The 251,127-nt window shown below is 58.4% G+C and overlaps 18 protein-coding genes and 1 long non-coding RNA gene across 40 annotated transcripts in view; 10 read left to right on the forward strand and 9 right to left on the reverse strand.

Moving 5' to 3' along the window:
• KCNJ10 (potassium inwardly rectifying channel subfamily J member 10) overlaps positions 1-7,824 on the forward strand; it is an 8,693-nt gene extending 869 nt beyond the window's left edge. Inside the window, exons 2-4 of one of the 13 annotated variants that reach the window (XM_064732509.1) lie at positions 4,818-6,223; positions 6,367-7,348; positions 7,384-7,824. In XM_064732509.1, the coding sequence (XP_064588579.1) occupies positions 4,818-5,957 (1,140 nt within the window). In that variant the 3' untranslated portion in view covers positions 5,958-6,223; positions 6,367-7,348; positions 7,384-7,824. Of the gene's footprint in view, positions 1-4,798; positions 6,224-6,366 lie in introns of those variants that run through there. The other 12 variants (XM_064732513.1, XM_064732514.1, XM_064732510.1 and 9 more) reach the window with 12 other exon arrangements.
• Positions 7,825-8,408: 584 nt separating this feature from the next.
• Positions 8,409-22,055, reverse strand: F11R (F11 receptor). Its single transcript, XM_064732614.1, has 9 exons — positions 21,905-22,055; positions 17,930-17,986; positions 16,371-16,484; positions 15,372-15,515; positions 14,871-15,073; positions 13,897-13,999; positions 12,327-12,434; positions 11,478-11,518; positions 8,409-9,271 (listed from the first exon to the last, which is right to left on the reverse strand). Exons 1-9 carry the CDS (start codon positions 22,026-22,028, stop codon positions 9,236-9,238), a joined length of 930 nt encoding a protein of 309 aa, XP_064588684.1. The 5' UTR covers positions 22,029-22,055; the 3' UTR covers positions 8,409-9,235.
• A 3,124-nt stretch (positions 22,056-25,179) lies between these two features.
• USF1 (upstream transcription factor 1) lies at positions 25,180-35,599 on the reverse strand. Its single transcript, XM_064732657.1, has 9 exons — positions 35,555-35,599; positions 34,530-34,648; positions 33,620-33,721; positions 31,813-32,002; positions 30,522-30,609; positions 29,852-29,910; positions 28,267-28,361; positions 28,046-28,174; positions 25,180-25,381 (listed from the first exon to the last, which is right to left on the reverse strand). Exons 3-9 carry the CDS (start codon positions 33,716-33,718, stop codon positions 25,292-25,294), a joined length of 750 nt encoding a protein of 249 aa, XP_064588727.1. The 5' UTR covers positions 33,719-33,721; positions 34,530-34,648; positions 35,555-35,599; the 3' UTR covers positions 25,180-25,291.
• Positions 35,600-39,565: 3,966 nt separating this feature from the next.
• Positions 39,566-51,748, reverse strand: ARHGAP30 (Rho GTPase activating protein 30). Its single transcript, XM_064732311.1, has 13 exons — positions 51,637-51,748; positions 50,588-50,690; positions 48,878-49,022; positions 48,705-48,787; positions 48,504-48,611; positions 47,566-47,723; positions 46,378-46,513; positions 45,474-45,574; positions 45,286-45,360; positions 44,411-44,800; positions 43,030-43,286; positions 41,468-42,299; positions 39,566-39,852 (listed from the first exon to the last, which is right to left on the reverse strand). Exons 1-13 carry the CDS (start codon positions 51,743-51,745, stop codon positions 39,566-39,568), a joined length of 2,784 nt encoding a protein of 927 aa, XP_064588381.1. The 5' UTR covers positions 51,746-51,748.
• Positions 51,749-52,659: 911 nt separating this feature from the next.
• Positions 52,660-67,330, reverse strand: NECTIN4 (nectin cell adhesion molecule 4). The gene is made up of 9 exons (XM_064732467.1): positions 67,065-67,330; positions 62,737-63,087; positions 61,526-61,816; positions 60,287-60,401; positions 58,801-58,964; positions 57,231-57,378; positions 56,148-56,226; positions 55,254-55,388; positions 52,660-54,272 (listed from the first exon to the last, which is right to left on the reverse strand). The coding sequence occupies exons 1-9, from the start codon at positions 67,126-67,128 to the stop codon at positions 54,000-54,002; spliced, it is 1,620 nt and encodes a 539-aa protein (XP_064588537.1). The 5' UTR covers positions 67,129-67,330; the 3' UTR covers positions 52,660-53,999.
• A 1,087-nt stretch (positions 67,331-68,417) lies between these two features.
• On the reverse strand, positions 68,418-71,044 carry LIM2 (lens intrinsic membrane protein 2). Its single transcript, XM_064732312.1, has 4 exons — positions 70,879-71,044; positions 70,210-70,350; positions 69,578-69,712; positions 68,418-68,485 (listed from the first exon to the last, which is right to left on the reverse strand). Exons 1-4 carry the CDS (start codon positions 71,042-71,044, stop codon positions 68,418-68,420), a joined length of 510 nt encoding a protein of 169 aa, XP_064588382.1.
• A 4,505-nt stretch (positions 71,045-75,549) lies between these two features.
• Positions 75,550-90,640, reverse strand: LOC135457712 (V-type proton ATPase catalytic subunit A-like). Its single transcript, XM_064732428.1, has 14 exons — positions 90,225-90,640; positions 89,396-89,524; positions 87,982-88,196; positions 87,078-87,215; positions 85,943-86,094; positions 84,444-84,606; positions 83,969-84,077; positions 82,920-83,042; positions 82,190-82,304; positions 81,543-81,606; positions 80,363-80,566; positions 78,175-78,269; positions 76,709-76,880; positions 75,550-75,663 (listed from the first exon to the last, which is right to left on the reverse strand). The coding sequence occupies exons 1-14, from the start codon at positions 90,289-90,291 to the stop codon at positions 75,571-75,573; spliced, it is 1,839 nt and encodes a 612-aa protein (XP_064588498.1). The 5' UTR covers positions 90,292-90,640; the 3' UTR covers positions 75,550-75,570.
• Positions 90,641-93,936: 3,296 nt separating this feature from the next.
• Positions 93,937-98,536, reverse strand: PFDN2 (prefoldin subunit 2). The gene is made up of 4 exons (XM_064732650.1): positions 98,448-98,536; positions 96,779-96,867; positions 95,466-95,589; positions 93,937-94,187 (listed from the first exon to the last, which is right to left on the reverse strand). Exons 1-4 carry the CDS (start codon positions 98,508-98,510, stop codon positions 94,014-94,016), a joined length of 450 nt encoding a protein of 149 aa, XP_064588720.1. The 5' UTR covers positions 98,511-98,536; the 3' UTR covers positions 93,937-94,013.
• Positions 98,537-98,627: 91 nt separating this feature from the next.
• On the forward strand, positions 98,628-106,041 carry NIT1 (nitrilase 1). Its single transcript, XM_064732649.1, has 8 exons — positions 98,628-98,670; positions 99,156-99,236; positions 100,448-100,491; positions 100,573-100,798; positions 101,523-101,626; positions 102,372-102,505; positions 103,860-103,985; positions 105,014-106,041. Coding segments are annotated over exons 1-8 (1,020 nt in total). The 5' UTR covers positions 98,628-98,668; the 3' UTR covers positions 105,317-106,041.
• A 1,640-nt stretch (positions 106,042-107,681) lies between these two features.
• On the reverse strand, positions 107,682-122,697 carry DEDD (death effector domain containing). The gene is made up of 7 exons (XM_064732313.1): positions 122,206-122,697; positions 117,978-118,350; positions 115,356-115,463; positions 113,465-113,611; positions 112,379-112,413; positions 110,602-110,966; positions 107,682-107,688 (listed from the first exon to the last, which is right to left on the reverse strand). The coding sequence occupies exons 2-7, from the start codon at positions 118,342-118,344 to the stop codon at positions 107,682-107,684; spliced, it is 1,029 nt and encodes a 342-aa protein (XP_064588383.1). The 5' UTR covers positions 118,345-118,350; positions 122,206-122,697.
• Positions 122,698-124,786: 2,089 nt separating this feature from the next.
• On the forward strand, positions 124,787-132,489 carry S100A10 (S100 calcium binding protein A10). Its single transcript, XM_064732484.1, has 3 exons — positions 124,787-125,065; positions 129,395-129,539; positions 131,519-132,489. Exons 2-3 carry the CDS (start codon positions 129,408-129,410, stop codon positions 131,678-131,680), a joined length of 294 nt encoding a protein of 97 aa, XP_064588554.1. The 5' UTR covers positions 124,787-125,065; positions 129,395-129,407; the 3' UTR covers positions 131,681-132,489.
• An 875-nt stretch (positions 132,490-133,364) lies between these two features.
• On the forward strand, positions 133,365-138,642 carry LOC135457607 (acyl-coenzyme A thioesterase THEM4-like). The gene is made up of 7 exons (XM_064732314.1): positions 133,365-133,413; positions 133,668-133,790; positions 134,061-134,489; positions 135,703-135,883; positions 137,052-137,162; positions 138,243-138,367; positions 138,581-138,642. The coding sequence occupies exons 3-7, from the start codon at positions 134,279-134,281 to the stop codon at positions 138,640-138,642; spliced, it is 690 nt and encodes a 229-aa protein (XP_064588384.1). The 5' UTR covers positions 133,365-133,413; positions 133,668-133,790; positions 134,061-134,278.
• Positions 138,643-144,372: 5,730 nt separating this feature from the next.
• Positions 144,373-150,756, forward strand: RORC (RAR related orphan receptor C). 3 transcript variants are annotated; one of them, XM_064732538.1, is made up of 9 exons: positions 144,373-144,506; positions 145,051-145,192; positions 146,341-146,790; positions 147,067-147,188; positions 147,624-147,756; positions 148,657-148,764; positions 148,836-148,946; positions 149,931-150,040; positions 150,503-150,756. In XM_064732538.1, the coding sequence occupies exons 1-9, from the start codon at positions 144,381-144,383 to the stop codon at positions 150,662-150,664; spliced, it is 1,464 nt and encodes a 487-aa protein (XP_064588608.1). In that variant the 5' UTR covers positions 144,373-144,380; the 3' UTR covers positions 150,665-150,756. The 3 variants fall into 3 exon arrangements, with proteins under 3 accessions (XP_064588608.1, XP_064588609.1, XP_064588610.1); XM_064732539.1 differs by lacking the exon at positions 148,836-148,946; XM_064732540.1 differs by lacking the exons at positions 148,657-148,764; positions 148,836-148,946.
• Positions 150,757-151,133: 377 nt separating this feature from the next.
• Positions 151,134-160,430, forward strand: TDRKH (tudor and KH domain containing). Of its 4 annotated transcripts, XM_064732535.1 has the most exons (14): positions 151,134-151,268; positions 151,481-151,628; positions 152,089-152,195; positions 153,521-153,722; positions 155,107-155,249; positions 155,330-155,843; positions 156,534-156,697; positions 157,734-157,906; positions 157,987-158,051; positions 158,566-158,582; positions 158,989-159,111; positions 159,764-159,832; positions 159,916-160,018; positions 160,107-160,430. In XM_064732535.1, exons 2-14 carry the CDS (start codon positions 151,508-151,510, stop codon positions 160,142-160,144), a joined length of 1,839 nt encoding a protein of 612 aa, XP_064588605.1. In that variant the 5' UTR covers positions 151,134-151,268; positions 151,481-151,507; the 3' UTR covers positions 160,145-160,430. The 4 variants fall into 4 exon arrangements, with proteins under 4 accessions (XP_064588605.1, XP_064588604.1, XP_064588607.1 ...); XM_064732534.1 differs by lacking the exon at positions 158,566-158,582 and having other exon boundaries at positions 158,972-159,111; XM_064732537.1 differs by lacking the exon at positions 158,566-158,582 and having other exon boundaries at positions 158,972-159,111; positions 159,916-160,009.
• Positions 160,431-160,554: 124 nt separating this feature from the next.
• Positions 160,555-173,015, forward strand: MRPL9 (mitochondrial ribosomal protein L9). The gene is given in 8 exon segments (XM_064732541.1): positions 160,555-160,713; positions 160,715-160,744; positions 162,158-162,317; positions 165,341-165,465; positions 167,559-167,609; positions 167,718-167,819; positions 170,584-170,667; positions 172,761-173,015. Coding segments are annotated over 8 exon segments (777 nt in total). The 5' UTR covers positions 160,555-160,620; the 3' UTR covers positions 172,893-173,015.
• Positions 173,016-177,306: 4,291 nt separating this feature from the next.
• Positions 177,307-196,051, forward strand: CELF3 (CUGBP Elav-like family member 3). Its single transcript, XM_064732758.1, has 13 exons — positions 177,307-177,922; positions 180,223-180,305; positions 182,431-182,479; positions 184,284-184,412; positions 185,466-185,545; positions 186,781-186,924; positions 188,047-188,185; positions 188,984-189,133; positions 189,205-189,270; positions 190,059-190,157; positions 191,214-191,357; positions 192,105-192,237; positions 192,980-196,051. The coding sequence occupies exons 1-12, from the start codon at positions 177,778-177,780 to the stop codon at positions 192,230-192,232; spliced, it is 1,356 nt and encodes a 451-aa protein (XP_064588828.1). The 5' UTR covers positions 177,307-177,777; the 3' UTR covers positions 192,233-192,237; positions 192,980-196,051.
• An 818-nt stretch (positions 196,052-196,869) lies between these two features.
• SNX27 (sorting nexin 27) lies at positions 196,870-242,511 on the reverse strand. 5 transcript variants are annotated; one of them, XM_064732447.1, is made up of 13 exons: positions 242,211-242,511; positions 231,131-231,167; positions 230,770-230,964; positions 228,737-228,929; positions 224,064-224,128; positions 222,337-222,441; positions 219,196-219,274; positions 213,945-214,108; positions 211,114-211,203; positions 207,685-207,834; positions 204,053-204,181; positions 202,620-202,679; positions 196,870-199,003 (listed from the first exon to the last, which is right to left on the reverse strand). In XM_064732447.1, exons 1-13 carry the CDS (start codon positions 242,468-242,470, stop codon positions 198,956-198,958), a joined length of 1,575 nt encoding a protein of 524 aa, XP_064588517.1. In that variant the 5' UTR covers positions 242,471-242,511; the 3' UTR covers positions 196,870-198,955. The 5 variants fall into 5 exon arrangements, with proteins under 5 accessions (XP_064588517.1, XP_064588515.1, XP_064588514.1 ...); XM_064732445.1 differs by lacking the exon at positions 231,131-231,167 and adding an exon at positions 231,213-231,249; XM_064732444.1 differs by lacking the exon at positions 231,131-231,167 and adding an exon at positions 231,398-231,434.
• Positions 242,512-245,778: 3,267 nt separating this feature from the next.
• LOC135457608 (Fc receptor-like protein 3) lies at positions 245,779-248,372 on the forward strand. Its single transcript, XM_064732315.1, has 7 exons — positions 245,779-245,889; positions 246,511-246,531; positions 246,666-246,896; positions 247,110-247,367; positions 247,455-247,739; positions 248,018-248,292; positions 248,352-248,372. The coding sequence occupies exons 1-7, from the start codon at positions 245,841-245,843 to the stop codon at positions 248,370-248,372; spliced, it is 1,140 nt and encodes a 379-aa protein (XP_064588385.1). The 5' UTR covers positions 245,779-245,840.
• Positions 248,373-248,406: 34 nt separating this feature from the next.
• Positions 248,407-249,028, forward strand: LOC135457728 (uncharacterized). Its single transcript, XR_010442763.1, has 3 exons — positions 248,407-248,486; positions 248,861-248,882; positions 248,973-249,028. It is a non-coding gene; the product is annotated as an uncharacterized LOC135457728 (long non-coding RNA).
• The last annotated feature ends 2,099 nt before the right edge of the window (positions 249,029-251,127 follow it).

The following is a 251,127-nucleotide window of genomic DNA, read 5'->3' on the forward strand; positions in this document are numbered from 1 at the left end:
TATGTCCCCACAGTCCTGTCTCTATATGCCATGTCCCTGTGTCCCCATGTCCCCATGGCACTTATTCCATGTCCTATGTCCCCATGTCCCCCATCCCTCTATTCTGATGTCCCCATGTCCCTGTGTCCCCTGTGCCCCACGTCCCCATGTCATGGATCCCCAGGTCCAATGTCCCCAAGGCCCCTGTCCCTTTATCCTCATGTCCCCATGTCCCAGGTGAGGGTTATCCTGGGTGTGAATTATCCCAGGTGTGAATTATCCCAGAATTTGAATTATCCCAGGTGTGGGTTATCCTGGGTGTGAATTATCCTGGGTGTGGGTTATCCTGGGTTGGTTATCCCAGGTGTGGGTTATCCCAGAATTTGAATTATCCCAGCTGTGGGTTATTCCAACTGTGGGTTATCCTGGAATGTTGGTTATCCCAGGTGTGGGTTATCCTGGAATGTTGGTTATCCCAGGGTTAACCCACATTAACCAGGTGTGGGTTATCCCAGGTATGAGTTATTCCCTGATGTTGGTTATCCTAGCTGTGGGTTATTCCAAGTGCCCCAGAATTTGGGTTATCCTGGGTGTGAATTATCCCAGGTATGAATTATTCCAGGTGTGGGTTATCCAACTGTGGGTTATCCTGGAATTTGGGTTATCCCAGGTGGGAGTTACTCCAGGTGTGGGTTATCCCAGCTGTGGGTTATTCTGAGTGTCCCAGGTGTGGGTTATCCCAGGTGTGGGCTAACCTGGGTGTGGGTTATCCTGGGATGTGGGTTATTCCAAGTGAGGTTTATTGTGGAATATGGGTTATCCTGGAATGTGGATTATCCTGGGTGTGGGTTATCCCAACTGTGGGTTATCCTAGGTGTGGGTTATCCTAGATGTGGGTTATTCTGGAATTTGGGTTGTCCTGGATGTAGACTATCCCAGGTGTGGGTTATCCTGGGTATGGGTTATTGTGAGTTATCCCAGGTGTTAATTATCCCAATTGTGAATTATCCAGGTGTGGGTTATCCCAGGTGTGGGTTATACCACGTGTAAATTATCCCAGATGTGACCTAAAGCTCCATTTTGGGGCCCCCCGATGCTGTGAGGAGGAATCTGGGACCCCCATCCTGGCCGTGGCCATGGTGGGGACACCCCCGGGACCCCCATGGTCACCATGGGGAGGGGGGACACCCCCGGGACCCCCAGTGGGGACATGGGGGGGACAGGGGTCCCCCCAGGACACACAGCGGGGGCCTGGGACCCTCATGGTGGCACTGACAGTGACAGGGGACCCTGGGACCCCCGTGGTTGCCGTGACGGTGACAGAGGAGCCACAGGATCCCCGTGGTTGCCATGGCAGTGTCAGGGGACCCCTGTGGTGACAGTGACAGTAACGATGGAGGTCCCTGTGCCCCCTTGCTGGCAGTGGCAGTGGGGTCCTTGTGCCACTCTTGGTGGCCCTGGTGGTGTTGGGGGCACCCTGGGGCCCCTGTGCTAGCGGTGGGGGTGGCAGTGGGGGTCCCTGTGCCCCCTCGGTGACAGTGCCATTAACCATGGGGGTCTCTGTGTCCCCTCAGTGACAGTGGGGGTCCCTGTGCCCCTCCTTGGTGGCTCTGACGGTGTCACTGGCACCCCCTTCTGTGGCAGTGCCATTAACGATGGGGGTCCCTGTGTCCTTCTCGGTGGCCCTGGCAGTGTCACAGCCCCCCCTTCGGTGACAGTGCCATCAGCCATGGGGGTCCCTGTGTCCCTGTTAGTGACAGTGGGCGGTCCCTGTGCCCCCCTCGGTGACATTGCCATCAGCCATGGGGGCTCCTGTGCCCCCCTCAGTGACAGTGCCATCAGCCATGGGGGTCCCTATGACCCTATTGGTGGCAGTGCCATCAGCCATGGGGGTCCCTGTGCCCCCCTCAGTGACAGTGCCATCAGCCATGGGGGTCCCTGTGCCCCCCTCGGTGACAGTGCCATCAGCCATGGGGGTCCCTATGACCCTATTGGTGGCAGTGCCATCAGCCATGGGGGTCCCTGTGCCCCCCTCGGTGACAGTGCCATCAGCCATGGGGGTCCCTATGACCCTATTGGTGGCAGTGCCATCAGCCATGGGGGTCCCGGTGTCCCCTCGCTGGCCCTGGCGGTGTCGCGGGCCCCCCGGGACCCCCGCGCTGGCGGTGGCGGTGTCGCGCGGGGCTCTGCATCTTAACGAGGGCTCCGTCAAAGCGCCTTTGTCCCCCCGCCAGCCCCATTGAAACCTCGGCTCCGGCCGCACAATGGCCCCACTGTCCCTGTCCCCGTCCCTGTCCCCCCCCCCGCCACCGCCACCCCACCGCCACCCCCCCCTCCGCCCCCGCCGCACCCACCCCGCGCCCCCCTCCTCAATTCGGGGACCCCTCCGGGGGGCTGTGGGACCGCTCCCCATCCCCCCCAAATCCCAGTTACCCCAGTTCGGAGCAGCCCCGCGCCCCAGTTTGGGGCGGGCGCGGCTGGCGGGGTGCCCGGTCACGCCTGGCACCGCCGTGCCGTGGGAACGGTGCCCGCGCCGCCGGTGCCAGCGGGACGCGGGGAACGGGGACGGGTCCCTGGGGCCCCCCCTCAGTCCTCCTGTACCCCCCCATGTAGGGCCGGGCCTTTGCGGTGACCCCCAAAGTGACCAGAACCCCCCGAGGGGAAACTGAGGCACAGGGAGGGTGTGTGGGGGGTTAATGGGTAACCGGTTGTGCCGCGGGCACCGGGAACAAGCTGCGGCTTGTCCCGAACCGTGTCCGGGCACCGGAGCACGCCCGGGGGGCACGGGGGGCACGCGGGGCCCTCCGAGGGGGGGTGGAGACCCCGAAAACGGGGCAGGGGGGGATGGGGAGACCAAAAATGGGGGGGGGGGAGAAAGGGGGGGTCAGGAGCATAAAGAGAGGGGTTGGGACGACTCTAGAGGGGGGCAGGGGTGTGCAGAGACCCCCAAACAGAGGGTGGGGACATGGTGGCTTTGGGGACATGGGGGGCTCTGGGGACCCCCAGCAACTCTGGGACAGTTGGTGGCTTTGGGGACATGGGGGGCCTTGGGGACACGGTGGCTCTGGGGACACGGTGGGGCCTTTAGGGGGGCACAGTGACTTTGGGGACAGGGGAGGCCCTGGGCACCCCAGGACACAGTGTGGCTTTGGGGACAGCTGGTGGCTCTGGGGACATATGGGGGTTCTGGGGACCCCCAGCAGCTCCAGGACAGGTGGTGGCTTTGGGGACATGGTGGCTCTTGGGGGACACAGAGGCTCCAGGGACAGGGGGGGCTCTGGGGACCCCAACAGCTCCAGGATACATGGTGGCTTTGGGGACACCCAGTGGCTTTGGGGACATGGTGGCTCTGTGGGGACACGGGGGGCTTTGGGGACACCCATTGGCTTTGGGGACATGGTGGCTCTGTGGGGACACGGTGACCCCAGGGACCCCCACAGCCCATCTGTGAAGGAGCAGCTCCGTGTCCCCTCTTTGGGGACACCGCTGTCCCTGTCCCATCCAGGACATTTCTCTGACGGTGGCAGTGCCACTCGTGTCCCCCAGCCTTGGCCGCCACGGGGACACCGGGCTCCAAGGAGACCCCCCCCGTGGTGCCACCACCCCCGGTGTCCCCGTGTCCCCGGCACGCTGCCCCTTCCGCGGCGGAAACGGTGGCAGGGCCAGGGGCTGGCGGGGGCTGAAAGGGCCTTTTTGGGATGGGGACACGGGGACACCGGGGAGGCGCCTGGCGCTGCCATCGGCCGTTTGTCCCTGTCACCTCCCATTCATCGCCTTCCTCTTCCTCCCGGACGCCCGGGACGCTTCCACGGCCACCACCGGAGCTGCCAGGGGACAGGGGGGGACATGGGGGGGACACTGAGGGGACACCGAGGGATTTGGGAATGAGGGGCACGTGGAGGGATGGAGGGACATGGGGATGGACGGAGGGACAGGGGGATGGACAGAGGGACAGGGGGATGGACAGAAGGACAGGGGGATGGACAGAGGGACAGTGGGGGTGGGCAGAGGGACAGAGGGATGGACAGAGGGACAGAGGGATGGACAGTTACAGGGATGATCCCCCTGGTTCCCCCCCTGATGTTGTCCTCCACCTGTCCCTCACCTGTTCCTCTGTCCTCTGCAGGTGCTCCTCTCCATTTGTCCCCCACCTGTCCCTGTGTCCCCGCACATGTCCCCTCACCTGTCCCCACAGATGATCTCCATTTGTCCCTCCCCTGTCCCTCCTGTGTCCCTGCAGATGATCTCCTCCATGTGTCCCTCACCTATACCTGAAGATGAGCTCCTCCATTTGTCCCGAATCTGTCCCTCACATGTCCCTGTGTCCCCCAGATGATGTCCTCCATGTGTCCCCCACCTGTCCCTCCCTTGTCCCTCACCTGTCCCTCACCTGTCCGTGTCCCCACAGATGATGTCCTCCATGTGTCCCCCACCTGTCCCTCCCTTGTCCCTCACCTGTCCCTGTGTCCCCACAGATTATGTCCTCCATGTGTCTCCCACCTGTCCCCCACCTGTCCCCATGTCCCCACAAATGATCTCCTCTATGTGTCCCCCACCTGTCCTTCGTCCCAGCAGATGATCTTCTCCACCTGTCCCTCCCCTGTCCCTCATCTGTTCCTGCAGATTATCTCCTCCATTTGTACCTCACCTGTCCCTCACGTGTCCCTGACCTGTCCCGCAGATGACATTCTCTACCTGTCCCCCACCTGTCCCTCCCCTGTCCCTCATGTGTCCCCCACCTGTCCCTCCCCTGTCCCCATGTCCCTGCAGATGATATTCTCTACCCGTCCCTCCCCTGTCCCCACCTGTCCCTCACGTGTCCCTCACCTGTCCCGCAGATGACGTCCTCCACCAAGGTGTACTACAGCCAGACCACGCAGACCGACAGCCGCCCCCTGATGGGGCCGGGGCTGCGGCGGCGCCGGGTGCTGACCAAGGACGGCCGCAGCAACGTGCGCATGGAGCACATCTCAGACAAGCGCTTCCTGTACCTCAAGGACCTGTGGACCACCTTCATCGACCTCCAGTGGCGCTACAAGCTCCTGCTCTTCTCCGCCACCTTTGCCGGCACCTGGTTCGCCTTCGGCGTGGTGTGGTACCTGGTGGCGGCGGCGCACGGCGACCTGCTGGAGTTCGAGCCGCCGGCCAACCACACGCCGTGCGTGATGCAGGTGCACACGCTGACCGGCGCCTTCCTCTTCTCCCTCGAGTCGCAGACCACCATCGGCTACGGCTTCCGCTACATCAGCGAGGAGTGCCCGCTGGCCATCGTGCTGCTCATCACCCAGCTGGTGCTCACCACCATCCTGGAGATCTTCATCACCGGCACCTTCCTGGCCAAGATCGCGCGGCCCAAGAAGCGCGCCGAGACCATCAAGTTCAGCCAGAACGCCGTGGTGGCGCAGCACGACGGCAAGACCTGCCTGATGATCCGCGTGGCCAACATGAGGAAGAGCCTCCTGATCGGCTGCCAGGTCACCGGCAAGCTGCTGCAGACCCACCTGACCAAGGAGGGCGAGAGCGTGCGCCTCAACCAGCTCAACGTGGACTTCCAGGTGGACACGTCCTCGGACAGCCCCTTCCTCATCCTCCCGCTGACCTTCTACCACGTGGTGGACGAGGCCAGCCCGCTGCGGGACGTGTCCCTGCGCTCGGGCGACGGCGACTTCGAGCTGGTGGTCATCCTGAGCGGCACCGTGGAGTCCACCAGCGCCACGTGCCAGGTGCGCACGTCCTACCTGCCCGAGGAGATCCTGTGGGGCTACGAGTTCACGCCGGCCATCTCGCTGTCGGCCAGCGGCAAGTACGTGGCCGACTTCAGCCTCTTCGACCGCGTGGTGAAGGTGGCGGCGCCGTGCTGTCACCACGAGGCCGTGCGGTTCGGGGACCCCGAGAAGGTCAAGCTGGAGGAGTCGCTGCGCGAGGCCGAGCGGGACGGGGAGGGGGCCCCGCTCAGCGTCCGCATCAGCAACGTCTGAGGTGGGGACACGGAGGTGACATCGGAGCCGGGGCCAGGGGTGGCCAGGGGTGGTGGTGGAGCGAGGGGGTGGTGGCAGATGGTGGAGGTGGTGCTGTGGCTGGAGGTGGCAGCAGGGGCAGGGGGTGCCAGCATCTGGGGGTGTCACCAGATTCAAGGGGACACCAACATCTGGAGGTGTCACCAGCGCTGGAGGTGCCACCAGCCCCAAAGCGACACCAACATCTGAGGGTGTCACCAGATTCAAGGGGACACCAACATCTGGAGGTGGCACCAGTCTGAAAGGGACACCAGCCCCAAAGGGACACCAACAACTGGAGGTGGCACCGGATTCAGGAGGACATCAACATCTGGAGGTGTCACCAGCTCTGGAGGTGCCACCAGCCCCAAGGGGACACCAACATCTGGAGGTGCTGCCAGGTTCAGGGGAACACCAGCATCTGGGGGTGTCACCAGCACTGGAAGTGCCACCAGCCCCAAAGGGACATCAACATCTGGGGGTGTCACTGATTCAATGGGACACCAACATCTGGAGTGTCTCCAACAACTGGAGGTGCCACCAGCCCTAAAGGGACACCAACAACTGGAGGTGTCACCAGCCCTGGAGGTGCCACCAGCTCCAAAGGGACACCAACATCACCAACATCTGGAGGTGTCATTGATACAAGGGGACACCAATATCTGGAGGTGCCACCAGCCCTGGAGGTGCCATCAAGTCTAGAGGCGTCACCAATGCCTGGAAGTGTCACCAACATCTGGAGGTGCCACCAGTCCCAAAATGCCACCAGTCTCTAAAAGTGTCACCAACACCTAGAAGAGCCACCAGCCAAGATTCCACCAGTGCCTGGAAGTGTCACTAAGCCCTGGAGGTGCCACCATCTGGAGGTGCCACCATGCCTGGAGGTGCCACCAGCCCCAGAGTGCCACCAAGCCCTGGAGATGCCACAAGCCCTAAGATGGCACCAGTCCCCGGAGTGACACCAAGCCCTGGTGCCCCAAAGTGCCACCAACCCCTGAAGGTGCCACCAACCCCTGGAGGTGCCACCAGTCCCAAGGTGTCACCAACCCCTGGAGTGTCACCAGCCCCTGGAGGTGCCACCAAGCCCTGGAGTGTCACCATGCCTGGAGATGACACCAGCCCCAAAGTGCTACCAACCCCTTGAGGTGCCACCAGCCCCAAAGTGCCACCAACCCCTTGAGGTGCCACCACCCCTGGAGTCTCCTGAAGTGTCACCAACCCCTGGAGGTGCCACCAGCCCCAAAGTGCCACCACCTCTGGAGGTGCCACCACCCCCTGGAGTGTCACCAACCCCTGGAGGTGCCACCAACTCCTGGAGGTGCCACCAGCCCCAAAGTGCCACCAATGCCTAGAATTGCCACCAACCCATGGAGGTGCCACCAGCCCCAAAGTGCCACCACCTCTGGAGGTGCCACCAATCCCTGGAGGTGTCACCTACCCTTGGAGGTGCCACCACCCCCAGGACGCCGCTGCTCCCCCCCCCGCCAGGGGAAACTGAGGCGGGAGCCCCCTCCCCGCCCCCCCCAAGCGCTGGAGCCCCTCCCTGTCCCCCCCCCCCACTCCGGGCGGTGTCGGGGGGTCCCCCCGGGGGTGTCACCGATAATCGAGGCCACCGTGTCCCCTCCCCCCCCCGCCCGTCGCTGCTGCTTAACGTAGACCCCGCCATTAACGCGGCCCCCCCGCGCCGGGGCAATTAGTGCCACTAATTAAAGGTGTCGGTAATGAGGAAGGAGCGGGACCCCCCCCCGACCAAAACCGCCCCTCCCCCATCCCTTGGGGGGGGGGCCCGAGCTCGGTTAGGGGGCGGGGGGGGAGGGGCAGGAGTTCAATAAAGGTGACGTCGATGGTGGGGGGTGTCCCCGGTGTCCCCGTGGTGACCCCCGGTGTCCCCTCAGCCCCAGGGACATCCCCAATGTCCCCACTGTGACCCCCCCAATGTCCCTATTGTGTCCCCAGTGTCCTCACGGTGTCCCTCGATGTCCCCTCAGCCCCAGGGACCCCCCCACAGTGTCCCCAAGGGTCCCCCAATGTCCCCACTGTGACCCCCAATGTCCCCACTGTGACCCCCAATGTCCCTTCAGCCCCCAGGGTTGTCCCCACAATGTCCCCAGGTGTCCCAAATGTCACCCCAAAGGGTCCCCCAATGCCACCAGGGACCCTCAGGGTCTCCTCCAGCCCCCAGGGTCCCCCCACAATGTCCCTTCGATGTCCCCAAGGACCCCACAATGTCCCCAGTGACTCCCCAATGTCCCCAGAGATCCCCCCACTGTCCCCAAGGAACCCCCAATGTCCCCAGTGTTCCCCCAATGTTCCCCCAGTGTCCCCAGTGTCCCCAGGTTGCCGCCAGTGTCCCCCCAATGTCCCCAGGGACCCCTCAATGTCTCCAGTGTCCCCACATTGTCCCCCCATTGTCCCCAGTGTCACCAGGCCAGGTAAAGGACACAGGTTTATTCCCAGTACCCCCCCCACGCTCCCAGTTCAGGGGGGTCACTGGGACCAGTGGGACACTGGTGCTGTCCCCAGGTGGTGGCACCAGCCCTGTCCCCCCCCAGAGCCCCCCGGGGACAGAGAGGGGACAGGGAGGGACAATGGGGGGGGACAACAAGAGGGAACGAGGGGAGGGGACAATGGGGGGGACAAAAAGGGGGACAAGGGGAGAATGGGAGGGGACAATGGGGGACACAAAGAGGGGACACAAAGAGGGGGCACAGGGACCCCCCCAAGTTCCAGAGGCAGCGGCGGCGAAGGCACCGGAGAGGCTTTAAAAAAACCGCGGCGAAAATCCCGCGGGAATTCCCAAAATCCTACAGGAATTCCCAAAAATCCTGCGGGAATTCTCTAAAAAATCCTGCGGGAATTCTCTAAAAATTCCACGAGATTCCCAAAATTCCATGGAATTCATAAAATCCCACAGAACTCCCAAAAATCCCAGGGGGAAATTCCGAAAATCCTGCAGGAATTCCCAAAAACCCTACAGAAATTCCCAAATCCCACAGGAAATTCCCCAAATCCTGCAGAATTCCGAAAATCCCGCGGGAATTCCCAAAATCCCATGGATCTCCTAAAACCCCACAGAATTCTGAAAATCCTGCAGGAATTCCCAAAAATCCCGCGGGAATTCTCAAATCCCACAGGAAATTCCCAAAATCCCACAGGAAATTCCCCAAATCCCGTGGATCTCCTAAAATCTCGCGGAATTCTCCAAATCCCGCGGAATTCCGGGAATTGGGAAAAAGCGTCCGGGGGCGGCGGGGACGACGTCACACCAGGAACGAGGAGGTTTGCTTGAACTCGCTCTGTGGGGACACACATGGGGACATCAATGGGCACATGGGGACAGACATGGGGACAGCCATGGGGACACAGGGACAGCCATGGGGACATCAATGGGGACAGCCATGGGGACATGGGGCAGGCATGGAGACAGGCATGGGTACATGGGGACATCAATGGGGACATCAATGGGGACATGGGGCAGGCATGGAGACAGGCATGGGTACATGGGGACATCAATGGGGACAGCCATGGGGACACGGGGAGATCAATGGGGACAGGGATGGAGACATGGGGACATCAACAGGGACACAGGGACATTGATGGGGACAGCCATGGGAACATGGGGACATCAATGGGGACATCAATGGGGACACAGGGACAGCCATGGGGACATCAATGGGGACAGCCATGGGGACACAGGGACAGCCATAGGGACATGGATGAGGACAGCCATGGGGACATGAATGGGGACATGGGGACAGGGATGGGGACATGGATGGGGACATGGATGGGGACATGGATGGGGACATGGGGACATGGGGACATGGATGGGGACACAGGGACAGCCATGGGGACATCAATGGGGACATCAATGGGGACATCAATGGGGACATGGGGGAGGCATGGGGACACAGGGAGATCAATGGGGACAGGGATGGAGACATGGGAACATTGACAGGGACATCAATGGGGACATCGATGGGGACATGGATGGGAACATCAATGGGAACATGGGGACAGCCATGGGGACATGGATGGGGACACGGGCACAGCCATGGGGACATAAATGGGGTCATGGGGACAGGGATGGGGACATTGATGGGGACATGGATGGGGACATGGGGACAGCCATGGGGACATGGATGAGGATAGCCATGGGGACATGAATAGGGACATGGGGACAGGGATGGGGACATGGATGGGGACATGGGGACAGCCATGGGGACATGGATGGGGACACAGGGACAGCCATGGGGACAACAAGGGGGACATCGATGGGGACATCATGGGGACATCAATGGGGACATCATGGGGACATCAATGGGGACATGGGACAGCCATGGGGACATGGGGAGATCAATGGGGACAGGGATGGAGACATGGGGACATTGACAGGGACACAGGGACATCAATGGGGACATCGATGGGGACATGGATGGGAACATCAATGGGAACATGGGGACATCGATGGGGACATGGATGGGGACACGGGGACAGCCATGGGGACATGGATGGGGACAGACATGGGGACACAGGGACAGCCATGGGGACATGAATGGGGACAGACATGGGGACATGAATGGGGTCATGGGGACAGGGATGGGGACATGGGGACAGGGATGGGGACAGCCATGGGGACATGGATGGGGACACAGGGACAGCCATGGAGACAACAATGGGGACATCAATGGGGACATGGGACAGCCATGGGGACACGGGGAGATCAATGGGGACAGGGATGGAGACATGGGGACATTGACAGGGACATCAATGGGGACAACAATGGGGACAGCCATGGGGACATGAATGGGGACATGGGGACAGGGATGGGGACATGGATGGGGACACGGGGACAGCCATGGGGACATGAATGGGGACAGACATGGGGACATCAGTGGGGACAGCCATGGGGACATGGATGAGGACAGCCATGGGGACATGAATGGGGACATGGGGACATGGATGGGGACATGGATGGGGACATGGATGGGGACACAGGGACAGCCATGGGGACAACAATGGGGACATCAATGGGGACATCAATGGGGACATGGGACAGCCATGGGGACACGGGGAGATCAATGGGGACAGGGATGGAGACATGGGGACATTGACAGGGACATCAATGGGGACAACAATGGGGACAGCCATGGGGACAGCCATGGGGACACAGGGACATCGATGGGGACATGGATGGGGACATGCAGACAGCCATGGAGACATCGATGGGGACAGTGATGGGACATTCATGGGGACAGTGACAAGGACATTAATAGGGACACAGTGACACCAATGGGGACATGGGAAGGTCAATGGGGACATTACTGGGGACATGGTGACATGCATGGGGACATCACAGGTGACACCATCCCCCTCCCACCACCCCCCAGGACCCTCCTGCCAAGGGACCCTGGGGACACCGGGGTGTCCCCCTGCCACTGGGGTGTCCCCGCCAGGGCGGTGGCATGTCCTGGTGTCCCCACATTGTCCCCACATTGTCCTCACCTCGCTGCGCCGCGAGGGCTGGCTGTAAATCACCTTCTTCCCTCCGGCACTGCGGGAAAATCGGCAATTTGGGATGTGCCACCCCCCCGTGTCCCCTCTGTCCCCACAGGGACCGGGGGGACACCAGGGGGACACCGAGGTGGCACTGGGGGGAGGTGGGGTCACCCAGGAGGAGGAGGAGGTGGCTCCAGTGTCACTCACTCTGTTTTTTCTGGAAAAAAGGGAAAAAACGGGGGTCAGGGAGGGGAGGGGACACGGGGGGGACATTACTGGGACATGGGGACACGGGGACATCCCCAGGGACACAGGGACATTCCCAGTCCACCCCAGTCCAGACCATTCCCAGTCCCTCCCACTCCCTTCCAGTTCCTCCCAGTTCCATCTCAATCCATCCCAGTCCCTCCCAGCCCCATCCCAGTCCCTCCCAGTCCATTCCCAGTCCCTCCCAGTCCATTCCCATTCCCTCCCAGTCACTCCCAATCCCCCCCAGTCCCATCCCAGTCCATTCCCAGTCCCTCCCAGTCACTCCCAGTCCATTCCCAACCCCTCCCAACCACTCCCAGTCCATCCCAGTCCATTCCCAGCCCATCCCAATCCCCCCCAGTCCCTCCCAATCCATCCCAGTCCCTCCCAGCCCATTCCCAGTCCCTCCCAGTCCATTCCCAGTCACTCCCAATCCATCCCAGTCCATTCCCAACCATTCCCATTCCCTCCCAGTCCATCCCAGTCCACTCCCAGTCCATTCCCAGTCCCTCCCAGTCCATTCCCAACTCCTCCCAACCCCTCCCAGTCCATCCCAGTCCATTCCCAGTCCATCCCAATCCCCCCCAGTCCCTCCCAGTCTCTCACTGCTGAAGTAGCCGCGCCTGTAGGCGAACCAGACGCCGAAGGCAGCGAGCCCCAGGAACAGGAGCAGCAGCACCACGGCGGCCACGATGCCGCCCACGTTCACCTCGCCTGCGGGACACACACAGGGGGATCCCATGGGATCGGGGGGATCCCACGGGATTGGGGGGATTGGGGGCACCCCATGGGATCACAGGGATTCAAGGGGATTGGGGAGATCCCACAGGACTGGGGAGAACGGGGGGATCCCACGGGATCACAGGGATCCAGTGGGATTGGGGGCATCAGGAGGGATTGGGGAGATCCCACAGGATTGGGGGGATCCAATGGGATCAGGGGGATCCCATGGGACTGGGGGATCCCACAGGGTTGGGGGGATCGGGGAGATCCCATGGGATTGGGGAGGGTTCAATGGGATCAGGGGGATCCCATGGGACTGGGGGATCCCACAGGGTTGGGGGGATCGGGGGGATTCAATGGGATCAGGAGGGATCCAATGGCATCAGGGGCATCTAACAGGATTGGGGGGACCCCATGGGATCAGGGGGATCAGGGAGATCCCACAGGATCGGGGAGATCCTGTGGGACTGGGGGATCGAGGAGACTGGGGGGATCCCACAGGATTGGGGGATTGGAGGATCCCACAAGATCGGGAGGATTGGGGGGAATCCAATGGGATCAGGGGGATCCAACAGGATCAGGGAGATCCCATGGGATCAGGAGGGATCCCACAGGACTGGGAAGACCCCACAGGATCAGGGGGATCCAATGGAACTGGGGGGATCCAACAGGATCAGGAGGGATTGGGGAGATCCCATAGGATTGGGAGGATCCAACAGGATTGGCAAGGATCCCATGGGATCGGCAGGGATCCCACTGGACTGAGGAGATTGGGATCAGAATGGGGATTGGGGATCAGGAATAGGATTGGAATGGAGATCAGGATTGGGGTCAGGATCAGGATGGGGATAAGGGTTGGGATTGGGATCAGGATTGGGAATGGGATTAGATGGAGATCAGGATTGCGACTGGGACTGGGATGGGGATTGGGATCAGGATTGGGATTGGAAATGGGGATTGGGATCAGGATGGGGATCAGGACTGGGATTGAGATTGGGATGAGATCAGGACCAGGACCAGGATCAGGATTGGGATCAGGACTGGGATGGGATCAGGATGGGGAATGGGATTGGGATCAGGATTGGGATGGGGACTGGGATCGGGATGGGGAATGGGATCAGGATTGGGAGTGGGATCAGGATTGGGATTAGCATTGGGATGGGGAATGGGATCGGGATGGGGACTGGGATCGGGGATTGGGATTGGGATGGGGAATGGGATGGGGATTGGGATCAGGATTGGCATTGGGATCGCGATGGGGATAAGGATTGGGATGGGGAATGGGATTGGGAATAGGAGTGGGATCAGGATGGGGAATGGGATTGGGATCAGGATTGGGATGGGGATCGGGATTGGGATTGGGATCAGGATTGGGATTAGGATTGGGATGGGGAATGGGATTGGGAATAGGATTGGGATCAGGACTGGGATGGGGATTGGGATCGCTCCTTACTGGCCTCCATGCGGAAGACGTCGGATTTCTGGGGGCTGCCCACGTTGTTGGAGGCCTCGCAGTGATAATCGCCCGTGTCCCAGCCCCCCACGGGCTCAAACACCTGCAACGGGGCAGGGAAATGGGGGAAACAGGGAAAAATGGGGGGAAATGGGAAAAAATGGGGAAAAAATGGAGAAAAATTGGGAAAAATCGGAGAAAAATTGGGGAAAAAATGGGGGAGAAATGGGGAAAATAGAGGAGAAATGGGGGGAATGGGAATAAGGGAAAAATGGAGGGGAACAGGGGACAAATGGGGAAAAAATAGAGGAGAAAATAAGGGGAAAATGAAGGGGGAATGGGGGGGAAAGCAGAGAAATGGGGGGCAGGAAAAGGGAGAAAATTAGAGGATAACGGGAAAAGAGAGAAAGAGGAAAATGGGGAAAAGGGACAGGAAAATGTGGAAGGAAGAGGGAAAGGGCAGAAGGAGAGGAAAACAGGGAAAAGGACAGGAAAGGGGGAAAAGAGAGGAAAAGGGAGAAAGGGAGAAAAAACAGGGAAAAGGTGAGGGGGAGAGGGAGAAAGGGCAGGAAAAGGAGAGGAAAAGAGGGAAAAGGGGGAAAACGAGAGGAAAAGAGGGAAAAGGGCAGGAAAAGGTGAGAGGGAGAGGAAAAAGGTCAGGAAAAGGGGCAGGAAATCAGGGAGGGAAAACAGGTAAAAGGACAGGAAAATGTGGAAGGGAAAGGGAAAAGGGCAGGAAAAGGTGAAAGAGGAGAACAGGGAAAAGGGAGAGGAAAATGGGGAAAGAGGAGAACAGGGAAAAGGGAGAGGAAAATGGGGAAAGGGCAAGGAAAAGGGGAGGAAATCAGGGAAAAGGGCAGGAAAACAGGGAAAGGGAGAAGGAGAAGGGGAGGAAATCAGGGAAAAGGAGAAGGAAAAGCAGGAAAAAGGCAGGAGGAAGGTGAGAGGGCTGGGGCAGAAGGCCGGGCACTGACCAGCTCCCCCGTGCGCGGGTCCAGGCTGTAGGAGGAGTTGCGGAAGGCGGGGCTGGATTTGGGGTCCTGGGGCAGCTCGGTGCCGTCCTTGTACCAGCGGAAGGTGGGAGGGGGCGAGCCCTGAGCCTCGGAGCAGCGCAGGACAGCGCGGGCACCCACCGTGGCAGAGCTGGGCACGTGTGCCAGCGGCTTCCCCGGGGGCACTGCACGGACATGGGGACAGTGACACAGTGACACAGGGACAGGACAGTGACAGCACTGCCCAGAGTCACTGTGACATGGGACAGGGACAGTGATGGGGACAAGGCCAGGGACCAGGGATGGGTGACAATGACATGGCCAGGGACAAGGTCAAGGACAGGGCGAAGGCCAATGCCAGGGATGAGGCCAAGGACAAGGGACAACACCAGGAATGGGGACAAGGGACAATGCCAGTAACGGGGACACGGCCAGGGCTGGGGACAGGGGACAAGGCCGGGGTTGGGGACAGGGTGGCCTCACCCTGCACGATGAGGTTGACCTCGGACTTGGCGATGTGGCTGCCATCCCCCACCACCTCGCAGATGTACTTGCCGCTGTCCTCCCGTGTCACCGAGCCGAAGCGGATGGACGTGGGCGAGAACTGGACACGGTCCCGGTACGACTCTGGGGACACCAGGGGACATGGCAGGGACACCAGGGGACACCCTGGGGACACCCTGATGGCCCCACAGGCTTGAGGGCTCCCCAGTATCTCTGCAGAGACCCCCTCAATGTCCCCCATGGGCTTTGGGACCTCACAGATGTCCCCACAGGGCTCCTTCAATTGTCCCTGGTGTCCCTGATAATCCCAATGTCCCCCAATGTTCCCACTGTCCCCACTGTCCCCACTGTCCCCAGTGCCTCCCAATGTACCCAATATCCCCAATATCCCTGCTGTCCCCAATGTCCCCAGTGTACCCAAGGTCCCTGTGTCCCCCAATGTCCCCCACTGTCCCCAATATCCCTGCTGTCCCCAATGTCCCCAGTGCTCCCACCGTCCCCAATGTCACCCATGTCCCTGCTGTCTCCAGTGTCTCCCTTATCCCCAGTATCCCCAATGTACCCAAGGTCTCTGTGTCCCCCAATGTCCCCAGTGCCCCCAGTGTTCCCAATATCCCTTCTGTCCCCAATGTCACCAATGTCACCCAGTCCCTCTGTCCCCCACGCCCCTGCTGTCTCCAGTGTCTCCCTTATCCCCAGTATCCCCAATGTACCCAAGGTCTCTGTGTCCCCCAATGTCCCCCAGTGTCCCCAATGTCCCCCAGTGTCCCCAATATCCCTGCTGTCCCCAATGTCACCAATGTCACCCACTGTCCCCTCTGTCCCTGCTGTCTCCAGTGTCTCCCATATCCCCAGTGTTCCAGTGCCCCACAGTGTCCCCAGTGTCCCCAACACCCCCGATGTGCCCAATGTCCCCCATGTCCCCAATCTCCCCTGCTGTCCCCAAATGTCCCCAATGTCCCCAAAGTCCCCTGGTACCTGTGAGCTCCCCCCCGTAGTAGATCAGTGTCAGGGATGAGCCCTTCTGGAATTTCCACTCGATGCGGGCGCTGCCCGAGCTGGAGCGGAACGCGGCGCAGCGCAGCTCCACGGCTGGGAACGGGTCAGAACCGGGCCAGAACCGGGTCAGAACCGGGAACAGGAATGGGAACCAGGTCAGAACCAGGAACAGGTCAGAACCGGGCAGAACCGGGGCAGAACCGAGACCAGAACCGGGTCAGAACCAGGAACTGGGTCAGAACCAGGAACGGGAACAGGTCAGAACTGGGAATGGGGGCAGAACCAGGAATGGGAACAGGTCAGAACCCGGGCGAGAACCAGGAATGGGGGCAGAACCAGGAATGGGAACGGGGCAGAACTGGGAACGGGAATGGGAATGGGTCAGAACCGGGACCAGAACTGGGCCAGAACCGGGAATGGGAACGGGGGCAGAACAGGGACCAGAGCTGGGAACAGGGTCAGAACCAGAACCAGGGTCAGAGCAGAACCGGGACCAGGAATGGGGTCAGAACCAGGACCAGAACCGGGGACAGAACAGGGACCAGGACTGGGACTGGAGTCAGAACAGAACTGGGACCAGGACCGGGGTCAGAACAGAACCAGGAACGAGACCGGGGTCAGAACCAGAACCGGGAACAGGGGCAGAACCAGGACCAGAACAGGGAATGGGGTCAGAACCGGGACCAGGAATGGGGTCAGAACCAGGACCAGACAGAATCAGGATGAGAACTGGGGTCAGACAGAACCAGGATCAGGATCAGAACCAGGACCAGAACTGGGACCGGGACCGGGGTCAGAACTGCGACCAGAACCAGGAGTGGGGGCAGAACCGGGACCAGAAGCAGGAACGGGGGCAGAACAGGGACTGGGACTGGGGTCAGAACAGAACCAGGACCAGAACCAGGCAGAACCGGGGTCAGAACAGAACCAGGACCAGACAGAACCAGGGTCAGAACCGGGACCACAACCAGGGTCAGAACAGAATCTGGGTCAGAACAGAACCAGGATCAGGGGTAGAACAGAACCAGGATCAGAACCAGGACTGGGGTCACAACTAGGACCGGGACCAGGGTCAGAACCAGGACTAGGACTAGAACCAGGCTCAGACAGAACCAGGACTGAGGTCAGAACCGGGACCAGAGAGAACCAGGGTCAGACAGAACTGGGACCAGGACCGGGGTCAGAACAGAACCAGGGTCAGACAGAATTGGAACAGGCACCAGGGTCAGAACCAGGATCAAAACTGGGGTCAGACAGAATTGGAACCAGGCACAACCGCGGTCAGACAGAACCAGGACTGGGACCAGACCTGGGACTGGAGAGAACCAGGGTCAGACAGAACCAGGGCCAGAACAGGACTGGGTCTGGGACAAGGCAGAACCGGGGTTAGACAGAACTGGGCTCAGCCAGAACCAGGATCGCCTCTGGGACCACCCAAACCAGGACCACCCAAACCAACCCCTCCAAACCTCCCCGGGTGCATCCCCAGGCTGGTGACACCATGGGGACACTCCCGGTGACACCGTGGGGACACTCACGTTTGTGCTCCGGCACTTCCTGGTCCTCCGAGGTCACCTGGGCTGCGGCCAGCGCGGCTGTGGGGACACCGGAGGGGAGGGGACGTCACCGGGAGCCCCAACAGGGCCACCGGGAGGTCACCGGGAGCCAGGGTGGGGCCACCGGGGCCGGGAGGTCACCGGGAGCCCCGGGCATGGCCACCAGGAGGTCACTGGGCACGGCCACCACCGGCAGCTGGAAAATCCCGTCCGGCCACTCCTGCCCTGCCCAGCTCCTGCTCTGCTCTGTCCCAGTTTCTGTTCCATTTCTGCCCAGTTTCTGCTCAGTTCTTTCCCATTTTCTGCTCAGTTCTTTCCCAGTTTCTCCCCAGTTTCTCCTCAGTTCTTTCCCAGTTTCTCCCCAGTTCTTTCCCAGTTTCTCCCCAGTTTCTCCTCAGTTCTTTCCCAGTTTCTGCTCAGTTCTTTCCCAGTTTCTCCTCAGTTCTTTCCCAGTTTCTCCTCAGTTCTTTCCCAGTTTCTGCTCAGTTCTTTCCCAGTTTCTCCTCAGTTCTTTCCCATTTTCTGCTCAGTTCTTTCCCAGTTTCTGCTCAGTTCTTTCCCAGTTTCTCCCCATTATCTGCTCAGCATTTTCCCAGTTTCTCCCCAGCTTCTGCTCAGTTCTTTCCCAGTTTCTCCCCAGTTTCTGCTCAGTTCTTTCCCAGTTTCTGCCCAATTCTTACCCAGTTTCTACTCAATTTTTGCCCAGTTCCTGCCTATTTTCTATTTAGTTTCTACCCAGTTCTTTCCCAGTTCCTGCCCAATTTCTTCCCAGTTTTTACCCAGTTTCTGCTCAGCTCTTTCCCACTTTCCCCCCAGTTTCTACTCCATTTCTGCCCAGTTTCCACCCAGTTTCTACCAAGTCCTTTCCCACTTTCTCCCCCGTTTCTGCCCAGTCCCTTCCCACCTCCTGCCCAATTCTTACCCAGTTTCTATTCAGTTTCTGCCCAGGTCTTTCCCAGTTCCTGCCCAGTTTCTTCCCATTTCCTGCCCAGTTATTTCCCAGTTTCTGCCCAGTTCTTCCTCAGTTTCTGCCCGTTTCTTGCCCATTTCTGCCCAGTTTTTGCTATTTCTGCCCAGTTCTTATCCAGTTTCTGCCCATTTCCTACCCAGTTTCTGCTCAGTCTCTGCTCAGTTCTTTCCCAGTTTCTCCCCCGTTCTTTCCCAATTTCTGCCCATTTCTTGCCATTTCTGCCCAGTTTCCAGCTCTGCCCAGTTTCTACCCTGTTCTTTCCAGTTCCTGCCCAATTTCTTCCCAGTTCTTTCCAGTTTCTCCCCTGTTCTTTCCAATTTCTGCCCAGTTTCCAGCTCTGCCCAGTTTCTGCTCAGTTCTTTCCCAGTTCCTGCCCAATTTCTTCCCAGTTTTTACCCAGTTTCTGCTCAGTTCTTTCCCAGTTTCTCCCCAGTTCTTTCCCAGTTTCTGCCCAGATCCTGCCCGGTTTTTACCCAGTTTCTACCCAATTTCTGCCCAGTCCCTGCCCATTTCCTGCCCACTTTCGCAGGAAACCGGCCGGGAATGTCGCAATCCCGAGCTCGGCAGGGACACGCCCGTCCTGTGTCCCCCTCCCGTCCGTGTCCCCTTTGTGTCCCCTTTGTGTCCCCTCCGAGCTGGGACATTCCCGGAGCCGGGTTTGGCTCGGGTGACTCATTCCAGGCGGGATTGGCACCGGGATTGGCACCGGGATTGGCACCGGGATTGGCACCGGGATTGTCCCGGGATCGGCACCGGGATCGGCACCGCCCGCGCCACCTTTGCACCCCCGGGGCCGCTGCCAAGCGAAACCCGGGCGGGAAAATCGGGATCGGGGGGGGAAAATCGGGATTTTTTTGGGGAAAATGGGGATTTAGGAGGGAAAAATCGGGATTTGGGGGGAAGAAAATCGGGATTTAGGGGGGAAAAATCGGGACTTTTTTGGGAAAAATGGGGATTTAGGAGAGAAAAATCGGGATTTGGGGGGAAGAAAATCGGGATGTTTTGGGGGAAAAAAATAGGATTTTTTGGGGGAAAATCGGGATTTAGGAGGGAAGAAAATTGGGATTTAGGGGGAAGAAAATCGGGATTTAGGGGGAAGAAAATCGGGATTTTTTGGGGGAAAATGGGATTTTTTGGGGAAAAAAAATGGGATTTTTTTGGGGGGGAAATCGGGACTTTTGGGGGGGGAAATTCAGATTTGGGGGGGGAAAATTGGAATTTGGGAGAGGAAAAGGGGATTCAGAGGGGAAAATAAGGACCTTTAGGGAGGGGAAAATCAGGACTTGTAGAGGAAAAATTGCGATTTGGGGGAAAAATTGGGATTTAGGGGGGGAAAAATCGGGATTGGGGGGGAGGAAATCGGGTTTTGGGGGGAACAAACTGGAATCAGGATGGGATTTTGGGGCTGTTTGTGTGGATTTGGGGAATAAACAAAGGATGGGAACATCCCGTGGGAGTCTGGGATCAACCCGGGCCTGTCAGGACTGGGTTTAAATCTGCCAGAATTGGGAAAATCCTGACCTGGTTTGGGTCCAGATCAGATGGAATCGGGTCCATCCTGCCCTAATTTGGGTCTAAACCAGGCGGGATCAGGAAAATCCCAACCTGAGCCGGGACCACATTTGGGATTGGGTTAAATAAACCAGAATTGGGTTAATCCCGACCTGGTTTGGGTCGAAATAAACCAGGATCGGGTTAATCCCAACTCATTTTGGGTCCAAATAAACCAGGATCGGGTTAATTCCGACTCATTTTGGGTCTAAATAAACCAGGATTGGGTTAACCCCAAATCATTTTGGGTCCAAATAAACTGGGATCGAGTTCATCCGGATGCATTTTGGGTCTAAATAAACCAGGATCGGGTTAATCCCGACTCATTTTGGGTCCAAATAAACCGGAATTGGGTTAGTCCTGACCCATTTTAGGTCTCAATAAACCGGGATAAAGTTAATCCCGACCCGGTTTGGGTCCAAATAAACCAGGATCAGGTTAGTCCTGACTTGGTTTGGGTCTAAATAAACCGGAATTGGGTCAGTCCCGACTCATTTTGGGTCCAAATAAACCGGAATTGGCTTAATCCCGACTCGTTTTGGGTCCAAATAAACCGGAATTGGGTCAGTCCCGACTCGTTTTGGGTCCGAATAAACCGGAATCGGGTCAGTCCCGCCTCAGGCCGGGTGCAGCCCAGGCGGGATCGGGTTAATCCCGGGATTGTCGCACACAATGGAGGGGACAGGAAGGGACAGGAAGGGCCCCCCCCGCTCCGGACGCGCCGCCGGGACCCCCCCGAACCCCCGGGGCCTCTCCGGTACCGGGAGCGGCTCCGGTGCCCCCCAACCCTCACCGGGACCGTGACCCCTGCGGTGACCCCGGCCCGGTCCTGACCCCCCCCCGGGGTGACCCCAGACCCCTCCCCCGGTCCCGGCCTTGCCCCGCCCGCCCCCCACGTGCTCCCGTTAACGACCCCCGCCCCCTTTCCCGAGCCTTCTCCGGTACCCACCGACCCCCCTTTGTACCGGAGCCCCCCGGTTCTCCTCCCCCGTTAACGACCCCGCGTTTCCTGAGCCCCCTCCCCAATTCCCGTTCCCCTCCCCGGTTCCCGAGCCCCCTCCTCAATTTTACCCCCTCTCCGGTCTCCCCTCCCCCCTTTCCCAATTCCCGCCCCCCTGCCGCTTCTCTAAACCCCCTCCCCCACCATTTCCCGAGCCCCCTCCCCAATTCCCGCCCCTCCCCCGCTTTCCCCTCCCCCCTCCTCAATTCCCGCCCCTCCTCCCAGTTTCCCGGAGCCCCCTCCCCAGTTTGAACCCCCTCCCCAATTCCCGCCCCTCGCCCCAGTCGAGCCCCCCTCCCCAATTTTACCCCCTCTCCCAGGTTCTCCTTCCCCTTCCAATTCCCGCCCTTCCCCCGATTCCCGGAGCCCCCTCCCCAATTCCCGCCCCCCCCCCCCTCCGGTACCCCCCGGTTCCCGGAGCCGCCCCCGCACTCACCGAGCCCCCCGAGCAGCAGCAGCAGCCGCAGCCCCGCCCCGGGCGGTCCCCAATGGTGTCCCCGGTGCTCCCGGGGCCGCCCCCGGGGCCGCTCCCGGTGCCGTCCCCGCTCCGCTCCCGCCATGGCGCCGCCGCCGCCCCGCTCCAGGTGCGCCCGCCCCGCCAAGCCCCGCCCCTGACACACCCAGGCCACGCCCATCCCGCCAGGTGCCGCGTTGACCACGCCCTCTCCGCGCTCTTATTGGTTGTACCGCGTGTGAGTCAAAGCGACGCGCGCTGATTGGCCCGCCAGGTGCCGCCCACGTGGGTTGATTGGTTAAAGGGGAGGGCGGGGAGCGGCGGCCAATGGGAGAGCGCACTGGAACTTCTGGCCAATGGGAGAGCGCGGGGGGGCAGGGCTTGGTGTTGTCATGGCGACCGGGCGGCTTCCGCCGCTGGGGGGCGCTGAGGGCCCGGGAGGCGCTCCCAGTCCGGACCAGTTGGGACCAGTTGGGACCAGTGACACCCCAATGGCCCTGCCCAGTGACCTCCAGTGACCCCCCCAAAGCTCCCAGTTCGGACCAGTTTGACCAGTGACTTCCAGTGACCACCCAGGGCCCCCAGTTTGGACCATTGGGACCAGTGACCCACCCCAGTGACCCCCCAGAAACCACCCAGGGCTCCCAGTTTGGACCAGTTGGGATGAGTGACCCCCCCAGTGACCCCCCCCAGTGACTGCCCAAAGCTCCCAGTCCGGACCAGTTTGGACCAGTTTGACCAGTGACCTCCAGTGACCACCCAGGGCTCCCAGTTTGGACCAGTTGGGACCAGTGCCCATCCCCAAACGACCAGTGACCACCAGTGACCTCCAGTTACTGCCCAGAACACCCAGTTTGGACCAGTGACCTCCCCCAGTACAAACCAGTGACTACCAGTGACTTCCCAATGACCATTGACCACCCAGGGCTCCCAGTTTGGACCAATGGCCCCCAGTGACCTCACCAGTACAAACCAGTGACCATCAATGACCGTCAGTGACCCCCTCCAGTAACCACTCAGTGCTCCCAGTTTGGACCTCCAGTTTGACTGAGTGACCCCCCCCCCAGTCACCCCACGCCTCCAATACGCCCATGCTCCAGTCGGACACCAGTTTGGACCAGTGACCCAGTACCTCTCAGTGACCACCAGTCAGAACCAGTGACACCCAGGGCTCCCAGTTTGGACCAGTTGGACAGTGACCTCCAAGACCCCAGTGACCTCCAGTACAACCAGTGACTACCAGATTCAATGACCAGACACCGCTCCAGTTTGGACCAGTTGGGACCAGTGCCCCCAGGTAAATGACTCAGTGCAGTGACTTCCCAATGACCATTGACCACCCAGGGCTCCCAGTTTGGACCAGTCGGGACCAGTGATCCCCCAGTGTAAACCAGTGACCCCCCAGTTTGGACCAGTGACTTCCCAGTGACCCCCCAGTGACCACCCAGAGCTCCCAGTTTGGACCAATGGCCCCCAGTGACCTCACCAGTACAAACCAGTGACCATCAATGACCGTCAGTGACCCCCTCCAGTAACCACTCAGTGCTCCCAGTTTGGACCATTCCCAGTTTAGACCAGTGGCCCCCAGTGACCCCCCCCCAGTACAAACCAGTGACCACCGGTGACCTCCAATAACCACCCAGTGCTCCCAGTCTGGACCACCCAGTTTGGACCAGTGACCCCCAGTAACCTCTCAGTGACCCCCTCCCCCCCCCAGTACAAACCAGTGACGCCCCAGGGCTCCCAGTTTGGACCAGTGACCCCCAGTAACCCAGTGACCCCCTACCAGCCCCAGTCACCCAGTACTACCAGTTGGCCAGTGCTCCCAGTTTGGACAGTTGGGATGATACCCCAGGACCTCCCCCAGTGATCCACTCCCAGTCGACCTCCTTGACCAGTGACCCCAGTGACCACCCAGTGCTCCCAGTTGGACCATTTGCAGTGACCCAGTACACCAGGCTCCCAGTTTGGACCAGTTGGACCAGTGCCACTCCCCCCGAATGACCAGTGACCACCAGTGACTCAGTTACTGCCAGACCCCAGTTTGGCAGTGCCCAGTAACCTCTAGTGACCCTCCCAGTCAACCAGTGACGTTCAGGGTCCCAGTTTGGAGCAGCGTTCAAGGACGCATTTGGGTCCCTTTGCGGTTAGCGAATTTTGGACCTTGCGCAGGGCATTATTGGGGGAGGGGTGGGGTCGAATTTTGGGGTCCCTTTGATGATTTTAGGGTCTCTTTGGGGGTTTTAGGGTCCCTTTGGGAGAATTCCCAGCGATTTCGGGGTCCCTTCGGGGTTTTCAGGGGAATTTTGGGGTCCCATAGGGGGTTTTAGGGTCCCTTTGAGGGTATTAGGGGATTTTGGGTTCCCTTTGAGATTTTGGGGGATTTAGGGGATTTTTGGAAATCCCTTTGGGGTTTTCAGGGGGATTTTGGGGTCCCTGAGGGAATTAAGGAGGAATTTTGGGTCCCTTTGGGAGCTTAAGGGAATTTTGGGGTCCCTTTAGGAATTTCAGGGCAATTTTGGGATCCCTTTGGGGATTTTGGGGTCTATTTGAGGGTTTCATGGAATTCTGGCGTCCCTTTGGGGATTTTCAGGGAATTTTGGGATCCCTGTGGGGGTTTTAGGGGATTTTGGGGGTTTTAGGTGATTTTGGGGTCCCTTTGGGCTCTGGGAAGAACCTTAAAGGACCCTACCAAAAAACAAATCCCGTTTTTATTTCTTTTTTTTTTTCTTTGTTTTTTTTGGTTTTTTTTTTTTTTTTAGCCTGGAATTTTTTTTTTTCCTTTTTGGGTTTTTTTTTTTTTTGGTTTTTTTTTTGCAATTCCGACAGAATTTTAAAAAAAAAAAAAAAATTTCCCAAAACCCCGCGGGAGGGGGGGGAGGGGCAAAAAGGGGAGGGGGGGAGGGGCAAAAAGGGGAGGGGGGGGAGGGGGTGTGAGGGTCCCAAACCCCCCCAAAATCCCCTCCCCCCCCCAAACCCCAAAACCCCCTCCGGGGTGGGGGAGGGGCGACCCCAAATCCCATTTTGGGGGGGGGGGAGGGGCCCAAAATTTTAGGGGGGGGGGGGGGTCCCAAAATTGAGGGGGGGGGGAGGGGCCCGCCGGGCCCAGAGCGTGGGGGGGCGAAATTTTGGGGTGCGGGGGCAAAATTTGGGGTTTTTTTGGGGGGGGAATTTTGGGGAATTTGGGGGAGGGGGGGGTGACATGATTGGGGGGGGGGGAGGGGCAGAACCGAGCGCGGGGGGGGGGGCTGCGGGGGTGGGGGAGGGGTTTTTTTGGGGGGGGGGTCCCGAGGGGTTTTTGGGGTGCGGGAATGGGGGGGGTGTGGGAATGGGTGGATTTTTGGGGTGAGTTTTGGGGGTTTTTGGGGGTCAGTGGGTGTCGTTTTTGATGACGATCTCCAGCCCGTGCTGGCGCAGCTGCGCCCTCAGCAGCAGGTTCTTGTTCTTCAGCTCCTCCACCTGCATTTAGGGGGGTCAGACACCCCAAAATAACCCCAAAATATCACCCTGCACCCCAAAATATCCCCCAGTGCACTCCCAGTGCTCCCAGTAACTCCCAGTGCTCCCAATATCCCAAACCAACAGGTTCTTGTTCTTCAGCTCCTCCACCTGCATTTAGGGGGGTCAGACACCCCCAAAATAACCCCAAAATATCATCCTGCACCCCAAAATATCACCCAGGACCCTAAAATATCCCCCAGTGTACTCCCAGTGCTCCCAGTATCCCAAACCAGCAGGTTCTTGTTCTTCAGCTTCCTCACTCATTTTGGGGGGAGTCAGACACCCCAAAAATCCCCAGTACCCCAAAATATCACCAGCAGCACCCCAAAATATCCCCCAGTGCATCCCACGTGCTCCTCCCAGTGCTCCCAATCATCCAACCACGGTTCTGTTCTCACTCCTCCACCTGCATGTAGGGCGGTCCAGATCATGACCCCCAAAATAACTACACCCATTCATCCCATCCACTGACCCCAACCAATATCCCCAGTCACTCCCAGTCCCCCAGTAACTCCCAGTGCTCCCCATATCCCAAACCAGCAGGTTCTTGTTCTTCCTCCACTGGATTTTGGGGGTATCCCAAAGTGGTATGTGGGGGGGGATGGGGTTAGACACCCCCAAAACATCCCCCAGCGACCCCAAAATATCCAAGTGCACCCCAAAATATCCCCCAGAGTGCTCCCAGTCCCTCCCAGTGCTCCCAGTCCAACCTGCTGGTGCAGCACCTCGCTGTCCACCTGCAGCTGCTCCATTGATCCCAGTCCCATCCCATCGATCCCATTGATCTCAATCCCATCCCAGTGACCCCAATCCCATTTCCAGTCCATCCCAATCCTGTTCCCAGTCCATCCCAGTTTCCCCAGTCCAACCTGCTGGTGCAGCACCTCGCTGTCCACCTGCAGCTGCCCCAGGCCCTGATTCCATTGATCCCAATCCCATTCCCATGACCCCAGCTCCATCCCAAAGACCCCAGCCCCATTCCCATGACCCCAATCCCATTCCCAGTGTTCCCAGTTCATCCCAGTGCTCCCAGTCTGACCTGCTGGCGCAGCACCTCATTGTCCACCTGCAGCTGCTCCATTGATCCCAGTCCCATCCCATTGATCCAATGATCCCAGCCCTGATCCCATTGATCTCAATCCCATCCCAGTGACCCCATTCCCAGTCCCTCCCAGTTTCCCCAGTCCAACCTGCTGGCGCAGCACCTCGTTGTCCATCTGCAGCTGGTCCAGGCCCAATCCCATCGATCCCATTGATCTCAATCCCATCCCAGTGACCCCATTCCCATTCCCAGTGTTCCCAGTCCATCCCAGCCCCATTCCCAGTCCATCCCAATTCCATTCCCATGCCATCCCCAGTCCATCCCAGTTTCCCCAGTCAATCTGCTGGCGCAGCACCTCGTTGTCCATCTGCAGCTGCTCCAGCCACAATCCCATTGATCCCAATGACTCCAATCCTATCTCAGCCCCATTCCCATGACCCCAATCCCATTCCCAGTGTTCCCAGTTCATCCCAATCCTGTTCCCAGTCCCTCCCAGTGCTCCCAGTCTGACCTGCTGCTGCAGCACCTTGCTGTCCACCTGCAGCTGGTCCAGCCCTGATCCCATTGATCCCAATCCCATTCCCATTACTCCAGCTCCATCCCAATGACCCCAGCCCCATTATCATGACTCCAATCCCATTCCCAGTGTTCCCAGTCCCTCCCAGTCCATCCCAGCCCCATTCCCAGTCCCTCCCAGTCTGACCTGCTGCTGCAGCACCTTGCTGTCCATTTGCAGCTGCCCCAGGCCCTGATTCCATTGATCCCAATCCCATTCCCATGACCCAGCTCCATCCCAAAGACCCCAGCCCCATTCCATGACTCCAATCCCATTCCAGTGTTCCCAGTCCATCCCAGCCCCATTCCCAGTCCATCCCAATCCCATTCCCAGTCCCTCCCAGTTTCCCCAGTCCGACCTGCTGGTGCAGCACCTCGTTGTCCATCTGCAGCTGCTCCAGACCCATCAATCCCAGTCCCATCCCATCGATCCCATTGATCTCAATCCCATCCCAATGACCCAATCCCATTCCCAGTCCATCCCAGCCCCTTTCCCAGTCCCTCCCAGTGCTCCCAGTCCAACCTGCTGGCGCAGCACCTCGTTGTCCATCTGCAGCTGCTCCATCCCTGATCCCATTGATCCCAATGACCCCAGTCCCACCCCAGCCCTATTCCCAGTGTTCCCAGCCCCATTCCCAGTTCCCCCCAGTCCCTCCCAGTTTCCCCAGTCCAATCTGCTGGTGCAGCACCCCGTTGTCCATCTGCAGCTGCTCCAGCCCCAATCCCATTGATCCCAATCCCATTCCCATTACTCCAGCTCCATCCCAATGACCCCAGCCCCATTATCATGACTCCAATCCCATTCCCAGCCCATTCCCAGTTCCCCCAGTCCCTCCCAGTTTCCCAGTCCGACCTGCTGGCGCAGGACCTCATTGTCCATCTGCAGCTGGTCCATCCCTGATCCCATTGATCCCAATGACCCCAATCCCACCCCAGCCCCCTTCCCATGACCCCAATCCCATTCCCAGTCTATCCCAGTCCATCCCAATCCCATTCCCAGTCCCTCCCAGTTTCCCCAGTCCGACCTGCTGGCGCAGCACCTCGTTGTCCATCTGCAGCTGGTCCAGGCCCTGCAGCTCCTCGCTCAGCCGCAGGTTGCTCTGCCGCAGCTCCTGGATGTAGTCGCAGGCCTTGGACAGGATCCCGCCCTTGCTCTGTGGGGTTTGGGGTCACTGCTGGCACCCCAAAAACCCCAAACCATCCCAAAAAAACCCAAAAAATCCCAAACAATCCCCAGGGCATGGACCTGTCCGGATTTGGTGTTCTCCATGGAGCAGTCGGGGATGATCTTGGACAGCTGCACGATCCAGTTGTTGATCTTGTCCCGGCGCCGGCGCTCCACTGAAACGGGAATTCCCAGTGGGATTGGGATTGGGGGAATTGGGAATGGGACTGGGAACGGGAATTCCCAATCGGGGATTGGGAATGGGGATTCCCAGTGGGATTGGGACTGGGGGAATTGGGGACAGGGATTAGGGATTGGGGAATGGAGATTGGGAATGGGGATTGGGAATGGGGATTGGAAATGGGGAATGGAGATTGGGAATGGGATTGGGAATGGGGACTGGGATTGGGAATGGGATTCCAGTGGGACTGGGATTGGGGAATTGGGAACGGGAATTCCCAATCAGGGATTGGGAACAGGATTGGGAATGGGGATTGGGAATGGGGATTGGAATGGGGATTGGGAATGGGATTGGGAATGGGGATTCCCAATGGGACTGGGGGAACTGGGGGCAGGGATTAGGGATTGGGGAATGGGATTGGGAATGGGGATTGGGAATGGGGATTGGGAATGGGGATTCCCAGCGGGACTGGGATTGCCAGTGGGGTTGGGGACAGGGAATGAGGGGATTGGAAATGGGGATTGGGAACAGGAATTCCCAGTTGGGGAGTGGGATTGGGAATGGGATTGGGAACGGGGATTGGGAACCGGAAATGGGAACAGGGATTCCCAATGGGATTTGGAACAGGGATTGGGAATGGGGATTCCCAATGGGATTGGGATCGGGAACAGGGATTGGGAACCGAGAATGGGAACAGGGAATGGGAACAGGATTCCCAATGGGACTGAGATTGGGAATGGGGATTGGGAATGGGGATTGGGAATGGGGATTCCCAATTGAAGATTGGGATTGGGAACGGGGATTCCCAGTGGGAACGGGATTCTCGGTGGGATTGGGATTGGGAATGGGAACGGAGATTCCCAATGGGATTGGGACTGGGAACGGGGATTGGGAATGGGGATTCCCAATGGGAATGGGATTGGGAACAGGATTCCCAACGGGAATCAGATTGGGAATGGCCAATAGGAATGGGGATTCCCAATGGGAATGGGACTGGGAACAGGATTCCCAACGGGAATCAGATTGGGAATGGGGATTCCCAATGGGACTGGGATTGGGACTGGGGAATGGGAACATGATTCCCAATTGGAATGGGAACGGGAATTACCAGTGGGAATGGGATTACAAACAAGGATTCCCAATGGGAATGGGGACTGGGACTGGGACAGGGAATTCCCAGTGGGATTGGAATTGGGAACGGGAATGGGAACAGGGATTTGGATTGGGGATTTCCAATGGGAATGGGATTGGGAATGGGAATGGGGATTCCCAATGGGACTGGGAACAGGAATGGGAACAAGGATTCCCAATGGGAATGGGGTTGGGAATGGGGATTTCCAATGGGACTGGGAACGGGAATGGGAACAAAGATTCCCAATGGGAACGGGGATTGGGAACGGGGAATGGGAATGGGGAATTCCCAGTGGGATTGGGGCACTGGGAATTGGGGTGTCCCTTTGGGATCGGGTCCCCCTGCCCCGGTACCTTCGTTGTGCTGTGCCCGGCGCTTCTCGTCCCGCGTGGCTCGGGGAGCCTCCGACTTCCTGCGGAGGGGCACAGGTGGGCACAGGTGTGGCCCAGGTGTGCCCAGCTGTGTCTGGGTATAACCCAGGTGTGCCCCAGGTGTGTCCAGCTGTGCCCCAGGTGTACCCAGGTGTGCCCAGGTGTACCTGGGTGTGCCCCAGGTGTACCCAGGTGTGCCCCAGGTGTACCTGGGTGTGCCCCAGGTGTGTTTGGGTGTGTCCCAGGTGTATCCTGGGTGTGTTCAGGTGTCCCCATGCATGCCCAGGTGTGCTCCAACAGGTCCAGATGTGTTTTAAGTACGTCCCAGGTGTGCCCCAGGTGTGTTTGGATGTGACCCAGGTGTGTCAAGGTGTCTCCATATACGTCCCAGCTGTACCCCAGCACATCCAGGTGTGTTTGGGTATGTCCCAGTGTGTCCAGGTGTGCCCCAGGTGTGACATGGGTGTGCCTGAGTGTGTCCCAGTGTCACCTGGGCGTGCCCCAGGTGTGTTTGGGTGTGCCCCAGGTGTATCTGGGTGAGTCCCAGGTGTGCCCCATGTGAGCCCCAGGTGTGCCCCTGGTGTGTCCCAGGTGTGCCCCAGGTGTGTTTGGGTGTGCCCCAGGTGTGCCCCAGGTGTGCCCAGGTACTCACGGGGAGTAGGGGTGCGCGCGGGGGGCGATGGAGCGCTGGGCCCCCCCCGGGAGCACCTCCTGTGGTGACATCATCACGAAAAACTGCCCTGGAGCCCAGAGCCACAGGTGAGACCAAAACCCACAGGTGAGACCCCAAAACCCACAGGTGAGACCCCAAATCCATGCACCCACATGAGTCCCAACCCAGGTGCCCCCAAACCCACCCAGGTGAGACTTATTTCAGCTCAGGTGCCCTGAAACCCTGTCCAGATGACCCCAAACCCAACCCAGGTGAGTCCCAACCCCATCCAGATCCCTCCAAACCCAATCCAGGTGACCCCAAACCCACCCAGGTGACCCCAAACCCACCCAGGTGAGTCCCAACCCAATCCAGACACCCCAAACCCATCCAGATGAGCCCCAATTCATTTCAGGTGCCCCCAACCCGCCCAGGTGAGCCCCATTGTCCAGGTGACCCCAAACCCAACCCAGATACCTCCAAACCCATCCAGGCGCCCCCAAACCCATCCAGCTAAGCCCCATTTCAGCTCAGGTGCCCCGAAACCCAACCCACGTGAGTCCCAATCCAATCCAGGTGCCCGAAACCCAACCCAGGTGCCCCCAAACCCATCCAGGTGAGTCCCAACCCAGATGACCCCAAACCCATCCAGGTGCCCCCCAAACCCAATTCAGACACCCCAAACCCATCCAGGTGAGTCCCAACCCCATCCAGATCCCTCCAAACCCACCCAGGTGCCCCCAAACCCAATCCAGACACCCCAAACCCACTCAGGTGCCCCCAAACCCAACCCAGGTGAGTCCCAACCCAACCCAGCCCACCCCAAAGCATCCTTGGTGACTCCCAACCCACTTCAGGTGCCCCCAAACCCATCCAGGTGAGTCCCAACCCAGATGACCCCAAACCCATCCAGGTGCCCCCCAAACCCAATCCAGACACCCCAAACCCATCCAGGTGAGTCCCAACCCAACCCAGGTGCCCCCAAACCCATCCAGGTGAGTCCCAACCCAACCCAGATGCCCCCAAACCCACCCAGGTGCCCCCAAACCCAACCCAGGTGCCCCCAAACCCATCCAGGTGAGTCCCAACCCAACCCAGGTGCCCCCAAACCCACCCAGGTGCCCACAAACCCTGTCCAGGTGCCCCCAAACCCAATCCAGACACCCCAAACCCATCCAGGTGAGTCCCAACCCAACCCAGACGACCCCAAACCCCTCCAGGTGCCCCCCAAGCTGCCCAGGTGAGCAGCCCCATTCCAGCTCAGGTGAGCCCACGGGGTGCGGGCGCTCACCTGTGGGCGTGGGCTGCCCCAGCAGCGCCTCGGAGCTCTGCGTGGTCACCACGGCGGTGGCGGCCGTGGCGGCGGTGGCGGCGGCGCCGTCGGCCACACCCGCCGCGGGGAAGTAGGTGTAGTGCGTCTCGCTGGGAGCCGCCTCCGAGTCCACCTGCTCCTCGCTCGTGAACGCGCCCTGGATCACCGCCTGCCGGGGACAGGCGACAGGTGAGGGACAGGTGGGGGACAGGTGAGAGACAGGTGAGATGGGGGGGACACAGGTGAGACACAGGTGAGGACACAGGTGAGGGACAGGTGAGATTGGACAGGTGGGGGACAGGTGAGACTGGACAGGTGTGACACAGGTGTGACACAAGTGAGGGACAGGTGAGATTGGACAGGTGAGATTGGACAGGTGTGACACAGGTGAGGGACAGGTGAGGACACAGGTGTGACAGGTGAGGGACACAGGTGAGGGACAGGTGAGATTGGACAGGTGTGACACAGGTCAGGGACACAGGTGAGGGACAGGTGAGATTGGACAGGTGAGATTGGACAGGTGTGACACAGGTGTGACACAGGTGAGGGACAGGTGAGACTGGACGGGTGAGGACACAGGTGTGACACAGGTGAGGGACAGGTGAGGACACAGGTGTGACAGGTGAGGGACACAGGTGAGGGACAGGTGAGATTGGACAGGTGTGACACAGGTGTGACACAGGTGAGGACACAGGTGTGACACAGGTGAGGGACAGGTGTGGGATGGGGACAGGGGGGACAAAGGGGACACAAGTGAGGGAGGTGAAACACAGGTGGGACAGGTATGGGACAGGGGGGACAGGTGAGATTGGACAGGTGTGACACAGGTGAGGGACACAGGTGAGGGACAGGTGAGATTGGACAGGTGAGGACACAGGTGTGACACAAGTGAGGGACAGGTGTGGGATGGGAGGACGGGGGGACAAAGGGGATAAAAGTGAGGGAGGTGAAACACAGGTGGGACAGGTATGGGACAGGTGGGGACAGGTGAGGGACAGGTAAGATGGGGGGACATAGGTGGGACAGGTGTGGGACAGAGGAGGGACAGGTGAGATGGGGGACAGGTGGGGACAGGTATGGGATAGGTAGGACAGGTGAGACAGGTGAGGGATAGATGGGGGACACAGGTAAAGGACAGGTGGGACAGATGGGACAAGTGAGGCACAGGTGAGACAGGTGAGGGACAGGTGGGGGACACAGGTGAGGAACACAGGTGAGGGACAGGTGAGGGACAGGTGAGGGACACAGGTGGGATGGGTGTGGGATACAGGGGACAGGTGGGACAGGTGAGGGACATAGGTGAGGGAGGTGGGACACAGGTGGGACAGATGGGACAGGGAGGATAGGTGAAGGACAGGGGGACAGGTGTGGGACAGGTAAGTCCAGTGGGACACAGGTGAAGGACACAGGTGGGACAGATGTGGGACAGGAGGGACAGGTGGGACAGAGGAGAGACAGGGGGGACACAAGTGAAGAACAGGTGAGACACAGGTGGGACACAAATGGGACACGAGTGAGGCACAGCTGAGGGACAAGACACAGGTGTCACCCAGCCCCATGACACACCGGGGTCACCACCTGGGTGGGGCACAGGTGAGGCCCAGGGCATGGCAGGGGGTGTGGCAGTGGGCGTGGCCAGGTGACACACCTGCCACAGACTGGGCAGGGCACAGGTGTCACAGAGGGGTGTGGCAGTGGGCGTGGCACAACAACACACCTGGGCAGGGCAGGGCACAGGTGGGGTGGGGACAGTGGGTGTGGCAGGGGGCGTGGCCAGGTGACGCACCTGTGTCATGGACTGTGTGGCCGGGTAGCCGCTGATGGCGCTGGTGCCCTCGGTCTGCGCGTCCAGCTGCCCGTCAGCCACCTGGATCACCCGGTACATCACCTGGGGACAGGTGGGACATCATACAGGTGAGACACAGAGACCCCCAGTGCCACCCAGTGTCACCACCTGGATCACCTGGGACAGGTGGGACATACACAGGTGAGACACAGAGACCCCCAGTGCCACCCAGTGTCACCACCTGGATCACCTGGGACAGGTGGGACATACACAGGTGAGACACAGAGACCCCCAGTGCCACCCAGTGTCACCACCTGGATCACCTGGGGACAGGTGGGACATCACACAGGTGAGACACAGAGACCCCCAGTGTCACCACCTGGATCATCACATGCCACAGGTGGGGCACCTCACACAGGTGTGACATAGAAACCCCCCCAGTGCCACCCCACAGTGTCCCCCAGGTGTCCCCAGGTGTACTCCAGGTGTATCCATGCCCCCCCAGGTGTACTCCATGTTATCCCAGGTGTATCCAAGCCCCACCAGGTGTGCCCATGTGTACCCAGATGTATCCAACATGTATCCCAGGTGCACCCAGGTGTACTCCAGGTGTATCCCAGGTGTGCCCAGATGTACTCTAGGTGTACTCCAGGTGTGCCCAGGTGCCCCAAAGCCCCCCCAAGTGTATCCCAGGTACCCCCAGGTACCCCCAGGTATACCCCAGGTATATCCCAGGTGTGCCCAGGTGTACTCCAGGTGTGCCCAGGTGTACCCCAGGTGTGCCAGGTGTACTCTAGGTGTGCCCAGGTGTGCCCAGCTGTACTCTAGGTGTACTCTAGGTGTACCCCAGGTGTACTCCAGGTGTGCCCAGGTGTACTCCAGGTGTACCCCAGGTGTGCCAGGTGCGTACCTGCGTGCCGCCGCCCTCGGTCCTGAACACATACTTGACGCCGGGGTCGGGGAAGGTGGCGGCCGATTGGATGCTGGCGATGGCCACGCTCGTGGGGTCCTCGCCCGTGGCCACCGAGCCTGGGGGGTCACCAGAGCCGGGGGGGGACCCCAAATTGGGGAGGGGGCACCCCAAACTGGGGAGGGTATACCCTAAACTAGGGGACACAAGATTGGTGGGGGACCCCAAATTGGGGAGGGTATACCCTAAACTAGGGGACACAAGATTGGGGGGGACCCCAAATTGGGGAGGGGTACCCTATACTGAGGAGGAGAACCCCAAACTGGGGGGACACGGCATTGGGGAGGGGGGGGGATCCCAAATTGGGCAGGGCGTACCCCTAAACTGGGGAGGAGAACCCCAAACTGGGGGGACACGGCATTGGGGGGGATCCCAAATTGGGGAGGGGGTACCCTATACTGAGGAGGAGAACCCCAAACTGGGGGGACACGGCATTGGGGGGGGGGGGATCCCAAATTGGGGAGGGGGTACCCTAAACTGGGGAGGAGAACCCCAAACTGGGGAGGGGGAACCCCAAACTGGGGGGACACGGCATTGGGGGGGGGATCCCAAATTGGGGAGGGGTACCCTATACTGGGGAGGAGAACCCCAAACTGGGGGGACACGGCATTGGGGAGGAGAACCCCAAACTGGGGAGGAGAACCCCAAACTGGAGAGGGGAACCCAAACTGAGGGGGAACATGGGATTGGGGGGACACACCCAAAATTGAGGAGGGGGCACAGGATGAGGGGCACCCCAAATTGGGGTGGGAAGGGACATGGGATTGAGGGGGATACCCCTCAAACTGGTGGAGGGGACATGGGATGGGCAGGGACACAAAAACCTCCCCAAATCCCCCCCAAATACCCTAAAACCTCGCAATTTCTCCCCAAAGACCCCAAAGCTCCAGAGATCCCCCCCAAAAATCCCCCAAAACCTCCCCAAATTCCCCCCCCAAAACCCCAATTTCGGGGTCTCCCCTCACCTTCCTGGATCTGCACCGTCCCCTCCTCGGTCTCGGCTGCTTTTTGCTGCCTGGGAGGAGAACAAAACAGTGAGGGGGGGTCCTTGAGCCCCCCCAAAATCCCCAACCCCAAATCTGGGACACCCCCAAATCCACCACCCCTCGTGGGTCCCACCCATGGGGCAGTTTTGGGGGTATTTGGGCTATTTTGGGGTCCCAGATCAGATCTGGGGAGGACCTTGGGGCCATTTTGGGGGGTCCCAGGTCAAACATTTGGGGTCCTGGGTCAGATTTGGGGGGTGCTGGGGGGGATCCCATCATCCTGGGGAGTTTCCAGAGCAGATTTTGGGGGTCTCAGGTGAGTTTGGGGTTCCAAGAAGCAGAGTTTTGGGTCCAGTGGGTTTTGGTGGTGTCCCAAGTAGGTTTTGGGGTCCAGGTAGTTTTGGGGTTCCAGAGCAGATTTTGGGGTCCCAAGTGGGTTTTGGGGTCCCAGAGTAGGTTTTGGGGTCCCATCAGGTTTGGGGTCCCCGGCAGTTTTGGCCCGGTAGTTTGTCCCAGGTGAGTTCTGGGGTTCCCAGACGCTTGGTATATTTGGGTCCCAGGTGGTTCTGGGGTCCCAGAGCAGGTTTTGGGGTCCCAGAGCAGGTTTTGGGGTCCAGGCAGGTTTTTGGGGTTCCCAGAGCAGGTTTTGGGGTCCCAGAGCAGGTTTTGGGGTTCCCAGAGCAGGTTTTGGGGTCCCAGAGCAGGTTTTTGGGGTCTCAGAGCAGGTTTTGGGGTCCCAGAGCAGGTTTTTGGGGTCTCATGGCAGGTTTTGGGGTCCCTCAATCAGGTTCTGGGCTCAGCAGGTTGGGAGGGCCCATCACGGCCTTCAGAGCCCCTCGGGACAGCGGGCGGGAGCGAGGACCTAGGCCAGAGCCTGGGGACAGGGCAGGGGTCAGGGACAGGGGACAGGGGGACACGGGGACAGGGACAGGGGACAGGGGACAGAGGTCAGAGGGGGGGGGGGGAAGGAGGACAGGACATGAGACAGAGGGGTCAGGAACAGGGACAGGGGGACAGCAGGGACATGGGGACATGGGGACAGCGGGGTCAGGGACAGGGACAGGGGGACAGCAGGGACATGGGGACAGTAGGGTCATGGGGACATGGGGACAGAGGGGTCAGGGACAGGGACAGGGGGACAGGGACATGGGGACAGTGGGGACATGGGGACACAGGGACAGCAGGGTCATGGGGACGGCAGGGACATGGGGACAGGGGGTCAGGGACACGGACACAGGGACAGAGACATGGGGACAGTGGGGACATGGGGGTCAGGGACAGGGGGACACGGGGACAGTAGGGACAGAGGGGTCAGGAACAGCAGGACATGGGGACAGTGGGACATGGGGACAACAGGATCAGGGACACCAGGACACAGGGACAGTGGGGTCAGGGACAGGGACAGGGGGACGGTGGGGACATGGGGGGTCAGGGACAGGGGGACACGGGGACAGTAGGGACAGAGGGGTCAGGAACAGGGACATGGGGACATGGGGACACAAGGACAGCGGGGTCAGGGACAGGGACAGTGAGGTCAGACACCAGGACACAGGGACAGTGGGGTCAGGGACAGCAGGACATGGGGACAGTGGGACATGGGGACAGTGGGACATGGGGACAACGAGATCAGGGACACCAGGACACAGGGACAGTGGGGTCAGGGACAGCAGGACATGGGGACAGTGGGACATGGGGACAAGATCAGGGACACCAGGACACAGGGACAGTGGGGTCAGGGACAGTGGGACATGGGGACAGTGGGACATGAGGACAGCAGGGTCAGAGATGTTGGGAGACAGGGACAGCAGGACACAGGGACAGCAGGACACAGGGACAACAGGGTCAGGGACACTGGGACAATGGGATATAGGGACACTGGGACAATGGGATATAGGGACACTGGGACAGCAGGACACAGGGACATTGGGACACAAGGGACACTGGGGTCAGGGACAAAGGGACACTGGGACACAGGGACATCAGGATGCAGGGATAGAGGGACACCAGGATATGGGGACACTGGGGTCAGGGACAGGACGGGGATGTGGGGATGGGGACAGGGACAGGATAGGGACAGGGGTGGGGACAGGACCGGGACACAAGGATGGGGACAGGGACACAGAGGGGTCAGGGACAGGGACACAGGGATGGGGACAGGAATGGGGATACAGGCTCAGGGACAGGGACATGGGGACAGGGACACAGAGGAGTCACGGACAGGGGGGTCAGGGACAGGACAGGGACACGGGATGGGGACAGGGATGGGGACACAGGGACAGGGACATGGGGACAGGGACACAGGGATGGGGACAGGGATAAGGAATGGGGACACAGAGACAGGACAGGGACAAGGGATGGGGACAGGGATGATGACAGGGACAAGGGGTCACAGGGGGTCAGGATGGGGACAGGAACTGGAACAGGACCAGAATGGGACATGGATGGGACACTGAGAAGGGACATTGGGATGGGACACTGGGACAGGACACTGGCCACCATGACCAGACACTGGCCATCACCATGGGACACTGGTCACCACGATGGGACAGTGACCACTGTGACCTGACACCATGGCACACCGGCCACCACGATGGGACAGTGGTCACCATGAGGGGACAGCGGCCACCGTGACCAGCCACCAGTGTGGGCCACCACAACTGACCAATGACCACCACCTGTGACCACAGCCACACCTCCAGGTGTCCCCTCACTGTCCCCTTCCATCCCAGGTGACAACGTGTCCCCAAAGCCACACAGCCTGTCCCCAAAGCCACACAGCCTGTCCCCAAAGCCACCAGCTCGCCCAGGGTGACACTTTGGGGTCACCTCCCCCTGGGTGTCCCCAGTGTCACCCCGAGCGGTGGCAGTGACACCACGGCTACCCCAGTGTCACACCAGGGGAGGAGGGGCTGTCCCTTGTCACCCCCCACCCGGGATGGGGAAATGGGGGGGACACCAGGAGGTGACAATTTGGGGGCCAGTGAGGAGAGGGGACAGATGGGGGACAGGGATGAGGGGGGTGACAGTGACACACCCAGAGGGACAAGGACCAGGGGGGGACATTCAGTGGGGTGACAGTGACGGGGGGGGGGACACAAAGGGGGAGGTGACAAAACTGGAGGGGGGTGACAGTGACAGAGCTGGGGGGGCAGGAAGGGGGTGACAAAGTGGGGACACACAAAGGGGGGTGACACGGGGGGAGGTGACAGTGACAAAGTGAGGACACACAAAGGGGGGTGACACGGAGGGGGGGTGACACGGGGGGGGGGGACCGACACGGATGGGGGGGTGACAAACAGAGGGGTGACAGCGACATAACGGGGACACACACACAGCGAGGGGGGGGACGGGGGGGGGGAGGCGACACAAAAAGGGTGACAAAGTGGGGGGGGTCCACAACGACGGCGCCACTGCCACAGCGGGGGGGGGGGACGGGCCACACGAAACGGTGACAAAGTGGGGGGGTGGGGGGGGGGTGGCGACACGCACGGCGGTGACACCGACACACGGGGGGGGTGGTGACCGAGCGGGGGGAGGGGACAGCACCGGGGGGTGACAGTGACACCCCGCCGCGCGCGCCTCAGGGGGGGTCACCCCCGCCGCCCCCCCCCGCCCCTCCCCGCGGGCCCGGCGGGCGCGGCCGCTCCCCCCCCGCCTCGGGGGCGGTGCCGGGGCCGCGGTGCCGCCGTTACCGGCGGGGTTCGCCCCCCGGGGCCGCCCGGGCCCCCCCCGGTACCTCTCGGCCTCGGGCCCTGCGCGCCTTCGGCCCCTTGTCTCGCCATGGGCCCCGCACATGCGCACGGCGCCGCCGCGCCGCCATCTTGGGCGCGGGCGGAAGTTCCCCCCTCACGCGGCCCCGGCCCGGCTTCGCGCCGCCATCTTGGGCCGGGGCGCCGCGCCGGCAGCGCCGCGCCGCCATCTTGGCGCCGGGCAGGGCCGCCCTCACGGCCGGGCGCCATCTTAGCGCGCGGCGCTGCGGGCGGCGCCATCTTAGACGGCGAAGGCGCGCGGCGCTTCCGCTGCCCCACCGCCATCTTGGGTGAGGGCGGCGCCATGTTGGAAGAGGGCGGAGATGGGTGAGGGTCGTGATGGGGGTGTGGGGACAGAACCGGCGCTGCTGAGGGTGAGGTATCCCCGCCTCGCCCGCCGGTACCGGAGGGGTTTGAGAGATGAGCCCGGAGGGCCCTGGCTGCCCCGTTGGTGAGGCCGCTGCGGGCGCCGCCATGTTGAGGCAAAGATGGCGGCGGTGTAAACAAAGGCCGGGGTTTGTGGCTGGCCTGGTGTGGCCTCAGCGTCACCTCGGTGTCCCCCTGTCCCCGTGGGCCTCTGTCCTCTTGTTCCTCTCTGTCTGTGTGTCCAGGTGCCCTCAGCCACGTGTTCTCCTGTCCCTCTGTCCCAGTGTTCTCATGGCTTCAATGTCCCCAAATGACCCCATGTCCCAGTGTCCCCATGTCTCTCTGTCCCGATGTCCCCAAATGTCCCCATGCCCTACGTCCTCAATGCTTCTAAATTTAAATAGAATTTAAAAAAAATAAATAAATAAAATAATAAAACCATTTAAAATAAAATTTAAAATAAAAATTAAAATTCAAATTAAGTAAAATAAAATATTAAATTAAATTTTAAAATGGAACATTAAATTTAAATAAACAATAAAAAATAAATAAAATAAAATCTATAAATAAAAACCAACAACCCACCAGCATCTCTGACGCCGGAATTCCCACCTTGGTATTTTTATTATTCTCATTTAATTATCATTTAATTCTCATTTTATCATTATTTATTTGCACTCTGCTCTGGGGGGGCCCTGCCCACGCTCAGCGCTCGCCCCCCCCCAGGGCTGCCAGGGGGTCCCGGGGGGATTTGAGGGGGTCCCAAGGGGATTTGGGGGGGTCTCAGGGGTATTTGGGGGCGTCCCTGGGGGTCCCGGGGGAAATTTTGGGGTTCCCAGTGGGATTTGGGAGGGTCCCAGGAGGGCATGGGCAAAGTGGGGTTTGGGGGGCACCACGGGCACGGCCCGGGCCACCATCACCCGCGCCCCCAAAATGGGGAGGGGGCGGCGGGAGCTGCGCAGGGGGTCTGGGAGAGGCCCCAGGGATTTGGGGCGCCCGTCCCGGGTCGGATCTGGGGGTCCCGGGGGGTCCTGGGATTTGGGGGGCTCAGCCAGGAGCGGCCCCAGGGATTTGGGGCGCCTGTCCTGGATTGGATTTGGGGGTACCGGGGTGTCCCAGGATTTGGGGGGCTCGGTCAGGATCGGCTCCAGGGGTCTGGGGGTGTCCCAGGATTTGGGGGGCTCGGTCAGGATCGGCTCCAGAGATTTGGGGCACCCGTCCCAGATCAGATTTGGGGGTCCATGGGGGTCCCAGGATTGGGGGGCACCACCCTGGGTCACATTCAGGGGTCTGGGGGACTCTGAGAATCTGGGGGGCTCATCCTGGATCAGCTTCAGGGATTTGGGGGGCTCATCCCAAATCGGCTCCAGGGATTTGGGGGGCTCCAGGGGTCCAGAGGGCTGCAGAGATTTGGGGGGATCAGCGTGGATCAGCTCCAGGGGTTTGGGGGGCTCATCCCAAATCAGCTCCGGGATTTTGGGGGGCTCATCCTGGATCAATTTTGGGGCTCTCAGGGACCCATCCTGGATCAGCTCCAGGTTTTTGGGGGCAGGGGGAGAGGGGGAGTTTGGGGTGGTCCCGGGGGTGACACCGGCCCCATCCGGGACCCCCTCAGGAACAGCCCCCGGGGTTGGGGGCTCGGGGGGCTCTTGGGGGGGCTGGGCTGGAGGAGACCCCCCAAAATCCCGGGGATCCCCCTCCCCTGGGATGAGGGGCTGGGATCCAGCTCCATCCGTGCCCCCATTCCCAGCGGGACCCCCGAGCCCCCTTCCCTCACCCCAGACCCCCATCCTGGGGCTGGGGTCTCCTTCTGCAGCCCCCTCCCCATGGGGGTGCTGGGGGGGGTCCCCCACTCCTGGACCATCCTGTTCTGGGGGCGTTTGGGCCAAAATCTCTGGGATTTTGGGGGTCTCTGAGATCTCCAGGACTTTTGGGATCTCTGGGATCTTTGGGATCTCCAGGACTTTTGGGATCTCTGAGATCTCTGTGATCTCTGGCATTTTTGGGATCCCTGGGATCTCTTGGTTCTGTGGGATCTCTGGGATCTCCAGGATTTCGGGGATCTCTGGGATCTCCGGGGTCTCCAAAACTTTTGGGATTTTTGGGGTCTCTGACATCTCTGGGATCTCTAGGATCTCCAGGACTTTTGGGATTTTTGAGGTCTCTGGGATCTCTGGGATCTCCAGGATTTCGGGGATCTCTGGGATCTCTGGGATCTCTTGGTTCTCCGGGGTCTCCAAAACTTTTGGGATTTTTGGGGTCTCTGACATCTCTGGGATCTCCAAGGTCTCCAGGACTTTTGGGATTTTTGAGGTCTCTGGGATCTCTGGGATCTCCAGGACTTTTGGGATTTTTGAGGTCTCTGGGATCTCCAGGATTTCGGGGATCTCTGGGATCTCAGTGATCTCTGGGTTCTCCAGGGCTGTCCCCTCGCCCGGGGGTCCCTCGGGGGTCCCCAGGGGGCTGAGCTCGTCGTGGGCGCTCAGGAAGATTTCGTCGGGGTCGGAGTCGGGCTCGGAGGCGCCGGGGGCCAGGAAGAACATGTCCTGCTCCGTGCACTCCTCGATGGACAGGTAACTGTCCGGCTGCTCCGCCCAGCGCTCACCTGGCTGCGGGGTGGGGGGGGGACACGGGTGGGACCCCCAGGCAGGGGTGGGAAACGCAGGTGGGTTCACTGTGTCCCCATGTCCATCCCATTGATCCCATTGATCCCAATCCATCAATCCCATTGATCCCATTGATCCCATCCCATCTATCCCATCCCATCCCATTGATCCTGTTGATCCCAATCCATCAATCCCATTGATCCCATGTCATTGATCCCATTTATCCCATCCCATCTATCCCATTGATCCCATTGATCCCATTGATCCCATCCCATCTATCCCATTGATCCCATTGATCCCATTGATCCCAGTGATCCCATTGATCCCATTGATCCCAACCCATCTATCCCATTGATCCCATTGATCCCAGTGATCCCATTGATCCCGTTGATCCCATCCCATTGATCCCATTGATCCTATCCCATTGATCCCATCCCATCCCATTGATTCCATTCCATCTATTCCATTGATCCCATTGATCCTGTTGATCCCATTGATCCCATCCAATCAATCCCATGGATCCCATTGATCCCATCCCATCTATTCCAATGATGCCATTGATCCCATCCCACTGATCCCATCGATCCCATCCCATCAATCCCGTTGATCCCATCAATCCTATGGATCCTATGCCATTGATCCCATCCCACTGATCCCACCCCAATCCTATTGATCCCATCCCAACCCCACTGATCCCACCCCATCCCCAAATCCCAAATCGCCGGGTGCTCACGTTCATGAACCCGCTCTCCATCCCCTCCTCCACGGCCGGGAACCCGTCCCCGATCCCGGGGGTCCCGTCCTCGATCCCCAGGATCCATTCCTCGATCCCGAGGGTCCCATCCTCGATCCCGGGTGTCCCGTCCTCGATCCCGGGGCTCCGCGGCGCCGCCTCCGTGTCACCGCCGCCCTCCAGCCACGTCTCGGGGCCGTCCAGGAAGGCGAAGGAGTCGCGGAGCTCCAGGGAGAGCCGGCTCTGCTCCGCATCTTCTGCGGGAGAGCCAGGAGCGCTCGGTACCGGCACCCACCCGATCCCGGTGTCCCCCAGTCCCGGTGTCCCTCTGATCCCGGTGTCCCCCTGATCCCAGTGTTCTGCCAATTCTGGTGGCCCTCCAATCCTGGTGTTTCCTGATCCTGGTGTCCCTCAATCCCGCTGTCCCTTCTATTCCGATGTCCCCCAATCCCGGTGTCCCCCCTGATCCCGCTGTTCCCCCGATCCCAGTGTCCCCTCTATCCCGATTTCCCAGATCCCAGTGTCCCCCTAATCCTGGTGTCCCCTCTATTCCGTTGTCCCCCTTATTCTGGTGTCCCACTCCATCCCAGGGTCCCCCAATCTCGCTGTCCCCTCTATTCCGATGTCCCCTCTATCCTGGCATCCCCCTGATCCCGGTGTCCCCTCTATCCCGGTTTCCCAGATCCCAGTGTCCCCTCTATTCCAATGTCCCTCCAATCCCGGTGTTCCCCCGATACCGGTGTCAAACTTGATCCCGGTGTCCCCCCAGTCCCAGTGTCCTCCAGTCCCAGTGTCCCCTCTATTCGGTGTCCCCCCGATCCTGATGTCCCTCTAATCCCAGTGTCCCCCCAGTCCCGGTGTCCCTCTGATCCCGGTGTCCCCCTCACCCTGGTGTCCCCTCTATCCCGGTGTCCTCCTTATCCCAGTGTCCCCCTGATCCCGATGTGCCCCCCAGTCCCGGTGTCCCCTGATCCCAGTGTCTCCCAGTCACAGTGTCCCCTCTATCCCAGTGTCCCCCGATCTCAGTGCTCCCTCTATCTCAGTGCTCCCTCTATCCCCAATTCCAGTGTCCCTCCAATCCCAGTGTCCCCTAATCCCGGTGTCCCCCTAATCCCTTGGTCCCTCTAATCCCGGTGTCACCCCAGTCCCGGTGTCCCCTCTAATCCCGGTATCCCCTCTATCCCAGTGTCCCCCCAATCCCGGTGTCACCCCGGTCCCGGTGTCCCCTCTAATCCCGGTATCCCCTCTATCCGGTGTCCCCCAATCCCAGTGTCACCCCAGTCCCGGTATCCCCTCTATCCCAGTGTCCCCCCAATCCCGGTGTCACCCCAGTCCCGGTGTCCCCGCGGTCCCACGGCGGTCCCACACCGCGGGCTCTCACCGGAGCGGGGCCGGGGGTCCCGGGCGGGCTCGGGGGCGCTGCCGGGGCTCTGCTCCCGTTCCAGCGCGGGGCACGGGAGCCCGCGGGTGAGGCGGGACAGGTTGGAGGTGATGTGCGGCGGGACGGTGACCGCGTAGGGGCCCGAGATGTGCAGCCCCGCGCATTTCTCGGCGCGGGAGCGGCCGCCGACCCCCGGCCCGGCCCGGGGGGCTTTGGGGGTGGTGGGCTCCGACTTGGTGCTGCTCTCGGCCGCCGCTTCCAGCGGCTCCTCCAGGCTCTCGTCCAGCTCCGGCGGCGGCTCCGGGGCCGCGGGGGTCGCGTCCGAGCTGTGCTGCCGCTGCGGCCGCAGCTTCACCGACAGCTTCGGCAGCAGCCGCGCCGCCTCCGGGCCTGCGGGGGAACGGGTCCGGAACGGGGCCGGGGGTACCGGGGGTACCGGGGGTACCGGGGTGTGGGGGGATGCGGGGTGCGGGGGAGTCAAGGGAAGTGGGGGTCCCGGGGGTAACAGGGGGATCCCGGGTTATGGGGGGATCACAGGGTGTGGGGATCTGAGGGGTCGGAGGGACAATCCCGAGTGACAGAGGGACAGTCCCAGGGGACAGAGGGACAATTCCTGAGAGGACAGAGGGACAATCTCATGGGGACAGAGGGACAATCCCAGGGGACAGAGGGACAATCCCAAGGAGACAAAGGGACAGTCTCAAGGGCTGGAGTGAGAAACCCCAGGGAACAGAGGGACAATCCCGTGGGGACAGAGGGACAATCCCAAGGGGACAGAGGGACAATCCCAAGGGGACAGAGGGACAATTCCAGGGGACAGAGGGACAATCCCTGGGGACAGAGGGACAATCCCTGGGGACAGAGGTCCCCCTTACCGGACGGTCCGGAGGGGCCGGAGCTGAGCGAGTCCATGCTCTTGGCCGGCCGCAGAGTGACCTTCCCACACTTCTCTGGGAATGGGGCAGGAGAAGGGGATTTGGGGGATTTTGGGGGATTTTGGGGGATTTTGGGGGGGATTTGGGGATAACCCCCCCCTAGTCCATGGGTTCCCCCGAATTCCCACCTTTTTCCTCCGCCTTCCCCGATTTCCGCTTGGCCTCGTGCCCGGAGCGGCCCAGGTTGAAGATGGATCTCCACTTCTTGGCCTTGAGGGAGCCCTTGCTCCTGTGGGGACACCTGGGATACACCTGGGCACACCTGGGCACACCTGGGCACACCTGGGTACACCTGGGATACATCTGTGTACATCTGGGGGCACCTGGGAACACCTGGGATACACCTGGGCATGCCTGGGATACACCTGGGCACATCTGGGGAGACCTGGGATGCACCTGGGCACATCTGGGCACACCTGGGCACACCTGGGGGCACCTGGGTGCACCAGGAATACATCTGAGGGTTACCTGGGATATACCTGGGCACACCTGGATACACCTGGGCACGCCTGGGGGCACCTGGGATACACCTGGGCACACCTGGGGAGACCTGGTATACCTGGGCACACCTGGGATACTGAGCAACTGGGGGCACCTGGATAACTGGGGACACTAGCACCTGGGATGCCGTGGGACACCTGGGATACACCTGGGCACATCTGGGAGCACCTGAGATACACCTGGACACACCTGGGATGCACGTGGGGACACCTGGCATACACCTGGGGACACTGGATACACCTGCACACTGGGACTTCTGAGCACACCTGGGGCACCTGGGGATAACACTGGGGCCACCTGGGTCACAGTGGTGGCATACACCTGGGGACACCTGGAATACACCTGGGCACAACTGGAGGGACTTCTGAGCACACCTGGAGGGACACCTGGGGGCACCTGGACACACCTGGGGCCACCTGGGTCACAGTGAGTTGGGACCACCTGAGCCAGGCTCGGGGTTTGGGGGTCCCTGGGGGTCCCCGGGGTGGGTTGGGGGTGTCACCTGTGCCCAGGTGTCCCCGGTGGCCGTACCTGTGCTCGCTGAGCTCGATGATGGTGTGGTAGGGCCGCATCTGGGGGGGGCCGTCGCCCTGGCTCAGCGCAGCCGGGACGTGCAGGGGGGGGACAGCCCCGGGCAGGAGCAGCGAGCAACGGGGACTGTCCCCACCTGGGACCCCAAAGGTGACAATGTCACCTCAGGGACCCAAAGTGTGACAGTGTCAACTCAACTTCACCTTGGAGACCCCCAAAAGTGGGGTGGTAATGTCCCCTGGGACCCCCACCCAAGGTCAGGGGGGATTTTCCACCTGGAGACCCCCAAACTGGTGTCCTCCTCAATGTCCCCATAGTGTCCCCATGGTGTCCCCGCAGTGTCCCCCTGCTGTCCTCACAGTGTGCCTCTGATGCCCCCCCAATGTCCCCATAGTGTCCCCTCAACGTCCCCATGATGTCCCTCTGATGTTCCCCCAATGTTCCCCTGCAGTGTCCCCACGGTGTCCCCACGATGTCCCCCCGCTGTCCCCATAGTGTCCCCCCAATGTCCCCTCAGTGTCCCTGCAGTGTCCCCCTGCTGTTCCCGCGGTGTCCCTGCAATGTCCCCCCGCTGTCCCCACAGTATCCCCCCAGTGTCCTATCAGTGTCCCCGCAATGTCCCCCCGCTGCCTCCGCAGTGTCCTTTGGTGTCCCCATGGTGTCCCTGCAGTGTCCCCCCACTGTCCCCACAGTGTCCCCCTGTTATCCCCCCGCTGTCCCCACGGTGTCCCCCTGATATCCCTGCAGTGTCCCCCAATATCCCACAGAGTCCCTGCAGTGTCTCCCCAGTGTTCCCCTGGTGTCCCTGCGGTGTCCCCCCAATATCCCGCAGTGTCCCCGCTCTGTCCCTGCAGTGTCCCCCCGATATCCCCTGTCCCCGCGCTATCCCACAGTGTCCCCCCGTCCCACAGTGTCCCACGGTGTCCCGCAGTGTCCCCGATATCCCACAGTGTCCCGTGTGTCCCCGCAGCGTCCCCATGTGTCCCGGTGTCCCGATATCCACAGTGTCCCGCTCTGTCCGCAGTGTCCCGCTCGCATTCCCACATTCCCCAGGCTTGTCCCCCGTGTCCCGGCTGTCCCCATTGCAGTGTCCCCCCGATATCCCACATGTCCCCAGCGCTGTCCCCCAGTGTCCCCGCACAGTGTCCCACGCGTGGTGTCCCCCGATATCCCACAGTGTCCCCGCGCTGTCCCCTGCTGTCCCCGCGGTGTCCCTGCCTGGCAGCGGCGCGTCCCCGAAGAGCTGCTCCACGTGTGTGAGGATGAACTCCACCACGATGGACTGCACGCGCACCTCCATGAACGCCGCCGTGCCGTTGAACCCCGAGGCCTCGATGTCCCTCGAGCTGGGCACAGCAGGGACAGCGGGGTCACCACGGGGTCACCACGGGGTGAGGGCACCGCGGGGACAGCAGGGTCACTGGGGGTGAAGGGACAGTGGGGACAGTGGGGTCACTGGGGATAAGGGGACAGCGGGGACAGTGGGGACAGCAGGGGCAGCAGGGTCACCATGGGCTGAAGGGACAGCAGAGTGAAGGGACAGTGGGGACAGCAGGGACAGTGGGGTCATCATGGGGTGAGGGGACAGTGGGCACAGCCCAGGGTGAGGGGACAGCAGGGAACACATGAGGGATAAAGGGTGACGGGGCTGAGGGTGACAGGGGTGACAGTGACAGGGCTGAGGGTGACAGGGCTGAGTGTGACAGGGATGAGTGTGACAGGGATGGGGGTGATGGGGCTGAGGGTGACAGGGGTGACAGTGACAGGACTGTGTGTGACAGGGCTGAGGGTGACAAGGCTGAGTGTGATGGAGATGAGGGGGACAGGGCTGAGTGTGATGGTGGCAGGTGACAGTGACAGGGATGTGACAGGACTGCGTGTGACAGGGCTGGCAGGGGTGACAGTGACGGGGCTGGCAGTGACAGGGGACAAGTGACTGGACTGACGGTGACAGTGACAGCAACAGGTAACAGTGACAGGGCTGAGTGTGACAGGACTGCGGGTGACAGAGCTGACAGTTACAGAGCTGGTAGTGACCCGATTGACGGTGACAGTGACAGGGCTGAGGGTGACAGGGCTGACAGTTACAGGTGACAGTGACAGTGCCAGTGCCAGGTGTCCCTCACCGCAGCAGGTTGGGCGCCCAGACGATGGCCAGGTTCCTGGCGTGCATGTTGGTGCGCCCGCTGTGCGCCGCCATGCGCAGCAGGTGCCGCATCAGGAACTCCAGCGTCCTGCCACGGCAGTGCCACACCTCAGCGCCACCGCAGGGGACACAGTGACACCGCCCAGGGGACACTGCTGGGGATGTCACCAACCCCCTTCACCTGTAGTGAGGCGCCGGCAGCTCCTTGAGCACCTCCTTGATCTTCACCAGCCGCGCCTCCTCCATCTGGATGGCCACCGCATCCTGCGGGCACAGCGCGGTGACAGCGCGGTGACAGGGCCGCCCGCCACCCTGGGGACACTCTGGGGACATCTGGGGACATCAGGGACTCACGGCGAACTTGTCGTAGAGCTGGTAGGTGAGCAGGGGGTTGGGCAGCTCGCGGCAGTAGGCCTTGCACAGGGAGCTGACGCAGTGAACGTCCTGCAGGTAAATGTCCCGCGACAGGTCCGGGCTGCGCTGGGCTTCAAACTCCGTCCTGGGGTGGGGATTTGGGGATTGGGGTTTGGGATTTGGGGTCAGGGCTGCACTGGGCTTCAAACTCCTGCCTGGGGTGGGGATTTAGGGTTTGGGGTTTGGGGTTTTGGGGTTTGGGATTGGGGATATGAGATTGGGATTTGGAATCTGGGATTTGGGGTTCGGAATTTTGGGTTTCAGAATAGGGATATGGGACTGGGGTCCAGACTGTGCTGTGCCCCAAACTCCTGACAGGGATTGGGATTTAGGGTTTGGAGTTTGGGGTTTGGAGTTTGAGGATTGGGGTTTAGGACTGGGACTGGGGTCAGGGCTGTGCTGTGCCTCAAACTCCTGCCTGAGATTGGGATTTGGGGATTTGGGATTGGGATTTGGGATTGGGATTGGGATTGGGGTTTGGGATTGGGATTTGGGATTGGGATTTGGGGTTTGGGAATGGGGACTGGGGTCTGGGCTGTGCTGCGCCTCAGATTCCTGCCTGGGGTTTGGGATTTGGGGTTTGGGGATTGGGGTTTTGGGGTTTTGGGGTTTTGGGGTTTGGGATTGGGGTTTGGGATTGGGATTTGGAATTTGGGATTTGGGGTTTGGAATTTGGGCTTTCAGAATTGGGATATGGGACTGGGGTCCAGACTGTGCTGCGCCTCAGATTCCTGCCTGGGATTGGGATTTGTGGTTTGGGGTTTGGGATCTGAGATTTGGGTTTTGGGATTGGGGTTTGGGGTCCAGGCTGTGCTGCACCTCAGACTCCTGCCTGGGGTTTGGGATTGGAGATTGGGGTTTGGGATTTGGGGATATGGGAATATGGGATCGGGGTCTGGGCAATTCTGGGTTCCCCCAGGAACAGGGGAGAAAAGCGCTCAGGGGAGGAAGCAGAGGAGGGAAAAACTGTCCCGGGGAAAGTGAAAGAGAACGGGCAGGGAAAACCCCAAAAACAATAAAGAGGGAAAAAGGGAAGGAAAGGAGCGGAGGAAGAGGGGTTGGAGCGGGATGGGGGAAGGGAAGGGGCCGGGGAGGTGTCAGCCTGAGTCCCGTCCCATCCCTGCTTCCACCTTTTCTCATCCCATTCCTGTCCCCTCCCTCCCTCTCAGTCCCGGCATCCTCCAGACTCCGCCCCCATCCCATTGATCCCATCCCAATCCCCACCTCTGCCCCATCCCCATTCCCAGCCCCGTTCTCATCCCAATCCTGATCCCCCCAATCCGCCTCTGTCCCAATCCCACCCTGTTCTCACCTGATCCCAGTCCCACCTCAATCCCTCCCCATTCCCGGCCCAATTCCTGCTCCATCCTGATCCCGATCCCCATCCCTGCTCCGTCCCCATTCCTGCCCCAGTCTCTGATCCTGATCCCTTCCCATCCCTGTTCCTGTCCCTATTCCTGCCCCAATCCTGATCCATCCCATCCCAATCTACCCCCATCCCCAGCCCCATCCTCATCCCATCAATCCCATCCCATTGATCCCATTGATTCCACCCCATTGATCCAATCAATCCCATCCCATTGATCCCATCCCAATCCCATCCTGTCCCCAGTCCCATCCCAATCCCATCCCCATCCCGGTCCCGCTGACCGCAGCCGCTGTGTGTTGGAGGACACCCCGGACAGGCGGTAGATGCCATCGACCACCCCGTGCTGCTCCACGAACTCCGTGCAGCTCCGGAGCACCTGCGGCACTGCGGGGCACGGCCCGGCCCCGAGGGGTCCCGGTGAGCCCGATCCCATGGGACCCCACTGAGCCCCATCCCGTGGGACCCCATCCCAGTCATCCCCATCACACATGATCCCAGTGATCCCCGATCCCACAGGGTCTGAGTGAGCCCCATCCCACAGGATCCCGCTGATCCCAAATCCCACAGGATCCCAGTGATCCCTGATCCCACAGAGCCACTGGTTCCCGAGGGATAGGGCCACCAAATCCCAATGGATGGACCTACCAACTCCCCCGGGATGAGGCCACCAAATCCCAAAGGATGGAGCCACCAACTCCACTGGGATGAGGCCACTAAATCCCAAGAAATGAGGACACCAATTCCACCGGGATGAGTTCACCACATTCCAAAGGATGGAGCCACCAACTCCAGAAGGACAGAGTCACCCAATCCCAAGGAACAGGGTCACCAAATCCCAAAGGATGGAGCCGCCAAATTCCAAAGGATGGAGCCACCAAATCCACGGAGATGAGGCCACCAAATCCACAGGGATAGAGGCCACCAACCCCATGGGGATGAAGCCACCAAATCCCGAGGAACATGGCCACCAAATCCCAAAAGATGGAGCCACCAAATCCACGGGGATGAGGCCACCAAATCGATGGGGATGAAGCCACTAAATCCCAAGGAATGAGGCCACCAAATCCCAAAGGATGAAGCCCCCAACCCCAAGGCCCAGACCCCTCCACCCCTCAGGCCCAACCCCCCTGAGATTGCAGCCCCAGCGAGCTCCAACCCCCCCAAATCCCGGCCGAGCCTCGGTGGCCGCGACGCTTCCTGGAGCCCCGGTGACGCAACGGGTGGCGCAAGTCCCCTCCAAGTCCCCTCGGGGGCCCCTTCCCCACTTCCCTCGGTGGCCCTGGTGGCCCTGCTGTCCCCTGGGGGGCTCGGGGAGGGTGGTGGCACTCACCGTCCTGCCCCGAGCGCTGGAGATGCTCCTGGAGGTCGCAGCCGAAGAGGCGCTCCCGGGAGCCGCCCTTGCGCCTCGCCCGCTGCCGGGCCTTGAGCGCCAGGGACATGGGGACACGGGGACAGCGCCGGGGACAGCGCGGGGGACACGGCCGGGGGCGCGGGGGCCACGCCAGGGGGGTCCCGGCGCTGTCCCCGCGGGGGTGGCAGGAAGGCAGAGGCCGCGCTCGAGGCGCTTCCTGCTCCCCGCGGCCACAGCGAAACCACAGCGAGGGCGGGGACGCCTGCGCACACGCGTGTGCAAGGGGCACGCCCTGGGGACAGGGGAGGTGTGAGTGTGTGAGGGACACGGCCTGGGGACACCTGAGTGTGTGAGGGACACACCTGGGGACACCTGAGTGTGTGAGGGACATGGCCTGGGGACACCTGAGTGTGTGAGGGACACCTGAGTGTGTGAGGGACACACCCTTGGGACAGGGACAGGCCAATGACACACCTGGCATCACTCGGGCACATCTGGGGGCATTTAACCACACCTGGGGACACTTGGGGACATCTGGGCACACCTGGGGACATCCTTGCACGCCCCCTTGCACACTCCCCTGCCCCCCCACCAGCTCATCTGCACCCCCAGCCCCACCCTGGCCACTTCACCAGGCCACACCTGTGTCACCCCCGTGTCACCTGTGTGTTACTGTGTCATCCGTGTTTCTCAGTGTCACTGCCATGTTACCCCCGTGTCATCCATGTTATCTGTGTCACTCGCGTGTCTCAGTGTCACCCACATGTCACCATGTCACCCATGGCATCCCCATGTCATCTGCATGTGTCAGTGTCACCCCCAGGTCACCGTGTCACCCCCATGTCACCTGTGTGTTACCATGTCACCCGCCTGTCTCAGTGTCACTCCCATATCACCCCCATGTCACCCACATTACCCATGTCACCCATGTCTCAGTGTCACCCCCATGTCACCATGTCACCCATGCCATCCCCTTGTCACCCCCATGTCACCCACATTACCCCTGTCACTCACGTGACTTGGTGTCCCTCCCGTGTCCCCATTGTCCCCAAGGTGTCACACCGGTCCCAGTCCCGCGGGTCCTTTATTTACAGGGTCTATACACGGCTGTACAGCCCCTCCCCCACCCGGGGGGGAGGGGACACGGCTGTCCCCAAGTGCCACCAACCCATGGGAAAGGGGACACGGCTGTCCCCAGTGCCACCAATCCATGGGAGAGGGGACATGGCTGTCCCCAGTGCCACCCAGGTTTGGGGGGGACACGGGGGCTCCTGGTCCTGGGGAGTTTGGAGGGTCCTGGGGGTCCCCAGTGTCACCACAAGTGTCCCCAGGCCCTGGTTGGTGGCACCTGGGGACAGGAGCTTGTCCTGGACTTGGTGGTGTCCCCAAGGCTGTGACAGCAGAGAGGTGGCACCTGGGGACAGGAGCTTGTCCCCAATCCTGTGATGGCAGGGAGGTGGCACTTGGGGACCAGAGTCCATCCTTGACCCCACACCAACAGGGAGGGGACACTTGGGGACAGGAGCTTGTCCTGGGGCTCGTCCCCAAGCCTGTGACGGCAGGGAGGTGGCACTTGGGGACCAGAGTCCATCTCTGAAGCAGGAAGGTGGCACTTGGGGGACTGGAGAACGTCCTTGAGCTCCTTGGTGGTGTCCCCAAGCCTGTGCCAGCAGCAAGGTGACACTTGGGGACCAAAGAATCTCCTGGGGCTTGGTGGTGTCCCCAACTCCATGTGCCAGCAGGGAGGTGACACTTGGGGACCAGAGTCCATCCTTGACCCCACACCAGCAGGGAGGTGACACCTGGGGACCACAGCCAGTCCTGGGGCACTGTCCTTGTCCCCAACCCTACACCAGCAGGGAGGTGACACTTGGGGCCCAGAGTCCATCTTGTCCCCACACCAGCAGGGAAGTGACACAGCAGGGAGGTGACACCAACAGGGAGGTGACACCGGGGGACTGAAGTCCATCCTTGACCCCACGCCAGGGAGGTGACACTTGGGGACCAGCGTCCATCCTTGTCCCCACACCAGCAGGGAGGTGACACAGTCCTGGGGCACTGTCCTTGTCCCCACAGCAGCAGGGAGGTGACACCAAGGACCAGAGTCCATCCTTGACCCCACACCAGCAGGGAGGTGACAGTCCTGGGACATTGTCCTTGTCCCCAGCCCCACAGCAGCAGGGAGGTGACACCAGGGGACTGAAGTCCATCCTTGACCCCACACCAGCAGGGAGGTGACACCCGGGGACAGGAGCAGTGGGGACAGAGCTGGGCGGGTGCGAAGGGGGCTGGCTGTCCCCAGGTGTCCCCAGGTGTCCCCTGGTGTCCCCCCGGGGCCCGGCTCACACCAGGTGGCCGCGGCCGTTGATGTAGATGCCGTTGGAGCTGGGCTTGGCCTGCAGCATGCCGTTCTCCTGCACAAAGTGCGTCATGGCCGCCTTGATGGGGTCCCCCCCACCGCCCCCACCCTCCTCCTCCTCCTCCTTGGGCTCCTTCCCGCCGGGCGCCGGTGGCACCGCGGGGACAGCGGGGACAACCACGGGGACGTCGGTCTGCGTCTCGATCTCCCGCACCGTGGAGAGCGTGGAGTAACTGCGGCCCTCGGGCTCTTCGCTCTGGGGACAAGGGACATGTCAGGGGTGTCACCGGGTGTGGGGCGGGGATTGGTGGGGACATGGGGACCAATGGGGACATGGGGACTGTGGGCACTATGCGGACATGGGGACTGTGGGAACCAATGGGAACATAGGGATCATGGGGATGTGGGGACAAATGGGGACACAAGGACCAGTGGGGACATGGGGACCATGGGCACCATGGGGACATGGCATTGATGGGGACACAGGGACCAGTGGGGACATGGGCACTGATGGGGACCAATGGGGACATGGAGACCAATGAGACCAGTGGGACATGGGCATCATGGGGACATGGGGACCAATGGAGATGTGGGCATTGTGGGGACATGGGGACCATGGGGACATTGGAACTATGGGTACCAATGAGGACATGGGCACTGTGGGGACATGGACACCGTGGGGACATGGCATTGATGGGGACACAGGGACCAATGGACACTGATGGGGACCAATGAGGACATTGAAACCATGGGGACATTGGAACCATAGGGACCAATGGGGACATGGGCACTGTGGGGACATGATGACCAGTGGGGACATGGGGACCAATGGGGACATGGGCACTGTGGACACATGGGGTCCATGGGGACGTGGGGACAAATGGGGACCAATGAGACCAGTGGGGACACGGGCACTGCTGGGGACATGGCATTAATGGGGACATGGAGACCCTGGGGACATGGGCACTGCTGGGGACATGGCCACCATGAGGGGACACAGACACTCATAGGAACATGGGTGCCACCAGGGACATGGCCACCATGGGGACACAGGGATCAGTGGGGACATGGCCACCACGGGGACATGATCAGAACAAGGACATGGACAGGGACACCAATGGGGACATGGACATCACTGTGGGGGACATGGGTTCCACTGGGGCCAGGAGTGTCACAGGGGACAGGGACACCCCAGGAACACGGTGACCCTGTGTCCACTGGTGTCCCCGTGTCTCACCATGGCGGAGCAGATGCTGGTGCCACGCAGGCTGTCCCCTCTCAAGCTGTCCCCCCTCAGGCTGTCCCCTCGCAGGCTGTCCCCCCTCAGGCTGCCCTGGCGACTCTCCGTGCGCAGCTGCAGCGTCTCCTCCAGCTGGGACAGGATGGTCAGCACCCAGGACACCCCGGACACACCAAGGACACCCCCGGACACCCCAAAGTCTGACCCCATGGACATTCAATGGACATCCCCGGACACACCAAGGACACCCCCAGATACCCCATGGACACCCGAAAGTTTGACCCCAAGGACATCCCATGGGTACCCCATGGACATCCCAAAGCCTGACCCCATGAACATTCCATGGACACACCAAAGTCTGATCCCATGAACACCCCATGGACACCCCAGGGACACCTCATGGACACCCCATGGACATCCCCCAGTTTGATTCCATGGAGACCCCATGGATGGCACAAAGTCTGACCCCATGGACACCCCATGGACACCCTATGGACATTCCATGGACATTCCATAGACACCCCATAGTTTGATTCCATGGACACCCCAAAGTTTGACCCCATGGAAGTTCCATGGACAACCCATGAACATTCCATGGACAGCCCATGAATATTCCAAAACCTGACCCCATGGACACCCCATGGATCCTCCACGGACATCCCCCAGTTTGATTCCATGGAGACCCCATGGACATCTCCTAGTTTGACCCCACGGACACCCCATGGACATTTCATGGACACCCCAAAGTCTGACCCCATGGACACCCCACAGCCCAACCCAAGCCCCCCTTCCTTGGGCACCCCAAGGCCCTGCACCCCCACCCCGAGCCCCCCAAACCCCCACCCCGGGCCCCCCAAGCCCCCCTGGTGCCCCCCATTTCCGTGTCCCCACCTGTGCCCGGGGGTCGCTGCTGTGGCTGGAGTGGAGCCTCCGGATGGAATTTTCCCGGGTCAGCGTCAGCTCCTCCTCGCTGGGGACACGGGGGACACTCAGTACCCCTGTGTCACCCCCCTGTGTCCACCAATGTCCCCTGTGTCCCCACGTGTCCTCCCAGTCCTCCCTTGTCCCGCTGTGTTCCCCATGTCCCTCATGTCCTGCCATGTCCTCTGTGTCTATCCCATGTCCCCATGTGTCCCCCTCTATCTTCCATGTCCTTGTGTCCATCCTGTCTCCCATTGACCCCTGTCCTCCATTGTCCCCCCATGTCCCCCTGTGTCCCCATGTCCCTGCATCCCCTCATGTCCCCGTGTCCCCATGTCCCTCCATGTCGCCCAGTGTCCCCATGTCCCTGCATCCCCTCATGTCCCCATGTCCCTCCATGTTCCCGTGTCCCCCAATGTCCCCTATGTCCATCCATGTCCCTTCATGTACCTGTGCCCCACAATGTCCCCACATGTCCCCCCATGTCCCCATGTCACCCAGTGTCCCCCCATGTGTCCCCATATAGCCCTATGATCCCCATGTCCTTCACATCCCCCATGTCCCTTGTGTCCCCTGTGTCCCCATGTCCCTCCATGTCCCCATGTCCCCTGTGTCCCCATGTCCCTCCATGTCCCCATGTCCCTCCATGCACCTGTGTCCCCCAGTGTCCCCCCATGTCCCCATGTCCACTAGCGTCCCCTATGTCCATCCATGTCCCCATGTCACCTTTGTCCCCACATCCCTCCATGTACCCCTATGATCCAATGTCCTTCACATCCCTTGTGTCCCCTGTGTCTCCATGTCCCTCCATGTCCCCAATGTCCCCTCTCATCCCCATGTCCCTTGTGTCCCCTGTGTCCCTATACACCCTCATACCTACCATGTCCCACCATGTCCCCTATGTCCCCATGTCCCACCATGTCCCCTGTGTCTGCATGTCCATCCATGTCCCCCAGTGTCCCCCACATCCCCATGTCCCTCTATATCCCCAAGCCCCTTCATGTGCCCCAGTGTCCCCTCGTGTCCCCCCGCGTCCCCTGTCCCCTCCCTTACTACTTCTCGGAGATGCGCTGTGTTTTGCGTTTGTGGTACAGGGTCATGACCACCACGACGATGACGAGGACGCAGAGCAGGACGGCGGCGATGACCCCGACCACCACCACCGAGGCCGACACCAGGTCCACGCGGCGCACCGTGTCCTCTGCGGGCACCCAAGGGGGTCAGGGGGCACCCCGAAATGGGGGGACACCCTACAGGGGACAGCCCAAACCGGGGGGACACCCCACAAGGGCCAGGGGGCACCCTGAAATGGGGGGACACCCCACAGGGGTCAGTGGGACATCCCAAAATGGGGGACACCCCAAAGGGTCAGGGACACCCTAAACCAGGGTCAGGGCGCACCCCACAGGGGTCAGTGGGACATCCCAAACCAGAGGAGACCCCAAAGGGGTCAGGGGACACCCCAAAAGGTGGTGTGGGACGGTGGGTGGTGGGTGACCAGTGGGTGAGGATGGACAGTGAGAGGTGTCAGAGGGACAGATGGACAACCCATGGATGGACAAGTCCATGGATGGGCAGATGGATGGACAGATGGACGGGTCCATCCATGGATAGAAGAGTGTCCACAGATGGATGGAGGGGCATCCAGGATCAGATGGAGTGACAGGGACATCCAGGGGTGGGAGGATGGACAGACGGACGGATGAACAATCCATGGACAGTGGGTGGGGATGGACAACAAGAGGGGATGGATGTCAGAGGGATGGATGGACAGATGGACGGATAAGCAAGAATCTGGAGGCATGACCACGTGGGTGAGTGGGTGGAAGGGCGGATGAGTGGACGGAAGGGTGCATGACTGGACGGAAGGGTGGGTGACTGGACGGAAGGACAGAGGAGTGGACAGAAGGGTGGAGGAGTGGACAGAAAGGTGGATGAAGGGATGGAAAGACAGATGAATGGACGGAAGGACGGATGAGCAGACAGAAGGGCGGGTGAGTGGACAGAAGGGTGGAGGAGTGGACAGAAGGATGAAGGAGTGGACAGAAGAACAGATGAGTGGACAGAAGGACGGATGAGGGGACAGAAGGACAGATTACTGGATGGAAGGGTGGATGAGTGGACGGAAGGGCGGGTGTGAGCAGGCAGTGAGTAAAGCCGGGCTGGGTGAGCACACGATGAGTGGACGGGCGTGGAAGAGGGATGGACCTTGGTGGGACGGGCACAGGGTGGGAGGAGCGGAGGAGGGAGGGACAGACAGACGGATGAGTGGATGAATCGGTGTGTGGATGGACAGATGGACAGATGGGTGTATGAGTGGATGAATGGATGTGTGGATGGACAGATGGGTGAGTGGATGAGTGGATGAATGGATGGACAGATGAGTGGACAGAGGGATGGGTGGATGAATGAATGAATGAATGGATAGATGATGGATGATGGATGGATGGATGGATGGATGGATGGATGGATGGATGGATGGATGGATGGATAAGTGGATGGTCAGATAAACAGACAAACAGATGGACATACAGACACATGGAGCAACCAAGCCCAGCACTCCCCTCACCACACTCTCCCTTCTGCCATGCCCACCCAGGTGTCCCCCTGTCCCTGTCCCCACCTGTGGCGCGTCCCCGGATGCTGACGTTGGCCCGGGCCTCCTTGGCGGCCACCCGGTTGGACACTCGGCACACGTAGTCACCGGCGTCGGCCACGGCCAGCGGCCGCTGGAACAGCAGCGTGTCCCCCTTGACCCTGACACCCGCGGGCAGCGGCGCATCCACCCTGTGGGGACAGCTCGGTGTCAGCCCCAGGGACAGCCACGGTGACAACCCCAGTGACATGTCCCCATGACAGCCCTGGTGACATGTCCCCATGACAGCCCTGGTGACAGCCCCTGGTGTCAGCTCCGGTGACAACCCCAGTAACAGCCCCTAGCGACAACCCCTGGTGACATCTGCCAGTGACACCCCCATAACAGCCCTGGTGACAGCCCTGGTGACCACCACAGTGACAACCCCAGTGACAGCCCCTGCTGACAACCCTCGGTGACATCTCCCTGTGACAACCCCCAGTGACAGCCCCAGGGACATCTCCTGGTCACGGCCCCAGTGACGGCCCTGGTGACAGCCACAGTGACAGACCCTGATGACAACCCTGGTGACCGCCCCCAGTGATAGCCCCCGGTGACAATCCCGGTGACACCCCCGGTGACAGCCCCGGCCTGCCCGGGCAGTGCCATCGGTGCCATCAAAGCCGCCGTGCCGGTTCCCACGGGTGCCGCCCAGCCGGGCCTGCCCGGGCACGCGGCCCTGCCAGGCCCTGCCAGGCCCAGCCACGGCGGCACCGGCACCGGAACGGCACGGGCGGGGGCAGGACGGGGGTGGGGAGCTGGGACAGGGAGGTGACAGGGATGGGGGGACATGGAAGGGACAGGGGAACGTGGCACAAGGACAGGGGGATGTGGAAGGGACAGAGGGACGTGGCAGTGACAGAGATGTGACAGGGACAGGGGGATGTGGAAGAGACAAGGGTGACACAACAGGGACATGAAAGGGACAGGGGGACACGGAAGGGACAGGGTGATGTGACACAGGAGGGACAGGGGGATGTGGCAGGGACAGGGGGGACATGGGAGGGACAAGGGTAGCACAGCAGGGAGGTGGTAGGGACATGGGCACAGGGACATGGGCACAGGGACACGGCAGGGAAAAGAGGGACACAGCAGGGACAGAGGGACATGACAGGGACAGGAGGGACACAGGAGGGACAGGGGGACATGGAAGGGACAAGGGGACAGAGGATGTGGCAGGGACTGGGGATGTGACTGGGACAGGGGGACACAGCAGGGCCAGGGAGGACACCAGCACAGGCAGCGGGGACACAGACACTGGCAGGGACACGGCAGGGACACAGTCAGGGGGACACAGTGGGGACAGAGCTGGGGCAGGGGACACCACAGGGACACAAACCTGCTCCAGACCCTGCTGGGGACACAGCCATGCTCTGGGGACACAGGCGAGGGGACCCAGGGCAGGGAGCTGTGGGGAGGTGACAGAGGGTGACAGGAGGTGACAGGGGGGGACAGGGGGGGACAGTGGCCTCACCGTGTCCAGTTGTAGGTCGGGGGGGGGTTGCCGTCCCCCAGGCAGGTCAGCGCCGCCCCCTCCATCCCCTCCTGCCACTCGGCCGTGTGGCCCAGCACCGACGCATCCGACAGGTCTGGGGACACCCAGGGGACAGTCAGGGGACAAGGTCCCACGGCCCCGCTGTGCCCCCCATGGCCACGGTGTCCCCTGTGTCCCTCACCCTCCCCATGCCCAATGTCCCACCTTCTGTGTCCCCAAGGTCCTTCGTGCCAGCATCCCCCAGTGTCACCTGTGTCCCCCACACTCCCAATGTCACTTGTGTGCCCCATGTCCCCAACACCCTCCACCTGCCCAGTGTCCCCAATGTCCCCGATGTTCCCCACGATTTCCATGTCCCCAATGTCCCCTGTGCCCAGGATGTCCCCAAAGCCCTCCATGTCCCCAGTGCCCATCATGTCCCCAGTGCTCTCCATGTTCCCAACTCCTTCCATGTCCCCAATGTCCATCATACCCAATGTCCCCTACACCCTCCATGTCCTCCTGTCAGTCCCCATGTCCCCAAATGACCCCCATGTCCCCAACACCCTCCATGTCCCCAATGCCCTCCATGTCCCCAACACCTCCCATGTCCCCAATGTCCCCCATGTCCCCAATGCCCTCCATGTCCCAAATACCTCCCACAGTCCCCATCACTCTCAATGTCCCCAACACCCTCTATGTCCCCCATGCCCCCCATGTCCCCAGTGCCCCCAAATCCCCAATGCCCCCCATATCCCCAACGTCTCCCATGTCCCCTATCAACTCCCATGTTCCCAATGCCCCCAATGTCCTCTGTGCCCCCAATGTCCCCAGTGTCCTCCATGTCCCCAATGCCCATCACTCTCCATGTCCCCAATACCCTTCATGTCCCCAGTGCCCCCCATGTCCCCAACACTCTCCATGTCCCCAACACGCCCCACATCCCCAACACCCCCCATGTCCCCCATGTCGCCCATTACCCCCAATGTCCCCAACACCCTCCATGTCCCCCATGTCCCCGGAGTTCTCCACACTCCCCATGTCCCCAATGTCCCCCACGTCCCCAATGCCCCCCATGTCCCTAATATACCCCATGTCCCAAATACTTTCCACACTCCCCATCACCCTCAATGCCCCCAACACCCTCCATGTCCCCAATGCCCCCCACACCCCCAACACCCTCCATGTCCCCCACGCCCCCCACACCCCCCACGCCCCCATCACTGCCCGCTGGCGCACAGGCGACGCTGAGCGTGTGCGTGATCCTCTTCTCGTGGCGCAGGCCGGGGTGTGCCACCACGCAGGTGAGGCTCTTGCCGTTCATGCTGCGCCCGGGCACCAGGAAGAACTCGCTGGTGACGGAGGCGGAGCGCGCGTGGGCCGAGCGCCGCGTGGCGTTGGTGCCGCGCACCTCGGTCTCCCAGCGCACCGACGGCACCGGGCTGCCCTCGGCCGTGCACGAGGCCGCCAGCGTCCGGCCCTGGCCCTCCTCCAGCGGCGGGCCCGGGTTCAGGATGGGCAGCGGTGGCACTGATGGGGGGACAGGGTGGTTAGGGCATGGTGGGGATGGTGGTGGCACTGATGGGGGGACAGGGTGGTTAGGGCATGGTGGGGATGGTGGTGGCACTCATGGCGGGGCAGGGTGGTTAGGGCATGGTGGGGATGGTGGTGGTGGTGGTCTGGGGGGTTACTGGGGGCTTGGGGTGTTGGTGGTGTGTGGGGTGTCCACATGGCAGTGGTGCCCATTGTGTCCCCAGTGCCTTCTGTGTACCCAAAGTCCCCAAACTGCCCATGCCCGTGGTGTCCCCTGTGCCCTCCATGTGCGCCATGTGCCCCATATCTCCTATCCCCATGTGCCCAATGTCCCCTGTCCCACATACCCCATGTCCCATGCGTCCCATGTATCCCATACCCTCATGTCCTGTGTTTCATGTCCCCCATGTCCTCTACATCCCCCACACCCCCCATGTCCCCTGTGTCCCATGTACCCTGTGTCCCCAGCCACACGTGCCCCATGTCCCACGTATCCCATGTCACCTATATGCCCCCATGCCCTATATGCCCATGACCCCATATCCTCTGTCCCATATGTCCCATGTGCCCCATGTCCCCTCCTGTGTTCCATGTATCCCCCATGTCCCCTATGCCCCCCATCCCTGTCCCATGTACCCTGTGTCCCTGGGCCCCCCATACCTCACATGTCCCCTGTCACCCCCGTGTCCCCCATGCCCCACATCCCTGTCCCATGTATCCTATGTCCCCTGTGTCCCATGTTCCTTGCCCTACATGCCCCACGTCCCACATGCCCCATGTTCCCTGTGCCCCACATCCCTGTCCCACATGTCCCACATCCCACATGTTCCCCCCCTGTGTCCCCTGTGCCCCCCATACCCCACATGTCCCTCGTGTCCCACACTCCCTGCCCCCGTGTCCCCCTGTCCCCTGCTCACCGAGCACCCTGAGCGTGAGGCGCCCCTCGAAGTTGCCCATGGGGAAGGTGATCAGGTGGCACTCGTAGTCGCCCTCGTCGCCCTGCACGGCGTTGCGCAGCACGATGGCGCCGTCGCCGAGGTCGCCGTGCCCGTGGCGCAGCACGCGGCCCACGAAGGGCTCCTGCACGTGCTCGCCGTGCTGCGGGTTCAGCACGGCCACCTCGGCGGGCACCGCGCCCGCGCCGCCGCGCTTCAGCCACGTCACCTGCACCACCTGCTCCTGCTCCTGCGCCCGGTACCGGCATGGCAGCACCACGTCCTGGCCCAGCACGGCCGTCACGCTGCGCGGCACCTCCACGCGACCGCCGCCTGTGGGGACACATGGGGACACCTGAGTGACACCTGGGGGACACCTGAGGGACACCTGAGTGTGGGTACAGGCACTGCCACACGGGCACGGCAGCACCACGTCCTGGCCCAGCACGCTGGGCCATCACGCTGCGCGGCAGCTCCACGCTGCCGCCGCCTGCAGGGACATGGGGACACCTGTGTGACACCTGGGGGACACCTGTGACACCTGAGTGTGGGTGCAGGCATCTCCACGCGGCTGCCACCTGTGGGGACATGGGGGGACACCTGTGACACCTGAGGGACACCTGTGACACCTGGGACACCTGAGTGTGGGTACAGGCACCTCCACGTGCAGCCAGCCACCTGCGGACATGGGACACCTTGACACCTGGGGACACCTGAATGTGGGACAGGCACTCCACGCGGCCACCTGCTGGACATGGGGACACCTGTGACACCTGAGGACACCTGTGACACCTGAGTGACACCTGAGTGTGACATCTGTGTATTAAACCCCTGTGTGCGGGTAGAGGCACCTCCACGTGGCCACTGCTTGTGGGGACATGGGGACACCTGAGTGACACCTGAGTGTGGGTACAGGCATCTCCACGCGGCTGCCACCTGAGTGTGGACACAGGGACACCTGACACCTGGGACACCTGATGTGGTACAGGCACTCCACAGCCACGCCTGCGGGACATGGGAACCTGGACACCGGAGTGTGACACCTATAACATCTGAGTGTGGGTACAGGCACCTCCACGTGGCCACCGCCTGTGGGGACACAGGGTGGGACACCTGAGTGTGGCACCTGGGACACTTTGAGAGACACCTGTGACACCTGAGGACACCTGAGGGACACCTCATGTGACACCTGTACTTGGGTGGGTACAGGCCCCATCCACCGCGGGGCACCACCACCTGTGGGACGGGGTGGGGGACACCTGTGACACCTGAGGGGGACACCTGGGACACCTAAGTGACACCTGGGACATCTCAGTGTGGGTACAGGCACCTCCATGCGGCCACCGCCTGCGGGGACACGGGGGGACACCTGAGTGTGCCACCTGTGTCACCAGGTGTGGCACTGAGCACGGGGACAGGGATGTGGCACCTCCACCCGCGGGGACACACGGGGACCTCAGGGTGGCCCTTGTGTCACCACCTGGGGGCACCTGGGGGGATTCCAGGTGTGTGAGAGCACATCTGGGCACACCTGCCCAGGGCTTGGGCACAGCTGGGCACACTCACACACACCTGGGCACACTCACACAGGGCTTGGGCACACCTGGGCACACCTGCAGGGTTTGGGGTTCAGTTTGGGGGGCTGGCTGGGCTTTGGGGTGCAGATTGGGGGTGCGGATTTGAGCTGTAGGTTTGGGGTACAGGATTTGGGGTGCAGATGGGTGCCGGAGGGCTGGCTTAAGGATTTGGGTAGAGATTTGGGGTTCAGTTTTGGGGAGCAGATTTGGGGTGCTGTGGATTTGGGGTACGATTTGGGGGCAGTTGGAGGAAAAGATTTGAGGTAGAGATTTGGGGTGCAGTTTTGGGGACAGGCTGAGGATTTGGGGGGCAGGTTTGGGGTTGAGCATTTGGGGTACAGAAAGTGGGGTGCAGTTTGGAGGTCCAAGATTTGGGGTACAGGATTTGGGGTGCAGTTTTAGGGTGCTATCAGGGGATTTGAGGTGCATTTTTGGGGTGCAGTTTTGGGGACAGGCTGAGGTTTTTGGGGGCAGGATGGTGGTTGAGAATTTGGGGTGAAGGTTTGGGGTGCAGGATTTGGGGCTCATTAGGAGCCTTTGGGTTCGAGTTTGGGGTGCAGGATTTAGGGTGCAGATCCAGGGTACAGGATTTGAGGAGAAAGTTTGGGGTGTAGGATTTGGGGTGCGGATTTGGGGTGCAGGATTTGGGGCTCATTAGGAGCCTTTGGGTTCGAGTTTGGGGTGCAGGATTTGAGGTGCAGATTTGGGGTGCGGGATTGTGGATGAGAATTTGGGGTGCAGAATGTGGGGTGGAGGATTTGGGGTGCAGGATTGTGGTTGAGAATTTGGGGTGCGGGGTTTGGGGCTCATTAGGTGCCTTTAGATCCAAGTTTGGGGTGCAGTTTTGTGGTGTAGGATTTGGGGTGAAGGTTTGGGGTGCAGAATGTGGGGTGCGGGATTTGAGGACAAGGTTTGGGGCGCAGATTTGGGGTCCAGTTTTGGGATGCAGGATTTGGGGTGCAGGATTGTGGTTGAGAATTTGGGGTGCAGGATTTGCGGCTATTTAGGAGTCTTTAAGTTCCAGTTTGGGGTCCAGGATTTTGGGGTCTCCTTGGTGGGGGGGGTTAGGTGCATTTTTGGGGGTGCATTTTTGGCAGTGGGCGTGTCCGGGACGAGGGGGCGTGTCCGCAGTTTTGGGGGGGCGTGTCCCGCCCCGCCGCCGCCGCCAGAAGCGGCCGGGCCGGCCCGTCCAGCCCAACCGGCCGGGACGGATCCCGCTCTGCCGCCCCCGCCGAGCCCCCCGGGGGCTCCCCAAAACGCCCCCCACCCCCTAAACCCCCCGAGGACCCCAGACTCATTAAGCCTTTCATTAATCACCCCTCGCAGCCTCCACGTGCCTCAGTTTCCCCAAGCGCCGCCGCGCTGCAGAGCGAACGGGGAGCTCGGGGTGGGATTGGGGGGTCCCGTGAAGGGTCCTGGGGGTTCCCGCGGGGGTCCCCGCGGCCGTGGGACCGTTCTGGGGTTCCGTGGGGAGGTTCCCCCCCTCGGGGCGTCCCCACCCAGCGGGGCCCGAGCGCGTGGGAACGGGCGCGGGGAACCGGCAGAACCGGCCCCGCTGCCCCCACGCCCCGCCGGGCGGGGGGGGGAGCCCAAAACCGGCCCCGGCAGCGGCCGTGGGGGGGTCCCGGGGGGTCTCGGGGGTTGGGGGGGGTCCCCCAAATTCCAACGGGGGTCGAGCCCCGATTGGGGGAGGGGGGGAGGCGCTCAAGGCGGTTTTTTCCCACGGGGACGCGCGCGCACGTGCGGGGCCACCCCCGGTCCCCGCACCCCGAGATTGGGGGGACACGAGTGGAGGGACCCCCGGCCCCCAATCCCAAAATCCCAAAAAATCGCTCGCAAGAGCGTGGGAACGCCTTGCACGCCCGTGGGAACGCCTTGCACACTCGTGGGAACGCCTTGCACACGCGTGTGCGCCCCACGCCCCCGCAAGGCACCGAGGAAGGTGCGGGGACCCCCTCGAGCCCCCCCACAGCGTGCGGGTCTCGCGTGGGGGGGTGGGAGGGCTCAGCACCCTTGGGTGGTCCCCAGCTCGTTCCCACGCGTCCCCAGGGGAAACTGAGGCACAGATGGGGGGGGCGGGGCAGAACAGGGACCCCCCCCCCGGGGCCATCCCGGTGGTGTCGCCGTTCCCACGGTTTGTCGTCCCCCCCCCACCACAACCTCGGATGTCCCCAAACGGGTCCGCGTGCCCTGGGGAGGGGTGGGGGGGGAGCGGAGCCCACGCAGAGGCGCAGGTGCGCACGCACGGGCACGCGCGCAGGTGTGCGCGCACACGCGTGTGAAGCGCCCGAGGCGCTGCTCCCCCCGCACCCCATCATCATCATCATCATCATCATCATCATCCCCCCAGTCACGGACACACGGACACGCGGACACGCGGGGCCGCAGGTGCACACGCGAGCGCTCCCACGTACACACACACACACGCGCGCACCTGCACACACGCGTGTGCGCGCACACCTGCGCGCGCCCCCGCCGCTCCCGGTTTCACCCCAACCCCCGCTCCGTGGGATCCCCGGTTCCTCTCCCCCCATCCCGGTCCCGGTCCCGGTTCGGCCCCTCCGGGAGCTGCCGGTGCCCCCCGGTACCCCCGAGCCCCGGTGCCGGTCGGGGAGAACCGTGGGAAGCGCTCCCGCTCCCGGGACCCCTCGCAGCCGCTCCCGGTCCTTATCCCGGTTTTATCCCGGTTTTATCCCGGTGCCGGTGCCAGCGCCGGTGTCCCGTGGCCCTTACCGGTGACGGCGAGCAGGAAGCCGAGCAGGAGCACGGGCGCCCCGGGCATCCCGCGGGGCTCCATGCGGAGCGCTCCGGGCTCACGGCGCCGCTCGGGGCCCGGGCAGCACCATCCGGACCGGAGCGGGCCCCACCGGCACCGCCGGGACAGCGCCGGGACAGCGCCGGGACAACCGGGCACGGCCTCGGCGGCTCCCTCCGGGCAGTACCGGGACGCACCGGGACGCACCGAGGCGCTCCGGGCTGAGCCGGGCCGGACCGGGCGGGACCGGGGCCGAGCCGGGCCGGTGGCGGCGGAGGGGCCGGTGCTGCTCGGCTGCGGGACGGTACCGGGGCAGGGGCGGGGCGGGGCGGGGCTCGGGGGGCGGGGCCTGGCGGGGCGGGGCAGGGGGGCGTGGCCGGACCGGTCCGGCAGGTCCGGCCGGGGGCGGGGCCGAGGGCGCGGCCTTAAAGCGGCGATGGCCGCGGGGGGAGCGGTGGGGCCACACCCGGCGGGGGGAGCGGCGGGGTTGGGAGCGCTCCCAGTGCTCCCAGTAACCTGCCAGTGTTCCCTCCCAGTGCTCCCAGTGCCCTTCATGGCTCCCCCAGTACTCCCAGTGCACTCCACGGACCTCCCAGTGCTCCCAGTAACCCCCCACGGACCTCCCAGTGACCCCCATGGACTTCCCAGTACTCCCAGTATCCCTCCATGGCCCTCCCAGTGGCCCCAGTGCCCTCCACAGACATCCCAGTGCTCCCAGTAACCCCCCATGGCATCCCCAGTGCTCCTTCCATGACACCCCCAGTGCTCCCAGTAGCCCCCCATGGACCTCCCAGTGCTCCCAGTAACCCCCCATGGACCTCCCAGTGTTCCCAGTGACCCCCGTCACGGCATCCCCAGTGATCCCAGTAACCTCCATGGACCGCCCAGTGTCCCCCACAGATCTCCCAGTCCACCCAGTAACCCCAATGGACTTCCCAGTGACCCCCCCCCATGACATTCCCAGTGTTCCCAGTGACCCCCATGGACCTCCCAGTGCCCCCAGTGACCCTCGTATCCCCCCCCAGTCCATTCTTGTCCCCTCCCAGTGCTCCCAGTGCCCCCCCAATCCTTCCCATTCCCCCCCCCTCCCAGTATATCGCAGTTCCTTCCCGCACCTGGGGGCCGTCACCGACACCCCCAAAAGTTTTGGGATCCCCGAATTTCCCCCAAGGAAACCCAATGGGAGTTGGGGGGGGGCGTTTATTGGCACAGCAAAAATTGGGAAATTTGGGAAAAACCGGGAACGAGAATGGGGGGGGATCAGGAGAGGCCAGACCCAGCTGAGAACACCCGGGGGACCCCAAAATTGGGGGGCGGGGACAGGGATCCCCTCAGGACCCCCCAACTTCGGAGCTCTCCGGGGAGGGGTCCTTGGAAGCGGAGCAGATGTGGAAAATCCCTGGGTGGGGGGAAAGGGGGGTGAGGAGGGGATTTGGGAACCCCAAAATTACCCAAAAAAATTGTGGGAAATTGGGGGAGGGGAATCTCATTCCCTGCAGAGCCCGGGCACAGCTCAGCGCAGGGATGGACACCCCAAATCCAGTGACCCCCCCCAAAATCCCCGTGACCCCCCCCATCGTTCCTGTGCACCCCCAAATCCCCCTGACCCCCCAATCCCTGCGACCGCCCCGTTCCCATGTCCCCCTCCCCCCCGGTTCCGGTGTCCCTCCCGTTTTCCCTCCCGTTCCCGTGCTCCCCCCAATTCTCCTGACCCCCTCCATTACCGTGACCCCCCAAATCCCCGTTCCCGTTCCCTCCTATTCCCGTTTACCCGTTCCCCACCCCCCATTCTCGTTTCCCCCCGCACCGTTCCGGTGCTCACCGTTCCCGTTCCCCCCCCCATTCCCGTTGCCCCCGTTCCGGCGCCCCCGCCCCCGTTCCCGTTTCTTCCCCCCCTCTATTCCCGTTTCCCACGCCCCCGTTCCCGTTCCTCCCCGTTCCCATTCCCCCCTCACCGTTCCCGTTTCCCACGCCCCCGTTCCCGTTCCTCTCCTCCTCTCCTATTCCCGTTTCCCTCCCCTCTCCCGTTTCCCCCCTCCCGTTTCCGTTCCCGCCGCCCGCTCCCGTTCCCGTTTCCCCCCTCGTTCCCATTCCCGTTCCCCGCCATTCCTGGTCCCGTTCCCAGTCCCGTTCCCGGTACCGGCCGGTCCCCCCGGTTCCGGTTTCCCTCCAATCCCCATTCCCTCCCCTCCCCATTCCCGTCTCTCCCCTTCATTCCCAGTTTCCCCGCCCCTGTTCCCATTCCCGTTCCCGGTACCGGCCGATCCCCCCGGTTCCCGTTTTCCCCCCTCCATTTCCGTCCCGGTTCCCCCATTCCCGTTCCCGGTTCCGTTCCCGGTACCGGCCGATCCCCCCGGTTCCCGTTTTTTCCCCTCCATTCCCGTCCCAGTTCCCCCCCTTCCCGCTCCCGTTCCCGTTCCCCGCCATTCCTGGTCCGGTTCCCCGCCCCCGTTCCCATTCCCATTCCCGTTCCCGGTTCCGTTCCCGGTACCGGCCGATGCCAGCAGCGCCGCCGCCACCCAGGCCAGGATGAAGGACCAGGAGAAGCTCCAGGAGCTGCGGGGGGGGCCCAGCAGGGCCAGAGCCCCCCCAGAACCGAGCCCGAGCCCCAGGAGGGACAGCAGCCCTGGGGACAGCGGGGACAGGAGTGACAATAGAGCAGGGACAGGGACAGGGGACAGCTGAGTGACAATAGAGCAGGGACAGGGGACAGTTCGGGACAGGAACAGCTTGGGACAGCAGGGATAGCTCGGGACAGGGACAGCAGGGACAGGAGTGACAACGGATCAGGGACAGGGGACACTTCAGGGCACTGATGATCCCCAAATTCCCACCCAGCAGGGACAGGGGACAGCTCAGGACAAGGGTGACACTCCCACCAGGGACAGGGGACAGTTCGGGACAGCAGTGACAATGGGACAGGGACAGGGGACAGCTCGGGACAGGGGTGACACTCCCACCAGGGACAGGGACAGCCCCGATGTCCCCAAATCCCCACCCTGCCCAGCCCAGCGCTGCCCCTCTGGGGACAGTCCCCAACCCCCCTATCCCCCCAGTGTCCCCAGTGACCCCGATGTCCCCAGTGTCCCCAGTGTCCCCAATGTCCCCAGTGTCCCCACGTACCTGCCAGCAGCAGGGTGGCCCCCGCCGCCCGTTCCCGCTCCCGCCGGGCCCCGCCGGGCCCCAGGGGCAGCCCCAGGACGAGCCCCGCGGCCGCGGCCACCACCGAGAGCAGCAGCAGCGCCCGGGTGGCCTCCAGGAGAGCTGGGGAGGGGACACGGAGTGGGGACAGTGTGGGGACACCGCGGGGACACGAGGGTGGCACCCCCGGTTACCGTCTCCAGGGGACATCGCGGGGACACCGCGGGGATACGGAGTGGGGACACCATGGGGACATGGAGTGGAGACACCGCGGGGACACGAGGGTGGCACCGTCTCCAAGGGACACCCGCGAGGACAGCTCTGAGGGTGGCACCACCATGGACAGGGGTGGGGACACTGGGGACAGGGATGGACCCCCCCCACAATTTCTGTCCTGCACATGGGTGACATCTCCAGGGGACGCTGGGGACACCCGTGGGGATGGCTGGGGACACCACAGGGACACCGTGAGGTGTGGGGACATTGGGGACAGAGATGGAACCCCCCAAATTCCCGCCCTGCACAGGGATGACACCTCCAGGGGACGCTGGGGACACCCGTGGGGACAGCAATGACACCACCAAGGGTTGGGGACATTGGGGACAGTGATGCCCCCCCCGTTGCCGCCCCCTTGTCCCCATGCCGGCGTACCTGGGGTGGTGGCATGCGGGTGGCACTGTCCCCCGAGGCAGCCGTGCCACAGCCCCAGGCTGGCCGTGCCCCCCGGTGCCCGGCGCTGTGCCCAGAACGGGGTGGCCGTGGCGGCCACCAGCAGTGCCAGCCCGGTGGCACCGCACAGAGACCCCCCCAGCGGCATCCTGAGGGGACACGGGGACAGCTTGGGGACAGCTTGGGGACAGCGTGAGGAGAGCATGGGGACAGTGTGGGGACAGTGTGGGGACACGGGGACAAGCATGGGGATAGTGTGGGGACATCTCTGGGGACAGGGACAGCGTGGGGACACAGGGACGGGTTGGGGACACCGGGACAGCTGGGGACAGCAGCAGGGACACAGGGACAGCGTGGGGACAGCGTGGGGACATGGGGACAAGCATGGGGACACGGGGACAATGTGGGGACAGTGTGGGGACATCTCTGGGGGACACAGGGACAGTGTGGGGACACAGGGACAGACATGGGGACAGCCCTGGGTGCATCTGTGGGGGACAGGAGGATGCCCAGGATGTCATCTCATGGGGACACAGGGGACGTCCCAGGGGACATGGGGACAATTGTGGGGACATCCCTGAGGGAAGGGGTTACACGGGGGTGGCACCTCTGGGGACACAGGGGGACATCCCTAGGGGACAGTGGGGGGGACACAGGGGACATTGGGGACAGACACAGGGGACATTGGGGACATTGGGACTCACCCGCCGTCAGCAGCCACGGTGCCACTGGCCCATGGGCACCTGTCCCCGTGTCCTGCTGTCCCCGTGTCTGTCCTGCTGTCCCCGTGTGTGTCCCGCTGTCCCCAGGGAGGGGACAGGGCCCCCGGCACGTGGCACTGCCATTGTTGGGGACACAATGCGGGAAGGCTCTGGCTGCTGAGGTGGCACCACGAGCCTGTCCCCAGGCGGGTGACACCGCTGGGAGGGGGGGGACACGGCCCTGGTGACACGGACGGGTCCTGCCAGGCCTTGGGGACAGCGGGTGACAGCCCCGAGGGCAGGCTGGGGACACTGGGGACACTGCCCGGGCTGGAGAGGGGACACTGGGGACAGTGGGGACAATGGGTACAGGGACACTGGGGGAACACTGGGGACAATGGGGACACTGGGGACATGGGGACATGAGGACAGGGACAGTGGGGACATGGGGACACCGGGGACACACACAGGTGTCAGTGCCCGCGGGCCGGTGGCAGCGGGAGGACCGCGGTGACACTGGCGGTGACAATGGCGGTGACACTGGCGGTGACAACGGCGGTGACAATGGTGACGATGCCGCGGCCGCCGCGCGGGGGCGCCCCAGAGCAGGGGGGGCTGCAGGGGGCACCTGGTGGGGGCGAGAGGGGCGACCCTCAGGGACTGCACCCCCAAATCCCACAGAGAACCCAGAGAGACCCCAAATCCCACAGAGACCCCAAATCCCACAGAGAGACCCCAAATCCTATAGAGACCCCCGAGAGAGACCCCAAATCCCACAGAGAGACCCCAAATCCCACAGAGACCCCACAGTGACCCCAAATCCTACAGAGACCTCGTGAGATCCCAAATCCCCCCAAGACCCCAAATCCCACAGAGCGCCCCCAGAGACCCCAAATCCCCCCAAGACCCCAAATCCCACAGACCTCCCCACATCCCATCAAGCCCCCAGACCCAACACTGGGGAAGGGCTTGGGGGGGGTTCAGGGCGGGGGTCCCGAGGGTATTCCCGGGGGGGTCCCGGGGGTCTCACCGAGTGCCACCCGCAGTGTCACAGTGCCACACGCGCAGTCGCTGTCCCCCACCAGCAGACACGTGAAGGTGCCACTGTCCCCTCCCTGCACGTCCCGCAGCTCCAGCGACACCGGGGCGACATCGGCGGCGACACCGGGGGTGACACCGGGTGCCACCAGCGCGGCCCTGGCGCCGTACGGGGGGTGGCACCGAGGGGGACCCCGGCCCCGGGCGCACACGGGGACAGCGGGGACAGCGGGGTCACCCCCAAAGTGCCACCAGCGCACTGTCACCAGCCGGCCCAGGGGCGCGCCCGCCGCGGGACAGCGCAGGGTGACACTGGAGCCCAGAGTGGCGTTGGTCACCGCCAGGCCACCGTGAGGGCTGCGACAATGCTGGCACCCCCCCGCGGGGCCACCGGGACCTGGGGACAACGCGCGGTGTCACACCGGGGGTGGCACCGGAGCCGTGGTGGCGCTGGGGACAGGGGGGACAGATGGGAGGGGTCCATGAGGGGACCCTGGAGGTGTCACTGTCCCATGGGAGGGGGTGACACTGCTGGGGGACACTCGGGGACAGGGACGGGGACAGCGACATCCCCCCAGTTCCGAGCCCTGCAGCCCCTCCGGGTCCCCCGCACCCCAAATCCCGCCCCCTGTGAGCCCCCAGACCCCCAAGCACCCCCCTCACTCCCGGCACCCTCAGTTCCGCCCCCAGACCCCCAAAACCCCCCTGAACCCACAAACCCCCAGACCCCGAACCCCCCCAAACCCCCCTGGACCCCCCAGAACCCCCTGAAACCCCAAACCGACAGACCCTGAAACCCCCTGAACCCCACAAAACCCCCCACAACCCCAAACCCCACAGACCCTGAACACCCCCGAAACCCCTTTGGGCCCCCCAGAACCCCCAAAACCCCAAACCCCCCAGACACCGGACCCCCCGGAACTCCTTGAACCCCAAACCCACAGACCCTGAACCCCTCTGGACCCCCCCCAAAACCCCCAACCCCCGAGCCCCCCGGAATCCCTGCACCCCCCAAACCCCCCTGAACCCCAAATCCCCCAGACCCCGGACCCCCCCAAACCCCCCTGGACCGCCCCAGAACCCCAAACCCCCCAGACCCCGAATCCCCCCAGAACCCCCTGGACCCCCCCCAGAACCCCCTGAACCCCAAATCCCCCAGACCCCGAATCCCTCTGAACCCCCCCGAACCTCCTGAACCCCAAACCCCACAGCCCCCCGAACCCCCCCGGAACCCCCTGGACCCCCCCGGAATCCTCTGAACCCCAAACCCCACAGACCCCGGGACCCCTTGAACCCCAAAACCCCCTGGACTCCCCCAGAACCGCCCAGAACCCCCAGACCCCGAATCCCTCTGAACCCCCAACCCCACAGACCCCGAACCCCTCCGGAACCCCTGGACCCCCCAGAATCCTCTGAACCCCAAACTCCAGAGACGCCGGGACCCCCTGAACCCCCCAAACCCCCCTGGACTCCCCCAGAACCCCCAAATCCCCCAGACCCCGAATCCCCCCAGAACCCCCTGCACCCCCCCTGAACCTCCTGAACCCCAAACCCCACAGACCCCGGGACCCCCTGAACCCCCAAAACCGCCCAGAACCCCCAAACCCCCCCTGAACCCCAAACCCCCCGAGCTCCCCCAAACCCACCGGGGGTCCCCAGGGCCGCCCCCAGCCCCAGGGGCAGCAGCAGCAGCTCCCACATGGCCCCGGGGGGACCCACGGGTGACACACGGGTGACACCGCCGGCCGCGGGGGGGACACGGGGGGGGTCACAGGGCCCGGCCCTGCCACGTGGCGGCCGCTCCTCCCCGCGGGCCGAGCGGGCTGGCCCCGATGTCCCCAAATGTCCCCAAATGGCCCCTGCGGGTGTCCCCACGCCAGCCCCGGCCAAGTGTTGGGGTCACCTCCTGTGTCACTGTCACCCCCGTGGCTCTGCCAGGGTGTCACTGTCACCAGCGTGTCCCCACAAAGTGTCCCCGTGTCCCTCTCAGGGTGTCCCTGCCACACCCATGTCCCTCCAAAATGTCCCCGTGTCCCCCCAAAGTGTCCCCGTGTCCCTCTCAGGGTGTCCCTGCCACACCCGTGTCCCCCCTAGGGTATTCTTGTCACCCCCATGTCCCCACAAAGTGTCCCCATGTCCCATCCAGGGTGTCCCTGCCACGCCCGTGTCCCCCCAAAGTGTCCCTGTGTCCCTGCCACGGTGTCCTTGTCACCCCCCTGTCCCCACAAAGTGTCCCCATATCCCATCCAGGGTGTCCCTGTCATGCCGAGTGTCCCCATGTCCCCCTCAGGGTGTTCCTGCCACACCCATGTCCATCCAAAATGTCCCCGTGTCCCCACAAAGTGTCCCTGTGTCCCTGCCAGGGTGTCACTGTCACTTCCATGTCCCTCCAAACTGTTCCTGTGTCCCCCTAAAGTGTCCCCATGTCCCATCCAGGCTGTCCCTGTCACGCCCGTGTCCCCCCAAAGTGTCCCCATGTCCCCCTAAAGTGTCCCCGTGTCCCATCCAGGCTGTTCCTGTCACCTCTGTGTCCCCCCCCAGGTGTGTCCCCATGTCCCCCCAGATGTCCCTGTCACCCTCTTGTCCCCCCCAGGGTGTCCCTGTCCCCCGCCAGAATGTCCCCATGTCCCCCAGGGTGTCCCTGTCACCCCAGGTGTGTCCCCATCCCCGATATCACACGGGGGCAGGGGGGTTTTGAACAACCCAACCCCCCCCCAAAACCCCCAAACCCCCCCCGGACCCCCCCATTGTCACCCCCGGTGTCCCCGTCCCCCCCCATTGTCACCCGCGGTGTCACCGGACGCTCCCGCCCTCCTCGGGAAAGCCACGCCTGGATCTCTCAAGTGCCACCGCTTTATTGTGGAGGGTGGGGGGACCCTGGGGACCCCCCAATCCCCATCCTGTGCCCCCCCCGTGCCCATCCTGTGCCCCCCCCTCAGTCCTGCAGGTTGCGGAACGCCGCCACCATCTCCTCCTGCAGCTGCGCGTAGCACGCCAGGATGCGCTGCTCGCCGTCCTTCACCGGGTCCTGGGGACACGGGGACACCGCGGGGACACGGGGGTGGCACCGTCAGAGCCACATTGGGGTGTCCCCAAACCCCCCCGGGTCACCCGCATTGAGATTCGTGTGGGACCCCCCCAAAAAAAATCTACCTGAGACCCCCGAATGGGGTCACACGGCCCTGTTGTGATGGTCACAAGGGACATGGGGACACCGGGGGACACTGGGGGGACACGGGGGTGGCACCGTCAGAATCCCCCCCCCCCGGGGCCACCCACATTGAGATTTGTGTGGGACCCCCCAAAAAATCCACCTGGGATTTATTGTGGGACCCCCAAATGGGGTCACAGCCCCTGTTGTGATGGTCACAAGGGACATGGGGACACCGGGGGACAATCTCTGCCCCCAAATCCCCCCTTAATCCTCCCATGGGACCCCCAAACTCCCCTTTAAAATCCCCCAGGACCCCCAAACTCCACTTAACTCCCTCTAGGACCCCTAAATTCCCCCTTTACCCTCCTGTGGGACCCCCAAACTCCCCCTAATCTTCTCCCAGGACCCCCAAACTCCCCCTTAGGACCCCCCATGGGGGTCTCTGCCCCCAAACCCCCCTTAACCCACTCCTAGGACCCCTGAAACCCCTTTAACCCTCCCATGGGACCCCCAAACTCCCCTTTAAAATCCCCCAGGACCCCCAAACTCCCCCTTTAACCTTCCCCAGGCCCCCCCAAATCCCCCCTTAACCCTCCCCCAGGACCCCCAAACTCCCCTTTAAAATCCCCCAGGACCCCCAAACTCCCCTTTAACCCTCCCATGGGACCCCCAAACCCCCTTTAAAATCCCCCAGGACCCCCAAACCCCCCTTAACCCTCCCATGGGACCCCCAAACTCCCCTTTAAAATTCCCCAGGACCCCCAAACCCCCTTTAAAATCCCCCAGGACCCCCCAATCCCCCCTTAACCTCCCCCAGGACCCCCAAACTCCCCTTTAAAATCCCCCAGGACCCCCCAAATCCCCCCTTAACCCTCCCGCGGGACCCCCAGACCCCCTTGAACCCCCCCAAACCCCTCACCTGGAACTTCATGGCGCTCAGGCGGTACAGGATGTCGCCGAGCCCCTCGCGGATGGTGGCCCAGGTGACGCGCTGCTCCTCGGGCCCCGCGCCCTCCACCGCCCCCCGCGCCAGGTCGTAGAAGGTGACGAGGTTCTGCAGCATGCCCACGGTCTTGTAGAACGGGCAGAACCTGGGAGGGGGGCACGATGGGGGGGTTTGGGGGAGTTTGGGGGTGTTTGGGGGCAGTTTGAGGGGTTTGGGGGGAGTTTGAGAGGATTTGGGGGCGGTTTGGGGGGTCAGAATTGGGTTGGGGGTCTCAGGGTGCAGCGTGGCCACGGTCTTGTAGAACGGGCAGAACCTGGGGGGGTCACGATGGGGGGGTTTGGGGGGTCAGAGAGGGAATTTGGGGGGGTTTGAGAGGATTTGGGGGTGGTTTGAGGGGTCAGAATTGGGTTGGGGGTGTCAGGGTTCAGCATCACCATGGTCTTGTAGAAGGGGCAGAACCTGGGGGGGGCTCAGATGGGGGGTTTGGGGGATCAGAGAGGGAACTTGGGGGTGTTGGGGGGAGTTTGAGAGGATTTGGGGCGGTTTGAGGGGTCAGAATTGGGTTGGGGGTCTCAGGGTGCAGCATGCCCACGGTCTTGTAGAGCAGGCAGAACCTGGGGGGCTCAGAATGGGGGATTTGGGGGGTCAGAGAGGGAATTTGGGGGGTTTGGGGGGAGTTTGGGGGTGTTTGGGGGCGGTTTGAGGGGTCAGAATTGGGTTGGGGGTCTCAGGGTTCAGCATCACCATGGTCTTGTAGAGCAAGCAGAACCTGGGAGGGGGTCAGATGGGGGGGATTTGGGGGTGTTTTGGGGGGTTTGAGGGAGTTTGGGGTGTCAGGGAGGGAATTTGGGGGCGGTTTGGGGGGTCAGAATTGGGTTGGGGTCTCAGGGTGCAGCGTGCCCACGGCTTTGTAGAGCAGGCAGAACGTGGGAGGGGGTCAGAATGGGGGGTTTGGGGGGGTCAGGGAGGGAATTTGGGGGATTTTGGGGGAGTTTGAGGGGTCAGGAGTGAATTTGGGGGTTCAGCATCATCACGGCCTTGTAGAAGGGGCAGAACCTGGGGGGGTCCAGGGTGGATATTTGGAGGTGTCAGGGGGGTTTGGGGGGGATCAGGGTTGGGGTCCGGGTTCAGCATTCTCAGTTTTGCAGCACGGGAGGGACCTGGATGGGCTTTGGTGGGGGGGTCTCGGGGGGTCCTGGGTGTGACCTGGGGGGGTCCTGGGGGGATCAGGGTTGGGGATCCCGTGGGGGTCAGGGCTGGGGGGTCCCAGTACCGGTCATAGGCCGAGTGGGATCAGGGTTAGGGTCAGGGTTGGGGGTCCCGGGGGGGTCAGGGCTGGGGGGTCCCAGTACCGGTCATAGGCCGAGTGGGATCAGGGTTAGGGTCAGGGTTGGGGGTCCCAGGGGGTTCAGGGTTGGGGGTCCCGGGGGTCCCGGTACCGGTCGTAGGCCGAGTATCCGTTCTGCTGCAGGAAATCGTCCTTGAGCAGTTTGGCCACCTCCAGTGTCACTTTGTCACCCTCGGCCAGCGACGCCTGCGGGGACAGCGCGGTCCTGGCACTGCCCAGGGGGCTCCTGAGCCCACAGAGCCCGGCCCGGAGCCCAAATCCCATAAAACCCATCAATCCCATTGATCCCATAGATCCCATTGATCCCACAAATCCCAAAAAACCCATTGATCCCATTGATCCCATTGATCCCATTGATCCCACAAATCCCAAAAAACCCATCGATCCCATAGATCACATCAGTCCAACAGATCCCATCAGTCCCATCAACGCCATTGATCCCATAGATCTCATTGATCCCACAAATCCCAAAAAAAAACATCAATCCCATTGATCCCACAAATCCCAAAAAAACCATCAATCCCATTGATCCCATTGATCGCACAAATCCCATAAAACCTTTCGATCCCATAGATCCCATAGATCCTACAAATCCCATAAAACCCATCCATCCCATTGATCCCAAAAAACCCCATCGATCCCATTGATCCCATTGATCCCACAAATCGCAAAAAACCCATCGATCCCATTGATCCCATCTGTCCCATCGATCCCATTGATCCCACAAATCCCAAAAAACCCATTGATCCCACAAATCCCAAAAACCCCATAGATCCCATTGATCCCACAAATCCCAAAAAACCCATCGATCCCATTGATCCCATTGATCCCATTGATCCCACAAATCCCAAAAAACCCATCAATCCCATTGATCCCACAAATCCCATTGATCCCACAAATCCCAAAAAACCCATCGATCCCATAGATCCCATCCATCCCATCGACCCCATTGATCTCACTGATCCCATCAATCCCATTGATCCCACAAATCCCACAAACCCCATCGATCCCATAGATCCCATCCGTCCCATCAACGCCATTGATCCCACAGATCTCGTTCATCCCACAGATCCCATCGATCCCATCAGTCTCACCAATCCCATAAATCCCAGACCTTCCCCACGAGCTGCACCATCTCGGCCAGCTCCTCCTCCTCCTGTAGGATCCCATATCCCATATCCCATATCCTGTACCCCATATCCCACACCCCATATCCCACATCCCACACCCCATATCTCACATCCCAGACCCCATAAACCCCACAAATCCCCCAATCCCACCTTCCCCACGAGCTGCACGATCTCGGCCAGCTCCTCCTCCTCCTGCAGGGTCCCATATCCTGTACCCCATATCTCACATCCCAGACCCCACATCCCACATTTGATATCTCACATCCCAGACCTCATAAACCCCCCAAACCCCACAAATCCCCTAAAAGCCCTTTCCCCATGAGCTGCATGATCTCGGCCAGCTCCTCCTCCTCCTGCAGGGTCCCATATCCTGTATACCCCAAACTCCACAGACCGCACATTCCAGACCCCAGATCTCACATTCTACACCCCATATCTCACATCCCACACCCGATATCCCATACCCCATATCTCACATCCCAGACCCCATAAACCCCACAAATCCCCCAATCCCACCTTCCCCACGACCTGCATGATCTCAGCGAGCCACTCTCCTCCTGCAGGGTCCCATATCCCATATCCCAGACCCTGACCACACATCCCAGACCCCATAAACCCCCAAACCCCCACAGACCCCATAAATCCCAGACCTTCCCCATGAACTTCACGATCTTGGCCAGCTCCTCCTCCTCCTGCAGGGTCCCAGACCCCACATCCCACACCCCATATCTCACATCCTAGACCCCATAAACCCCACAAATCCCCCAATCCCACCTTCCCCACGAGCTGCACGATCTCAGCCAGCCCCTCCTCCTCCTGTCGGATCCCCTATCCCACATCCCACACCCCATATCCCACATCCCACACCCATATCCCACCCCCCATATCTCACATCCCACACCCCATATCTCACATCCACACCCCATAAGCCCCCCAAACCCCACAAATCCCAATCCCAGACCTTCCCCACGAGCTGCACGATCTCGGCCAACTCCTCCTCCTCCTGTCGGATCCCATATCCCATATTCCAGACCCCATATCCCACATCCCACACCCATATCCCACCCACCATATCTCACATCCCACACCCCATATCTCCAATCCCAGACCCCATAAACCCCCCAACACCTCCAAATCCCAATCCCAGACCTTCCCCACGAGCTGCACGATCTCGGCCAGCTCCTCCTCCTCCTGCAGGATGCGCCGGGCGCGGTCTCTCAGCGCGGGCAGCTCGGGGTGGGCGCGCTCGTAGTGCGGCTCGAGGGCGCGCAGGTACCGCGAGTACGAGATCAGCCAGTTCACCGACGGGAAGTGCTTGCGCTGCGCCAGCTTCTTGTCCAGCCCCCAGAACACCTGCGGTGTCACCCAGTGTCACCCAGTGTCACCCCTGGGTCAGGAATGTCACCCCCGTGTCACCCATCCTGTCCCCAAGCTTCTTATCCCCATGGAACACCTGCCAGTGTCACCCCCGTGTGTCACCCAGCATCTCCCTGTGTGTCCCTGTGCTTCTTGTCCAGCTCCAAGAACATCTGGGAGTGTCACCTAGTGTCACCCCTGGGTCACCCCTGGGTCAGGAATGTCACCCCCGGTGTCACCCAAGCTTCTTATCCCCATGGAATACCCAGTAATGTCACCCCAGTGTCACCCCTGTTTCACCCAGCATCTCTTGTCCAGCTCCAAGAACACCCAATAGTGTCACCTGGTGTCATTGAGGGTCACCCAGTGTCACCCAGTGTCACCTCATGTCACCCGTTCTGTCCCCGAGCTTCTTATCCCCATGGAATACCCGGCAGTGTCACCGCTGTGCCACCCGTGTGTCACCCAGTGTCTCTTGTCCAGCCCCCAGAACACCTGGCAGTGTCACCCAGTGTCACCCCTGGGTCAGGAATGTCACCCCCGTGTCACCCATCCTGTCCCCAAGCTTCTTATCCCCATGGAATACCCAGTAATGTCACCCCAGTGTCACCCGTGTGTCACCCAGTGTCTCTTGTCCAGCCCCCAGAACACCTGGCAGTGTCACCCAGTGTCACCCAGGCTGTCCCCAAGTTTCTGGTCCAGCCCCCGAGCACCTGTGACACCAGGAATGTCACCGTGTCCTCATCCAGGGGTCACTGTCACCATGTTCCTGTCCCTGTGCCCCTGTCCCCTCCCAGGGTGTCCCTGTCCCTTCCATGACCCCCCTAGAGTGTCCCTGTCCCCTCCAGCCTCTCCCTGTCCCCTCCAGGTCTCTCCCACCCTGTCCCCTCCTCCAGTGTCCCTGTCCCACTCACGCCCCCCCACTGTCCCCAGTGTCCCCTATGTGTCCCCACTGTCCCCAGTGTCCCCTCACCTGCACGATGCCCAGCGTGGCCGAGGTGACAGGATCTGAGAAGTCCCCTCCGGGAGGGGACACCCTGTGGGGGGGATGGGGGATCGGGGTGAGCTGGGAGGGTCCCCTGTCCTTGTCCCCTCCCTGTCCCCACCCTGGGGACACAGGGACACACACGGGGACACACACGGGGACATGGGGACATTCATGAGGACACGGGGACAGGGCACAGGGGACACTCATGCAGACATGGCGACACACGGACATGGGGAAACTCGGGGACACGGGGACACAGGGACAGGGTACACAGGGATATGGGGACACTCAGGGTGACAGGGGACAGAGGGACACAGGGACACAGGGACAGGGGGACACTCAGGTGGACACGGGGATATGGGGACAGGGCAACACAGAGACACAGGGACAGGGGGACAAGGGGACAGGTGACAATCACGGGGACACTCAGGGGTTAATGGGGACACTCTTGGGGACACAGGAACAGGGGACACTCAGGGGGACGAGGTGACACAGGGACGTGGTGACACTCAGTGGGACGGGGGACAGGTGACACTCACAGGGGACACGGGGACATGGGAACACAGGGACACTCACAGGGACACTCGGGGGGACATGGGGACATGAGGACACGGGGACATGGGGACACTCACGCGCCGACGATGCTGACGCTGCCCTCGCGCTCGGGGCTCCCCAGGCACCGCGCCCGCCCCGCGCGCTCATAGAACGAGGCCAGGCGGGCACCGAGGTACGCGGGGTACCCGCTGTCTGTGGGGACACGGCTGTCACTGCCCTGTCACCTCCTGTCACTGCCCTGTCACTGCCCTGTCACCCCCAGTACCCGCTGTCTGTGGGGACACGGCTGTCACTGCCCTGTCACCTCCCTGTCACTTCCTGTCACTGCCCTGTCACCTCACTGTCACCCCCAGTGCCCGCTGTCTGTGGGGACACGGCTGTCACCTCACTGTCACTGCCCTGTCACCCTCCTGTCACCCCCCAGTACCCGCTGTCTGTGGGGACAGAACTGTCACCACCTTGTCACCTCCCAGTCACCCCGGGGTTTTTGGGGTCTCCCCCACTCCCCCCTCGTGTTTTGGGGTCTCCCTCCCCATGTTTTGGGGTCTCCCCTGTGCCCACCCCACAGTTTTTGGGGTCTCCCCAGCCCAGTTTTTGGGGTCTCCCTCCCCATGTTTTGGGGTCTTCCCACCCCTTGTTTTTGGGGTCTCCCCCATGCCCATCCCACAGTTTTTGGGGTCTCCTCCCGGTGTTTTGGGGTCTCTCCCACCCCAGGTTTTTGGGGTCTCTCCCCGCAGCCACCCCGCAGTTTTTGGGGTCTCCCCTCCGTGTTTTGGGGTCTCCCCAGCCCAGTTTTTGGGGTCTCACCCGCGGGCATCTCCGCCAGGCGCCCCGAGATCTCCCTGAGCGCCTCGGCCCAGCGCGAGGTGGAGTCGGCCAGGAGGCAGCTGTGCAGCCCCATGTCCCGGAAATACTCGGCCAGCGTGATCCCTGACACGCGTGTGACACGGGTGTCACACGTGTGTCACACCTGTCACACCCCCAGGGACAGCGTGATCCCTGACACGAGTGTGTCACACACCTGTCACACCCGTGTCACTCACCACACACACACACACCCAGGGGCAGTGTGATTCCTGACGTGTCACACGTGTGTCACACGCCAGGACAGTACCACTGGGACAGGCAATGCACACCTGTCACACCCCAGGACAGATGACCTGTCCACCGTGCCACATGTCACACACATCACACACCCATCACACCCCCAGGGACTGCCCCAGCCGTGTCACATGCCTGTGTCCCTGTCACACACACATGTCCCTGTCACCCCATGTCACACACACCTCTGTGTCACACACCTGTGTCCCTGTCACACACACGTGTCCCTGTCTCCTGTGTCCCTGTCACACACACATGTCCCCATGCCCCTGTCACACACATGTCTTGCTGTCCCCCGTGTCCCTGTCACACACACACGTGTCCCTGTCCCTCCTTGTCCCCCGTGTCCCTGTCACACACACACGTGTCCCTGTCACCCCATGTCACACACACCTCTGTGTCACACACCTGTGTCCCTGTCACACACACGTCCCCATGCCCCTGTCACACACATGTGGTGCTGTCCCCCGTGTCCTTGTCACACACACACACACGTGTCCCTGTCCCTCCTTGTCACACACCATGTCCCTGTCACACACACATGGTACTGTCCCCCATGTCCCTGTCACACACACACGTGTCCCTGCTCCCACACTCCTGTCCCCTTGTCCCCTGTGTCCCCATGTCCCTGTCACACACTCATCACTCTGTCACACACACATGTGTCCTTGTCCCCCCGTGTCCTCCCATGTCCCCGTCACACACACGTGTCCCTGTGCTCCCCGCAGTGTCCCCAATGTCCCCAATGTCCCCACCGGTGTAGATGGAGGCCTCCCGGGCAGCCACGGGCATGTTGGACGTGTTGGCCACGAGCGTCGTGCGCTTCATGATGGACTCAGAGCGGCCACCGACCTCCATGGTCAGCTGGGGACAGCAGTGTCACATTGTCACCGCCTGTGTCACCATGGGACAGCCCGGCCACCTCAATGTCCCCCCGTGTCCCGGTGCCACCCAAGTCCCTGTGTCACCTCGGGGAAATCTCTGAGGACTCTCCGTGAACATCCGTGTCACTGCCACCCTCCTGCCACCCCGATGTCCCCACGTCCCGGTGCCACCCCGATGTCCCGGATGTCCCAATGTCCCCCCGGCTCTCCCGGTGTCCTTGGGCTGTCCCAATGTCCTGGCTGTCCCGATGTCCCCCGGCTGTCCCGGTGTCCCCGGGCTGTCCCGATGTCCCCGGGCTGTCCCGATGTCCCCCGGCTGTCGCGGTGTCCGGTGCGGCGCTGTCACCTCGGGGAAGTCCCGCAGCACCTCGGACATTTCGTTGCCGCGCTCCCCGCAGCCCACATAGACGATGACATCGCTGTTGGAGTACTTGGACAGCGACTGCGAGATCACCGTCTTCCCGCAGCCGAACGCGCCCGGGATGGCCGTGGTGCCGCCCTGCACGCACCTGGTGACAAGGTGACATGGGATGGCGGTGGTGGCACTGCGGTGACACCTTGTGCCTGTCCCCATGGCAGTCCCCAGGCCTGTCCCTGCGCCAGCCCCGTCCTGTCGCTGTTTCCCGCCCCATCTCTGTCCCCAAATCCAACTCTCCCTGTCCCCATCCCTGTCCCCATCCCTGTCCCCAAATCCATCTCTGCCTCTCCATATCACTGTCCCCATCCTTGTCCCCAAATCCAACTCTCCCTGTCCCCATAGCCATCTCTGCTGTCCCCATCCTTGTCCCCATTCCTGTCTCCAAATTCATCTCGCCCTGTCCCCATCCCTGTCCCCAAATCTATCTCTGCCTCTCCGTATCACTGTCCCCATCCTTGTCCCCAAATCCAACTCTCCTTGTCCCCATCCCTGTCCTCAAATCCATTTCTGCCTGTCCCCATCACTGTCCCCATCACTGTCCCCAAATCCATCTCTCCCTGTCCCCATCCCTGTCCCCACCACTGTCCCCAAATCCAGCTCTGCCTGTCCCCATCCCTGTCCCCATCACTGTCCCCAAATCCAGCTCTGCCTGTCCCTATCACTGTCTGCATTTCTGTCCCCAAATCCATCTGTCCCTTTCCCCATCCCTGTCCCCAAATCCATCGCTGCCTGTCCCCATCTGTGTCTCCAAATTCATCTCTGCCTGTCCCTATCCCTGTCCCCAAATCCAACTTTCTCTGTCCCTAAATCCATCTCGCCCTGTCCCCTTTCCTGTCCTCAACTTCATCTTTCCCTGCCCCCAATCCCATCCCTGTCCCTGTCCTTGTCCCTATCCCTGTCCCAATCCCGCTCTCTACAGGAACAGTGCAACCTCCCAGTCCCAATCCTGATCCCAATCCTGATCACCAGTCCCAATCCCGATCCTGTTCCCTACAGGAACAGTGCACCTTCCCAATCCCAATCCCAATCCCAATCCCAATCCCAATCCCCATCCCAATCCCGATCCCCAGTCCCAATCCTGATCCCAGTCCCAATCCCGATCCCGTTCCCTACAGGAACAGTGCACCTTCCCAATCCCCATCCCAATCCCAATCCCAATCCCCATCCCCAATCCCCATCCCAATCCCGATCCCCAGTCCCGATTCCAATCCCAGTCCCAATCCCGATCCCGTTCCCTACAGGAACAGCGCACCTTCCCAATCCCAATCCCAATCCCCATCCCAATCCCCATCCCAATCCCGATCCCAGTCACGATCCCATTCCCGATCCCATTCCCAATCCCATTCCCAATCCCCATCCCGTTCCGTACAGGAACAGTGCACCTTCCCATTCCCAATCCCCATCCCGTTCCCGGTCCCGTTCCGTACGGGAAGAGCGCGTCCAGGACCCTCTGGCCGGTCAGCAGGGGGTGATTGGCCGGGAGCTTCTCGGCCACGGGCCGGACCTGCCGGACCGGCCACACCTGGATCATGGAGAGCGGCTCACGGACCCCCTGGAACTCCAGCTCCAGCACCACGTCCTGCGGGATCGGCGGGGATCAAACCGGGATCGGCGGGATCAGCCCAGGATCGGCGGGATCAGCCCGGGATCAAACCGGGATCAACCCGGGATCAGCCCAGGATCAACCCGGGATCAAACCTGGATCAGCTCGGGACACCCTGCCCGGCCCCCACCCCGCCTATCCCGATCCCTGTGATCCCGGCCCCGCTCCTGCTAATCCCGATCCCAATCCCAATGACCTCGACCCTTGCTCCCCCTGATCCCAATCCTGATCCCAAACCTAATCCCGCTGATCCCAATGATTCTGATCCTGCTGATCCCCATCCCGCTGATTCCGATCCTGATCCCACTGATCCCGACCCCGATCCTGCTGATCCCAATAATCCCGACCCCGATCCCGCTGATTCCGATCCCAATCCTGCTGATCCCAACCCCGCTCTGGCTAATCCAAATAATCCTTATCTGATCCCGGTCCCAATCCCGCTAATCTCAACCGCGATCCGCTGATGCCGCTGGTCCCAATGATCCCGAGCTCGATCCCAATGATCCTGACCCCGCTCCTGCTGATCCCAATGATCCTGATCCCGATTCCAAGCCCGATCCCGTTGATCCCAACAATCCCAATCCTGATCCCGCCGATTCCGATCCCAATCCCGCTGATCCCAATGATCCCAATCCTGCTGATCGCAATTATCCCGATCCTGATCCCAATTCTGCTGATCCCGACCCCGTTCCCACTGATCCAAATGATCCCGCTCCCGATTCCAACCCCAATCCCAATCCCGCTAATTCCGACTGATCCCGATCCCGCTCCCACTGATCCCAATGATCCCAATCCTGCTGATCGCAATTATCCTGATCCTGATCCCAATCCTGCTGATCCCGATCCCGCTCCCGATTCCAACCCCAATCCCGATCCCGCTAATTCCGATTGATCCCGATCCCGCTCCCGCTGATCCCAATGATCCCGACCGCAGTCCCGCCGGTCCCGGTGCCGCTCACCGTCACTCGGTAGTGCCCGGGGGGCGCGATGTAGGTGACGGTGCCGCGGCTGCGGGGCGGGACCATCAGCCGGTGCTGCAGCAGCGAGTTCTCCGCCACCGAGCCGTAAATGTCCCCTCCCGTCACGTGGCTCCCGACCTGGCGACACCGCGGCGACACCGTCAGAGACCCCCGGGGGGCTCCGCGCCCCCCGCCCCGGCTGCCGGGACAACGGCGGTGATCGTGTCCCGCCGTGTCGTGTGTCCCTCCTGTCCCCCGTGTCCCCATGTCCTTGTCACCTTCGTGTCCTCGTGTCCCTACATCCTCAGTGTCTCTGTGTCCCCAATGTCCCTGTGACCCCCGTGTCCCGATGTCCCTGTGTCCCCGTGTCCCCACAACCCCGTGTCTCTGTGTCCCCCGATGTCCCCATGTCCCTGTGTCCCCAATGTCCCCATGTCCTCTGTGTCCCCCGATGTCCCCATGGCTCTGTGACCCCCGTGTCCCCCATGTCCCTGTGTCCCCAATGTCCCCGCATCCCCCCATTCCTGTGTCCTCTCTGTCACTGTGTCCCCACCCCGGTTTTGGGGTCCCCTCCTCGGCAAGGGTGACAGGGAGGGGACAGGGAAGGACAGAAGGAGGTGACAATGGAGGATGATATCTCTTGGCAGGGACAGGACAGGACTGGGGAGAGACAAAAGGGGACAGAGGGGTTGAGGGGGACAGGGCAGGGAGGGGACAGAGGGGATGGCAGGACAGGACGGGGAGGGGACAAGGAGGGGACAAGAACGGGATGGCAGGACAGGACGGGGAGGGGACAAGAAGGGGACAGGGAGGGGACAGCGAGCCCGGGAAGCCAGATGGGGAAGGGGGGACAGGACAGGGATGGGACAAAGGGACAGGAAGGTGACAAGGAGGGGTCACGCACCCGGAGGTTCTTGCTGGGGACAAAGTCCCAGTCCAGGTGTCGCGGCAGCGCGGGGACATTGGTGCCCCGCGGGATGTAGATGCTGCGCGTGGCCTCGGCGATGTCGCGCAGCGGCCGCTGGATGCCGTCGAAGATGGAGCCCAGGATGCCCGGGCCCAGCTCCACCGAGAGCGGCGTCCCCGTGCGCCGAACCGGGTCCCCGACCTGCACCCCCGCTGCGGCCGCTCAGGAATGGCACCGCCAGGGACACGGCGGGACAGCGGGGACACGGGGATAGCAGGGACCGAGGGGACAGCGGGACGGGATGGGCTGGCTGGGACAACGGGGACACGGGGATAGCAGGGGCAGCGAGGGGACAGCGGGGACACGGGGATAGCAGGGACCGAGGGGACAGCGGGGACACGGGAATAGCAGGGACAGCGAGGGGACAGCGGGACGGGATGGGCTGGCTGGGACAATGGGGACACGGGGACTGCGGGGACACGACGGGGACAGCGGGGACACGGGAACCGGGCGGGACAATGGGGACACGAGAACCAGGGGGAACACGGGGACAGCAGGGACAGGGAGGACACGGGGAAGCCGAGGGGGACAGTGGGGACATGCGGACTGCGAGGGGGACACGGGGATAGCAGGGACCGAGGGGACAGCGGGACGGGATGGGCTGGCTGGGACAATGGGGACACGGGGACAGCGGGGACACGAGGGGGGCAGTGGGGACACGGGGACCGGGGGGACAGCGGGGACTGTGGGGACTGCAGGAACAGCGGGGACACGAGAACCAGGGGGGACACGGGGACAGCAGGGACAGGGAGGACACGGGGAGGCCGAGGGGGACAGTGGGGACATGCGGACTGCGAGGGGGACACGGGGACCGGGGGGGGATAGCGGGGACAGGGGGACAGCAGGGACCGAGGGGACAGCGGGACGGGATGGGCTGGCTGGGACAATGGGGACACGGGGACTGCGGGGACACGAGGGGGCAGTGGGGACACGGGGACCGGGGGGACAACGGGGACTGCGAGGGGACATGGGGACCAGGCGGGACAACAGGGACACGAGAACCGGGGGGGGGGGACATGGGGACCGCGGGGACACGGGGGGGGACAGCGGGGACAAGGGAACCGGGCGGGACAACGGGGACATGGGGGGACAGCAGGACGGGACGGGCTGAGGGGGACACGGCGGGGACAAGGAGAGGACAGGGCGGGACAGGTGACAGGGAAGGACACAGGGAGGGGACAGGGCAGGGCAGAAGGGAGGGACAAGGGAGGGGACAGAACAGGCTGGGACAGGACAGAAACTCAGGGGAACAAGGGAGGGGACAGCAAAGGACGGCGGGGACAGGGCGGGGCGGTCGGAGGGACAGAGGGCTGGCGGGGAGGGGACATTGGGGACACTGGGGACAGGATACAGGTCTCCTCGTACACCTGCAGCGTGGCCATGTCCCCCTCGAGCCGGATGATCTCCCCCACGAGCTCCGCGTGTCCCACCCGCACCAGCTCGTACATGGCCGCGCCCGCCATGCGCGTGGCTGTCACCACTGCGGGGACACTCTGCTGTCACCTCGGCCCGGGGCCACCACCGCACAGGGGACCCCCGTGTCCCCCATCCCTGTCCCCTCCCCTGTGCGTGGCTGTCACCACTGCGGGGACACGCTGCTGGCACCCCGACTCCCGGGCCACCACCTCCTGCCACCCCCCCTTGTCACCGGTGTCACCACCTCACCCGGGACATCCCTGTCCCCATCCCTGTCCCCTCCCCACCACCACCTCCGGGTACTTTCCCACATTGTCCCCTCTCCTGTCCCCATTTTAGTGCCACAAACGCCACCGGCTCCCGATCCCTGGTTGTCCCCGTCCCCAGGGTGTCCCCACGATGTCCCCTCCTTGTTCCCAACCCCGTCCCCTCCCCATTGTCCCCTCCCCAAATGCTCCCTCTCATTGTCCCCTCTCCTGTCCCTCTGTCCCCATTGTCCCCCCCATTGTCCCCTCTCCTGTCCCTCTGTCCCCATTGTCCCCCTCTGTCCCCATTGTCCCCTCCTCAGGTGCTCCCCACCTTTGTCCCCTCTCCTGTCCCTCTGTCCCCCCCCACTGTCCCCGCCTGCATTGTCCCCCCTCTTGTCCTTCTGTCCCCATTTCCCCCCCCCCCATTGTCCCCTCTCTTGTCCCCAATTTAGCGCCACAAACGCCACCGTGTCCCCATCCCCGGCTGTCCCCAAGCTGTCGCCGTTGTCACCGTACCGGGCCCGGACACGCCATGCACGGCCCCCACCAGGCTCTCGCGCTCCTCCTGCCGTGTCCCCTCCATGCTGTCCCCGTGTCCCCTCCCCGCCGCGCTGCCACCGCCGTTAAATGGCCCCGGGCGCCGGCGACAACCGGACAGGGCCGTGTCCCCACCCCCGGGGACAGCGCGGGGACATTGGGGTGACAGCGGCTGGCTCCGGTGACAGGGCCAGCGCGGGTGTGGCACTGTGTGCAGTCAACAGCCGAGTCCCGCTGCTCCGGGTGACACCGGGTGACACCGGCACGGCCCGGCTCGGGGTGACGGGGACACGGTGTGGGTGTCCTTGTCACCTCCCTGCCGCGTCCTTGTCACCACTTTCTCTTTGTCACCCCCGCGGCTGTGTCACCCCCTTCCTTTTGTCACCCTCATGGCCTTGTCACCCCCTTTCTCTTTGTCATCCCCATGTCCTTCTCACCCCCATGGCCTTGTCACCCTATGGCCTTGTCACCTCCCTGTTGTGTCCCTGTCACCCCTGTCACCCCCATGTCCTTGTCACCCCCATGGCCTTGTCACCTCCCTGCCGTGTCCTTGTCACCCCCTTTCTCTGTCACCCCCATGTCCTTGTCACCCTCATGGCCTTGTCACCTCCTTGCCATGTCCTTGTCACCCCCTTTCTCTTTGTCACCCCCATGGCCTTGTCACCTCCTTGCTGTGTCCCTGTCACCCCTCTTTGTCACCCCCACATTCTTGTCACCCCCTTCCTTTTGTCACCCTCATGGCCTTGTCACCCCCGCGGCTGTGTCACCCCCATGGCCTTGTCACCTCCTTGCTGTGTCCTTGTCACCCCCATGGCTGTGTCACCCCCTTCCTTTTGTCACCCCCATGGCCTTGTCACCTCCCTGCCATGTCCTTGTCACCCCCTTCCTTTTGTCACCCCCATGGCCTTGTCACCTCCCTGTTGTGTCCCTGTCACCCCTTTCTCTGTCACCCCCATGGCCTTGTCACCCCCTTTCTCTTTGTCACCCCCATGGCCTTGTCACCCCCATGGCCTTGTCACCTCCCTGCCATGTCCTTGTCACCCCCTTCCTTTTGTCACCCCCATGGCCTTGTCACCTCCTTGCTGCGTCCCTGTCACCCCTCTTTGTCACCCCCACATTCTTGTCACCCCCTTCCTTTTGTCACCCCCATGGCCTTGTCACCTCCCTGCCATGGCCTTGTCACCCCTCTTTGTCACCCCCACATTCTTGTCACCCCCTTCGTCACCCTCATGGCCTTGTCACCCCCGCGGCTGTGTCACCCCCATGGCCTTGTCACCTCCTTGCTGTGTCCCTGTCACCCCTCTTTGTCACCCCCACGGCTGTGTCACCCCCTTCCTTTTGTCACCCCCATGGCCTTGTCACCTCCCTGCCATGTCCTTGTCACCCCCTTTCTCTTTGTCACCCCCATGGCCTTGTCACCCCCTTGTCTCTGTCACCCCCCATGTCCTTGTCACCTCCTTGCTGTGTCCCTGTCACCCCTCTTTGTCACCCCCATGTCCTTGTCACCCCCATGGCCTTGTCACCCCCTTCTCTTTGTCACCCCCATGGCCTTGTCACCTCCCTGCCATGGCCTTGTCACCCCTCTTTGTCACCCCCACATTCTTGTCACCCCTTCTCTTTGTCACCCCCATGGCCTTGTCACCTCCCTGTTGTGTCCCTGTCACCCCTTTCTCTTTGTCACCCCCTTGTCTCTGTCACCTCCTTGCTGTGTCCTTGTCACCCCCACGGCCTTGTCACCTCCTTCCCTTTGTCACTCCCCCCCATGTCATTGTCACCCCATTCTCTTTGTCACCTCCCTGTGTCCTCTGCCACACCCCCACCTTGTCACCAGCAAAATGTTGGGGTCCCCCTTGGCACCCCTCTAATTTTGGGGTCACATCCCCATTTTTGGGGTCCCCTTTTTCCCCTTTTGGAGTCCCTTTTTTCCCCATTTTGAGGTTCCAGTTCCTGTTTTCGGGATCCCCTTTTTCCCCCATTTTTAGGATCCTCTTTTCCCCCATTTTTAGGGTCCCTTCCCCCATTTTTGGGGTCTCTTTTTTCCCCATTTTTAGGATCCCACCCCCATTTTTGGGATCTGTTTTCCCCCATTTTCAGGGTCCCCTTCCTCCATTTCTTGGGTCCCTTTTTTCCCCATTCTGAGGTTCCACTTCCCATTTTCGGGATCCCCTTTTTTCCCATTTTTAGGGTCCTTTTTTCCCCCATTTTTGGGGTCTTTTTTCCCCATTTTTAGGATCCCACCCCCATTTTTGGGATCCGGTTTCCCCCATTTTTAGAGTCCCACCCCCCATTTTTAGGATCCCACCCCCCATTTTTAGGGTCCCTTTTTCCCCCATTTTTAGGGTCCCACTCTCATTTTGGGATCTGTTTTCCCCCATTTTGGGGTCCCTTTCCCCCATTTTCAGGGTTCCTTTTTCCTTCATTTTTGGGGTCTCTTTTTTCCCCATTTTTAGGATCCCACCCCCATTTTTGGGATCCGTTTTCCCCCATTTTTAGGATTCCACCCCCCATTTTTAGGGTCCCACCCCCCATTTTTAGGGTCCCACCCCCCATTTTTGGGCTTCCCTTTTTTCCCCCATTTTGGGGTCTCATCCCCATCTTTGGGATCCCTTTCCCCCCATTTTTGGGGTCCCTTTTTTCCCCATTTTTGGGGTCTCTTTTTTCCCCATTTTTAGGATCCCACCCCCATTTTGGGTCCCTTTCCCCCATTTTCAGGGTCCCTTTTTCCCCCATTTTTGGGGTCTCTTTTTTCCCCATTTTTAGGATCCAACCCTCATTTTTGGGATCCATTTTCCTCCATTTTCAGGGTCCCTTTCCCCCATTTTTAGGGTCCCACCCCCCATTTTTAGAGTCCCTTTCCCCCATTTTTGGGGTCCCTTTTCCCCATTTTGAGATTCCACTTCCCATTTTTGGGATCCCCTTTTTTCCCCATTTTTAGGATCCCACCCCTCATTTTTAGGGTCCCTTTATCCCCCAATTTTTGGGGTGTCTTTTCTCCCCATTTTTAGGGTCCCATCCTCATTTTTGGGATCCATTTTCTCCCATTTTGGGGTCCTTTTCCCCCATTTTTGGGGTCTCTTTTTTCCCCATTTTTAGGGTCCCTTTTCCCCCATTTTTGGGATCCCTTTTTCCCCATCGAGGTTCCACTTCCCATTTTCGGGATCCCTTTTTTCCCATTTTTAGGGTCCTTTTTTCCCCATTTTTGGGGTCTTTTTTCCCCATTTTAGGATCCCACCCCCATTTTTGGGATCCGTTTTCCCCCATTTTAGAGTCCCACCCCCCATTTTTAGGGTCCCACCCCCCATTTTTAGGGTCCCTTTTTTCCCCATTTTTAGGATCCCACCCCCATTTTTAGGGTCCCTTTTTCCCCCATTTTTGGGGTCCCTTTCCCCCATTTTTAGGGTCCCACCCCCCATTTTTAGGGTCTCTTTTTTCCCCATTTTTAGGATCCCACCTCCATTTTTGGGATCCGTTTTCCACCATTTTGGGATCCGTTTTCCCCCATTTAGGGTCCCTTTCCCCCCAATTTTGGGGTCCCTTTTCCCCCCATTTTTGGGGTCTTTTTTTCCCCCATTTTTAGGGTCCCACCCCCCATTTTTAGGCTCCCCCTTTCCCCCTCCCCATTTAGGGTTCTCCCCTTCCCCCCTCCCCTCACCCCAAACCCTTTTTCCCCCACAAAACCCAAACCCGGCCATTGTCCCAAACTCCCGTTTATTCCCCAAACCCCCCCAAAAAACGGCCCCAAATCCCTCTGGGTATTTTTGGGGGGGGTCAGGACACCAAGACCCCCCCGGGTCCCCCCTTGTTGCCCTCGGGGCCGTCCCTGGGGGCGGATTTGGGGTCGTCCTCCCCCACCAGGCGAATGTTGTGGCGTTCCCGAAATTCCGAGAGCTCCCGGCCCTTGGCCTGCAGCTGCTGAGCCAGGGCCTCGATCAGCTTGGAGATCTGGGGGGAAAAACCGGGAAAATGGGAAATTTGGGAATTGGGGAAATGGGGGAAAAGAGAGAGATTTGGTTAGAGTGGAGATCTGGGGGGAAAAAGGGGGAAAATGGGAAATTTGGGAATTGGGGAAATGGGGGAAAAGAGAGAATCAATCAGCTTGGAGATTTGGGGGGAAAATGGGGAAAATGGGAAATTTGGGAATTGGGGAAATGGGGGAAAAGAGAGAGAAACAATCAGCTTGGAGATTTGGGGGAAAAACCCAGGAAAAATGGGGAAAATAATGGGAAAAATGGGAAAAGAGAGAGACTTGGTTAGAGTGGAGATCTGGGGGGAAAAAGGGGAAAATGGGAAATTTGGGAATATGGGAAATGGGGGAAAAGAGAGAGACATGGGGGGAAAATGGGGAAAATTTGGGAATATGGGAAATGGGGGAAATGGGGGAAAAGAGAGAGACGTGGTTGGGTTGGAAATGTGGGAGAATGAAGGAAAAAAGGGGGAAAAAAGTCCAGAGAGATTTTTTTGGGGTGATCCCAATGGATTTTTTGGGTTCCCCATTGGACATTTATGGGGTCCCAGAGGATTTGGGATTATCCCAGTAGATTTTTATAGGATTCCATTGGATTTGGGGCTCTCCAATTGGGTTTTCACTCTATAGGATTTTTATAGGATCCCATTAGATTTGGGGATACCCTGTTGGGTTTTTATGGGATCCCAGTGGGTTTGGGGCCATCCCAATGGATTTTTATGGGATCCCAGCAGGTTTAGGGCCATCCCAATGGATTTTTATGAGATTCCCAATGGATTTTTATGGGATCCCAGTGGGTTTGGGGCCATCCCAATGGGTTTTTATGGGATCCCAGCTATCCCAATGGATTTTTATGGGATCCCAGGAGATTTAGGGCCATCCCAATGGGTTTTTATGGGATCCCAGCAGGTTTAGAGCTCTCCCAATGGATTTTTATAGGATCCCAGTGGGTTTGGGGCCATCCCAATGGACTTTTATGGGATCCCAGTGGGTTTAGGGCCATCTGAGTGGGTTTTTACAGGATCCCAGAAGGATTTTGGGGGTCATCCCAGTGAGTTTTTATGGGATCCCAGTGGGATTTGGGTTTCTCCAGTGGGTTTTGGGGTACGCTGTTGGGTTTTTATGGGATCCCAGCAGGTTTGGGGCCATCCCAATGGGTTTTTATGGGATCCCAGCTATCCCAATGGATTTTTATGGGATCCCAGCTATCCCAATGGGTTTTTATGGGATCCCAGGGAGGTTTTGGGGTCACAGACCTGCTCCCTGTTGCTCTCCAGGGCTGGCAGCACCTCCTTGACCGTTCTCTCCACCAGCACCCCCCCGACCATGCGGAAACATTTCCGGGTGGGATCCACCTCGCGTAGGGTCTCGATCACCAGCCTGTCCCAAATACACCCCAAATATACCCCAAATGCACCCTGATCCACCCCAAATATATCCCAAATGCACCCTGATCCACCCCAAACACACCACGAATCCCCACCCCAAATCTCTGTCCCAAATCCCCATCTGAAATCCTAATCCCAAATGCCTGTCCTAAATAGAATACCCCAAATCTCCACCCCAAATCCACCCCAATCCCAACCCCAAAATCCACCCCAAATCCTCAATTTCCATCCTCAAATCCCGACCCCAAATCCCCCCAATGCCAACCCCAAACCCCCCAAACTCAATCCCTAACCCTCACCCCAAACCCCCAATCCCAACCCCAAACTCCCCAACCCTAAACCCCTCAAACCCCTGACCCCAAATCCCCCAATCTGAACCCCAAAGCCCCCAAACAAATACACCCCAAATATATCCCAAATGCACCCTGATCCACCCCAAACACACCACGAATCCCCACCCCAAATCTCTGTCCCAAATCCCCATCTGAAATCCCCCCCCAATCCCGATCCCAAATGCCTGTCCTAAATAAAATACCCCAAATCTCCACCCCAAATCTACCCCAATCCCAACCCCAAAATCCACCCCAAATCCCCAATTTCCATCCTCAAATCCCGACCCCAAACCCCCCAATCTCAATCCCTAATCCTCACCCCAAACCCCCAACAACAAACCCCCAATCCCAAACCCCCAAATCCCAACCCCAAAGCCCCCAACCTCCAATCCCACCCCTAAATCCCTCAAACCCCCAATCCCGACCCCAAAGCCCCCAATCCTTACCCCGAACCCCCGATCCCAATCCCGACCCCAAACCTCTCAAATCTTGATCCCAAACCCCCAATCCCGACCCCAAACCCCCAATGCCGACCCCAAACCCCCCAATCTCGACCCCAAACCCCCCAATCCTGATCCCAAACCCCCCAATCCTGACCCCAAAGCCCCCAATCCCGACCCCAAACCCCACAATCTTGATCCCAAACCCCCCAATCTCGACCCCAAACCCCCAATGCCGACCCCAAACCCCCAATGCCGACCCCAAACCCCCCAATCCCGACCCCAAACCCCCCAATCCCGACCCCAAAGCCCCAATCCCGACCCCAAATCCCCAATGCCGACCCCAAAGCCCCAATCCCGACCCCAAACCCCCCAATCCCGACCCCAAAGCCCCCAGCCCCACACCCACGTGTGCTCGTTGAGCTCCAGCTCCAGCTCTGCTGCCTTGGAGGCCAAACCCCGCTGGTCCTGCCGCAGGCGGTTAAAGCGGGACACCACCTGCGCCAAACTGGGATCACTGGGACGGACTGGGAGGGCTGGGATGGGAACTGGAACAAACTGGGAGCCACTGGAATGGACTGGGAGCCACTGGGATGAGCTGGGAATGGACTGGGAGCCACTGGGAGGGGCTGGGATGGGAACTGGGAGCCACTGGGATGGGAACTGGGGTAACTGGGAGCCACTGGGATGGGCTGGGATGGGAACTGGGGTAACTGGGAGAGACTGGGATGGACTGGGATGGGAACTGGGTTAACTGGGAGCCACTGGGATGGACTGGGATGGGAACTGGGTTAACTGGGAGGCACTGGGATGGACTGGGATGGGAACTGGGGTAACTGGGAGACACTGGGATGGACTGGGATGGGAACTGGAACAAACTGGGAGCCACTGGGATGGACTGGAGGGGGAACTGGGTGCCACTGGAATGGACTGGGAATGGACTGGGAACCACTGGGATGAGCTGGGAATGGACTGGGAGGGGCTGGGATGGGAACTGGGGTAACTGGGAGACACTGGGATGGACTGGGAGCCACTGGGAGGGCTGGGGGGGGCTGGGAATGTGAACTGAAGTAACTGGGAGCCACTGGGATGGACTGGGAAGGCAACTGGGGTAACTGGGAGACACTGGGATGGACTGGGGGGGCTGGGAATGGACTGGGAGCCACTGGGAGGAACTGGGATGTGAACTGGGTTAACTGGGAGTCACTGGAATGGGCTGGGATGGACTGGGACGGGCTAGAATGGGACTGGGATGGACTGGGAGCAGTCTGGGAATGGTCTGGGAGGGACTGGAAGGGAACTGGGTTAACTGGGAGCCACTGGGACAGACTGGGAGGGGCTGGGAGAGGCTGCCATGGGACTGGGAGGGCACTGGGATCAACTGGGAGCAAACTGGGATCAGCCCAGGAATGGTGTGGAGTAAACTGGGATAGGGATAACCAAGATTGGGGATAAACTGGGATGGACTGGGATAAACCAGGCTAAACTGGGCTAAACTGGGAATGGGATTGCATTGGGATTGGCAAACTGGGAAGGGGATTGGACTGGGATCAACTGGGATTGGAAAGCTCAGAATGGGATGGATTGGGGTAAACTGGGACTGGATTGGGGTAAACCGGGGTAAACTGGGGTAAACTGGGATAAACTGGGATTGGGAACCCCCTGGGATGAGGGGGAACCCCCCAACCCCACAGCAGCGGCCCCCCCTCATTCCCCAACCCCAGCCCCCCCTTATCAGAGACCCCTCCCCATTATCAAGGTCTCATCCTTGTTATCAAAGACCCCTCCTCATTATCAGAGACCCCTCCTCACTATCAGGGTCTCCTGCTTGTTTTCAGGGACCCCTCCCCACATTCTCCACCTTCCCCTCACGCCCAAGGCCCCCCCCTCCATTTCCCCATCCCATTATCAGGGTCTCCTCCTTGTTATCAAGGACCCCTCCCCATTTTCAGGAACCCCTCTCCGTTATCAGGGAGACGCCCCCCCCTCATCCCCACCTTCCCCTCACGCCAGGCCCAACCCCCCTCCGCTCCTCACATCTCCCGGGGACCCCTCCCCATCTCCCGTTTCTCCCAGACCTGCTCAGCGCTCAGCCCCTTCCCCGCCGGGGCCGCCCCTCGCCCCTTCCCCGGCTCCGCCATCTTGTCCCGCTCGGCTCCGCTCCTTCCGTTCCCGCCTCACTCGCGCCGCCGCCACTTCCGGCCGCCATCTTGGGTGCGGGTGAGGCGGCGCCGCCGCCATCTTGGGTGAGGGCAGCGCTTGGAGGGGGGGACTTTGACCGCGCTGCCGCCGGCGGGGAATGTGCGGGAATGGGGGAGGAAAACGGGAAAAAAGTGGGGGGAAAAAGGGGTTTGGGATGGGGGGAGGGCGGAGGTGCGGAGGTTTGGGGGTTGGGGACGGGTTGGGGGCGGTTTGGGGGGGTGGGGGTAGTTTGGGGTCCAAATTGGGGCAGTTTGGGGCAATTTGGGGGGTCTGGGGTAGTTTTGGGGGGTGTTTGGGGCAGTTTGGGGGTGTTTGGGGCAGTTTAAGGGGGTCTGGGGTAGTTTTAGGGTGTTTGGGGCAACTTTGGGGGGTCTAGGAGCAGATTTTGGGGGGCGGGGGTAGTGTGGGATCAAAACTGGGGGAGCTGAGGGCATTTGGGGGGCTCAGGGGGCAGTTTGAGGGGGTCTGGGGCAGTTTTGGGGGTGTTTGGGGTAGTTTTGGGGGTATTTGGGGCAGTTTTAGGGGGTTCCAGGTCCCCCCCAGCCGTGTGACCCCTCCCCAATTTGGGGTGTCCCCCCCCTCAGGCTGAGGGTGGCCCCCCGGGCCCTGCTGTGCTGCCCCCCGAGAGCCTCGAGAGCCCCCCAGAGCTTCAGCACCGCGGGCAGGTACGGGGGGGAACCCAAAAACACCAAGGGGACCCCAAAATCCCTGTGGAGAACCTCAAAAACCCCGGGGGGACCCCAAAAACCCTTTGGAGAACCCCGAAAATCCCAAGGGGGGGCTGAGGGTGACCCTGGGGGTGACCCCAGTTGTGTGTGTGGGGGGGGGGGTTCAAGAGTGACCCTGCTCCCCTTAGGGTCACCTGGGGGTGTCCCTGTCCCCAAGGGGGTGGCCTGTGGGGTGACCCCAGTGCCCATGGGGTGCCCTTGGTGTCCCCTCCCCTCAGCTCCATGGCCTCCTGTCACTGTGAGGTCTCCTCAGTGTCCCATAGCTATGGCAGTGTCCCCAGACCTGTTGGTGTCCCCCTGTCCCTCACGGTGTCCCCTCCCCGCAGCCATGGCAGCACCCCCAGACCTGGCAGTGTCCCCAGGCCCATTGGTGTCCCCTGTCCCTCTGAGGTCCCCTCAGTGTCCCATAGCCATGGCAGCACCCCCGGACCCATTGGTGTCCCCAGATCCATTGGTGTCGTCCTGTCCCTGTCAGTCCCTCACAATGTCCCCACAGCCCCGCAGCCATGGCAGCACCCTCAGACCTCTCGGTGTCCCCAGGCCTGTTGGTGTCCCCCTGTCCCTCACGGTGTCCCCTCCCCGCAGCCATGGCAGCACCCCCAGACCTGGCAGTGTCCCCAGGCCCGTTGGTGTCCCTCACAATGTCCCCTCCCCACAGCCCCGCAGCCATGGCAGCACCCCCGGACCCCTCGGTGTCCCCAGGCCCGTTGGTGTCCCCCTGTCCCTGTCAGTCCCTCACAATGTCCCATCCCCGCAGCCCCACAGCCATGGCAGCTCCCCCGGACCCCTCAGTGTCCCCAGGCCCATTGGTGTCCCCAGATCTGTTGGTGTCCTTCTGTCCCTCTGGGTGCCTCACAGTCGAAGTCCCTCACGCTGTCCCCTCCCCACAGCCCCACAGCCATGGCAGCGTCCCCAGACCCCTCAGTGTCCCCGGACCCCTCGGTGTCCTCCTGTCCCTTATGCTGTCCCCTGCCCACAGCCCCACAGCCATGGCAGCACCCCCAGACCTGGCAGTGTCCCCAGGCCCGTTGGTTCCTCCTGTCCCTCACACTGTCCCCTCCCCACAGCCCTGTGGCCATAGCAGTGTTCCCAGACCCCGCAGTGTCCCCCTGTCCTTCTGAGTCCCTCACGGTGTCCCCTCCCTGCAGCCCCACAGCCATGGCAGCGTCCCCAGACCCCTCGGTGTCCCCAGGCCCGTTCGTGTCCCTCACAGTGTCCCCTCCCCACAGCCCCACAGCCATGGCAGCACCCCCGGACCCCTCGGTGTCCCCAGGCCCCCCGGGCGGGCTGGTGGCAGTGGCCCAGGTGACATCCACGGCGGACAAGGAGCACAACTGGCAGCAGTGCTCGGCCCTGGTGCGGCGCGCGGCCGCCATGGGGGCCCGGGCCGTGTTCCTGCCCGAGGGCTTCGACTTCATCGGGGACAGTCCCCAGCACAGCCTGCAGCTGGCAGAGCCCCTGCACGGGGACACCGTGCAGCGCTACCGGCAGCTGGCCAGGTGCGGGCACCGCGGGTGGCACCGCGGGTGGCACTGTGTGTGTGTGTGACCGTGTGTCCCCAGGGAATGACACTGTGTGTCCCTAGGGAATGTCACTGTGTGTCCCTAGAGAATGTCATTGTGTGTCCCCAGGGGATGGCACTGTGTGTCCCTAGGGAATGTCACTGTGTGTTGTCACCATGTATCCCTAGGGAATGTCACTGTGTGTCACTGTGTGTCCCTAGGGAATGTCACTGTGTGTCCCTAGGGAATGTCATTGTGTGTCCTTAGAGAATGTCACTGTGTGTCCCTAGGGAATGTCACCGTGTGTCACTGTGTGTCCCTAAGGAATGTCACTGTGTGTCCCTAGAGAATGTCACTGTGTGTCCCTAGGGAGTATCACCGTGTGTCCCCAGGGAATGTCACCACATGTCCTTAGGAAATGTGACAGTGTGTCCCCAGGGACTGTCACTCTGTCTTCCCAGGGACTGTCCCTCTGTGTCTTTCACTGTGTGTCCCCAGGGACTGTCCCTGTGTGTCCCTCTGTCCCCAGGAATGTCCCCGTGTCCCCAGGCCGTGTCCCTCTGTCCCCAGGGAATGTCCCTGTGTGTCCCCAGCAATGTCCCCGTGTCCCCAGGACTGTCCCTGTGTGTCCCCAGGCCGTGTCCCCGTGTCCCCAGGACTGTCCCTGTGTGTCCCCAGGCCGTGTCCCCGTGTCCCCAGGACTGTCCCTGTGTGTCCCCAGGGACTGTGACGTCTGGCTGTCCCTCGGGGGTTTCCACGAGCGTGGTCAGGACTGGGACAGCACCGGCCGCATCTACAACTGTCACCTGCTGCTGGACAACTCGGGTGGGACACGGCCTTCCTGACCCTGTGCCACCTGTGCCACCCTGTGTCACCCCTGTGTCACCCCTGTGCCACCCCTGTGTCACCTCTGTGCCACCTGTGTCACCCCTGTGCCACCCCTGTGCCACCCTGTGTCACCCCTGTGTCACCCTGTGCCACCCCTGTGTCACCCCTGTGCCACCTCTGTGTCATCTGTGCCACCCCTGTGTCCCCACCATTCCCAACCCCTGGCTGTCCCCAATGTTCCCAACCCCGGTGGCTGTCCCCAGGCTCTCTGGTGTCTGTCCCCAACCTCCTGGTGGCTGTCCCCAGTGTCCCCAACCCCGGTGTCTGTCCCCAACCCCTGCTGTGGCTGTCCCCAGGCTCTCTGGTGTCTGTCCCCAACCCCTGTGGCTGTCCCCAGTGTCCCCAACCCCGGTGGCTGTCCTCAGGTTCTGTGGTGTCTGTCCCCAGCCATGCTGGTGGCTGTCCCCATTGTCCCCAACCCCCTGTGGCTGTCCCCAACCCCGGTGGCTGTCCCCAATGTCCCCAACCCCTGCTGTGGCTGTCCCCAGGCTCGGTGGTGGCTGTCCCCAGTGTCCCCAACCCCTGTGGCTGTCCCCAACCCCTGGTGGCTGTCCCCAATGTCCCCAACCCCTGGTGGCTGTCCCCAATGTCCCCAACCCCGTGGCTGTCTCCAGCCATGCTGGTGTCTGTCCCCAACCCCGGTGGCTGTCCCCAATGTCCCCAACCCCGTTCCTGTCCCCAGGCTCGCTGGTGGCCCTGTACCGCAAGCTGCACCTCTTTGACGCGGCGCTGCCGGGGCAGCCGGCGCTGAGCGAGAGCTCCTTCACCAACCCTGGCCGGGAGCTGCTGCCCCCCATCGACACCCCCGTGGGCAAGGTACGGCCCCGGGTGTCCCCAAGTGTCCCCAAGTGTCCCCAAGCGTCCCCTGCCTTCACTGATCCCTGGGATTCCCAAAAAACCCTGGGGTTGGTTGTGTGTCACAGCCTGTGGTACCCAGAGCTGACCCCAGCCCTGAACCCAACCCCTGACCCCACAGTGCCCAGGGCTGTCCCCAAATGTCCCCTGGGTGTCCCCTGGGTGTCCCCTGCCCTTGCTGACCCCACAGTGCCCAGGGCTGTCCCCAAATGTCCCCTGGGTGTCCCCTGCCATCACTGACCCCCGGTATTCCCAAAGAACAGCTGGAATTGGCTACAGGCTGTGGGTCCTGCCCTGAGCCCTGATCCTGCCCATGTCCCTTAGGGCTGTCCCTGGATGTCCCCCAGGTGTCCCCAATGTCCCCTCCCTGTCCCCAGGTGGGGCTGGCTGTGTGCTGTGCCCTGCATTTCCCAGAGCTGTCCCAGGGTGTCCCCAATGTCCCCAATGTCCCAGGTGGGGCTGGCCGTGTGCTGTGACCTGCGGTTCCCAGGGCTGTCCCCAATGTCCCCAATGTCCCCAGGTGTCCCCAGGTGGGGCTGGCCGTGTGCTATGATCTGCAGTTCCCAGAGCTGTCCCCAATGTCCCCAATGTCCCAATGTCCCCAGGTGGGGCTGGCTGTGTGCTGTGCCCTGCATTTCCCAGAGCTGTCCCCGATGTCCCCAATGTCCCCAGGTGGGGCTGGCCATGTGCTATGACCTGCGGTTCCCAGGGCTGTCCCCAATGTCCCCAGGTGTCCCCAAGTGTCCCCAATGTCCCCAGCTGGGGCTGGCCGTGTGCTATGACCTGCAGTTCCCAGGGCTGTCCCCAATGTCCCCAATGTCCCCAGGTGTCCCCAGTGTCCCCAATGTCCCCAGGTGGGGCTGGCTATGGGGTGTGGGGTGTGCTATGACCTGCGCTTCCCAGAGCTGTCCCCAGGTGTCCCCAATGTCCCCAGTGTCCCCAATGTCCCCAATGTCCCCAGGTGGGGCTGGCCGTGTGCTATGACCTGCAGTTCCCAGAGCTGTCCCCAATGTCCCCAGGGTGTCCCCAATGTCCCCAATGTCCCCAATGTCCCCAGGTGGGGCTGGCCGTGTGCTATGACCTGCACTTCCCAAGGCTGTCCCCAGTGTCCCCAGTGTCCCCAATGTCCCCAATGTCCCCAGGTGGGGCTGGCCGTGTGCTATGACCTGCACTTCCCAGGGCTGTCCCCAGGTGTCCCCAGGTGTCCCCAATGTCCCCAAATGTCCCCAGTGTCCCCAGGTGGGGCTGGCCATGTGCTATGATCTGCAGTTCCCAGGGCTGTCCCCAGTGTCCCCAATGTCCCCAATGTCCCCAGGTGGGGCTGGCCGTGTGCTATGATCTGCGGTTCCCAGAGCTGGCCCAGGCCCTGCGCGGGGCCGGTGCCCAAATCCTGACCTTCCCCTCGGCCTTCACCGTCCCCACCGGAGCTGCGCACTGGGAGGTGAGGGGACACCCTGGGGGGCTTGGGGACACTATGGGGGGGTTGGGGACATCCATGGGGGGCTTGGGGACACTGTGGGGGGGTTGGGGACACTGTGGGGGGGTTGGGGACATCCATGGGGGGCTTGGGGACACTGCAGGGGCTGAGGACACCCATGGGGAGGTGAGGGGACACTGCAGGGACTGGGGACACTGTGAGAGGGGTTGGGGGCTGGGGACACTCAACAGGAGGGGTTGGGGACACCCATGGTAGGGTTGGGGACATCCATGGGGGAGTTGGGGACTCCCTGGGGGGCTTGGGGACACTGCTGTCTGCCCAGGTGCTGCTGTGTGCCCGTGCCATCGAGTGCCCCCCTTGGTGACACCCCTGCATGCCCATGCCCTCTGTGCCCCCCTCAGTGACACTGCTGTCCCCTCAGGTGCCCGTGCCATCGAGTGCCCCCTGGGTCCCCTTTAGTGACACTCCTATGTGCCCATGTCCCCCCTCAGTGTCCCCACTGTCCCCAGGTGCTGCTGTGTGCCCATGTCACTGAGTGTCCCCCTCAGTGACACTGCTGTCCCCTCAGGTTCTGCTGTGTGCCCGTGCCCCCCATGTCCCCTGGGTGACAGCTCTGTCTCCACAGGTGCTGCCAGGGTGCCATTGAGTGTCCCCCATGTCCCCCTTGGTGACACTGCTGTCCCCTCAGGTGCTGCAGCGTGCCCGTGCCATTGAGTGCCCCCTGGGTCCCCTTTAGTGACACCCCTATGTGCCCATGTCCCCCTCAGTGTCCCCCTGTCCCCTGAGTGTCCCCCTGTCCCCAGGTGCTTCTGCGTGCCTGTGCCATCGAGTGCCCCCTGTGTCCTCCATGTCCCCTCAGTGTCCCCCTGTCCCCTGAGTGTCCCCCTGTCCCCAGGTGCTGCTGCGTGCCCGTGCCATCGAGTGCCCCCTGTGTCCCCCATGTCCCCTCAGTGTCCCCCTGTCCCCAGGTGCTGCTGCGTGCCCGTGCCATCGAGTGTCCCCCTGTCCCCTGAGTGTCCCCCTGTCCCCAGGTGCTGCTGCGTGCCCGTGCCATCGAGTGCCAGTGCTACGTGGTGGCCGCGGCACAGACCGGCCGCCACAACGCCGCCCGCGCGTCCTTCGGTCACTCGCTGGTGGCCGATCCCTGGGGCACGGTGGTGGCTCAGTGCCACGAGGGGCCGGGGCTGTGCCTGGCCCACATCGACCTGCCCTACCTGGAGCAGGTGCGCAGGCAGCTGCCCGTGCACGGCCACCGCCGGGGGGACATCTACGGGACACCGGGGACACCCACGGGGACACCCACGGGGACACCCACGGGGACACCGGGGACGTGACGGCGCCGGGCGAATCCGCTCGGAGTTTGCACCGGGTTTGCTTTTCTGTCCCCACAATGGGATGGCACAACCCATGCTCTTTTTGGGGTTCCAGATCAGCCCCAAATCTGCACCAATTCAGCCCAAAATCTTCCCCCAAATCAGTCCCAAATCTGCCCCTTTGTCCCCAAAATGGGATGGCACAATGTGTCCCCCCTGCTCTTTTTGGGGTTCCAAATCAGCCCCAAATCTGCATCAATCCAGCCCCAAATCAGTCCCAAATCTGCCCTTTTGTACCCAAAACTGAATGGCACAATTTGTCCTCCCTGCTCTTTTTGGGTTCCAAATCAGCTCCAAATCTGCACCAATTCAGCCCAAAATCTTCCCCCAAATCAGTCCCAAATCTGCCCCTTTGTCCCCAAAATGGAATGGCACAATGTGTCCCCCCTGCTCTTTTTGGGGTTCCAAATCAGCCCCAAATCTCCATCAACATCAGCCCTAAATCAGCTCCAAATCTGCACCAATTCAGCCCCAAATCTGCCTTTTTTGTCCCCAAAATGGAATGGCACAACGTGTCCTCTCTGCTCTTTTTGGGGTTCCAAATCAGCCCCAAATCTCCTACAATTCAGCCCCAAATATGCATCAATTTAGTCTGAAATCAATCCCAAATGTGCATCAATTCAGTCCCAAATCAGTCCCAAATCTGCCCTTTTGTCCCCAAAACTGAATGGCACATTGTGTCCTCCCTGCTCAGTTTGGGGTTCCAAATCAGCCCCAAATCTGCATCACCTCCGATTTGCACCTTTGTTTCTCCAAATGGATGGCACAATGTTGTCCTCCCTGCTCTTTTTGGGTTCCAAATCAGCCCAAATCTCTCAATTCAGCCCCAAAATTCATCATCGCCCAAATCAGTCCCAAATCTGCCCCTTTGTCAAAAAATGGATGGCACAGTGTGTCCCCCTGCTCTTTTTGGGTTCCAAATCAGTCCCAAATATGCATCAATTCAGTCTAAATCATCCCAAATCTGCCCTTTTGTACCCTAACTGAATGGCACAATTTGTCCTCCCTGCTCTTTTTGGGTTCCAAATCAGCTCCAAATCTGCACCAATTCAGCCCAAAATCTTCCCCCAAAACTGCCCTTTTTGTCCCCAAAATGGAATGGCACAATGTGTCCCCCTTACTTTATTGGGGGTCCCAAATCAGCCTCAAATCTGCATCAAATCAGCCCCAAATATGCTCTTTTCCGAAATCATCCCAAATTGCATCAATTCAGCCCAAATATTCTCCCTGTCCTCAAATATCAGTTCCCCAAATCATGCCCAATTCATCATCAGTCAAATCTTCCCAAATCTGCCCCTTTGTACCCAAAACTGAATGGCACAATGTGTCCCCCCTGCTCTTTTTGGGGTTCCAAATCAGCCCCAAATCTCCTACAATTCAGCCCCAAATATGCATCAATTTAGTCTGAAATCAGTCCCAAATGTGCATCAATTCAGTCCCAAAATCAGTCCCAAATCTGCCCCTTTGTCCCCAAAATGGAATGGCACAATGTGTCGCCTCTGCTCTTTTTGGGGTTCCAAATCAGCCCAAATCTGTGTCAATTCAGCCCTGAATCAGTCCCAGTTGCACCCCCAAAACTGTGCACATTCTCAGCTCTATTATTCCCAAATCAGCCCCAAATCTCCTTTCCTCCCCAAATATGGCATCAATTGTGAATCATCCCAATTTTGGTCAATCAGTCCCAATATTCCCCCAAATCAGTCCCAAATCTGCATTAATTCAGCCCCAAATATTCTCCCAAATCAGCCCCAAATCTGCATCAATTCAGCTTCAAATCTGTCCCAAATTTGCCCTTTTTGTCCCCAAAATGAAATGCCACAATGTCTCCTCCCTGCTTTCCTTTTGGTGTCCCCACTCTTTTTTGGGGGTCCCGATTCAGCCTCAAATTTATTCCAATTTTTGCATCAATTTAGCCCAAAATTGATTCTGAATCTGCCCCAAAATCTGCTCCAATTTACACCAAATCTGCTCCAAATCAGCCTTTTTGTCCCCAAAATGAAACAGCACAAGGTGTCCCCCTTCTTTTTTAGGGGAGTCCCAAATTTGCTCTGAAACTGCCCCAAAATCAACCCCAAATCTGCTTTGAATCACCCCAAAATCTGCATCAATTCACCCCAAAATCAGCCCAAATTTGCACTGAATCAGCACTTTTATCCCCAAATGGGATTTCCACTTTTTTGGGGGTTCCTCCATTTTTTGGGTGTCCTGGTGGAGGAGGAATTTCTTTCTATTAAAATTTGAAAAATATAAAAAATCCCAGGAAATGACCCCAAAAGTGTGGAGGAATTTTTGGGATGGGAGGGATTTGGGGACAACCCTGAACCCATCAAATGCTGGGTGGGAATGGGGGGAAAAAACAAGAAAAATGGGAAAAAAATTCCATCCTTGTCGGGTTTTGGGGGAAAATGTGAATTTTTGGGGTGGAAAACTCAGGGATTTGGGGATAAAAATGGGAATTTTGGGGGAAATTGCCATTTGGTTTTTTCACTGTTGTTTTTAATGGGTATAAAAGAGGGAAAAAATGAGGAGAAAAAAACATGGAAAATACAAGGAGGAGGAATTTGACAAAGAAAATGAGGAATTCTGGAATATTCCAAAACCCCAAATCTAAGACCAAGTGGTCCACAAATGGATTTTTTCGCCTTTTTTTGCCATTTTTAATGGATCCAAAAGAAGAAAAACCAATGGAAAACAAAAAAAAAGGAAGAATTTGACAAAAAAAAAAGAATAATTCTGGATATTATTTCCACCCACCCTCAAATCCCAATCGTTTTCTGTGTAATATACAAGCACCCCAGATCCCAGCAAGTCGCAACAATGGGATTTTGCACTATTCACCCATTTTATGCCAAACCCAGGAAGGGAAATAGGGAATATGAAATAAAATAGGAAAAAAAAAAAGAAAAATGGACAAAACAGGAACAACACAGGAGAAATTGAATATAAAAAGTCCAGGAATTCTGGAATATCCACACCCCAATCCCAGGAATTTTGGAATATTCTACACCCCAAATCCCAATGTGTCGCACCAATGGGATTTTTGCCTTTTCATCACCATTTTTAATGGAAAAAAAATTTTAAAAATAGGGAGAAAAGAAAATAAGGAGAAAACATGGAAAACACAAAGAGAAGAAGGAACTGACAGGACAAAGTGAGGAATTCTGGAATATACCACACCCCCAATCCCAGGAATTCTGGAATATTCCACACCCCCAATCCCAGCATGTCGCACCAATGGGATTTTTGCCTTTTCATCACCATTTTTAATGGAAAAAAACCCAGAAAAGAAAACAGGGAGAAAAGAAATTAAAATAGGGAGAAAACATGGAAAACACAAAGAGAAGGAAGAGTCTGATAAGGAAAAAGTGAGGAATTCTGGAATATTCCACACCCCAGATCCCCAAATCCCAGCGTGTGGCACCAATGGGATTTTTGCCTTTTCATCACCATTTTTAATGGATAAAAAAGAAAAGAAAATATGGACAAAACATGGAAAACACAAGGAGAAATTGAAAGGAAAAAGTGAGGAATTCTGGAATATACCACACCCCCAATCCCAGGAATTCTGGAATATACCACACCCCCAATCCCAGGAATTCTGGAATATACCACACCCCCAATCCCAATGTGTCGCACCAATGGGATTTTTGCCTTTTCATCACCATTTTTAATGGATAAAAAAGAAAAGAAAATATGGACAAAACATGGAAAACACAAGGAGAAATTGAAAGGAAAAAGTGAGGAATTCTGGAATATTCCACACCCCCAATCCCAGGAATTCTGGAATATCCACACCCCAATCCCAGCATGTTGCACCAATGGGATTTTTGCCTTTTCATCCTATTTTTCATGGATAAAGAAGGAAATAGGAAAAGATGAAAATATGGAAAAACATAAAAGAAGGAGAATTGAAGGAAAAAGTGAGGAATTCTGGAATATTCCCAACACCTCCAGAATTCCCCAATCCAAATGTTATTGTGGCACCAATGGGATTTTTGCCTTTTCATCAACATTTTTAATGAAAAAAAGGAAAAAAATGGAGAAGAAGAAAATAAGGAAAACAAAAAAAGAGAAGAAGAATTGACAGAGAAAAGTGAGGAATTCTGGAATATTTCCACACCCAATCCCAGGAATTCTGGAATATTCCACACCCCCAATCCCAGGAATTCTGGAATATTCCACACCCCCAATCCCAGGAATTCTGGAATATACCACACCCCCAATCCCAGGAATTCTGGAATATTCCACACCCCCAATCCCAGGGAACTGGATTATATGACCTTCATCACCAATCCAGGAATTCTGGAAATATGAACCACAACCGAGACAGGAACTGACAGACAAGGAGGAATTCTGGAATATTCCACACCCCCAATCCCAGGAATTCTGGAATATTCCACACCCCCAATCCCAGGAATTCTGGAATATTCCACACCCCCAATCCCAGCATGTCGCACCAATGGGATTTTTGCCTTTTCATCACCATTTTTAATGGATACAAAAGAAAAGGAAAGGGAAAAACATGAAAACAAAAGTAGAAGGAACTACAGGACAAAGTGAGAATTCTGGAATATTCCACACCCACCAATCCCAGAATCTGGAATATACCACACCCCAAATCCCAATGTGTCGCACCAATGGGATTTTGCCTTTTCATCACCAGTTTTAATGGAAAAAAAAGAAAATGAGGAGAAAACAGAATAAATAAAGAGAGAAAATGGAATACAGACAAAGTGAGGAATTTGAATAAACCAATAGGAATTCTGGAATATTCCACACCCCAATCCCAAATCCCAGCGTGTGGCACCAATGGGATTTTTGCCTTTTCATCACCATTTTTAATGGAAAAAAAGAAAAGAAAATGGAAAAAATGGACAAACAGGAGAAACACATGGAAAATGAAAGGAAAAGGAGATTTGAACAACAAAGAAGAAAACCAAAATCAGGAATTCTGGAATATTCCACACCCCCAATCCCAGCATGTCGCACCAATGGGATTTTTGCCTTTTCATCACCATTTTTAATGGATACAAAAGAAAAACCAGGAAAGGGGGGAAAACCCCATGGAAAACACAAGGAGAACCCATCAGGAACCTCCCCAAAAAACCTCCAAACCCCAGAATCCCCCAACCCTCCCCAAATCCACGAGCGAAACTCCGCCGAAGAACCGGGGACCGGGAGGAAAAATCAAAAACCAGGAAAAATCCCCAAAAAAATAAATAAAAAAAAATCCACAAGATGCGGACCAGAGCTGGGGAGTTAAATCCCTCAAGGAAGCGATGAGGAGCATCAAGTTCCTGAGGAGTTTCTGGCGACCCAACTCGTAATCCTCCTCGTCCACGTTGACCAGCAGCTTGATGGCCTCGTGGCCCACGGCCTGTTTGAGCGAGTCCGTGATGAAAACGCCCTTGAGGGCCTCCAGCAGGGAGCCGTTGATGTAATCCCGCCAGAAGGCGTCGAGGTAGGTGAGCTCCGAGAATTTGATGTCGCAGATGATGGAGCCCAAATCGCGCGATTTCAGGATGGTGTTGGCCTGGTTGAAGCGCTCGAATTGGCGCTCCAGAGGGTCCTGCTTGTTGGAGAAGACGTTGCCGTGCAGGGCGGAGTCGTGCTGGCAGTAAATCGCACGCACCGCAGGGGATGTCTGGGAATTGGGGAAAGGGGGATTATTTAGGATTGGGTGGAGAAATTGGGGAGTTTAGGGGTTAGGATTTGGGGCAATTTGGGCTGTTGATTGGGGATTTAGGGGTTGGATGGGGAAAATGGGGTTTACGTTAGGATGGGGGGATTTAGGGGTTAGGCTGGGGGTGAATCGAGGGATTTAGGATTGGAGGAAATGGGGGGATTTAGGGGTTTGGGATTGGGGATTTAGGGGTTAGGATTGGGGAGAAAATGGGGGGATTAGGATTGGTCGGGAAATGGGGGATTTAGGGGTTTGGGATTGGGGGATTTAGGGGTTAGGATTGGGGAGAAATGGGGGATTTAGGGGGGTTTGGGATTGGGAAATGTGGGGTTTAGGGACTGGCAGTACTCTGCGCGCAGGCAGATGTCTGGGCATGGGGGAAACAGGGTTAGGATTGGGGGGAAATTGGGGGATTTAGGGGTTAGGATTGGGGGATTTAGGGGGTTTGGGATTGGGGGATGTGGGGTTTAGGGGGTTTGGGATTGGGGAATGTGGGGTTTGGGATTGGGGGAATGGGGTTTAGGGACTGGCAGTACTCGGCACGCACGCGCAGGCGGATGTCTGGGAATTGGGGGAAATGGGGGATTTAGGATTGGGGGGAAAATGGGGGATTTAAGGCTTTTGGGATTGGGGGATTGGGGGAATGTGGGGTTTAGGGGGTTTGAGATTGAGGGGATGTGGGGTTTTGGGAATGTGGGGTTTGGATTGGGAGAATTGAGTTTAGGGACTGGCAGTACTCGGCACGCACGCGCAGGCGGATGTCTGGGGTTGGGAAATGGGGGATTTAGGATTGGGGGGAAAATGGGGGATTTAGGGGGTTTGGGATTGGGGGATTTAGGGGGTTTGGGATTGGGGGATTTAGGGGTTAGGATTGGGGGGAAAATGGGGGATTTAGGGGGTTTGGGATTAGGGGAATGTGGGGTTTGGGATTGGGGGATTTAGGGGTTAGGATTGGGGGTTTAGGGGGTTTGGGATTGGGGAATGTGGGGTTTGGGATTAGGGGAATGTGGGGTTTGGGATTGGGACAATGGGGTTTAGGGACTGGCAGTACTCGGCGCGCACGCGCAGGCGGATGTCTGGGAATGGGGGATTTAGGGGTTAGGATTGGGGGGAAATTGGGGGATTTAGGGGGTTTGGGATTGGGGAATGTGAGGTTTAAGGATTGGGGGATGTGGGGTTTAGGGGGTTTGGGTTTGGGGAATGTGGTGTTTTGGGATTGGGGGGAATGGGGTTTGGGATTAAGGGAATGTGGGGTTTAGGGATTGGGGGATGTGGGGTTTATGTGGTTTGAGATTGAGGGGATGTGGGGTTTTGGGTCTGGGGAATGTGGGGTTTAGGGACTGGCAGTACTCGGCGCGCACGCGCAGGCGGATGTCTGGGAATTGGGGAAATGGGGTTAGGATTGGGGAGAAAATGGGGGATTTAGAGGGTTTGGGATTGGGGGGATGTGGGGTTTGGGATTGCAGGAATGTGGGGTTTAGGGGGTTTGGGACTGGGGGAAATGTGGGAAATTTTCCCAGTCTTTGGATGTCTCATGCATTGGGGATCCCAATCCCACATTCCCAATCCCACATTCCCACCCCTCTCACCGCAGGTCTGTTTCTCCCTGGGGATCCCATTCCCAATCCCAATCCCACATTCCCACATTTCAAATCCCAATCCCACATTCCCAATCCCACAATCCCAATCCCACAATCCCAATCCCACAATCCCAATCCCACATTCCCAAATCCCCTCTCACCGTAGGTCTGTTTCTCCTTGGGGATCCCAATCCCACAATCCCAATCCCAATCCCACAATCCCAATCCCCTCTCACCACAGGTCTCTTTCGCCTTGTGGATCCCATTCCCAATCCCAATCCCACACTCCCAATCCCACAATCCCAATCCCAATCCCACATTCCCACATTTCAAATCCCAATCCCACAATCCCAATCCCACACTCCCAATCCCAATCCCAATCCCACATTCCCAGACCCCCTCTCACCGCAGGTCTGTTTCTCCTTGGGGATCCCATTCCCAATCCCAATCCCAATCCCAATCCCAATCCCACATTCCCACATTCCCAATCCCAATCCCACAATCCCCCCCCTCTCACCGCAGGTCTGTTTCTCCTTGGGGATCCCATTCCCAATCCCAATCCCACATTCCCAATCCCACATTCCCAATCCCACATTTCCAATCTCAACCCCACAATCCCCCCCCCTCACCGCAGGTCTGTTTCTCCTTGGGATCCCAATCCCAATCCCACACTCCCAATCTCACATTCCCAATCCCAAAATCCCAATCTCATATTCCCAATCCCAATCCCACAATCCCAACCCCACAATCCAAATCCCCTCTCACCGCAGGTCTGTTTCTCCTTGGGGATCCCATTCCCAATCCCACATTCCCAATCCCACATTCCCAATCCCAACCCCCTCTCACCGCAGGTCTGTTTCTCCTTGGGGTCGGGCGTCGCTGACTTTCTCCGTTTCCGTTGGTTCCCGAGGAGGCTCCGGGCCCGGCCCGGGCGCTTGGGGCCCAGCTGGGGCCCCCCCGGGGGGCAGCACAGGGACGGGTGGGGGGCAGGCACTGGGACATGGGGGGGAAATGGGTCAGGGACCCCAAATCCAACCCCAGAGACCCCAAATGTGACCCCAGAGACCCCAAACCCCATACTGGGGGGCAGGCACTGGGACATGGGGGAAAATGGGGTCAGTGACCCCAAATCCAACCCCAGAGACCCCAAATCCAACCCCACAGACCCCAAATCCAACCCCACAGATCCCAAATGTGACCCCAGAGACCCCAAATGTGACCCCAGAGACCCCAAATGTGACCCCAGAGACCCCAAATGCAACCCCAGAGATCCCAAATCCAACCCCAGAGATCCCAAATGCGACCCCAGAGACCCCAAATGTGACCCCAGAGACCCCAAATCCAACCCCAGAGACCCCAAATCCAACCCCAGAGACCCCAAATCCATCCAGGGAACCCCAAACCCATCCCAAACCCTATACCAGGGGGCAGGCACTGGGATATGGGGGGCACAAATGGGTCAGGGACCCCAAATCCAACCCCAGAGACCCCAAATGTGACCCCAGAGACCCCAAATCCAACCCCACAGACCCCAAATCCATCCAGGGAACCCCAAACCCATCCCAAACCCCATACCGGGGGGCAGGCACTGGGACATGGGGGGGAAATGGGTCAGGGACCCCAAATCCAACCCCACAGACCCCAAATCCAACCCCACAGACCCCAAAGGGGGTGACAGTGACCCCAAAGGTGACAGTGACCCCAAAGGAGGGGACAGTGACCCCAAAAGGAGGGTGACAGTGACCCCAAAGGATGACAGTGACCCCAAAAGAAGGGGACCCCAAAGGGGACAGTGACCCCCAAGGGTGACAGTGACCCCAAAGGAGGTGACAGTGACCCCAAAGGGGGTGACAGTGACCCCAAAGGATGACCCCAAAGGTGACAGTGACCCCAAAGGGTGACAGTGACCCCAAAGGGGGGCACAGTGACCCCAAAGGTGACAGTGACCCCAAAGGGTGACAGTGACCCCAAAGGGGGTGACAGTGACCCCAAAGGTGACAGTGACCCCAAAGGGGGACAGTGACCCCAAGGGGGGACAGGGACCCCAAAGGGTGACAGTGACCCCAAAGGGGGCACAGTGACCCCAAAAGGTGACAGGGACCCCAAAGGGTGACAGTGACCCCAAAGGGGGGCACAGTGACCCCAAGGGTGACAGTGACCCCAAAAGGGGGTGACAGTGACCCCAAAGGGGGGGACAGTGACCCCAAAGGTGACAGTGACCCCAAAGGGGTGACAGTGACCCCAAAGGGGGTGACAGTGACCCCAAAGGGGGGGACAGTGACCCCAAAGGTGACAGTGACCCCAAAAGGAGGGGACAGTGATCTCAAAAGGAGGGGACAGGGACCCCAAAGGGTGACAGTGACCCCAAAGGTGACAGGGACCCCAAAGGGGGTGACAGGGACCCCAAAGGGTGACAGGGACCCAAAGGGGGGCACAGTGACCCCAAAGGGGGGGACAGTGACCCCAAAGGTGACAGTGACCCCAAAAGGAGGGGACAGTGATCTCAAAAGGAGGGGACAGGGACCCCAAAAGGTGACAGGGACCCCAAAGGGTGACAGTGACCCCAAAGGGGGGCACAGGGACCCCAAAGGGGGCACAGGGACCCCAAAGGGGGTGACAGTGACCCCAAAGGGGGCACAGTGACCCCAAAGGTGACAGTGACCCCAAAGGGGGGCACAGTGACCCCAAAGGGTGACAGTGACCCCAAAGGGGGCACAGGGACCCCGGGGCTCCGTACCTGATTTGTGGGGGTGCCCCAGGCCGGGCGGGGCCCCCCCGGGCGCGCGGGGGGTGACGTAACGGATGGACGTCTCCTCCAGGTACTTGTCCACCAGGTCTGGGCACACTGCGAACGGAAACCGGAAATGTCACAGGAATGTCACCGGAATGGCACAGGAATGTCACCAAAATGTCACAGAAATGTCATGGGAATGATGTGGGAATGACACAGGATTGGCACAGGAATGGCACGGGAATGGCACAGAAATGTCATGGGAATGGCACCGGAATGTCATGGGAATATCATGGGAATGTCACAGGAATATCATGGGAAGGATGTGGGAATGGCACAGGATTGGCACGGGAATGGCACAGAAATGTCATGGGAATGGCACAGGAATGGCTCGGGAATGTCATGGGAATGGCACCGGAATGTCATGGGAATATCATGGGAATGTCACAGGAATGGCACCGGAATGGCCCAGAAATGTCATGGGAATGTCATGGGAATGACGTGGGAATGGCACAGGAATGTCACAGAAATGTCATGGGAATGGCACCGGAATGTCACGGGAATGTCACAGGAATGTCATGGGAATGGCACAGGAATGTCATGGGAATGTCACAGGAATGGCACAGAAATGTCATGGGAACGTCACCAAAATGTCACAGAAATGTCATGGGAATGTCACCGGAATGGCACAGGAATGTCACGGGAATGGCACGGAAATGTCATGGCAATGTCACAGGAATGGCACCGGAGATGGAAACGGGAATGGCACAGGAATGTCACCGGAATGGCACCAGGGATGGCACGGGAATGTCAGGGGAATGGCACAGGAATGTCACCGAAACGTCATGGGAATGTCACAGAAATGTCACGGGAATGTCATGGGAATGTCATGGAAATGGCACAGGAACGTCACAGGAATGTCATGGGAATGTCACAGAAATTCATGGGAATGGCACAGGAATGGCACGGGAATGGCACCGGAATGTCACAGAAATGTCACAGAAACGTCACAGAAATGTCACAGAAACGTCACAGAAATGTCACAGGAATGTCATGGAAATGGCACAGGAATGGCACAGAAATGTCACGGGAATTGCATGGGAATGTCGTGGGAATGGCACAGGAATGTCATGGGAATGTCACCAGGGATGGCACGGGGAAATCAAGGAATGGCAGATAATGGTGTGACCCCAATACCCCCATACACTGTGACAGTAACCCCGTTTATCACGATATATCGTGACAGGAACTCACTGGGGCGCCGCCTCTTGAGGCTGACATAGGGCAGCAGCTCATGGCGGGTGACGATGTCACCCCAATACCCCAATACCACCCCATATATCGTGAGTATCACCCCTATATCACGATATATCGCGATATATCCTGACGGGCACTCACCGAGGCGCCGCCTCTTGAGGCTGACGCAGGGCAGCAGGTTGTGGCGGGTGATGATGTCACCCCAATACCACCCCCTATATCACGATATATCGCGATATACCACACCAGGCACTCACCGGGGCGCCGCCTCTTGAGGCTGACATGGGGCAGCAGCTCATGGCGGGTGATGATGTCACCCCAATACCCCAATATCACCCCATATATCACGATATATCATGACAGGCCCTCACTGGGGTGCCACCTCTTGAGGCTGACGTGGGGCAGCAGCTCGTGGCGGGTGATGGTGTGACCCCAATACCCCAATACCACCCCATATATCACGATATATCGCAATATATCCCGACGGGCACTCACCGGGGCGCCGCCTCTTGAGGCTGACGTGGGGCAGCAGCTCGTGGCGGGTGATGATGTGACCCCAATACCACCCCATATATCACGATATATCGCGATATACCACACCAGGCACTCACCGGGGCGCCGCCTCTTGAGGCTGACGTGGGGCAGCAGCTCATGGCGGGTGATGGTGTCACCCCAATACCCTCCCATATATCACAACAGTGACTCCGTATATCGCGATATACCACACCAGGCACTCACCGGGGCGCCGCCTCTTGAGGCTGACGTAGGGCAGCAGCTCGTGGCGGGTGATGATGTGACCCCAATACCCCTATACATTGCAACAGTGACCCCATATATCATGACAATGACCCCGTATATCGCGATATATCGCGACAGGAACTCACCGGGGCGCCGCCGCTTGAGGCTGACGTAGGGCAGCAGGTCGTGGCAGGTGATGATGTGACCCCAGTATCACCCCGAATATCGCGAGTATCACCCCATATATCACGATATATCGCGATATATCGTGACGGGCACTCACCGGGGCGCCGCCTCTTGAGGCTGATGTGGGGCAGCAGCTTGTGGTGGGTGATAATGTGACCCCAATACCCCAATACCACGCCGTATATTGCGATATATCGTGAGAGTTATCTGGGCACAGCTGTTTGAGGCTGACGTGGGCAGCAGGTTGTGGCGGGTGATGATGTGACCCCAGTATCACCCCATATATCGCGATATATCGCAACAGGCACTCACCAGGGCACCGTTTCTTGAGGCTGACATAGGGCAGCAGCTCATGGCAGGTGATAATGTGACTCCAATACCCCAATATCACCCCATATATCACAACAGTGACTCTGTATATCGCGATATATCGCGACAGGCACTCACCGGGGCGCCGCCGCTTGAGGCTGACGTAGGGCAGCAGGTCGTGGCGGGTGATGATGCGCAGCAGCTGCAGCAGCTGCCGCAGGTTGCTCTCGTCGCAGCGGCCCTGGCGCTCCAGGGCCAGCAGGAAGTCGCGGCCCGAGCGGATGCGGCCGCGCTCGGCCTCGTCCAGCACGTCCACGAAGAGGAAGGAGAGCACGCGCACGTCGCGGTGCGTCAGCTGCGCGCCCACGATGTCGAACATGCGGTGCAGCGAGTACAGGCCCTGCTCGCGCTCGCCCGGCTCCTCCGGCCACGGCACCGCGGCACCCGTGCCACCCGTGCCACCGTGGGCACTGCCAGCGCCTGCGCCGCGCTTCCGACCCGCCATGGGCACCTGGGGACACAGGGACAATGAGATATGGGGTCAGTAGAGGACTGGCTCCTCCAGCCATGGCACCGTGCCACCCGTGCCACCGTGGGCACTGCCAGCGCCTGCGCCGCGCTTCCGACCCGCCATGGGCACCTGGGGACAATGGGGACAATGAGATACGGGGTCAGACATGGGGACAATGAGATATGGGGTCAGATATGGGGACAATGAGATATGGGGTCAGTACAGGACTGGTTCCTCCAGCCACGGCACCGTGCCACCCGTGCCACCATGGGCACTGCCAGCGCCGCGCTTCCGACCCGCCATGGGCACCTGGGGACAGTGGGGACAATGGGACATGGGGTCAGGTATGGGGACAATGGGACACGGGGTCAGTACAGGACTGGCTCCTCCGGCCATGGCACCGTGCCACCCGTGCCACCGTGGGCACTGCCAGCGCCTGCGCCGCGCTTCCGACCCGCCATGGGCACCTGGGGACACCAATATGGGACATGGGGTCAGATATGGGGACAATGGGACACGGGGTCAGAACAGGGCCGGTTCCTCCAGCCATGGCACTGTGCCACCATTGGCACTGCCAGTGCCTGTGCCGCGCTTCCGACCCGCCATGGGCACCTGGGGACACAGGGACAATGAGATATGGGGTCAGACATGGGACACAGGGTCAGTACAGGCCCTGCTCCTCCGGCCACGGCACTGTGCCACCATGGGCACTGCCAGTGCCACGCTTCCGACCCGCCATGGGCACCTGGGGACAATGGGGACAGTGAGATATGGGGTCAGACATGGGACATGGGGTCAGTACAGGACTGGCTCCTCCAGCCATGGCACCGTGCCACCCGTGCCACCACTGGCACTGCCAGCGCTGCGCTTCCGACCCGCCATGGGCACCTGGGGACACAGGGTCAGTGGGACATGGGGTCAGAACAGGCCCTGCTCCTCCGGCCATGGCACCGTGCCACCCGTGCCACCATGGGCACTGCCAGCGCCTGCGCCGCGCTTCCGACCCGCCATGGGCACCTGGGGACACAGGGACAATGGGGTCAGATATGGGGACAATGAGATATGGGGTCAGATATGGGACACAGGGTCAGAACAGGCCCTGCTCGCGCTCGCCCGGCTCCTCAGGCCATGGCACCGTGCCACCCGTGCCACCATGGGCACTGCCAGTGCCACGCTTCCGACCCGCCATGGGCACCTGGGGACACCAATATGGGACATGGGGACAGTGGGACACAGGGTCAGTACAGGACTGGCTCCTCCAGCCATGGCACCGTGCCACCCGTGCCACCATGGGCACTGCCAGCGCCTGCACTGTGCTTCCAACCCGCCATGGGCACCTGGGGACAATGGGGATCCCGACCCCAATCCCAAGGATTTTCCAGTGGGATCCTGACCCCAATCCCTGGGGTTTCCATCAGGATCCCAAATCCAATCTCGGGGATTTTTCATTGGAATCCACTCAGGATCCTGACCCCAAATCCTGAGGGTTTCCCATTGGAATCCATTCAGGATCCCAACCCCAATCCCAGGGGTTTTCCAGTGGGATCCTGACCCCAATCCCAAGGATCTTCCTCTAGGATCTCAACCCATATTCCTGGGATTTTCCAGTGGGATCCTGACCCCAATCTCTGCATTTTTCCATCAGGATCCCGACCCAAATCCCAAGGATCTTCCATCAGGACTCTGACCCCAATCCCAGGGATTTTCCATTGGAATCCACTCAGGATCCTGACCCCGATCTTGGGAATTTTCCATCAGGATCCCAACCCAAATCCCAGGGATTTTCCATCAGGATCCTGACCCCAATCCCTGGGGTTTTCCAGTGGGATCCCGACCCCAATCTTTGGGATTTTCCATCAGGATCCCGCTCCCAATCTCTCCATTTTTCCATCAGGATCCCGATCCCAATCCCGAGGATTTCATTCAGGATCCTGACCCCAATCTTTGGGATTTTCCATTGGAATCCTGACCCAAATCCCAGAGATTTTCCATTGGAATCCTGACCCAAATCTTTGGGATTTTCCATCGGAATCCCAACCCCAATCCCAGGGATTTTCCATCAGGATCCTGACCCCAATCCCAGGGATTTTCCATTGGAATCCTGACCCCAATCTTTGGGATTTTCCATTGGAATCCTGACCCCAATCTTTGGGATTTTCCATTGGAATCCCAACCCCAATCTTTGGGATTTTCCATCAGGATCCCAATCCCAGATTTCCCAGGGATCCACCCCCATCCCTGGAAAAAACATCGGGATCACCACAGGAACCCCCCTGACCCACCCCAATTCCTCTCCAAAGAGAAAAATTCCCAAAAAAATAAAAATCCCTGGAAAAAAAAACAGGAATGGGAAACACCTGGTGCTGTGAATTCTGATTTTTTTAGGGGATCCTTGGATCCATCCTGAACCTCTTTGGATCCATCAAGACCCTCTGGATCCATCCTAAACCTCTCCAGATCTATCAGGACCCTCTGGATCCATCCCTGGATCCATCTCAAACCTCTCCAGATCCATCCCTGGATCCATCTTGGACCTCTTTGGATCCATCAGGATCTTCTGGATCAATCCCAAAGCCCTTTAGATCCACCCCAAACCTCTTCAGGTCCATCAGAACCCTCTGGATCCATCCCTGGATCCATCCTGAACCTCTCCAGATCCATCAGGACCTTCTGGATCCATCCCTGGATCCATCTTGAAACTCTTTGGATCCATCAGGAGCCTCTGGATCCATCTCAAACCCCTTTAGATCCATCCCAGACCTCCTTGGATTCATCCTGACACTCTCCAGATCCATCAGGACTCTGTGGATCCAGCTTGAACCTCTTTGGATCCATCCCTGGATCCATCTTGAACCTCTTTGGATCCATCAGGACCTTCTGGGTCCATCCCAAAACCCTTGAGATCCATCCCAGACTGCTCCAGTTCCATCAGGAACTTCTGGATCCATCCTGAATCTCTCTGGATCCATCCCAGACCTCTCCAGAACCATTCCAAGCCTCTCTGGATCCACCCTGAACCTCTCCAGATCCATCAGGACCTTCTGGATCCATCCCTAAACCCCTTTGGATCCATCTTGAACCTCTCTGGATCCATCAAGATCTTCTGGATCAATCCCAAAGCCCTTTAGATCCACCCCAAACCTTTCCAGGTCCATCAGGACCTTCTGGATCCATCCTTGGATCCATCTTGAACCTCTTTAGATCCATCAGGACCCTTTGGATCCATCCTAAACCTCTCCAAATCCATCTCAAGCCTCTCTGGATCCATCCTTGGATCCATCAAGACCTTCTAGATCCATCCTTGGATCCATCCTGAACCTCTCCAGATCCATCAGGACCTTCTGGATCCATCCCAAACCTCTTTAGATCCATCCCAGACCTCTCCACATCCATCAGGAACTTCTGGATCCATCCTTGGATCCATCTTGAGCCTCTTTGGATCCATCAGGACCTTCTGGATCCATCCCAAACCTCTCCAAATCTATGAGGACCTTCTAGATCCATCCTTGGATCCATCCCAAACCTCTCCAGATCCATCAGGACTCTGTGGATCCATCTTGAACCTCTCTGGATCCATCAGGACCTTCTGGATCCATCTAAAACCTCTCCAGATCCATCCCTGGATCCATCTTGAACCTCTCTGGATCCATCAGGACCCTCTGGATCCATCCTTGGATCCACCCTGAACCTCTCCAGATCCATCAGGACCTTCTGGCTCCATCCTGAACCTTTCCAGCTCCATCCCGACCTTCCCTGGATCCCTTTAATTGGGATAAATCCCAAATTAATCCAACCCCCAATTAATTAAAAACCCCCCAATTAATGAATGAAAGCCCAAAGCATCCCCGGACCCACCTCAGCCGTGCCCGCCGGCAGCTCCGGGCGCTCTCAGCGATCTCCGATCCCTTTTTTTTTCCTCCTCTTTGATTTTCCTTTCCAATCAATCTCCCCCCCTCAAAAAAATAAAAATAAAAAATCCCCAAAGTTCCAGCGATGCCTGGAGCGCTCTCAGTCTTTACCGGAATTTCCCCCACCAAAAAAAAACCTTTTTTAAATTATTTTTTAATTTCCTAATTAATAATTTAGCGAAGAAAAGCCAAGGGCGGCGTTGCCTTTAAGTCGTTCCCGGTTCCAGGGCGGACATTGCAGGAATTCTCTGGATCGCGGATTTTTGTTTCGATCAAAACAAAAACCGCAATAAAAAACCAAAATTCAATTCGCCGGGTTGAAGAAATCCTTGGAATTTCATCCCGTTCCCTGCTGCGCCGCAAATCCCGGGATTTTCTGAGCTACGGGAGGAGCCGAAATCCCGGAAAAAAAAACAAAAAAAAAAAAAAAAACAAACCAGGAAAAGCGCTGTTAAATAAACAAAATAAAAATTAAAAATAAACAAAAAAAATACCGATTTTGCCGAGATTACGGTTGAAATCGGCCCCGAATTCCAGCGAGAAAGAACCAAAACCGGAGCACCGGGAGGGCTCTCCCCCGTTAAAGGCCCTCAAAGCCCCGGTTCAGCCCCGGAGGCCTCGGGAAGGGCCCGGTTCGACCCCGAAAAGCTCCGGTCAAAGCCCGGCAAGGCCCCGGTAAGGCGGCAAACGGCACCGCCGAGCCCCGGGGATGCCCCAAACGGCCCCGGCGAGCCCCGAAAGGCGGCGGGGAGGCCGCAAAAGGCCCCGAGCAGGCCCCGGGGAGGCTCCGGTCAAGCCCCCGGGAGGCTCCGGCGGCGGCAGCGTCGCGAGGAGCGGAGGGGGGAGCGGCGCGGCCCCCCCTGCGGGCCCGTCCCAGCCCGCCGAGCGCGGGGGCCCCTCCCGGCCCCTCACGGCCCCTCAGGGCCGGCCCAGCCCCGGCGCCGCCATCTTGGCTCCGTCCGCTCCGCTCCCCGCTCCCCGCGGGCGGCTCCGCCCTGACGTCACTTCCGGCAGGCAGAGGCCACGCCTACTTTATCTCATTCAAAGCCGCGCCCACATCCGGGCACTCGCGAGCTCACGGCGGCTTCACGCCCATAGGGAAACACAGGAAGGGCGGCGCCATGTTGGGTGAGGGCAAGATGGCGGCTACATCCGGGTTACTGCTGTTGGCGTCAGCGCTATTGGTTTGCACGGGGCGGGCGCCATCTTGAGTGAGGGCAGCCTGGCAGCGCGGGGCCGCGTGGCGGCGCGGCCGCCATCTTGGAAATCGTGAGGCGGAGGCGCCGCCATCTTAACTGAGGGCAGCAAGGGGGGATCTGGGAGGGGGGGGTTGAGGAGATTTTGAGGATTTTTGGGGTGTTTTGGTTCTTGAGGGACGGGGTGAGGAGAGGAGGGTGGAGATGGGATCAGGGGGTTCCTGTGAGGGAAGAGAGAGCGGTGGGGTGGGGTTGATTGAGGGGGGGGATACGCGGGGGGATAATGTGGGGTGAGGAGGAGCCCGTCCTGAGGGCGGGGAGGACACCCTGGCGACAAGGAGGCGACAATAGCGGGGGGGGGAAAGGGGGCAATGCCACCCCCATGGCCCCGAGCGCTCCCCGCCCCCACCCATGGGTGCGGCCCTTCACCTTTGCCCCTTCCTGGGTGGGGAAACTGAGGCACGGTAGGGAGGGGACATTGGGGGTGACCTGGGTGTGTCCCCCCCCCCCCCTTCACCTCGGCTGCCTCGGGGCGCGGCCATGAACGATTGTAATTGTAATTATTGTAATTAGCGTTATTAGCGCGGCACGCGCCACCGCGGCGCCGGGCCCTGAACGAACCGGGGGCGGCGGGGGGGGAACCTCGGTGAGGCCCCCCCGGGAGTTGGGGGGGACACCGGGATTGGGGGAACACCGTGGGGGGACACGGGGGAGTTCTCCAGGGTCACACCGGTGCTTCCTCCCGGGTGGTCCCCGGTGCCTGGAGGGGGTCCCGGAACAGAACCGGGGGTGTCCCCGCTGTCCCCGGTGGTGTCCCGGCTGTACCGGGGGTGTCTCTGTTGTCCCGGGAGGTGTCCCCGGTATCCCCGGAGGATCTGGGGGAGGGTCCCCGGTATCCAGGGGGGTCCCGGAACAGAACCGGGAGTGTCCCCGCTGTCTCCGGTGGTGTCCCGGCTGTACCGAGGGGTCCCGAAACAAAACCCGGAGGTGTCCCCGGTGTCCCCGGAGCATCTGGGGAAGGCTCCCCGGTATCCAGGGGGGTCCCGGTAGTGTCCCCGGGGTGTCCCCGGTATCCCCGGAGGATCCGGGGAGGGTCCCCGGTATCCAGGGGGGTCCCGGAAGAGAACAGGGAGTGTCCCCGGTGGTGTCCCGGCTATACCGGGGGGTCCCGAAACAAAACCCGGAGGTATCCCCGGAGGATCTGGGAGAGGGTCCCCGGTATCCAGGGGGTCTCGGAACAGAACCGGGGGTGTCCCCGCTGTCCCCGGTGGTGTCCCGGCTGTCCCGGGAAGTGTCCCCGGTATCCCCGGAGGATCTGGGGGAGGCTCCCCGGTATCCAGGGGGGTCCCGGTAGTGTCCCCGCAGTCCCGGTTGTGTCCCGGGTGTGTCCCCGCCATCCCGGCTGGCGCTGGTGGCGCTCGGGGGCCCCAGCCCGGGGCGGGGCGCGGTGCCCGGGCGGTGTCCGGGCGGTCCCGGTGAGTCACGGTGCCCCCCCCGAGCCCCCCCCCAGTCCGGCCCGCCCCCGCCGTGCCTATCCCGGGCCGGACCGCGCCCCGGCACTGCCCGCACCGCCACCGCCACCGGCACCGAGCACCGAGCCCCGCACGCACGGTGAGTGAGAGAGAGCGGCACCCCCGGCAACGGGAACGGGGGATCGGTCCCGCACCCCAAAATGGGGGAACCCCGTTTCCAAATCCCGGTTTGGGGTCGAAATCCCGGTTTGGGGTCTAAATTCTGATTTGGGGTTCTCCGTCCGGTAACGGGAACGGGGGTCGGTGCTGAACCCCAAAATGGGGAACCCCATCCCCAAATCCCGGTTTGGGGTCTAAATTCTGATTTCGGGTTCCCCACCCGGTAACGGGAACGGGGGTTGGTCCTGAACCCCAAAATGGGGAACCCCATGCCCAAAGCGGGATTTGGGTGCCCCGCCCGGTAACGGAATGGGGACTCGGTCCCGCACCCCAAAATTGGGGAGCCCCATTTCCAAATCCCGGTTTGGGGTCTAAATCCCGGTTTGGGGTCTAAATTCAGATTTGGGGTTCTCCGTCCGGTAACGGGAATGGGGACTCGGTCCCGCACCCCAAAATTGGGGAACCCCATCTCTAAATCCCGGTTTGGGGTCCCCCTCCCGGTAACGGGAACGGGGGTCGGTTCTGAACCCCAAAATTGGGGAACCCCATCCCCAAATCCCGCTTTGGGGTGCCCCGCCCGGTAACGGGAGTGGGTACGCGGTCCCGCACCCCAAAATTGGGGAGCCCCATCTCTAAATCCCGGTTTGGGGGTCTAAATTCTGATTTGGGGTCCCCCTCCCGGTAACGGGAACGGGGGTCGGTCCTGAACCCCAAAATGGGGAATCCCGGTTTGGGGTGCCCCGCCCGGTAACGGGAACTGGAGTCGGTGCTGAAACCCAAAATGGGGGAACCCCATCCCCAAATCCCGCTTTGGGGTCTCAATTCTGATTTGGGGTGCCCCGCCCGGTAACGGGAACGGGGGTCGGTCCCGCACCCCAATATTGGGGAACCCCATCCCCAAATCCCGCTTTGGGGTCTCAATTCTGATTTGGGGTCCCCCGCCCGGTAACGGTACCGGGGAGCCCCATCCCTGTGTCCGTTTTTGGGGTGTCCCCATCCCCAAACCCCATTTTTGGGGGGGATCAATCCTGTCCCTAAATTTGGGGTCCCGCTCCTCGATTTTGGGGGGAGAATTTTGAGCATCACTTGGGGGGACCCCATCCCTGTCCCCCCACTTTGGGGGGTCTCCATCCCCAAACCCCCTTTTTTTGGGGGGTCCCACCCTTTTGGGATCTTCACTTTTGGGGTGGTTCCATCTTTTTTTGGGGTTCCCCCTTCTTGGGGCGGTTCCCCATTTTCTGAGGTCACTTTTGGGGGGGTTCCTCCTTTTTTTGGGGTTCCCCTTTTTTTTAGGGTCCCTCTTTCCCTGGGGGTCACTTTTGGGGTTATTCCACCTGTTTTAGGGGGGGGCATTTTGGGAATTCCTCTTTTTTTAGGGGATTTCTCCTTTTTAGGATTATCCCTTTTAGGGGATTCCTCTTTATTTGGGGGGATTCCTCCTTTTTTGGGAGACTCTCATTTTGGGAATTCCTCCTTTTTTAGGGGATTCCTCCTTTTTAGGATTCTCCATTTTAGGGGATTCCTCCTTTTTTGGGGGGATTCCTCCTTTTTAGGGGATTCCTCCTTTTTAGAATTCTCCTTTTTAGGGGATTCCTCTTTATTTTGGGGGATTCCTCCTTTTTAGGGGATTCCTCCTTTTTAGGATTCTCCCTTTTAGGGGATTCCTCCTTTTTTTTTGGGGACTCCTCCTTTGGGGTTTCCTCCTTTTTTTGGGGTGGGGGTTCCTCCTTTTTAAGGGAATTCCTAATTTTTAGGGGATTCCTCCTTTTTTAGGGGATTCCTCCTTTTTAGGAATTCTTCTTTTTAGGGATCCCTTTTTTGGGGACTCCTCCTTTAGTTTCCTCCTTTTTTTGGAGTGGGGTTCCTCCTTTTTAGGGGATTCCTCCTTTTTGGGGGTATTCCTCCCTTTTAGGGGTTTCCTCCTTTTTTTTTTTTGGGGGGATTCCTCCTTTTTAGGATTCTCCCTTTTAGGGGATTCCTCCTTTTTGTGGGGACTCCTCCCTTTTAGGGTTTTCCTCCTTTTTTGGGAGTGGGGGTTCCTCCTTTTTAAGGGAATTCCTCCTTTTTTACGATTCTCTCTTTTTTTTTTAGGCGGGATTCCTCCTTTTTTTTTAGGCCATTCCTCTTTTTTTGGGGCGTTTCCCATTTTCTCAACTCTTCCTCATTTTCCCTCGGTCATTTTTAGGGTGGATCCCTTCATTTTTTATGATTTTTTTTTTTTTTTTTTGGGGTGGGGGGCGGGTCCCTCCCCTCCCCCCCCCCCCCAATGAGTCACCGGGGTGTCCCCAAGGGGGGGGGGGGGTGACACGGCCACACCCTCGGGACGTGTCCCCGGTGTCCCCCTCGTGTCCCCCCCCCCGCCCCATCCCGGGGCTGAGTCACGGCCGGAGCATTCCCGGCCATTCCCGGGAAATCCGCGGCCAAAGGGGGCGGGAATGGGGGGGTTTGGGGGGTCCTGGAGGGATTTTGGGGGGTGGAAACAGAAATTTTGGGGTCCCAGGCGGATTTTTGGGGTCCCAGGAGGAATTTTGGGGTGGTCCAGGGGACATTGGGGGTCCTGGAGGAATTTTGGGGCGCAGGGGAACTTGGGGGTCCAGAGGAATTTGGGTGGTCCAAGGGACTTTTGGGGATCCTGGAGGGATTTGGAGGGGTCCCAGAGGATTTTGAGGCTCCAAGGGACTTTTGGGGGTCCTGGAGGGATTTTGGGGGGTCCAGGGGATTTGGGGGTCCTGGAGGGATTTTGGGGGTGGAACAGAAATTTGGTCCAGTGGGATGAGTGGTCCAAGGGACTTTTGGGGTCCAGAGGGATTTGGGGCTGGAAACAGAAATTTGGGGTCCCAGTGGGATTTGGGGTCCCAGGTGGGGTTTTGGGTGGTCCAGGGGGATTTTAGGGGTCCTGGAGGATTTGGGGTCCCAAGAGGAATTTTGGGGGGTCCTGGAGGGATTTTGGGGGTCCCAGGAGGAATTTTGGGGTGGTCCAGGGGGATTTTTAGGGGTCCTGGAGGGATTTTGGGGACTTCAAGAGGAATTTTGGGAGACCCAAGAGGAATTTTGGGGGGTGGCAGGAGGAATTTGAGTTTTGGGTTCCCATTGGGACTTTTGAGGTTCCAATGGGATATTTGGGGTTCCCATCAGGAATTTTGGGGTTCCCAGTATGATTTTTGTATTTCCCATTGGGATTTTGGGGTTCCCAGTATGATTTTTGTGTTTCCCATTGGGATTGTTGTGTTTCCCATTGGGATTTTTGGGGTTCCCAGTATGATTTTTGGTTTTCCCATTGGGATTTTGGGGTTCCCAGTGTGATTTTTGTGTTTCCCATTGGGATTTTGGGTTCCTATCAGGAATTTCAGATTTCCCATCAGGATTGTTGTGTTTCCCATTGGGATTTTGGGTTCCTATCAGGATTTTTGTGTTTCCCATTGGGATTTTTGGGGTTCCCAGTATGATTTTTGTGTTTCCCACTGGGATTTTTGGGTTCTCATCAGAATTTTCAAGTTTCCCACTGGGATTTTTAAGGTTCCCATCAGGAATTTCAAGTTTCCAATGGGTTTTTGGTTCCCATCAGGAATTTGTTCCATCAGATTTTGGTTCCCATCAGGAATTTCACATTTCCCATTGGGATTTCAGGTTTCCCATCAGGAACTTTGAGTTCCCATTGGGATTTTTGGGGTTCCCAGTATGATTTTTGTGTTTCCCATTGGGATTTTTGGGGTTCCCATCAGGATTTTCGAGTTTCCCATTGGGATTTTGGGTTCCCATCAGGATTTTTGGGGTTCCCATTGGGATTTTTGGGGTTCCCAGTATGATTTTTGTGTTTCCCATTGGGATTTTTGGGTTCCCATCAGGAATTTCACATTTCCCATTGGAATTTCAGGTTTCCCATCAGGATTTTTGTGTTTCCCATTGGGATTTCAGGTTTCCCATCAGGATTTTGTGTTTCCCATTGGGATTTTGGGTTCCTATCAGGATTTTTGTGTTTCCCATTGGGATTTTTGGGGTTCCCAGTATGATTTTTGTGTTTCCCATTGGGATTTTTGGGGTTCCCAGTATGATTTTTGTGTTTCCCATTGGGATTTTGGGTTTCCCATTGGGATTTCAGGTGGTTCCCTACAGGCCATGGGATTTGGTTCCCTATCAGAATTCAGATTATCCTCAGGAAGTTGTGTTTGCCATTGGGATTTTGGGTTCCTATCAGGATTTTTGTGTTTCCCATTGGGATTTTGGGTTCCTATCAGTGTTTTTGGGGTTCCCATTGGGATTTTTGGGGTTCCCAGTATGATTTTTGGTTCTCCCACCGGGATTTTGGCAGCCCCAGGGTCAGGATGCCGTCGCAGCTGGAGCACGCCATGGAGACGCTGATGTTCACCTTCCACAAGTACGCGGGGGACAAGGAGCACCTGGCCAAGGAGGACCTCAGGGCGCTCATGGACAAGGAGTTCCCGGGGTTCCTCGAGGTGGGCACGGCTCTGGGGGGTCCAGGGCGTCCATGGGGTGGGGTCATGGCATCCATGGGATCCATGGGGTGGGATGGGTCCATGGGATGGGGTGGGATATGGGATCTGATGGGATCCATGGTGATGGGATGGGATGGGATCTATGGGATTCATGGGATGAGATCCATGGGATGGCATCTATGGGATCCATGGAGGTTGGGATGGGATCCATGGAGATGGGGTGGGATCATGTGGTCCATGGATGGGATGGGATCTGTGGATCCATGGGTGAATCCATGGGATGGCATCTATGGATCCATGGATGGGATCCGGATGGGATCTATGGGACCATGGGCATGATGGATCTATGGGATCATGGGATGGATGGGATCTGTGGGATCCATGAGATGGTCCATGGGATGGGTGGATCATGGGATCCTGATGGGATCTATGGGATCCATGAGATGGATGGGGTCCATGGATGGATCTATGGAGCCATGGGATGGGGATCATGGATGCATCTATGGTCATGGGATGGATCCATGGATGGGATCAGTGGGATGGGATGGGATCTATGTGAGCATGGTGAAATCATGGTGGATCATGAAATCTATGGGATCATGGGATGAATCCATGGATGGGATGCATGGGATGGGATGGGCAGGATCCATGGGATGGGATCATGGATGGGATCCCTGGGCCATGGGGATCCATGAGATGGGATCATGAGCATCTATGGGTCCATGGATCTATGGGATGGGATCTATGTGAGCCATGGGGAATCATGGTGATGGGATGGGATCATGTGGCCATGGGATGGATCATATGTGACCATGGGATGGGATCATGGATCGCCGGATCACTGGATGATCCATACTGGGACCAGCGATGGGATCTAGACATGGTGAATCCATGGGAGGGATGGATGATCTGGATCCATGGCCTGGCATTGATCCAGGTGGTGGATCTGTGGATCCATGTAGGATGATGATCCATGGATGGCATCTATGGGATCCATGGCGTGGGATCTATGGGATGGGATGGGATCTATGGGATCCATGGGGTGAAATCCATGGGATGGGATCCATAGGATGACATCTATGGGATCCATGAGATGAGATCCATGGGATGGGATGGGATGGGATGGGATGGGATGGGATCTATGTGAGCCATGGGGTGAAATCCATGGGATGGGATCCATGAGATGGGATGGGATCCATGAGATGGGATGGGATCCATGAGATCCATGGGGTCCATGGGATGGGATCCATGGGATGGGGTGGGATCTATGGGGTCCATGGGATGGCATCTATGGGATCCATGAGATGAGATCCATGGGATGGGATGGGATGGGATGGGATGGGATGGGATGGGATGGGATCCATGAGATGGCATCTATGGGATCCATGGGATGGGATCTATGTGAGCCATGGGGTGAGATCCATGAGATGGGATCCATGAGATCTATGGGATCCATGAGATTTCATCTATGGGATGGGATCTATGTGAGCCATGGAGGTGAGATCTATGGGCTGGCATTGATGGGATCCATGAGATTTCATCTATGGGATTGGATCCATGGGATGGGATCAATGGGAGCTACAGAACCCCAAGATCAAACCCCATCAACCTTGGGATGGGATCCCATAAACCCTGGGACCAAACCAGACAGAACCCTGGGATCAAACCCTACAGACCCCACACTGGATCCCACAGAACTCCGGGATCAGATCCCGTAAACCCCAGGATGAAACCCCATAAACCCTGGGACCAGGGGGTGATGATCCCCCATTCCCTCCATTCCCATTTATGATTGACCCCATCCCCATTTTTTCCCCCAGAACCAGTGGGACCCCAACACCCTGGAGTGGATCCTGTGGGACCCCATTCCCATTTAGGATCTGACCCCATTCCCATTTAGGATCAGACCCCGTTCCCATTTAGGATCTGACCCCATTCCCATTTAGGATCTGACCCATTTTCCCCGTTTTTTCCCCCAGAACCAGCGCGACCCCAACGCCCTGGACCGCATCCTGCGGGACGTCGAGCAGAGCCGCGACGGCCGCGTCGGCTTCCAGGGCTTCTTCTCGCTGGTGGCCGGGCTCACCATCGCCTGCAACGACTACTTCGTGCAGCACATGAAGCAGCGCAGCCACCGCTGAGACCCCCACCCATGGGTGCCCCCCACCCACCCGGGGGCGTCACCCCAAACCCGCCTTGGATCCTCCCTTAACCCTAAATGTGTGCCTTGATCCTTCCTTGGGGTTTTGAACCCTTCCTGATGGGCTGAGACCCCCCCAAAGGGGTGATGAACCTCCCCCACCACCCATGGGTGCCCCCCACCCATCTCGTGTGTCACCCCAAACCCGCCTTGGATCCTCCCTTAACCCTAAATGTGTGCCTTGATCCTTCCTTGGGGTTTTGAACCTTTCCCATGAAGGTCCTGACTCTCCCCCAAAGGTCCTGAGCCCACCCAGGGGTCCTGAACCCCTCGGAGGATTGAGACCCCCCCACCCATGGGTGCCCCCCACCCACCCGGGGGTGTCACCCCAAACCTGCCTTGGATCATCCCTTGACCCTAAATGTGTGCCCTGATCCCCCTTTGGGGTTCTGATCTCTCCCCACAAAGGTCCTGAGCCCACCTGGGGGTCCTGACCCCCCCCCCATTGCAAGCTGAGACCCCCCCCTGGGGGGATTGGGGTGCCCCTCACCCATGGGTGCCCCCCACCCATCTTAGGGTGTCACCCCAAACCCCACCTTGGATCATCCCTTAACCCTAAATGTGTGCCTTGATTCCCCTTTGGGGTCCTGGCCCTGATTTGGGGCCCTGACCCCCACCATGGGTGCCCCCATCCCCACCCATGGGTGCCCCCAGCTCTGGTGGGACCCTTCATTGTCCCCCCCCTCCCCCCATGGGTGCCCCCCACCCTGGGGTGCTGCCCTGACCCCCCAATAAAGGGTTTTGTATGAACCGGGCTCTCGCTGTTCTTGGGGTCACTTTGGGGTCTCTTTGGGGTCCCTGTCCCCTTTGGGTCACTTTGAGATTCCTTTTGGGGTCTCTTTGGGGTCCCTGTCACTCCGGGCTCTCTTTTGGGGTCCTTTTGGGGTTCCCTTGTCACTTTGGGGTCCCTTTGGGGACACTTGGGGCTGTGGGGGAGCTGTGTGGGGTGACAGTGGGGTCCATAGGGGCTCTATAGGGGCTCTATAGGGGATCTATAGGATTCCATAGGGTCTCCATAGGGGATCTATAGGATTCCATAGGGGCTCTATAGGGTCTCCATAGGGTTCCATAGGTCTCTAGAGAGGATCTGTAAGGTCTCTATAGGGTTCTATATGGCTCTCTGCAGGGTCTCTATAGGGTTCTCTATAGGGTCTCCATAGGGTCTCTATAGGGTTCTACAGGGCTCTATAAGGTTCTATAGGGAGGGTCTCTGTAGGGTCCCTATAGAGTTCCATAGGGTGTCTATAGGGTTTCAATGGGGTCTCTATAGGGTTTCTATGGGTCTCGATAGGGTTTCTCTCTATAGGGTCTCTATGGGGTCTCTATGGGGTTTCTATAGGGTCTCTATGGGGTCTCTATAGGGTTCCATAGGTCTCTGTAGGGTCTCTCTCTGAGGGTTTCTCCCGGTAGGGTTCTCTATAGGGTTTCTATGGGGTCTCTATAGGGTTTCTATGGGGTCTCTATAGGGTTTCTATAGGGTCTCTATAGGGTCTCTATGGGGTCTCTATAGGGTTTCTATAGGGTCTCTATAGGGTTTCTATGGGGTCTCTATCGGGTTTCTCTCCGCAGCGCTCCACACCGCTCCCTTCCGGTCTCTCAGGCCCCGCCCCGGAAGCGGGGAAACCCGGAAGAGCCGTGACGTCCCGGCGGTGGGCGGGGCTGCGGCGTGCGCGGGTCCGAGCAGGGCTGGGGACAGGGAGGGGACACGGGGGGGACACGGGGGGACAGAGCGGGGGGACAGGGAGGGGACAGAGCGGGAAGGGCCGGGCAGGGGGGACAGAGCGGGACAAGGACCCGGGGGGGACACGGTGACATTGGCTGGGGGCGGGGCGGACGGGTGACGTCACGGGCAGCGGGGCGGGGGCTGGTGTGACACCGGTGGTGACATCACCGGCGGGTGTGACAGCACGGCTGACGTCACTGACCAGGTGTGACAGCAGCAGTGACGTCGGCAGCGAGTTCAGTGGCTGGTGTGACATCACCAATGTCACCAGGAACCAGGTGTGACATCACCGGCCGTGTGTGACATCACCAGTGACATCACCAACCAGGTGTGACATCCCCAGCGTCACTACACTGCACGTGTGACACCAGCAGTGACATCATTGTCCCTGTGTGATGTCACTGAGCAGCGTGACACACTGGTGGTGTCACCGCCATCCCTGCAGGTGACCCTGGTGACATTGTAGTGACACCATGGTGACACTGCGGTGACATTGTGGTGTCATCACAGTGACATTGTGGTGACATTGCTGTGACATTGCAGGGAGGTGGCGGTGACGTCGCGGTGACATTGTGGCGACATTGCTGTGACATTGCAGGGAGGTGGCGGTGACGTTGCGGTGACATTGTGGCGACATTGCTGTGACATTATGCTGACATCACAGTGACATCACAGTGATATCGTGGTGTCATTGCGGTGACCTCGTGGTGACATCTCGGTGACAACCCGGTGACATCGCAGTTGCATCCCGGTGACATTGCGGTGCCATCACAGTGACATCACAGTGACATCTCGGTGCCAGGTGCCACCCCGGCCATGCTGCGCGGTGCCCGGGCGCTGGCCCTGTTCCTGTCCCCTGTCCCCTGTCCCCGGCGCCGCTGCCACCGTCCGTGTCCCCCCCCGCGGGACCTGGCTGTCCCCAACCCCGGCTGGAGCGAGCGCATGAGGGAGCGGCACCGGGAGCTGCTGGAGTGGGCGCGGGACGAGGGCTGGACACGGGTGCCGAGCTACCGACAGTACCTGCCCCGTGAGTGACATTGTCACTGTGTCATTGTCATTGTCATTGTGTCATTGTCTTTGTAACCTGTGTCACTGTGTCATTGTCACTGTGTCATTGTCATTGTCCTGGGCACGGGACGAGGGCTGGACATGGGTGCCGAGCTACCGACAGTACCTGCCCCGTGAGTGACATTGTCACTGTCACCTGTGTCATTGTCATTGTCACTGTGTCATTGTCATTGTGTCATTGTCTTTGTAACCTGTGTCATTGTGTCATTGTCACTGTGTCACTGTGTCATTGTCATTGTCCTGGGCATGGGACGAGGGCTGGGCACGGGTGCCATCCTACCGGAGATACCGGCCACGTGAGTGACATTGTCATTGTCACTGTGTCACTGTGTCATTGTCATTGTGTCATTGTCTTTGTAACCTGTGTCATTGTGTCATTGTCACTGTGTCATTGTCATTGTCCTGGGCATGGGACAAGGGCTGGACACAGGTGCCATCCTACAGGAGACACCGCCCACGTGAGTGACACTGTCACTGTGTCATTGTCACCTGTGTCATTGTGTCATTGTCACTGTGTCATTGTGTCATTGTCTTTGTCACCTGTGTCACTGTATCACTGTCATTGTCACTGTCACTGTGTCAGCATGGGCACGGGACGAGGGCTGGGCACGGGAGCTGAGCTACCGGAGATACCGCCCACGTGAGTGACACTGTCATTGTCACCTGTGTCACTGTGTCATTGTCACTGTCACTGTGTCATTGTCATTGTCACCTGTGTCATTGTATCACTGTCATTGTCACTGTCACTGTGTCACCATGGGCACAGCTGCTGAGCTACCGGAGATACTGTCCCTGTGAGTGACACTGTCATTGCCATTGTCACCTGTCACCTGTGTCACTGTCGCTGTGTCACTGACACCTGTCGCTGTCACCTGTGTCACCGTGTCACCCATGTGACCTGTGTCACCATGTCACTGTGTCACCTGTGTCACTGTGTCACTATGTCACCCGTGTCACCACTGTCACCTGTGTCACCATGTCACTGTCACTGTGTCACCCTTATTACCTCTGTCACCTGTGTCACCCACGTCACCACTGTCACCTGTGTCACCATGTCCCCGATGTCACCTAACACTGCCTGTGTAGGTCCCTATGTCATCATTGTCCCCAATGTCCCCAGTGTCCCCAGCCCCTGCGGTGTCCCCAGCCCGGTGACAGCGCTGTCCCCGCAGAGATGCTGGTGCAGCCCGGTGCCGGTGCCGGTGACAGGGACAGGGACAGGGACACGCGGCTGTTCCCGAGGGCCATCGAGGGCGACGGGGACGGCTTCGAGTTCGTCACCTTCATGAGTGTCCCCAAGGGCCGCCTGCGCTGCCTGTGCCAGCTGGGGCCCTTCCTCGAGGGACACCCGGGGTGAGTGGCACCCATTGTCACCCAGTGTCACTCACTGTCACCTACTGTCACCCAGTGTCACCCACTGTCACCTACTGTCACCCATTGTCACCCACTGTCACCCACTGTCACCTACTGTCACCCACTGTCACCTACTGTCACCCATTGTCACCTACTGTCATGTACTGTCACCCATTGTCACCCATTGTCACCCACTGTCACCCACTGTCACCTACTGTCACCTGTTGTCACCTCCTGTGCCAGCTGGGGCCCTTCCTCGAGGGACACCCGGGGTGAGTGACACCCATTGTCACCCAGTGTCACCCATTGTCACCCATTGTCACCTACTGTGCCAGCTGGGGCCCTACCTCGAGGGACACCCGGGATGAGTCATTGTCACCCGTTGTCACCCATTGTCCCCTACTGTCAGCTATTGTCATGTACTGTCACCTGCTGTCACCTCCTGTGGCACCTGGGGTGAGTGGCACCCATTGTCACCTAATGTCATTGTACTGCCACCCATTGTCACCTCCTGTCCTCTGTGTGACGCTGCTGCCACCTGTCTGTCACTCCCATGTCCCCTGATGTCCCTCTCATGTCACCCCTGCTGTCCCCATGTCCCCAATGTCCCTCCCCAATGTCCTCCTGCTGTCCCCAGTGTCCCCTTTTGTCCCCAGTGTTTCCAGTGTCCCCAATGTCCCCCAGCTGTCCCTGTTTCCCACTGTCCCCCTGATGTCCCCAATATCCCCATGCTGTCCCCGATGTCCCCCTGATATCCCCAATGTCCCCAGTCCCTTTTGTCCCTGCTGTCCCCCTTTTGTCCCCAATGTCCTGTGCTGTCCCTGCTGTCCCGGCTGTCCCCATGTCCCCCAATGTCCCCTTTTGTCCCCAATGTCCCTCTGCTGTTCCTGCTGTCCCAGTGTCCCCAATGTCCCCTTGCTGTCCCCAGTGTCCCCAATTTTGTCCCCAGTGTCCCTCTGCTACCCCTGCTGTCCCCTTGCTATCCCTGCTGTCCCCAATGTCCCCAATGTCCCCCTGCTCTTCCTGCTATCCCTCTGCTGTCCTCGATGTCCCCAGTGTCCCCTTTTATCCTCAATGTCCCCAGTGTCCCCATGCTGTGCCTGCTGTCCCCAATGTCCCCAATGTCCCCATGCTGTCCCCAGTGTCCCCAACGTCCCCGTGTCCCCAGGCTGGCGCACGGCGGTGCCATCGCCACCCTCATTGACACCTCGCTGGGGACGCTGGCGCTGGCGGTGGCCGGGCGGGTGGTGACAGCCAACCTGAGCATCGACTACCTGGAGTGAGTGCCACTGTCCCCACGCTGTCCCCAAGGTGTCCCCAAGGGACGGGGGTGTCCCCAGGGAGGGCCTGAGTGTCCCCAAGGGTGTCTCAAATGTCCCCAAGGGTGGCTTGAGTGTCCCCAAAGGGTCAGGGGTGTCTCCAAGGAGGCTCTGAATGTCCCCAAGGTGTCCCCAAGGGTGTCCCCAAGGGACAGGGGGTGTCCCCAAGAAGGGTCTGAGTGTCCCCAAAGGGTCAGGAGGTGTCCCCAGGGGTGTCTCAAATGTCCCCAAAGGGCCAGGGGTGTCCCCAAAGGGTCAGGAGGTGTCCCCAGGGGTGTCTCAAATGTCCCCAAAGGTGGTATGAGTGTCCCCAAAGGGTCAGGGTATGTCACCAGGAGGGGTCTGAGTGTCCCCAAGGTGTCCCCAAGGGTGTCTCAAATGTCCCCAAAGGTGACCTGAGTGTCCCCAGGGCAGGGGACACACACCCAGGGGGACACAAAGGGACATGAGAGTGACAGGGGACACCGGAGTGACCGGGGAGGGGGCACAAGGGGAGGGACAAGGGGACACAAGGTGGCACTGGGGTGACACACAAGGGACATCGGGGTGGCCAGGGGGGCAGGAGAGGGACATGGCAGTGACCAGGGGGACACTGAGGTGACCGGGGGGTGGGGGACACAAGGGGACATTGGGGGCTCTGACAGTGACAGGGGTGGCACGGGGGGGCCCTGATGTCACTGTGTGTCCCCACTGTCCCCAGGCCCGTCCCCCTGCTCTCGGTGCTCCTGCAGCACAGGGGGGGACAGGGGTGACACAGGGGCTGTGACAGTGACAGGGTGACACAGAGGTGACACAGAGGGGCTGTGACAATGACAGGGGTGACATTTGGAGCCCTGGTGTCACTGTGTGTCCCCTGTGTCACCTCCTGTCCCCAGGCCCATCCCCCTGCTCTCGGTGCTCCTGCAGCACAGGGGGTGACAGTGTGACACGGGGGGCCATGGCAGTGACAGGGTGACACGGGGGGGCTGTGACAATGACAGGGGTGGCACAGGGGGGCTCTGGTGTCACTGTGTGTCCCCAATGTCCCCTCCTGTCCCCAGGCCCGTCCCCCTGCTCTCGGTGCTCCTGCTCGAGGCGTTCCTGCAGCGCCACCAGGGCCGGAAGCTCTTCCTGGGCTGTGACCTGTGGGACGCTGAGGGGACAACGCTGCACGCCAAGGCCACCGGTGAGGGGACATTGGGACATTGGGACACTGGGGACAGCCTGGGGACATGGACACTGGGAATTGGGACACTGGGACATGGGCTTGGGACACGGACATGGGACAACGCTCACACAGGCCCTGGGGACATTGGGACAGGGCAGGGACATTGGACATGGGGTGGACACATTTGGGGACACTGTGGGTCCCCACCTGAGGTGTCCCCTCTGTCCCCAGGGCTCTTCATCCAGGGACACTGGACATGGGACCACTGCACGGGCAGGGGACATTGGGGATGACTGTCACCTGTGACCACCTGTGCACCACTAGCCACCTGTGCAGGCACATTGGGGACACCCTGTGCCCCAGTGGCACTCTGGGGCCCAAGTCCCATCCCTGTGAGTGGCACATTTGGCCCGTGCCCACTGTCACCTGTCCGGCCTTATGCAGCTGCACCACCTCCTTCCTCCTGTCCATCTGCGTGCCCCGCCTCCCGTCCCAGTCACCTGTGTCCCTAATGTCCCCCCGTGTCCAGTGTCCCAAGTGTCCGGCCATCACGGCCGTGCACCCTGTGTCCGTGTCTTTGGGTCCTGGGGGGATGGTGGACACCCCAAAATTGAGAAATTTGGGGTCCCTGTACCCAAAAAATGAAAATTTGGAGACTTTGGGAGGTTCCCGTACCCCAAAATTGAGTCCAGGGGGAGTTTGGGGTCTCTGAACCCCAAAAGTTGGAGCTTTGGGGGCTCGGGGGGTCCCTGTACCCCACAATTGGGAACTTTGGGGTCCCTGTACCAAAAAATGGGAAATTTGGGGTCCCTACACCCCAAACTGGGAACATTGGGGGGGTCCCCGTACCCCAAAACTGAGCCAGGGGGGAGTTCGGGGTCTCTGAACCCCAAAATTGGGAACTTTGGGAAGTCAAGGGTTCCCTGTACCCCAAAATTTGGACAATTTGGGGTCTCTGCACCCAAAATTTGGGCAGTTTGGGGTCCCTGTACCCCAAAATTGGCAACTCTGGAGTCCTTGCACCCCAAAATTGGGAAATTTGGGAGGATTTGGGGTCCGCCCCGCCCCCCCCATCCGTTCCGTGCCTCAGTTTCCCTGCGGGGCAATTCGGAAATTTCCCGCGGTTTTTTTTTTTTTTTTTTTTTTTGGGGGGGGGGGGGGCAGGATGCCGGGGGGGGGAGGGGCGGGGACATTGGGGGGGATGGGGGAGGGGCGGCGACAAATTTGGGGGGGGGGGGGGGAGCCCCGAGGCCTTAAAGGGGCCGCGCCCGGGTTGGGGCTGGGAGGGAAGCGGAGCCATGAGAGGTGCGGGGCACGCGCGTGTGCAAGGGGGGGGGGGCAGGGTGGGTGTGCAAGGGGATGTGGTGTGCAAGGGCGGGGGCCCCAGGTGTGCAAGGGGGGTCTGGGAGCGCGAGTGAGTGTGCAAGGAGGGGGTTTGAGTGAGTGTGCACCCCCAGGCGTGCAAGGATGGGGGTGAGTGTGCAAGGTGGGGGGGTCTGGGAGTGCAGGCGGGCGTGCAAGGATGGGTTGGAGCGAGCGTGCAAGGGGAGGGAGCCCGCAGGGGGTGGGGGGGTGTTTGCACACGCGTGTGCAAGGGCAGGGTGGGTTGGGGTTTGCAGCGGGTGCACACGCGTGTGAGCAGGTGGATTTGGGGATGTGGGGGGCGCATGAGTGTGTCATGAGTGTGTACAGGTGTGTCACAGCTTCCACGTGTGTGTCACGGGGCACAACGTTGTCATGGGCTGTGTGGGTGTGTCGCGGGGCACACACGTGTGTCACTGGCGTACACACCTGTTACGGGGCACACGGGTGTGTCACGGGCTACACACGTGTGTTTTGGGGTGCACGCGTGTGTCACAGGTCACGCACGTGTGTCACGGGATGCACACGCGTGTTTCAGGGTGCACACGCATGTCACAGTGCACACAAGCGTGTCACAGATGCACGTGTGTCACAGCAGCGCGGGTGTGTCACGGGCTGCACACGCATGTTTTGTCACGCACAGGCGTGTCACAGGGCACACACGCGTGTCACAGGCCGTACAAGCCTGTTAGGGGGCACACGGGTGTGTCACGGGCTGCACACGTGTGTTTCACACTGTACACGCGTGTCACAGCATGCACATGTGTGTCGCAGGGCACACGAGTGTGTCACAGGCTGCACACGCTGGGTTTGGGGTGTACATGTGTGTTTTGGGTAGCACAGTTGTGTCACGGGCTGCACACGTGTGTTTCAGTGTGCACACGTGTGTCACAGGTCACACACCCGTGTCACACATCCCACATGCGTGTCAGGTGTCACATGTGTGTCACAGGCTGTCACACGTGTGTCACGCTCTCACACATGTGTCCCAGCCGCGCACGGGTGTCACAGCCTGTCACACACATGTCACAGCCCCACACGCATGTGCCAGGTGTCACACATGTGTCACACGTGTCCCCGCGTGTCCCCGCTCCCCCCGCGCACCTGCGGGTCCCTCCCTTGATGTGGCGGCGGCGGCTCCGGGGGGGGGGACCCGGGGGGGACCCTGCGGTGACAACGGCGGCGACGCGCAGGTGGCACCGCGACAGCGCCACAGCCCCCCGGGAAACGGGCACGGGGCGCTGGGGACGCTCCGGGTGCCCTCTGTGTCCCTTTGTGTCCCCACTGTCCCCTTTGTGTCCTTGCTGTCCCCTCCGTGTCCCCATTGTCCCTTTTGTGTCCCCTCCGTGTCCCCAGCGCTGTCCCCGCTGTCCCTTCTCTGTCCCCTCCCTGTCTCCACTGTCCCCTCCGTGTCCCCTCTGTTTCCCCGGTGTCCCCCCGTCTCCCATTGTCCCCTCCCTGTCCCCCCATTGTCCCCTCCCTGTCCCGCCGGTGTCCCCATTGCCCCCTCCGTGTCCCCTCCATGTCCCTTCCGTGTCCCTTCTGTGTCCCCTCCGTGTCCCCTCAGAGTCCCCGGTGTCCCCTCCCTGTCCCCTCCGTGTCCCCATTGCCCCCTCCCTGTCCCCTCTGTGTCCCCGGTGTCCCCTCCCTGTCCCCTCTGCGTCCCCCATTGCCTCCTCCCTGTCCCCTCTGTGTCCCCCGTGTCCCCTCCATGTCCCTTCTGTGTCCCCATTGCCCCCTCCTTGTCCCCGGTGTCCCCTCCATGTCCCCTCCGTATCCCCTTTGTGTCCCCTCCTTGTCCCCGGTGTCCCCCCGGTGTCCCCTCCGTGTCCCCCATTGCCCCCTCCCTGTCCCCGCTGTCCCCCCGTGTCCCCGTTGCCTACTCCATGTCGCCATTGTCCCCTCTCTGTGCTCTCTGTGTCCCCTCCCTGTCCCCCCATTGTCCCCTTCCTGTCCCCTCTGTGTCCCCGGTGTCCCCCCGTCCCCCATTGTCCCCTCCCTGTCCCCTCTGTGTCCCCCATTGTCCCCTCCCTGTCCCCGCTGTCCCCTCCGTGTCGCGGTGCCCGAGGGGACCCCGGGGTGTCCCCAGGGCTTGTGGGGACAGGGAGGTGACAGCGCCCGAGGTGATGGGACTGGGGGGGTCTGGAGATGGGGATGGCGGATACTGGTGAGGGGTTGTGCGTCCCAGTTCCATACTGGTGTGTCCCAGTGTGTTACTGGTGTGTCCCAGTGTGTCCCAGTTCGATACTGGTGTGTCCCAGTCTGTCCCAGTTCGTTCCCAGTGTGTTACTGGTGTGTCCCAGTTCGATACTGGTGTGTCCCAGTCTGTCCCAGTGTGTTACTGGTGTGTCCCAGTCCGTTACTGGTGTGTCCCAGTCTGTCCCAGTCCATCCCAGTTCGTTACTGGTATGCCTTAGTGGGTAACTGTTATGTCCCAGTGTGTTACTGGTGTGTCCCAGTGTGTCCCAGTCCCTTACTGGTGTGCCCCAGTTCTTTCCCAGTTCGTTCCCAGTCCGTCCCAGTCCCTTACTGGTGGCACTGGTGCAGTTGCCGCTCCCGCCGGTTGCCGCCGGTGCCGGGAGGAGACACCGGGCAGGGACACCCCCGGTGCTCCCAGTGCTCCCAGTGTCCCCAGTGCTCCCAGTGTCCCCAGTGTCCCCCAGTGTCCCCAGTGTCCCCAGTGTCCCCAGTGCTCCCAGTGTCCCCAGTGTCCCCAGTCCGGCGGGTGCCGGTGGGACTGAGGTGCCCCCGGTGTTTCCCGGTGCCCCAGATCCCCCCGGTACCCGCGGAATCCCCGGTGCTCCCGAGGGCTGCGGTGTCCCCGGTACCACCAGTACCGCCGGTTCCCCGGTACCACCAGTACCGCCGGTTCCCCGGTACCACCAATACCGCCGGTTCCCCGGTACCACCAGTACCGTCGGTTCCCCGGTTTCCCGGTGCTGTGGGTGCCCCGGTGCCCCCAGTTTTTCCCATTCCCCGGTGTCCCCGGTGCTCCCGGTTCTCCCAGTTCCCCTAAATGCGGTGCTTGCCCCAGATTCCCCGGTAGCCGCCGTTCCCGTGGGTGCCCCGGTTCTCCCGATTTTCCCCATTCCCGGTGCCCCCGGTGCCCTCCGCCCGCCGCTTCCCGGCACGGGCTGAGTAATTCGGGGCGCGGGGCTGACTCAGCGCCCCCAAACCCGGGCTCCGGTACCCCCGGTACCCCCGGTACCCCCCGGTACCCCCCGGGCCCCCCCGGGCCGGATGCGCGGGCGGCGCCGGCCCCAAAAAACTGGGGCAGGAGGAAAAGGGGGCGGGGGGAGCGAGCGGGGGTGACACACGTGTGGGGGGTGTCACGTGTGTCCGTGGGGTGTCACACGTGTCCGTGGGGTGTCACACGTGTCCGTGGGGTGTCACGTGTGTCCGTGGGGTGTCACACGTGTCCCGGGGGTGACATGTGAGTGGGGTGTCACACGTCTGGGGGTGACACGCTGGTGGCGGGGTTGACACACGTGTCCGGGGTTGTCACGCGTGTCTCGGGGGGGATCACATGTGTGACATGTGTGACACGCATGTCTGGGTGTGTCACATGCGTGTGCAGCTGTGCAAGAGCCTTGCACAAGTGTCGGTACCAGGCCAGGGCCATACTGGGATCTCCCCAGTCCCATACTGGGCCATACTGGGATCTCCCCAGTTCCATACTGGGATCTCCCCAGTCCCATACTGGGCCATACTGGGATCTCCCCAGTTCCATACTGGGATCTCCCCAGTCCCATACTGGGCCATACTGGGATCTCCCCAGTTCCATACTGGGATCTCCCCAGTTCCATACTGGTCCATACTGGGATCTCCCCAGTCCCATACTGGGATCTCCCCAGTTCCATACTGGGCCATACTGGGATCTCCCCAGTCCCATACTGGGATCTCCCCAGTTCCATACTGGGCCATACTGGGATCTCCCCAGTTCCATACTGGGCCATACTGGGATCTCCCCAGTTCCATACTGGGATCTCCCCAGTTCCATACTGGGCCATACTGGGAGCTCCCCAGTCCCGTACTGGGCCCCGCGCGTTTCCTGCCCCGGGGCCGTGTCCCAGTTGTGGCTTTGTGGCTCCGGCAGCGCCAGCACAGGGTGACAGGGGGACACCATTGGGGACATTGGGGACACCATTGGGGACATTGGGGACACTGGGTACCCCCCAGCCCAGGGGTGGCACTGGAGCCCGCTGTGACCACAGGGGACAGTGGGTGTGACACCGTGGGTGGCACAGGTGACACAGGAAGCCATGGGGTGACGTCAGCACGGAGGGGACACGGGGGTGGCAGCGGCCACGGGGGACCGGGAGGTGACACGTGAGGACACAGGGGACGTGTCCCACTGGTGACGCGTGAGGCCACGGGTGACACTCGCTCCTAAAGGTGACACAGAAGTCCATAGGTGGCACCTGGTCCCACAGGTGACACTCGGTCCCACGGGTGACACACGAGCCCATGGGGACACCTGAACCACGGCAGGACAGGGGTGGCCACAACTGTGGGATGTGCCACATGCAGAGCCTCCGTGTGGTGACAGGGTACCGCCGTGCCAGTGCGTCCCCATGCCACATGTCCCCCAATGTCCCCATGCCAATGTCCCCGTGTCAGTGTCCCCGTGCCAGTGTCCCCGTGTCAGTGTCCCTGTCCCAATGTCCCCATGCCAGTGTCCCCATGTCAGTGTCCCCGTGTCCCCCCAGCCCACATCGAGGTGATTCCCTGCAAGATCTGCGGGGACAAATCCTCCGGGGTGCACTACGGGGTCATCACCTGCGAGGGCTGCAAGGTGACACGGGGGGGACACGGGGAGACATTGGGGGACATTGGGGATATGGGGACATTGGGGACATGGTGATATGGGGACATGGGGACATGAGGGGAGGACATGGGGACATGGGGGAACTTGGGGACATTGGGGACATGAGGACATGAGGGGAGACATGGGGACTTTGGGGAGCAGGGGGACAAGGGGGACATTGGGGACATGGGGATATGGGGACAAGGGGGGACTTGGGGACATGGAGACATGGCGGAATATGGCGACAATGGGGGACACTGGGGACACGAGCAGGGACATGGTGAGCAAAAGGACATTGGGGGGACATTGGGACACTGGGGACATGGGGACATTGGGGACAAGGGGGGACATGGGGACATGGAGGAATACGGGGACATTGGGGACACGAGGGGGGACGTGGGGACCTACGGGACATTGGGGGGACATTGGGGTTGTGTGGGATATGAGGACATTGAGACGGGGGGTGTCACGGGTGGGTGTGGGGGCGCCACGGGTGACACTGGTGACACGGGTGACACCGGTGCCACCGCAGGGCTTCTTCCGGCGCAGCGAGCGGCGCGGGCCGAGCCTGGCGTGTCACCGCGGGCAGCGCTGCGACATCGACCGCGCCACCCGCACGCGCTGCCAGCACTGCCGCCTGCAGAAGTGCCTGCGCCTCGGCATGTCCCGCGACGGTGAGTGACACCGCGGGGACAGCGCGGGGACAGCGAGGGGACACTGGGGACACCAGGGACTGTCCCTTGGGACACCGCTCTGCCCCTGGGGACAGCTAGAACCCCCTAGGGACATCAATCTGGGACCCTGGGGACATCGATCTGTGCCCTGGGGACATCGATCTGTGCCCTTGGGGACATCGATCTCTGCCCTAGGGGACAGCTGTACTACTTGGGGACATCGCTCTGTGACCCTGGGGACTTCGGGGACTGTCCCTGGGGACACTGCTCTGTGACCCTGGGGACATCGCTCTGCCCCTGGGGACAGCTAGACCGCCCTAGGGACATCAGTCTGGGACCCTGGGGACATCGATCTGTGCCCTTGGGGACAGCTGTACTACCTGGGGACATCGCCCTGTGACCCTGGGGACATCGGGGACTGTCCCTGGGGACACTGCTCTGTGCCCCCAGGGACAGCTGGACCCTCTGGGGACATCAATCTGTGCCCTTGGGGACACCTGAACTCCCTGGGGACATCTGTTGCCCCTGGGGACATCGATCTGTGACCCTGGGGACATCACTCTATGCCCTTGGGGACAGCTGGACCCTCTGGGGACACCGGGGACTGTCCCTGGGGACATCACCCTGTGACCCTGGGGACATCGATCTGTGCCCCTGGGGACATTGCCTTGTGACCCTGGGGACAGCTGTAACCCTTGGGGACACCAGGGACTGTCCCTGGGGACATCTGGAACCCCTGGGGACATCACCCTGTCACCCTGGGGACATCAGGTTGTGCCCTTGGGGACAGCTGTACTACCTGGGGACATCTCCCTGTGACCCTGGGGACATAGCTCTGTGCCCTTGGGACATGTGTACCTACAGGGGACATCTCCCTGTGACCCTGGGGACATAGCTCTGTGCCCTTGGGGACATTTGTACCCTCTGGGGACATCGATCTGTGACCCTGGGGACAGCTGGACCCACCCCTGGTGTCCCCACATTTGGTGACGCCTGTCCCCCAAAGCTGCAGACACCTGTCCCTTCCCCTGGGGACACCTGTCCCCTGTCCCGGTGCCACCTGGGGACAGCCCGAGGTGTCCCTGGGGAAGGGCCGGTGCCGCTCGGTGTCCCCGGTGCCACCCGCGCTGTCCCCTCTGTCCCCGCAGCCGTCAAGTTCGGCCGCATGTCCAAGAAGCGGCGGGACCGGCTGCAGGCGGAGGTGCTGGAACAGCTGGAAAAGCGGGAAAAGAACCGGGAACAAAACCGGGAACAGACCCGGGAAAACCGGGAACAAAACCGGGAACAGACCCGGGAAAACCGGGAACGGCCGGAAAACCGGGAAAAAGGGGAAAAAGGAGAAAAATGGGAAAAGGGGGAAAAATGGGAAAAGCGGGATCAGGACCGGGCGGCCCCGGTGCCACCGCAGCCCCCCCCGTTGGGGCGCTGTCCCCCGCTGTCCCCCGCTGTCCCCGCGGGCTGTCCCAGCAGGGCGTGGCCCGCGGAGGAGGCGACAAGGAGGGGACAGGACGGGGACAGCGCGGGAACAGCGGGGACAGGGCCGGTGCCTCTGCCCGGTGCTGGCGGCGTCCCGGAGTCACCGGCGGGGCTGGAGATCGGTGAGTGGCACCGGGAGTGTCACCTGCGGGGGTGGCACCTCGGGATGTCACTGTGGGTGCTCCATGGTGGTGGCACCTGGCTCTGTCATCCCCCAGATGCCACCACGCTGGTGACTTCTTATCCATCAAGGCCACACACCGGGCCACCCTCCCTGTCCCCACGGCTGTCCCCAAGCCCTGAATGTCCCCTCAGAGCCGGTGACCCAGTGTCCTGCTGTCACACCGTGTCACCCCAGTGTCCTGCTGTCACACCGTGCCACCCCCGTGTCCCCTCAGAGCTGCTGACACAGAGTGTCCTGCTGTCCCACCGTGCCACGTGCCACCCCCGTGCCGAGGACATCCAGGGCCACCGCTGGGCCACCTTCAGCCCCGAGGAGATCCGCGCCTACCAGAGCCAGGTGACACGGCTGTCCCCAGAGGTGGGTGACACGGCTGTCCCCAGGGGTGGGTGACACGGGGGTGACACAGCTGTCCCCAGCGGTGACACGGGGGTGACACGGCTGTCCCCAGAGATGGGTGACACGGCTGTCCCCAGGGTGGGTGACACGGCTGTCCCCAGGGTGTGGGTGACACGGCTGTCCCCAGAGATGGGTGACTGACACAGGGGTGACACGGCTGTCCCCAGGGTGGGTGACACAGCTATCCCAGAGAGGGGTGACACAGCTGTCCCCAGGGATGGGTGAGTGACACGGGGGTGACACGGCTGTCCCCAGGGGTGGGTGGGTGACACAGCTGTCCCCAGGGATGGGTGAGTGACACAGGGGTGACACGGCTGCCCCCAGGGGCGGGTGGGTGACACGGCTGTCCCCAGCGGTGACACGGCTGTCCCGCAGCCCATGGCCGCCATGTGGCAGCGCTGTGCCCGCCGTGTCACCGAGGCCATCGAGCGCGTGGTGGAGTTCGCCAAGCGCATGCGCGGTTTCCTGCAGCTCAGCCAGCACGACCAGATCGTCCTGCTCAAGGCGGGTACGCGGCCACCGCCGTGTCCCCGTGGCACTGTCACCAAGCCAGGGCCACCCCGGGCCCTGGTGTGCGCTCACAGGGACGCCCCAGGCCATTGTCACCAGCCCCAGGGCCACCCTGTGCTCTTGTCCCCACCCACTCCATTGTCCCTAGCGCCAGGGCCACCATGACCCTTGTCACCCCAGGGCCACCCTGTGCTCTTGTCACCAGCCCCAGGGACATCCCACTCCATTGTCCCCAACACCATGGCCACTCCACTCCATAGTCACCAGCCTCAGGGCCACCCCATCTCTGTCCCCACTCCCAGGGCCACCCTGTGCCCTCGTCACCAGCTCCAGGGCCACCTCATCTCACTGTCCCCAAAACCAGGGCCACCCCACTCCACTGTCACCAGCTCCAGGGCCACCTCACCCCATTGTCCCCAGCCCCAGGGACACCATGACCCACTGTCGCCAGACCCAGGGCCACCCCATTCCATTGTCACCAGCTCCAGGGACACCCCACCGCATTGTCCCCAACCCCAGAGCCACCCCATCTCACTGTCCCCAACACCAGGGCCACCCCATTCCATTGTCCCCAGCTCCAGGCCCACCATGACCCCTTGTCCCCAACACCAGGGCCACCCCACCCCATTGTCCCCAGCCCCAGTCCCTCCATCCTCCCTGCCGAGGTGACAATCCCGTGTGTCCCATGTTGAGGTGACAGTCCCCCAATGTCCCCTCCACCCTCCCTGCCCTTGTGACAATCCCCTGTGTCCCATGTTGAGGTGACAGTCCCCAAACTCCCCCTCCACCCTCCCTGCCGAGGTGACACCGCCCGGGGCCACCCCCGCCGCGCCCCCCCGTGGCCGGTGGCGGTGTCGCCGGTGCCATCCTGGCTGTCCCCTCCCTGTGGCGGTGACAGGTGCCATGGAGGTTGTCCTGCTCCGCATGTGCCGCGCCTTCGATGCCACCACGGGCACGGTGCTGTTCGAGGGCAAACTGGCGGGGCCCGAGCTCTTCCGCTCGCTGGGTAGGGCGGCGACACTTGGGGACACACCCGGGGGACGCTTGGGGACAGCGGTGACACCGCGCTGTCCCCAGGGTGTCCCGAGCTCGTCGCGTCCGTGTTTGATTTCGCGCGGGGGCTGAGCGCGCTGCGCTGCTCCGAGAGCGAGCTGGCGCTGCTGAGCGCGCTGCTGCTGCTCAACGCCGGTCAGCCGCTGTCCCCGAGTGTCCCCGAGTGTCCCCCCGGTGTCCCCACCCCCTGTCCGGTTCCGTGTCCCTGCCCCGTGTCCCTCCCTGTGTGTTCCCCAAATCCCAAATGGGGTTTGTCCCTAGGCGGCGGTGTGTCCCCAGGTGTCTCCAAAGTGTCCCCAAAGTGTCCTCACAGTGTCCCTAAGGTGTCCCAGGGTGTCCCCAAGCTGTCCCTAAGGTGTCCCCAGGGTGTCCCCATAGTGTTCCCAGGATGTCCCCGGGTGTCCCTAAGGTGTTCCCGGGGTGTCCCCAAGGTGTCCCTTAGATGTCCCAAGGTATCCCCGGGGTGTCCCTAAGGAGTCCCTAGATGTCCCTAAGGTGTCCCCCAAGGCCTCCTTAAGATGTCCCCACAGTGTCCCCCACACTGTCCCTAGGGTGCCCCCAAACCTCTGTCCGTCTTCCCAGACCCCTGTCCATGTCCCCACGTCCTGTCCGTGTCCCTGTCTGTGTCCCCATCCCGCTGTCCCCACACCCTGTCCCCATCCTGCTGTCCCTGTCCCCACACCTCTGTCCTGTCCCCATACCTGTCCCTGCCCCACACCTGTCCTGTCCCCACACCCTGTCCCCATCCTGCTGTCCCCATGCCCTGTCCGTGTCCCCACGCCCCTGTCTCCACACCCCGTGGTGTCCCCACGCCCCTTCCATGTCCCCACACCCTGTCCCTGTCCCCAGCCCTGTCCCTGTCCCTGTCCCTGTCCCCAGCCGTGTCGGTGTCCCCGCTGTCCCCATGTCCCTGTCCGTGTCCCCAGCCCTGTCCCTGTGTGTCCGCACACTCTGTCCCTGTCCCTGCCCCTGTCCCTGTCCGTGTCCCCAGCCCTGTCCCCGCTGTCCCCATGTCCCTGTCCGTGTCCCTGTCCGTGTCCCTGTCCCTGCCCGTGTCCCTGTCCCTGTCCCTGTCCGTGTCCCTGTCCGTGTCCCCAGCCGTGTCCCCGCTGTCCCCAGGCCGGCCGTGGCTGCAGGACCGCCCGCGGGTGGCGCGGCTGCAGGGACAGATCGATGTCGCCTTCCGGGGGCTGCTGCGCCGGACCCGCCGCGAGGGGATCCTGCCACGGGTGGGGACACCGGGACACCGGGGGGGGACACCGGGACATCGGGAAGGGGACACGGGGACACCGGGCAGGGACACCGGGACATCGAGGGACACTGAGGAGGGGACACGGGGACACCGGGTTAGGGGACAAGGGGGGACATCGGGGAGGGGACACGGGGACATCGAGGGACAGGGGGAAACCGGGGAAGGGACACGGGGGGACACTGGGGGGTGATACCGAGACATCGGGGAGAGGACACCGGGACATCGAGGGACACGGGGACATCGGGGAGGGGACAAGGAGGGACATGGGGGTCGCGGGGGGGGGGTCCCTGGAGATCTTTGGGCATGAGGGGGGAATTTGGGGACATTGGGGGCGACCCTGGGTCGGGGGGTTCCCCGCGCGTGTGTCCCTCGGTGTCCCAGCCGTGTCCCCGTTTGTCCCCCGCGGTGTCCCAGCCGTGTCCCCGCCGTGTCCCCGCAGCTGCCCGCCCCGGGCCGGCTCCGCGCTCTGTGCTCGCAGCACCTGGAGCAGGTTCAGGCTTTCCGCCGCCTGCACCCCGCGGGGGTCTCGGCCGCCTTCCCGCCGCTCTACCGGGAGCTCTTCGCCCCCGACGCCGCCGATGGCCCCGCGGGGACCCGCTGAGCGCCACCGGGACACCGCCGGGATTACCGCCCCTGCACCTGGGGGTCCTCCCACCCAGGCACCTGCCGGGAATGCGGCGGCGTTTGAGGGCAATAAAGGCGTTTTTGGGACCGCGTGTCCGTGGGCTCCGTTACGGGGACACGGGGGGACACCGGGAGCGACGTTAGAACCCCGCCATGCTCAGCGCTCCGAGTTTCTATAGGCTGTTATGACTGTCACTCAAATAAGGAGGCGGGCATTCGGATAGTCTGGCTCGCTGATTGGTTCACCTCTCCGTTACTCGCCGCTGATTGGCTAATTTATTCCCGTTATTTCCCGCCCCCGCATGTAGGAGGTCTCGCGGGGATTGGCCGCAGCTCCGCAGGCGGTGATTGGATGGGAGCCGTGCGGGGCCGCGCTGTGATTGGCTGGGAGGGGAGGAGCCGCGATGTGATTGGTGGAGAGAGGGAGGAGGCGTGGCCAGCGGCGGGGCGCGGGAGGCGGCGGTGGCGCCGGGGCCACACCGGGCCCGAACCGGGGCCGGGCCCGAACCGGGGCCGTTCCGGGCCGGGCTGGGCCCAACCGGGGTCACTGCAGGGCCGAGGGGCGGCCCTGTCACCTGCAGGTACCGTGGGACCACTGGGGGGGCGCGGCCGAGGCGGCTGCGGGGGCTCCGCTGCCAACGCACCGGGCCCGGGGCCTGCACCGGCGCGCCCGGTGCCGAGCCCTCCGTGAGGGGGCGGGTGGGGAGTCCCCGGGGTGGGGGTGCAGCGCTGCCCGGCCGCACCGGGAGCTCCCGGTGGGCTCCCGGTAACCCCCGGTAATCCCCCGGTAAAGCCCGGTAAGCCCCGTCCGCAGCCGGCCATGGCGGGACGCGGCCCCGTGCACAGCCTGAGCAGCCTGCAGAAAACCGCCCTGCTGTTGGGCGTCCCGGCCGCCGCCACCGTTCTCTACATCCTGTACCGGCGCTACCGGGAGAGCCGAGGTGGGTCCGGGTCTCACACCGGGGCCTGGCCTGACCCCCCGGGACCACCGGGAGCTCCCTCGGGGGCTCCATGGGGAGGGGGGGCCCGCGGGAGCCGCTTTGCCCACCGGGAATTCCCTTGTGAGCTCCTCCCTTTCCCTTTGGGACACCCTGGGGACACCTTGGGGACACTTTGGGGCCACCCTGGGGACCCTTTGGGGACACTTTGGGGATACCTTGGGGGCCTTTGGGGACACCTTTAAGGACCCTCTGGGGACACCCTTGGGGACCCTTTGGGGACATCCTGGGGACACTTTGGGGACACCCTGGGACCACCCTGGGGACACTTTGGGGACCCCAATGGGAAGTGGGGGTGCCTTTTCCCGCTGGGAATTCTCTGTTTGTCACCCCCGTCCCCGGGGATGTCCCCACCCCTCGGTGTCCCCTCGGTGACCCCGCCGTGTCCCCGCTGTCCCCTCAGAGGCCCAGGTGACCCTGGTGGCAGACGAGGGGCTGGAGGTGACGGTCAGGGTGCCCCGCACAGCCCTGAAATCGCTGATCGGCCGCCGGGGGGCCACCATCAACCAGGTGGGGACAACTGGGGGAACTGGGAGTGCTTGGGGAACTGGGGGAACTGGGAACACTGGGGGAACTGGGGGAACTGGGATGGGGAACTGGGGGGACTGGGAACACTGGGAGTGCTGGGGGAACTGGGAGTGCTGGGGGAACTGGGAACACTGGGAATGCTGGGGTAACTGAGGGAACTGGAATGGGGAACTGGGGGGACTGGGAACACTGGGAGTGCTGGGGGAACTGGGATGGGGAACTGGGGGGACTGGGAACACTGGGAGTGATGGGGGAACTGGGGGAACTGGGATGGGTAACTAGGGGTACTGGGAACACTGGGAGTGCTGGGAGGGCTGGGGGCAGCACTGGGGGTACTGGGAGTGCTGGGAGTGATGGGGGAATTGGGAGTGCTGGGGAAAACTGGGGCAACTGGGAGAACTGGGGGAACTGGGAGTGCTGGGAGTGATGGGAGAACTGGGGGGACTGGGAGTGTTGGGGATACTGGGGGTGTTGGGAGTGCTGGGGAATTGGGGGAACTGGGAGTGCCAGGAGTATGGGGAGCACTGGGGGAACTGGGGACACTGAGAGCAATAGGAATGCTGGGGGTACTGGGAGCACTGGGGGTGCTGGGAGAACTGGGGGAACTGGGAGCACCGGGAGCACTGGGGGAACTGGGAGCACTGGAGACACTGGGAAGCACTGGGAGCACTGGGAGCACTGGGGGCACTGGGAGCACTGGGAGTATTGGGAAGCACTGGGAGCACTGGGGGAACTGGGGGAATTGGGAGCACTGGGAGCACTGGAAGTACAGGAGGCATTGGGAGCACTGGGGATGCTGGAGATACTGGGGGCAATGGGAGTACTGGGACCACTGGGAAGCACTGGGAGCACTGGGGGAATTGGGAGCACTGGGGGCACTGGGGGAACTGGGGGAAATGGGGAGCACTGGAAAGCACTGGGGGAAATGGGAGCACTGGGGGCACTGGGGGCACTGGGGGAACTGGGGGAACTGGGGAGCACTGGAAAGCACTGGGGGAAATGGGAGCACTGGGGGCACTGGGGGCACTGGGGGAACTGGGGGAAATGGGGAGCACTGGAAAGCACTGGGGGAACTGGGAGCACTGGGAGCACTGGGGGAACTGGGAGCACTGGAGACACTGAGAAGCACTGGGAACACCGGGAGCACTGGGAAGCACTGGGAGCACTGGGAACACCAGGAGCACTGGGGGAACTGGGAGCACTGGGAAGCACTGGGGGAACTGGGAGCACCGGGGAAACTGGGAGCACTGGGAAGCACCGGGAGCACCGGCAGCACCGGGAACGCCCCCTCCTCCCCGTGGCCGCAGCTGAGGCAGGAGACGGGAGCGCAGATCGAGGTGGAGGAGGAGGAGGAGGAGGAGGAGGAGGAAGGGCAGTCGCTGGTGCAGATCTCGGGCTCGCCGGGCCAGGTGTGCCGGGCCAGGGCGGCCGTGCTGCGAATCGTGGCCGACAGCGCCCCCGTGGCCGAGCAGCTGCGCGTGCCCCAGCGGGCCGTGGGCAGGATCATCGGTACGGGGGCACCCCAAAACCATGGGGGGAACTTCTGTACCCCAAATCCCACGGGAACCCCTCCATAGCCACAGGGACACCCCAAATCCCACGGGAACCCCTCCATAGCCACAGGGACACCCCAAAACCTGGAGGGAACCTTCCATATCCCCAAATCCCGTGGGGAACCCTAAATCCAGTGTGTTGAGTAGCTCCATGTGCCCCAGCGGGCCGTGGGCAGGATCATCGGTACGGGGACACCCCAAAACCCGGGGGGGAACTTCTGTACCCCCCGGGACACCCCAAATCCCCCAGGAACCCCTCCATAGCCACAGGGACACCCCAAATCCCAGGGTACCAAGGAGCTCCATGTGCCCCAGAGGGCCGTGGGCAGGATCATCGGAACGGGGCACCCCAAATCCCAAGGAGAACTTTCTGTATCCCCAAATCCTGCAGGGAACCTTCCATAGCCACAGGGACACCCCAAATCCCACGGGAACCCCTCCATAGCCACAGGGACACCCCAAATCCCACGGGAACCCTCCATAGCCACAGGGACACCCCAAATCCTGGGTGAACCCCAATCCCAAACTCTCCATCCCCAAACCCCCTTTCCCCAGCCCTCATTCCCTTTAAGCACCATGGGGAACCCTCCATAGCCACAGGGACACCCCAAATCCCAGGGTACCGAGGAGCTCCATGTGCCCCAGCAGGCTGTGGGCAGGATCATCGGTACGGGGCACCCCAAATCCCAAGGAGAACCTTCTGTATCCCCAAATCCCACGGGGAACCTTCCATATCCACGGGGACACCCCAAATCCCAGGGTACTGAGCAGCTCCATGTGTTCCAGAGGGCCGTGGGCAGGATCATCGGGATGGGACACCCCAAAACGCGGGGGGGAACTTCTGTACCCCCTGGGACACCCCAAATCCCACGGGGAACCCTCCATAGCCACAGGGACACCCCAAATCCCAGGGTACCGAGGAGCTCCATGTGCCCCAGCAGGCTGTGGGCAGGATCATTGGAACGGGGCACCCCAAATCCCAAGGAGAACTTTCTGTATCCCCAAATCCCACGGGGAACCTTCCATAGCCACAGGGACACCCCAAATCCCAGGGTACCAAGGAGCTCCATGTGTTCCAGAGGGCCATGGGCAGGATCATCAGTATGGGACACCCCAAAACCCTGGGGGGAACTTCTGTACCCCCTGGGACACCCCAAATCCCACGGGGAACCTTCCATAGCCACAGGGACACCCCAAATCCTGTTGAAACCCCAATCCCAAACTCCCCATCCCCAAACCCCCTTTCCCCATCCCTCATTCCCTTTGACCCCCACCCCCCCCCCCCCCCCTCTCTCCCCGTTCATTCCCCACCCCGGTTCCCCCGTCCCGGTTCCCCGCAGGCCGCGGCGGGGAGACCGTCCGGGCCATCTGCCGGAGCTCCGGGGCTCGCGTGGAGTGCGGCGGGCACGACCCCGACGGCAGCCTGGCCCCGCTGCGCATCATCCGCCTGCTGGGGACGCGCACCGAGGTGGAGGCGGCCAAGGTGAGCGTGGCTTTTTGTGGGCGGGGGGCTCCTTCACCCCCTCGGACCCTCCTCATCCTCCTCCCGGTGCATCCCGGTAGAAGCTGATCATGGAGAAGCTGTCGGAGGACAAGGCGTTCCGCCGGGAGCTGGCGCAGGCGGCGGCCGCGCGGTGCCCACGGAAGCAGCCCCTGGGCAGCCGCCGGGAGCCGCCGGTGCCGCCCGCCGGTGGTGCCCCCGGGGGATGGCAGGAGTGCTGGGATGCCGAATGGGCACCGGCGGGCGGCACCGGAGCGGCGGCGGGGAGCGACGGGATGGAGGCGGAGATGGGGAGTGAGGAGCACCGGGATGCGGGAATGGAGCTCCGAGATGTGGGAATGGAGCTCCGGGATGCGGGAGTGGAGCTCCGGGATGTGAGAATGGAGCTCCGGGATGCGGGAATGGAGCTCCGAGATGCGGGAGTGGAGCTCCGGGATGCGAGAATGGAGCTCCGAGATGCAGGAATGGAGCTCCGGGATGCGGGAATGGAGCTCCGCGATGCGGGAATGGAGCTCCGCGATGCGGGAATGGAGCTCCGGGATACCGGAGAGGAGCTGCCCGTGGCCAAGTTCGAGGGTGAGAACGGAGCTGGGGCGGTTCCCGATGGGGATTTCGGGGTGGGGATGGATTTTCTGGGGATTTTGGGGTGTGGGGAGGGATTTTGGGCAGTTCCCTCCATCCTTCCAGTGCATTTCCCTGAGGGATTTTGGGGGTTCCCTCCATCCTGGGGCTCTCCCATTTGGGGGTTCCCTCCATCCTGGGGCTCTCCTGTGCATTTCCCTGAGGGATTTTGGGGGTTCCCTCTATCCTGGGGCTCTCCTGTGCCTTTCCCATAGGGATTTTGGGGTTCCCTCCATCCTGGGGCTCTCCTGTGCCTTTCCTGATGGGTTTTGGGGGTTTCCTCCATCCTGGGGCTCTCCTGTGCCTTTCCCTGATGGATTTTGGGGGTTCCCTCCGTCCTGGGGCTCTCCCATTTGGGGGTTCCCTCCATCCTGGGGCTCTCCTGTGCATTTCCCTGAGGGATTTTGGGGGTTCCCTCTATCCTGGGGCTCTCCCATTTGGGGGTTCCATGGTTCTCTCCATCCTGGGGCTCCCCTTTGCCTTTCCCAGATGGATTTTGGGGGGCATTTATGGGATTCCCCTCAGGCTGTGGCTGTCCTGGTGGGATTTTGGGTGGATCTTGGTTGGATTTCGGAGACTTTGGGGGTGGATTTCAGAGGATTTTGGGTAGATTTCAGTAGATTTAATTGCATTTCCCTGCCCCAGTGCCCAGCCCGGATTTCAGTTTCCCTGCTGACGAGCACCTGGACGTTTACGTGTCGGCGGCCGAGAGCCCCGGGCACTTCTGGATCCAACTGCTGGGCACGCGGAGCCTGCAGCTGGACAAGCTGACAGCCGAGATGGGGCTCTTCTACCAGAGCAGCCCCGCCGTGAGTCCCCTGTGTCACCTGTGTCCCCTCAGTGTCACCTCAGTGTCACCTCAGTGTCACCTGTATCCTGTCTGTGTCCCCTCTGTGTCACCTGTGTCCCCTCAGTGTCACCTCAGTGTCACCTGTGTCCTGTCTGTGTCCCCTCAGTGTCCCCTCAGTGTCCCCTGTGTCCCTCAGTGTCACCTCAGTGTCCCCTGTGTCCTGTCTGTGTCCCTTCAGTGTCCCCTCAGTGTCCCTCTGTGTCCTGTCTGTGTCCTGTCAGTGTCCCCTGTGTCCTGTGTCTCTCCCATGTCCCCTGACTGTCCTCATGTCCCTACTGTCCCCACCATGTCCCTGTCCCCATGTCCTTGCTGCCCCAGCCCTGTGTCCCTCCCTGTCCCCTGATTGTCCCCATGTCCCCTCATGCCCCTGACTGTCCCCATGTCCCTGTGCCCCTCCCTGTCCCCATTGTCCCCATGTCCCCGTGTCCCTCCCTGTCCCCTGACTGTCCCCACCACATCCCTTACCCCCTTTTCCCCATGTCCCTGTGTCCCTCCCATGTCCCCTCATGCCCCTGACTGTCCCCATGTCCCTGTGCCCCTCCCGTGTCCCTTGACTGTCCTCATGTCCCTGTGTCCCCACCATGTCCATGTCCCCCTGTCCCCATGTCCCTGTGCCCCTCCCTGTCCCCTCATGCCCCTGACTGTCCCCATGTCCCTGTGCCCCTCCCTGTCCCCTCATGCCCCTGACTGTCCCCATGTCCTGTGCCCCTCCCTGTCCCTCATGCCCTGACTGTCCCCATGTCCCTGTGCCCCTCCCTGTCCCTGACTGTCCCCATGTCCCCGTGTCCCTCCCATGTCCCCTCATGCCCCTGACTGTCCCCATGTCCCCGTGTCCCTCCCTGTCCCCTCATGCCCCTGACTGTCCCCATGTCCCTGTGCCCCTCCCTGTCCCCATTGTCCCATGTCCCCGTGTCCCTCCCTGTCCCCTCATGCCCCTGACTGTCCCCATGTCCCTGTGCCCCTCCCGTGTCCCCTGACTGTCCCCATGTCCCCAGGTGCCACCCCCGTCCGTCCAGCCCGGTGCCATCGTGGCCGCCCCGTACCTGGACGATGGCGAGTGGTACCGGGCGCGCGTGCTGGGGACGCTGGACAACGGCCACCTGGAGCTGTACTACGTGGACTTTGGGGACAACGGGCAGGCGCCCCCCGAGGCCCTGCGCGCCCTCAGGTGGGCGGGGGGTGGCGCTGTCCCTGTCCCCTGGGCTGATGGCCCTGTCCCCGGGCACTGCCACCAGCGTGTCCTTGCAGGAGCGACTTCCTGAGCCTGCCCTTCCAGGCCATCGAGTGCAGCCTGGCCGGGATTGTCCCCAACGGTGAGAGGGGGGACAGCTCTGTCACCTGGGGTGGGACAGCTCTGTCACCTCATGGGGTGGGACAGCTCTGTCATCTGGGGTGGGACAGCTCTGTCACCTCATGGGGGGGCACAGAGTCCATTCCCAGGCTGTGTCACCGCTGTCCTGGTGTGTCCCAGTGTCCCTGTGTCACTGTCACAGTGTCCCCATGTCCCTGTGTCACTGTCATAGCTGTCCCCATGTCCTGTGTCACTGTCCCCATGTCCCCATGTCCCAGTGTCACTGTCACAGTGTCCCCATGTCCCCGTGTCCCCACAGGCGGCTCCTGGCCCGAGGCCGCCCTGCAGGAGTTCGAGTGTCCCTGTGTCACTGTCCCATGTCCCCATGTCCCAGTGTCACTGTCACAGTGTCCCCATGTCCCCACAGGCGGTTCCTGGCCCGAGGCCGCCCTGCAGGAGTTCGAATGTCCCTGTGTCACTGTCCCCATGTCCCCATGTCCCTGTGTCACTGTCACAGTGTCCCCGTGTCCCCACAGGTGGGTCGTGGCCCGAGGCCGCCCTGCAGGAGTTCGAGTGTCCCTGTGTCACTGTCACAGCTGTCCCCATGTCCTGTGTCACTGTCCCCATGTCCCAGTGTCCCCATGTCCCCATGTCCCTGTGTCACTGTCCCCATGTCCCCACAGGCGGCTCCTGGCCGAGCCGCCCTGCAGGAGTTCGAGTGTCCTGTGTCACTGTCCCCATGTCCCTGTGTCACTGTCCCCGTGTCCCCACAGGCGGGTCGTGGCCCGAGGCCGCCCTGCAGGAGTTCGAGTGTCCCTGTGTCACTGTCCCCATGTCCCCATGTCACTGTCACAGTGTCCCCGTGTCCCCACAGGCGGCTCCTGCCCGAGGCCGCCCTGCAGGAGTCGAATGTCCCAGTGTCACTGTCCCGTGTCCCCACAGGCGGTTCCTGGCCCGAGGCCGCCCTGCAGGAGTTCGATCGCCTCACGGGCTGTGCCCAGTGGGCCCCGTTGGTCGCTCGGATCTGCAGCTACGGCCCCGCGGGGCCCTGCCTGCGCCTCTACAGCCACTGCCAGGGACAGGTGTGTCACCAAGGGTCACCAGGGGCCACCAGGGTCACTAAGGGTCACCCAGGGCCACCAAGGGTCACCAAGGGCCACCCAGGGTCACCAAGGGTCACAAGAACTGTCCCCAGTGTCCTCATTCCTGGTGTTCCCAGAGCTGTGGGCAGGTGTGTCACCAGTGTCCCCAGGTGTCACCAAGTGTCTCAGGGTCACCAGGTGTCACCAAATGTCACCAGAGCTGTCCCCAGGGTCACTAGAATTGTCCCCAGGTGTCCCCATTCCTGGTGTTACCAGAGCCACAGGCAGGTGCATCACCAGTGTCACCAAGTGTCCTCAGAACTGTCCCCAAGTGTCCCCAAGTGTCTCCAGGTCATCAGACTGTCCCTAAGGGTCATCAGAACTGTCCCCAGTGTCCTCATCCCTGGTGTTACCAGAGCCACAGGCACGTGTGTCGCCAGTGTCCCCAGGTGTCACCAATGTCACCAGAGCTGTCCCCAAGTGTCTCCAGGGTCACCAGAACTGTCCCCAGGTGTCCCCATCCCTGGTGTCCCCAGAGCCACAGCCAGGTGTGGCACTGTCCCCAACTGTCCCCAACTGTCCCCTCACTGCAATTCCCGCCATTTCCCTGTCCCCTCATTGTCCCCATCCCCTGTCCCCGGTGTCCCCGCAGAGCCTGGACGTGGGAGCAGAGCTGGTGCGTTTGGGCTACGCCGTTCCCGGCCCCCCCGAGGAGCCCCCGGTGAGCTGCTCCCGGTGTCCCCGCGTCCCCTCCCGGTGTCCCCTCGCGGTGTCCCGGAGGGCTCATCCCGCTCTTCCCGGCAGGACAATCTCAGCTGCGCCTCCATCCCGAGCCCGGTGGAGCCCGGGGACAGCCCCGGGGACAGCCCCGGGACCCCGTCCTGCCTCAGCGTGCCCGGTGAGCCCGGTGTGTCCCGGTGACACCGTTCTGTGACGCCATTCCCGGTGTGTCCCGGGAACGGTGTCGGGATGCTGACCCCTCCCCGCTCCCGCAGCCGCTGCCGTGCCCGGGGACGCCGTCACGGTGACCTGAAGGTGCCCGGTGTCAGCGGGAGCCGCTCCCGGTGCCGCCATCCCGGTAACCGGAGCCGCTCCCGGTGCCACCACCGAGTGCAATCCCCTCTCCGGAGCCCTCTGGGAGGGCGCACCGACAAATCGCGGGGATCTCCGCTTGTGCCTCTTGTCGGAAGACGACACACCGGGGCCGAGGGCCGGCGGTGCCCCTTCCGTTACCGGGAGTTCCCGGTTCCCTCGCCTTGTTTTGCTGTTCCGTTGCACTAATTGTGGTTCTGAGTTAATAAAGTTGAAGGTTTCTCAGCGCTCAGTCCCCGCCGCGGCGGCTCCCAACGGGAACCGGGAGCAGGCGCGCCGCGGGCAGCCCCCGGTGGGGTCCTTGCGCTCCGGTGCGCATGTCCCGCGCAGGCGCGCTGGGGCAGCCCCGCCGGTCTCTGCGCAGGCGCAGTGCGGGCAGCGCGGGGTCCTCGGCGCCGTGAGGGGAGCGGGGCCGTCATGTTGGGCCTGGGGGCGGCGGGACGGGTGCTGAGCCGGGCCCTGAGCCTGAGCCATGGCCCGGTGAGGGCAGGGGCACCGGGAGTGGCGGGGGGAACGGGCCCTGAGCCTGAGCCATGGCCCGGTGAGGGCGGGGGCACCGGGAGTGGCGGAGGGTGCCTGCGGGTCGGTACCGGGGGAGGGGGACGGGCTTTGAACCAGAGCGGAGCGGCACCGGGGATGAAGGCACCGGGGTGGACACGGGGTCGGTACCGGGAGTGGCAGGACGGGCCCTGAGCCGGACCCATAGGTCCGTTGTGGAACCCTGTAGACCCCACAGCCCCTATAGACCCCATAAAGCCGTTATAGAGCCCTATAGACCCCATAGCCCTATTATAGAACCCTGTAGACCCCATAACCCGGTTATGGAACCCTATAGACCCCATAAACCCGTTATAGAGCCCTATAGGCTCCATAGCCCTATTATAGAACCCTATAGACCCCATAGACCCTATGGACCCCATAAACCCATTATAGAACCCTGTAGACCCCATAACCCTGTATGGGACCCTATAGACCCCATAATCCCATTATAGAGCCCTATATGCCCCTTCCCCATGGGACCCTTTTAGAACCTTCCAGAACCCTGCAGGGCTCAGTGCCCCATCCCCATTGGACACCTTTGGAACCTTCCAGAACCCTTCAGGGTTTGGTGCCCCAGCCCCATCCTGAGCCCCATTCCCATCAGAACCCTTTAGAACATTCCAGGGCTCAGTGCCCCATTCCCATCCCAAGCCCTGTTCCGATCTGAACCCTTTAGAACGTTCCAGAACCCCACAGGGCTCAGTGCCCCATCCCGAGCCCTGTCCCTATCAGAACCCTTTAGAACCTTCTGGAACGTTCCATCTGCGCAGGGCTCGTGCCCCATGCCCATCAGAACCCTGTAGAACCTTCTGGAACGTTCCATCCCACAGGGCCTGGTGCCCCATTCCCACCAGAACCCTTTAGAACATTCCAGGGCTCAGTGCCCCATTCCCATCCTGAGCCCCATTCCCATTGGGAACCCTTTAGAACGTTCCAGAACCCCACAGGACTCAGTGCCCCATCCCCATAGAACATTCAGGATCCCCCCCCCAGGGCTTGGTGCCATCAGAACCCTTTAGAACATTCTAGAATCCCACAGGACTCGTGCCCCATCCCGAGCCCTGTCCCTATCAGAACCCTTTAGAACCTTCTGGAACATTCCATCCCGCAGGGTTCATTCCCCATTCCCATCAGAACCCTTTAGAATCTTCTGGAACGTTCCATCTGTACAGGGCTCATTCCCCATTCCCATCAGAACCTTTAGAACCTTCTGGAACATTCCATCTGCGCAGGGCTCGTGCCCCATTCCCATCAGAACCCTTTAGAACCTTCTGGAACGTTCCATCTGCACAGGGCTCGTGCCCCATTCCCATCAGAACCCTTTAGAACCTTCTGGAACGTTCCATCTGCACAGGGCTCATGCCCCATTCCCATCAGAACCCTTTAGAACATTCCGGAACGTTCCGTCCCGCAGGCCTCGGTGGTGGTGGAGCGCGTGTGGCCGGTGCCGCTTGCCCGGGCAGGAGCCGCTCCCCGGCTGCACCCGCGGCGGCACCGGGTGTACCGAGTGCTGAGGGACGGGAAACACCAACCCCGGGGGGACATGGAGCTGCTGCTGACCCGGGCCGTGCAGGGTGAGCGGGGGGCTCGTTCCCTTGGGTCTGGGGGTGCCTGGAAATTCCTCATTCCCTGGGGGTTCTTTGTTCCCTTGGGGTCTGGGGGTGCCTCATTCCCTGAATCTGGGGGTGCCTCATTCCCTGGGGGAACATGGAGCTGCTGCTGACCCGGGCTGTGCAGGGTGAGCGGGGGCTCATTCCCTTGGAGCTCCTCATTCCTTTGGGGTTCCTCATTCCCTTGGGTTTGGGGGTTCCTTGTTCCCTTGGGTCTGGGGGTTCCTCATTCCCTGAGTCCAAGAGCCTCAATCCCTTGGGGGGGCCTCATTCCCTTGGGTCTGGGGGTGCCTGGAAATTCCTCATTCCCTGGGGGTTTTTCATTCCCTTGGGTCTGGGGGTTCCTCATTCCCTGAGTCTGGGAGCCTCATTCCCTTGGGTTTCGGGGGGCCTCAATCCCTTGGGGGGGCCTCATTCCTTTGGGGGTTCCTCATTCCCTGAGTCTGGGGGTGCCTCATTCCCTTGGGGTTCCTCATTCCCTGAGTCTGGGGGTGCCTGGAAATTCCTCATTCCCTGAGAGTCTGGGGGTGCCTCATTCCCTGAGTCTGGGGGTGCCTCATTCCCTGGGTCTGGGGGTTCCTCATTCCCTGGGTCTGGGGGGGCCTTTATTCCCTTGGGGTTCCTCATTCCCTGAGTCTGGGGGTGCCTGGAAATTCCTCATTCCCTGGGGGTTTTTCGTTCCCTTGGGGTCTGGGGGTTCCTCATTCCCTGAGTCTGGGGGTGCCTCATTCCCTTGGGTCTGGGGGTGCCTCATTCCCTGAGTCTGGGGGTGCCTGGAAATTCCTCATTCCCTGGGGGTTCTTCGTTCCCTTGGGGTCTGGGGGTTCCTCATTCCCTGAGTCTGGGGGGGCCTCATTCCTTGGGTCTGGGGGTGCCTCGTTCTCTGAGTCTGGGGGTGCCTGGAAATTCCTCATTTCCTGGGGGTTTTTTGTTCCCTTGGGTCTGGGGGTGCCTCACTCCCTGGGTCTGGGAATTCCTTGTTCTGTGGGATCTGGGAGTGCCTCATTCCTGGGGGTCTGGGGGTGCCTCATTCCCTTGGGGTTCCTCATTCCCTGGGTCTGGGGGGCCTCATTCCCTTGGGGTTCCTCATTCCGTGAGTCTGGGGGTGCCTCATTCCCTGGAAATCCTGGGGTTTCCTCATTCCCTGAGTTTGGGGGAGCCTCATTCCCTGGGTCTGGGGGGGCCTTTATTCCTTTGGGGGACCCTCATTCCCTTGGGGGGCCTCATTCCCTTGGGGGTTCCTCATTCCCTGAGTCTGGGGGTTCCTTATTCCCTTTGTCTGGGGGTGCCTCATTCCCTGAATCTGGGGGGGCCTCATTCCCTTTGGGGTGCCTCATTCCCTGAGTCTGGGGGTGCCTGGAAATTCCTCATTCCCTGGGGGTTTTTCGTTCCCTTGGGGTCTGGGGGTTCCTCATTCCCTGGGATCTGGGAATCCCATGTGCCTTTCCTGGGAATGGGATTTTTGACCCCCATAAACCCAACAATGCCCTGGAATTTCTATTAAATCTCTGGAATTTCTATTAAATCTCTGGAATTTCACTCCCTTGGGATGGATCCCCACCCCTAGCATGGAAATTGAGATTTTTCCAGCATTCCCAGCTGAATTTTGACCCACAATCCCAACAATTCCATTAAATTTCTATTAAATCTCTGGAATTTCACTCCCTTTGGGATGGATCCCCACCCCTACCATGGGAATTGGGATTTTTCCAGCATTCCCAGCTGAATTTTGACCCCACAATCCCAAAATTTCCATGGAATTTCTATTAAATTTCCTGGAGTTTTATATGAAACTCCTGCAATTTAACCCCTCCAAGCTGCTGTGGGAGTTGGGATTTTCCAGCATTCCCAGCTGAATTTTGACTCCAAAATCCCAAAATTTCCATGGAATTTCTATTAAATCTCTGGAATTGAACTCCCTTGGATTGAGAGTTGGAATTTTCCAGCATTCCCAGCTGAATTTTGACTCCAAAATCCCCAAAAATTCCATTAAATTTCTATTAAATCTCTGGAATTTCTATTCAATCTCTGGAATTTCACTCCCTTGTGATGGACCCCCACCCCTACCATGGGAATTGGGATTTTTCCAGCATTCCCAGCTGAATTTTGACTTTAAAATCCCCAAAATTCCATGGAATTTCTATTAAATCTCTGGGATTGAACTCCCTTGGATTGGGAGTTGGGATTTTCCAGCATTCCCAGCTGAATTTTGACTTTAAAATCCCCAAAATTTCCATGGAATTTCTATTCAATCTCTGGAATTTCACTCCCTTGTGATGGACCCCCACCCCTACCATGGGAATTGGGATTTTTCCAGCATTCCCAGCTGAATTTTGACTCCAAAATCCCAACAATTCCATGGAATATCTCTTTAATTTCCTGGAATTTCATATGAAACTCCTGCAATTTAACCCCTCCAAGCTGCTGTGGGAGTTGGGATTTTTCCAGCATTCCCAGCTGAATTTTGACTCCAAAATCCCCAAAAATTCCATTAAATTTCTATTAAATCTCTAGAATTTCTATTCAATCTCTGGAATTTAACTCCCTTGGGATGGATCCCCACCCCTACCATGGGAATTGGGATTTTTCCAGCATTCCCAGCTGAATTTTGACTTTAAAATCCCAAAAATTCCATGGAATATCTCTTTAATTTCCTGGAATTTTATATGAAACTCCTGCAATTTAACCCCTCCAAGCTGCTGTGGGAGTTGGGATTTTTCCAGCGTTCCCAGCTGAATTTTTGACTCCAAAATCCCAAAATTTCCATGGAATTTCTATTAAATCTCTGGAATTGAACTCCCTTGGATTGAGAGTTGGGATTTTTCCAGCATTCCCAGCTGAATTTTGACCCCAAAATCCCCAAAAATTCCATTAAATTTCTATTCAATCTCTGGAATTTCACTCCCTTGTGATGGATCCCCACCCCTACCATGGGAATTGGGATTTTTCCAGCATTCCCAGCTGAATTTTTCCCATTTTCCTGGCAGACCTGGGCAGCCGTGGGGACGTGGTGAAGGTGAAGAAAAGCCTGGGCAGGAACAAACTCCTTCCCCAGGGCCTGGCCGTGTACCCATCCCCGGAGAACCTGCGCCTCTTCCAGCAGGAGAAGGAGGTCAGAACCTTGGAAAAATCCTTGGAAAATCAGGAATTAGGGTTTGGAGCCTCTTTGGGATCATTTTTGGGGTTTTTTTGTTGGGATGGGAGGCGCTGGTTTCCTTAGAATGAGCCATTATCTTCCTCAATTCCTGGTTTTTTCCCTTTTATCCTCCTCAATCTCTTTTTCCCCACTTTTCCTCAATCTGTTCTCCTCAATTTCTTTCCCTCAATTTTTATTTTTTTCCCATTTATCTTTAGAAATCCCATTTCCCTTTCTCAATCACAATTTTCCCCCACCCTGTTTTCTCCCCTCAATCCTATTTTTCCCTCCTAAATTCCATTTTTTTCTCATTTTCCCCCATTTTCCTTCCTAAATCCCATTTTTCTCTCTTTCCTCCTAAATCCCATTTTTCTCTCTCTTTCCTCCTAAATCCCATTTTTCTCTCTCTTTCCTCCTAAATCCCATTTTTCTGTCTTTCCTCCTAAATCCCATTTTTCTCTCTTTCCTCCTAAATCCCATTTTTCTGTCTTTCCTCCTAAATCCCATTTTTTTCCTCGTTTTCCCCCCATTTTCCTTCCTAAATCCCATTTCTCCCCTCGTTTTTCCCCCTAAATCCCATTTTCCTTTTTTTACCTCCTAAATCCCAGTTTTTCCCCATTTCCCCTCCTAAATCCCCTTTTCCTCCAATTTTTCCTCCTCAATCCCATTTTTCTCCCATTTCCCCCTCTCAATCCCAATTTTCCCCCATTTCCCCTCATAAATTCAATTTTTCCCCTATTTCCCTTTCCCTATCCAATTTTTTCCCCATTTCCCCTCCTAAATCCCATTTTCCCCCCATTTTCCTTTCTTAATCCCATTTTTTTCCCTCCTCAATCCCATTTTTCCCCATTTTTCCCCATTTTCCCCCCATATTTCTCCCATATTTTCCCCCATATTTCCCCCATTTTCCCCCCATATTTTCCCCAAATTTCCCCCATATTTCCCCCATTTTTCCCCCATATTTTCCCCAAATTTCCCCCAAATTTCCCCCATTTTCCCCCCATATTTCCCCCATATTTCCCCCATATTTCCCCAAAAATTCCCCCATTTCCCCCCCATATTTCCCCCCATATTCCCCACACATTTCCCCCATATTTCCCCCATATTTTCCCCACATTTCCCCCATTTTCCCCCATATTTTCCCCAAATTTCCCCCATATTTTCCCCAAATTTCCCCCATATTTCCCCCATATTTTCCCCAAATTTCCCCATTTCCCCCCCCATATTTCCCCCCGTTTTCCCTCATATTTTCCCCAAATTTCCCCCATATTTTCCCCATTTCCCCCCCCATTTTTCCCCCATTTTCCCCCCATATTTCCCCTATATTTTCCCCAAATTTCCCCCATATTTCCCCATTTCCCCCCCATATTTCCCTCATATTTCTCCATTTTTCCCCATATTTCCCCAATTTCCCCCCATTTTCCCCCAAATTTCCCCATTTTTCCCCCATTTCCCCCATTTTCCCCCATCTTTTCCCCCCTTTTCCCCCCATATTTCCCTCATATTTCCCCCCATATTTTCCCCAAAATTTTCCCCATATTTCCCCCATTTTTCCCCCATTTTTCCCCCATTTCCCCCCATATTTCCCCCAAATTTTCCCCATTTTCCCCATATTTCCCCCCTTTTTCCCCCCATTTTTTCCCCCATTTTCCCCCCAAATTTCCCCCATATTTTCCCCAAATTTCCCCCATTTTTCCCCCATATTTCCCCCCATTTTCCCCCATATTTCCCCCATTTTCCCCCCATTTTCCCCCCATTTTTTCCCATATTTTCCCCCATTTTCCCCCATATTTCCCCCATATTTTCCCCATTTTCCCCCATTTCCCCCCCATATTTCCCCCATATTTCCCCCATTTTCCCCCCATTTTTCCCTCATATTTTCCCCCATTTTCCCCCATATTTTCCCCAAAATTTTCCCCATATTTTCCCCATTTTTCCCCCTATTTCCCCCATATTTCCCCCATATTTTCCCCCATATTTCCCCCATTTTTCCCCCATTTTTCCCCCATATTTTCCCCATTTTTCCCCATTTCCAACCCCACCCCTCTAACCCCATTTCCTTCCCCCAGCTGGCTCAGCAGGGGAAACTGGAGGAGCCCCAAACCCAGAGCGGGCAGAAGGTGAGCGATGCCCCCCAAAAACCCCAAAAAACCCCAAAAAAAACCCCAAAAAACCCCAAAAAACCCAAAATCCCAGAATTTCCCCCATTCCTAAATCCCTTTTTCCAGACCCTGGAGTTCCTGAGGCGCTGCCGCCTCCAGGTGGGGATGAAGAACAACGTGAGCTGGGAGCTCAACCCCGACATCGTGGCCCGGCACTTCCTCAAAAACGTGAGGGAATTTGTGGGGTTTTTGGGATTTGTGGGGTTTTTGGGATTTGTGGGGTTTTTGGGATTTCCAGGGCCAAATCCCAGGGTTTGGGGTCATTCCTGGGATTTGTGGGGTTTTGGGATTTGAGGGGTTTTGGGATTTGGGGATTTGTGGGGTTTTGGGATTTGAGGGGTTTTGGGATTTGTGGGGGTTTTGGGATTTGTGGGGTTTTTGGGATTTGTGGGGTTTTTGGGATTTGTGGGGTTTTGGGATTTGTGGGGGTTTGGGATTTGAGGGGGTTTGGGATTTGAGGGGTTTTGGGATTTGTGAGGTTTTGGGATTTGTGGGGTTTTGGGATTTGTGGGGTTTTTGGGATTTGTGGGGTTTTGGGATTTGTGGGGGTTTTGGGATTTGTGGGGTTTTTGGGATTTGTGGGGTTTTTGGGATTTGTGGGGTTTTTGGGATTCTCAGGGTCAAATCCCAGGGTTTGGGGTCATTCCTGAAGGATTTGGGGGGTTCAGGCCAGCTCTGCTCCTGCATTTGGGGCCATTCCTGGGATTTGTGGGGTTTTGGGATTTGTGGGGGTTTTGGGATTTGTGGGGTTTTTGGGATTTGTGGGGTTTTTGGGATTTGAGGGGTTTTTGGGATTTGTGGGGTTTTTGGGATTTGTGGGGTTTTGGGATTTGTGGGGTTTTTGGGATTTCCAGGGTCAAATCCCAGGGTTTGGGGTCATTCCTGAAAGATTTGGGGGGTTCAAACCAGCTCTGCTCCTGGATTTGGGGCCATTCCTGGGATTTGTGGGGTTTTTGGGATTCGGGGGGTTTTTGGGATTTGTGGGGTTTTGGGATTTGTGGGGTTTTGGGATTTGTGGGGTTTTTGGGATTTGAGGGGTTTTGGGATTTGTGGGGTTTTGGGATTTGAGGGGTTTTGGGATTTGTGGGGGTTTGGGATTTTTGGGGTTTGGGATTTGAGGGATTTTGGGATTGTGAGGGTTTTGGGATTTGAGGGGTTTTGGGATTTGGGGTCTTGGGATTCAGGGTCAAATCCCAGGTTTGGGGTCGTTCCTGAAAGATTTGGGGGTTCAGGCAGCTCTGCTCTGCATTTGGGCCATTCTGGGATTTGTGGGGTTTGGGGTTTGGGGGGTTTTGGGATTTGAGGGGTTTTGGGATTTGTGGGGTTTTTGGGATTTGGGGATTTGTGAGGTTTTGGGATTTGTGAGGTTTTGGGATTTGAGAGGTTTTGGGATTTGTGGGGTTTTTGGGATTTGAGGGGTTTTGGGATTTGTGGGGTTTTGGGATTTGTGGGGTTTTGGGATTTGAGGGGTTTTGGGATTTGTGGGGTTTTTGGGATTTGTGGGGTTTTTGGGATTTCCAGGGTCAAATCCCAGGGTTTGGGATCATTCCTGAAGGATTTGGGGGTTCAGGCCAGCTCTGCTCCTGCATTTGGGGTGGCTCCCTGGTTTTGGGGCCATTTCTGGGTTTTGGGGTCACTCTCATTCAATTGATTTTTGGGATCATTCCCATGTTTTGGGATTTGGGGCCATTCCTGGGGTTTGGGGCCATTCCTGGCTATTGAGGCTGTTCCTGGGATTTTGGATCATTCCCATATTTTGGGGCTCTTCCTTGGATTTGGGGCCATTCCCATGTTTGGGGCAGTTTCTTGGATTTGGGGCCATTCCTGGGATTTGGGGTCACTTTCATTCCATTGAATTTTGGGATCATTCCCATGTTTTGGGGCCGTTTTGGGGATTTGGGGCCATTCCTGGGTTCTGGGGCCATTCCTGGGTTTTGGGGTCATGCCCATATTTGGGGCTGTTCCTGGGTTTTGGGGCCATTTCTGGGTTTTGGGGCCATTCCTGGGATTTGGGGTCATTTCTGGGTTTTGGGGTCATTTCTGGGTTTTGGGGTCACTCTCATTCCATTGAATTTTGGGATCATTCCCATGTTTTGGGATTTGGGGCCATTCCTGGGTTTTGGGATCATTCCCATATTTTGGGGTCATTTCTGAGATTTGGGACCCATTCCTGGGTTTTGGGGCAGTTTCTTGGTTTTGAGGTAATTTCTGGGTTTTGGGGTTATTTCTTGGATTTGGGGCCATTCCTGGGATTTGGGGTCACTCTCATTCAATTGATTTTTGGGATCATTCCCATGTTTTGGAATTTGGGGTAATTTCTGGGGTTTGGGGCCAGTTCTTGGTTTTGGGGCCATTTCTGGGTTTTGGGGCTGTTCCTGGGATTTGGGATCATTCCCATATTTGGGGCCATTTCTGGGTTTTGGGGCCATTTCTGGGTTTTGGGGCCATTTCTGGGTTTTGGGGCTCCTCCTCACTCTTATTCCATTGAGTTTTGGGATCATTCCCATGTTTTTTAGGGCTGTTCCTGGGTTTTGGGATCATTCCCATATTTTGGGATTTGGGGCCATTTCTGGGATTTGGGGTCGCTCTCATTCAATTGATTTTTGGGATCATTCCCATGTGTTGGGATTTGGGATCATTTCTGGGGTTTGGGGTGAAACTCCAGGATTTGGGGTGGAATCTCAGGGTTTGGGTGGCACCCCAGGATTTGGGTGGCACCCCAGGATTTGGGGTGGCACCCCAGGATTTGGGTGGCACCCCAGGATTTGGGGTGGCACCCCAGGATTTGGGTGGCACCCCAGGATTTTGGGTGGCACCCCAGGATTTGGGTGGCACCCCAGGATTTTGGGTGGCACCCCGGGGTTTGGGTTACACCCCAGGATTTTGGGTGCCACCCCAACATTCGGGGCCGTGCCCGCTCTGTCCGTGCCAGCTCAGGGTGTTCGTGCCCCCCCACGCCCTGCGGCTGCCACCGGAGCCAATCACACGCTGGGGACAATACTGGTGTGACGTCACGGTGAGGGGACACGGGGACATGGGGACCCCCTGCACCCCATTTCCCCCTCATTTCCCCCAATTTCCCCCTCATTTCCTCCCCATTTCCTCCATATTTTCCCCAATTTCTCTTCTACTTCCTCCCCATTCCCCCCTCACTTCCACCCCATTTTCCTCTCTCATTCCCCCTCATTTCCTCCTCATTTTCCCCGAGTTTCCTTTCAATTTTCCCTTCATTCCCCCTCATTTCTGCTCCATTTTCCCCAATCTCCACTCCCAGTTCCCCTTTTATTTCCACCCCATTTTCCTCTCCCATTCCCCCCTAATTTCCTTCCCATATTCCCCAATCTTCACTCTCAATTTCCTTCTCATTTCCTCCCCATTTCCTCCTCCTGTTCCCCTCATCTTCTCCTCATTTTCCCCAATTTCCTTTTTACTTTCTCCCTTTTTCCCCCTGACTTCCACCCTATTTTCCTCTCCCATTCCCCTCTCGTTTCCTCCTCATTTCCCCCAATTTCCCCTTCACTTCCTCCCCATTCCCTCTCAATTTCCTCCCCATATTCCCCAATCCTCACTCTCAATTTCCCTCTCATTTCCACCCCACTTTCCCCTCCCACTTTCCCCTCATTTTCTCCCCATTTCCCCAATTTTCCTCCCAATTTCTCCCTATTTCCCCTTCACTTCCACCCCATTTTCCTCTCCCATTCCCCTCTCGTTTCCTCCTCATTCCCCAATCCTCACTCTCAATTTCCTCCCCATTTCCTCCCAATTTCCCTTTCACTTCCTCCCCATTTCCCCCAATTTTCCTCCCAATTTCTCCCCATTTCCCCTTCACTTCCACCCCATTTTCCTCTCCCATTCCCCCCTCATTTCCTCCCCATTTTCCCCAATCCTCACTCTCAATTTCCCTCTCATTTCCACCCCACTTCCCCCTCCCACTTTCCCCTCATTTCCTCCCCATTTTCCTCGATTTCCCTTCCACTTTCTCCCCATTTCCCCCTCACTTCCACCCCATTTCTTTCTCCCTATTTCCCCCTTATTTCCACCCCATTTTCCTCAATCTCCACTCCCAATTTCCCCCTCATTTCCTCCCCATTTCCTCCATATTTTCCCCAATTTCTCTTTTACTTCCTCCCCATTCCCCCTTCACTTCCACCCCATTTTCCTCTCCCATTCCCCCCTCATTTCCTCCCAATTTTCCTTTCATTTCCTCCCTATTTCCCCCAATTTTCCTCCCAATTTTTCCGTATTTCTCCATCACTTCCGCCCCATTTTCCTCTCCCATTCCCCTCTCGTTTCCTCCTCATTTCCCCCAATTTCCTTTCAATTTTCCCCCCCATTTCCCCCTCATTTCCTCCCTATTTCCCAAATCTCCACTCCAAATTTCCCTTTCATTTCCACCCATTTCCCCCTCCTGTTCCCCCTCATCTCCTCCTCATTTTCCCCAATTTCCTTTTTACTTCCTCCCCATTTCCCCAATTTTCCTCCCAATTTCTCCCCATTTCCCCCTCACTTCCACCCCATTTTTCCCCCTCATTTCCCCAAATCCCCACTCCCAATTTCACTTCCCCCCCTCATTTCCAGCTGATTCCCCCCATTTTCCTCTCCCACTTCTCCCCATCTCCCTCCACCGGGAACATTGGGGTGCTTTGGGGGATTTTGGGGTGGTTTGGGGGATTTTGGGGTGTCCTGGGGCTGCTTTTGGGGTCCCCATGTGAATGGTTTGGACACAGTGCGGGTTCCCATGGCCGTGGTACCCTGGGGGTGATTTTGGGGTTTTTTGGGGTGGTTTTGGGGTGGTTTGGGATGTCTTGGGTGGTTTGGGGTGCTTTTGGGGTGACTCGGGTGTTTTTGGGGTGTTTTTAGGATGACTCAGGTGTTTTTTGGGGTGACTGAGGTGTTTTTGGGGGAGTTTTTTTTGGGGTGTTTTTAGGATGACTCAGGTGTTTTTTGGGGTGACTCAGGTGTTTTTGGGGTGACTCGGGTGTTTTTTGGGGTGGCTCAGGTGTTTTTGGGGTGTTTTTTGGGGTGACTCAGGTGTTTTTAGGATTATTCAGGTGTTTTTAGGGTGACTCAGGTGTTTTTGGGGTGACTGAGGTGTTTTGGGGTCCCCAGGTGAACGGCCTGGACACCGTGCGGGTTCCCATGGACGTGGTTCAGTTCCTGCACCCCAAAACCAAACGCTTCCGCCATTGGCAGCAGCAGCAGCAGCAGCAGCTGGAGAGCAGCAGGGAGAGGCTCCTCTGACCCCCCCGAAGATTTGGGGGTCCCTGGGGGGATTTGGGGTCCCCAGAATGGATTTGGGGTCCCCGGGGTGGATTTGGGGTCCCCAGAATGGATTTGGGACTTTTTTGGGACCCTTTGGAAAATGGAGTTCATTTTCACCCTTTGGAATTTTGGAATTTTGGGGGGCTGTGGAATTTCTTTGAGACCCTCAGAACCCCCCCCTTGAACCCCAAAATCCTGGATTTGGGTCCCTGGGATGGATTTGGGGTCCCTGGGATGGATTTGGGACTTTTTTGGGACCCTTTGGAAAATGGAGTTCAGTGGAATTTTGGGGCTGTGGAATTCCTTTGAGACCCTCAGGACCCCCCCTTGAACCCCAAAATCCTGGATTTGGGGTCCCTGAGATCGATTTGGGGTCCCCAGAATGAATTTGGGGTCCCCAGAATCGATTTGGGGTTCCCAGAATGGATTTGGGGTCCCCAGAATGAATTTGGGGTTCCCAGAATGGATTTGGGGTCCCTGGGATGGATTTGGGGTCCCCAGAATGGATTTGGGGTCCCCAGAATAAATTTGGGGTCCCCAGAATGAATTTGGGGTCTCCAGAATGAATTTGGGGTTCCCAGAATGGATTTGGGGTCTCTGGGATGGATTTGGGGTTCCCAGAATGGATTTGGGGTCCCTGGGATGGATTTGGGGTCCCCAGGGTGAATTTGGGGTCCCCAGAATGGATTTGGGGTCCCCAGAATGGATTTAGGGGTCCCTGAGATCGATTTGGGGTCCCAGAATGGATTTGGGTCCCTGGGATGTGTTTGGGGTCCCTGAGATCGATTTGGGGTCCCCAGAATGAATTTGGGGTTCCCAGAATGAATTTGGGGCCTTTTTGGGACCCTTTGGAAAATGGAGTTCAGTGGAATTTTGGGGGGCTGTGGAATTCCTTAGAGACCCTCAGGACCCCCCCCCTTGAACCCCAAAATCCTGGAGGGGGGGTCCCTGGGATGGATTTGGGGTCCCCAGAATGGATTTGGGGTCTCTGGGATGGATTTGGGGTCCCTGGGATGGATTTGGGGTCCCCAGAATGGATTTGGGGTCCCCAGGGTGGATTTGGGGTCCCCAGAATGGATTTGGGGTCCCTGGGATGGATTTGGGGTCCCCAGAATGGATTTGGGGTCCCCAGAATGGATTTGGGGTCCCTGGGGTGGATTTGGGGTCCCCAGAATAAATTTGGGGTCCCCAGAATGGATTTGGGGCTCCCCCCCTTTTTGGGAACCTGTGGGATTTCCCAAAGGAATCCACCATAAAAGGGGATCAGGAATTTTTTTGGGACATCCCAAAATTTTTTTTTGGGGGGGGGGGATCCCAAAGTTTTTTGGGGTCTCAGAGATTTTGGGGGGGGATCTGGGAATTTTGGGGAGCTGTAGGATTTTGGGGATTTGGAGGAAGAAAAAACCAAAATTTTCCCAAAAACAAAAAAAAAAATTTTGGGATCGGAATTTGGAGGTTGTGAGTGAATTGTTAGGGGCGGGGCCTAAGTGGGGAAGCCCCGCCCACCTCGGCCAGCCCCGCCCACTTTGGCCAGGTGTCCCCAAAGTGTCACCATGGGATGTCCCTGAAGTGCCACCATGGTCCCCAAATTGTCACCATGAGGTGTCCCCAAAGTGTCACCCTGGGATGTCCCCCCAAAAAGTGTCAACCCCCAAAGTGTCACCAAGGGATGTCCCCAAAGTGTCACCATGGGGTGTCCCCAAAGTGCCACCATGGTCCCCAAAGTGCCACCATGGGTTGTCCCCAAAGTGTCACCATGGGGTGTCCCCAAAAAGTGTCACCCCCCAAATTGTCACCATGGGGTGTCCCCAAAGTGCCACCATGGGGTGTCCCCAAAAAGTGTCACCATGGGGTGTCCCCAAATTGTCACCAAGGGATGTCCCCCAAAGTGTCACCATGGGGTGTCCCCAAAAAGTGTCACCCCCCAAAGTGCCACCATGGGGTGTCCCCAAAGTGCCACCACGGAGGGGTCCCCAAGTTGTCACCAAGGGATGTCCCCAAAAAGTGTCACCGTGGGGTATCCTCAAAGTGTCATCATGGGATGTCCCTGAAGTGCCACCATGGTCCCCAAAGTGTCACCATGGGGTGTCCCCAAATTGTCACCAAGGGATGTCCCCAATGCCACCTGGCCTGTGTCCTCAAAGTGCCACCACGGAGGGGTCCCCAAAAAGTGTCACCATGGGGTGTCCCCAAATTGTCACTATCAGGTGTCCCCGAAGTGTCACCATGGGGTGTCCCCAAAGTGCCACCAATGTCCCCAAATTGTCACCATGGGGTGTCCCCAAATTGTCACCATGGGGTGTCCCCAAATTGTCACCATGGGGTGTCCCCAAGGTGTCCCCAAAAAGTGTCAACCCCCAAATTATCACCAAGGGATGTCCCCAAATTGTCACCATGGGATGTCCTCGAAGTGCCACCATGGGGTGTCCCCAAAGTGCCACCATGGTCCCCAAAGTGTCACCATGGGGTGTCACCAAGGGATGTCCCCAAATTGTCACCATGGGGTGTCCCCAAAAAGTGTCACCAAGGGGTGTCCCCAAATTGTCACAATGGGGTGTCCTCAAAGTGTCACCATGGGATGTCCCTGAAGTGCCACCATGATCCCCAAAGTGCCACCATGGGGTGTCCTGAAAGCCACCTGGCCTGTGTCCTCAAAGTGCCACCATAGGATGTCCCTAAATTGTCACCATGGGGTGTCCCCAAACTGTCACCGTGGGGTGTCCCCCCAAAAAGTGTCACCATGGGGTGTTCTCAAAGTGTCACCATGAGGTGTCCCCAAATTGTCACCAAGGGTGTCTCCCCAAAAAGTGTCACCATGATCTCCAAAGTGTCACCATGAGGTGTCCCCAAAGTGCCACCACGGAAGGGTCCCCAAAAAGTGTCACCCCCCAAAGTGTCACCATGGGGTGTCCCCAAAGCCACCTGGCCTGTGTCCCCAAAGTGCCACCATGGAGGGGTCCCCAAAAAGTGCCACCATGGAGTGTCCCCCAAATTGTCACCATGGGATGTCCCCAAATTGTCACCATGGGGTGTCCCCCAAGTGTCACCATGGGGTGTCCCCAAAGCCACCTGGCCTGTGTCCCCAAAGTGTCACCATGGGGTGTCCCCCAAGTGTCACCGTGGGATGTCCCCAAATTGTCACAATGGCGTGTCCCCCCAAAAAGTGCCACCATAGGGTGTCCCCAAAGTGTCACCCTGGGGTGTCCCCAAAGTGTCGCCATGGGGTGTCCCCAAAGCGCCACCATGGGTTGTCCCTAAATTGTCACCAAGGGGTGTCCCCAAAGCCACCTGCCCCGTGTCCCCAAAGGTGTCACCCCTCAGGGTGGGGAGGGGGTGGCGGTGCCACCTGGGCTGTCACCTGCTTGTTGCCATGACAACGGCGGGGGGGGACACGGTGACACGGGGTGGGGACACCGAGGGGGTGACACCGGGACACTGAAGGGGTGACACCGGCCTGGGGAGGGTGACATCGGGGGGTGACACCGGGTCTGGGGACACCGGGACACCGTGGGGGTGACACCGAGGGATGGCACCGGCACACGGGGGGTTGGCACCGCATTGGGGACACCGGGACACCGAAGGGGTGACACTGAGGGGTGACACCGGTCTGGGGAGGGTGACATCGAGGGGTGACACCGGGTCTGGGGACACCGGAACACCAAGGGGGTGACACTGAGAGGGTGACACCGGTCTGGGGAGGGTGACATCGAGGGGTGACACCGGGTCTGGGGACACGGAGGGGGTGACACCGGACGGTAACATCGCCCCACGGCCGTGGGCGGTGACACGGAGGGGGCGGGGCCGCCTTCAGCACCGGGGACAGCACCGGGAGGCGACAGTGACACACGGGGGGGGGCGGGGAGGGGACACGCGTGGGCGGACACCGGACCCTCCCCCCTCCCGGTATCCCCCCCCCCAATCTGCGCATGCGCGCGGGAGCTGCCCCGCCCCCTCCCCAAAACATCCCCAACCCCCCCCCCCCCCCAAGCCGCCCCCGGGCCCGGGCGGGGCCGGTACCGGGGCCCGGCGCCCCCTCCTGGTTCCCGGTGCCGGTGTTGTCCCCGGTTCCGAGCGCCCGCTCCCCGTTCGCAGTCCCGGTGTTGCCGCCGCAGCCGCTCCCCGTGCCCGTTATCCGCTGCTCGGTTGCCGGTGCCGGTAGCCGGTTCCCAGAGCCCCGGTGCCGGTGACTCCAGATCCCGCTGTTGTCGCCGGTGCCGGTGCCCGGCAGGCAGAGCCCCGTACCCCGGTGCCGGTGCCCGTTATCCGCTCCCGGTGCCCGTAGCCGGTTCCCAGTTCTCGTCCCCGGTGTCGCCGCCGGTGCCGGTCCCCGGTGCCGCTCTGACATCAGCACCGGGCGGGGCGGGGCGGGGCGGCTCCAACCGGGCGAGAAAAGCATCTCCCGGTGCCGATCCCGGTGCCGGTACCCGGTACCCGGTGCCGCTGCCCCAGCGGGCGGGCGGGGGGCGGGCTCGGCCACCACCGGGGGCTCTCGGGAACCGGCGGCCGCCATGAACCGAAGCGGGCGTTGAGCTCCCCCCGCCCCCCGCCCGGTACCGGGACCCTCCCCGAGGCCACCGGGGCGGTACCGGCGGGGCGGGCGCTCGCAGCATCCGCCGGGATTTTGGGGAGCAGCACCCGGGAAACGGCCGGGACGCACCGGGAGCGCCGGGAGCGCCGCCCCCCGGGCAGAGCTGCCCCCGCCCCGCCGCGCCCCGTCCCCGGAGCCGAGCCGAGCCCCGGGGCCGCCTCGTCCTTTGTGTGCGCCGGGGCACCGGGCACCGCCGGGAGCACCGGGAGCCGAGGCCGGGCGGTGATAGCGGGGAGCGGGAGCGGCCCCGGGGCCCGGGGAGCCCCCGGCGGCCCCATGAAGGAACCGGACGCCATCAAACTCTTCGTGGGGCAGATCCCGCGGCACCTGGAGGAGAAGGACCTGAAACCGATTTTTGAGCAATTCGGTAAAATCTACGAGCTCACCGTCATCAAGGACAAGTACACCGGCATGCACAAAGGTACCGGAACCGGCAACCGGCAACCGGGGATGGGCAAAGGGAACGGGAACGGGCAGTGGGAATGGGGCAGGGGCAGCCCGGGCAGCGGGGGTGGGTGCGGGGCGCGGGCACGGGAGAGCCCCGGGATTCGGCCACCGGTACCGGGAATGGGCCCCGGTACCGGGATTAGCTCGGGGATGTGGCTCCCTGTACTGAGAGCAGCCGCCGGTACCGGGAATGGCCTCGTGATGTGGCTCCCAGTACCGGGAACAGCCCTGGGATTCGGCCCCCGGTAACGGGAACGGCCCCTGAAGCCAGGATCGGCCCCGGGAGATGGCCCCGGTACCGGGAGCGGCCTTGCAATGCGGCCCCGGTACTGGGAACAGCCCCCAGCACCGGGAATAGCCCCGGGATCCAGCCCCGGTACCGGGCACAGCCCCAGCCACGGCCTCCAGCACCAAGAACAGCTCCCGGTACCGGGAACAGCTCCCACACCGGGGACGGCCCTGTGATACAGCCCCGGTACCGGGAACAGCCCCAGGATGGAGTCCCCGGGACTGGGAACAGCTCCCGGTACCGGGAATGGCCCCAGGATACGGCCCCGGTACCGGGAACAGCCACTGGCACCGGGATTAGCACCGTGATACGGCCTGGGGTACCGGGAACAGCCCCGGGTACAACCGAGGGCACCGGGAACAGCCCCCGGTACCGGGAACAGCCCCAGGTACAACCGAGGGCATCAGGAACAGCCCCCGGTACCGGGAACAGCCTCACAAACGGTACCGGTACAACCGAGAGCACTGGAAACTGAGAACGGCCCCCAAAACAACCCCCGGTACCGGGAACAGCCCCGGGTACAACCGAAAGCACCAGGAACAGCCCCAGTACAGCCGCAGGCCTTGAGCAACACCCACAGCTCAGCCTACAGCCGCAGGCCCTGGGTACAACCCTGGGCACCAGGAACAGCCCCAGGAACAGCCGAGGGTGCCCCAGGTCACGGTGTTGTACCCCGGGGGCTGGGCCGGCTGTGTGGTGCTGGTGTGAGCTGTGGGGTGTTGAGTCCGGCTGTTGTGGGGCTGAGTGAGTGCAGGCTGTTGTTGTTGGGCTGTTGCTGCTGCTGGGGTGTTCTTGGGCTGGTTTTTTGCTGGGCTGTTGTTGTTAGGTGCTGTTGGGGTGTTGTTGTTCAGGTGTTGTTTGGGTGCTGTTGTTAGGTGCTGTCGGGGTGTTGTTGTTTGGGTGTTGTTGGGGTGCTTTGCCCAGCTATTGTTGGGGTGTTCTTGGGGTATCGTTACTGTAGTGTTGTTGTTGGGGTGTCGTGCCAGGTGTGTGCAGCCCTTCCAGGCCCTGCCGGGTGTTGTTTTGGGTGTTGGGTGTCACGTGGGTGCCCCTCCAGGTGACACCCAACCCTTGGGGGTGTCCGGCTGTTGTGTCGGGTGTTGTTTTGGGGTGCCAAGCGGGTGTTGGGTGCCACGTGGTCACCCCGTGGGTCCCTGTGAGGGTGACACCGGCTCCGGGTGACGCTGGGGGTGTCTGGGTGTTGTTTTGGGGGTCTCTGGGTGTCATTTTGGGATGTCCAGTTGTTGTTTTGGGGGTTTCCAGGTGTCATTTTGGGATGTCCGGTTGTTGTTTTGGGGTGTTGTGTCTGTTTTTGGGGCGTCACACGGTCACTGTGTGTCCCTGGGGGTGACACCGCCTCCGGGGGTCCCTGGGCATGGGGGTGACAGTGACAGGACCCTGCTGCCCATGCCGGGGGTGTCCCCAACAACACCCGGAGGGGGGCTCTGAGCCCCCCAAACCCTCGACACCAAAATTGGGGAGGTTTCAAGGGGTCCTCGGGGTCTCTATAGGACCCCCAGGGGTCTTAGGGGGGTCACTGTGCCAAAATGTGGGGTCTGGGGGCTTTTGGGGTCTGTGGGGGGTGGTTGGGTGGTGTGAGGAGGGGTCTGGGGTCTGTAGGGGTTATTTGGGGTCGGGGGTTATTTGGGATTTTTGGGGGTTATTTGGGGTCTGGGGGGGCTGTTTGGAGTCTGGGGAGTTATTGGATTTTTGGTTATTTGGATTTTTGGGGTTATTTGGTCTGGGGGCTGTTGGAGTCTGGGGGTTATGGGATTTTTGGGGTTATTTGGGATTTTTGGGGGGTTATTTGGGATTTTTGGGGGTTATTTGGGGTCTCTGGGGGGGCTGTGGGTGTTCTGGGGGGGGTCCCGCTATTTTTGGGGGCTCTCTGGCCACTCCAGACCCTCTGTGTCACCTCGATTTAGGGGTGAGGACACCTCGGGGGTCCCCCTGACGCCCCCCGACCCCTTTTTCTTTGCCCCCAGGATGCGCCTTCCTGACCTACTGCGCCCGCGAGTCGGCCCTGAAGGCCCAGAGCGCCCTGCACGAGCAGAAAACCCTGCCGGGGGTGAGTGGGGGGGCGTGGGGACCCCCCCGAGGCACCCCCAAATCCCTCCTGTGAGCCCCAACCCGCGACACCCCAAAATCCCCCCATAAAACCCCTAAAAATAACAGCGAAACCCCCAAAAATCGCAGTGAAATTACCCAGAAACCAACCAAAAACATCACCCTTAAATCCTCAAATCATCCTAAAAATTACCCTTAAACCCTCAAAATCACCTGAACACCCAAAATTAATTATAACCCCCAAAAATCACCCTTAAATCCCCCAAAATCGCCCCTAAAAATTACTCTGAAACCCCCCCAAAATCGCTCGGAAACCCCCCAAAAATCACCCTGAAACGACCCAAAAATTAATTATAAGCCCCCCGTAAAATCACCCTTAAATCCCCCAAAATCGCCCCTAAAAATTACCCTGAAAGCCCCCCAAAATCGCCCGGAAACCCCCCAAAAATCAGCCTCAAATGCCCCTAAAAATCACCACAAAACCCCTTAAAAATCAGCCCTAAATTCCCCAAAATCACCCCTAAAAATTACCCTGAAACCCCCCCCAAAAATCGCCCTGAAACCCCTAAAAATTAACCTGAAATCCCCCAAAAATCACCACAAAACCCCTTAAAAATCCCCCCAAAATCCCCCCCACCCCCCATTTCAGGACCACCCCGTCCCCCACTACCGGAGGGATTTTTGGGGGGCCGGGGGCGCCCCCGAACATCCCTGGGGTGTTTAATTAACGCCGCTAATGAGGGCCCGGCGCTAATGAAGCGCGGCCGGGCGGGCACGGAGACAACAAAGCCCCGAATTTGGGGGGGGTCCTGAAATCCCAGTGCCCCCCACCCCTAATTAATTTTGGGGGGTGGTCCCACCTCTCATCCCCTCCCCCAGGCTGATTTTGGGGGGGGGGTTTGAGGTTTCCTGAGCGGGATAAAAGGCGGGGAGGGAATTTGGGGGTCCCTAAAGTGGGGAGGGGTCTCAGGGCCCCCCCCCCCCGCGCGTGTCCCGCCAGGCCCGGGGGCGGATTTGGCTTGGCCGGGATAATCCCGGGATTTGGGGCCGTAAATCCGGGGGGGATTTGGGTTGGGGGGGGTTGGTTTGGATGGGGGGGGGGGGGGTTTATTTTTATTTTGGGGGGGGGGGATTAAGAGCGGCCCCGCCCCAGCAGCTGCCCCCGCGCTGCGCTGGGAATTTGGGGAGGGGGCGTCACCCTCAGCGCTGCGCTGAGCACGGGGGGGGGGTCCCGGTGTGGTTTGGGGGCTTTGTTTGCCCCCCCCCCTTTGTGTGTCACCCCCCCCCCCTGTTTTGGGTTGATCCAACGCGCGGGGAGGGGGTGGGGGGGGATTAGGGGGGGATTAACGCCCCCCGCCCCCACCCGGGGGGGGCATTTCCAGCGCCATCTGGGGCTCATTGAGGGGGGGGCGGGTTCGGGGGGGGGGGGCACCTTCGCTTTCGGCGGCGAAAGGAACGCGCGGGGTCAGCCGGGGATGGACCCGCCCCCAAATCATCCCTCCCCCCCTCCGCAAAAAGCCCCAAATCCCCCCAAAAACGGGGCACGGCCGCCCCTCCCCCACACCCTGAGGGGTTTTTGGGGGGGGGGCGGGGTCACACCAGGCCTGGGGGGGGGGTGTCTCCTCCTCTTCCCCCCTCCCCAAATCTCCATCCCCGCCCCCCCCATCCCCATCCCCATCCCCGTCATTGTTTATCGCGAGCGCTGATGACGTCAGCGGCGTTGCCAGGCAACGGCGATGGGTAAATTGGGGATGAGTGGGCGGTTGCCATGGAGCGGAGCCGGCCGTTGCCATGGCAACCGCGCATCTGCGCCCTCCCCCTCCCCCCCCCCGTTCCTCTGGGGGGTTCCGGGGTGGGGGGGGGGGAGGGGCGGGGTTGGGTCCATTCCCCCCCCCCCAATTAACGCGGGGGGGGGAGGGGCGCTCATTAACCCGCCCCCCCCCCCCGGCAGCGGCTCCCGTTGCCAGGTAACGGGATGCAGGCCCGGCGTTGCTATGGCGACCGGAGCATCTTTGGGGGGGTTTGGGACGCTCTGAGGGGGTGGGAGAGGTACTGGGGGGCTCAGGGGGAGGTCTCGGTGGTCTCTGTGTGACCCCAACCCCCCTGTGTCCCCCCCCCCCCCCCAGATGAACCGGCCCATCCAGGTGAAGCCGGCGGACAGTGAGAGCCGAGGAGGTACCGCCCCCAAAAACCCCAAAATCACCCCCAAATCACCCCTAAAATCCCACAAAATCACCCCAAATTCCCCACCCAAATCACCCCCAAATCACCCCCAAATCCCCAGAATCTTCCCCTAAATTACCCTGAACTCACCCTCACCACCCTGTCCCCAAACCCCGGTGTCCCCAAATTACCCCAAGGCCACCCCCCAGTGTGAGACCCCCACATCTGTCCCTGTCCCCATCTGGGGTGTCCCTCCATGTCCCTCCTCCCATTCCCAGTGTCCCCATCCCATCCCAGTGTCCCCATCCAATGTCTCCATCCTTCCTGCAGTGTCACACCCCTCTGCGTGCCACTATCCCCATGCCCATGTCCCTGTGCCAGTTGTGATGTCCTTGTGCCCGTGTCCCGGTGCCAGTACAGTGTTCTGGTGCCCATGTCCCTGTGGTGGTGTCCCCGTGCCAGCCATGTTGTCCCCATGCCCGTGTCCCCATGTCCCTGTGCCAGTGTCGTGGTGCCACCCATTGTGTCCTCATGCCTGTGTCCCTGTGCCTGTGTCCCTGTGCCCGTGTCCCAGTGCCACCGGCAGTGTCCTGGTGCCCGTGTCCCGTGCTGGTGTCCCAGTGCCATCTGCGGTGTCCCCATGCCCGGGTCCCTGTGCCCGTGTCCCAGTGCCACCCGCAGTGTCCCTGTGTCCTGATGCCACCCATGGTGTCCCAATGCCACCTGCGGTGTTCCTGTGTCCCAGTGCCCATGTCCCCATGATGGTGTCCCCCTGCCCATGTCCCTGTGCCCATGTCCCATGTCTGTGTCCCCACTGCCCATGTCCCAATGCCACCTGAGGTGTCCCAATGCCACCCATGATGTCCCAATGCCAATGTCTCCCTGCCCATATCCCGGTGCCACCCGCAGTGTCCCCCTGCCCGTGTCCCCGTGCCAGTGTCCCAATGCCACCTGTAGTGTCCCTGTGCTCTTGTCCCCATGGCCATGTCCCAGTGCCACCTGCGGTGTCCCCATGCCCCTGTCCCCCTGTCCATGTCTCGATGCCACCCACGGTGTCCCTGTGCCCATGTCCCCATGGCCATGTCCCTGTCCCAATGCTACCCATGGTGTCCCAGTGCCACCTGTGGTGTCCCCATGCCCCTGTCCCCCTGTCCATGTCTCGATGCCACCCACGGTGTCCCTTTGCCCATGTCCCCATGGCCATCCCTGCCCATGTCCCGATGCTATCCGTGATGTCCCAATGCCACCTGCACTGTCCCAATGCCACCCATGGTGTCCCCATGCCCGTGTCCCCATGGCTATGTCCCAGGGCCACCTGCAGTGTCCCCATGCCCATGTCCCAGTGCCCCTGTCCAGTTCAGGGTGGTGTCCTGGTGCTCATGTCCCCATGCCCGTGTCCCCATGCCCATATCCCCGTTCCCATGTCCCAGTGCCACCCACGGTCTCCCAATGCCACCTGCAGTGTCCTGGTGCCCATGTCCCACTGCCAGTGTCCCAGCACCACCCACGGTATCCCCATGCCCATATCTCCCCATGGTGGTGTCCCCATGCCCATGTCCCAGTGCCACCCATGGTCTCCCAATGCCACCTGCAATGTCCTGGTGCCCATGTCCCACTGCCAGTGTCCCAGCACCACCCACGGTGTCCCCATGGCGGTGTCCCCATGCCCATGTCCCACTGCCATGCAAGGTGTCCCAACGCCATCCACAGTGTCCTTGTTCCCACGTCCCCCTGCCCATGTCCCAATGCCACCCATGGTGTCCCCGTGCCCCTGTCCCCATGCCCATGTCCCGATGTCACCGTCGCTGTCCCACAGAGGACCGGAAGCTCTTTGTGGGGATGCTGAGCAAGCAGCAGGCGGACGAGGACGTGCGCAAGATGTTCGAGCCCTTCGGCACCATCGATGAGTGCACGGTGCTGCGCGGCCCCGATGGCACCAGCAAAGGTGGGGGGACATCCTGGGGTGGGCAGGGTCACTTGGGGGTCCTGGGGGGTCCCACGGGGGTCACCAGGGCACTGGGACACGGCATGGGGACGTGGGCACAGGGACATGGGCACAGGGACACCACAGGTGTCACACGGCATGGGGACATGGCCATGGGGACATGGGCACAGGGACATGGGCACAGGGACATGGGCACAGGGACACCACAGGTGGCACTGGCACACGGCATGGGGACACGGACACAGGGACACCACAGGTGTCACACGGCATGGGGACATGGCCATGGGGACATGGGCACAGGGACATGGGCACAGGGACACCACAGGTGGCACTGGCACATGGCATGGGGACATGGCCATGGGGACATGGGCACAGGGACACCGTCATGAAGACACGGGCACGAGGGCACCGGCACAGGGACACTGCAGGTGGCACTGGGACATGGGCATGGGGATGCGAGCATGGGGTCACAGGCATGGGGACACTGTGGGTGGCACCAGGATATGGGCATGGGGACATGGGCATGGGGACAAAGGCACAGGGACACTGCAGGTGGGACCAGGACACCAGCATGGGGACACCAGGACACCATAGGTGGCCCTGGGACACTGCACTGGCACTGGGACAACATGGCGGGCATGGGGACACTGCAGGTGGCAGCAGGGCATAGGGAGATCTGTGGGGCAGGGATGGGGTTAATGGGGAGCACGGCAGGGATGGGGTTAATGGGGTTTGGGGGGTCCATGGGGTGATGGGGGTGCAGGGGTGGGGTGGGACCCCCAGAGCTCCCTGGAGCTGCCACAAAGCTGATGTCCCCAATGTCCCCAATGTCCCCAATGTCCCTAACGTCTCCAATGTACCGAATGTCCCCAATGTCTCCAATGTACCCAATGTTCCTAGTGTCCCCGCTGTCCCTGATGTCCCCAATGTCCCTGATGACCCCGATGTTCCTGATGTCCCCAATGTCCCCAATGTCCCTGATGACCCTGATGTTCCCGATGTCCCCGATGTCCCTGATGACCCCGATGTCCCCAATGTCTCTGATGTCCCCAGGCTGCGCCTTCGTCAAGTTCCAGAGCCACGCGGAGGCCCAGGCCGCCATCGCCGCCCTGCACGGGAGCCGCACGCTGCCGGTGAGGGACCGTCCTTGGCGCTGTCACCTGCGGTGTCACCTTTGTCACCGTCCCCTTCATCGCCTCATCACTGTCCTCATCATCATCCCCTGCGCTGTCACCTTCAGCATCCTCTTCATCGTCCCCTTTGTCATCCCCTTCATCATCCCCATCATTGTCCCCTTCATTGTCCTCTTCATCATCCTCGTCATTGTTGTCATCCCCATTGTCACCATCATCTCCATCCTCATCATCATCTCCTTCATCATCCTCATTGTGTTGTTTGCCACCTCTTCATCATCCTCCTCATCATCCTCATTACTGTCCCCACCATCCTCTTCATCACTCCATCATCATCCTCAACGCTGACCCCACCACCATCCCTCTCACCCTCTTCTTCATCACCTCTTCAATGTCCCCTCATCATCCTCATCTGTTATCACCTAACCACCATCCCCATCATCATCCCATCATCATCCTCACCATCATCTCCACCGTCGTCCTCTTCATCACCTTTTTCATCATTCATCCCCCTCAATTGTCTCCACCATTGTCCCCACCATCATCTTCCTCATGCCCTCCTTCCTTGCCGAATCCACCATCATCCTCCCCCCATTACAACCCACCCATCATTCCCATCATCATCCTCTTCATCATCTTCATCACCCCCACCACTGTCCGCATCATCTCCACAATCAACCCATCACCCCCATCATCACCTTCCTCATCCTCATCACTGTTCCCACCATCCTCTGCTTTGTGAACTCCTTCATCATTCCCATCACCATCCTCACCAATGTGTGCATCATCATCCCGTTGTCATCCTTACCGCTGTCCCCACCATCCTCCCCTTCATCTCCTTCATCATCCTCTTCATCTTCTCTGCCATTGTCCCATCATCATCCTCACCACTGTCTCCACCATCATCCCACGATCATCATCTCCTTCATCCTCTTCATCTTCTGTCATTGTCCCATCATCATCCTTACCACTGTCCCCACCATCCTCCCCTTCATCTCCTTCATCATCCTCACCACTGTCTCCACCATCATCCCATGATCATCCTCACCAATGTCTGCATCATCAACCCCATCCTCATCTTCTTCATCACCTCCACCATCATCCTCACCCCATTACAACCCAACCATCACTCCCATCACTGCTCCCACCACTGCCCTGCCCCGTGTGACCCCGAATGGCCCCAACTGACCACGAGTGACCACAAGTGACCGCGAGTGGCCGCCGTGTCCCCGCAGGGCGCCTCGTCCAGCCTGGTGGTGAAGTTTGCGGACACGGAGAAGGAGCGGGGGCTGCGGCGCATGCAGCAGGTGGCCAGCCAGCTGGGCATGTTCAGCCCCATCGCCCTCCAGTTCGGCGCCTACAGCGCCTACACGCAGGCGGTACGGGGACTGGGGACACTGGGGACACTGGGGACATTGGGGACATTGGGGACATTGGGGACATTGGGGACACTGGGGACATTGGGGACATTGGGGACATTGGGGACACTGGGGACATGGGGACATTGGGGACACTGGGGACATGGGGACATTGGGGACATTGGGGACATGGGGACATGGGGACATTGGGGACACTGGGGACATTGGGGACACTGGGGACACTGGGGACATTGGGGACACTGGGGACATTGGGGACATTTGGGACACTGGGGACATTGGGGACATTGGGGACACTGGGGACATTGGGGACATTGGGGACACTGGGGACATGAGGACATTGGGGACACTGGGGGGATCAAAGGGAAGGGGGTGGGGACCCCCCAAAATCCAGCCTGAGGTGGTTGGGGGTGATTGGTGATGGATGGGGATGGACACCGAGGTGACATCCATGGCAAGGTGACAGTCCCAAACCCTGTGATGGGACATCCATGAGGAGCCCATGTCCCCATGTCCCAGGGTGTTGGTGGCACCAGGGTGACATCCATGGGGAGATGCTGGTCCTAGATGGGACACGGGGGTGACATCCATGGGGATGTGCTGGTCCCATGCCCGGGGTGTTGGTGGCACTGGGGTGACATCCATGGGGACATGTTGGTCCTGGGTGACATCCATGGGGAGATGCTGGTCCCAGATGGACACTGGTGACATCCATGGGGACATGTTGGTCCTAGATGGGATACCAAGGTGACATCCATGGGGACATGCTGGTCCCACGTCCCAGGGTGTTGGTGGCACTGGGGTGACATCCATGGGGACATGATGGTCCTGAGGTGACATCCATGGGGAGATGCTGGTCCCAGATGGGACACGGGGGTGACATCCATGGGGATGTGCTGGTCCTGGATGGGACACTGGGGTGACATCCATGGGGACATGCTCGTCTGGATGGGGACACCGGGGTGACTTTCCATGGGGATGTGCTGGTCACACATCCCGGGGTGTTGGTGGCACCAGGGTGGCTCCCAGGGTCTTGGTGGCACCAGGGTGGGTTCCCGGGGTGTTGGTGGCTCCCGGGGCGGCGGTGGCCGCGGTGGCCGCGCGGTGCCAGGCGTGTCCCCACAGCTGATGCAGCAGCAGGCGGCCCTGGTGGCCGCGCACTCGGCCTACCTCAGCCCCATGGCCACCATGGCCGTCCAGATGCAGCACATGGGCACGGTCAACCCCAACGGGCTCATCGCCACCCCCCTGCCACCCTCCTCAGGTAACGGGGACAGGGACAGCGGGACAGCGGGGAGGGCATGGGGGACATGGGCATGGGGGGCAGCAGGGATGGGGACAATGGGGAGGGACACCTGGGATGGGACAGGGAATATGGGGGGGACACTGGGGGGACACCAGGATGTGGGGACACAGGGATGGGGACAATGGGGGGACACCAGGGATGGGGACATTGGGATGGGTGGGGACATGGGATGGGGACACCAGGGATGGGGGACACTGGAGAGGGGACACAGGAATGGGGACACCAGGGATGGGGACATGGGATGGGTTGCAGAGGGCATGGGGACAATGGGGAGGGACACCTGGGATGGGACAGGGAATATGGGGGGGACACTGGGGGGACACCAGGGATGGGATGGGGACACCAAGGATGGAACATGGGATAAATGGGGACATCATGGATGAGATGGAGATACCATGAATGGGACAGGGCCACCACAGATGGGACGGGGACACTCAACCACCACCAAACCCGTGTGAGGTTCCCTTCTCCGGTGTGTCCGTGTGTCCCGGCTGGTGTCCCGTGGTGTCCCCGGGTGTCGGTGCTGTCCCGGTGCTGTCCCGGTGCTGTCCCGGTGCTGTCCGGGCTGACCGGTGCTGTCCCGGCCTGTCCCGTGCTGTCCCGGTCTGTCCCGGTGCGCTGTCCGGTCTGTCGTCTGTCCGGCTGTCCGGGCTGTCCCGGCACTGTCCCGGCGCTGTCCCGGCTCTGTCCCGGTGCTGTCCCGGTGCTGTCCCGGCTCTGTCCCGGTGCTGACCCTCTCTGACCGTTCCTCCCCAGGAACCAGCACCCCCCCGGCCATGGCGGCCACCCCCGTCCCGGCCATCGCGGCCCCGCTGAGCGTCAACGGCTACAGCCCCGTGCCCGCGCAGCCCGCGGGACCCCCCGCCCCCGACGCCGTCTACGCCGGGGGGGTCCCCCCCTTCCCAGGTGCCCCCCGACCCCTCCCCAGCCCCCCCGAGCCCCGCCGGGCCCCCCCCTAACCCCCCCTGTGCCCCCAGCCCAGAGCCCCGCGGCCCCCGGGGACCCCCTGCAGCAGGCGTACGCTGGCATGCAGCACTACACTGGTGCGTACTGGGGCAACTGGGAGGGACTGGGAGGGCACTGGGAGCACTGGGAGGGACTGAGGGGCACTGGGAGGGGGGTGTGTGGTACTGGGAGGGACTGGGGGATGTTGTGTGGCACTGGAGGGCACTGGGGGTACTGGAGGGACTGGGGGATTGTTGTGTGGCACTGGGAGGGCACTGGGAAGGCACTGGGAGGGACTGGGAGGGGATGTGTGGCACTGGGAGGGACTGAGGGGGCACTGGGAGGGGGGTGTGTGGCACTGGGAGGGCACTGGGAGGGACTGAGGGGGCACTGGGAGGGACTGGGGGATTGTTGTGTGGCACTGGGAGGGCACTGGGGGGTACTGGGAGGGCACTGGGAGGCGGTTGTGTGGTACTGGGGAGCACTGGGATGGCACTGGGAAGTACTGGGGGGTTGTTGTGTGGCATTGGGGGCACTGGGAGGGCACTGGGAGAACTGAGAAGGGCAATGGGGGAGCTCTTGATGGGCACTGGGGGGAACTGGGAGGGCAGTGGGAGGAACTGGGGGTGTGTTGTGGGGTACTGGGGGGCACTGGGAGGTTGTTGGGTGACACTGGGCAGGCACTGGGCGGGCACTGGGGTGGCACCAATGGCTTTGGGACGGTGTTGTACAGCCCTGGGGGCACTGGGGTGGCACTGGGGTGGCACTGGGGTGGCACTGGTGGCTTTGGGAGGGTGTTGTACGGCACTGGGCGGGCACTGGGGTGGCACTGGTGGCACCGATGGCCCCGGTGACCCCGTGCCCCCCATGCCCCCCGTGCCCCCAGCCGCGTACCCGGCCGCCTACGGGCTGGTGAGCCCGGCCTTCGCCCCCCCGGGACCCCTGCTCGCCCCCCCGCCCCCCCCGCAGCAGCAGCAGCGTGAAGGTGAGACCCCCCCGGGACCCCCAAAACTCCCCTGACCCCCAAGACCCCCGCCGGGACCCTCCAGGACCTCCCCCAAACACCCCAGACCCCCAAAACTCCCTGGGACCCCTGAGATTCCCCCGGGACCCCCCCAAAAGGGTCCTTGTCGGGTTTGGGTTGAGAGTCCCGGTTTTGGGGTCCTGTGTTTCGTTTGGGTTGAGACCCCCAGTTTTGGGGTCCATGTCAGGTTTGGGTTGAGTGCCCCGGTTTTGGAGTCCCATGTCATTTGGGTGGAGCCCTGGTCTTGGGTCTGTTGGTTTGGGTTGAGAGCTCGTTTTGGGTCCCATGTCCAGTTTGGGTTGGCAGCCCTGCTTTGGGTCCTGTGTTGGTTTTGGGTTGAGAGCTGTGGTTTTGGGGTCCCATGCTGGGTTTGGGTTGGAGCCTGAGTTTTGGGATCCCATGTGGCTTTGGGTTGGCACCCCCGGTTTTGGGATCCTGTGTCCGGTTTAGTTTGGCAGCCCCGGTTTTGGGATCCCGTGTCAGTTTTGGGTTAAGACCCCCAGTTTTGGGGTCCTGTGTCCAGTTTGGTTTGGCAGCCCCGGCTGTGGGGTCCCGTGTCCGGTTTGGTTTGGCACCCAGTTTTGGGGTCCGTGTCCAGTTTGGTTGCAGCCCGGCTGTGGGGTCCTGTCAGTTTTGGGTTGGCAGCCCCGGTTTGGGGTCCCGTGTCTGGTTTGGTTTGGCACCCTCAGTTTTGGGGTCCTGTGTCTGGTCTGGGTTGGCAGCCCCGGCTGTGGGGTCCGGTCAGTTTTGGGTTAGGACCCCGAGTTTTGGGGTCCCATGTCTGGTTTGGGTTAGCAGCCCCGGTTTTGGGTGCTGTGTCCATTTTGGTTTGGCAGCCCCGGTTTTGGGGTCCCATGTTGGGTTTGGTTTGCAGCCCCGGTTTTGGGGTCCCATGTTGGGTTTGGTTTGGCAGCCCCGGTTTTGGGGTCCCATGTTGGGTTTGGTTTGCAGCCCCGGTTTTGGGGTCCGCTCGGTTTTGGGGACGCAGTCCCAGGTGTGACCCCGCTCCCTCCGCAGGCCCCGAGGGCTGTAACATCTTCATCTACCACCTGCCCCAGGAGTTCGCCGACACCGAGATCCTGCAGATGTTCCTCCCCTTCGGCAACGTCATCTCCGCCAAGGTCTTCGTGGACAGGGCCACCAACCAGAGCAAGTGCTTCGGTAGGGACACGGGGACAATGGGGATATTGGGGACATTGGGGGCAACGGGGACGTTGGGGGCAATGGGGACAAGGGGGACAATGGGGACATTGGGGACATCAGGGACAATGGGGACATTGGGGGCATTGAAGATATTGGGGATAATGGGGACATTGGGGACATCGGGGACATTGGGGACAATGGGGACATCGGGGACAATGGGGATAATGGGGACTTTGGGGACAATGGGAACATTGGGCATAATGGGGACATTGGGGACACTGGAGACAATGGAGACGTTGATGTTGGTGACAATGGGGACATCGGGGACATTGGGGACAATGGGGACAATGGGGACATTGGGGACAATGGGGACAATGGGGACATTGGGGACAATGGGGACATCGGGGACATTGGGGACAATGTGGATATCGGGGACATTGGGGACAATGAGGACATCAGGGACAATGGGGACATTGGGGACATCAGGGACAATGGGGACACTGGAGACAATGGGGACGTTGAGGATGTTGGTGACAATGGGGACATTGGGGACACTGGGGACATGGGGACACAGGGACAGAGGGACAATGGTGACATTGGGATGTGGGATATGTGGATACTGGAGACATTGGGGACGTTGGGATAGGGGGACATGGGGACAATGTCCCCAAATCCTCCATGTCCTTCATGTCCTCCATGTCCCCGTATTTCCGCCATGTCCCCAATGTCCCCACCCCTCCCCGGATGTCCCCGATGTCACCGCAGGCTTCGTGAGCTTTGACAACCCCGCGAGCGCCCAGGCCGCCATCCAGGCCATGAACGGTTTCCAGATCGGGATGAAGCGGCTCAAGGTGCAGCTCAAGAGGCCCAAAGACGCCAACCGGCCCTACTGAGCCTGGTGAGACCCCCTGGGACCCCCTGGGACACCCCTGGGGCACCCTCAGGACACCCCTGGGACACCCGGGGACACCCAGGACCCCCCGGGACATCCCTAGGACACCCCTTGGACATCCTGGAACCCTCTGGGACACCCTGAGACCACCTGGGATCCCCTGGGACACCTCGGGGACACCCCTGGGACACCTCAGGGACACCCTCAGGACCCTCAGGACCCCCTGGGACACCCCTGGGGCACCCTCAGGACCACCTGGGACATCCCCAGGACACCCCTTGGACATCCTGGAACCCTCTGGGACACCCTGAGATCCCCCGGGACACCTCGGGGACACCCCTGGGACACCCCTGGGACATCTTGGGACACCCCCAGGACTCTCAGGACCCCTGTCCTGACCCTCAGGACACCTCGGGGACACCCCTGGGACTCCCTGGGACCCCCTGGAACTTCTCCAGGGATAGAAAACCCCCAGGGATCCCCTTGAGACCCCCCCAGGACCTCCCCTCAGAACTTCCCTTGACCCCCCCATGACCCCCCCAGGGCTGGGAACCCCCCAAAACCCCCCAGGTTGGGATGTCCCCCATTGGGATTTGGGGTGTCCCAGGGTTTTGGGAGGCTGGAAATGCCCAGGGGGGTATTTGAGGTGTCCCCCACTGGGATTTGGGGTGTCCCAGGGTTTTGAGGGGGCAGGAAGTGCCCCCCCAACCCTATTTAACCCCTCCATCCCTGAATTTTCCCTCCCCAGGTCCGGAGGCTCCGGAGCAGCACCTTTGGGTGCCCCCCCATTGCAGAGCAGCCCCCCCAAACCCAGCGGTGCCCGGGGGGGGGGCGGGGGGGCTCGGTCCTGCTGGGGGGGGGCCCCAGACCCCCCCACGCTCAGGAAGGATGGACCCCCCCTCCAGGCCCCACCCGACCCCCCCAGTCCATCCCAGTCCATCCCAGTCCATCCCAGTGCAGGGTACCAGTGCCCCCCCCCAGCAGCCACATCCACTCTGTTTTTGGGGGGGCCGTGCCCACCCTGGGGGACCCCAAAAGGACCCCCCCTCATTCCACCCCCCCCTCCCCAGGACCCTTCTTGGGGCTTTTCTCACCAAACAGGACCAAAAGCAGCTCCAAACTGGGATGGGGGGGGGTCTCTTGGGGGGGTCCTGGGGGTTTTTGGGGGTCCCAAAGGGGGGCACACGGCCCCCCCCCCTTCCCCAGTGTCCTCCCGGGGGCGCAGCGGGACCCCAACACTGCCACTGCCACCCGCTCCGCCCACAGCCTGCCTCAGTTTCCCCTCGGGATGGGCCAGCACTGGGATGGGATGGGATAAACTGGGACTGGGATGGGCTGATAATGGGATAGGCTGGGACTGGGATGGACTGGCACTGGGATGGACTGGTATTGGGATAAACTGGCACTGGGATAAACTGGTATTGGGTAAACTGGTACTGGGATGGGCTGATAATGGGATAGACTGGGACTGGGATGGACTGGTACTGGGATAAACTGGCACTGGGATGGATTGGCACTGGGATGGACTGGCACTGGGATAGACTGGGAGTGGGATGGACTGGCACTGGGATGGATTGGCACTGAGATGGACGTACTGGGATAAACTGGCACTGGGATGGATTGGCACTGGGATGGATAGGCACTGGGATGGATGGCACTGGGATAAACTGGCACTGGGATGGATTGGCACTGGGATGCTCCGTTACTGGGATGGACTGGCACTGGGATGGACTGGCATTGGGATGGATTGGCACTGGGATGGATTGGCACTGAGATGGACGTACTGGGATAAACTGGCACTGGGATGGATTGGCACTGGGATGCTCCGTTACTGGGATGGACTGGCACTGGGATAGGCTGGCACTGGGAGGGATCAGTACTGGGATGGACTGGGATGGAGCAGCACTGGGATGTCCCACACTGGGATGCTCCATACTGGCATGCTCCATACTGGGATGCTCCATACTGGGATGTTCCATACTGGGATGTTCCATACTGGGATGCTCCAGCCCTGCTCTGGTCCAGCACTGGGATGTTCAGACACTGGGACCAGGATGCTCCAATACCAGAATGTTCCACCACGGGGATGCTCTGAGACTGGGATGATCCCACAGCTGGAGATCCCACACTGGAGTGATCCCATACTGGGATGTCCCATACTGGGATGTCCCATACTGGGATGCTCCAAACTGGGATGCCCCAGCCCCGCTCTGCTCCAGCCCCGCTCTGCTCCAGCACTGGGATGGCTCCACACTGGGATGTTCCATACTGGGATGCTCCAGCCCTGCTCTGGTCCAGCACTGGGATGATCCATACTGGGATGTCCCATACTGGGATGCTCCATACTGGGATGTTCCACACTGGGATGTTCCACACTGGGATGTTCTGACACTGGCACGCTCTGGGACCAGGATGCTCCGATACCAGAATGTTCCATCACGGGGATGCTCTGATACTGGGATGATCCCACAGCAGAAGATCCCACAGGAGGAGATCCCAGAGCAGGATGAACCCACAACAGGAGATCCCACAGGAGAGGATCCCACAGTGGGATGATCCCAGAGCAGGAGATCCCACAGTAGATCCTACAGGAGAGGATCCCAGAGCAGGACGAACCAACAACAGGAGATCCCACAGGAGAGGATCCCACAGCAGAGGATCCCACAATGGGATGATCCCACAGGAGAGGATCCCACAGTAGATCCTACAGCAGATGATCCCACAGCAGGAGATCCCACAGCAGGATGATCCCACAGCAGAGGATCCCACAGCAGGAGATCCCACAGCAGATGATTCCACAGAAGAAGATCCCACAGCAGGACATCCCACAATGGGATGATCCCATAGCAGAAGATCCCACAGCAGAGGATCCCAGAGCAGGACAATCCCACAACAGGAGATCCCACAGGAGAGGATCCCACAATGGGATGATCCCACAGCAGGAGATCCCACAGTAGATCCCACAGCAGAGGATTCCACAGCAGGACATCCCACAACAGGAGATCCCACAGGAGAGGATCCCACAATGGGATGATCCCACAGCAGAGGATCCCACAGCAGGACGCTCCATCCCTGGGATGGTCCCACACCAGGATGCTCCAATCCGGAATGTTCCACCCTGGGGATGCCCAGAGGGATCCAGGACCAGAATTTTCCAACACCAGAACGTTCCATCAGATCCTCCAACATTGGAATGATCCGATCCCAGGATGGCCCATGGGACCGGAATGCCCTGACCCCAGGATGTTCCTGCTCCTCTGGGATGTCCCCGTTCTGAGATGTCCCCACTTTTGGGATGTCCCCACTCTGGGATGTCCCCAGTTCTGAGATGTCCCCACTTTTGGGATGTCCCCAGTTTTGGGATGTCCCCGCTCCGGGATGTCCCCACCAGGAGCCGGATGGACACGGAGTGGCCAATCCCAAGAATTCCTGGGAACTCCAAACCAGCCAAACCCAGGGGACAGCGGGAGCAGCCAGAGTGGGGACAGGGACACGGACACGGACAAACGGACACGGACAAACGGACACGCGGCTCCAGCCCCGAATCCCAAACCCCAAATGATCCCAAATCCCAAATCCGGGGGGTGCCCCGGCCCCCACCAGCCAAACCGGGGCCGTGTCCAGCCCGGAGCCCCCCAGGACCCCCCAAACCCCAACATCCCCAAATCAGTGCCCCCCAAAAACCCCAGTGCCCCAAACTGGGCTGGTGCCCCCAAACCAGTGCCCCAAACTGGGCTGGTGCCCCCAAACTGGGCCAGTGCCCCCAAACCAGTGCCCCCAAAAACCAGTGCCCCAAACTGGGCCAGTGCCCCCAAACCAGTGCCCCAAACCAGTGCCCCCAAACTGGGCTGGTGCCCCCCAAACCGTGCCCCAATGCCCCCAAACTGGGACAATTCCCCCCAAACTGGGACAATTCCCCCCAAACTGGGCCAGTGCCCCCAAACCAGTGCCCCAAACTAGGCCAGTGCCCCAAACTGGGCCAGTGCCCCCAAACCAGTGCCCCCCAAAAACCAGTGCCCCAAACTGGGCTGGTGCCCCCAAACTGGGACAATTCTCCCCCAAACTGGGACAATTCCCCCCAAACTGGGCTGGTGCCCCCAAACCAGTGCCCCCAGCACCCCCAAACTGGGACAATTCCCCCCCAGCCCTCCCCATGTGGGGTCGGTGCCACCCCAGCCCCCCCAAACTGGGTCAGGGACCCCCCAAACCCCCTCCCAGTGCCCCCAGCCCCCCCAAACCAGTGCCCCCCCTCTTCACCCCCATCCCCACTGTACAGACCGGGGGGTGTTGGGCCCCCTCCGTGTCCCCCCCATTTTGGGGGGGCTTTGGGACCTGCTGGGTTGATTTTGGGGGGTGGGGGTGGTGGGGGGGGGGGGTTTGGGGGGCGTTGGGGGAGGGGCAGTGAAGCCCCCTGGGCTCAAGGCTTTATTTATTTGCTATTTATTGCAGTTCCTTTCAGAATTGACTTTTTTTTCTCTTTTTTTTTTGTTTTTTTTTTTCTGTCAAAATAAAAACAAAACAAAACAAAACCACCTTAAAAACCCCACTAAATTCCCAAAGTGCAAAAGTTTGAAACCTCCCAGATTTTGGGGGGAGCAACCCCCCCAGGGGAAGGAGCACGGCCACGGCCCTCCGGAATTTCCTCAATAAATCAATTTATTTAAAAGAATATGTTACAATTAATTACACTAAAGGGGCTTTTCCCGACTGGGAACCCGAGGAATGGGAGCAGCTGGAAGAGGGAAAATGGGATAAGAAAGGGGCAGGGGTTTGATTTTATATTTTTTAGACTGATTTCTCCCTTTTTTGGGTTTTTTTTGCTTTTGGATTAAAAAAAAATCCACAGGAAGATGGTTGAGTTCTCCGTGATCCATTAAAAGGGATAATTGGGATCAAAATTAAACTTTTCCTGGGATTTTTACCCGAATTGGGGGTGTTGAAGGAGATTTTAGGGAGGATTTTGGGGATCCCAAACCTCTCCCAGTTTCCCTCCCCCATTCCTGGGTTTTCCACAGCTCGGGGCTCCCGAGGACAACGGAAATCCAATTAATTACAGGGATCCAATTAATGGAATTAATTCCCGGCTCTCGGCTGCTCCGGAGCCGAGGATTTGGGATTTTCCCCCCCTCAAAAAAAACAAAAAAAAAAATTATTTTCCCCCATCCCCATCCAGGGGGAGGAGTGGGGAAAAACCAATCCCAAAAAAGGGAATTTTGGGGAAAAAAAATCCCAATTTGGAGCAATTCTGGCTGGGTTTGGTTCCAAAATATTCCCAAATCCACCCCAAACCTTGGTGGGACCAGCTCCAGGCCAGCCCAAAACCAGGCAAAATCAGCTTCTCCAGGTGATTTTTTTCCCTCCCAAAACATGGAAAAATCTCACTCAAAACTAAGGAAAAACAGCTTTTCCATAATTTTTCCTTCTAGGAATTCCTCAGCTGCCGGATCCACGGAAAAATCCCACTCAAAATCAAGGAAAAATGAATTTTCCGCCTTATTTTTCCTCCCAAAACATGGAAAAATTGCACTCAAAATCCAGGAAAAAATGGCTTTTCCAAGTGATTTTTCCTGCTGGGCCTCCTGTGGATAAAAGCTGCTCAAATCCAAGGAAAAACGGCTTTTTTCCACCTTATTTTCAATCTCAAACCATGGGAAAAACCCACTCAAAATTTGGGAAATTATCTTTTCCAGAGGGTTTTTCCCCTCGTCCACCCAAGACATGGAAAAAAAGGAAAAAAATTGATTTTCCAGCTCATTTTTCCCTCCTGGAACATCCCAGCCCAGTGGATCTGTGGAAAAAATCCTGTTCAAAACCAGGGAAAACGAGTTTTTCCACCTTTTCCTCCAGAACTATGGAAAAATCCAGCTCAAAATGAGTGAAAATGGTTTTTTTTTCCAAGTTATTTTTCCTGCTTGGATACCCGAGTCATGGATAAAAAGTGCTCAAAAATAGGGACAAAAATGGCTTTTTGAGGTTATTTTTCCCTCCTGGGAGCTGCTATTGGATGCAGGGAAAAAATCCCATCAAAAATAAGGAAAATTGGTTTTTTTCCAGGTTATTTTTCCTTTTGGGAGCTGCTGATCCCCATCCAGGGGCAGCCTCAGGATCCTGGAATGTTCCAGATCCCATCCCAAAAAAAACCAGGCACCCCCAAATCCTTGGGAAAACACCCCAAAAAGCAGGAAAACAAATCCATGAGCGGGATCCTTGTGCCAGGATTGGAATTTCCTTGGAATTTTATTCCTTTTGGATGTTTTTCCTGGGTTTTTTTTTTAATTTGTAGTGATTAAAAACTGGATTGGGAGGAGAAATGGGCAGAAAATCCCTTTAAATAAGAGCTGCTGCCACCCTGTGGGATTTTAAAGGAATTATCCTAAAGGAATTATTCAGGCAGAAATAGAACATTCCAGGGCTTTTTCCTGCTTTTTTTTTTCCCCCCTTATTTTTCCACGTCTGACCCAGCAGAAACAACAAATTCTTAATTCCAGTTTCAAAAAAAAAAAAAGAAGAAAAATCCCAAAATTCCCAGCCTGGAGCTGGATCTGAGTGGGAAAACGGAGCCCCCTCAGGTGGCTTTTCCCAATTTTTTTGTGTTTTTTTTTTTTCCTCTGGAATTCCATAAAGATGACGGGCACGAATGGATTTGGAATTAATGAGATTTAGTTTGGGGGGGATTTAATACAATAAAGGGAATTTTTGGGGGGTTCTGGAAAAGCTCCCGGGGTTAAGTGGCCGCGTCCCTTTGCTGTGACCTGACCAGCTGGAAAAGGTTCTGGAAAAGAAGGAAAAGGGACAAGGTGAGGGTGGGGAAATCTGGGAAATAATGGGAAATAATGGGATTGGGAAATCTGGGAAATCTGGGAAATAATGGGATTGGGAAATCTGGGAAATGGGATTGGGAAATCTGGGAAATGGGATTGGGAAATCTGGGAAATAATGGGATTGGGAAATCTGGGAAATGGGATTGGGAAATCTGGGAAATGGGATTGGGAAATCTGGGAAATGGGATTGGGAAATCTGGGAAATAATGGGATTGGGAAATCTGGGAAATAATGGGATGGGAAATCTGGGAAATCGGGAAATATGGGATGGGAATCCTGGGAAATGGGTCTGGGAAATCTGGGAAAATGGGTTGGGAAATATGGGAAATGGGGTGGAAATCTGGGAAATCTGGGAAATAATGGGATTGGAAATCTGGGAAATCTGGAAAATAATGGGATTGGGAAATCTGGAAAATGATGGGATTGGGAAATCTGGGAAATGGGATTGGGAAATCTGGGAAATAATGGGGTTGGGAAATCTGGGAAATAATGGGACTGGGAAATCTGGGAAATGGGACTGGGAAATCTGGGAAATATGGGATTGGGAAATCTGGAATGGAATAGGATGGAAATCTGGGAAATGGATGGATTGGGAAATTTGGGAAATGGGATTGGGAAATCTGGGAAATATGGGATTGGGAAATCTGGGAAATGGGTTGGGAAATCTGGGAAATGGGATTGGGAAATCTGGGAAATGGGTTGGGAAATCTGGAAATGGGTTGGGAAATCTGGGAAATCTGGGAAATAATGGGATTGGAAATCTGGGAAATTGGGAAACTAATGGGATTGGGAAATCTGGAAATAAATCGGAATGGGAAATCTGGGAATAATGGGATTGGGAAATCTGGGAAATAATGGGATTGGGAAATCTGGGAAATTGGGAAATTGAATGGGATTGGGAAATCTGGGAAATTGATTGGAAATTGGGAATTTAATCTGGGAAATAATGGGATTGGGAAATCTGGGAAATGGGATTGGGAAATCTGGGAAATGGGATTGGGAAATCTGGGAAATAATGGGATTGGGAAATCTGGGAAATAATGGGATTGGGAAATCTGGGAAATGGGACTGGGAAATCTGGGAATTGGGAAGGGCTCAGAGCCCAGGCAGGGCTCTCACCCGGAGCCACAACCCCAGAGCCAACCCCGACCCCAATGCCAGCTCCAATGCCAATCCCAATGCCAATGGAATTCCAATTGCAATTCCAATGCCAATCCCAATTTAAATTCCAATTCTAATCCCAATCTCAATTTAAATTCCAATTCTAATCCCAATGCCAATTGCAATCCCAATGCCAATTTAAATTCCAATTCTAATCCCAATTCCAATTGCAATCCCAATGCCAATTTAAATTCCAATTCTAATTCCAATCCCAACTCCAATTTCCATTGCCATTTCAATTCCAATTGCAATCCCAATGCCAATTCCAATTTAAATTCCAATTCCAATGCCAATCCCAATATAAATTTCAATTCTAATCCCAATTCCAATTGCAATCCCAATGCCAATCCCAATTTAAATTTCAATTCCAATCCCAATATCAATCCCAGTTTAAATTTCTATACAATGCCAATTCCAATCCCAATTTAAATTCCAATTCTAATCCCAATTCCAATTGCAATCCCAATGCCAATTTAAATTCCAATTCTAATCCCAATTCCAATCCCAATCCCAATTTAAATTCCAATTCATTTTGCAATTTCAATTGCAATCTCAATGCCAATCCCAATTTAAATTTCTATCCCAATGCCAATCTCAATTTAAATTCCAATTGCAATCCCAATGCCAATTCTCATTGCATAATCCAATTGCAATCCCAATGCCAATTCCAATTTAAATTCCAATCCCAATGTCAATCCCAGTTTAAATTCATTCCAATGCCAATCCCAATAAATTCAATTTAATCCAATCCAATGCCAATCCCAATTTAAATTCCCATCCAATTTCCCAATGCTCCAATTAATTCCAATTCTAATCCAATCCCAATTTAAATTCCAAATCTAATCCCAACACCAATTCCAATCCCAATTTAAATTCCAATTCTAATCCCAACACCAATTCCAATATCAATTTAAATTCCAATCCCAATTCCAATTGCAATTTCAATTCTAATTGCAATTCCAATCCCAATTTAAATTTCTATGCCAATGCCAATCCCAATTCCAATCTCAATTCCAATATAAATTTAAATCCCAATCCCAATCCCAATTTAAAATTCTCCTTAAAGCAGGAGGAGGAGGAGGGAAATGGGATGGAGAAGGAAGAATCTTCCCAGATTTATCCCAGGTAATTCTGGATAAATTCTAATTTATCCAAGATTTTTCCCACATTTATCCCAGGTCATTCCCAGCTCCTCAAGATTTTTCCCAGATTTATCCCAGGTAATTCTGGATAAATTAGAATTTATCCAAGATTTTTTCCCAGATTTATCCCAGGTAATTCTGGATAAATTAGAATTTATCCAAGATTTTTCCCACATTTATCCCAGGTCATTCCCAGCTCCTCAAGATTTTTCCCAGATTTATTCAGGTAATTCTGGATAAATTCTAATTTATCCAAGATTTTTCCCAGATTTATCCCAGGTCATTCCCAGCTCCAGGAGCCTTTTCCCAGATTTATTCAGGTAATTCTGGATAAATTAGAATTTATCCAAGATTTTTCCCAGATTTATTCAGGTAATTCTGGATAAATTAGAATTTATCCAAGATTTTTCCCAGATTTATTCAGGTAATTCTGGATAAATTAGAATTTATCCAAGATTTTTCCCAGATTTATCCCAGGTCATTCCCAGCTCCTCAAGATTTTTCCCAGATTTATTCAGGTAATTCTGGATAAATTAGAATTTATCCAAGGTTTTTCCCAGATTTATCCAGGTAATTCTGGATAAATTAGAATTTATCCAAGATTTTTCCCAGATTTATCCCAGGTAATTCTGGATAAATTAGAATTTATCCAAGATTTTTCCCAGATTTATCCAGGTAATTCTGGATAAATCAGAATTTATCCAAGATTTTTCCCAGATTTATCCCAGGTAATTCTGGATAAATTAGAATTTATCCAAGATTTTTCCCAGATTTATCCCAGGTCATTCCCAGCTCCTCAAGATTTTTCCCAGATTTATTCAGGTAATTCTGGATAAATTAGAATTTATCCAAGGTTTTTCCCAGATTTATTCAGGTAATTCTGGATAAATTAGAATTTATCCAAGATTTTTCCCAGATTTATCCCAGGTCATTCCCAGCTCCTCAAGATTTTTCCCAGATTTATCCCAGGTAATTCTGGATAAATTAGAATTTATCCAAGATTTTTCCCAGATTTATCCCAGGTCATTCCCAGCTCAAGATTTTTCCCAGATTTATCCAGGTAATTCTGGATAAATTAGAATTTATCCAAGATTTTTCCCAGATTTATCCAGGTAATTCTGGATAAATTAGAATTTATCCAAGGTTTTTCCCAGATTTATCCCAGGTCATTCCCAGCTCCAGGAGCCTTTTCCCAGATTTATCCAGGTAATTCTGGATAAATTAGAATTTATCCAAGGTTTTTCCCAGATTTCCCAATTCTCACCTCCTTCCTCCACTTGAGCTCGCAGAACACTCGCTCGAAGCACTCGTGCATGTAATTGAACTGTGGGGGGAAAAAATGGGAATCAGGGAAAATCCAGGGAAAATCCAGGAGATCCAGGGAAAAAACCCAGGAGCTCCCAGAGGAATTTCAGAGAGGAACCAGAAATTCCAAACAGGGAGGAACCAGGAATTCCAGACAGGGAGGAACCAGGAATTCCAGACAGGGAGGAACCAGGAATTCCAGACAGGATCCAGCAGCTCCAGAGGGATCCTGAGGAATTCCAGGTGGGATTTGAGAGGATTCGGAGTGGGATTGGGACACTCATGATCCCATTCCTGAGGGAATTCCAGGCAGGGTTTGAGGGAATTTGGGGCAGGATTTGAGGGAATTTGGGGTGGGATTTGAGGGAATTCCAGGAGGGATTTGAGGAAATTCTGGATGGGATTTGAGGCAATTCTGGATTGGATTTGAGGCAATTCCTGGCGGAATTTGAGGGAATTCCAGGCGGGATTTGAGGCAATTCTGGGCAGGGTTTGAGGGAATTCAGGGCAGGATTTGAGGGAATTCCAGGCGGGGTCTGTGGAAATTCTGGGTGGGGTTTGAGGGCATTCCAGGCAGGATCTGAGGGAATTCAGGGTGGGATTTGAGGGAATTCTGGGTGGGATTTGAGGGAATTTGGGGTGGGATTTGAGGGAATTTGGGGCAGGATTTGAGGGAATTCTGGGTGGGATTTGAGGGAATTCTGGATGGGATTTGAGGGAATTCTGGGTGGGATTTGAGGCAATTCTGGATGGGATTTGAGGCAATTCTGGGCGGGATTTGAGGGAATTCCTGGCAGGATTTGAGGGAATTCTGGGTGGGATTTGAGGGAATCCCGGGCGGGATTTGAGGCAATTCCAGGCGGGGTCTTTGGAAATTCTGGGTGGGGTTTGAGGGCATTCCAGGCAGGATCTGAGGGAATTCAGGGTGGGATCTGAGGGAATTTGGGGTGGGATTTCAGGCAATTCCAGGCAGGATTTGAGGCAATTCCAGGCAGGATTTGAGGGAAGTCCAGGCGGGGTCTGTGGAAATTCAGGGTGGGATTTGAGGGAATTTGGGGTGGGATTTCAGGAAATTCTGGGTGGGATTTGAGACAATTCCAGGCAAGATTTGAGGCAATTCCAGGTGGGGTCTGTGGAAATTCTGGGTGGGATCTGAGGGAATTCCAGGCAGGATCTGAGGGAATTCAGGGTGGGATTTGAGGGAATTCCAGGCGGGATTTGAGGCAATTCTGGGTGGGGTTTGAGGCAATTCCAGGCAGGATTTGAGGGAATTCTGGGTGGGATTTGAGGCAATTCCAGGTGGGGTCTGTGGCAATTCTGGGTGGGGTTTGAGGGCATTCCAGGCAGGATCTGAGGGAATTCCAGGCGGGGTTTGAGGCATCGCACACTCACGTAGGGGGTGAAGATCTTGACCCAGCGCGGTTTCTTCTCGGCGCGCGCGTACTCGAAGCAGAAGGCCATGCCCTCCTCGTCCGTGTCCCAGCGCTGCATCTCCTCCCACTCGAAGGCGATCACCTGGTTCTGTGAACCCCCAAACCCAGGGGGCTGAGCCAGGACCCCAAACGGGGCATGCCAGGGGTCAGGGTGGGTCAGGGGGTGAGGGAAAAGGGGGATTTGTCCCGGGTTTGGCACAGGGAGGATTCCCAGAGTTATCCCTGGTTCCCAAATCCCAGCAGGGAGCTCAGGGAGATCCCAGGGGTTTGTAAATCCAAAGGTGTGAGGTCAGTGATGGTCCCAGGGTAAATTCACGGGAATTGGGATGATCCCCAGGGATTTGGGAACCCAGTCCAGGTGCAAATCCAAAGGTGTTGGGCTGGGGATGATCCCAGAGATTTGGGAATCCAGTCCAGGTGCAAATCAAGGTGGGAGACCAAGGATGATCCCAGGGATATCAGGATGATCCCCAGGGATTTGGGAACCCAGTCCAGATGTAAATCCAAAGGTGTGAGGTCAGTGATGGTCCCAGGGTAAATTCCAGGGAATTGGGATGATCCCCAGGGATTTGGGGTCATGGGGTAGGGGCAAAGCAAAGTGTGAGGTCAGTGATGGTCCCAGGGTAAATTCCAGGGAATTGGGATGATCCCCAGGGATTTGGGAACCCAGTCCAGGTGCAAATCCAAAGGTGTTGGGCTGGGGATGATCCCAGAGATTTGGGAATCCAGTCCAGGTGCAAATCAAGGTGTGAGGTCAGTGATGATCCCAGGGATATCAGGATAATCCCAGGGATTTGGGAACCCAGTCCAGATGTAAATCCAAAGGTGTGAGGTCAGTGATGATCCCAGGGTAAATTCAAGGGAATTGGGATGATCCCCAGGGATTTAGGAACACAATCCAGGTGCAAATCAAGGTGTGAAATCAGGGATAATCCCAGAGGTGCCAGGGATTATCCCAGCACAACCTCCAGGGATTTGGGGACACTGCCCAGGTGCAAATCCAAGTTCTGAGGTCAGGGATGATCCCCAGGGATTTGGGAACACAGTCCAAGTGCAGATCAAGGTGGGAGACCAAGGATGGTCCCAGGGATTTGGGAACAGGGTGATGCTGTAAAACCCAGGGTGTGAGCTCGGGGACAATCCCAGGGAGCTCGGGGAAGATCTCAGGGATTTGGGAACAGGGTGATGGCGTCAAACCCAGGGTGTGAGCTTGGGGAGAATCCCAATCCCAGGGATTTGGGAACAGGGTGATGGTATAAAACCCAGGTTGTGAGCTTGGGGACAATCCCAGGGATTTGGGAACACAGTGATGGTGTCAAACCCAGGGTTTGAGCTCAGGGACAATCCCAGGACAAACCCCAGGGAATTAGACAATCCCAAGGATTTGGGAACAGGGTGATGGTGTAAAACCGAGGTTGTGAGCTCAGGGACAACCCCAGGGATTTGGGAACACAGTAATAGTGTAAAACCCAGGCTGTGAACTTGGGGACAATGCCAGGGAGCTGAGATGACAATCCCAGGGATTTGGGAACACAGCAATAGTGTAAAACCCAGGTTGTGAGCTTGGGGACAATCCCAGGGAGCTGAGATGACAATCCCAAGGATTTGGGAACACAGTGATGGTGTCAAACCCAGGCTGTGAGCTCGGGGACAACCCCAGGGGGCTGAGATGACAATCCCAAGGATTTGGGAACAGGGTGATGGTGTAAAACCCAGGTTGTGAACTTGGGGAAAACCCCAGGGGTTTGGGGTGACCCGGGGATTCAGGGTGACCCCGGGGCTTCGGGGTGACCCCGGGGCTTTGGGGTGACCCCAGGGGTTCAGGGTGACCCCGGGGCTTTGGGGTGACCCCGGGGATTTGGGGTGACCCCAGGGATTTGGGGTGACCCCGGGGATTTGGGGTGACCCCGGGGATTCGGGGTGACCCCGGGGATTCAGGGTGACCCCAGTGTTTTGGGGTGACCCCGGGGATTTGGGGTGACCCCAGGGATTCGGAGTGACCCCGGGGATTCGGGGTGACCCCAGGGGTTTGGGGTGACCCTGGGGATTCAGGGTGACCCCAGGGCTTTGGGGTGACCCCGGGGATTCAGGGTGACCCCGGGGGTTTGGGGTGACCCTGGGGATTTGGGGTGACCCCAGGGGTTCAGGAGGGCACACAGGCAGGGCTGTGGGCTCAGGGACAATCCCAGTGTTTTGGGGTGACCCTGGGGATTCAGGGTGACCCTGGGGATTCAGGGTGACCCCAGGGCTTTGGGATGATCCTGGTGATTTGGGGTGACCCCAGGGCTTTGGGGTGACTCCAGGGATTTGGGGTGACCCCGGGGCTTTGGGGTGACCCCGGGGATTTGGGGTGACCCCAGGGCTTTGGGGTGACCCCGGGGGTTCAGGGTGACCCCAGGGCTTTGGGGTGACCCCAGGGATTCAGGGTGACCCCGGGGCTTTGGGGTGACCCCGGGGCTTTGGGGTGACCCCAGGGATTCGGGCTGACCCCAGGGGTTTGGGGTGACCCCAAGGCTTTGGGGTGACCCCGGGGATTCAGGGTGACCCCGGGGGTTCAGGGTGACCCCAGGGCTTTGGGGTGACCCCAGGGCTTTGGGGTGACTCCAGGGATTTGGGGTGACCCGGGGCTTTGGGGTGACCCTGGGGATTCGGGAGGGCACACAGGCAGGGCTGTGGGCTCAGGGACAATCCCAGTGTTTTGGGGTGACCCCAGGGTTTTGGGGTGACCCTGGGGATTTGGGGTGACTCCAGGGATTCAGGGTGACCCCGGGGCTTTGGGGTGACCCCGGGGATTCAGGGTGACCCCAGGGATTTGGGGTGACCCCGGGGCTTTGGGGTGACCCCGGGGATTCAGGGTGACCCCAGGGGTTCAGGGTGACCCCAGTGTTTTGGGGTGACCCCGGGGATTTGGGGTGACCCCAGGGCTTTGGGGTGACCCTGGGGATTTGGGGTGGCTCCAGGGATTCAGGGTGACCCCAGTGTTTTGGGGTGACCCCGGGGATTTGGGGTGACCCCAGGGCTTTGGGGTGACCCCGGGGGTTCAGGGTGACCCCGGGGATTCGGGGTGACCCCGGGGTTCAGGAGGGCACACAGGCAGGGCTGTGGGCTCAGGGACAATCCCAGTGTTTTGGGGTGACCCCGGGGATTCGGGTGACCCCAGGGCTTTGGGGTGACCCCGGGGATTTGGGGTGACTCCAGGGATTCAGGGTGACCCCGGGGCTTTGGGGTGACCCCGGGGCTTTGGGGTGACCCCGGGGCTTTGGGGTGACCCCGGGGGTTCAGGGTGACCCCGGGGGTTCAGGGTGACCCCAGGGGCTCAGGAGGGCACACAGGCAGGGCTGTGGGCTCAGAGACAATCCCAGTGTTTTGGGGTGACCCCGGGGATTCAGGGTGACCCCAGGGGTTCAGGAGGGCACACAGGCAGGGCTGTGGGCTCAGAGACAATCCCAGTGTTTTGGGGTGACCCCGGGGCTTTGGGGTGACCCCGGGGGTTTGGGGTGACCCCGGGGGTTCAGGGTGACCCCAGGGGCTCAGGAGGGCACACAGGCAGGGCTGTGGGCTCAGAGACGAGCCCGGGCTGGCAGGCCGTACCTCGAGCTGGCCCTCCTCGGTGCAGGCGTGCAGTTTGAAGTGGCGGATGCTGATGGCCGAGATGACGTGGCCCTTGCGCCGCGAGTCGCACGAGCAGTGAGGGAAGGTGATCTCGTTGTAGCCCTCGCACGTCCGCAGCATGTTCAGGTACTGCGGGAACGGCCGAGTCACCGCGGTGCCAGGGGAGGCACCGGGGTGCCAGGGAATCACTGGGGTGCCAGGGGAGGCACTGGGATGCCAGGGAATCACCAGGATCCCAGGGATTCACCAGGGTCCCAGGGAATGCATTGGGGTGCCAGGGAGTCACTGGGATGCCAGGGAGTCACTGGAATGTCAGGGAATTCATTGGGGTCCCAGGGAGTCGCCAGGATCCCAGGGAATGCATTGGGGTGCCAGGGAGTCACTGGGATGCCAGGGAATCACTGGGGTGCCAGGGCATCACTGGGGTGCCAGGGAATGCACTGGGGTGCCAGGGAAGGCACCAGGGTGCCAGGGAACCACTGGGGTGCCAGGGAATGCACTGGGGTGCCAGGGAATGCACTGGGGTGCCAGGGAATCACTGGGGTGCCAGGGCATCACTGGGGTGCCAGGGAATGCACTGGGGTGCCAGGGAATGCACCGGGGTGCCAGGGCATCACTGGGGTGCCAGGGAATGCATTGGGGTGCCAGGGCATCACTGGGGTGCCAGGGGAGGCACTGGGGTGCCAGGGCATCACTGGGGTGCCAGGGAATGCACTGGGGTGCCAGGGCATCACTGGGGTGCCAGGGAATGCACTGGGGTGCCAGGGCATCACTGGGGTGCCAGGGAATGCACTGGGGTGCCAGGGAGTCACTGGGATGCCAGGGAATGCACTGGGACCCCAGGGAGTCACCAGGATTCAAGGGAGTCACCGGGATGCCAGGGAGTCACTGGGGTCCCATGGAAGGCACTGGGATGCCAGGGGATCACCGGGGTGCCAGGGAGTCACTGGGATGTCAGGGAATGCATTGGGGTCCCAGGGAGTCACCGGGATCCCAGGGAATTCACCAGGGTCCCAGGGAGTCACTGGGGTGCCAGGGGATCACTGGGGTGCCAGGGGATCACTGGGGTGCCAGGGAATGCATTGGGGTGCCAGGGAATGCACTGGGGTGCCAGGGAATGCATTGGGGTGCCAGGGAGTCACTGGGATGCCAGGGAATGCACCAGGGTCCCAGGGAGTCACTGGGGTGGCAGGGGATCACTGGGGTGCCAGGGAATGCACTGGGGTGCCAGGGAATGCATTGGGGTGCCAGGGCATCACTGGGGTGCCAGGGAATGCACTGGGGTGCCAGGGGATCACTGGGGTGCCAGGGAATGCATTGGGGTGCCAGGGAATCACTGGGGTGCCAGGGAATCACTGGGGTGCCAGGGGAGGCACCGGGGTGCCAGGGGATCACTGGGGTGCCAGGGAATCACTGGGGTGCCAGGGGATCACCGGGGTGCCAGGGAGTCACTGGGATGTCAGGGAATTCATTGGGGTCCCAGAGAGTCACCGGGATCCCAGGGAATGCACTGGGATGCCAGGGAGTCACTGGGGTGCCAGGGCATCACTGGGGTGCCAGGGGATCACTGGGGTGCCAGGGCATCACTGGGGTCCCAGGGAGTCACTGGGGTGGCAGGGGATCACTGGGGTGCCAGGGAATGCACTGGGGTGCCAGGGAATGCACCGGGGTGCCAGGGAATGCATTGGGGTGCCAGGGAATGCATTGGGGTGCCAGGGCATCACTGGGGTGCCAGGGAATGCACTGGGGTGCCAGGGGAGGCACCGGGGTGCCAGGGAATGCACTGGGGTGCCAGGGCATCACTGGGGTGCCAGGGGATGCACTGGGGTGCCAGGGCATCACTGGGGTGCCAGGGGAGGCACTGGGGTGCCAGGGAATGCACTGGGATGCCAGGGGATCACCGGGATGCCAGGGAGTCACTGGGGTCCCATGGAAGGCACTGGGATGCCAGGGAATATGCCGGGGTGCCAGGGAGGCACTGGGGTGCCAGGGCATCACTGGGGTGCCAGGGGATGCACTGGGGTGCCAGGGAAGGCACTGGGGTGCCAGGGAATCACTGGGGTGCCAGGGAATGCACTGGGGTGCCAGGGCATCACTGGGATGCCAGGGAATTCAATGGGATCCCAGGGAATGCATGGGGACCCCAGGGAGTCACCAGGATTCAAGGGAGTCACTGGGATGCCAGGGGATCACCGGGATTCCAGGGAATTCAATGGGATCCACTTGGGAATTCACCAGGATCCACTTGGGAATTCAATGGGATCCCAGGGAATTCAATGGGATCCACTTGGGAATTCAATGGGATCCACTTGGGAATTCAATGGGATCCCAGGGAATTCAATGGGATCCACCAGGGAATTCAATGGGATCCACCTGGGAATTCACCGGGATCCACCAGGGAATTCAATGGGATTCCAGGGGTTCACTGGGATTCTGGGATTCACCAGGATCTCAAGGAATTCACTGGGATCTCAAGGAATTCACCAGGATCTCAAGGAATTCACCAGGATCCCAGGGAATTCACCAGGATCTCAAGGAATTCACCAGGATCCCAAGGAATTCACTGGGATCTCAAGGAATTCAACAGGAAATCAGGGAATTCACCAGGATCCCAGGGAATTCACTGGGATCTCAAGGAATTCAACAGGAAATCAGGGAATTCACCAGGATCTCCAGGAATTCAACAGGATCTCAAGGAATTCAACAGGATCCCAAGGAATTCAACAGGATCTCAGGGAATTCACCAGGATCTCAAGGAATTCACCGGGATTTCAGGGAATTCACCAGGATCTCAAGGAATTCACCAGGATCCCAGGGAATTCACCAGAATCTCAAGGAATTCAATGGGATCTCAGGGAATTCACCAGGATCCCAGGGAATTCACCAGGATCTCAAGGAATTCACCAGGATCTCAAGGAATTCAACAGGAAATCAGGGAATTCACCAGGATCTCAAGGAATTCACCAGGATCTCAAGGAATTCACCAGGATCTCAGGGAATTCACCAGGATCCCAAGGAATTCACCAGGATCTCAAGGAATTCAACAGGAAATCAGGGAATTCACCGGGATCTCAAGGAATTCACCGGGATTTCAGGGAATTCACCGGGATCTCAAGGAATTCACCGGGATTTCAGGGAATTCACCGGGATCTCAAGGAATTCACTGGGATCTCAAGGAATTCACCAGGATCTCAAGGAATTCACCAGGATCCCAGGGAATTCACCAGGATCTCAAGGAATTCAACAGGAAATCAGGGAATTCACCAGGATCTCAAGGAATTCACCAGGATCTCAAGGAATTCACCAGGATCTCAGGGAATTCACTGGGATTTCAGGGAATTCACCAGGATCTCAAGGAATTCCCCAGGATCCCAAGGAATTCCCCAGGATCCCAGGGAATTCACTCACCATGACCATCTTCCTCTGCTCGCAGAGCTTCTGCAGCTGGTAGGATTTCTCCTCGGCTTTGATGTAGCCTTTCTTGACATCATCAACGGCCTGGGGATGGGAAAAACATGGGGAAAAGTCTGGGAAAAAAACATGGGAAAAATCTGGGAAAAATCCAGGATTTGGGATGGGAGGAGGAGGAGCCACCTCGTGCTTCATCCTCAGGGAGCTGTGAGACCTCAGGGTGGCCCGAGAACTTTGAGGTGCCTCAATCCCATAAAAACAACCAAAACCCCAACCCACCTTGGGACCCAACTGCTCCAGGAGTTTTCCCCACCTGAAGGGGCATTCCAGAGGAATTCCAGGTGGGAATTCCTGCTGGGAATTCTTCATTTGCAGGACCTTGGAGTGGCCCGACAGGAACCTTGGGATTCAATCCCATTACAACAACCAAAACCCCATCATGCCTTGGGATCACCTATAGAACCCAACCACCCCATGAGTTGTTCTCCCCACTCAAAGGGCCATTCCAGAGGAATTCCAGGTGGGAATTCTTCATTTGCAGGACCTTGGAGTGGCCTGAGAACCTTGAGGTGGCCCAGGAACCTTGGGATTCAATCCCATAAAAACAACCCAAACCCCATCCCACCTTAGGATCCACTAATGGGATCCAAGGACTCCATGAGGAGGTTTCCCCATTCCAGATGGGAATTCCTGTTAGGAATTCCTCACCTGCAGGACCTTGGAGTGGCCCGAGAACCTTGAGGTGGCCCAAGAACCTTGGGATTCAATCCCATAACAACAACCCAAACCCCATCATGCCTTGGGATCACCTATGGAACCCAATGACCCCATAAGGGGTTTTCCTCATCCAGAGGGCCATTCCAGAGGAATTCCAGGTGGGAATTCCTGCTGGGAATTCTTCACCTGCAGGACCTTGGAGTGGCCCGAGAACCTTGGGATTCAATCCCATTACAACAACCAAAACCCCATCCCACCTTGGGATCACCTATGGAACCCAACCACCCCATGAGCTGCTCTCCCCACCCAAAGGGCCATTCCAGAAGAATTCCAGGTGGGAATTCCTGCTGGGAATTCCTGCTGGGAATTCTTCATTTGCAGGACCTTGGAGTGGCCTGAGAACCTTGAGGTGGCCCAAGAACCTTGGGATTCAATCCCATTACAACAACCCAAACCCCATCATGCCTTGGGATCACCTATGGAACCCAACCACCCCATGAGCTGCTCTCTCCACCCAAAGGGTCATTCCAGAGGAATTCCAGGTGGGAATTCCTTGGGGTGGCTGGAGAACCTTGAGGTATCTCAATCCCATTACAACAACCAAAACCCCATCATGCCTTGGGATCAACTATGGAACCCAACCACCCCATGAGTTGTTCTCCCCATCCAAAGGGCCATTCCAGAGGAATTCCAGGTGGGAATTCCTCACCTGCAGGACCTTGGGGTGGCCCAAGAACTTCGGGATTCAATCCCATAAGAACAACCAAAACCCCATCCCACCTTGGGATCACCTATGGAACCCAAGGACTCCATGAGGAGGTTTCCCCATTCCAGATGGGAATTCCTTCTGGGAATTCCTCACCTGCAGGACCTTGGGGTGGCCTGAGAACCTTTGGGTGTCTCAATCCCATAAAAAGAACTGAGACTTCATCATGCCTTGGGATCAACTATGGAACCCAATGACCCCATGAGCTGCTCTCCCCACCCAAAGGGCCATTCCAGAGGAATTCCAGGTGGGAATTCCTGCTGGGAATTCTTCATTTGCAGGACCTTGGAGTGGCCCGAGCACCTTGAGGTGGCCCAAGAACCTTGGGATTCAATCCCATTACAACAACCCAAACCCCATCATGCCTTGGGATCACCTATGGAACCCAATGACCCCATGAGCTGCTCTCCCCACCCAAAGGGCCATTCCAGAGGAATTCCAGGTGGGAATTCCTGCTGGGAATTCTTCATTTGCAGGACCTTGGAGTGGCCCGAGAACCTTGGGGTGGCCCAAGAACCTTGGGATTCAATCCCATTACAACAACCCAAACCCCATCATGCCTTGGGATCAACTATGGGACCCAATGACTCCATAAGGGGTTTTCCTCATCCAAAGGGCCATTCCAGAGGAATTCCAGGTGGGAATTCCTTGGGGTGACCCAAGAACTTTGAGGTGCCTCAATCCCATTAAAACAACCCAAACCCCATCATGCCTTGGGATCAACTATGGAACCCAATGACCCCATGAGCTGCTCTCCCCACTCAAAGGGCCATTCCAGAGGAATTCCAGGTGGGAATTCTTCATTTGCAGGACCTTGGAGTGGCCTGAGAACCTTGAGGTGGCCCAAGAACCTTGGGATTCAATCCCATTACAACAACCAAAACCCCATCATGCCTTGGGATCACCTATGGAACCCAACAACCCCATGAGGACTTTTCCCCACTCAAAGGGCCATTCCAGAAGAATTCCAGGTGGGAATTCCAGGTGGGAATTCCTGCTGGGAATTCTTCATTTGCTGGACCTTGGAGTGGCCTGAGAACCTTGAGGTGGCCCAAGAACCTTGGGATTCAATCCCATAAAAACAACCCAAACCCCATCATGCCTTGGGATCAACTATGGGATCCAAGGACTCCATGAGGAGTTTTCCCCACCCAAAGGGCCATTCCAGAGGAATTCCAGGTGGGGAACCTTGGGGTGACCCAAGAACTTTGAGATGCCTCAATCCCATTACAACAACCCAAACCCCATCCCACCTTGGGATCACCTATGGAACCCAACCACCCCATGAGCTGCTCTCCCCACCCCAAGGGCCATTCCAGAGGAATTCCAGGCGGGAGCTCCGTACCTGGTGGAAGAAGTAGGCGACGGCCAGGTCGTTGTCGTTGAGCAGCGCCTCCTCCTCGGTGGTGAAGAGCCACTTGCGCAGCGTCAGGCACGTCCCCGGCACGGCCGACGTGTAATTCTGCACGTAGAGCTTGTGGGGGAACTCGTTGGGAGCCAACTTCCGCACTGGCCGCGGCCCCGAGAGCCCGCACAGGCCGGGGAATGGCGGGGTCAGGGCGTGGGGAGGACGGGGGTGCCAGGAGAGCCAAAGGAATCGGCGTTAAAATGGGGTTTGTCACCAGGAAACCATAAAAAAACCCTTCTGGAATGGTCCCAAATACTTCAGAGTTACCCCAAATTACCCCAAATCCTTACAGAATGATCCCAAACCCTCCAGAATGGTCACAAACTCTTCCAGAGTGACCCCAAATCCTTCCAGAATGACCCCAAATCCTCCCAGAATGGTCCCAGATTCTTCAGAATTACCCCAAATCCTCCAGAATGACTCAAAATCCCTTCAGAATTACCCCAAATCATCAAAAATGACACCAAATCCTTACAGAATGATCCCGATTACTTTCAGACTGAGCCCAAATCCTTCCAGAGTGGTCCCAGATTCTCCAGAATGGTCACAAACTCTTCCAGAGTGATCCCAAATCCTTACAGAATGATCCCAAACCCTCCAGAATGGTCACAAACTCTTCCAGAGTGATCCCAAACCCTCCAGAATGGTCACAAACTCTTCCAGAGTGATCCCAAATCCTTCCAGAGTGATCCCAAACCCTTTCAGAGTGATCCCAAATCCTTCCAGAGTGATCCCAAATCCTTCCAGAATGGTCCCAGATTCTCCAGAATGGTCACAAACTCTTCCAGAGTGATCCCAAATCCTTCCAGAATGACCCCAGATCTTCCAGAATGACCCCAAATCCTTCCAGAGTGATCCCAAATCCTTCCAGAATGGTCCCAGATTCTCCAGAATGGTCACAAACTCTTCCAGAGTGATCCCAAATCCTTCCAGAATGACCCCAAATCCTTCCAGAGTGATCCCAAATCCTTCCAGAATGGCCCCAGATTCTTCAGAATGACCCCAAATCCTTCCAGAATTATCCCAAATCCTTACAGAATGATCCCAATTACTTTCAGACTGAGCCCAAATCCTTCCAGAATGGTCCCAGATTCTCCAGAATGGTCACAAACTCTTCCAGAGTGACCCTAAATCTTCCCAGAATGACCCCAAATCCTTCCAGAGTGATCCCAAATCCTTCCAGAGTGATCCCAAATCCTTCCAGAGTGATCCCAAATCCTTCCAGAGTGGTCCCAGATTCTTCAGAATTACCCCAAATCCTCCAGAATGACTCAAAATCCCTTCAGAATTACCTCAAATCATTCCAGTGTGATCCCAAATCCTTCCAGAATGACCCCAGATCCTTCAGAATGACCCCAAATCCTTCCAGAATTATCCCCAAATCCTCCAAGACGATCCCAAGTCTCCTTCCAAAACTATCCCCAAATCCTTCACAATGACCCAAATCTTTCCACCATGACCCCAAATCCTTCCAGAACAGTCCTCAAATCTTCCCAGAATGATCCCAAATCCTTCCAGAATGATCCCAAATCCCTTCCAAACCCCTGCAATCTGGAGGAACATCCCAAAAATCCCAGGTGTCGTTCTGCACGTAGAGCTTGTGGGGGAACTCGTTGGGAGCCAACTTCCGCACTGGCCGCGGCCCCGAGAGCCCGCACAGGCCGGGGAATGGCGGGGTCAGGGCGTGGGGAGGACGGGGGTGCCAGGAGAGCCAAAGGAATCGGCGTTAAAATGGGGTTTGTCACCAGGAAACCATAAAAAAACCCTTCTGGAATGGTCCCAAATACTTCAGAATTACCCCAAATCATCCAAGATGACCCCAAATCCTTACAGAATGATCCCAATTACTTTCAGACTGAGCCCAAATCCTTCCAGAATGGTCCCAGATTCTCCAGAATGGTCACAAACTCTTCCAGAATGACTCTAAATCTTCCCAGAATGATCCCAAATCCTTCCAGAGTGATCCCAAATCCTTCCAGAGTGATCCCAAATCCTTCCAGAGTGATCCCAGATTCTTCAGAATGGTCACAAACTCTTCCAGAATGACCCTAGATCTTCCAGAATGGCCCCAGATTCTTCAGAATGACCCCAAATCCTTCCAAAACTATCCCCAAATCCTTCAGAATGACCCAAATCTTTCCACCATGACCCCAAATCCTTCCAGAACAGCCCTCAAATCTTCCCAAATGATCTCCGAATCCTTACAGAATGATCCCAAACCCTCCAGAATGGTCACAAACTCTTCCAGAGTGACCCTAAATCTTCCCAGAATGACCCCAAATCCTTCCAGAGTGATCCCAAATCCTTCCAGAGTGGTCCCAGATTCTTCAGAATTACCCCAAATCATCCAGAATGACCCCAAATCCTTACAGAATGATCCCAATTACTTTCAGACTGAGCCCAAATCCTTCCAGAGTGGTCCCAGATTCTCCAGAATGGTCACAAACTCTTCCAGAGTGATCCTAAATCTTCCCAGAATTACCCCAAATCCTTCCAGAATGGTCCCAGATTCTTCAGAATTACCCCAAATCCTCCAGAATGACCCAAAATCCCTTCAGAATTACCCCAAATCATCCAGAATGACCCCAAATCATTACAGAATGATCCCAATTACTTTCAGACTGAGCCCAAATCCTTCCAGAATGGTCCCAGATTCTCCAGAATGATCCCAAACCCTCCAGAATGGTCACAAACTCTTCCAGAGTGATCCCAAATCCTTCCAGAATGACCCCAAATCCTTCCAGAATGACCCCAAATCCTTCCAGAGTGACCCCAAATCCTTCCAGAGTGATCCCAAATCCTTCCAGAATGACCCCAGATCTTCCAGAATGGCCCCAGATTCTTCAGAATGACCCCAAATCCTTCCAGAATTATCCCCGAATCCTCCAAGATGATCCCAAGTCTCCTTCCAAAACTATCCCCAAATCCTTCAGAATGACCCAAATCTTTCCACCGTGACCCCAAATCCTTCCAGAACAGCCCTCAAATCTTCCCAAATGATCTCCGAATCCTTCCAGAATGATCCCAAATCCCTTCCAAACCCCTGCAATCTGGAGGAACATCCCAAAAATCCCAGGTGTCGTTCTGCACGTAGAGCTTGTGGGGGAACTCGTTGGGAGCCAACTTCCGCACTGGCCGCGGCCCCGAGAGCCCGCACAGGCCGGGGAATGGCGGGGTCAGGGCGTGGGGAGGACGGGGGTGCCAGGAGAGCCAAAGGAATCGGCGTTAAAATGGGGTTTGTCACCAGGAAACCATAAAAAACCCTTCTGGAATGGTCCCAAATACTTCAGAGTTACCCCAAATTACCCCAAATCCTTCCAGAATGATCCCAATTACTTTCAGACTGAGCCCAAATCCTTCCAGAATGGTCCCAGATTCTCCAGAATGGTCACAAACTCTTCCAGAATGGTCCCAAATCCTCCAGGATGACCCTAAATCCTTACAGAATGATCCCAAACCCTCCAGAATGGTCACAAACTCTTCCAGAGTGACCCTAAATCTTCCCAGAATTACCCCAAATCCTTCCAGAATGACCCTAAATCCTTACAGAATGATCCCAAACCCTCCAGAATGGTCACAAACTCTTCCAGAGTGACCCTAAATCTTCCCAGAATGACCCCAAATCCTTCCAGAGTGATCCCAAATCCTTACAGAATGATCCCAAACCCTCCAGAATGGTCACAAACTCTTCCAGAGTGATCCCAAATCCTTCCAGAATGGTCCCAGATTCTTCAGAATGACCCCAAATCCTTCCAGAATTATCCCCGAATCCTCCAAGATGATCCCAAGTCTCCTTCCAAAACTATCCCCAAATCTTTCCACCATGACCCCAAATCCTTCCAGAACAGCCCTCAAATCTTCCCAAATGATCTCCGAATCCTTCCAGAATGATCCCAAATCCCTTCCAAACCCCTGCAATCTGGAGGAACATCCCAAAAATCCCAGGTGTAGTTCTGCACGTAGAGCTTGTGGGGGAACTCGTTGGGAGCCAACTTCCGCACTGGCCGCGGCCCCGAGAGCCCGCACAGGCCGGGGAATGGCGGGGTCGGGGCGTGGGGAGGACGGGGGTGCCAGGAGAGCCAAAGGAATCGGCGTTAAAATGGGGTTTGTCACCAGGAAACCATAAAAAACCCTTCTGGAATGGTCCCAAATACTTCAGAGTTACCCCAAATCATCCAGAATGGTCCCAGATTCTCCAGAATGGTCACAAACTCTTCCAGAATGACCCTAAATCCTTCCAGAATGACCCCAGATCTTCCAGAATGGCCCCAGATTCTTCAGAATGACCCCAAATCCTTACAGAATGATCCCAAACCCTCCAGAATGGTCACAAACTCTTCCAGAGTGACCCTAAATCTTCCCAGAATTACCCCAAATCCTTCCAGAGTGATCCCAAATCCTTCCAGAGTGATCCCAGATTCTTCAGAATTACCCCAAATCCTCCAGAATGACTCAAAATCCCTTCAGAATGACCTCAAATCATTCCAGTGTGATCCCAAATCCTTCCAGAATGGCCCCAGATCTTCCAGAATGGCCCCAGATTCTTCAGAATGATCCCAAATCCTGCAGAATGACTCAAAATCCCTTCAGAATGACCCCAAATCCTTCCAGAGAAATCTCAGATCTTCCAGAATGACCCCAAATCCTCCAGAATTACCCCAAGCCCTTCCAGAATGACCTCAAATCCTTCCAGAATGATCCCAAATCCTTCCAGAATGACCCTATATCTTCCATAATGATCCCAAATCCTCCATTATGATCCCAAATCCTTCCAGAATGACAACAAATCCCCCAGGATAGTCCCAAATCCTCCACAATCTTCCTAAATTATCCCCAAATCCTCCAAGATGATCCCAAGCCCTTCCAAAATTATCCCCAAATCCTTCCACAACGACCTCAAATCCCTCCAAAATCTGGAAGAACATCCCAAAAATCCCAGGTGTGGTTCTGCACACGGAGCTTGCGGGGGAACTCGTTAAGAGCCAATTTCTGCACTGGGAAAACCAGGGAAAAAAATCCCAGAAAAATCATGGAATCATCCCAAACGAGGCTGCAGCAGCTTGGGATGGCAGGAGCCCCACAAATCCCACAATCCCACCCTAAAGACCTACAGATCCCTCCATTTTTTGTTTTTTCCCAGCTTTTTTTAAATTTTTTTTCCCTAAATCCCACGGAATTCCGGGCTCACCGAAGGAGTGGTTGATGACCTCGAAGAGGGCGAAGTAGTTGGCGGTGACGCTGTCCATGCCCACCTTGGCAGCCACCGCCTGGAAAACGCCGGGAAAACGGGATCAGCGCCAGCCGGGCATTGCCAGGAATTCCCTGACCACGGAAAACCCCGTTGGAATTCTGCCGGCACAACCAGGCCAGCTCTTCATTCCCCTTTTGCTCCCCAATTCCTGGGGGTGTCACCCAAAATTCCAGGGAAAAGGAGTTGGAAATTCCCATCCGGGATCATTCCATGGGCGCACCCAAATCCCGTTTATCCACAGGATTCTGGAATTCCCACTCATTCCCAGCAGAATTTTCATCTCCTTTTTCCAAAGGGTTATTGAATTCCCCATAATCCTTGGATCCAGTGGATCCCAACCCTCAAAAAATGGGGGGAAATTCAGGTGTGAAAAAGGAAAATTCAGGTGGGAAAAAGGAAAATTGAGTTGAGGGGATGGAAATTCCAGGTGGGAAAAGAGGAAATTCCAGGTGGGAAAAGAGGAAATTCCAGGTGGGAAAAAGGAAAATTGAGTTGAGGGGATGGAAATTCCAGGTGGGAAAGAGGAAAATCCAAGTGGAGGAAAGGAAAATCCAGGTGGGAAAAGGAGAAGATCTCCAGGTGGGAGAGAAGAAAATCCAGGTGGGAAAAGAGGAAAATTCAGGTGGGAAAAAGGAAAATTGAGTTGAGGGGATGGAAATTCCAGGTGGGAAAGAGGAAATTCCAGGTGGGAAAGAGGAAAATCCAGGTGGAAGGAAAGAAAATCCGGGTGGGAAAGGAAAACTCAGTGATGGGAAGGAAATTCCAGGTGGGAAAGGAGGAAATTCCAGATGGAAGAAGGGAATACCCAGGTGGGAAAAGAGAAAAATCCAGGTGGGAAAGAGGAAAATCCAGGTGGGAAAAGAGGAAAATCGAGTTGAGGGGATGGAAATTCCAGGTGGGAAAGAGGAAATTCCAGGTGGGAAAAGGAGAAGATCTCCAGGTGGGAGAGAAGAAAATCCAGGTGGAAGGAAAGGAATATCCAGGTGGGAAAAGAGGAAATTCCAGGTGGGAAAAGAAGAAAATCCAGGTGGGAAAAGAGGAAAATTCAGGTGGGAAAAAGGAAAATTGAGTTGAGGGGATGGAAATTCCAGGTGGGAAAGAGGAAAATCCAAATGGGAAAAGACAAAATCCAGGTGGGGGTGGGAAAATTGGATTGAGGGGATGGAAATTCCAGGTGGGAAAGAGGAAAATCCAGGTGAAAAAGGAAAATCCAAGTGGAGGAAAGGAAAATCCAGGTGGGAAAAGGAGAAGATCTCCAGGTGGGAGAGAAGAAAATCCAGGTGGGAAAAAGGAAAATTGAGTTGAGGGGATGGAAATTCCAGGTGGGAAAGAGGAAATTCCAGGTGAAAAAGGAAAATCCAGGTGGAAGGAAAGAAAATCCGGGTGGGAAAGGAAAACTCAGTGATGGGAAGGAAATTCCAGGTGGGAAAAGAGAAAAATCAAGGTGAGAAAAGAGGAAAATCCAGGTGGGAAAAAGGAAAATCGAGTTGAGGGATGGAGATTCCAGGAAAGAGGAAATTCCAGGTGGGAAAGAGGAAAATCCAGGTGGGAAAAGAGGAAAATCCAGGTGGGAAAAGAGGAAAATTCAGGTGGGAAAAAGGAAAATTGAGTTGAGGGGATGGAAATCCCAGGTGGGAAAGGCAGTTCCAGGTGGGAAAGAGGAAAATCCAAATGGGAAAAGACAAAATCCAGGTGGGGGTGGGAAAATTGGATTGAGGGGATGGAAATTCCAGGTGGGAAAGAGGAAAATCCAAGTGGAGGAAAGGAGGAAAATCCAGGTGGGAAAAGGAGAAGATCTCCAGGTGGGAGAGAAGAAAATCCAGGTGGGAAAGGAAAACTGAGTTGAGGAAATGGAAATTCCAGGTGGGAAAAGAGGAAAATCCAGGTGGGAAAAGGAGAAGATCTCCATGTAGAAGGGAAGAAAATCCAGGTGGGAAAAGAGGGAAATTCAGGTGGGAAAAAGGAAAAGTGAGTTGAGGGGATGGAGATTCCAGGAAAGAGGAAATTCCAGGTGGGAAAGAGGAAATTCCAGGTGGGAAAAGAGGAAAATCCAGGTGAAAAAGGAAAATCCAGGTGGAAGGAAAGAAAATCCGGGTGGGAAAGGAAAACTCAGTGATGGGAAGGAAATTCCAGGTGGGAAAGGAGGAAATTCCAGGTGGAAGAAAGGAATACCCAGGTGGGAAAAGAGAAAAATCCAGGTGAGAAAAGAGGAAAATTCAGGTGGGAAAAAGGAAAATTGAGTTGAGGGGATGGAAATCCCAGGTGGGAAAAGAGGAAAATCCAGGTGGGAAAAGAGGAAAATTCAGGTGGGAAAAAGGAAAATTGAGTTGAGGGGATGGAGATTCCAGGTGGGAAAGAGGAAATTCCAGGTGGAAGGAAAGAAAATCCATGTGGGAAAGGAAAACTCAGTGATGGGAAGGAAATTCCAGGTGGGAAAGGAGGAAATTCCAGGTGGAAGAAAGGAATACCCAGGTGGGAAAAGAGAAAAATCCAGGTGAGAAAAGAGGAAAATTCAGGTGGGAAAAGAGGAAAATTGAGTTGAGGGGATGGAAATTCCAGGTGGGAAAAGAGGAAATTCCAGGTGGGAAAAGGAGAAGATCTCCAGGTGGGAGAGAAGAAAATCCAGGTGGGAAAGGAAAACTGAGTTGAGGAAATGGAAATTCCAGGTGGGAAAGAGGAAATTCCAGGTGGGAAAAGAGGAAAATTCAGGTGGGAAAAAGGAAAATTTGAGTTGAGGGGATGGAAATTCCAGGTGGGAAAGAGGAAATTCCAGCTGAAAAAGGAAAATCCAAATGGGAAAAGACAAAATCCAGGTGGGGGGGAAAATTGGATTGAGGGGATGGAAATTCCAGGTGGGAAAGAGGAAAATCCAGGTGAAAAAGGAAAATCCAAGTGGAGGAAAGGAAAATCCAGGTGGGAAAAGGAGAAGATCTCCATGTAGAAGGGAAGAAAATCCAGGTGGGAAAAGAGGGAAATCCAGGTGGGAAAAGAGGAAAATCCAGGTGAGAGTGGGGAAATCGAGTTGAGGGGATGGAGATTCCCGGTGGGAAGGACAATTCCAGGTGGGAATGGGCTCACCTGGTACACCTGGTCCGTGGTGCTGTTCTTCTTCACCCTCACTGTCACCGTGGTGACGTCCGGGAGCGCCACCCGCAGCTCCACGTCGGAGACGCCGTTGTAATTCTGGGAAAAACGAAGGGAAAATTCCCAAAAAAATCAGGAATTCCCGGTTTTCCAGTTGTTTGTGATCCCTAAAAATCCCACAGTTGGAATTGAGTGCGGGAGGAGGGATGGGGTTGGATTTTTCTCCTGAGGGAATGGCCAGGGAGCTCCAGCTTTGGGATCAATGCACCCTCTGGAATTCCTGCTCATTCCCAGGATCCTGAAGGATTGTGGGGTTTGGGGGAATTCTGGGAGCTTGGGGTGCCTCAATCCCATAAAAACCAGGAAGAATTGTCCCCAAAATCTGTGGATGTGACACTTGGGGACAGGGATCAGAGGTGGCCTTGGGGACAGTTGGATATGAGGAGCTCTGAGGGCTTTTCCAGCTTTGGACATTCCATGGAAGCCTGAGGGGTTTTTTCCATGGAATTCTGTTGGACCAAGCCCCAATCCCATAAAAATCAGGTGGGATTGTCCCCAAACCCATGGATGTGACACTTGGGGACGGGGATCAGGGGTGGCCTTGGGGACAGCTGGATATGAGGAGCTCTGAGGGCTTTTCCATGGAAGATTTTTTTCCCTATGGAATTCAGTTGGACCAAGCCTCAATCCCACCAAAAACGGTTGGAATTGTCCCCAAACCCCACGGATGTGGCACTTGGGGACAGGGATCAGAGGTGGCCTTGGGGACAGAGGGACATGAGGAGCTCTGAGGGCTTTTCCAGCTTTGGACATTCCATGGAAGCCTGAGGGGTTTTTTCCATGGAATTCTGTTGGACCAAGCCCCAATCCCATAAAAATCAGGTGGGATTGTCCCCAAAACCCACGGATGTGACATTTGGGGACAGGGGTGGCCTTGGGGACAGAGGGACCTGAGGAGCTCTGAGGGCTTTTCCAGCTTTGGACATTCCATGGAAGCTTGAGGATTTTTTCCCATGGAATTCTGTTGGACCAAGCCCCAATCCCATAAAAATCAGGTGGGATTGTCCCCAAAACCCATGGATGTGACACTTGGGGACAGGGATCAGGGGTGGCTTTGGGGACAGCCAGACATGAAGAGCTGCAAGGGATTTTCCAACCTTGGTGATTCCATGATTCCATGGAAGAGTTTTTTCCCATGGAATTCTGCTGGATCAATCCCATAAAAATCAGGTGGGATTGTCCCCAAAACCCATGGATGTGACACTTGGGGACAGGGATCAGGGGTGGCCTTGGGGACAGTTGGATATGAGGAGCTCTGAGGGCTTTTCCATGGAAGATTTTTTTCCCTATGGAATTCAGTTGGACCAAGCCTCAATCCCACCAAAACCGGTTGGAATTGTCCCAAAACCCCACGGATGTGGCACTTGGGGACAGGGATCAGGGGTGGCCTTGGGGACAGACGGACATGAGGAGCTCTGAGGGCTTTTCCAGTTTTGGACATTCCATGGAAGCCTGAGGGGTTTTTTCCATGGAATTCTGTTGGACCAAGCCTCAATCCCACCAAAAACGGTTGGAATTGTCCCAAAACCCCACGGATGTGGCACTTGGGGACAGGGATCAGGGGTGGCCTTGGGGACAGCTGGACAGGAGGGGTTTTCCCACCTTGGCGATTCCATGGAAGGGTTTTTTTCCATGGAATTCCGCGGGATGACGTCACCCACCTCGTCCGACTCCGACAGGAATTCCTGCATGATGTCGCTCTCGCCGATGACCCGGATGGAGCACACTGTGGGACACACGGAATGTCACACGGAATGTCACACGGAATGTCACCAGGACCTGGGAATGTCCCCTCCAGGGGCACCCAGCAACCCTTTCCCATCATCCCAACTCATCCTGAAGGGAATTCCTGCACCTGGGTCACCTCCTATCCTCAGTGTCACCCATGTTCTCCATGTCCTGGTGTCCCTCATGGATCCAGACCCTCTCCAAGATGGTGCAGCCCAAGGAGCTGCACCTCTTGGGTCACCTCTGTCACCTCCTGTCCCCAGTGTCATTGTTAACTCCTTGTTTTCCATGTCCTGGTGTCCCTCATGGATCCAGAACCTCTCCAAGGTGACTGAGTGTCCCCAGAGTCACCTCCTGTCCCCAGTGTCACCATTAACCCCATGTTCTCCATGTCCTGGTGTCCCTCAAGGATCCAGAACCTCTCCAAGGTGATTGAGTGTCCCCTGGGTCACCTCCTGTCCCCAGTGTCACTGTTAACTCCATGTTTTCCATGTCCTGGTGTCCCTCATGGATCCAGAACCTCTCCAAGGTGATTGAGTGTCCCCTGGGCCACCTCCTGTCCCCTGTGCCATCTCCTGTCCCCAGTGTCACTGTTAACTCCATGTTCTCCATGTCCTGGTGTCCCTCACGGATCCAGACCGTCTCCAATGTGGACTGGCCCCAGGAGTGTCCCCTGGGTCACCTCTGGTCACCTGGATCACCTCTGTCACCTCCTGTCCCCAGTGTCACCATTAACCCCATGTTCTCCATGTCCTGGTGTCCCTCATGGATCCAGAACCTCTCCAAGGTGACTGAGTGTCCCCTGGGCCACCTCCTGTCCCCTGGGCCACCTCCTGTCCCCAGTGTCATTGTTAACTCCACGTTCTCCATGTCCTGGTGTCCCTCATGGATCCAGAACCTCTCCAAGATGGTGCAGCCCAAGGAGCTGCACTTCCTGGGTCACCTCTGTCACCTCCTGTCCCCAGTGTCACTGTTAACCCCATGTTCTCCATGTCCTGGTGTCCCTCATGGATCCAGAACTTCTCCAAGGTGATTGAGTGTCCCCTGGGCCACCTCCTGTCCCCAGTGTCACCGTTAACTCCATGTTCTCCATGTCCTGGTGTCCCTCACGGATCCAGACTTTCTCCAAGGTGGATCAGGCCAACACCTGCAGTGCCCTGAGTGTCACCTGTGTCACCTCCTGTCCCTTAGGTCACCTTCAGTGTCACCATTAACCCCATGTTCTCCATGTCCTGGTGTCCCTCATGGATCCAGAACTTCTCCAAGGTGATTGAGTGTCCCCTGGGTCACCTCCTGTCCCCTGTGTCACCATTAACTCCATGTTCTCCATGTCCTGGTGTCCCTCATGGATCCAGAACCTCTCCAAGATGGTGCAGCCCAAGGAGCTGCACTTCCTGGATCACCTCTGTCACCTCCTGTCCCCAGTGTCATTGTTAACTCCACGTTCTCCATGTCCTGGTGTCCCTCACAGATCCAGACCGTCTCCAATGTGGACTGGCCCCAGGAGTGTCCCCTGGGTCACCTCTGGTCACCTGGATCACCTGTGTCACCTCCTGTCCCCAGTGTCACTGTTAACTCCATGTTCTCCATGTCCTGGTGTCCCTCATGGATCCAGAACTTCTCCAAGGTGACTGAGTGTCCCCTGGGCCACCTCCTGTCCCCTGTGTCACCTCCTGTCCCCAGTGTCACCTCCTGTCCCCAGTGTCACCCATGTTCTCCATGTCCTGGTGTCCCTCATGGATCCAGACCCTCTCCAAGATGGTGCAGCCCAAGGAGCTGCACCTCTTGGGTCACCTCTGTCACCTCCCGTCCCCAGTGTCACCATTAATTCCATGTTCTCCATGTCCTGGTGTCCCTCAGGGATCCAGACTTTCTCCAAGGTGGATCAGGCCAACACCTGCAGGGCCCTGAGTGTCACCTGTGCCACCTCCTGTCCCTTAGGTCACCTTCAGTGTCACCATTAACTCCATGTTCTCCATGTCCTGGTGTCCCTCAAGGATCCAGAACCTCTCCAAGGTGATTGAGTGTCCCCTGGGCCACCTCCTGTCCCCTGTGTCACATCCTGTCCCCTGTGTCACTGTTAACTCCACGTTCTCCATGTCCTGGTGTCCCTCACAGATCCAGACCCTCTCCAAGATGGTGCAGCCCAAGGAGCTGCACCTCTTGGGTCACCTCTGTCACCTCCTGTCCCCAGTGTCACCATTAACTCCATGTTCTCCATGTCCTGGTGTCCCTCACAGATCCAGAACTTCTCCAAGGTGACTGAGTGTGTCCCCTGGGCCACCTCCTGTCCCCTGTGCCATCTCCTGTCCCCAGTGTCACTGTTAACTCCATGTTCTCCATGTCCTGGTGTCCCTCATGGATCCAGAACCTCTCCAAGGTGATTGAGTGTCCCCAGAGTCACCTCCTGTCCCCAGTGTCACCATTAACCCCATGTTCTCCATGTCCTGGTGTCCCTCACGGATCCAGAACCTCTCCAAGGTGGATCAGGCCAACACCTGCAGTGCCCTGAGTATCAGCTGTGTCACCTCCTGTCCCTTAGGTCACCTTCAGTGTCACCATTAACCCCACGTTCTCCATGTCCTGGTGTCCCTCATGGATCCAGATCCTTTCCAAGAAGCTTCACCCCAAAATCCCACCCAAGCACCCACAAATGGACCAGGAATCCCCTCTGGGAATGCCGGTGAGGGGTTTTGGGATGAGGGGTTTTAGGGTGAGGGATTCTGGGATGAGGAGGGACTTTGGGGTGAAGGGTTTGGGGATGAGAGGGGATTTTGGGGTACAGGATTTTGGGGTGAGAAGGGATTTAGGGATGAGGATGGATTTTGGGGTGCAGGATTAGGCTGAGGATGGATTTAGGGACGAGGAGGGATTTTGGGGTGCGGGATTGGGCTGAGGATGGATTTAGGGACAAGGAGGGATTTTGGGGCACAGAATTGGGCTGAGGATGGATTTAGGGTAGAGGAAGGATTTTGGGGTGCGGGATTGGGCTGAGGATGGATTTAGAGATTGGGAGGGATTTTGAGATGATTGATTTTTGGCTGAGGGGGGATTTTGGGACGAGGAAGGATTTTGGGGTGCGGGATTGGGCTGAGGATGAATTTAGGGTCGAGGAGGGATTTTGGGGTGCAGGATTGGGCTGAGGAAGGATTTGGGGCTGAGAAGGGATTTTGAGATGATTGATTTTTGGCTGAGGGGGGATTTTGGGACGAGGAAGGATTTTGTAATGACTGATTTTTGGCTGAGGAGGGATTCTGGGATGAGGATGGATTTTGGGGCACAGAATTGGGCTGAGGATGGATTTAGGGATGAGGATGGATTTTGGGGTGCGGGATTGGGCTGAGGATGAATTTAGAGATTGGGAGGGATTTTGAGATGACTGATTTTTGGCTGAGGAGGGATTTTGGGCTGAGAAGGGATTTTGGGTCACAGAATTGGGCTGAGGATGCATTTAGGGACGAGGATGGATTTTGGGGTGCGGGATTGGGGTGAGGAAGGATTTGGGGCTGAGAAGGGATTTTGAGATGAGGGATTTTGGGCTGAGGATGGATTTAGGGACGAGGAAGGATTTTGTAATGACTGATTTTTGGCTGAGGAGGGATTCTGGGATGAGGATGGATTTTAGGGTGCGGGATTGGCCTGAGGATGGATTTAGGGTCGAGAAGGGATTTTGGGGTGCGGGATTGGCCTGAGGATGGATTTAGGGTTGAGAAGGGATTTTGAGCGGAGAGATTTTTGGCTGAGGATGGATTTAGGGATGAGGATGGATTTTGGGGTGCGGGATCGGCCTGAGGATGAATTTAGGGTCAGGGAGGGATTTCAGGGTGCGAGATTGGGCTGAGGATGAATTTAGAGATTGGGAGGGATTTTGAGATGACTGATTTTTGGCTGAGGAGGGATTTTGGGACCAGGAGGATTTTGGGCACAGAATTGGGCTGAGGATGGATTTAGGGTAGAGGAGGGATTTTAGGGTGCGGGATTGGGTGAGGAAGGATTTAGAGATTGGGAGGGATTTTGAGATGACTGATTTTTGGCTGAGGGGGGATTTTGGGACGAGGAGGGATTTTGGGGCACAGAATTGGGCTGAGGATGGATTTAGGGTAGAGGAGGGATTTTGGGGTGCGGGATTGGGCTGAGGATGGATTTAGGGTAGAGGAAGGATTTTGTGATGAGGGATTTTGGGCTGAGGATGGATTTAGGGACAAAGAAGGATTTTGAGATGACTGATTTTTGGCTGAGGGGGGATTTTGGGATGAGGAGGGATTTTGGGGCACAGAATTGGGCTGAGGATGGATTTAGGGACGAGGACGGATTTTGTAATGACTGATTTTGGCTGAGGAGGGATTCTGGGATGAGGAGGGATTTTGGGGTGTGGGATCGGGCTGAGGATGGATTTAGGGATGAGGAGGGATTTTGGGGCACAGAATTGGGCTGAGGAGGGATTTTGGGACGAGGAGGGATTTTGGGGTGCGGGATCAGGCTGAGGATGGATTTAGGGACGAGGATGGATTTTGGGGTGCGGGATTGGGACGAGGATGGATTTTGGGGTGCGGGATCGGCCTGAGGATGGATCTGGGGTCAGGAAGGGACTCTGGGAGCAGCTCACCCTTCTCCAGGTACTCCTCCAGGCCCCTCCTGCGGGCGTCCAGCTGCTGCTCGGACAGCGAGAACGGCCACTTGCCGGGCAGGCGCGGGAAGGTGAAGTTGGCGAATTCGCGCTTCAGGTTCTGGTGCAGGATGGCGAATTCCCGGTAGCGCTTGGAGCACAGCTGCCTCCCGGCCATGTAAACGTTGTACACCTGGGGAGAGAGCCCCCAAAATTCCCAAATGTTCCCCAAAAGGTTCCCTACAGCTCAGCAGTGCCCTGCTGGAGAGCAGGGTTTGGGGAAAGAGGAGGGGAATGTGCTGAGCTGGAGATGGGGGGTGTCCCTGCTGATCCTGGCATTCCAGGGCTTTGGGAATCCCAAATCTTGGGATTCTGGGTCATGGATACTTCCCACGAGACACTGAGAGGTCCCAAACCACCCATTTTCCATGCAAAGCCCAAAATCTTGGGATTTAAGTTCCTGGCTCCTCCCCGTGGAATGCAGAGAGATCCCAAACTCCCCATCATGTTTCATCCAAAGCCCCAAAACTTGGAATGTGGGATCATGGATACTTTCCATGGGACACTGACAGATCCCAAACTCCTCGTGTTGCATCCAAAGTCCCAAGTTATGGGATTTTAGGGCAAATCCAACTCAGCGATTTCAGCATTCCTATATTCCAATATATTCCAGTAGTCCAACAGCCCTGCATTCCTATGTTCAATATTCCAACATTCCTATATCATAACAGTCCTGTATTCCTATACTTCAATATTCCTATATTTCAATAATCCTATGTTTCAATATTCCTAAATTTCAATATTCCAACAGCCCTGTTTTCCTAAATTCCAATATTTCTAAATTTCAGCATTCCTGTATTCCAACAGCCCTGTTTTCCTAAATTCCAACATTCCTAAATTTCAGCATTCCTGTATTCCAACAGCCCTGTTTTCCTAAATTCCAGCATTCCTAAATTCCAACATTCCTGTATTCCAACAGCCCTGTTTTCCTAAATTCCAACATTCCTAAATTTCAGCATTCCTGTATTCCGACAGCCCCGTTTTCCTAAATTCCAACATTCCTAAATTTCAGCATTCCTATATTCCAACAGCCCTGTTTTCCTAAATTCCAACATTTCTAAATTTCAGCATTCCTGTATTCCAACAGCCCTGTTTTCCTAAATTCCAACATTCCTAAATTTCAGCATTCCTATATTCCAATATATGGCAATATTGCAACAGTCTTGTATTACTATGTTCAATATTCCAACATTCCTGTACCATAACAGTCCTATATTCCAACATTCTTATATTTCAACAATCCTATGTTTCAATATTCCTAAATTTCAATATTCCAACAGCCCTGTTTTCCTAAATTCCAACATTCCTAAATTTCAGCATTCCTATATTCCAATATATGGCAATATTGCAACAGTCTTGTATTACTATTATTCCTATACCATAACATCCATATTCCTATATTCCAACATTCTTATATTTCAACAATCCTATGTTTCAATATTCCTAAATTTCAATATTCCAACAGCCCTGTTTTCCTAAATTCCAACATTCCTAAATTTCAGCATTCCTGTATTCCATTGTATTCTAATATTCCAACAATCCTATATTCCTATGTTTAATATTCCAACATTCCTACATCCTATATCATAAAATTCCTATATCCTAACATTCCTATATCCCATAACATCCCAGTATTTCAACAATCCTATGTTTCAATATTCCTAAATTTCAATATTCCAACAGCCCTGTTTTCCTATATTCCAACATTCCTAAATTCAGCACCCTGTATTCCATTGTATTCTAATATTGCAACAATCCTATATTCCTATGTTTAATATTCCAACATTCCTACATCCTATATCATAAAATTCCTATATCCTAACATTCCTATATCCCATAACATCCCAGTATTTCAACAATCCTACATTTCAACCCCGCTACTGAGCGCAAACAACCCCCGTAACCCCACCAACAACCAAAACCCCAAACCCACTGATTTCCCCACCATTCCCAGGGGGGAAAAAAATCCTCACCACGAACTTCTCCCCGCTCTGCTCCACGTGTTTGTAGGTGGGGATGGAGATGGGCACCGCCTGCTTCTCGCTGTAGTCGTAGAAGGGCGGCCCCAGCGGCTCCTCGGGCGGCTCCAGGCTCTCGGCCTCGTGCGGCGGCACCGACAGCACCGTGAGCACCAGCTCCTTCTCGCCGGCGCGGATCAGATCCACCACCTGCTTGTGCGTGGCTCCTTCCACATTCACCCCGTTCCTAAAGGGAAAAATATCCCAAATTCCCATGGAGCAGATCCACCACCTGCTGTGCGTGGCGCCCTCCACATTCACCCCATTCTTGCATGAAAAAATATCCCATTGAATTCCCATGGATCAGATCCACCACCTGCTTGTGCGTGGCTCCCTCCACGTTCACCCCGTTCCTAAAGGGAAAAATATCCCAAATTCCCATGGAGCATTTCCACCACCTGCTTGTGCGTGGCCCCTTCCACGTTCACCCCGTTCCTAAAGGGAAAAATATCCCAAATTCCCATGGAGTTCCCATGGAGCAGATCAACCACCTGTTGTGTGTGGCTCCCTCCACCTTCACCCCATTCCTAAAGGGAAAAATATCCCAAATTCCCATGGAGTTCCCATGGAGCATTTCCACCACCTGCTTGTGTGTGGCTCCTTCCACGTTCACCCCGTTCCTAAAGGGAAAAATATCCCAAATTCCCATGGAGCAGATCCACCACCTGCTTGTGCGTGGCTCCCTCCACGTTCACCCCGTTCCTAAAGGGAAAAATAGCCCAAATTCCCATGGAGTTCCCATGGAGCATTTCCACCACCTGCTTGTGTGTGGCTCCCTCCACGTTCACCCCGTTCCTAAAGGGAAAAATATCCCAAATTCCCATGGAGTTCCCATGGAGCAGATCCACCACCTGCTTGTGCATGGCCCCTTCCACGTTCATCCCATTCCTAAAGGCAAAAATATCCCAAATTCCCATGGAGCATTTCCACCACCTGCTTGTGCGTGGCTCCCTCCACGTTCACCCCATTCTTGCATGGAAAAATATCCCAAATTCCCATGGAGTTCCCATGGAGCAGATCCACCACCTGCTTGTGCGTGGCTCCTTCCACGTTCATCCCATTCTTGCATGGAAAAATATCCCAAATTCCCATGGAGTTCCCATGGAGCATTTCCACCACCTGCTTGTGCGTGGCCCCCTCCACGTTCACCCCATTCCTAAAGGGAAAAATATCCCAAATCCATGGAGCAGATCCACCACCTGCTTGTGCATGGCTCCTTCCATGTTCACCCCATTCTTGCATGGAAAAATATCCCATTGAATTCCATGGAGCAGATCCACCACCTGCTTGTGCGTGGCCCTTTCACGTTCATCCCATTCCTAAAGGGAAAAGTATCCCAAATTCCCATGGAGTTCCCATGGAGCATTTCCACCACCTGCTTGTGTGTGGCTCCCTCCACATTCACCCCGTTCCTAAAGGGAACAAATCCCAAATTCCCATGGAAGTGCTGAAGACATTCCCAAGCCACCCCCAGAGAACATTCCTGACATTCCCAAGAACCTCATGGAAAGGATCTGGCTTTGCCCAGAAAATCTGGATCACACCTTGGCCAACCTGCCCAGGAAAACTCATCCCAGTCAATCCCAAACCTCCCAGAGTCTCATGGAAGTGCTTCAGACCCAAAACATTCCCAAGCCACTTCTAGAATATTCCTGACATTCTCAAGAGCTCCATGGCCTGGATCTGGATCTGTCCAGAAAACATGGACCAAACCTGCCCAGGAAAACTCATCCCAAGTAATCCCAAACTTCCTGGAGACAATGGACAGAAAATATTCCCAAATCATCTCCAGAGAACATTCCTGACATTCCCAAGAACCTCATGGAAAGGATCTGGCTTTGCCCAGAAAATCTGGATCACACCTTGGCCAACCTGCCCAGGAAAACTCATCCCAGTCAATCCCAAACCTCCCAGAATCCCATGAAGTGCTGGAGACCCAAGACATTCCCAAGCTGCTTTGGAGACAAGGGATCCCTTCCACAAAAGTTGCTTGGAATTTCTCGTCCTGGTGACGCCACCACAATCCCAATTCCCACCAAGGAATTTCTCCACCAAAAAGCTTGGAATTGTCCTCATTCTGTGCTGCTGGCTGGTCCCAGGATCCAGAGTGGGATTTGGCCTTCAATTCCCAGCTCTCCAAGGGAGGGGAACAGCTCTGACCAGTTCCATCCTTCCATTTTAATGGAATTTTTCCTTACAGAAAATCACCCTGGAAAGGTTGGATCCCTGCTTACAAATCCAGGTGAGAGATCCAAGTTTCAAAAATTCCAACTCTTCCAGGAGCTGGAAAAGTTTCCTCCAGCTCCAACACTACCCAAGGTTATCCAAACCCATTGGAGCTTCCGTATCATTCCAGGGAAAAGGGATAATGGAGAAACCCTTGGATGTTTTCTCCCTGAGCCAACAGCAAATTCTGGGAAAGGGGCACGGATAGGACCCAGAATTCCCAAAAAGAAATAATTCCATTCCCAAAAATGCTGGCTCCCCATCACTCCCAGGGGGTCTTCCCAAGCTTGGATGGTTCCCTGCTCGTGTCTCCAAGGAGGAGTCAGAAATTTGGGATGAAGCCACCACGGCAATGGAAGCTGGAATCCAGGAATATTAAATCCAGGTGGGATCCAGGAGCCTCTTCCCAAGGAAAAGGAACACTGGGATGTTTTGCTCCTCAAGTTTCCGGCTCTGCTTGGAGCTGGAAAATGGATCCAGTTGTTGCTCTGATCCTTCAGGGAATCCAGGGAATGCGAGGGGAGCAGGGAAAGGACATCAAGATCCAAGAGATGCCACCAGATCCAAGGGATCCTTCCTGCTGGGAAGGCGGATCCGCAGCCACGACTCTTCCACAGGATGGGAAACTGAGGAGAGCCATTCCCAGGAGCAACTTCCTCTGATAAATCCCTTTTTTGGGAATGTAGAATGGGTTCCACCCAGAGCAGGAGCAGGAGGTTCTGGCATTTCCCACTCCAGGATGGAAGAGCCTCTTTTTCCTTCATTCCACGGGAAGGTTACAGTGGGAAAAGCTTTGGATTCAATTGGGTGGAAGCTGGAGGTTGGATTTCTCATGGAATTCCTCTCCCACCCCTTTTCCAGGGAGGTGGGAAGAAACTCCTCAGCCCAGTGTGATATTCCCTGGATATAATGGAGGCAGTGTGGAGAACATCTCATCCACCAGCTGGGCCGGGTCTGGAATTCTTCTACTGGAATTCTTCTATTGGGAACAACAGAGTTGCTGGCAAAGGCTGGGACATCCTGGAATCTGGGAATCTTCCACTGGGAAAAGCAGAGTTGCTCTTCCAAAGTGTGAGGATGAAGCAGAATTCCCACCACGCCAACATGGATGAGCAAGGGCCCCATGACACAGAAAACATTCCGGGGTTCCTGTTCTGACAGGGATTGAGTCATTTTCCACCAGGATTTGGGAAAATTCCCTGACTTGGGGTCTGTCAGGGGAATTCACTGTGAGGAACCAGGCAAGGAGCATCCTGGAGATGGAGATCCCTGGGAATGGATGGGGTGCATGAAGGATCCGAGAAATTCCAGAGGGAAGGGAAGGGGAGGAGAGGGGAGGGAAAAGGGAAGAAATGGGAAAGAAAAGAATGGGAAGAGGAATCAGCTGGTGATCAAAGGGATTTCAGCTTCCACTTCCAATCCATTTCCGAAATTTTCCAACTTGAAGACCCCTCAGAGCCTCTGGACAAGGAAATTCCCACTGCCTGTTCCTGGGGTGAATTCCTTTGGTGAGCAGAACACCGGGAATGCGCCGAGCCAGCAGCTCCCACTGCAGTGCAGAGACCATTCCAGAACTTTCCAGACCTTTCCAAGGCAGAGCCGGCTTCTCCCATCCCACAAAATGGAAATTGAGCCCATGGAAAGAGGGACCATCCCACCTCTTGAGGGAAAAGCCTTTGGCCTCACCCATGAATGTTGGGAAGACGCCGATTCCGGAGGTTATTCCATCAAAACCTGACACCTTCCCAGTGTTCCAGAGGTTTCCCTGCAGCAGGAACGAGTCTGGTGGGATCCAGGATGCCCCAGCCCTGCCCACCCCACCTAAATCCGGCCATTTTCCCACTCAGTGTTGGGCATAAATCCCTTTTTCCTCCATTCTGTCCTTCCTCAAACAGCTCCAGAGCTTCTCTTCCCGGTGGGTTGGTGATGATCGACATTCCGGGCGTTACTCAAGAGCTCAATTAGCTCCCATTGTCTGTCCCTGCAGATTCCAGAGCATTCCAGAGCCTGGGAAGGCACAGGGGGGAGCTGGATGCTGGATCTGGGAGGGAAGGATGGAAAAAGGACCTGGAGCATCCCTTGGTGTCGGATAAGGACGGGGAAGAGTGGGCTTTTCATTGGATGGATGATCTCCAGGGTTTTCAAGGATAGAGCTGTGCCAGAGCCACAGGTGAGTGCCCACATCCCAAATATCCCAAATAAATCCCAGCAGGAATCCCTCAGGAGCAGAACAACCTCCCCATTCCCAAAAATTCCCTTCCCAAATATCCCAAATAAATCCCAGCAGGAATCCCTCAGGAGCAGAACAAGCTCCCCAAAAATTCTGCTGGGAATTCCAGGAGCTGGGAAGGAAATCCTGCATGGAATCAACACCCTGAACATCCCAAATCCAGGATTGAGAAGAATTAATTTTTCATGGAAAACACCCTTGGATGGATGATCTCCAGGGTTTTCCAGGATAGGGATAAGCTGTGCCAGAGCCACAGGTGAGTGCCCACATCCCAAATATCCCAAATAAATCCCAGCAGGAATCCCTCAGAAGCAGAACAACCTCCCCATTCCCAAAAATTCCCTTCCTCGGGGCTGGTCTGCTGGGAAGGAAATCCTGCATGGAATCAACACCCCGAACATCCCATATCCAGGACTGGGAAGAATTAATTTTTCATGGAAAACACCCTTGGATGGGTGATCTCCAAGGTTTTCCAGGATAGGGATGAGCTGTGCAGTGCCAGAGTCACAAGTGAGTGCCCACATCCCAAATATCCCAAATAAATCCCAGCAGGAATCCCTCAGGAGCAGAACAACCTCCCCATTCCCAAAAATTCCCTTCCTCGGGGCCGGTCTGCTGGCAATTCCAGGAGCTGGGAAGGAAATCCTGCACGGAATCAACACCCCAAACATCCCAAATCCAGGATTGAGAAGAATTAATTTTTCATGGAAAACACCCTTGGATGGGTGACCTCCAGGGTTTTCCAGGATAGGGATGAGCTGTGGACTGCCAGAGCCACAGATGAGTGTCCACATCCCAAATAAATCCCAGCAGGAATCCCTCAGAAGCAGAACAACCTCCCCATTCCCAAAAATTCCCTTCCCAAATATCCCAAATAAATCCCAGCAGGAATCCCTCAGAAGCAGAACAACCTCCCCAAAAATTCTGCTGGGAATTCCAGGAGCTGGGAAGGAAATCCTGCATGGAATCAACACCCCGAACATCCCAAATCCAGGATTGAGAAGAATTAATTTTTCATGGAAAACACCCTTGGATGGGTGATCTCCAGGGTTTTCCAGGATAGGGATGAGCTGTGCCAGAGCCACAGGTGAGTGCCCACATCCCAAATATCCCAAATAAATCCCAGCAGGAATCCCTCAGAAGCAGAACAACCTCCCCAAAAATTCTCCTGGGAATTCCAGGAGCTGGGAAGGAAATCCTGCATGGAATCAACATCCTGAACACCCCAAATCCAGGATTGGGAAGAATTAATTTTTCATGGAAAACACCCTTGGATGGGTGATCTCCAGGGTTTTCCAGGATAGGGATGAGCTGTGCCAGAGCCACAGGTGAGTGCCCACATCCCAAATAAATCCCAGCAGGAATCCCTCAGAAGCAGAACAACCTCCCCATTCCCAAAAATTCCCTTCCCAAATATCCCAAATAAATCCCAGCAGGAATCCCTCAGGAGCAGAACAACCTCCCCAAAAATTCTCCTGGGAATTCCAGGAGCTGGGAAGGAAATCCTGCACGGAATCACACCCTGAACATCCCAAAATCCAGGATTGAGAAGAATTAATTTTTCATGGAAAACACCCTTGGATGGGTGATCTCCAGGTTTCAGGATAGGGATAGCTGTGGAGAGCCACAGTGAGTGTCCACATCCCAAATATCCCAAATAATCCCAGCAGAATCCCTCAGAGCAGAACAACTCCCCAAAAATTCTGCTGGAATTCCAGGAGCTGGGAAGGAAATCCTGCATGGAATCAACACCGAACATCCAAATCCAGGATTGGAAGAATTAATTTTTCATGGAAAACACCCTTGGATGGGTGATCTCCAGGGTTTTCCAGGATAGGAATGAGCTGTGCCAGAGCCACAGGTGAGGTCACATCCCAAATACCCAAATAAATCCCAGCAGGAATCCCTCAGAACAGAACAACCTCCCCATTCCCAAAAATTCCCTTCCCAAATATCCCAAATAAATCCCAGCAGGAATCCCTCAGGAGCAGAACAACCTCCCCAAAAATTCTCTGGGAATTCCAGGAGCTGGGAAGGAAATCCTGCAGGAATCACACCCTGAACATCCCAAATCCAGGATTGAGAAGAATTAATTTTTCATGGAAAACACCCTTGGATGGTGATCTCGGAGCTGGGAAGGAAATCTGCATGGAACAACACCCTGAACATCCAAATCCAAGAGATAATTTTTCATGGAAAACCCTTGGATGGTGTCTCAGGGTTTTCCAGAAGGAATGACTGTGCCAGAGCAAGTGAGTGTCCACATCCCAAATATCCCAAATAAATCCCAGCAGGAATCCCTCAGAGCAGAACAACTCCCATCCAAATTCCCAAAATCAATAAATCCGCGAATCCTAGAGCAGAACATCCCAAAATTCCTGATTCAGGAGCTGGGAAGGAAATCCTGCAGGAATCAACACCCGAACATCCCAAATCCAGGATTGAGAAGAATTAATTTTTCATGGAAAACACCTTGGATGGGGATCTCAGGAGCTCGGAAGGAAATCCTGCACGGAATCACACCCGAACATCCCAAATCCAGGATCTAGAAGAATATTTTTCATGGAAAACACCCTTGGATGGGTGATCTCCAGGGATTTTCAGGATAGGGATGAGCCGTGCCAGAGCCACAGGTGAGTGCCCACATCCCAAATATCCCAAATAAATCCCAGCAGGAATCCCTCAGGAGCAGAACAACCTCCCCATTCCCAAAAAATTCCCTTCCCAAATATCCCAAATAAATCCCAGCAGGAATCCCTCAGGAGCAGAACAACCTCCCAAAAATTCTCCTGGGAATTCCAGGAGCTGGGAAGGAAATCCTGCATGGAATCGACACCCCGAACATCCCAAATCCAGGAAATGAGAAGAATTAATTTTTCATGGAAAACACCCTTGGATGGGTGATCTCCAGGGTTTTCCAGGATAGGGATGAGCTGTGCCAGAGCCACAGGTGAGTGCCAACATCCCAAATATCCCAAATAAATCCCAGCAGGAATCCCTCAGGAGCAGAACAACCTCCCCATTCCCAAAAATTCCCTTCCCAAATATCCCAAATAAATCCCAGCAGGAATCCCTCAGGAGCAGAACAACCTCCCCATTCCCAAAAAATTCCCTTCCCAAATATCCCAAATAAATCCCAGCAGGAATCCCTCAGGAGCAAATAAATCCCTCCCCAAAAATTCTGCTGGGAATTCCAGGAGCTGGGAAGGAAATCCTGCACGGAATCAACACCCCGAACATCCCAAATCCAGGATTGGGAAGAATTAATTTTTCATGGAAAACACACTTGGATGGGTGATCTCGGAGCTGGGAAGGAAATCCTGCATGGAATCAACACCGGACACCCCAAATCCAGGATTGGGAAGAATTAATTTTTCATGGAAAACACCCTTGGATGGGTGATCTCCAGGGATTTTCAGGATAGGGATGAGCCGTGCCAGAGCCACAGATGAGTGCCCACATCCCAAATATCCCAAATAATCCAGCAGGAATCCTCAGGAGCAGAACAACCTCCCATTCCAAAAATTCCTTCCAATATCCAAATAAATCCAGCAGAATCCTCAGGAGCAGAACAACCTCCATCGACACCTGAACATCCCAAATCCAGGATTTGGAAGAATTAATTTTTCTGGAAAACCACTTGGATGGGTGATCTCCAGGGTTTTCCAGGATAGGGATGAGCTGTGGACTGCCAGAGCCACAGATGAGTGTCCACATCCCAAATATCCCAAATAAATCCCAGCAGGAATCCCTCAGGAGCAGAACAACCTCCCCAAAAATTCTCCTGGCAATTCCAGGAGCTGGGAAGGAAATCCTGCACGGAATCAACACCCTGAACACCCCAAATCCAGCCAGGCAGCTCCTCCAGGGCCTGGATTTTGGGGAGTTCCCTCTGGAGGAATTCCAGGGCGGATTTCCCGCCCCGATCCCGCTGCTCCCGTGAAAGGAAGGGAAATCAGAGCTATTTTGGGACTGCTGGGTTATTGTTTCCTCCTCCAGGAATTCCAGGAGTTGGGATTTTCACTGAGCTGAGGAAAATGAGAGGGGTTCAATGCTGCCAGAACAAGGAGGGGACTCGGGAATTTTTGGTTTCTGGAGCAAAAGATGGGAAATTGGGTAATCTTGGAATATTGAAAAATAGAAATATTGGAATATGGGGACATTGAGTTATGGGAATATTGGTGTATTGGAATATAGGGAAATAGGAATTCCCAGTGTTGGAATACTGGGATATTGAAATAGTGAAATATTGGAATATTGAAACAGAAGAATATTGAAATATTGGAAGGCAGAATTGGTAAAAAATGAAATATAGGAATATTAAAATATTGGAATATTGAAATATTGGAATATTGAAATATTGGAAAGCAGGACTGCTAAAAAACTGAAATATAGGAATATTAAAATATTGGAATATTGAAATATTGGAAGGCAGAATTGGTAAAAAATGAAATATAGGAATATTAAAATATTGGAATACTGAAATATTGGAACACAGGAATACTAAAAAACTGAAATATAGGAATATTGGAATATTGGAATATTGGTACACAGGAATATAGAAATATTAAAATATTGGAATATTGAAATATTGGAACACAGGAATACTGAAATATTGGAATATTGAAACATTGGAAAACAGGGCTGTTGGGAAATTGAAATACTGAAATGCAGGAACACAGGATTATTGAAATATTGGGATACAGGAATACTGGAATATTGAAATATTGGGATACAGGAATACTGGGATATTGAATATTGGGATACATAAATACTGGAATATTGAATATGGGATACATGAATACTGGAATATTGAAATATCGGGATACATAAATACTGGAATATTGAAATACTGGGATACATAAATACTGGAATATTGAATATTGGGATGCATAAATACTGTAATATGAATATTGGGATACAGGAATACTGGAATATTGAATATTGGGATACATAAATACTGGAATATTGAATATTGGGATACAGGAATACTGGAATATTGAATATTGGGATACATAAATACTGGAATATTGAATATTGGGATACATAAATACTGGAATATGACAAGGGCTAACCTGGCAGCCCTACAGGACAGAGGGACAAATTAAAGCAATTCTCCCAGGAAATAAATGGATAAACCAAGAGGAAATTCCCAATCCTTTCACCTCCCATAGGGATAACAGGACTGGGAGACCACAAGCAAACCCTGTTCATTAACCATCATTAACCTCAGGGCTTAATTATTTCACACACCATCCCTCAGTCCTCACCTGGCACTGGCCACTGAACCCCGAAATTCCAGCACCTCTCTCTCATGCCAAACTCAGTGATTTAAATGTTCCCCAAAACACTCAAAAATGAGGGAAAATTTCATCCCAGTGCCCACAAAACCCTCCCCGCTCAGCCTGGGAATGCTGCTCCCCCAATTGGCACATCCAGGTGCAGAATTTCTCCTGCTCCCAGCGCTTCTGCATGGAAAAAAATGAAAGAATTGGGAATTTGGGTCAGCTGGGACAGAGCCAAATCCCAGCTGGGATTTCTGCAGGATTCACCGGCCACAGGCAGGTCCTGACAGCTCCTCACACCCCTTGGACTTCCAGAGCTGGCAGCAAAACATTCCTGCAGCTCGGAAATCCCTGGAATTAATCAGTAATTGGACTTAACCGACCCGGAGCAAAGTGCGACGGTGGGAGGATCCAGAGGGATCCCTGAAAACCGAACCCCATGCTGGGGTTTGCGGAATTTTAGCCACAAAGGTTAAGGACTTTTTTGGGGAAAGGAAGATGGGCTTCCACACAGCAGGAATATTCCCATGGGAAGGTGTTTTCTGGGGCAAAGTTACAATTTTGGGTGTTAAAAAGCAGCAGCTGGAGAACACAAGAGCCAGGAATGGGAAGGAAGTGTCTGCAGGTTGGAATCCAAGGGGTTTATCCCTAAAAATGCTCCTTTGCCCTCCCCAGGATGGTCCTCACACTGAAATCTGAGGGGTTTATCCCTAAAAATTTCACCTGCCCTTCCTAGGAGTCTCTACGTTGAAATCCAAGGGGTTTATCACTAAAAATTCCCCCTTGACCTCCCCAGGAGCATCCCCACGTTGAAATCCAAGGGTTCCCCCTTGAGTGGCTCTTGTAACCCCCCCCCAAAACCCTCAGTGAGGGTTGGGGGGCTCAGCCCCCACCTCAGGACCCCCCAAATTCCCCTCAAAGGCTGAAGGCTCATGACACCCTCAGCAAGGCACTTCAAGACCCCCGCTTTTGGACCCCCTAAACCTCACCAAGGGATCCTCTGCCCCCTTGGTGCCTCCTCAGGATCCCCCCAAATTCCCACAAAGTGCTGAGGGTCTCAACTCCTTCTCACCACATCCTCACCAAGGGACCCTCAGCCCCCTCAGGGCTTCCTCAGGACCCCCAGATCCCCTCCAAGGGCTGGGGGTTTCAACCCTTCCTCATGACACCCTCATCCCCCTCACGACACCCCAAATCCCCACGAATTTGGGGGGCTCTCCCTCCTCCCCAGTCACACCCTCACCAGGGGACCCTCAGAGCCCCCCAAAACCCCTCAAACCTCACCAAAGGGCCCTCAGCCCCCTCAGGATTCCCCCCAAACCCCCAGCAAGGGCCGGGGGTCTCAGTCCCTCCTCATCACACGATCCTCAGCCCCCTCACGACCCCTCAAATCACCCCTAGAGCCGGGGGTCTTAATCCCCCTCATGACACCCTCACCCAAGGCCCCGCAGAGCCCCTCAGCACCCCAACACCGCACCAAGGGCTCGGTGTCCCCTCAGCCCGGGCCCCTCAGAGCCCCTTCATGGCCCCCAGAGCCCCCTCATGGCCCCCTCAGGACCCCCATTCCCACTCCCCCGGGACTGCCCCTGTGTGTGGGGCGCGTTCCCGGGCCCGGCTGCCGGGGGGCTGTGGGTGGGCGGCCCCCCCGTACTCACACCTCCAGGATGCGGTCCCCCTTGCGCACCCCGGCGCGGTCGGCGGCCCCTCCGCCCAGCACGGCGCTGACGTGCTGCAGCGGCGCGTACAGCTCGCCGTTGATGCTGCGCAGCTGCCCGCCTTCGCTCACTTGCCCGCGGACATTAAAGCCGTAACCCGACTCGGACTTGACGATGCGAACGACGCGGGGCCCGCCCGGGGGTCCCTCCCCGGCCCCGTTCCGCGCCCCCGGCCGCGCTTCGCCCTCCTCGTCCGCCATCTTGGCGTCCGCGCACGGCGCGCGTCACGAGACCGGGCCCGCGACGGCCGCCGTAGGGACACACCCCTCCTGTCCGCGCCGCGGGGAGCGATGGGAAATGGAGTCCGCGGAGCTGCCGAGAGCCGTTAGTACGCCGCAAGCCGCGGGGGGTGATGGGAAATGCAGTCAGAGAGACGGGGAGGCGGGGACAGCGCGGCGCATGCGCCGTGGGCGTGGGAATGGGGTGTTGCCATGGGAACGGGGCTGTTGTCATGGGAAGGAGGGGGTGTTGCCATGGTAACGTGGGGCTGTGTGCGTAGAAACATGGAGGGGGCTGTTGCCATGGGAACAGAAGGGTGTTGTTGCCATGGGATTGGGGGGCTGAGGGCATGGGGAGAGGGGGTTGCTGACGTGAAACGGGGGACAGTTGCCATGGAGATGGGATGCTGTTGCTATGGGAATAGGATGTGTGTTGCCATGGAAACAGGGGGTGCGGTTTCCCTGGGAACAGGAAGGGGGCGCTGTTAGCGGCGGTGCAGGGTGGTGACGTCACTCGTGTGACCCCAACTCCCTGCAGAGGGGCTCTGGGGGTGTCGGGGTGACAGCTGTGGGGTCACCATTCACAAGGCGGTGACAGCGTCACCCTCAGTCACTCATGGCAGACAGGAGCACAAGAACAGTTCTGTGTGTCCCCATGTCCTGTGTGTGTCCCCATGTGTCCTCTGTATGTCCCCCATGTCCTCTTGTGTGTCCCCATGGGTCCTGCACCCTACGTGTCCATGTCCTGTGTCCCAGTGTCCTGTGTGTCCCCATGCCTGTCTATCTGTGTGTCTCTGTCTGTCCCTGTGTCTGTCTGCCCCCGTGTGTCCTCTGTATGTCCCCCATGTCCTCTTGTGTGTCCCCATGTGTCCTGCATCCTCTGTGTCCATATCCAGTGTCCCCATGTCCTGTGTGTCCCCACGCGTCCTCTGTATGTCCTCCATGTCCTTTTGTGTGTGTCCCCATGTGTCCTGCACCCTACATGTCCATGTTCTCTGTCCCCCATGTCCTATGTGTCCCCATGCCTGTCCGTCCCCATGTCCTGTGTGTCCGTGTCCCTGTCTGTCCCTGTGCCCTCTGTCCCCATGCCCATCTGTCCCTGTGTCCCTGTGTCCGTCTGCCCCCGTGTGTCCTCTGTTTGTCCCCCATGTCCTTTTGTGTGTGTCCCCATGGGTCCTGCATCCTCTGTGTCCGTGTCTTGTGTCCCTGTGTCCTGTGTGTCGCTGTCCATCCCTGTGCCTGTCTGTCCCTGTGCCTTTCTGTCCCTGTGCCCTCTGTCCTCATGCCTGTCTGACCCTGTGTCCGTCTGCCCCCGTGTGTCCTCTGTATGTCCCCCATGTCCTTTTATATGTGTCTCTGTGTGTCCTGCATCCTCTGTGTCCATATCCAGTGTCCCCGTGTCCTGTGTGTCCCTGTCTGTCTCTGTGTCTGTCTGTCCCCATGCGTCCTCTGTATGTCCTCCATGTCCTTTTGTGTGTGTCCCCATGTGTCCTGCACCCTACATGTCCATGTTCTCTGTCCCCCATGTCCTATGTGTCCCCATGTCTGTCTATCCCTGTGTCCTGTGTGTCCTCATGTCCTGTGTGTCCCTGTCTGTCCCTGTGTCCGTCTGCCCCCATGTGTCCTCTGTTTGTCCCCCATGTCCCCTTCTGTGTCTCCATGTGTCCTGCATCCTCTGTGTCCATATCTGGTGTCCCCATGTCCTGTGTGTCCCTGTCTGTCTCTGTGTCTGTCTGTCCCCATGTGCCCTCTGCATGTCCCCCATGTCCTTTTGTATGTCTCCATGTGCCCCCATGTGTTCTGCATCCTCTGTGTCCATGTCCTGTGTCCCCCATGTCCTGTGTGTCCCTGTGCCCTGTGTTCCCCTACAGCAGCACAAGGCAGTGACCCTAAATTTGGGACAGCCCAAAACCCTCCCAGCAGCACAACACAGCCACCCAAATTTTGGGACAACCCCAGAACCCTTCCAACAGGCAGTGACCGTAATTTTGGGACAGCCCCAAAACCCTTCCAGCAGCTACAGGTAGTTACCCCAATTAAAAGGCAGGGATGATGTTTGTGGGCTAGACACTACCAGGTAGGTGTTGGGAGCTGAGACGTTTTTGGGTTTTTTTTTCAGTTTTTTTTCAGGGCTTTTTAAGGTGATTTTAGGGTTTTTTGGGTTTTTTTTTGGTGGAAGCTTTTAAGGAATTTTCTGGGAATGCCAAGGGGCTCCTGTAATCTGCTATCAGGAACCTGGACTGGTGAGTTTTGTTTGCCAGGGAAACAAAGCAGGGGCAGGATTTATGTTCGGGGGCCTAAGGGGCATGGCTGTGCCCCACCCTGGTGTGGCCACAGGCTTCAAGGACAATTTTGGGATCTCCTTCCTTCCCAGGGCTCCATTCCCCTTTTTCTCTTGCCGGCTCAGATCCAGCAGGGGACAAGCAAGAATGGAGAAGTCTGGATGCCTCCAGAGCTGCCATCTTCCAGGACAGGACCCTCATGGCTGTCACACGTCCCCCTCAGGACAGGAACCCCCTGAATTTGCCCCCCAAGAACAGAACCCACCCTTCAGTGGGCCTCTTCCTTCTGCTGCAGGAGAGGGGAAGTGAAAGAATTGGGGGAGCACAGTCAGACCCCCACAGTGCCCCCAGCCCTCCCTGCAGACCCCTCACCCCTGCTTCCCCCACCCATTGGCTCCCCCCAACCCCTTCCCTGCTCAGGAGCTCCCCAGGATCATCAGGGCACGAACTGGGGGTTGGTGAAATTGAGGGGTGAAATGATGGAAATGGAAATGAAGAGAGGGAAAAGTCCCTGGGGGTGTGGAGACACAGACCCAGAGCACACTGGAATCTGTCTGGGGTGACCCTCAGGCCGCCGGCACCTTGTGGGGGCTGTGCTGGGCCCTGGGTGACCCCAAAACCTGAGGCACCCAGGGAAGGAGCTGAGATCCACAGGCCCATCCAGCCACTGCCATTCCCAGGCACCTCCATTCCCCTGGAACCCCAACCATGGGATCCCCATTCCTTGTCTCCCACCATGCCTGAGACCCCCATCCCAGCACTGCCATTCCCCGGGATCTCCATGGCCAAGAACCCCATTCCCAGGGACGCCCCATTCCCCTTGCCACCCATTGCCTGGGTACCCCAAACCCTCTGAGCCCCCCACTCCTGGGAACCCCATAATGCACCTTGTCCCCACACTGTCCCCACGGCCACATCCCCATGGCCCTGTGCTTGCGGCCACCCTGCCCCCACCAAGTGCCAGCACCAACATAGAGGACGAAACGTTACCTCACTTCCTTCCTCTTTATCCGAAAAGCCACCACCCATGGGACAGCCACCCCCTGGGCAGTGAGTGACAGCCAGTGCACATGGCTGGGGACATCGGGATGGCCGGGAAGGTGGCGCTGCTCCTGTGGGGTGAGTGCCCTGACACCCTGGGAATGGGGAGAGGAGGTGGCACAGGGAGGGTGTGGGGTACCCTGAGGTCCCCAATGCCAGCAGTGCCAGTCCATGATAACCACAGTGGATCTTGGTGGGACTGGGGATGTAGGGTGGCTTCGGGGACAGGAATTTGGGGATGGGAATGTGGGGATTGCACCTTTGGGCTCAGGTAGCTCTGGGGATAGGGACAAGGGAACTGGGATGCAGGGACAGAAGGGGACAAGAACAGTGAGGATGTGGCCATGGGGATGGGATCATGAGCTGCTGGGGGTGACCTGGGCCAGCATGGGCTGTGTCCATGCTGTCCTTGTGCCCGTGGTGTCCACAGTGCCCCCACCCTCAGCCCAGGGTGGCCTCGGTGTCCCCGTTCCCAAGGTGTCTGTGCCACAGGGATGTGGTGCACGGGTGGCTGTGACACAAACATGTCCCCCTGGCCTTGCCGAATCTTTTGGGGACCACCCAGGCACACTTTCCCACAAGAAGTGCTGACCCCATGGGGACAGTTAGGGACACCGAGCAGCCCAACGTCCCCTGTGTCCCCATACTGCTGTCCCCACGGTGCCATCGCCACTGATCGCTGTCCCTTCTCCTTTCCAGCCCAGACCCTCGGCCTCGCTGGTGAGTCCTCGGGGGATGCCATGGTCCCATCCCGCTGTCCCCAGCCCCATGGTGGCCCTGGCAGGCTGGTGTCCCCTGTCACCCACAGGTGCCCATGCTGGCCCTGGCAGGCTGGTGTCCCCTGTCACTCACAGGTGCCCAGACCACCCAGCTCCTGGTGGAGCCCCCCTGGAGGCCGGCGCTGCTGTGGGACGGGGTGACACTGACCTGCCAGGGCTCGGGGACCGCCAGTGCCACCACCTGGTACAAGGATGGGAAGCTCTGGTGGCAGAAGGGAGAGGAGAGCTTCACTGTCACCAATATTGGAACCTACACGTGTCACAGACCTGGCAGTGGGCGCAGCCCACCTGTGACAGTCTCAAACGGTGAGGGGAGGTTTGGGTGTCCCCAGCCTGGCACCTGCAGGGACCCCAAGGGCTCTGGGTGGGCTCCGCTCCCTGGTTCACCTCCTGTGTGACCAGAGCCTGTCCCCTGCCCTGGGGACATCCCAGTGCAGAAACTGGGGACCCCTGGTGCCCTGGACCCTCCAATGGGGGGTTCTGGTGCCATCGGGTGTGACAGGTCCCCTCTGTCCCCAGATGATCTGGTGCTGCAGGTGCCGGGGCGGGCGCTGCTGGAGGGGGACACGGTGACACTGCGCTGCCGGGGCTGGCGGAACAGCGAGGTCACCTTGGTGTCCTTCTACCGGGAGGGGACAGAACTGAGGGGGCTCCCTGATGGCGCAGAGCTGTCCCTGTCCCCTCTGCAGCTGAACCACAGCGGCCGCTACAGCTGCGAGGGCTGGGTGGGACACTGGGAGTGGCAGGAGTCAGCGCCGCTGACAGTGACAGTGCACGGTGAGCCCCCCACAGCCCCCACCCCGACACCCCCACAGCCCCTCCCCAGGGATTCAGGCTCACAAATCCCCTCCCCTCTCCTTCCAGAGCTCTTCTCGGTGCCAGTGCTGGAGGGTCCCCCCGAGATCACCGTGGGGTCCCCCCTGACTCTCAGCTGCAGCAGCACCCCCAGCCCCCTGCGGCCCCGAGCCCCCCTCCTGTACCTGTTCTATCAGGACGGGCGGGTGCTGGGGGACCAGCAGGAGTCCCCGCAGCTGCTGCTGCCCGCCGTGGGGGTCTCCCACTCGGGGAATTACAGCTGTGAGGCGCAGTCCCAGGGTGGGACCGTGCGGAAGAGCAGCGCCCGGCTCCGCGTCACGGTGACCGTGCACAGTGAGTGCGGGGATGGGCACGGGGAGCCCCCACATCCCTCCCCAATCTCCTGGTTGGGGACCTGCATGTCCCCTTGACACATTCCTTGTGTCCTCCCACCTCTGCCCTGTGTCCCCTCACCCCTCCTTGGTGTGACCCCATCCCTGACATCCCACACCACACCCATCCCCATTGTCCCTATCCCCCCACACCGGCTGCCAGCTCCTCCCTGTGCCCTCAGCCCTGTCTGTGTCCCCGTGGCCAATGCCACCATCACCCTCTGTCCTGTGTCCCCACAGTGCCCGTGGCCAATGCCACCATCACCCCCGGTCCCCTGGCACACCAGCTGCACACAGGTGACAACGTGACCCTGCGCTGCTCAGTGCAGGTGGGCTCAGCCCCTGTCACCTTCACCTGGCTGCACAACGGGCGGGAGGTGGCCCGGGGTCCCCTCCTGGAGCTCAAGGACATCGATGTGGGACAATCGGGCACCTACCAGTGCAAGGCCACCAACCAGCTGGGACAGGACGGGCACCGGGTGTTCCAGGCATTCAGCCCTGAGCTGGCACTGGAGGTGACACCTGGCTCACCCTGGGTCACAGGTGGGGTCACTCAGGGTCACTGGGGTTGCAGCACCCCTGGGCTGATGGGTGACCCTGATGTGTCCCCCTCTGTTTCTTGCAGTGGCCGCAGGGGTCAGTGGGGCCCTGTTGTTCCTGCTCCTGCTCGTGGGTGCCATTGTGGCCTGGCACCGGTGGCACCGTGTGGGTGGGTGACAATGGGGGGACGGGGGTCCCAGGGAGCTGTAGAGGACCTCAGCATTGGGGAACGATAAGGCAGCACCCACAGACCCAGGAATTTGACCTTGTCTGTGGATCCTGTAGAGTTTGGTGAGGTGCAGGAGGGTCCTGCAGGGATTCTGGGGGTTCTTTCAGGGACCCTGGGGGTGTTTGGGGGGTCTCTTTCCCTGGTGGGCTTTGGGTTCTTGAGACTGATTTGGTCAGGGGCATTGAGTTCTGGGGGGCTCCAGAAATTCTTGGGGATCCTGAGGGGAATTGAGGGTCCCATGGGGGTTCAGGAATCATGAGAGGATTCAGGGCCCTTGGGACCCCACAGTCACCCCTCCCTTCTTTTCTCTGCAGCTGCCAGGAAGAACCAGGAAAGGTGAGTGGGGGGCTCAAACCTCATTCTCCCCTTTTACCCCAACCCCCAAGATCTCCCATTCCCTCCCCCACATCCCCTTTATTCCTTCAGGGCCCCCCCGGATCCCCCGGCCCCCCCAGAGGAGGGGGAGGTGCTGTACACCCACGTCGTGGTCACCAAGAGGGCAGAGGGTGAGTACGGGGGGGACACACACAGAGGGACACGTCACCCACGAGTGTCACCCCACCCAGATCCCACAGCCCGTGTCTCTCGCAGTGTCCCCCCGTGCCACCACCCTCCAGGATCCCCAGGTGACCTACGCGGAGCTGCGGGGACACCAGGGGCGATCGCAGGAACCCGGTGACATCTACGGGAATGTGCTGTGACACTGGGGGGAACTGGGGGGCACTGGGGGTCCCCACCCATGGGCACCCACTCGTGTGTGTGCTGCCACTAAAAAATTGCTCCTCAACCTCCTTGTGGAGGCACAAAGATCCCAAAGGGCTGAGAGAAGAACAATTTCCTGAAACAGCAACGAGAGAGAATAAAACCAACAGCAACAGCAACAAGGTTCAGAGTCCAAATGGTCACACAAGGAACAATTTCCAGGGAAAGCTCCCAATAAGGAACAAACCCCAAATAATCCCCCCAGCACATTTCCTCCACCAGAGGAACCTGGTAGGGCCCTGGATCTTCCTTGCTCTGATGGAGGCTCTGGATTCTCTCGTCCCCTGTCCCAAACCCCTCCTCTGCCGTGTTCCCCACACCAGGGTGACACAAAGTCCCTGGGGGGGTTCCGGAGCCTCTCCCATTGCCAGGGCAGTTGGGATCATGCCATGGCACAGGGTGGGGTGTCAGAGACAGGAAAAGTTTGATGTCTGGAGACATTTTGGAACAGCTGTGTGTGGCAGGGGTGGGTCAGGCCTTGCTTTTGGCCAGACACGGCCCTGTCTGTCCATCAGTCTGTCAGCCATGGCACACTGGGGACAGCGTGACGCTTTGACCAAGCCAGCTCCTGAGTGGCTTGGTGACCAGAAGTGCCATCTGGTGTGAGAGCCCTTGGTGGCCCAAGTGGCTTAAAAGGCAGAGCATGAGGTGGCCAAGTCCCTGACCGTGTCTTCATTTGGGGTGTCTGTCCCATCCACGCTGGAACCCAGAAAGTGGCAACTCCTTTAAATGAGAAATGTCTGCCAAGGAAAGTGGGAATGTTCCTGGAATGGAAAGAAGACCCATATAAAAAACTCTTTATAATCTCAAAGATGATGGGGTTTCTAGGCAGAACTGTAGGAAAAGGAATAACAGCTCTTTACTGGGAAATTTATAAACCAGAACAGAACAAACAACACAAACCCAGAACTTTCCCTCCCGCTCAGCGCTGTTGGTTTTTGTGGCAGTTATAACCGCGGCCAGCAGGGGGCGCTGCAGGGAGCACTCCCGGCCAGCAGGGGGCGCCCCGGTCCAGCTCCATCCCCTCAGCGGCCATGGCGGCCTCGGACGGGAGGCAGGAGGGGAAATCGCTCCTTTTGCAAACTCACGGGCACCAATCGCTCCCGGCACCACCACCGGCAGCGGGCAGAAGCCGCCAAGGCAGCAGGTTGGATCCCAGTGCCCACTGGCAGCGTAGCAGTGTCCCGGGGCCAGGCACACGCCCTGCACAACACCGCGTCCGCTCTCCATGATCCCAAATGCACGTGAAATAAACAGGGCCAGGAGACTTCTTCTCCTTTTTAATGCCTTTATTAAAAGTGATCAGCTCAGGATTGGGCGGCTCGGCAGGGCTGCAGTCCCGTCGCGTCTCCCAGGGCGACGCAGAGTAGGAGGATATGCGCAGCTCTGTCCACTAGGGGCAGAGCCGGGGGATCCAGTCCTCATGGGAGTCTTTAGGGCGTGATGTCCCCGTCAGATCTTGGTTTCCCTGGTTCTGTCCAGCTTTATCCTGGCGTTGGGACGACTCCCATGGTCAGGGCGAGAGGGGCTCTGCATCTCTGCAGGCTCAGCACTTGGCTCCTCACGTCTGGACATCACTTTCGTCTCTCAATTCTTAGGTGGCTCGTTGTTTTTAGGGTTTTCTCGTTGCATTTTGGAGTCGAGGTCCCAAAGCATGCTGGTCTTTGGAGTCACTTTGCATAACCCCCCCCACCCTCTCAGGTGTCTTCCCTATGCTGGAAGAGAGCACAGCCTCGGGGAAGGGCCATCCACCCACCCAGCCAGGCCTTTTACTAATACAAAAGAGGAGATAAGCTACAACGACCCGTGATTACAATAA

Source organism: Zonotrichia leucophrys, chromosome 25 (assembly GCF_028769735.1).
Source record: "Zonotrichia leucophrys gambelii isolate GWCS_2022_RI chromosome 25, RI_Zleu_2.0, whole genome shotgun sequence".
NCBI classification, from domain to species: Eukaryota; Metazoa; Chordata; class Aves; order Passeriformes; family Passerellidae; genus Zonotrichia; species Zonotrichia leucophrys.

What these genes read in the sequence shown, in the direction of transcription:
- F11R (XM_064732614.1), bottom strand. Translation starts at nt 22,028, where the DNA reads ATGGCGGGAGCGGAGCGGGGACGGCACCGGGAGCGGCCCCGGGGGCGG. An exon ending in CTACGGGGGGGAGCTCACAG is followed by an intron (nt 15,516 to 16,370) that starts GTACCAGGGGAC and finishes TGGTGTCCCCAG; the next exon opens with AGTCGTACCGGGACCGTGTC. An exon ending in ACCCGCGCACGGGGGAGCTG is followed by an intron (nt 14,000 to 14,870) that starts GTCAGTGCCCGG and finishes GCCCCGTTGCAG; the next exon opens with GTGTTTGAGCCCGTGGGGGG.
- USF1 (XM_064732657.1), bottom strand. Translation starts at nt 33,718, where the DNA reads ATGTACCGGGTGATCCAGGTGGCTGACGGGCAGCTGGACGCGCAGACC. An exon ending in GGGGCAGCCCACGCCCACAG is followed by an intron (nt 30,610 to 31,812) that starts GTGAGCGCCCGC and finishes TCTGGGCTCCAG; the next exon opens with GGCAGTTTTTCGTGATGATG. An exon ending in AGAACACCAAATCCGGACAG is followed by an intron (nt 28,175 to 28,266) that starts GTCCATGCCCTG and finishes CAAACCCCACAG; the next exon opens with AGCAAGGGCGGGATCCTGTC.
- ARHGAP30 (XM_064732311.1), bottom strand. Translation starts at nt 51,745, where the DNA reads ATGTCCCTGGCGCTCAAGGCCCGGCAGCGGGCGAGGCGCAAGGGCGGC. An exon ending in TGGGCGCCCAACCTGCTGCG is followed by an intron (nt 47,724 to 48,503) that starts GTGAGGGACACC and finishes TGCTGTGCCCAG; the next exon opens with CTCGAGGGACATCGAGGCCT. An exon ending in GGACCCCCGGCCCCGCTCCG is followed by an intron (nt 43,287 to 44,410) that starts GTGAGAGCCCGC and finishes GCTCTCCCGCAG; the next exon opens with AAGATGCGGAGCAGAGCCGG.
- NECTIN4 (XM_064732467.1), bottom strand. Translation starts at nt 67,128, where the DNA reads ATGGAGCCCCGCGGGATGCCCGGGGCGCCCGTGCTCCTGCTCGGCTTC. An exon ending in GCAGCGACCCCCGGGCACAG is followed by an intron (nt 55,389 to 56,147) that starts GTGGGGACACGG and finishes ATCCTGTCCCAG; the next exon opens with CTGGAGGAGACGCTGCAGCT. An exon ending in CCAGCATCTGCTCCGCCATG is followed by an intron (nt 54,273 to 55,253) that starts GTGAGACACGGG and finishes CCTTGTCCCCAG; the next exon opens with AGCGAAGAGCCCGAGGGCCG.
- LIM2 (XM_064732312.1), bottom strand. Translation starts at nt 71,044, where the DNA reads ATGCCGCTGGGGGGGTCTCTGTGCGGTGCCACCGGGCTGGCACTGCTG. An exon ending in GGCCACCCTGCTGCTGGCAG is followed by an intron (nt 69,713 to 70,209) that starts GTACGTGGGGAC and finishes CGCTGTCCCCAG; the next exon opens with GGCTGCTGTCCCTCCTGGGG. An exon ending in GGCGCTGCTGGCATCGGCCG is followed by an intron (nt 68,486 to 69,577) that starts GTACCGGGAACG and finishes CCCCCCACCCAG; the next exon opens with GGATTTTCCACATCTGCTCC.
- LOC135457712 (XM_064732428.1), bottom strand. Translation starts at nt 90,291, where the DNA reads ATGGAGGGGACACGGCAGGAGGAGCGCGAGAGCCTGGTGGGGGCCGTG. An exon ending in AGCGTCAGCATCGTCGGCGC is followed by an intron (nt 81,607 to 82,189) that starts GTGAGTGTCCCC and finishes TCCCCCCCACAG; the next exon opens with GGTGTCCCCTCCCGGAGGGG. An exon ending in CCACGCTGGGCATCGTGCAG is followed by an intron (nt 80,567 to 81,542) that starts GTGAGGGGACAC and finishes GTGACACCGCAG; the next exon opens with GTGTTCTGGGGGCTGGACAA.
- PFDN2 (XM_064732650.1), bottom strand. Translation starts at nt 98,510, where the DNA reads ATGGCGGAGCCGGGGAAGGGGCGAGGGGCGGCCCCGGCGGGGAAGGGG. An exon ending in AGGGGCTGAGCGCTGAGCAG is followed by an intron (nt 96,868 to 98,447) that starts GTCTGGGAGAAA and finishes AGTTTGGCGCAG; the next exon opens with GTGGTGTCCCGCTTTAACCG. An exon ending in TGGAGAGCAACAGGGAGCAG is followed by an intron (nt 94,188 to 95,465) that starts GTCTGTGACCCC and finishes TTTTCCCCCCAG; the next exon opens with ATCTCCAAGCTGATCGAGGC.
- NIT1 (XM_064732649.1), top strand. An exon ending in CCTGCTGCTGGACAACTCGG is followed by an intron (nt 101,627 to 102,371) that starts GTGGGACACGGC and finishes TCCTGTCCCCAG; the next exon opens with GCTCGCTGGTGGCCCTGTAC. An exon ending in CCGGAGCTGCGCACTGGGAG is followed by an intron (nt 103,986 to 105,013) that starts GTGAGGGGACAC and finishes CCCTGTCCCCAG; the next exon opens with GTGCTGCTGCGTGCCCGTGC.
- DEDD (XM_064732313.1), bottom strand. Translation starts at nt 118,344, where the DNA reads ATGGCGGGTCGGAAGCGCGGCGCAGGCGCTGGCAGTGCCCACGGTGGC. An exon ending in CCTCAAGCGGCGGCGCCCCG is followed by an intron (nt 115,464 to 117,977) that starts GTGAGTGCCTGT and finishes TTCCGTTCGCAG; the next exon opens with TGTGCCCAGACCTGGTGGAC. An exon ending in GGGGCACCCCCACAAATCAG is followed by an intron (nt 113,612 to 115,355) that starts GTACGGAGCCCC and finishes CCCATGTCCCAG; the next exon opens with TGCCTGCCCCCCACCCGTCC.
- S100A10 (XM_064732484.1), top strand. Translation starts at nt 129,408, where the DNA reads ATGCCGTCGCAGCTGGAGCACGCCATGGAGACGCTGATGTTCACCTTC. An exon ending in AGTTCCCGGGGTTCCTCGAG is followed by an intron (nt 129,540 to 131,518) that starts GTGGGCACGGCT and finishes TTTTTCCCCCAG; the next exon opens with AACCAGCGCGACCCCAACGC.
- LOC135457607 (XM_064732314.1), top strand. Translation starts at nt 134,279, where the DNA reads ATGCTGCGCGGTGCCCGGGCGCTGGCCCTGTTCCTGTCCCCTGTCCCC. An exon ending in TTCCTCGAGGGACACCCGGG is followed by an intron (nt 135,884 to 137,051) that starts GTGAGTGGCACC and finishes CCGTGTCCCCAG; the next exon opens with GCTGGCGCACGGCGGTGCCA. An exon ending in CTGAGCATCGACTACCTGGA is followed by an intron (nt 137,163 to 138,242) that starts GTGAGTGCCACT and finishes TCCTGTCCCCAG; the next exon opens with GCCCGTCCCCCTGCTCTCGG.
- RORC (XM_064732538.1), top strand. Translation starts at nt 144,381, where the DNA reads ATGCCAGTGTCCCCATGTCAGTGTCCCCGTGTCCCCCCAGCCCACATC. An exon ending in TCCGCGCCTACCAGAGCCAG is followed by an intron (nt 147,189 to 147,623) that starts GTGACACGGCTG and finishes GCTGTCCCGCAG; the next exon opens with CCCATGGCCGCCATGTGGCA. An exon ending in GCGAGGGGATCCTGCCACGG is followed by an intron (nt 150,041 to 150,502) that starts GTGGGGACACCG and finishes GTGTCCCCGCAG; the next exon opens with CTGCCCGCCCCGGGCCGGCT.
- TDRKH (XM_064732535.1), top strand. Translation starts at nt 151,508, where the DNA reads ATGGCGGGACGCGGCCCCGTGCACAGCCTGAGCAGCCTGCAGAAAACC. An exon ending in GCCCGTGGCCAAGTTCGAGG is followed by an intron (nt 155,844 to 156,533) that starts GTGAGAACGGAG and finishes TCCCTGCCCCAG; the next exon opens with TGCCCAGCCCGGATTTCAGT. An exon ending in CAGCGTGCCCGGTGAGCCCG is followed by an intron (nt 160,019 to 160,106) that starts GTGTGTCCCGGT and finishes CCGCTCCCGCAG; the next exon opens with CCGCTGCCGTGCCCGGGGAC.
- CELF3 (XM_064732758.1), top strand. Translation starts at nt 177,778, where the DNA reads ATGAAGGAACCGGACGCCATCAAACTCTTCGTGGGGCAGATCCCGCGG. An exon ending in CCCCCTGCCACCCTCCTCAG is followed by an intron (nt 188,186 to 188,983) that starts GTAACGGGGACA and finishes GTTCCTCCCCAG; the next exon opens with GAACCAGCACCCCCCCGGCC. An exon ending in TGGCATGCAGCACTACACTG is followed by an intron (nt 189,271 to 190,058) that starts GTGCGTACTGGG and finishes CCGTGCCCCCAG; the next exon opens with CCGCGTACCCGGCCGCCTAC.
- SNX27 (XM_064732447.1), bottom strand. Translation starts at nt 242,470, where the DNA reads ATGGCGGACGAGGAGGGCGAAGCGCGGCCGGGGGCGCGGAACGGGGCC. An exon ending in GGAGGAGTACCTGGAGAAGG is followed by an intron (nt 224,129 to 228,736) that starts GTGAGCTGCTCC and finishes TGTGTCCCACAG; the next exon opens with TGTGCTCCATCCGGGTCATC. An exon ending in AGCAGAGGAAGATGGTCATG is followed by an intron (nt 207,835 to 211,113) that starts GTGAGTGAATTC and finishes CCGTTCCCGCAG; the next exon opens with TACCTGAACATGCTGCGGAC.
- LOC135457608 (XM_064732315.1), top strand. Translation starts at nt 245,841, where the DNA reads ATGGCTGGGGACATCGGGATGGCCGGGAAGGTGGCGCTGCTCCTGTGG. An exon ending in CGTCACGGTGACCGTGCACA is followed by an intron (nt 247,740 to 248,017) that starts GTGAGTGCGGGG and finishes GTGTCCCCACAG; the next exon opens with TGCCCGTGGCCAATGCCACC. An exon ending in GCCCTGAGCTGGCACTGGAG is followed by an intron (nt 248,293 to 248,351) that starts GTGACACCTGGC and finishes CTGGGGTTGCAG; the next exon opens with CACCCCTGGGCTGATGGGTG.